The sequence below is a fragment of the Ascidia mentula genome, chromosome 3, assembly GCF_947561715.1.
Source record: "Ascidia mentula chromosome 3, kaAscMent1.1, whole genome shotgun sequence".
In the NCBI taxonomy this organism is placed as follows: domain Eukaryota; kingdom Metazoa; phylum Chordata; class Ascidiacea; order Phlebobranchia; family Ascidiidae; genus Ascidia; species Ascidia mentula.
Window position 1 is genome coordinate 7,910,452 of NC_138568.1, and position 216,490 is coordinate 8,126,941.

Here is a 216,490-nt window from a genome sequence, read left to right on the forward strand (position 1 = left end):
AGACAGTTTGATCGTTCTCACGCAAGTCAGAAGAAAATGTATCGACTATACGAGACATAGAAAATCCACGTGCACGAAACAGTAAATAATACATACAATGAGGGCCGCAGGCAGATGAGAGGGGGTGCTGTACAATGCGACGGTTCCATTTCCATTGAGTGGCATTTCGGTTTAGAAAATTTACAAGCTCCTCGTGGATCGGGGCACGCCCGAACGTGTCATAAAACTCGCCCCGTCCTTCCCCATCAAAAAACATCGCAAGCCAATGCATTCCGGGTCTATTACTGGGATCAGTATTCACAATATATGCTTTGGGATAGGGGTGGTTCAACGTAGTGAGTTCATCCCGCGCATAGACACCATAAAACACGGATCCAATGGCTTGGTCACGAGATAAAATAGATGCGATTTGAAGTTCGTCCATTTAAGCCGAGTAATCGAAAATTACGTTTTTGAATTTGTCAATCTCCAATACATTGTCATATTCCGCGTACACCAAGATATTTATAGTGTTCGCGAGAGCCGTGCCAAAGTGAACCTCCAAACGAATGTTACCGTGCTTAACCAAATCAAAGGTAGCCAGATCTGCCATATCAGGACTGAGGTCAAAGCAATAGAGTGTGAATCCCTGCCCATATTCGGAGAGTGATATTCCACTACCGGCGTTTTCAAAAAATGTTCCCATCCCAGTAAAAAGGCTAATGAAGCTCCTCGCATAATTTTTTGATGTGAAATTTGGTTAAAGCGCCTTTTCCGGCACGATTTTCCCGTCATGGTACAGAGCCAGGTAATTCACATCAAAGTGTTTAAAATTAAACGGAGTTTTTGCATAAGCTCCATTAAATGCGTCGTTGTCAACAAACCCCACCACTACTCTCTTTGGGATCTGGCCACGTATAAATGTGTCATGTGTCGTGGAAAGGTTTCCACGTGGGACCGAGTACACTTGCACAGATGTCCTCGTGATTGGATATTTGGCAGTAGCCTTCTCCAATGCTTTTATATGTCCCATCAAAACAGGGGCACTCGGACGTACTTTACGAACATACAACCGAACGTCTTTAAGGTTGACCTTGTAACCGGTATTCGCCTCGGCAATATTGGAAAAGGAACTTTGCTCCTGATCAAGCGGATCTTCACGTCAACGCCATTTAACACATAACGAAACTGATTCATCATGTCGATATGGAGCTTGCCTAACATTTCAATGTCACGACTACCACTTGCACAGTCGCGTCTGGTGATATATCCAGCATTTCCTGCATCCAAAGTCTCAAACTTTCCTGCCGTATCTTTATGCCACATCGCCGCAGTTAATTGGGATTCTTTTGCATCATTCCCGAAGCTTAAAAGGCTCTCGAGGTAAGCACGGTAGGGATACGTGTTACTAGCAGGTGTGACAACTTTGTTGTTTAAAGACAAGTCAACTTGATCCCAAAGAGCATGTAGCCAATAATTACAAGGACCAACGGCTACGTCTGCGTCTATATTTGTCCCATCTGCCTTGGTTATGCGCGCTGTGCACAGAAGCATAGTATTTGCTAGATCTATGTAATCTTCCCCTGTCCCAGAAACGGTAAATTCTATAGGGCCGGCATCACTCAATGTCGAAAGGGGCATAAATTCCACCCACTGGGAATGTTCGATGCTGACTTGTGTGGGTTTTAGCGCAAATAAATCAAGTTCACTTTTCAAGCATTTTCCAGACTGTTGGTTAATGAGGCTGCCCATGTTATGAAAATATATCCGCTTTCTTTCGTCTTGGGGAACGTTTTTTCTTCGTCTTTTTTCTGCGTTTAGTTGCAGGTTCTCCGGGTGGGTGTGTAAAGGACCGCTGCGCAGAACGTAATAATGATTTTCCCGCCTCTCGTGAACGTTTTATAGCTGCTGCCCGTGGTGATTGCCCAGCCAACATGTCACCGGCGAATTGGGCACCTGATTTAATCACTTCTTTTCCGATACGGCTTGCGCCCGATTTAAGTAGCGGTAGTACAGCCCTACCAAGACTCGCAAACACACTACCCAATCCGTGGCCACGTTGTGAAACTGCTCCACTGAAAAAAGGCATTCCATGACCAGCTTGGGCCACATAGTAATTCTCATAGTCTTTAATATCGTTTTGCACACAATATGGAGTGCCGCATTGACGCTGCATTTTCCGTCTAAATGTATAAGGGTGTTTTTCGAAAGTGAAGTGTAGCGATCACCCGACCGCTTTCAAAAGGAATCAAACCCCCGAATTCGTTTCTTAAACTTAGTTCTACACTCGTGATGGTACTTCCACGTAATGGTTGATACGATAGACGTGAGAACCTTTTAAACACTGTCTCCCCAGGCTCTCCTTGAGCTGGGATCGTATCGAGAAGGGGAACAAGTGAATCGCCCACTATACGCGGTTCAACGAGATCACAATAGACGAAAATGGTCGAAAATTCATTCTCGAGAGTGCACCTTCCTTCGGTTGTGTGGCTTCCTTCGTAAAGGTGTGGAAGTGGAGTTGTTTGAAAGCCCCAAAGTTGCCCAAGGTCATCAGAGAGCGCCATTTGACATTCCCTAGGGAGGTTTATAGTGGTCAAACGCGTCACCGGATCAAATACAAATAAATTATTAATCACACCCCCATCGGGGTTAAAATCATCGGTTTCTGATTCCTGAAGAAGTCGTTTAAATTCCTTGGTGCCTTCTGTTTTAACTAATTTTGTCATTGTACTTGCAAGTTCCTTTCCCGATTTATAAAGCCCGCTTGGAAGCGTCAACTTTTTAGTAGCTTCGGCCCCCACTCTCATTCCGAACCACACTTCTGACCCAATATTTTTCCATGAGTAGGGATATTGAATGTCACTTAACGCCACCTCCCATTTTCCCTGATCCAAGTGAATGCTTTTGGGAAGTTTAGTTTTGAATTGGGTCGTTGTATTTTTGGGGTAAAACTCTAAACTACTATTGATCGGAAGAGTCACGTAAAACATTCTTGTTTTTCAAACTCGGTGCTGGCAACAGATACCCAACCCCACTTGCCAGTAACGCTGTCCAAAGATTCGGGTTTGGGTGTCCCAACGTCAAATTCACAAGACTGGTGATGACTACAACAAAAATGAGAAACACTTGACAAAAAAACACAACTTCTTCACGAAGCAAACTTCGCCCACACCACACCCAATCTCCTCCTGAAGTCATTGACACGCTATACGCTGTAATGTACGACGTCCTCTGCGTTGAGCCACGAATTAAAACTATCGGGGTAGTCGACCCATTTTATAAGCCATTGCTCTACCCCGCGCCTTTTTCGCTTTTTCAATATCTTCTCAATGTTATAAAGGTCCTTTTCCACACTTTGGAGTTCCTCATCATAAAACGACCCTTCTATCGGTTCACGATTATAATCGACTAAAGAATAGGCATGGGGATTGGTTTGGCGCCGGGATTTTACAAAAAACACTTCTTCCGTCCAGTTTGGTAAGTAACCTTTTTTAAACTTTGTACGGGTAACTGCGATTCTAACTGGGGAACCCACTGCAAACTTCCAGGACATAGGTGGATGCGATATATCGCCGTATAAATTTTCCCAGACAGTATCCTGATTATCTTGTTTCACCGACGAGGGAGTAGTTCGAATGCTGCGGTGATAGCTGTTGTTGTAGCTTTCTACTACATCATCTAGCACGTCAATATATTTCGATGTCTGGGCATACGTGAAGTACCGCCATAAACGCTCCTTCAAGGTCCGATTAAATCGCTCAACAATGGAGGCTTTTGTTTCGTCATTGTACGTCGTAAAAAAATGAATACCGTGATTTTGTAACCAATTTTGAAAAAGTTTATTCACAAACTCTTTGCCACGATCTGTCTGTAATTTCTGCGGTTGGCGGTCCCCATCTTGCAAGATTTTTTCGAAAGCTCGCACAAGACTTGGCCCCGTTTTTTGTTTTATTGGGACAACCCACGCATACTTTGAAAACACATCAATAACGGTAAGTAAGTATTTGAACCCATTGTTGTAACGACTTAGTTTCACCAAATCAACCAAATCAGCCTGCCACTGAAAATCAATACCTCCGACTACAACACGAAGACGTTTAAAATTTCGACGTAGAGGTTTGTGGAGTGTGTAAGTGTCCTGCTTTCGCAGCCAATCTTTTACTTCAACTCTTTTTCGTTTTGAAGCACGGGCGAGGCGCTTCACGCCCCCGAGACTTCCTGGTTGCAAGGGAGAATAATATTCCTCAGAAAACTTTACAGATTTACCCATTGCTATGCAAATCGTCTATTCTGCACCGGTGGTGGTTTAGATCCAACTGGGCGCTGGCCTGGCGCGGGTCTTGTATTTGTATACCCAAGCAATGACTTTGGTGCATTTGCTTTTTCCAATGCCGACTGGAAATCAGTCCATCCGATAGGCGTCGTTGACGTCGATCCGCGGCGTCGCACAGCATTGTGAATCAGATCCTCCATGTTGCTTCCCTTAACAACTTCCCCTTTAACCGAAAGCTCTCCTGTCGAGTTGAAATCAATTTCTGGACTTTCCTTGATAATATCAATGACTCGCTTTGCTTTGTATTTAAACGTCTTCGGCATAGAATCAATTACACGACTTTCGACAACATTTTTCTTTGTTTCCTCAACTTCTCCAGCCACAGTTTTTCCTCGGGCTTCTTCGGTAACCGTAAACTTAAGTGGTTTATTCACAAGGGTGTCCTTATAAAATTGATACCGTTGAAGTGCCTGGTTGTAAAGTTTTACTTTGTCTTCCATCGTCCCAGGCTCGTTTATGATGTCCTTCATTTTCCGATCGAGTGTGGTTAATGCGTTTTCAACAGGCGTCGTTTGTGAAGGTGTGTTTCCCTGTAGACTTTTCAAAATACGAGGGTCCACCAAAGCGAATTTTTGAACACTTTCCATTTCACTTCCCACCAGACAAAAGACTAGTGACGGCGGGTATTATGCTGCCAATCAACGGAGCTAACAACGCTGATAAAAATCCTCCACGTTGTATAATCTGACGTTTTCGTTTTGCAGGAGTTGACTTTTTTCCAAGTTCACGGATGCCGTTTTTGTATCTGCAAAGTTTGGCTCGTTCCGTGGATGTCAATGTTACGTTCCCCTTCAAAACGTTGTATGCACATTCGCAAATGCACTGGATTAATTCACGATCAGCGACTTTTATAATCGACCGAGCAAGCTTGGGTTTGGCTTTAGCGAGTGTCGTAAGAACTGGAGCTTGGTCATGTAGTCGCCTTGACATGCTACAGAGATTTTGGTACGTACACAATCTGGGTTTCACCGCGAAAAATGTTGGTTCTTAAACGAAATTTTTCTGCTGTGCTCTGCTTGAAGTCAAAAAGCAAATAACCGTGTGGACGAGAGGTCGCGTCACTATATGATTCCTGAACGGCACGCGTCCGCCCTGGTTGGACTTGTTTGGCAAGATGAGTTATTTGAGATGCGTCTCTTGGATTTTTGAAAACAACGAGGTAATGCGCGTTCAAGCTGATAGTGCGTTGCTCCTTTCCTTTGTGAAATAAATTCTGAACAATGTATATCACACTTATATTTTTGTGGTGGCTCCCTTTTGTAAAAAGATTGGTCACGCTTTTGTCGCATTCACTCATTAAATCATCAATAATCAAAAGTGTTCTCTCTGACGAATCAAAATCAGTTGCCAATCCCCGAACAAATTCCACACCGTTAATCCCTTCGTACGCCCCTTGCCACTCGCCGTAACACCATGCAATGCGTTGGGGATTTGGTAAAGTTAACTTCTCGTTTATGAGACGTTTCACAAAGAACGTTTTACCACAACTAGTCGGACCAGCTACAAGGCAAGTGAAAGGGTGAATAAAATCCATGGTGTTTTCGCAAACAGATTTTTAACAAACTAAAAGTTTTTTATGTTCGTTGCGCTTTTAAACGCTTTTCTTTAGACTGTTCTCATAGGATACAACCTCAGCTGCTTTAAGCACATGTTGTTTATTCGATAGAACGAACACAAAACTTAGGTTAATATAGCCCAAAACACTTTAGGAAAGAAATTGCATCTGAATTAGTTATTTCATTTTGTGTTTCAGCCAGTCTCTTCTCTTCACGAAGGCATGCTTCTTCCCAATTCGGACCGCACATATCTTTTCCTTTACCACTAATTCCGGCAACGAATTGCCCACCTTTGATTTTGAGAAGAAACTCACATCCAGGAGAATGTTTGGCATGTTCTTCCCAAGCAACGTCATTTAGTTCCCAGTTAAAGAGGCAACATCCACAATACCAACATTTCACTTTATCGTGAATACCAATAAAGTAAAATCCAGCTTCGGCTAAATCCGCCGGTGTTGATCGGGTATGATAAGGCCAAAATCCATATTTGAACGAATCTATACGTTTTCTCTCTTCAGCCATATTAACATTTGTAGGGTCCAAACAAGGATAATTCCTCGTTCCCTCGACCAATCCACCCGGGGCGCATATGACCGAGGTTAAAGAGTATTGAGCATCACTTCTATCTCTTCGTCCAAAGAGAGAACGACCAGCAAGAAATGACATATTTCTATTCAACTCAGAAGTGAACAAACCGAAAGCCTGCACAGCCACAACTCTTTTATACCATCTAGTGACCAGTGCTCATTCAAAAAACTTCTCACTTGGGTTTACGTCCTTACTCGGCCAACTCATTCAACAAATGAACCACTCTAAGTTATTTTTCATACAATATGTGACCAAGCCCACATAAGTGAACAGTGCCCGATCCCACATAAGTGAAGAGTGCGCGATCTCAGACCAAGTGAAGAGTGCGCGATCTCAAATCAAGTAAAGAGTGCCCGATCTCAAATCAAGTGAAGAGTGCCCGATCTCAAACCAAGTGAAGAGTGCCCGATCCCTAATAAGTGAAGAGTGCCCATGCTACTGGGCTCATTATTACTACTCCCCTTTAATATCCTTGTCATCGTTTTAAAATTTAAACATATTGCTTTGTATACACAGTGTCGTATTTCAGATACAGTGATCGGTTTAAAGCTTTTGAATAGGCATGCAACGTAAGGAGTAGCTTGTACTTCATGCAAAAAGCCCGAACTGTGGCCCTTGACTCTTCGACAGAATATGAACAACCCTTCGCAACGCCCCCAATAAGCTCAGATTTGTGAGTGAAACACATAGGTTTGTGACAAGTGCGGAATAGGAATAAACAACGCGGAGCCGTCAAGGTGGTGCCGCTCTGGCGCATTTTGGGAATATTGGCAGATTGAAGAGAATGCGTGGCTGCTCTGGAAGCTAATTACCAGTCATCTGATCAAAAGCGCCCGCGCGTGATTTAGATGCATAATATTCGGACGCTCGGCGGCGGAATACAAACAAAACGCGAGGTAGAAAAGTCTATGCAGGCGTGTGATGGCGGGCATATATAATTGACGGGCGAGCAAATATGGACGATAGATGCGGGTGACGCACGGCCCGGGTGGGAAAAGGTGTTCAAAAGGGAACGATTCAAGCCCAGATAAAGAGACATTTTTAAAGGCATGTAGAAAGATACATAGTCTTTGTGTCTGTTGCGGAAGCAAAGATTAGAGAAGTTTGTGTCAATCCGAAATAAGGACAAGTTTCTCAGTGTTGAGGTTTATTGATAAATCTAGAATGTTATAAAACAAGTGTATTAAGTTGAAACAGTGAAGCGTGGAATCGAACAGTTTACCAAATCAACTCAATCTAAAGAATCTGTAATTGATTAGTGTAGTAATAATTAGTAGTCCAAACAAGTTGGCAAGTGCAGAGATAACGTGGCAATGGCAGTGCCTTTACTCGGTAAGGAAAGCTAGTCGGGAGTCCAACCAAGTGCTTTTCGAATGTACAAGTTGCGTTTTGGGTCAAATTTAACAATAAGCATTTGCGTTCAAATGTTTACAACTTCATCACGTTTGACGTTTACACACAGGCCGAAAAAGATCGAAAGTAACTTTTAAACACAGTATCTGTTTCTTGTAACATCGTAAGTTGCCATAACTTCGTATACCAGCTCTACGTGCATTGGGCTATGGTATTGCAAGCGCGTTTGTCTTTTGCCAATCACCAAGCTTTAATCCATCCAAAAGACCCATCAGCCTGTGCAGTTCGCTTTTTGGCAACGACCAACGAAATCACGACCAACCCGACTCCACAAGCCAAGGATTTCGATCTTCCAGGTAGCTCGTATCAATTACATTAACAAGATCCTTTTGTTACTTAGCTGCCATATACGTTTGTGCAAACGGATGAGAAAAAAAAGGATTTTATAGAAATCAAGTATTGTAAATTTATATTGTTGATTACAAGTTTTGAAAACAAAAACTCCCAATGTTATAAAATATTACGTTAATCATATCCGCTCAGTGAGTGAGCGACGCGTTTTCGCCCCAAAATACCACGTATAATAACATTATTTTGAAATTTCCACGCTTGAAATTTGCAGCATTTTGAAATTTGCACACTTTTTGTACATACCCCACTTGTAATTTCGAAATATTATTGTAATGTTGTATGTTTTTGCGGTGCTTAACCAGTTCTGCAGTTTTTCTTGGTAATTGTGCTACAAAATATAATAAATTAAACACTTTATTTTAATAATCTGTCCCTCTGGCACAACTAAATGCAACTTCTTGCACAATTAAAGTTACGTATAATTCAAGCTGCAATAGCAAAATAATAATTTAAACCCGTTTAAGATGAACAACATGTAGTGGTTTAATTTGCGATGCAAATCTGATATAGAGTGATTTAGTACTGGAATTGAGAATTAAGCTGAAAACTCATTACCACATTCGTAAATTCTTGACAACGAAATAACACTAACGGGTAAATGCCTGGGATAGTTGCACATTTGAGAAGCTGAAAGCACTTCATTTATTAACATTTTTGTAGCTGTGATTTTTGCATCTGTGCTGGGATGTGGACTATATCAATGAATTGCAAGTGGTCAAACAAAAGGAATTAAGAAATAGCGATACAGAAACTCAAATAACATTAAAAATAATTCCAATACAAATTTTATGAAGTGTCGATTATTGTTTTGCTGCAACCCTTTTTATATTAAGTGTTTTCAATAAATTTCCTTTTCAACCCATCATTTATTTCAATCGCGTTGCGGTTTGAACATCCGCCTCGTTTAAAAAACTTTAAATGTCCGCCACAAATGCTAAGCAACTCGGTGTACACAGGTTTGTTGGATTGGAACGAGCAGACCATGGATGCCGCGACAACACGAGGAGAAAATGGCGAACGAACCCGTCCCAGTCACACTCACCGCTCCCTGCCGTCAAAGCGAAAGAAAATCGAGCTCACTTTAGAATGGTGGGTAGTTGGAAAGCACTTTCAAGTTTTTTGCTAGCCTTATTGGAAACTTTTACTAAAAACATATTGCCTTTTATTAATAGTTCAATGGGTGTTCAACATTGCATGGGAAATCCGAGTAACTTGCGCATTTTGCGGAAAGTCAATCTATTCATTTTACTCTTCGTAGACCGTTTTATGGGAATAGTTTTTGAAGCAAAGACGCATAAATGCACCCGAGTAGGATGAACTTTTGCATAGTTTTTACATCGCAAGATCATCCTCTAACCAATAACCCTAACATAAAATCCAATCTTAAACCCTAAAAGATAAAAATATTGCTTCAGCAAAGCATAATTGAGCTGCAACAGTAGGTTTTTTGACCTAAAAGATCGCATCAGTGCAGCTGGTGAGTGCAGCACTTGAAATAGCTTTTAAGCTAGCGGACACAAACTTTTCCACTTTGTGGTACTTTTCAGTCATCGTCTATCTGTTGGGTAAAAAGGTACCAAACAACAGAGACGAACCACTGTGGAGCGTACTATGGGCAAGCAACGGTTTGGTATCCAATATAGCATTAAGGCGGTTGTAAGACGAATCATGACTATAATATGGCTCTTCTGATTCTATGTACCTCACCGTAAGATATACAACTTTGCATTGAAGGCTTGACGAAAACTACATGGTGTGCGAAGGTGTTTGTCTAGCGAGATGCATACTTTACAACCATTACCTCGACTTTTGTAACAAGAACAACATCGAGCCTGCTTGCGCCGCAACGTTCGGAAAGGTACCACCTAGTGTTCGCTTTTTTTATCTGAATTTTCTCATGTTGTCCAAACCGACAAAAAATACCAGTTAGAAAAACTTTTTGCAAGGACAAGATGACACTGTGTTTTACAGTGAGAGTATTTTTCAGTGGTATAGTAAATGTGCCGGACTTGATTCACGGAAATGTTTTTTTCAATCTCCGTTTCTAAACCAAAATCGAAAACAACTTTATGTTAAAAAAGTTAATGTAAAGGTTTTTCATTACCTGCAAGTGCACTGGTTCTACTGCGGCAACTTGCCCGATTCCTTCATTACTGAATCACTTCACCAGAGCAAATGCAAAGTTTCCATTTCCGAAAGGGAGAACAAAGGCATTTCAGTAGCACGCGCCTACGTTTAACCGTGTGACAGCCACGCCCTAGCGGCCACGTGGAATATGTCAAAAGGTGTCAGGATGACCTTTTAACTTCTTTGCAGACAATCCGACGCAAGTTTCCTGACATCACTACACGGCGTCTCGGCACACGTGGACACTCCAAGTAAGCTCAAAGTTCGCGAGCATTAGCATTCCGCCGGCCCGTGCCGTTGCCCACCAAGCACCCGAGCTACCGTGCGGTGTCCAAGTTGTCATGCACTAGAAATTAAAAACCCATTTCATAGAAACACCTTCGCGAGCCAATTACGCCCCTTCCACGCGCCATCTTAATTAAAACCCCTTTGTGTACAGATTCGCGTGGCGGAATTAGACGATATTTTGTCGCCTTTCGCAACGGACTTTATGTTTTATGAGCTCTCGTGTGTAATTGCGGGCTATACGATAAACTTCGAATTAGCGTTCCTCCAGTTGTCCCGCCCAACTGCGGTGTAAGTGCGTAGTCAATTGCAACAAACGTACTGAAAATGAATGAATTAATGTTCTGTGTTTGATTAAAGTCTGTAGATGTGTTCGGCAATTACTTATTGATCTCGCTTTGATCAGAAGCGCACGGCGCGCGATATTTACATGCTCGTAAATTAGCCACGTTGCATCAAAACAGCGATGATGCGGCACTATTCGGGCGCGCTTTCCAATTAATCTCAGCAAATAAAAAGGGTCGCAGAGTGCAAGGGATTTAGAGCTGGGGTTGTCTTCGGATGATGACTTGTCCGCCAGAAAGTCTGAACGCACACGCCTGCTTACTTTTAGTCATACGCTGTTTGGTTTGGCGGATGCCGTTACGGGAGTTCAGTCGAAACTGTTCACTTTTCCATGTTTAAAGTACCCTTTGGGTCAAAGACCTTCACGCTAAATATAGATGACTTCAAACCAGCCTTTCGTGTTTGCCGTGTTATATAAACGTGCTGACAGTCACGCGCTGGCTCACGTCAATGTTAATTTTCGGATAACGAAGGTAAATTGTCGCAATTAAAAACAAATAGCGACAACAAACAAATACGTTCAATACGATTTTGATCCATTACCCGTAAGGAAATTGTGTCTTACTGGCGTCTGTCCCGATGACCATTTAGGTTTTATTGGTAGAATTACGCTTCTTGTCTGGATTATTGTCCATTTCTGGTGTGGTTCAGAGCGCAAACCAAAATATTTGTCAAACTGCTTTGCGTTCAGGTATCACTATTACGGCATCGGAATTCGCGAAAGCAGCATTTATTACAATTCTGTGTTCGCCGGGAAAGGATTGACCAGGTATTTTTTGGGAGTGCACTTGAAATTACCGAAAACTACGGACAATTATAACTATTTTTAGGTTTTCGCCGAAGACCAGGAATGAAGAATCGGTCAGTTAACACTTTATGTATAAAGTTTATATAACTTCAGACCATCAACAAGAATCTGGGTTACGATTAACACTTATTGCTTTAACGCAGCTATAAATAACATTTGATGTAGTTGTTATCAGGCCTGGTTGTAGTCTGGCCTGGTTGTAGCTTTCAATGAAACAAAACAGTAAAAAATTTTCCAGAAAACTCGAAAAATAACAAAAAAAGTCTGAATATGCTCGCAATTCCATTTGTATCTGGCTGTGTGTTTCACGTCAGAACGTGCGGTAATTTGTAAAATAGTTTACATTGGGTTTATACCCCCTCCAATTTCTTTATCTTTGCCACTATAGTGTAAATATATTTACGAATCTGATTTTCAGGACGTCATGAAACGCGGTCCAGTGAATGGGGATGATTTGATAAACAGTTTCGGAGAGGGCTTTCCCGATACATCTCTTCTTAGCACCGAAAATGGGAATGGCTTATCAAGAGATGGGGTTCGCTATGTACTTGCTAACTATAATTATCCCGTTCCGCCTCGTGCTTATAACGTTCTCGACTCTGCCCCGAGTTAAACGTTGGTATTCTGCCAACCATGCAACAACGCAAGTCATGTGTTAAGTTAAAACCAATACATCTAAACATTTTAACGTTTAAAAATCTAAGTTGAATCATCAAGTTAATGTTAAAGGCGCAATACGGATTTAGATAAATAATAAAACATCTATCTATGGAACCAAACCGTATCAGAAAAAATAGACTATGGGAATTTAGGTACCGATTATAAAACGCAATTTGAAAAATGTTGGCACGCAACTGAGCAAGCGAAACCACATTCAACGGTTTATTATTATTTGTTTAGATACAGAGCATTGCTGGATTCTATAGATCGTTTTGCCAGAGCTTGCTTCGTTCAGCTGTCAGTCAACCACTGGAAGCGGTAAATCATTTCAAACCTATACATCTTCCCATAACCAGACTAACAAATGACAACCATGTGGCGCCACTGCTGTTTTTACATAAAGTTCTAAACTATTAGTTTTTTTCGATTAAAAGAGTATTTAAGTCTTTAAGTATGGTCGACTTTGTTTGGGTTATTAAATTAAATGTTAAGAAGTTTATTGTAATATATAGACCACTTGTCATTTTAGTTTAATTTTTTTTTCGAAATTATGAAAAAGGTTTAAATCGTATTTTAACAAATTGAAAATTTATTTTGACAAATTGTATACATAACACAAACCAAAAAAGTTGAACATATTTATGATGGCGTTAAACAATTTTAATGCACAATCTTTCAGGTACACGCATTAATATTGAGGTGTTGGAGCGACTTCCCGGCTCAGTACTTACAATGCTTATCTATGCCCATAGTTGCCGACATTATCTGCCTATACGACTCTTTCCTTTGCGATGTAAGTATTTTGTCAAGCATGACAACTATGCAATAGAATGTTAAAAAGGGTACCCGTCATGTGTTTCAGTTTACGTATATTTTAAAATATACTTTCACTCTCCCCAAAGAGTTACATTTGGTTACAAAAGTCATTCATACTAGATTTAGTGGCAGACGTCTGTTATACACTTTTATCATCATTACATTTGGTTACAAATGTCTTTTATACACCGTAACCAAACCTGCAAACTAACGCGGGATGGAAGCCAAGCATTAACGTTTGACTTCGTGTTTTCAGGCATTGATTGAATTATTGCTGCCGATCCCGTGCGAAGCCATGACAGAAATGTGAGTGGATTGAAATCAAACGTACATTCATACAGTTGTATCACGCCGAAAACCGCGTCGTTCATTAACTTCTGATAACCATAACGTGCAATAAAACACGACCAGAGACAACTTTGTGTCTAGCGCGAACCTTAGTCGAGTGCTTTAACTCATCGGTCCACCAGGTTTAATAAGTCGCGGAATTTTGCTTTGCCGCGCGAGGTATTGGACATCAAAGGCCCCGGTGGCCATTTATGGCACCAGGGAGACGCCGATGTTAGTAGTGCGAACAAACACAGTGGCGACTATTATTGTTGCCCCCGCAGACGCAAAACAACATGCGGCTTGTGGTTGTTTGCAGCTGATGTTGTACGGTTACGAATTGCCGTCAGGAAGTCGTTTTTTCCTTAATTTTAGAAAAATATTTTTCCTTGACATATAGGCGAAAAATGTGTGCCAGAAAAAAGTTTCAGTGAAACTAATCGAAGTACAGGCAACCGCAGACCGCAGCTTGTATTCAATCTACTGTATATGTCAAACACAATGCTTTGTGGCCAACTACTACAGTTCTATAGAACAGTTACAAAAACAATGCATAATAACCTTGGCTCTCACAATTGGATATCTTTGAATAGAAATGTAACGTGTTTTTGCAGGCAACTTTTAGACGTTCGCAACATCGGCAAGCAATGGGAAGAGTGGGTGAGAACGTCAAGTGTTGAAATTCCAGAGTCACTCGTGGGAAAGCGCGTAGACGTCGCCCAACGGTTTGCGCAGTCTATCGTACGGCAGACGACATTTGTTAATTTGTCCAAAGTAGGTACATGTTTATTTCCCCGTTCCTGGGCCCTTTGTAGAATGGCGCGCGACGCTATAAGAGTTACTGCTTCGAAAACAAACGCTTCACCACGTTGTCAGAACGTGGACATTTGTGCGCAATTAGTTCGAATTAATTGCGATAGCTGATAGCCTTTGTGGGTCAACTTCTAAGCTCGTGACATCTTAAGCTAACATTATGGGGGATCTTATACTGACAATACCGCCGAACTTTGATCAGAAAACCATTGGTTAGCGTTTAAAATTTAACAGAAGTACTGAAAGTGTTACGACGGTTTGTTTATTTTCCGTTTCGCGCAAGTGAAACTATTGCTGGGTTCTCGCACTATCCAATAAACGTTTTACATCGGTTTGCAAATTATAAATTAAATGTAAGTCGAATTAAAACAAATCGCATTTGATTTAAAGGCAAACCCAAAAATGCCAATTATTTTCATGATCCCGATGGACAGTTGACTTGCACACAATCGTTCAGGTACACGCATTAGGAATATACAATGAACGTTGATGCTCTAGAAACTTAACTGGGGGCTGTAGTAATGAAATAACTGATTATGTATTGTGATTGATTTGAGCTCGCAAACCATTCGTAATCTTTACATATAACTATAAATAATAAATAAATGACATAAAATTGTAATATCATTGCGTACGTTGTTAAGTGGCTAAACTCGACCCCTAAACCTAATTTATTTGTTTCGTCGACAAAACGTGTAAACACAATATGATAATATTTGTAGACCGTTCGATCGATCGTGGCCAATCCCCAACTGATAACGGAAATGATCCGCGACTTCTACAAAGTCGACTTGCGGAGTATCGTCGCCCAGTCGTTTTACCCGAACGTCGGAAGCGAAGATCAAGACTCCGACTTCAATTCCGAACGTAAAGAAACACTAACAAGTTTTGCCTAACCATGAAAATATTCGGAAACTTTCTGACAGAAGCTTTTGCATTGTTACAGATCTTTGTCAGCTAAAAGACCTCATCAACAAGCAGGCTGGCGTGGACATGTTTGTGGAGTGGCTTGACACTGTGGTGGACCAAAAAGTAAGTTTAACTACAACCCAATGCTACAAAACAAATTTTGTAGAAAAACTACAAAATTTAATTTTGTGAAATAGGTCATCAAACCGAGCAAACAAAATGGTCGTTCCATGAAAAAACGTGCTCATGATTTTCTGTTGAAGTGGTCGTTTTTTGAAGCAAGAATTATGCACAACCTCACTATAAACAATGCAAACAGCATAAGTAAGTTTTATCAACAAATAGTCTGATCAACAGAAGCTTCAATCACGTTTCTAAACAGATTCTTTTCACTACTTGCGCATGATGATGGACGAATACGTATGGTTTGCCATCGAGACACAATTCAACAACGAAAAAAGGCAGGAACTCCGAAACTTGGTTTCAAAAAACATAAGTAAGCATCCGCAAAAGATGTTCGCATTATTTGATGTATAGTGAGTCACAATTTTGCAAACTGCTATTTACCATTGTTCAAACAGAACAGACAAAATCCCAGCCCCAAGGTGGCGCTATGCAGCAGGGCTCCACGTCTAGACCAATGACATCGCCAAACACCGATTTTTCGTATCCGATTAATTTGGAAGGTCGAACCATTTGGGACGAGCCGTTTTCCTACGGTGGACAAGGATCAACACACGCTATACCTAACCTCTGCGAGACACCTCTAAGTATGTCAGAGTAGTCAAGTATATTACGAAAGAGGTTTGAGCGATGTTATCCATATTGAAAGTTTCACTAACGATTTTTAAATAGAGTACCCTGGCGCAGCGACCAGATAACCGTATTTCTAAGGCAAAAAATAATTCCATTACAGTGTTTCTTAAGCAGTGCTGGGGTATGGGGAAATTAATAGAAAACATTTTTTTACAGAACTTGGAGAGATGATTGATTCTCCCTATCCACAAACCAACCCGCAGTTCTACTTTGAAACCCCAGAACCTTTTGTACTCGCTGAACCACAGCAGGTTGGTTAAATTCACAAAGTAAAAGTTCAAACTGGAAAAAAATAAAATTTATTCGAATTGAAGTGTGCCTTTAACTTCTGTACACACTTTCGCACATATTTTTAATACCAACTTACATATAAGGGTTCATACGATTGCAACAAAGGTTATAAATCACCAGAGTTTCTTTTAACCAATCGAAAATATTAAGCTTGTTATAAAAACGCTTCAAACAAACGTATATAGGTCCGACATCCGGATTTTTGCCTCTAAAATAAAATAAAACTTTTTATATGCCATATAGGATCAACTTTCGTACCAACAACAATACATGGATCAATCCTACGTTTCACCAAACAGAAGGTACGTCCATAGATCATGCATAATTGCAAGTAGCACAACAATCGGTTAGGCGATAATGATTCACGATATATTTACAGCGCCTACGTTTACCACAATGGCTCAACGTTCACATATCTTAGTAACGCCACACAGAAAACCTCACCAACTGCCTATTCCTTCCCCAGCGTAAACAATGATGACTCGTATTCCTCGAACGCCATTGGTGAGTACATTACGTTGAAATGGTGCAATTTAGTAAATATTTGAATCCCAAATTAGCAGTGTGCACTGTTTGAGAGTTTGTAGACAATCGTTTCGAATTTTAACCGAGTTGCCAAAAATAGAATAGAAAAAAAGGGGGGGTGGAAACAACTTCATGCCCCCCTATAATATAATGCCCGTGTCCCCCTGCTCATCCACAAAAAATAAAATTTGAATATAACGCAAAAAAATGAAAAAAAATCTGATATGGGGACTCTGTGTGTGGAAAACGCCCCAGATTGCGTTATATTCAAATTCCATATGAGCGGTTGCGAAGCCCTGCTGTAGTTGGTAGTTGTTTTGTTGGCAACGTCTTTTTTAATCTTTTGCCCATAACTTTAATAACACTTGTATTGCAATGGTAAAAGAAATCCCGTTTGCATGGACGTTTCTGGGGGGTGGGGGTAATTTAATCCTTGTGCATATTGTATATTGAGGTTGCAAGTACATATATAACTTCAAAATTAAAATTCACTGATTTAAAAAGCTGTTGTTAAATGCTTTACCTTGCCTAATTAAAAAATCAATTTTATATTTTTGCATAAATTGAAACAATTGTATGAATAAATTTACATTCGAAAAATTGACCGCAAGAACTGTGGGGTCGTGTCAACAAAACCTTTTTATTTTGTAGGCTACTACAAAACTTCAAACTCAAACAAACGTTCCTACTTTGCATCTTCCTGTGAGGATGCATCCCGCCCAAAAAACAACGCCGCTGTGCCAAATAAGATGATTTGCAATTCGTCAACACAGTCCTACACGTCTACCAGCAGTTTTTCCCCAACATTAGATGCCAGCGTCAAAAAATTAAGCAACGCGTGCGCTGTCAACAAAGAAAACGGCAAAACCAGAGAAGATGTGCAGAATGACCAAATAGTCTTTGATGATTTGTCACAGAATCTTACACAGTTTCAAACAAGCAAAGTCACGGAACAACCAATGACTTCGACACCTTACTCGTACTGCAGGTACCGCAAGGAAAATGATTATTCTGCACATTTTGCCGCGTGGTTTTTTTCATTCCGTAAAAGGGTGTCAGTTTTAGATAAAGTATACAGAAAACAGATAGACCCTTGGGAAATCGTGAATTAAAATACATAAAAAAGCATGTACCTTTTCGAAATCTCCTAATCCTTTTTTGCAGTAGAACTGAATCAACTTCGTGTCATACGAGTCCTCAAACATTCAATCCAACAAATTCACTAGTTTCCTGCAGCAGTGGAGCTGATACGCTACTTACTCCAACTGGGTACGACCCTTCCCAATCACCAACTGGTGAGGACTATATAGCTAACAAGCGTAGTTGTAACATATTTTTTGTTATTGTTAACTTAAGCCTTATTCTGGAATAACAATAATGTTACGTGTTGGAGGACAATTAAGTTTTGTTTACGTCACAGAAAAAGCTTGAACTCATGTTTTGACACAAAATTTGTGGAGGTAAAACACTAGAAAATGTGCGTTTATATTGTTAATATCACACAACGCCAACGTGATGGATTCTTTAGATTGGTATCTTAAATGATGAAATGTTGATATTGAGTTGCTGATTTTTTGTTGTGTTGTAGCTGGAATTGTTTTAAATATGCATCTCTGAAAAATCAGCTGTTTTTCACAGGCTACCTTCCTTGGTCAAACAGCTCGAGTGTTCAACTGATTGGAAAATCACCGAAGTCAGTGATCGAAATAAATGAAAACTGCGGCAGCCAAAGTGTGTCAGAAAACCTTCCAGCCATAACATCTGTGTTGGGACCTTAGCCATTGACTACCATGTGCTTTGACCGCAATTTCCCCTCATTTTGTGCGTGTTTTAACTTATATCTGACCTAAGTGTTTTCAAGCATGAAGTGTGTGACTGAAATGTTGCTTTTAGTGTTTTTTATGCTTTTCGTGAAATAAAATACACCAACTCCTTTCGAAACAGATATATTTCAGTTATCAACAATTTTTCTGTAATGACAAATGCAACTGCTGTAGCTTTAATGTTAAACCCTGGATTTGGGGAATTAGCACACATTGAATGTTACAGCACAAAAAGTGTCACAGATCTGGTTACAAAGCAATTGTTTAGGTACTAGCAACGTTCGCTTGGTGCTGTTCAGTCAATGCATGCCCAGAACCAAAGCAAAAGCTAAAGTTCGCTTGGTTTCACGCTCGTTAGAATTTTTTAACGGACGAATAATTGTTTCCGGGGCAGAGTTCGTGGACGCGAGGAAAGCCGAAGCAGCTACGGCGGCGCGGTCGAATTCGCTGTCTCTTCTATTCAACAAATGAATCGACTTGCAATGCCGGCAGGAAAGACTTAAATCACGGCGCACTCACAACGGTCATGAAACAGCGAACTGGCCGAAAAGCGGTTTAGTCAAGTTTTCTTCGTCATGCAGGTTTCTCCGTGTATTAGCGCTGAATTTGCAACACGCAAAGATTACGTTAGTCACGCGTAAAGTGAATAACGATATCAACTGTACAAGAAACGCATGTTGTTTAGCGCTGTTGACAAATTATGTCCAATCACTAACTACGGTTCAAGATTTGTTTGATAAATCACTGCGGTTTATTTACAACATGCAAACTCGTCAGCAGCATTTCGGTAAAAAGGGTCCTCTCTGTGCTCATTTTTTGTCATCTTCGTCCACATTTAACACGCTCTTTTTGATTAGGTCCAAGAGCGCTTTTCAGAAAAGCGCCGCTTGCGCGTCTGTTGCAATTAAACGAGGAAAGTGCAGACAGGCAAAGTAATTTCGAACTGCAATCGCTTGTCTTACTGAGTAAAAAGTTTAAACAGGTTCTTGACTTCAACAAGTTTATTTGACTGGATGATTTACTTGCAAGTTAAACGACGAGAAAACTTTAGAAATGTCTCGTACATCTGTTCAACTTTATAAGGATGGTGGTGCCTTGGATTTGACTGTCCCTCAGCTACGAAAGAAAGAAGTGAGAAAAAATGGACGCAGTATGGAATGGAACAATGACCAACCTTTGGATCTTTCCCTGAAAACATGTCTGAGGCCAATGAAAACTGACCATGACAAGAAAATAGTCAATATACCAATAGATAAAGTACCTATTAAGCAAAAAGATCACTCTATCCAACAACTTGCTTTTCAAACTCGTGGCCCAAGTGATAGAAAAGAGCCGTCCAGCTTTTCCCAAGCGTTTATGGCGTTGGTGCAAAGCGAAATGCCGGTGCACAAGGCAAATCAGCCTTCGTGGGAATACGCTACGCGTCGCAATGCCTTCATCACAGCGGCAACGACGCTATATCCCAGCTTCCTGAGGTCGTGGTATCTGAATAGAAGACAAGGACCTTCGTTTACCGCTTGGAGCAGTCGGAGTAATCATTCCAACCGAAACTTAGCACCAACAAGACATTGGCTGAGTGCTGTGGATTGCAACAACAACAATGGTACTTAAATTACTTTATACCTTGTCATTCAGAAGTTCGTAGATTAGACTCGAGTTCACTGCAATAAACAGTTACGAGAAATGAACGTTGGGTTTCTATTTAAGAATAAATGCATCTTTTTTGATAAGATTTCCATGTATTACCGCATATTACCATGTAGTCCACAATTGGTTTATTGGGTTTTTTCGCAATAACTATGGTAGCTTACTGTTCCAATAACCTGTTAAAATCTAGCTCGTCATAGGAGCCCACCAATACCTACAGTATAAAGGGCAATCGTAGCAGTTTGGTGGCGTGTGCGCACGTGTTTTCAAAAAATTCATGACGTCACATTTCATATTGTGGACACAAGACTTATTTTCTGACAATGAAAATGAGGAATTTCTGTCAAGTACAAAAAACGTCCTGGTAAATAGTTTTTGCTATTTGTAGATTATATTGGAACAAAATCTGCCACCTCTAACGGCATGGCATCTCCAGGAATGCATTTTGAAACCAGCCAACCTAACTCCAACATTTGTTTCGCTGAGCAAACGCCAAGGTTAGAAACACAACAGATTACCATAGTTGATGTGTTGTTTTTTTTCAATATCCAAGCCATAAAACAAATATTCTTAATTTTGTTCCGATTTTAAAAAACTGTGATTTCAACATATTTTTTAGCGCATACACAACAAGCGAACAAGCCGAGCGTATTAACGCAGGTTATAAATCTTTGCCTTACCCTTTGCGAAAGGAAAACGGACGAATCGTGTACGAATGCAATGTGTGCCTAAAACGCTTTGGCCAGCTCTCCAATCTCAAGGTGAGTTAGTTGTGATGTTGTGACTGGCCTGTGGTTTTGATATTTAAATAATTTACAAATGCTCACAGTTCCTGTACTTACGCATGTCCAGGTTCATCTTCGTGTGCACACTGGAGAACGACCGTTCAAATGTCAAGTTTGCGGCAAAGGTTTCACTCAGCTCGCTCACCTACAGAAACACCACCTGGTGCACACAGGAGAAAAACCCCACGAGTGCCAAATTTGCCACAAGCGCTTTAGTTCCACCAGCAACTTGAAGACCCACCAAAAACTCCACAGGTAAAATTTGAATTATTAACTGCAACATACCGTGATAATACGTCTTCACATTTAAATGTTAATTTGATTGTAGCATATTTTACACGAATAAAACCTTGCGTTTCAGCAATGATAAAGTTGACACCAGCCCAAACCCATTCTTCGCTGCGTCGTTACAAGACAACAATCAATATGAAGAACTTCCAAAGCTTTCCCAAGGACGACCTTACATTGCCCAAAGTGTATCTGTGTGTAGTGACTACGTGGCCAACACCAGCTTCTCCCATAAATCTTCCAATAACGCCACTATTATATATAATCATCAGGGCACGACCAGCACTGAGTAGTGTACAAATAAAGATTACAGATGAAATTAAATTTGTTTGCTTTAATTGTTGTTGAATATAAGAATTGAAATGCGAATGTCAAGGCATATTTTGGTTAGCGCATGTGTAATGTTACGATATTTTTGTGGTGTCATCAAACAGATATAATTCTACTTTGCAGTGTAATTTTTTGTATGTTATTTTTCGTTTCAATGCAAAAACATGCATCATGCAAGGCATTAAAGATACTGGTTGGCTGTCTGTACCCAATGTGCCAGTCTTGTGTTGCGTGATTTTGAGTAAAACCTACTATTGACACCCTCCCAACAATTAGGCTGTGGGAGTTCTGCAACCTAAACCACGTTTACAGCTTGATAGTCGAGAATGTGGGAAAGTTAGATCAGTGAACTTGCGCCGATGTCTTCGCAGAATGCTTGGTGGCTTCAATTATGCGTGTCACGCATGATTAATCCTCATAACAATGTGTGAGAATTCTGAACAAATATTTTCCTGTAAACATCTGGCAAATTTCACAAAAAAATACCACTAAACCAAAGATTCCGCGTGATCGTGGTCAACTTGATGCTGTAGTGATCATGAAAGCACTCCCCTGCAAGAAAAAATTCTCAGAACCAGAAAGAAAAAGGCTACACGGTTGTCACGTACCCGGCGTATGTAACCTCGTTACCACATAAATGCGTTTGTTTCCGAACAAGGCGTCAGTGTTGTACAATGATCCAAGTGTATTCATGTCGGTGAGCATAAAGTTGAAGCATTTTAAGAAAAACTGTCGGTAACCGTAATTTAATTCAAGAAAAGTTTCAGCATTTGATACAGACTGTTTCTTTGGCTAGAGTAAGTTTAGATGTTTTGTTGAGTGAAACAATGTAGATACCAATGGCACATAAAAGACTTGAAGCTGCTATCTTAGCTGGACATGACATTGGAGTAGCTGGAGACTATGGTGAACTGCCAAACAGCTATGCACATATAAAGCATGACAGGCTCTCAAATACTGACTCAATCGCCAAAGCACACAAGTTGTCACTGCCCCTTGATAGATGGGGTATTTACTGTGTCAAATACAGTGATGATGGAAAACATCTTGCAGTGGGATTTGGAAATGGAGGAGTTATTGTAGTTGATTCAAAATCAGGAACAAAAGTTCATGATGTGACCAATGGACACAGGAAAGGCCTGGCTGTTATGGCTATTCAGTATTTAAAGATAAAAAAAGATTACATTGTGTCTGCTGGAGCTAGTGGCAAGGTAAACCTTTGGGATCCACACAATGAAAGTGAGAACAATTTTGAACCTTCCATGTCAATTTGTGAAGAAAACAATGAAATCAATGCATTGGATGTGTGCCGTGATGGTAATTGTTTTGCCACAGCTGGGAAAGATAGAAATATCAGACTGTATGATGCAAACACATTTCAACTTCATCGCACCATTGTGGCACCTGACTATATAAATATGGACGAGGTTAACATATACACAGGGCACACAAAACGCATATTTGCCTTAAAGTTTCACCCTGAAGAAAATCACCTATTTTTAACAGCTGGTTGGGATGACTGTGTGAAACTATGGGACAAAAGAATGCCAAGAAATGCCAAACATTCTATCCCAGGCCCTCATATATGTGGTGCTGCACTTGATTTGAGAGGAAATCAAATTCTCACAGGTTCCTGGTCTGCCAAAAACTCACTGCAGCTTTGGGATATGCGCAGCGGTTTTCTTGAGAAGACTTTGCCATTTCCACATGATGAAAAATCTGAAGGGGAGTTTTTGTACTGTGCCAAGTTTGTGAACTCCAGTACTGTTGTAGCTGGAGGCAGTGGCACAAACAGTGCTTGCATTGTTAATATGAACACTGATAGGTTCCATGGCTTGGTCCAAAGCAAAAAGCCAGTGTTGACATTGGACACTTGCAACAATGGAAAACAACTAGCAGTAGCTGGAATAGGTGGCAACCTCCAACTCACTACTGCAGTGTAAAGATGCAAGACTTCCCTAGAACTATGAAATGAAAATTTTTTGATTTTTACTGGAATATTTTACCTATATCTTCTAGTATTGCAATGTACATACATTAGTGTACAGCTGCTTCTGTGTTTGTTTAAAGTTGAAAATAGTTTTTTTTTTGTTAAAATGCAGTTGTTTTACCATCCGCCTCTCTGTGGTATTTATAGTCTAACTCCCAAATCTTTTCTTTTATGATCATCAAAAGATTTGACATCTTTGCTGCAAAATACAAAGTAAACAAGAACATTTTAGATGTTGGTCATTTAGAGGTCTGTACAATAGCTGAGAAAACAGTGTTTATCAGGCATTTCCCGAAATTGAGGCAACGCTAAAGAACAACGTCCGCAAGCAAAACAAACATCTGTCAAACGTCCTTCGCATTACAAAGGGCAATGTTGATAGTGTTTGATCGTCTATTGTGGCGGGGCACAGCCAAGGCGCTCGATAATTTCTGTTCACACAGACCTGTATTTGACTTATTTCGTTGAAAACGCAGGGAGCTTATCGCATCGCAAAAGAGTCTGGCCCGCTTCATAATGTAATTCCGCCACCTTTTGTGAATATATCGGCGTAATGCCAAACCCCAAATTTATTGAAATCGATACGTTTTTACCAGAAGGTTTTGTTCTTTTGTTGGGTACAATGGTAAGCCCGGTAACCCCATATTACGCATGATGGTGACCGCTTCCACTCTGAATGTGGTTTCTCCAAGCATAACGCTGCAAACAAACAATACAACCGATATCAAATAGGTTTGCCGTGCGTGCACTATAATACCGTGGCTGTATGCCTAAACTTGTCCATGTTCGGTCTGTCCAAACACCTAAATGAGCCACAAACTTAAGCAGTACAACTACAAAATGACTCGATTCCGTTCCAAGTCGATGACATAGGCTACTGGAATAAAAACAATCCTGGAAAAATTAACGTATAATGTTGACGTGAAGTACTTGGCGGTCAAAAAAATGTATTTACATTCTACATTATTAGGATTATAGGCTTCTCAGCCTAGTTGGATCAGCCGACTTTTTCCCGAGAAGTCGGAGCGAGATCTGAAAAATCAAGCTCCCGGTGAGGTTTGAACTCGCGGGCCCAACTAACGCTCCACCAACTGACGATAGCTGTGATTGCCAAATAACGACCTGCACAGTGAGGCGATCATGCCATTGCATGAAAAATTACTGCGTTGACATTCTAACTTATTTGGTATATCGAGATAAATGTGGTATGCCCTGGAATGGACTCCGGTGTTCCGCCAAAGTTTTTTTTCATGAAAAAGTTATGTAAAATATAAGACATTTTGTTCCAGCAAACAGAGCCATATTCCGCATTAAATGCTGTGTCGTATCTGTATTGAATTAAAGTATAACTGGCTTCTAAATTCCATGTAACTGTGTTGTTTCAATATAGATTCACTTGAAAAATAAATACATTTTACAATTTGGTGCGCCGCAAACCACGTGCCAAACCTACACGTTATTGTGACTCCAAGAATGCATCGCATTTCCCCCAAGATTGCACCAAACACGGAACTATCACTTATGTGAAATAAAAAGGAATAATGCATTTGCTAAACGCGTATTGCATTTCTTAATTCGTTCATCACATCTGGAGGTAAGGTAAACTCCACGTTAAACTAAACTTTGTAAGTACATCATATTCCATGATAAAGTTTTGATAAACTTTGTATTGCCGTGATATCGCAAATGTCTTTGCCGACACTAGTAAACAGTGACACTTACATTTCATTGATAGAGGGACAAAACCAAAACACAGACACAATGATAAAAGTATTGAGAGAATTTTTTTATGTCTGTGAAGTACATTTAGACATTACAAATGTGTTGATCTGAGAATATCTCACAAACACAAATCTTGACAAAAGATTCGCAAATAATAAGGGATAATATAAATCCATAATATTCATCTGAAATCTTCAGCATTGAACATTCCCTTCGCCCTCCTTAAAATAGAATCCTGAAACACAGAAACCAACAAGTTACTTCGTGTCAAAAAAGGAGAGGAGTATCTATCACTTTTTAAAGTCTAAACTGCAACATTGACAAAAAATCTGCATGTTTACATGTATTTCCATTTTCATAATATACAGCAATTGTACTTTGTGTTTTCATTCTGCAAGTTGTAGCATTCTAGCTCTGGCTTTTTTATTTAGACTACTTAAATCCAGATATTTTGAACCTAATTCTGCAATTTGTTATGCCAGAAAAAGCACAAATATTGCTGTACAGCAAGATGAAAAAATAATGCGCAAATGTGTATCAAACACTTTTGGGTTGTTAACAAGGAACATGTTACTGAATACCACAAACTATCGAATTCTGTTTAATCGAAAGTTTAAACACATATACCATGCAAAAATTGTATAAGCAGTAAGAAGCTTTACCTTTGATGGGTCATAGGGCGCATCTTTTGAAGGAATCTCCAGAATAGTCGGAATAGGATCTTGGTGAGCATCAATAATATGTCTGACAACATCCGCAATTGATTGGCTGATCAAAATAATTGCAATATCTGAACGCCCCAAGAAGCTCCTATAAACCAATGCAATACATGTAAGAGCACCACCTACTACATGTTCAGTGCAGTCTAGATTAAGTTATTGTGCAGAAAACATAGTGTTATTGGTGAAGTATTAAAAGCTGTATATACTTCAACTGTTCTTCAATATCAGCCGACGGTGTGTCCTTTTCAACAACCATAAAATTGGGTTGCCTTTTCTTGTTAAGTTCCCCGATTCCACCAAGAAGGAAACCAGTGCATGTGTCTTCATCGCCAATAACGGCTAACAATTTTCCACGCCCACTCATTGTTATGTCCCTTCAATTCAGCTACAAGTGGAAACAATCCCCTTTTCTACGAAATACGCAAAACAAAAGTTTATGTTACCCCAGTCTGATAGTTTGTCACGCATGACAGATTCAAGCCGATCACGGGACCTTGTCAGCTGACTTGTTTTCACTGCAGATCAAACAAACGTTTCATATTTACTTCACGCAGAAATATTTTCTTTTCCTGTGCCGAAAAACAGTTTTTCAATTTGTTGCTGCAACAAATTTTTTAATCTTATTTTGTATATAGGCTGTTTCCAAAAGTGATTATTAATAAAATTACTTAAATGACGCAAAATATCTTTACTTAACGCAAGATTATTTATTTTGGGGCAATTTCGTAATTTTTAAAATGCTAGTCTTTTCCAAATTAATTTAGCTTAACTGTTGCAACGTCATTGCGCAATAAATTGCTGAGTAACGAAATCCGGGTTGTTCGGAAACATTTCGCTGAATCATTCTTTCCAACACGGCAGGTAAGTGCGTTGGTGTTGTTCGTTGAAAGGTTTTATCTTTAGTAATCGGAAGGTATAAGTGTATTTCGCAGTTGTTCTGAGGTGCTAGTAGTAAATTTTGTTTTGTCTTTTAGGCAAGATGGGTCGCCGTCCAGCGCGTTGGTACGTACATGTTCTCTTTGTACATTGTGTAGCTAAACACTGTGATGAACACAAACTCAGTGCTTATCAGTAAAAATTATGTTGAAACAACTCTCTCTTTCTGAGTGTTAGCATTAGTGGCTTTGGTAGATCTTCTCTTGGTCCAAATTTGACATTCGGCATGTTTTTAGCTACCGTTACTGTAAAAACAAACCCTACCCAAAGTCACGTTTCTGTCGTGGTGTTCCCGACCCGAAGATTCGCATCTACGATCTTGGTCGTAAGAGGGCAGATGTACAAGACTTTCCACTATGTATTCACATGGTTTCTGACGAACTTGAACAGCTGAGTGCTGAAGCATTGGAAGCTGCAAGAATCTGTGCTAACAAGTGAGTTTGCTGGGTAACACAATCTGTGGACAATTTTTGTCAATAAGATCTTGTCAGCTACCATGTACCATTAAAAGGCTATATATGGGCCGGAACTAAATGACTTTAACAATAATGAAACTATAACACAGAAAAAAATAAATTTATAAATCTTTCTGAATGTTTAAGACTCGTTTTTCAGTTTTTTTTTCATAGCAAAACCTATTAGTTTTTTGAATTGTGTAACCTGTTCAAATAGCTTTGTAGCCCATTTAAATTGTCTCCATGACCCACAGTTTTGGTAACTATGATCAGCCAGTCTGCAGAATATGGCAGTTCTCGACGAGATCTCGGGCGTGCAAGACTAAATGTTTTCGCGTGCGCGCATGCACTACCGACGACCCCTAAGCCCGCGTGCAACGAAAACAATAAAATGTCTTTATTTTTATTGTTTTATGTATAGACATTCGCGCGCCTAAAAATTTTCGCGTGCAGTCAAAAAAACTTGGCATGCAAACAAAAAAAGTTTAAGAAAAACTTGTGCGTGCAGCTGCCATACTCTGCAGACTGGATGATCAGAGTGTCTGCACAGTGCTGGAGATCATATAACTGTAGGGCCATTCTAATCTGATCAATGAATATAAAAGCGTAATGTTAAGAAGAGAAATAGCATGCGGCAAGTATACACTAAAACATGTAGGTTATGTGTCCTTGTCTTTTGTCAGAAAATACCAATATAAGACATGTTTGTATTTTTCTAATATCAGCAAAAAAGGAGCACACCACATGTAAAGTTTAAAATAAATTGCATCGAAATTACCCAGGGCACAGGCACCATGCAAATATTTTGTTTGTCTAAAATCAATATGAACATAACCGGAACACAATAGACGTGCTAAAGTATGCTGTAATGTCAACAGATATTGATATCACAATGGTCTCTGCTATCTATGTAATGTTTGTTTTTCTTCGAACTACTTTTCCAATTACTAAAAGGATATGTATTTAGGTACATGGTTAAGTACTGTGGTAAAGATTCTTTCCATTTGAGAATCCGAGTGCACCCGTTCCATGTTGTCAGGATCAACAAGATGTTGTCATGTGCCGGTGCTGACAGGTATTTGAACAGTAATTTTTGACATTCAGATTCATTCCGACATGTTATTATTTGTGTGCTTGGCAGTTTAATGATTGCAGTCCTATTTTGTTGCATTTGACCTGTGGAAATATCTAGTTTTCATAAATTTGGACAGATATATTTGCTTTTTAGTTTCACTTTCTGATCAATTCATGCTTTTTAATATTCATGTTTGGGATAGGCTTCATTGGAAGCTGACTAATGACTAAAGAACAATTTCTCATTAAATCGTTTTTGTTGAAAAATTACTAACATTAACATTCAGGCAAAGTACTGTGCCTTGAGCAGAATCACTTCTTTTAAATACCCAAAACAACTTTATTCAAGATTGCAAACTGGTATGCGAGGAGCCTTCGGAAAGCCCCAAGGTCTTGTTGCCAGAGTCAAAATCGGTCAGCCCATCATGTCCATGAGATGCAAGGATGGAGCACGTCAACATTCTATTGAAGCCCTGAGACGTGCTAAGTTCAAGTTTCCAGGCAGACAGAAGGTATTGGTCTCATTATAAGTTTATGTATGTATTACTGTTATCCTAGGCCAGTGTTTCTCAAACTTTTTGCAATCACGTACCGCTCATTTGTTTTTTAATACAATGCGTACCACCGTATTACTATACCATAACTGTTATGACATACCACCAATGAATAACAATTTAGCCAATATCACCAGTTGCTTGGATTTCTTTATTGTGCATTTGTAACGCAGTAGTATCAACGTGAAATTGTTGCACAGTTGAATACACGATGTCAGAATTACTTCAACAGTGCAACAATTTCACGTTGATACTATTGCGTCAAAAATACACAATAAAGAAAAACGACATCATGTATTTGCAGCGGTTTTGGCTTCTGCAAATTGTATAGAGTAGACTAAATCGCGTACCACTTGAAAAGCTCTCGCGTACCACAGATTGAGAACCACTGTCCTAGGCAGTAGTTCACAAACTTTGGTACTTAATTCAGTCACAATGATGAATTCTTCATGTCTCTTCTCTGATACAACTTGAAGATAACCTCTTCACAATTCTGAGTGACTTTACTTTTTATTAACTTAATTATTGGAATTTTTTATTTTGCAATATGTTAGTGAGGTCTGACATTATGTGTTTATATCTTAGTGATAGGTAAACCCCTTCGGTGCGGCACATTTGCACATTTTTTATGGGTAAAGGCAGTCCATTTTCAAAAAGTCAATTAATTAAGTGTTCACATTCATTATGATGTGGAAAAAAAATTTTTATTATTTTTTAAACTTTTTCGTAGTTAAATGTAGTCATGGTTTGTTCCACTAAAAAATTTTAACTTCTTATAAAAATGTTATTAATTTTACTATTTGAAAAAAGGGAAAATATACAATCTTTACTGTACACATACCAAAGCACATCTCACCACACAAAGTTGTATTTTTACAAAATTGCAATCTTTAAACCCTATTCTCAATTAACAACATGACACACATTAGCTTCTGTGTAACATTTATCCAATGAACATCCTCAGATCTACGAGTCTCAGAAGTGGGGATTCACCAAGTGGAACCGTGAAGATTACGAGACGATGTTGGCCGATGGATTTCTCATCCCGGACGGTGTCACGTGTCAGTACAAACCGAACAAGGGACCACTCCAAGCCTGGAAAAACAGACAGTGATCTCAGTATATTGGCTCGCTAACTGCGCATCGTTTTATTTCAATAAACACAGCGCGGTTACAAGTTTTGTTCGCAAAGCTACAGTATTTTAGTTGTACTTGGAAAACTTTTATTGAGACAATTTGGCAAATACCTTAGTCTGGAATTGTGAAAGCATATCGCTAAATTGGGTCTAGTTTAGGGTTGAGACAGTTCAAGTAAAGATATAATGACCGTTTTAGTTGAATCCAGAATGCGTCCGTGTCGAAATTTAGATTGCAACTGCGTATATTTGTTTATAAGCCATTATGTTGGTGTCTTTCCATGTAGCAAAGAAAGCATGTGGAAACCAACTTTGTGTCGCCAGAACATGTCGGTGCTTTGTACAGAAATTGCTGAGAAACACAAAAAACTTTATCTGAAATATTTCCAAGTCGGCTGTGAACCAAAGTCTGTTAAAAATTATCAGCCCCTATTTTGCATGAGATAAGAAGACTGTCGAGGAAATGAGTCTTTGTTTGACATACATCGTAAACACCTTTGATCCATTCTATTCGTCCGCATAGCGTCATTATTTTGGATCACACCGAAGGAATTAAAATTATACTTCTTTTACAGCGCAGTCTTTTACAGAATATACAGTCGCAGCGAAGCTGGATCAAACCCAGTGCGTATTAAACACTTGACTCTGCTCTACAGGATATTCGCATGCCTTGACATGCGAGATACTGCTGTCTTTAAAAAGCTTTAACTGTATACAAGCAGCTCTGCCTGTAACTACAGCTGTTTACTCAATATCTTCAGTTAGTTTTCAACCGCCAGTGGTCGCCAAAGAACAATATTTATAATTAAATGTAAAAAATTACATCTGAACTAAATAAACTTTGTATTAAAACACCATCTGACTTCAAGCAATCGAACAGTAATTATACTGTTTCATTCAACGTGCAACATTGTAGACATTAGCATCGCAAATGGCAAGAAAATAATCCGTGGATAAATCCTTGCTTAAACACCATTCGCTTTTATTATTGTTTTAAATGTTCTACAACCCAGTTCTGTAAGTTTTTGCTGAACAAAAGTGTTCCACCACGTCCAGTAGAAAATCATCATATGCACAAAGTCAACTTGTCAGCTGAATAATTATGCAGGAATCGGCATATCCAGCAAGAGTGACGAGAACTCCCTTTACAAATATTTGTGCAAAACACTGGCGTTCCTGGCTTGTTGTCAGTGCGTTAAAATTAATGAGCACGGAAGGTGGATGCCACCATGTCCTGTAGTACGTGCCAATGTAAATGAAATAGTGCGATTCCCGTTCTGGACTTTTGAGCCGAAAAAGCATTTGTGGTTTCTGAATTATTTACAAAATTAAGGCTGCCAACTTCAAAAATCTGAAATTTTTTTTTGCTTTTAAAACTTTTCCTTATCAAGTCTACAAGTTCCTTATCAAGTCTACAAATTGTTTGACATTTATTTTTATTGCTCAACATTTGTTCGTATATATGTGTTAGTCTTCGCATGCAAAAGAGCTGGACTCGGAGGTTTTTCTCACAACGGTGCGCACGCCTTTTAATTTCTCATGGTTGTTGTTTGTTTGTCTGCCGTAGTTCTCATGGAGAAATAATGTCGTTTCACTTAATTTAATCACAACAAAAGTGCAATTTTGACGCCGAAGGTTGAGTGTAATCTCCACGTTCGGAAACCAACAAACCAAAGATCAACAAGGTATTGTATGGATCAGGCATAATTGTGTTGACATATCCACCAAAGCGTAACAAATACTTTGGCCTGTCGAGAAGCATTGTATGAGTCGCTTGGCCTGGATGAAAAACTAACCTTTGGATTTGAACGATCACGAAACAAACGTTATGTTAGATTTTGGCTCACATTTCAAGTAACACCCACTCACTAAATCAAAGAAATTGGCATCTCAGATAGCACTTTGAAAGTGATATGATTAGTGCCAAATAATCGATCAAAAATCGACATGCAAAATGGCGTCGTTCTTAATGTCAAGTGGCAGCCTAAGCCATTCCAGTGTTTGCCCTAACATTGTAAACAGGATTGTATGTACCGGAACTGCCTCATATGCACACTACTTTTTTTGTGATAGCGTATGGCAACGGATAAGGAATTGAAAACCTGTCGGAGAAAAACATAAACATCGTAGTCTTTTTCATAAATAATTAAGATCGCAATCACCACTGCAATTCACCCTTTTCGCGAACCGCCAACGGACTTTAATTGCGTGTATGGGAATGGTTAAAAGATTGGCGCGCAATTTTAAAAATTACAACTGATTCATCCTACGTGACCTCAACGACTGTATCGAAACTCGTTATGGAGCGTCGTAACGACAGTCGAAACTGCAGGTCTCCGTGTACCGCTCCGTGCCATGTTGTACAAAACCAAATACCGTGTTCGGATTTCAAAAGCTTGTAACGTACGAATTCTTACGCCCACGTACTTTTGGGGCGTTACGTTATCTGGTTTTTCTGCTTGGCTTCCGGAGAATTTCTGTGTGGTTATTTTCCTCCTTTCTCATGCTCTCTTAGCTTGGCGAACAAACAATGTGACGAGGAAGAAATGTGTTATGTGAGGCCACATGAGTAAGGCATGCATTTTTTCCCCTACTGTATGTTTTCCCCCTAACTATTGGCCTACTGTGTGACTGCTTTGAAACGCGGGAATTGAGTTCAGCGAATTGAAATTCCAAAAGTTTATCTGAGAATACCCTCAGTTTGACATCCGTATACTAAAACAAAATACTTATAGATCGCCGGATGCACAGAGAACGAGGTGAGAATTGTCCCGTTGTTTCTGGAAAGGTTTGGAAGTATGAAAAACCACATATAAACATCTATTCTCTCTACATTAAACTCTTCCAGTTTTGATGTTATTAGCTTGTTGACATGCTGTCGAATGTTCTTCCGCTGTTTGCGCTAAAGAGCAATTACTCCATACATCACAAAGTCCATAAAGCAGGTTGAAAGGTATTTTACTGATCAATAAAGGATATCGTTTAACTAAAAGCAATACCTAATGTATTTTCAAGAAAACACCAATAAAGTAAACGTGCTTCGTTTCGTTCTGGAACGAAATACAAAGACACCTATGACGTAAAATGCATTGTACGTAGCCACTCCTATCGAAAATCGTTTATTTTAAAAATTAAAAGTCGCAGTTTTAAGTTCAGGATATAAAAATGGCGAAGATGCAAAAAAGCCCAACCCAATGCAAATTATAAATATCAAAACCATACTGCTCACTATGATCAAATTTCTGCCGAGATACCTATAGACCTATCAAGGATTTTCATGGTGGGATGATCACACCGACAACGGAGCCGCATACGGAAAATGGCCAACCTCTGCATATAGCGCAGTAAACGTATAAACAGGAAAATCAATTGGCAGGCAGTATCGAAACGCCCAAAAAAAAACAACATTCCTGGCAACGAGGGCGAGGTTTCGATCACGCGGTTTTCAGTGCAAACAAAATACAACATGTTGTGCAGAAAACAGGAAATCCAACATAGCTAGTGGGTGTAACAGCAATCCACTCAAACTGGATGTGTCATTTTTGATTTGGCGGCAAAAGTTTAGTTTCTTGTAACTTAATGGCCAACATATAATTCATAAAAATAACATCATTACAAACATTGTTCGCCTGGTACCCGATTATAGAGAGAATTGCGTTAAAATCAAATCCACTTAAGATCACCACTCAAGGATTTACACATAATTTTGATTACAAAATGGCTGCTTGCCCATAATGTAGAAAACATAGCCAGGCCAGCTTTATATAACTGTGGGATTTTTGGCTATCAGCCACGCCATTTTATTGCACTGATGGTGGCATGAGTTGTTGCCGAAACGTCCTAATTAATAAAATATCTATGGTTTCCAAAAGTCTATGTAAATAATTATCTTTCTGTGCTTACTATAATATAGGGCAGTCTTTTTGCTCTCTAAAATTCGCTTGCTTTTTATAAAGACGAGATTTCGAACTTATCATTGGTTCATTAGTTATTCGTTTCCTATTCAGGCACATTGATAAATTAAAAAAATGGAGATTGCTGTATGCATTCAAAACAACATATATAGTCCACTCGGGTAAAGTGTGTCTTTTTCTACAGCTACATTTCAGACCACCAGTACATAGGTCGTTCCCATCGCTTGGTCTTTATTGGCTTTTGAACCTGTCAGAGACCAGGTGCTTAAGCGGTTTAACGTCTATGGCCCACAAGTCATTCAAAATGTAGAATGGTGAGGAATTTTTCGAACTGTACGTGACTGGTTTTTGTGTTTGTGTCACAGCACACAAGCAAAATGCTCCCCTCTCCCCTTCCGGTTCCTGCGGTTGTCCCCAAGTCGTTTGTGGCATCACAACAATGAAATTAATTTCTCAGTTCGAGCAGCGTCGGCCCTGGAAAATGCTGGGCGATCAGAAAAAAGAATGCGGGTCCTGCGTTTCAGCGAAACAAATCGTAAAAATCGCAATTGATATTTTACGGCTTTAATGGTAACCTGTGGGCCAGCCTAAACGCGCGAGGCCCAATTTGGTCAAATATGCCCTGGACTTGCGCTGAGTTCCAGCAAATACACGGAAATTTAAGGTCGCCGGGACTGCAACAAAGCGTGTTTGTGTAAATTTCCTTCACGCTCCGCTGCCCCCTTCCAGCAAACAAACCGGTCGTGGCAATTTGCAGTGATTTGCTGCTTCTGCTTCCCGTTATACGACTTTTAGTCAAAACATCAGCGCAGCAGCGCAACCTGTTTGAGTCGGGGATGCTGCGTGTAACTCACCTGTGGCCCGTTCAAATGTACACCCTGAGTGTTGTTTTGAAGTTAATTTTCTTCCATTGCTAAATTGGGATTGGTGACCTGTTCGGGACAAACTCTTTGTAGGCTGTTAACTGACCTTATTAATTTATCAGCAAATTTTGAGAAACCAAGGTCAGGTTGCCATGTTGGTAATCTGCTCAGATTGTTATTAAATGTTGTCCTCTCGATCGTACATGCAATCAGGCTCCAGTTTATCACGTTTGACCAATGACATTCGAGACGTAGGCCACTCACGAAGGTAAAATAGTTTTATTTTAACCGGTTCAAATCAGTTTACACCGGTTTAAAATGACAAAACCCAGCGTCTCGCCCATAGGGAACGGCCTGACGTAAATATCAACGTCCGCGCTTGAGTGACCGACAGAGCCCGGACGCGTTTACAACAAAGTATCTCTGGAAAACCGTAAAGAGGGTATACGGATAGTGACTGTGGACACAGTTTAAATTGGCGCGACCGGAGCTCGTCGTGTTGGAATAGGGCTTTGGTTTGTGAATGGCGCGGCAGGGCGATTTGCGGCGCTACGAAAACAAGCCAACAATTGCTTTCCGAACGGTCGTTTTCTGATGGATTATGACGTGAGACTTTCCTTGGGACATTCGGGCCCATTGGAAGTCACGTACAGACTCGCGCGACACTCTGTTTACATCTTAAACGCATTTAAGTGGAATCAGAAAAAGGAATATTTTCGCCTAGTTACGCGGGGGTGGAAACATTTACTGAGATCGTTCAGAATGTTATGTTGTTCCATTCCTTATCTGTGCCACGATAACATGTTTTTACGGCCAATGCGGCGCCGCTGCTGGTATGCAGATTTATCACACTGTTCAAGCAATGTTTAGGAATCCTTGACAGCAAGACTCAAGGGCAAAATGTACTGAGAACGTGAAACTCTGTCCGCTGCGTATACACTCCCTTCACACAACACTCAAGCATGCTTTAAACAAAGCAGCTTGGTTTTGTAATCGGGTCCGCGAAAGGAGAGTTACAATTTGTCAGGTTCGTTTTCAACTGCTTGGGCCTCATCTTGTTGTATTGTAACCACATCGCCGAGGATAAGCTCGGTTGGAGGGGGCCTTCAACGACGATTGAAAGAAGCACTTAAACAACGTTGGCCCGCTGCCGTGAGAGCCGGGACAAGCACGGGACAAGAAGACCCAGCTTCGGGCCCAAGCGGCCCTCAACGACATACCATTCTCTTGTTCAACTATTAGTCCGCGCCAGTTCGTTTGTAGTTTTGAATGATCCGAACCGTTTCAAGAAGGGCCCCTGACCCCAGCAAACTGTCGAATGCAATCGATTTAACCTCTATCAGCAAAAGCTCCACTTCGTCAGTCACACTATGTGTCAAGTTCAAAATCCCAATTTATATGTTTTTGAATACCTAATTTACTTGTTTTTCTGAGTGTACCTTTTTATTGTCACGACTCGTCACGGGGTCGTGGTTGCGTGACGTCAACGCAACGCCTGGGCGTTCAAGCGTGGTCGTAAATTAAGGCCACTCGTTCCGTCACGCGAGGACCCTAGTTTGGCAACAGTGACATAAACAAACCTTTCATAAGTTGTCGGCAACAAGTTTGAACAAATCTATGACTCACGGGAAACGATCTGTGAGACCACTTTCCGACTCTAAAAAGTTTATTTCCTTCTCAGTGGGTTACATAACCGTCGAAAAACGTTTACCACATGCAGAAAATCCGCCCACAGACTAACAGCGAAATTGCCGAAGCGAAGCCATGCAATTGTAGCTTTTAACATCCCGTGGGATAGCATCACTGTAAACTTCGTCTATTGTTCCTTGCAATTGATCAACTTGCGCTTCATGTGCCAACATGCCATGGTGGTGTTGAAATACGACGAGACAATCATTTCGGGATATTATTTTTATTTCGTTTGGTAACACTTTGCTGGTGTACATGGCATCAAAACACATTGCTTTTCCCCAGTCGGTGTATGTACATTCTTGGCGTATGAAGTATATGGATTGGTAATAGTAGGACTCGAAAGCGGGAAACTGGTGCACCATTCTATCATAAAGACATGGGAACCAGCGGTGTGCCCTTGGTCTGTACGCTATACCAGGCCTCGCAGCGGTACAAATTTGGCATTCCCCATGAGAATAAAATTGTAAGTCACAGGGCTTAAAGTCGCATTACCTCCTTGCACGCCTGACTTGGTTAGGTCAAGAGAGGCAATTGTGTAAGACGCCGCAATGGCCAAGTGTCCACCGCCGGTCATGCGACAACTGTGGTCTCCGTGAGCAAATTGCCAGGCACAACGCCGGTGGAGCGTGACGGTGCGAGTCGGCGGACAACGCGAGGGCAATTTCGGGGCCAAATCACAAGGCGCGTTGTTATTTCTTGTACATTCCGGCGGCCTGGAGCCATTGGAAAGCAATTGAGTGAGCTGTTCCGCGGAGGCCAGGGCGAGCTATTCACGGTCAAATTACCAACCTCTCAATTGATCGCGACTACTATGGCTTCGAGCCCACGCCGCAAAACCTCTCCATCGCAACACCATATCCCTCTCTTTGCCGAGGCATCTCGCCTCTTTTACTACGCACATCTCTGCGGCGTGTTGTTTACAAGTTTCGGCCCCCGGGTTCGCACACTTCAGATACGTCCTCGTAACAGGCCTTTGTTTCGCCGAGCAAAGCATGGCTTGGTTACCGCGGGTCGCGTTGTGAGGACTCTTTGACCAAACCGCGTTAAACGTCAGGGCAACGTCATTCCAAAACCCTCGTCGTTTGCTTTGTTTTAGTTTGAATCGATTAACCCACCTTTTCGAGCTTGTTAGCGCGATGCAATATCATACTTGTGGCACGACGTGAGCCCCCTTTAAAGCAACGTTGTTTTATACTTTTTGTGTAGTAGTATACAACGGTTTCCATTGAAATCGGCAATTTCCACGCGTTAAATTTTTGGTCACAACACGTTTTTGTTATATATAGCACATAATTGCACTGGCTGAAACAGCAGCTATATAAAATTTGGTCGATTTAATAAGAATGAAAAAATCAAATCAAATCAAATCATGTTTATTTTGCGAAAAAGGCAACTACGCATAACAACAATATACAAGGAAATGAAATGGCATGGGCACCGATAAAACCATGAAGGTTATCGAGTCATCAGGCGCCCATGTAAAGGTGATTTCCTCACGGAGAATCACCGTCTGTCGTAGGATCGCAGCCAGTCGCACTGGGAGGTAAATGGGTTGCGACAGGTTACATGTGACGAAAGGTGGCCACCCGGCCGTGCTGACCAAGCAAAACCCATCGAAACGCAAACGCCTACTCGGTTATCAGAACGTTTCCTTTGATCCACATCGACAGACCTTAACGAAAAAAACTTGAGAGTTGACTACACAAAAGAAAAACCAAAGCTAACATGGCAATCATGATAAGCCTTCATTTTTGAACACTGCTGTGCTCATCAACATTATTATACGTGTAATAGGGATGAAACCTCGCATTTTTACGACAAGGTGTCATCAACATCGCTAAGCATTTGTGAATTCTTATGATAGGCCCATTGTGTAACATTTGCATCAAGGACTTCAACGGGTATTAATGATGAACGACGCTTCAAATAAACGAAGCTTAACGTCTTATATGTTGGCGGTAATTGCAACCAGCGATAGATTGTGATGGATTGGAACTCCTCCACGCATCGGGTTCCAAATGGTTTTAATTTCACACATGAGTTTGCATGGAGAAATGCATTTGTCTTTCGGAACTGCGTATAACGTAACAAGTCGAGGGCGGTATTTCTAAATAGCTTCGTGACCCGATATTTTCCTGAAACCCAGCCAAGTTTCCACGCACCGCTACGTTCAGAACTGCTGATACTTGAGCTGCGAAGCGTCATTAAACTGCTTGTAAACTGCCCGCTCCACAATTGGCTTTCGGAGATCACTCGCCGTTCGTGGTTCTGGCGCTTCCCTTGGGCAGTGCTGGTCCAGCATCGGATTTCAGTATTTTTACTGAAGTGAACGATGAGTTTCGCGGCACTGGTAAAATTCAGGAAACGCTTGCTGCCCCATGCACAAAGTTTTTGCAGCTCAGCCTGGCTCCCGCTTAAAATAGAACGAATGTTTCACGTTGGGAGAAATATCCACAATAGTGGTGAATTCGCAAATATGTTTAATCCTTTCCTAACAGCTGGTTGGCGGTTTTTGGTAAGGCTATAAACCAGTTGGGCCCTAGGTAGACACAACTATCGGTTTAATAAGTTCTGGGTCCAACGAACAACCTGGTTCCCTACTAAAATGTCACTTTTTTTTAAAACTTTTTTTTTATTGCTTGTTGCTCGCTTTACTTGTTTTATTGCTCGATACCACGGATAGCGATAAAGGGAACGAACGTTGCAGTGCCTTCAAACACTTAAATAAGACTACTTTGTACGTACAGGAAGTTCTGTTGGACAAACAAATGATCCAAAAGCAAATTGTTCGTCACCGATTTACATCGTTCAAACTATGTCATATTTGTAAGTTTTTGGTCAAAAAATTGCGCGGCTCTTTCGTGCAACAACCAAATCTGTGGTGCGTCAGACATAACCCCGTAATCTAAAACATTGTTGATCAAAACATCAAATTATAGATCAGCACCGGTTCTTCGAATAAACCAATAGGTCGCTTCCTCAGCTCTTCCTTCATTTCAGGCCACTGGAACCACAGGAAGCCTCGTCAAAGCCGATCTTTCTTGCGCCCTGTCAAAATATCCGCCGCAAAATAAATGGCATCCCGGACGACACGTCCAATTTGCAGCGAGTTGCCGCTGCTTAAATACTGTTGATAAATTACCCGCGCCAGATGTCACATTGTAAAGTCATGCCGGTTTATATCAATATCGCGAATTAGTGTGTGGACAGCGGCACATTATAAAATACAAAGGTCGACCCGGCGAACTCTCACATCGTTGAAATGAAAAATCGATTGCATTTTGTTGCTGCTGTTTCTTCAAAAGCCTCTTGTCCCTCACTTTTAATTCAAGGTTTTAAGTGACGCTTTGTTCTAGACAATACATATGGTTGCCACGTATTCGTTTTTAAATTTATAAATAACTTTTCATAGAGATATTGTACCCATCTCTTTCTTCACGCCTCTCCAATATATTACCAATACCAATCAGTATTTCTGGTAAGGGTAGCAATGGCAGCTGTTTGGTTTATGATTGACCCGTGAATGTGGAACTTATAACAGCTAGCGGAGGCCAATTTTCCGAATCCATAATGTCAAACCATATACTCGAGTGTAAGTCGGCATGGACAATAAGCCGCCTGCTATAATGTTACAAGTTGTAAGCAGCACTTCAATTTAAGCCACACGCAAATGTTATCACCAAAGTGTCGCTTGTAAACCTGTACGGTAAAACCTACACCTATAATGCTTACTGGTGCACTGCGTTTGTAAGAGACTGACTAGTAAACGACCAGATACGGACACGGCTAATTAAAGAAATTGGTAAAACCTATGATGGAGTATTTCGATGAAAAACAAAACCGCAGAGAGAATATCGACGTGTCATTAAAAAACGCAAGTCGCACAAATGTCAGGGTTAAAAAACTTATAAGCCGCGGCCTATTTCACAAGCCCGTGAAAGCATAAAAACAAGTTGTTAATCCCATCACTATTGATCCCAGCGCCCTGCTAACAAAGTGTTTCAAGACACACATAGGAGTGTTGAATTGTAAACACGAACCGATTCAAGAAATTTGCCGCCAGTCACAAACCAACGCCAACAAGCTGTCAAGTGGCATTTTCTGAGGCATGTTCTTCGATAGGCAAGTAAACATTCGATCTCTCGATGTTTTCTACACTTCTTGTACCATTCAAGCTTGTTTGGCGTACGAACAAGGGTAGGATCGGCCAACAATTTGTTCGGCTCCGCTGCTGGGGTTGAACCGAAGGCATTTGGCCAAGATTGTTTCCTTCTCCGTTCTGTGACTACACGTTTTAAGGCTCGGGTATTTGCGACCGCCGTAGTTACGGGGCTAAAATTGGTACGATTAGCTACATACGCTCCTGTACTTGCTGTGCACACAAGTTGTCACTCTTTAATGAAACGTTGGCCTCTGTCGTCTCTGAGCATGTTGGTGTTGATGCCGCCAAACATATGAGGATTACAAGGGCCCTGACACTTTTGAACTTATAAAAATAGTCGTCACCACAAACTATAATCAAAAGAGCACGTTTTTACACAAGTGCCGCTGCAGAAGTATCTGAAACTAATGCGGATACACATGTAATAAAAATGTTTGTTCTGTTTTTGTTTAATGTTTTAAAGACTTGGTTTGTTTCGTAACACACGGACAGCATGAATTGGATTGAAGTCCTGCGCATGTCGCAATAGATTATTCCACCATATGCATCCTCTTTCAAGAAAACGCAGGGCGACTGTTGTGCAATTGCAGCGCTTATAATAATTAGTTTCACAGGAGACAAATGTTTGTTTGAAACACTATGTAGTTTTTTCAACAGGACTCTGGAACTCTCGACTTAAAGTAACTTTTACTGTAAATGACCGTATAATGCCACTTGCACCGTCACATATAGTTCCCTGTCCAGGATTCAAGCGTTCGATCCGTAAACGTTGTGCTATATGTCGCAAAACAACGATTTTCGAAGTGCAGAGTATAAATTGGACTTAACAAAGGATCTGTGACAGCGCGACAAGACTTTTTCTGCCCATTCTTCTCTTAATAAAGTATTTCCACAGGTTTTGTTGATTCGTCAACGCGCACAGTTTCATTGTTCGAGAACATCAATAAGAACATGGATCTGAGTGCATTAATACTGCATGACTTTCGTTAATCGAATTACCGGACAGATGAGGGGTATATTTTCATTTCAAAGACCTCTGAGAGCCATTGTCAGTTATTATTGGATCAGGGCGAGCATATAGCATTGCATTGTAGTATTTGAATACTTTATTGCTCTGTCATGTAGATGCAAGTATGATGGGAATCTTTGTTTAGTTCATTGAAAAGGCGTTTGTCTGAACGCTAACAAAATAACCCGCCTGGCTTGACGAATTTATGATGAAACGATTCACCCAATTAAACCGATGTCTTTTGACACAAATTTCTGTTGAATTTATTTGTGTGCCAATTTGAGGAATAATTAAATAAGGCGGGAGATACCAAAAGACTGGTTAACGGCAATTAATGGTAAAAGAATTATCAACATCAAAAACACTATTTTTTTGATGTTTCAACTTTATCAAGGGAAACTCGTTACCAGTCCCGAACAAAGATGCTGATTCAGGAAGTCGCCGCGCATATGCAAATACAATAAGCCGCATTAAGGCCGTATTAACGATGCAAGCGGCTACACTGAGTTTGTTGTGTTTATATGGAGCCAGAACAATTCACTGCGGCCGTATGTCCAACGCTCCTGTGCCCTGCATAATTCATTAGCTCATCGCTGGTGCGAAGTGCTTGAGGTCGACATGCCTGATTCCTGGTAGAACGGATTTGCGTTATTGCTGCCACCCGAGAAAAGATTCAGAGCCGGCAGTCGAGGTTATATCACCAATAACGGCCCCCTGTTCTGCGGATGCCTAAAAACGAAAAGGCGTTGCTGTGTTTGTATTTGAGAGACGTCTAGTAGGAATAAGCGGATTCGACATTTGGAGAACTCGGTTTCGTGTTTCGACAGTTGTCAACAATAGTTCTAGTCACATTTACACACTGCACGAATAATGATTACAGAAAACAGTCTCAAAACGTCACAGAAACGACCAACTTTGTTTTGTTTCACGATGTACAAAGATAAACAATCAATGTCGAAAAAGTCTAAAATGATTGGACTGCCTGTCCCTACAAGGTTAAAATGAACGAACTGGGCAACGCCCTTTCTGTGCATTTACAACGTTGCGGCATTGCTTTGCCACCCAATGAAGCAAGTCAAGCTGAGCATCCCCAAAAGCTTACGTCACCGCACCGAGTTTAATAGGACAAGCCACATGGCCGTGATGATCACGTCATGCCTAATTTCTATGCCCGTTCTGACACAGTCTATCCACAGTTCAATGGTCGATGCACCTGTATGAACCGCTGCGAAGGGTCGCCAGGCCCCTGCGCGCAACGGAAGTGTGTCCACATACAATGAGCTTCAAGCTACGCTCGATTGCGGTGTACAACGTGGGTGTAATGAGTTTAAGGCAAGGCACAAACTCCAACACGGAATAAAATATTAAACGCATCGTCCAGAGCCTTTTTGTGAAGTATTTGTTTGAGGTGTGACCCGCATTCTTCGTGATAATTCTATTTATTGATTTAACGGGGGTCGTCCGGGCGGTTAATTACCTCGAGCAAGGATAGTTTACCAGCTGCTCTGAGGTAAGGGTTATTTATTTTTTCCGACAGGGGGAAATTCTGCTTAGTCTTTTAACTTTCTGGTAACACAGAATCATTCCAAAAAATAATCAATATTAGAAACGCACAGATGAGTTTTCCTGTGATTGATATGTTAGCTGAGAGGGCGTCCATCCACAAACGTATACGACAGAACTATAAAACGTTTATTAAAGAGCGGGCGTGGCGTGCGCTCTGGAAAAGTTGAATTGTTGTCGTTTGGCACACAAAAGCTAAAATGGTCTCTGGGTTAGGAGAAACAGACTCTGTGTGCGTGGGATTATCTTAATATAGTTTATTGCTATCGAATCGCATGCCATTCGAGTACAACTCAGCCGTAGAAACAGGGTTCATTCTTTATTTTAGGTTCACTTTCAAACCGTTCAAGGCACACAAACCTAAAGGTCGTACATCGCAAAACCGGTACGTAAAACAAATTATTTAAGTAACTTCTTCTAATGTTCTGTTTAGTTTTTGCAATGCCCAAGTTTCCCGCTCAAGATGCTATTTTCCTGTTTTCGGGTCATTAGCGTTGTTTCCAATCGTCAAAGTTGCAATTTCAATCAGTGAGGCGACATTCTGACAACACCGTAGGTGGTGTGGGTCGACGTGCAACTACCTCTATAGCTTCAAAGCCGTCGTCGGCCGCTGCAAGCCAAACCCGCAATGGGAAGTACGGTTTACCTACTATTGTCATCAATCACCCCAGGCTCTCAATCATCGAAGGCCGGTGGGAAAGGAGGTATAACATCCTATTTTTCTGTACTGATCGTCACGCGCACAACAGGGCTAGTAGCAGCCCTTCGGGTGCGAACGTTATTGCGCCTGGAGAGAAGGGTAATTTATAATAGCGTCCACGGCCACCGGCTCTCAGCAGTTCGCACTACCACTTTAACAATGGATGCCGATGGAAAATTGATGGAGAGCTTGTGACAAATTCGTCTCGAATTGTGTTTATCCAAAATCGCGCTTTAAAAAACACCATTTAATTTGATGTTCACCCATTGCGCGTCAGCAACAAATATACCTCGATTCCACGCTGTTTCATGGACACATATGTATTAAAACTCTTCTGCGACTTTATGGTTATATTGAAGACAATTTCCCACTGTACTTTATTTTACAAAACGGCAATGTCTTTAAACACCTAAAACAGCATTTGATGAATAAAATTTGTATGACTTCGAGTCGGCTAAATTGAAGGTATAGGCAACAGTGTAAGGGAAGAATAAACGAGCGAATGAGCTGTGGCCCTTTTCGTTTATGCGGAATCACTAAATTCACGGTCTTTCCCGGAAGGTTGCAACAATTTCCCGCCTTTGTTCCCATACGTTTCCCTAGCTTTTCCTAAACATAAATTTACAAGTTTTCGGCATCATCTGAACACAAACCTAAGCTTCTTGTTACAGCAACAGCATAGCACGAGTCGGTTTTCCGCTTTAACAACGGGGTTTAACATTCCATTTCTCTTTAACGTACCGCCATTTTCGGCTCGGCGTTACGTCATATTTATTGAATTGAATGCAGGGAAAACCAAATTTGAAACGCGATTTGCTGCCATGTATGTTTGTCCATTTTGAATTTTGTTCCAAACAAAATTACGCAGTGATTTGAATCCTTCCCTTTTCGAATGTTTTAAATCTGCCTGCAAAGCTTATCGATTTGATATTTTCGACAGAAAACAACTAAAACGGTGTTTTACTTCAAAAACTAGCCAAATGCCACCTTAACATGGAGTTTTTAACATGATTTTGTGTTGGTTTTATCAATTTAATGACGTTTCCACACTTTACAGCGACGCACTCGACTTCACTCTTCTTCAATTAAGAGATTTTTGAGTGAAACTTTGATACTTTGAGTGTCACTCTTTTTGAGTGAAATACATCCCGCATTATTTTTCCCAATCGGGCCTTGCACTTCCTGTAGTACCTGTCCCTATCCTTGTTCGTGCAGCAAACCACAACAAACGATTCTTCGGTTTGTTTTTTATTGCTAGACTCCGTTAAAAACACTCGCGCAAAATAAAGAGCAACAGCTCAAAGGGAACGAGAGGAAATTTCGCACCTGTCGATGTCGCTGAGGTACACCTCCAATAAAGGATCTATCGCGAGAAAACAAAACCCCACATATGCTATTAGGGGAAGTGTGGGCCCCTTAGGCGCTTAATTCACACCTTGTATGGTCGACACGAAGGTAATAACACTAGAAAACCGGCCACGCATGAAAGACGCCAGTGCCGTCTTGTTTTCGCGCCACCGCTTTATGGTGTATCAAAAACTCTCGACTATTCAATAAACGCTACAGCCTATCGCTTTACTGTCCGCGGCAAGTACTTCTAAGTTCGTGTCGGATAAAATGCAATCACAAGCGCTTTGAAACGGTGCTGTACAAAGTCCGGGCGGTTAGGCACCTGCGTCAGTTGTCAGGATATATTTCTGTGTGTGCAACTGTGCTGATTTCGTCATGTTGACGCGTGCAAGGTTGTGTATGCGACGTATCGTTGAGTTCATAAATCACGTTCACCTGTGCCCCGTTGCAAACAACATTTTAAAAGTCGTTTGCGCAAAGGCCACTCAGGTAAATACTTTTATATTACTCGGCGACAAGGGCTCGGTTTTCCTTTAAAGGCACTTTTACTCACGAATTTACAAACTTTACAGTGCGTTAAGAGTTTTAGAGAAAAGCGGCTATATAAAACATCTCGAGTTGATCGCCATAAAAACGTGTACAGATTCGCGTTCTGCAAGCACGCGTTGAGCGCATTTGAAAATCGTGCACTGTCTCATGAAGCGCGAATTCAATGCAGTTTTCCGATTTGAAACAACCAGTCATTTCATATCATTAGCGCTCCAAACTATCAATAGATTTTCCCGAGTGGAAAAGGCGCGGGCGAGGTAAGGTTATGAAAACAAAAACGTTTTCTGATATTGTGTTCGTGGGCGCAACGTCTGGTGCGAAACGAGAGGCAAAGTTTTACAAAATCAACCGCCAACGGCAACTTGGCGGCGAGCAGAAACAAAACGCCGCTATAAAGACTAGGCGAAAAAAAAACAACAAACAAACAACTAAAACTAATTAACCGAACATTTCTCGTACAAAAAAAAAAAAAACGTAAAAAACACGTCAAAACTTTCCTCTACAATTCCCCGTCCGACTCGTTCTCAATCTCATCAACATCCAGGTCGACACACTCCAACGCGAAGCCCGGACTGACGCCGCCAGGGGCCGTCCCCAGGTCCCCACCGCCGTCCTCCATGTCAACGGCGTCGTCGGCTTCGCCCGGAACCTCGTCGGTGGGCGACGGAATGCGGCCCCGGACGTCCCGGATGTGTGACATGGCCGGTGTTCCCGGGCCGATGGTGAACATGAAGGGCGAGGTTGAGGGAGGTGTGTGTTGCTCCATCTGCGCACACATGTCACGTGATTAGGGCGACGTCACGTAACACGATTTCTCGTAGGTAAATGTCACAAGCCACATATTTGCGCCGTTGAACGGCAACGAAAATGAACCGCGCTTGTGTAAAACCGCTAAACGCGTACGACAGGAAAACAAATAGCTTTGCATATTGTCAAACTGTACTCTTTGCCCTGTGGCGGAAATGTGCCTAATACTTCAAGGCGAACACGTTGATCGATCAGGCAAAACTCCAGAACCAGCAGAACTGTTTTAATTAAATGCGATAATCGTATCGCCCTAACACGGAAACGTCATCAGCTCTTTTGTAGTAATCGTTAGTTTTGCCCGACGAGATGCAAAATTGGGTGGGTTTGTTGGTTTTACAGACATCACTCAACCATGCACACAATGCCAAATAACTCGCATCGAAAATGCATTGGCCTTTGTGCAAAACGATCGTTTGCGAGCTTACGATTGAATGGTTTTTAAAGAATTCAACAATAGCAGCCCTCCCAACATGCCGTATGGCGTCAACTTTATTGTCTGTTTTTAATGCTCTAATACACAGTTCAACGAATTGCTCAACTCAGAGTTGGTTAATTGACGTGGTTTATTCATAGTATCTTGTACCAAACTTGGCATTTCAAAATCTAAAATCGAACGGTAGGCCGACAAGGCGTAACCGCGTTGACTTTATATGTTCCACACGACTAGCATCCAACCTTTAGTGCAAACCAAGGAAGAGGGCGTTGCGTTATTGTCAAGTGTATTGGGAAGCACGGCGCACAATGGACGAAACTGCGCTTCGGTGACTGGCGTAAGGCAATGAGGCTTCGTTCTGCTGTAAACCGCCAAACTGACTTCTACTTATTAATGTTTATGGCTACGCTCCGTTAGTGACATTTTAGGTATTTGACGTTTGGCTTGTCACCAGGCTAGTGTAATTGACGAAACGTCAACGGCACACTGGAAAGCGTTGATATTCGCTGGACAGTCTGCAATTCACATCTCGGCCCTGGAGATTTGAATTGAAAACGGGCAGAAATATTCAGCAACCGCTTTGTCACAAGGCGATGAACTCATAGACGAACCTTTCCCAGTGAAATTTAAATACGTGGAATTTTAAATCCAATTCAACCAAGTCTACGTGGACCAGGAACCGAAAGTTATCGCAATGCTATTGGAATTCCCTATCCGCATTTTTTCCTCGGCGTGCATTGGCGTATGGTTAAGGTTTCGACTATGCGCTAAAACTTGAATAAATAAATATACGAGTCACGAATATAGTGAACCTCTGCAAGGACGGTTATAGGGTCAACGTAATTGGATGTATCTTGCAAAAAAATGAACACGCACGTGGCGCCGAAGGTAAACTTTACCAGGGTATAACGTACACCTCGCATAGCCGAATAATATCTAAGTCTACTAAAACGTTTTCGAACAATGATATGGTCAGTTCGAGTTAATGCAACCTTCGGGCCGCCGCAAGCGAAACTAGTAGAGAACTGAAAATATCTCAGGAATTCAGAAGCCTTACAACTCCTGGGGGGGGGGGGGGGTCACTGCACTGAAGCACATGGGCGCAAAACCAACGACAAAACGTTGCCAACACTGAGACTAAAAGATAAAGAGTATCAATCAATTCCCTTGTAATTTTGCCTCAAAGGCCGAGTGGTTGTGCTCACTGTTGACATAACATGGTAAAAGGTCTGCGCAAATGTTACTACACCATGCCAGAGTAAGGCATGACATGACGTGTCGACAGCTGCCCGTATCAGCAGTTATTAATCAGAGGCGAATTGAAAGGTTCATTAGACTAAAGTGCAACCTTTTGCGTCCAAACCCACACGTTTCAACTATGATGTCCGCAAAAAAAGGTTTCTTGAGGTTCTATAGATGGCTATTAGATTTAAATAGCAATGTTATCTAATGACGGTGCGCTTTCGACACATTTCTGCTACCGTTGTGGTAGAAGAGGGTATGGAAGTGATGGATCGGCCCTGTTTCAGTAAATCGTGTTTACACAGAATACGATTCTGGGTTCGTGCAACTGTTTACGCCTGGAATACGGGATTCCGAAAATGCGACGCACAGTCGTGCCAAATTGGAACTCCGCTTTCTCCACATATTTGAAACTTTGGTCGTTTCGCCGCCACAGAAACGCACACGCCAAAACACGGTAATGCATAATTATAGGAAAAGCACTGCAGAACTACAATCACAGTGTCACGCACCACAATCGTGCAAAACTTTAACCGACTCCTGTGACCGCATTTCAGTTCGGGCGGTTTAAGCTGAATAGGTCCCTATTGCCCTCGTTGATTGGAGCGAACTTGCGTTTGATTACTCACCGCTAGCTTAACAAAGTGCGGTGTTTAACGCAGTAACCACGCGTGCAAACTGATCAACATGTTTGAATTGTCGGTTGTAACTGAAAATATGAAGTTGTTTTTGTAGTATGGGGGAGGGGGGTTGTAGTATTAGGGGCTCTCGACGTGTGAGGTCAAAAAACATTTTGCAAACTAAGTTACAGAAAAGAGGGCTTTTGATTCAAGAAATGCAAGTTCCATTATCGAACTGTAAACATAATAAATCCTGCAGGGTTTAAAATTCCACGCAGGCACTGGAAAACACAAAAACGAAAATAAATTCAAATTCAAATTCCGACAAGCCCAGACACACTAAGAGATATTCTTCGAAAAAAAAACACGCTTATAAGCAATCGTTAAATAAAACACAAAAGCAGCGCCATTTCGAAGTAAGCCATTATGACTTCGCTCGCCACTCCGCCCATCAATAGACGCGCGGCCGTGATTCGCCAAAGCTGTGGAAATGGCAAATGTCAACAAATTCCAGGAAGGTCCTATTCCATCAACATCACAGCCCTCTGGACGTCAGTCACATTAGGGCAGTGTCAACTGCTTTAAACGCGGGAGTAGAGTTAGTGTGTTGGTTGGGTGCTTTAATCGCAACGTTTGCGTGGAAGTCGAAAGTAATTTTGATCGGTACTGACAGCGGCCGAGGCCAACGCACCGAAGAAGAGTGTAATTTCTCGAGGCTGTGTATCGATAGTAAACCTGTTTTAACTTTGATTCATTTGGACACGATTTTCTTTTGATAAAAGTCTTATTTGTTTATAATAATCAGAGCATTCTGAATATAATATGCATCGCAATACTGGTTTGTCCTCATTACTTTCGCTGATTATAATTCCATTCTTTCGGATCACGACAAAAACGGCTACCGGTAATCTAACTCTGGGTCCTATGCCTCTAGAAAAGGCAGAACGCGACAGAACGAGATGATGGACAACCACCATTAACCCCACGCACCACAGAGCAACTCTTTTTGTCGCCGCGAAACGAAATGGAGGCCCAAAATTCTAATACTGCATCGTACAAAGGGGAACCAAAAAATACGCCAGATTCCAAGCACAGCGGTATAGGCTTGGAAAGTCAACAGAGCAAGTGGTGTTGGTATTAACAAGTAACAACTTGTGGAGTACAGTGGTTTTACACAGCACGCTTCGGAAAAACACACAGTTGTTATTCCCACTGATTGATTGGTGTGAGGCAAAACTAATTACACAATTTCGATGCAAATGAACAGACCGCTTCATACATATAAATTGCGAAACATGTGAAAGATGCAAACCATACGTGGTTTCCAAACTTTAAAAATAGCTTAAGAGCAAAACACCTCGTTAAATTAAAGGAATGGATGTTAGGAAAATTTGCGTAAAACGCGTACTTTTTGCAAGCTAACTGATAACAAAAAAACGAGTCAAGCTTTAAGTATTGAACGCTTGGTGTGATGCCAAAGACGAACGCCCATAGGGGCCTGGCAATTATGGTGACACAACCAAATATTCTGACTATTTCAACCGCCAATCCCTGTGCGATGGGCGGGGAACAATAGAAAGGTAGCACACTTACCGAGCATTCGTCGTTGCTACGATTACTGCCTGAATCTCCTCCGACCGCAGAGGGGAAGACAGGGTTGACTGCGGGTATTTTGGCTGCAATCGCACTAAGGCTGCTGTTGTTGTTGTTCATGCTGTTGGTCGGTGAAGGCCAGTTTCCGCTCGAAAAAATCTGCAAGAGAGGCGAAAATTAATTCAAACGTCCTTGGTACGGGTTAATATTGTAATATAGTCGGTAGGGCAGAGATAAGAATGGAAAGGGAGCGACACAAGTTTCTTGATAAACCTTCACGAAACGTCATTGGTTCCGTCTTCCGAAGTTACGCACAAACCTAAAACACCAAAGCTTTTACAGACTTCGGCGTATTGTAAAATAGGCAATTGACGTGAAGCATTACGCAGATAAATATGTTGTAGAAACATAATGCCGAAAGCGACAAAGACCGAAATGCTGTTGGCAACGTTCTTCCGTCCCCCCGTAGGCTTTAATCTCCGATGACACGGGTCATTTCTCGGCAATGACGCAAATGTTTATAGTTCTACGTGGCATATGTTTGATGCCAGACCATGAAAACACCCAAAAGCAGTTATATGGCTCACATAAATCGAACAGAACATCAGATCGAATCAATTTCGCGTGTTCGTACCGAGGTTACGCAAACAAAACGGTCGACTTGTTGGAACCAGATGGGAAACTTAACGGCGCAGGGCCTCGGGGAATTAAAAATTGATATGTTGCTTTTCCTCGAGTTGTTGTCAGCCAGTTTAAACCGGAACAAATCGGTTCGTGATTGGGTTACGCACCTGATTCCCTGAGTTCGTTTTCTCCTTGTTGCATTTGTTCCTTTTGCTCATTGAGGTCTGCGGAAAACAATGTATAAAGGTTATTTGAAAGAAAAGCGCTCTAAACTGCTACAAATAGGCAATATCTTCAACCCCACAAGCGAGTGTATATTTACAAATAAAAATGTTTATAAAAAAGCCTGGATCTTCCACTGACAACTTGGGGTTGGTTTTGGGATAAACCCGCTAAAATTCTTGATTCATAGGACTGGCGTAGATTGCTACTTAATCAACCAACCAAGATGTTTTGGAATATATATATTTCGCCTATGCGGCATCCTCCGTGTTCTTATTCAAATAGAATCTATGTACTAATGCATGGTCTCCTGGGCTTGGGGAGATTAGAAACACAAGCACACAGTCAGACTGCATTGTAATGTCGAAAGAGTTGAGATTATAGTGAGAACGCATTTTTTTGGTTCACGTAGCTTGGAAATGGTTTACTTTCAAGTGACCTTGACGCCGTTTAATCCGGAAAAACGTCTGAGCGGGGCACACAGGATTACTACGTTTCCTTTAAATACAAACGTGGGTGTTGACCACACCATAATCGTAATATGGTCAGAGATCGTTGAAATTGGTTCGTCTTTAAAGCTTAAACTGGTTCGGACGTCAACGACAGGTTCAATACACGTTGCACGTAAGTTCGTCGGACGAGGTGCCACACGCGTAAGTATGGAACACGAGATACGTAAGGCAAAGCGCCGCATCGGTGGCTCTGAAACAGCCCACTACCATCAGTCAATGCATTTCTTGGCGGAAGTTTTATGAAGGATATCCCTACGGCACTGTCACGGCAAATTCATCGAGGCACACAACAGCACGTTCAACCTTGCAACTCACATTTCATCAGGTTGCTTTGGGATTTTGCTGTTATTATCGATGGTGTTTTGAGTTAATAAAATATGTAATTAAATTGAAAGAGCGTTTAGCTTCTAGATATGAGAATTCAATTCTGGAATAGTGGCCGAACGAATGAATGCAATTCAAACATTTACATTTCATCCGAGGTTGACAGTTCGGAAAAATATAGTCGGCCGCGCTTTTTAATGACTATCATGGGACTGTTACGACTACAACATTTCAGCGAATGTCACGACATTTGGTTTGTACGACGATTGTGGGCAACGTTTACGATAAAAAAAACCAGCCAAATGTGCCCAAGCGCGAATGTTAAACTATCAGCCTTCGGCTCTTCCACCTGCACACTTGTGTAATTTGCCGTAAATCGTTACAGAAATGATCCTTTTGCAGCCGGTCTGTTTCTGGTAAATGAGAGTTTGCTTTTCTGTGGCAGCAGACAAATATGTACACAACAACCCGTAAAACGTCTGGGAGTAATATATACTGCAACAAAATGCGTTCAACAATTGAGCAAATTTGAGTTTGCGCACCTAACGAAATTGCCAAGTACGCGGATTTCAAAACCTGTATTCTTTTCAAACACCAGAATGGACATTCTTGCATTGTGATTGTGAACTTATTACTGGCTGAGAATGGATAACCACACTTGGGTAACCCCAACGTGATTTTAAAAGGTTGGGGATGATATGTTCAGCAAATGTAACAACATCGCGTGACAAACAGTTGAGCTGGTTAAGTTCAGCGCTGCGGCAAACATACCAAGTACAAAGTAAACGCATGAATTTCACAAACATTTTTTTCAAAAACCGAACAAATTTTCTTAAAATTATTATTTTTTCGGTTTAAAATAGTTAACGTTTGGTCACGAAATGTCCAGAAAAAATCACACCTGCTTCATTTTGGCAAAATCGAGGGTAGGTCTCTGATAACACAGCTTGTTGTGAGATCTCCTGCGGGTGCGAGTCCGTCTCGCGTTTAGATCGGAAGGGTGTGACTGACACCTCAGTAGACCACCGTACCGCGAAGTTCCACGTTCAAACCTGCACACAGTGTGACGTCAACCACATATTAGAAGCATTCCTTGATATTCCAAAAGTTGCCGATTTTTTAGATGATAAAATATTCTGTCGTATTTACGGTGGAAACTGTTATTATAGTTCACAGTGTTTATATATTCTTGAAGGAGCATTTGCAATAATTTGGTAATACTGTATTAATTGCGTGAGGTTAAATGGTTTCGAAGGGGTCTCTAACTCCCTGTAGCTTTGTATGTAAAATACATCACCGTGTATTTAGGTTCTACTGTAGAATTCCTGGCGTAATTCCTTAGTGTATCAGAGGGCAAGTACTGACAGTCATTGACTTGTTGCCAATATACACTGCCCGCACTGAAGAAACGCAGGTAAGACGATATTTGTGTTTGTGGTGAAGTGTGCGCAGACAATATGGCAAGGCCGCGAAGGGGTTCCAAACAAAGGTGGAGTATGTTGGGAACGTCACACGCCACAAAACCAACTTAGGGAAAATTTTCATTTATTGACGCCGCGGAGGTATTTGCGCAAACGTTAAAAGAGGGGAGTGTTTATGTCATTGCTGAATACTGCCCTTCTGGCAAACTTTGTTTTATTTGCGTTTCTCAACGTTTCGGCCGAAGGCTGTTGCATAACAGCCGAAACGTTGAGAAACGTCAATAAAATAAAGTTTGTCAGAAGGGCAGTATTCAGCAATAAAATATGCCTGGCAGCATCGGTAACAGTTTATGTCATTATTGTGACAAAAAAGCACAATATTTTCGAGAGGAATATTGTATTTTAAAACGACGCTGCAAAGCTTTTTCGGAATAAAAACCCGGTAAACTTATTTAAATAAGTCCCATTTGTCGCTGTTTTCGATTCAAACAGTTGACCTTCTGCTGTCAGACAACAACAGCGTTTAAACTCTCAATGTGATACAGGCCGTAAGCGAAATGCTGCGCCAAACGAAAACATGGTGTGCTGTGCAATTTAGTGGGTTCAGGAAGACGTCGAGAGTCGACACTCGAGCATCTAACGTACCGCCGTGCTTGTTTACAACGATCGCTGATCTTGATTTAGATTGATTCAGTCAATCGCTTGTGCCTCGTTGCAGATGCACCCAAGTGCAGTCACAAATGTTTTTGAGGTGTTTCAGGCGTCCCCATGCGATTTGACTAATGTCCGTTACGATTTTAGAATATTTTTGGATTTCCTAACGGCTTCGATTAGCGACATGAAAAAGTTTATTTTAGGGTGCGGGTGTCATGCGTGGCCTTAATTATTCATTAAGTTTGCTGACCGACTCATTCGCCAAAACACGTGTTAAATGTATTCTTAGTTGAAAACTATCTTTAACGCTTTTAATTATTCACGCATCCGGTTTCCATAACTGTCACAAATTTTGAATCTTTAATGTCAAGCTATTTCGAAACGAAAACCGTAATTTGGGAGACAGCATTTACTATTTTACTAAAACAGCATAATCTATCCGAGACATAGTGCATTGTCTACATGCACATTAAAATGGCTTATCGGGTGTAGTTTAAAAGTATGTAGAGCAGCAACATACAAACAAACGCTCTTTCCTGACAAAACTTATATGAAATTTGGAAAAAGCTCATATTATATATAGAGTCCCAATCACATACCTTCGTTCGAGATCTGGCGTCGACGACGGCGTGTAATGAATACTTTCGCGATGTTCAAGATCATCCGAAAACGAGAGGCTACGCTTGGTAGCCGACAATCCCGAATGAGGCCAACTCCTTGAAACCGCATCATTCGAACGCGAAGACGAGGGCGAAGCAGTTCCACAGTAAGGTGAAGACAATGGACTAAAAACGCCGCTCGAGTGCTGTTGGAATGGGCGGCCGCCGAGATGATGTTGATGGGATGAGAGAAAAGTCCACGCGCCGCTCTCTTGTTTAATCACAGTGACGGAAGCAGGACGCGGAACAGGAGAAGCTGGTGGAGTAAGGAGTGATTCGTCGGTTATCGACGCGGCGCTGGAACAGTCAAGAGAGCGCGAACAATCGCCGGTGGAACTTGATGTCGAGTAAGCGGACTGTGCGCGCCTTAACCCGTGAGCTTTGCCCACAGGCACCCAAACTTTGGACTTGGGCTTCCAGGAAAGCTGCAGACCTGCTGTTTCTAGAGGGTCGATCGCGGACATAGTCTCGTCCGGCTCCGAAACTGACCTGCAATGCTTTTTAATAGGTGGGATATCGCTACATCCGACGAACTGTGTCGGCTGAAACGACCCTGCACCTTTACGCGGCGAATGCAACGTGCAACTCTTGCCCACGACGCTTGGGAAAGTGGCGTCGGATTTCGAAAAACTCTTTCCAGTGCCACTGTTGAATTGGAATGGGTTATCTGCGTCGATTTGGGTCCTGACTGCAATTTTGACGCCCCCCGCCCGCGATGAAGTGTGCAACGCTGACAGAGTGTTCCTGGGAGCTTTCTTGCCGGTTTCGTGAAGGTCAAATACGGTCACGTGCGTTGTATCGGCATGCTTGGACTTTTGTAGTGCATTGCTAGACCTGAGATCTCGTCGTGTAAGTGCGCTCGGCCGTTGCGGCGTTAATCTCGTACACGACACGCCCAACACTGCACCGGACGCACCGGCAAAAGCGACGTGGTCTGTCGGTTTTGCCTGGTTGTTGCTGTTGCCGCTGTTGATTGAGGTAGGGGCCGCGGACCCAGGTGTACACGCCCCGGTAGCGGCTTGCGTTGTCCCTCCCGCTGAAGGGGATATCGTGGCCCACTGGCCAGAAGGCTCTGCGGAAATCAGGTGAAATTCGTTGAAAAGGGAAGTGAAATGCGCCGACAAAAGTTTCTGAGTGTGGCCAGCTGGACAAAAAGTGTGCATGCTTCTTCTTTAGCCATGGTGTAAAATATATAAATATATAAAGTACTAACGCCGCATTCATAGCGCGCTATAGATCAAGGCTTTTAGTTGGTTGGTAACAAACAACGTATTTAAGCTTGATGTGGGCATCGAAAAAGCCGCAAGCAAAAAAAAACAATGCCGCAAATTTACAACATAATCGAAAGCACGCACGCCTAAAAGTGGACAGAATAGCGTTTTTTGGCGGAAACAGCGGCAATCGGGGGAAGTCGACCGCGCATTCATTGTTCGAAACCAATAAAAAAACACTCTTTGAAACAGTGGAAAAAAAGAACCACGATTTATAACTTGCTAAAGCTGCGTGGCTTCTAATAACAATCCCAACTTTGCGCAGATTCAAAAGCCCACCAACAACACACAATTGTAAAACCCAGTACGCCGTATGACAGATAAATGGCATCCGAAACGCGAGGGAGGTGCTCGAATCAGGGTCACACCGTCACAACTTGATATGAAACACAAGGAGAGCGCCCGTGCGAAAAAGGCCCTTATCAATGAAATTAAGGTGGCCCTGATTCTTTTCAGGCGAGCGTCGACGGGCCAAAAAGGCTACCACGCCGGGCCTGCGCCAACAGGGGCCCGATAGGCCCGGGAATGTAACGCGTATTGATTACACTGAGAATGGTGTAAGCCTGCAGACAATGGTCGACTTTCCAGCGGCGACAAGGCAAAATAAACACCGCCGCACAGTTATTACGCTTCCCCTGTGAGCGTGGAGGGCCTGTATAGTGTGGCGTTACACACAGAGCCTTAAAAAAGGTACAACCAAACGCTCAGACCGTTTCGAATGTCGATTGCACTTCAATTCGGTCAGGCACGCCTCGAGGAACAATTGTCGCGGCTCCTTGGCGTAATGTAGCACACGCAACACCAAGCAAGCGTAACTCAAATGCACGTAGACCAACCATTCTCCAAATCTGTTGGAACCGACATCTGTGCATTGAGGTTTTGCCAACGCGAACAGTCTAATAATGGGGAATAGTAGTGTTTTGGCCTATGGTTGCACGTTGGTCTATTTGTGATGTTAACAGTAACTGTCTTGACACCAAAACAAACATCTGACATTTGGTTGGACCACTTTACACAGTTTGTGCGCTGTAGAAATGTGAAACTTAAAGCAAATATTTGTGCCCAGAGGCCCACTGCATCAGTTAGTGGAACGCCTCTACAAGTTTAGATAACATACTCATGCACTTGATAAAACTGTTGTGCTTGTTCAGCAACATGATGACAATGATCACATAGCAACATGTTTGCCTCCGTGTACAAATGACTACACTCACATTTTTGACAACAAATCACTTCTCCTTTCAAAATGATGTAAGCAGCTGCTCATATGAGCAATGTGCCAACAACATTGTGACATGTCACACAAAAGCAGATGATAGTGATTTGAATCTCACCTTTTGGTGTGTAGGAAAATGAGGTAGATGGTTTGTTCGCTTGTCCGACTGGATTCTCAGTGTTGTGATGCTAAAACATACACATAAATCAACTGACCCAACTACTTAATTGCCTCAATGCCGAACGTTAAAATGTGACAAGTCCCAAATATATAATAAAAGAGTGTAAAATGCTTAATAGCATAAATTTACGTGTATGAAAACAGACCTGTTTTCAAACCATGACCACAAAACCACTAATATTGTTATGATACTAATGATTAACACAGCTAAAAATAAGGATTTTTGCAGTTCAGTCTTCAGCCAGCCCTTTTTAGTTACTTCTAAATCAGAACACACCCTTGGGCATTTCACTTACAACCTACACAGTGACATTTTCGTGTCTTAATATATCAAAACTTTATCCCAAGTTCATCCCCATACCAAAGACAGCACCTGCTGAAAAGGAGAAAAGCTTGTGTCGTCGATGCGGAGCTTCTCATTGATGTTAAATGAGAGTTGTGTAACTACGGCGGACATCTTGCTCTGTCCTTGGAGGCTGTAGGCAACGGCCACTTGCGCTGATGGCCACTCCAAAATGAACTACTGGTGTTTGTAACACAGTTTGCCGTCACTACCATGGCACCAACTCCTTGGCCGAGATCTTGTACCCACACACACAGTGCAAAAGCACTTGGGCGTGCTTCAGAATCAGCTAACAACAGACACCATGCTTCTAATAATCTGACAAGAATAGGAGACAGTAATGAAATTGAACGCTATAGTAGAAAATTTATGAACAATCGAGTAAACTGATATTGGGGTTGATTTACCACAAAAACATATCCTGCAACATTTAAACAGCAGAACAAAGTTTATTTAATCCAGATTTTAATAGCAATTAAAAAATATCACAATACAATTTCGAAAGTATTACATGTATCAAAAAACAATCAAAACACAACTGGGGCTGACAACAAATCACCAGCTACTGATGCTCAATTAACACATGCTAAAAAACTGCAGTGTGACACATCATATATGCCCTGAAGGCAAAGACATGCTTTGCATAAATACACCCCTATTTAAATTCTCAACATTCTCAATGAGAGCCCTTACACCAACAAGCACACACAGCACTTCCAGAAGAGTGAGGTGAAGATTCCACAAGAGCTAAACACCACTATTAACAAAAATTCAAACCCTATTGATTCTGTGATAATAAACCTTCAACATGAATGAATTCGTATCGAAAACATGCTGACATCAGCAAAGTGGCATTGAAGTGTACAGAATGCCAGTTTCAAGAGATACATCAAAGGTTATTTGACGGACATGACTAATTCAATTATGCCATCAAACACTGATATAGTAGTTTGTTGGTGGTTGATGCAAAAGCAAGTAGTTACTTCAGAGGCATTTTGGCAGTACAGACAATACTTGGCTGAACAAAAAAATTTTTGGGTTGAAAAAGTTCTGTTGTAGGAATAAGAATGCCTTTCATATCAAAATATGACTTCGCACACATTACAAATGTCACTTATGAAGAAGTGGTTAAGGTGTTTACCTCAGCGATACAGATTTGGGCCATGAAAAGTTTCAGCAGATCAAAGCTGTACATTCTACAACAAAAATTCAACACCACTGGAATTGACTTTTTAACAGATATATGCACAATGTAGCTTGGTGACATAACCATTGATGATTTAAACATTTGTTGGGTCTTGTCTCGTAACATGACGAAAAATCCAAACCAGTGCTTTAACACCCTGATAGCAGGTTATTCAACTTTATTGCAGTGACTGGTAGTCCTACAGCAATTAAGTTGGAAATTTGCCTGGAAATATATTTGACTTGGAACAGTCAACAAATTTTACGAAGTCCAAGGATCAAGTTTTCTTATGGCAACCTCTACAGCAAGGCTAAATAGTCCAGCACCAAGCCTAGCATGCAGTGGTCACAATTAGATGGTATTCTACCCCAGTTACTGACAGCATTTTGTGGAGTACCAATTGCACCCCATTCAGTAACGTCCAAAATTCATTCACAGCATCACAGCTTCATCACAGAACAAATAGAGTACCAAGGCATTCACACAAAACTACACCTCGCAAGTGTGTGTGTTAAACAGTCTTCTAACATGCATATACCTTCCAAACCAACTGCTCTACCCACACGCCAAAATTGAAGCAACGAAGCAAAACGCCTTGTTCCCTTAACGTAAGTTTACTATAAACAAGGCACATTAGAAATCAATTAGTTCAGTGCAGTACAATGACACGATTGCACGCGTCCGCAGGCAAGCAGAAGCATGAGTCAGTTCCACACCAAAAAAAACCAACAGGCCGGCCAAACCCGGCAACACACTGCGCCAGCGCTAAACATCCTTCTTCCCCAGAGCTCCGAGCGAAAAGACCTTTCTAGCGAGAGCGTTGCTGAAGCGCGGCGAAGAAGCACGTTACGCCAATGACCAAGTGTTAAAGGTCGCACAAAAAACAAAATTAACCAGCTTTCTAATTCCTACAGTCCTTCTGGGACAAGTTTTTCGCTCTTTTTACGGCCACCCGTGCCCTCACAATGATTGCGTGGCTTTAATTTGTCATGCAACCACAGACAAGAAGCGGAAACGCACTATTTTATCTCTGTTACGTTTCCTCCTTTCTTCCCATTGTATTTTCAACAAATCTAGTGCAGATATGTTTGTTATATCTGAAATGTAAACATTATAACTACGATACGCAAATATCCTTGACAATTGAACAACTGAAGCAACGAATAAAAAACACGTGGCATAAAAAAACTAAGTCTACTTTGTTACGTCATGATATACCATTCTCGAAATAAACAATAGCCTGCTGACTTTAAAGTGAAGTAACCTTTGGTCTGTCGTGGTTTGTTGTAGAAAGTGTGCATTAGAACAAATACGAATTTCCATTAATTAAAATGAGGCAACAGCCCCGCAAAAATAAAACTCTGTCCAGCATATTGGAAAAATTAACCTACAATGTGTCAATGTAGTAGAAAACTGAGTTGTTCTGCGAAACAGCGGCAAATTTACTCTTGCTTCTTGACACGATTAGTTAAAGGTAATGTTTATGTCAATCACTGTACAAGCTTTGCAACGATATACCTATACAACACCCTCTCTTGAATAATAGCTTGTGTTTGAAGTAACGCAGATTGTATTTGTTTGCGGTATATAGCAATAATCCATTTATTGTCTAAGAAATTATATTAAATTGCTGCAAGAACTATTCTGTCCGTAAAAACTGTGCTTATATCTAATATTTTTGCTCGCAAGAGCAATTGTTCAAAAATTTGTACTCAAGTAATGTGTTACAAATAATTTTAATTTTATATCAGGTACAAAAGAATGTTTCCTTTAATTTTTGAATTCAAATCTAGTGTGTTTAATATGGTTGAAGATGGTTCTGAGCAACTATACATTACTGCACAAAACCTGATATAATTAGGGCATAGCCAGGTTTTCGTGCCACAATCGTATTTCGAAAAATATTACAAAAGTCAACAAACAATCTTTGAGCAATTCGGGTTATTAATATTTATTTCAATCATTAGTCTGTATTTTTTTTGATATCCCAAATTAATTAACTGTGCTCTTTAGCCCCGTTACTATAAACAACATAAACGCGTCATGGAAATGCGCTCCTAGTGGTTACGCAAGAAAACAAATGATTGATAATGTTTCCGATGCAGCAAAAGCAACTTGGTTAAAAAATGTGCACTAAGTTTTGCAATTGTTTAATTTTAATACGTGTTTATATATTTTCAAAATAGCCAAAGAAAATTAATAATATTTATTGCTGCTAAACGTTTCTGAATTACAATATATTCAAAATGTTTTTATTCTTCTGTTGCGGATTAAAAATCTTAGTGAAGTAAACACGATCAGCTGTTGCGGTGAAAATCGCCGATCTGTGCATTGAATTTAAGCATGAACCCTTTTATATAAGTTTGGCTGTGTTTTATGAAACAATGGGTAAGTTTTATAATTCAGAAGTGCATTTTCATTAATATACTCAAACTTTTTGTGTTTAAAAGTGTTGGAGATACTTGAGGAATTATTTAAACCAGTTACATCCATTTTTATTGCAACTTTACTATTACCCTTCATTGTGCTGTTGTGATCTGTAACAACTTAACATACACAAAATTACTTTAATATTTAAAATATATATTGCAATAAATATGAAAAAATGTGTAGTTTGTCCTCCTTGCACGTTTTACGAAATTTTATCCAGAAAAAAATCTCTAACAGTACATATACCAGATTGGAAAACTGTGATCATTAATTGCAAGGACGATTTTTTACATGTTAATGCTAGTTTATTATACATGAGAAACTGTAGTTTATACTCAAGGTCAGGGATTTTCTGTTCTATGTCCTATTTACAACTATAATTCAATTCTCAATCTGAGACCAATGTATAGCCAGTATTATTATGTATCTCTAGACCAGTGAGTCTTAACATAATTTTTACTTGTTGTTGCCCATTTGATATTACCAACCACTTGTCGCACCCCTTCTGACACAAATGTAATCAAGTATTTATGTAACCAACCTCAAATATTCAGCCTCAGCATACCTGCTTGGAATATTTTTTGCACTCCCAATATTGCTCTTAACCAAATATTAAAACTGTTTATCTTTAAAATCCTTCCTGAAATGATTACTCTGTTTATAAACAACTAGTATACATTGCATCACCATTTTTTTACAAACCTTATATTGTTTTATCTTAGCTGACTGCCTCCAAGTCTCTGTAAATGTGGCCAGTACTGGAAGTATCCCAGATGTCCTCATATCTGCAGTCGGTGGCACTTTGGGAGCAGTGCTTGGTTTGGTTGTTGGTCTCCTGATCCTAAAATGCTTTTTCATTGACATTTTAAGGCGATACTTTAAGAAAAAACCTCATAATGTTGCGAAACGATTGGACCACATTGAAAACATTTCCTCAAGAGACCAGGTAAAGAACGTTTACCCGATCGATGATAAACAAAACAAAAAAATTTCAAAAAACTTTGGCAAAAAATGTGCAGATATTTATAGCAATCTATAAGTTTGTTGTGTTACATCTTTCTAATTGACTCTCTTTTGGTTTACATGCATGATATGGAGACTTTATCTTTTACACATACATATAGAGTAAATTTAAAAGATAAATATACTTCAGAACTTGTTCAATCAAGATTTGGTTTGTCCGAATTTGGTTAAATTCTGGATTGTCTAAAGACCTGTGTTTCAAATCTAAAGCTGTGTAGAGTGTAGTAAGTGGGATATCAGAAGAATCACTTTAATTAAAGATAGCTAACACAGCCTGAGAACCAAAAGGCATTGTAACATGAGTTTTCAACCTTAGCACTAATTATCCGAAAAGCATTGGATGAATTGACTAACTTCATACATGCAACTCTAATGGCAGTTAGTTGTAGAGTTAAACTGTATGTTATGAATAAATATGTAAATGAAATGTGGTTTGGGCTTGGGGTCTAAATACAAGGTAAAAGCATGAAAATCCACTCAAATCTGGATTATAAAATCTAAACTTCCTACGAATTAGGTGAATTTCGTTCTAAATATATTGAGTTATACTGTATAATGAACAAACATATGAACTGTTGTAAACGTCTGCATTTTTGAGACCGCATAAAATGCTGTAGCGAGTATGTAGACTTGGCAAAATTATGTTAAATGTTTGGTGTGTTATGTAAACTCTTTCTATTTCAGATGATTTTAAACAATCATTGTACACAGGTGCAGCCACAGAAATCGGACAGATCTAAACTATGGTACCAAGGCACAAACATTTCAACATCACATACTGTTGAAGAACCTGAAGAAGAAGCAGATATTCCTTTAGTTGAACCTACTTTGCTGTTGAGAAGTATGAAAAAATTTAAATTTTTTGGAAACAACTTGTTTATCAATTGAGCAGATGTAGTTCAAAAATTATGTGACAAAAAAGCTACTAAGAAGTCATCTTCTGTTTCTGCTTAGAACACCTGACAAGCGGACTAATTGATGTTGTGATGGCAAAGTCACTTGAGATAAAACTGCATGAGTTGAAGACGCAAGAAGATTGTTATTTACAGAGCATGCAAGCAATAGCTTGGGAACACAGACATACTTGTTTATTGCAGGTAGATGCATGTCTGGTTAAAATTTGTACAGTGAAGAGAAAACACAACAAGTTATCAAAATATGTGATAATTAATGTATTTTAGACTTTCAAGATGATTGTGACACAGTATTTTAAAAGGGAACAGCTTTCCTCTCATGAATTCACACAAATACTCACTGCTGCTGAAAAGGTATTATAGTTACGTTGTCTTGTAGGCTAGAACCAAGACACACACAGCAGTTTAATTACTGTTTTAAAGGAAAGTGTCCATGATACTCTATACTTACACAACCTATAGTCAAATAGCACCAGCACGAAATACTACTTTATGAAGGTTTTCTTCATAAAATTACTTTTTTCCAACTCACTTCTTTCTTTGCGTAACGTAGGTGGAGAGGAGACACATATTGTGCAAATATTTTGTTGTTTAATGCAGAGGTTTGCACGCTCATTGGGAAGATATTGTCATTGTATCTATGACGAACACAAGAGGTTAATCCAGGCAACAAATGGATTGGATCGCAACATGTTCAAAGAAACATCACAAGCAGCTTACCAAATGGTATGTTACCATTGCTAATAACATGTTATGTGCAACATGGCCCCTTGAGTTGTGTTGACAACACTTTTAGAGCATTCACCGCATTTGGTGCAGTATGATAATTGATTTAGCTGGATTGTGTGGAAAGGATATTTAGTTTGGTTCTGCTACTCTCACCATTATTTGGTATAAATATCTGCATAACTCTGAATAAGAAGGCTAATCTGCTGTACCTACTAAGCGAACATTTCAAACACACTGTGTTCATTATCAATGCTGTTATTAAATAACTAAAGACTGACTTTAGCAGTGGCTCTGATAATGGACACAATTTTGTTTGTAACATTTGCTCAGCATGTCCAGCATCTTAGCTTTGGCTTTTTAATTTGAATAATCAGCATTGCTGATTTGCATGTTGATGTTATTATGATATGCAATGTTAGGTGGAGGACCTTAGAACAATATGCAGCAAGTTTGAAGTGGACATTCTGGATGGACAAGACCAAGACACAATCCATTCTGGTCTTGTTAAAGTGGTGGAAATGATTGAAATGAGAATCCAGGCTCTCCATGACATAAAATTGGAGGTACAGGAATAATTTCAGCACATTACAATTTTAAATGGATTTCGGTCAAAGTTGTATTGATTTAGAAATGGCTTGAGTAATATGAACATTTGCATTTCTTATGAACTTAGTCAATTGCAGTTCTATTGTTGTAAAAATATTATTTACATTGAATATTTATTTTGGGGTAACAATAAAATTTTTAAATACATAATGCTATTTGAAAAATGGTGATATATATTAGCAATGAGTTACACAGAAAACGTTTTGTTGTAAAACTCAATTTCCTTGAAAATCATTCAAAATTGTTTAGGATATAAAATCATTGAGTCACCGGAAGTTGCTTGTTGTGCAAGCTTACCACGGAGGTAACATCTCACTCTTGGAAGCAATGAGGTAATGCAAATGCTGGTAAATTCGCAATCTCTGCAATTCCTAATTTGTCATGTTAGTGGTTTTAGTCTTTCGAGTAATCACTCCCAAAGAGTTTGTAGAGCTGTGAAAACTCACTTGTTGAAATAAAAGTTAACATTCTATCCGCTATGGTTTATGTTATGTAAGGGAGGTAGTAGCATTTAACAAAAAGTATCGGCACCATTTATAGCGCACCAAAATGCCACAGCTGTTCTTAGGAGCAACCATATTGTTTTTATGCGTGATATGTCGAGACAGAACTGTCATTAAATTGACAATTGCTGCTGGGTGCTGTACATACGCCACAGAATTCAACGTGATTACATATTGGGAGTGAACTTATTTAATGCGTAATGAAAACCGTTCGCAACTTCGCAGCGGTTTTCGCTAATTCCCTTGATCCGTCATGATGTCCATGATTAGTTTCCAAGCACTGGTGGATAATTTGTGATCAACTGCAACGTAATTTCCTTACTACTGTATGTAAACATGCGGGGTCGAATCCAGTATTTTCAGGTGGGAGTTGCGATGCGAAACTCATAGCGATTTCTAGGGAGGCGTTGGCCTATTGCCAGATCCGCCCCTCTAAACGTACTGAATTCATCCATGTTGACTGTTATTCAGGACAAGAAGAAGTTACATGGAGACGATATTACAGCGTCTTGCCAAAGCTGGTCACGTAAACCAAGAAGACAGCGGGCGAACATGGAATGAGTTTCGAGTTGCCATAGAAACGGCATTCGACGAAATTTCAGCCCGTAAGTCCAGTTACGCAATGCATTAATTACTCCGAATGTATTTCAACGTCGTTCCGAATGTATTTTACCCCTAAAACGTAAATATCCTTGTTTAAGGTGCGTACTACAACGGTAGAAAATGCTTATGACTTTTTTTTTCGCGTGCAACCCATTATGAACCTTTGCCGTACGTCATGATCGATAATTACATCCTAAAATGTACAGACAGGGCGAACCTGTCACGTCATGCTTTCAAAAACCACCAACGCATGCGCGTTAATCTTTCAAGCCGTTTTGCGCCTTTATAACGGTGCGCGCAATTTGAAAACGGGCGAATTCCTTTCGCGACTTATAGTGGTGCAGACAAATATTAGTCTTTCTTAACAATGGATCGCGGCTTCGCGGCCCACAATGGAATTTACGACAATCGTTGATGGTTTAAGGGGGCGTCTTTTAAACTGCCTGTAAATACAAGTATCGCAGCGTACGTTAAATGCCCGCCGTTAATAAAATAGTATACCTATACTCCCCTGTTTGCCATCGTTAAATAGATGGCGTGTAACCAGGTTAGCTCAAGCGGCATTTTCCCGTGCACTTACCCTGTTTCCAGGCCAACACTTGCAGTCTCTTCCCACGCAAAATATCGAACAGTCTTGGGTATATTGTATAAATATTTTATTGCACTACAAACGCGAAAGATTATTGAATTTCTTCAAATGTTTGACATTTTCACGTTCCTATACTGGGCCAGTATAAACCAGCAACCCTTGCCCATTTACAATGTGTGTTGTTGGGCACGTTCCCGTATAGTTTCCTACAGAAACCACGCAATTGAAATTAAGTTGGGTTTCCAAATCCTGACATTTGTTAAATTCGGATTTTCAAGGTGTTTAGTATAAAGTTCAATCGGATTGAGGGCTATACAGACCAATACAGGTTAAATAAACTGACAAGAATGTTACGACTGCGATACATTCTCGTGCGCTTAGGTTTGATGTTGTATTTTTTCCAAAATATACAAAGGGCCAAATGTCAGTTGGAGAAACTTATAATGCCCTTTTTAGGCGAAATATATTTTTCTAAAAAAACATCCACCATCTGAGCAGTCTACAGATCACTTTCCTAATTTTAACATATAATTATATTTTTCGATACGGGGTGCGACCAACAGCCTGCTAGGGCATTTGGTTTCAATTGATTCAGTTTTTTTATTGTGTAATCACGTATACAAAGGGTGTGTAAAGCCTGTCAATACGTCCATATGCATTCAGACTCGGAGGGGGCACTGATGAAACTACAACAGCAATCGGTCGAACAACGCAAATCAACTTTCCAGCAACTAGAAATGGGGCAAAGTAAGGCCGTACAACAGCTGCTCGATCGTGGTGGACAAAAATTCAAGATCAGGAATTTTTTGGAGGTGAGCGCGCAAGTGTCAAAGTCACTCGCGGTTTCTGGTTTTGTGCTTGAGTGTGTGCGCTACGATAAGGTTGCGCGTATTTTTAGCAAGTTCACAATCGATACCCATTACGTGTGTTTGACTTACCGTTAAACCCAATTAACGTATAACGGCGCTGTCGGAAAAGAAAGACGCTCAACAAACTGCAATTTCCTTTCTGCAATCAAACGATAATCCGGGACATCGCGAGGGGTGAACTTCGATAAAACGATAAATAATTAACCCAGATTCCACGCAAGTTCAAGAACTCCCAAACGTCACTAAACCTTCACAAAATTTTCGCTTGGGGTTACCATAACGATCGCGGTGCTATTGTGCAGGTCATCGATCGAGCGAACGCGTATCTAATTTCCTGTTATTCGATGCCCCTTATTTACCATTGCAACCTGTATTAAATATTGGTTGTCAAAATAAAGGGTGCGCGCCTTTGTAAAACACAATGCACAGTGCGTCCCTTGTGCTTTACAAAATCTCTCTCAGAAGGACGACCTGTTCTTGTTAGCGTTTTAATGCCCCCTGTGTGTTGAAACTTAGTCCGAAAGTTGCATGAAGTTCTCGTATACGCGTGCTGGACTTGAATTACAATGACATAAATTTAGTGCTCAAAGAATGCACCAAGTTTTCGTGTAAATATTGGGGCTTGTATTACAATGACTTACATAAGTTTCAACGCAGCAATACTTCACAACGCTGGCAGAATTTCACGAGAGGGAATCGACGGCTGCACACGAGATTACCAACAACGAAGCAGCGAAGGCGGCTCAGTTGCAAAAGGTACAAAACAGTCAAGCCAGCCGCCCCGGAGTAACCTGCTTAACCCCGAGCCCAGAAGGGACTCACAAAGGCCTTACGCATTTAGGCGTAGGGTTTTACGCTTAGGTGGAGCGCAACGGTGTCATTATCGCCCACACGCGGTCGGTGCCGTCAGCATGATTAACATTTTTGGGTTACGATAAGCTAACTCGCGAACCCGCTGACCCCGGTTAAAGGTTATGTGGCTTTTGGTCCAGTTCGAACGTTTTTTGTGCTCGAATGACATTTAATGCTACGCCTCTGGAGGTATTTTTTGTGTGTTTTGAATTGAAATTGAAATGTCAAACCCAGTGTTGCCTAACCTGTACTCTTAGTAAATTTACACGAACAAAAACCGCGAAACTGAATTGCGATTCATTGTTATGCGAATCCAAAAATATTCAAGTGGAAAAACTTGCATGTTTTTTTGATAGTGGTAAATATTCAAATATAATGACATTTTGTCATGTTGTAAACAATAGTGCAAATAATGTGTGTTGTAAAAACTTTTTTCATTGGTCCCGGTTAAGGAATCCTATTGTTGTGCAACATCGATTTATTTGCACTGTTGCCAAGTAACGTGTCCCGAAAATGACCATTCCCGCCCGATAACGGCCAATTTCCTGTCACCAAATCGTTTGGTGACGTCACTTATCGCTAGCGCACGTCAAATTCAATCCCAGTTTATCCGACAATAAACGGCCGGACTTTGGTTTCCTTTAGGCCGCCAAGCTCAACTTGTCGGCTCGATGTGACGAGGCGCAGGAAAGGCTTCTGTTGGCTCTGGTGGAGAACGGGGCGCTCGGGGTCGATACCGCGCGCCAACTAACCGAAGAGTTGCTGGCAAGAACGAAAGTAAGTTCACTTTCCTTTGCTCATTGTATGTTGCAAATACGGTAGTAAATTGGTGGTGTTTTCAGTGTGATGAGACCCAGTCTCTTGAAGTTGCGTACTGTACAAAGCATCAAATTTGGGTTAATATTGATTTGTACAGTGTATTCCTCTAAACCAACAAAATCACATCTGCACGCGGCTGTAATATGTATTTAAATTGCTATCAACCACCCGACACTTTCTAAAATCGCCTTGCTTGCATTGTTGTTTAAATCGACTTTAATTATGGTCCAACTGTCGCGTTTTCGTGCACGTGTGACAATAAATTACTGCGAAAAAGGCACAATTGTCATCTGTTTTTTTACACGTGATGTAAAAAAAACTCATATCCGGGCGTAAAATTTACCGCGGGGTGCTGACAGCAAGCCGACGAGGAAGTGTCGGCTGTCAACATCGCCCAATCCAAACTCGTTGAGCGAGAAGCCAAACTGACCGGGGAGATCACGTGGAACGGAGGGGGCGTGAACGGTCACGTGACGATGGACGGCATTACGTCAGAGCATCGGAAGATCGCGAAAAAGTTCTTGGAAGAAGTGAGCTATCTTGATGACAGGTGGGTTCATGTTTACATTGGAGGCTGGTGGAAAGTAGTTCAGTTTATGTTTACATACTGCATGTTCGACTTACAGTTACACTTTAAAGTTAAAACCTATAAACAGGGAAAATATACCCTTGACGAAAAACTGTGAATGCCTACCTTTAAATTCTTTAATTTTTGTGTACGTGACTACATGCGAAACGTAAAAAAAGTCGACACAAAAACTCAATTTTTCAACACAGCGATCGGACAGCTTCCCTCCACGAATATGACGTCGGTGTGTTTCTCTTGCGCAACCTAGCGACGACGGTTCGTGAGCATGCTTTTCGAACGTTTGATCGACAGTTAATGGATCACCAAGTTCGAGCGATATCGCATATTCGCGGCGACCAACAACTAAAAACCGACGCAGACATACAGGCTCTGGTAAAATCCGGTTTAAACTGGTTTGTTTTTGTGTTTGAGTTTGGTTTGACTGAATACAAAATTTTAACACACACTTCTATACCAACGGACCATCATCAAACATTTTGAGCGCATGCCTTCAAAACATGTATGTCCTGTTTTTTTTGCAGGCGCAGAAACTCGGCGACATGCGAGAAAAACATTTCACTAAATATGGCGAATTATACAAAGAAACAGGAACGCTGCTTTACGATACTTGGCTCAAACAGCAGGTAATATCTTGCTGTTGCATGCATATTGGATCCCTGATGGTAAATGAGGAGGTTATCTTAATCAACCTTGTTTGCAGGGTTAATGTGCGGGTTTAATAAAGATTGCTCTATAGATCATTACGCTATTAGTTGTCTGCTTACAGTAGTTTACACTGTTTCGGCCTTTTGGTCTCAATAGTTCAGCTGTTGACTGTTGCATTAAATTATAGCTTTGCTTCCATGGAATGATTGGTGCTACAGTTGATGATGGAAGTATATGCAATATAACAAACGCCTAACCAAGTAACTAAAAAAATTGATTTAAGCTAATTCCGCTTAAACACTAAAAAATAATGACCCACTATACTGTCAAAATACCCTTTCAGAATTCATTCGTGTGTGGAATAGCCGCCAAAAAGCTGGTGACAAACTTGATCGCTATGGACGAAGAGGAACGGCTTGCAGGTCGACTGATGACAGGCATCAAGGTAAGATTGTAGTTGGTTTCCAGAACGTTGACAGAGTGGGGCGCTAATGCATTCGCCAGCATGTCCCTTAAAACAGCTGCTCGCAGCGAAAAGATCCAATGCTTGTTGGTGATAATTTCGTTGCCGGCAAAACACCATTTGTTGACAATTTTGAAATTTTTTTAAGCAGTTCATTCTTGAACGATTTTATTTGCAAAACCGACAACAACTGGTTCCAACTGGTTTAGATTTTTGCAAAAACTACAGGACTTCTTATCATCGTGGCTATAAATGGTCTGCGACCGCTGATAATCTTAATTTGAATCCCCACACATACATTTTAGTCATTTGTTTCCAATGCAATTGCATTCACCACGCTATATGCTTCGTCACCGCAAAAAAAACATCTAACCATATAAACTGTCAAAAAAATGTTGTAAAGCCGGATTAGAGAAATCCTGAACTCTGCAACTTTTTTTCGTTAGCGAGAATTTGCCGCCACACTTCGCCGTAAGGAAAACTTCGACGAAGCCGAACTTCAACCTTTAGTGGAAGAACACCGCCACCAAGTGGGCGAAGTCGAACGCAATCTACGTCAGTCGCATGATCTTCAGTTGCAGGTAGATGTAATATAACTCACCAGTTCCTTTACTTACTCAATATCACAACACGTATTCACCACACAGATGTCTAAGGAGCGTTTAAGTTCTGCTCAGCAACATAAGTTAATGAAACTGCATGAAAAAGATGCACGGTTGTTGAACGCTAGACCACAAAGCGCTTCCAGTCTTTCCATACCTGAGGTTTTGGACAGGTGGTAGCAAATATTGATACATTTTTAATTGGTAACAATAATGTATTTTTTCAATTATCGATGGACAAAAGTTTTTGTTTAGTCGCGTAATTGAGGTTCTACGTATGATAGTGGCACGGAATTATTTCCTACTTCGGCCCGGACCCTGCAATAACGGCTCGCCACTAAAGCCAAAGTTGGCTAAATGGGCTTTTCTTTAATAAACAGCTAAAACGACGGTAAACATGCATATCTTATTAAAAGCCAATACAGCCATCGATACTCGTTTCATTTTGCCACACTCCCAACCCGTACAGCACGACCCCCATCTCAAAACTCGCTCGGTCGTACCCAAAGCACCGCTTTGCCCCGGCCAATTAACCAATCAACGTACACGGAAATCAATGGGGCGTAACGGGACGACGTGGCAAACATAGAAAAACGACAAAAGTGTGAATATAAAGTGCGAGAAAAGATGAAAACATAAACAAAAGTGCGATGGGAAGAGTGATTTAAATAAACAACACAGGTGAACAAAGAAAGCATAAAGAAAAGAATTAGTGTCGTGTGTCGTTTTCGTTTTCGCTACAATAGTCATCCATCTTGCAGGCGCATAGAACACTTATTTATGTATCTTATGGTGTAGAACAGTTTTTCCCAAAGTTTTTGTCCCTAAGGTTATTTAAAATGACAACGAAACTCGTAACTTTCGAAACCTCTAGTAAACCTAAAACTTAATTGTTGGCCTTCTCATGTGATTATCGCCCAAACACTTAAAGGCATATTCCGCAGTTGTAGATTTAAGCAGATTAGTAGCTCATAGAAACCTTAATATTTTATTGTGGAACTAACTTTGGATAACGTTGGTGTAGGTTATCCTAACTTTCAAATTTACCACGTCCGAATAAAGTAGCACACTGTGCATTTCGGTGCATTTTTGAAGTAGAAATCTGGCTTACCAACTGTTTCTGACACATTACTTATAGATTACTTGAACAAGCTCGCAATCAGCGTAGGATCGAAGGTCTAGAAAGCGAGGGCGAAATGGAAATGGCGAACCACGTTTACTCTCACCGCCTCGCCTTCTCTCGAACTCTCAACTCGGAATTGCAGGTAAATGACTCTCGTTCACCATCTAGCGGATTTTCACTGTTGTAAATAGTTATAGTGGACGTTCTTTATCACAACTGCAAACGGCCACTGTAAAGCAAGATATAACTTTTTATTATTTTACAGAAATTGGACAAAGTTTTCTTGTACAAAGTTGGTCAAGCAGCGAATTTGAGCAGAAAGCAATTTATGCAGTGTGTCCGCGACGGTTTGCTGTCTGGTGAGTTCTTTTGATTGTGTATGTTTTTCTTGATGTTCGGCTTTGTCAAAACATTTTTTTTTAATTTTTCACAGTCTAACAGTCTAAAAAACTAAAACATTAATGAGGTATTTGATTATTTCGTAATGCAAACATTTCTTCTTATTACAATTATCGGTATCGGTTTGAAACTTGTTTTTTAAATGTGTTTTAATGGATTTCAATATACCCAACAATGAGAATGTTTACATTGCAACATTAGCAAAAATTTGTTTTTCTTTTTTCTTGCTGTTTAATCGTTTTCAGCACTCCAGAGGTAGAATCGTCCAATCGCATTTACAACACGAAATTCGAAGAATAATAAGAAATGTCAAATTACCTCAAAAAACATCTTTCAAGAATTAAAAGATTCTTAGAAATGTCATTTTAAAACTATTCTCAGATCCGCCTGTGTCATTCCTAATATGCGTGGTATGATTTGTAAACAACCTATTACTTTTTCTTTGTCAACAGCGTCGGCATCTGATGAGGTAATTGCCGCGTGGACACAAGAATTCTCGAGACTCTGGCCTAAACGCGGTAACATTTTAGGAAGGTCAACATCAAGGGCGGAATCAGTCAGGTGGGCGCCTGACGCGGGCGTCGTGCAGAAGCGTGGACGCAAAGGTCGCAGTTTTCTCAAGCGCGTGGCCCACGCCCAAACCTAATAATCCATGGCATGAAAGCTGTAACCCTATATTTTCGTCAATTTCCTTGTTTACATTTAGTTGAGATTTTTCGGTGGTTAAACGCATAAAAACAACATCGTGATACAAATGTTGACACTTTGCACTTTTTTGTATTTAAACTCGTATCTAACACAGCCGTATTTTTTCGTATAGTGGATTTTTTGCAGAGTTTTGTTGCAATTGTTGTACATTACACAAGTTGATTTATGCTTAACAGTCGTGGTTGATTTTCATCCAAGATAAATTCTGTTATTGTCGTGCAGTTCGTTTTTTGGTGACTACCACTGCATTTATTTCACTGCGAAGATGACTAATTGACTCCCTGGGCATGTATATAGTGATGGGCGTTTTTAATATCGTGTTTACTGAATGTGTATACTGCGTTAAAACTTTTGCAGTCCCGAAATTTCATTAGATTTTATTACTGTCAAGGTTGCATAATGTTTCTTGTCCTAAACACAGGCATGTCTGTATATTTTACCAACCTACACGTTTATTTCATTTTGTCTCATTTTCTTTAGGCGCTTCCAAATTCTAACGTCGAAGTAAAATTTATTTTGTACAAACGTTGGTTTTTGTATCTTTCCTTGTATAATCACGCAGGTACACCGAACAGGGATGAACATAGCCAAAAAAATTTCTTGATTAACAAAAAAACAGTTCTGTGCCGCACTTTCGGTTGTTCGGCCAAAAAACAAACAGGTTTCGTTCTTATGGCGAGCGATCATTTACCCTAATATTAACCGCCTAAAAACGTGTTTATGAGTAAAGTGGTTTAAACCAGTGTTTCCCAAATGTTTTATCCACGGAACACTTAGGGTTATTTAGGTAGAAAACCCCCCTTCAAAAAACGTGAAGTTAACCAAATTTACCCCTTTTACTTGTTTTTTCGTTTCTTTTTATTTTTTACTTTGTTCAAATGTCTACTGCCCAAACATATTTAGCAGTGTTTACGAACAACTCGTAGAAAACCAAGACAAAATGTTATTTAGACAACAGGAATCAGCCTCTGCTCTGCTTGGTGGTACCGCTGGATCTGTCTGTCTATTTGAATAAGTACAGAGACTGACGATGGCATTTCTACGATATTAATATTTCTGTTGATTTTGATAATAAAGTTTTTCATGGCATCCACTTTGGAAATCGTTGGTTCAGAATATATACGACAACACTTTTCAAATTCCTAAAATCAACTGTTGCCGAACGCATCGCAACTCATCACGCAGGAGTAGCGTCAAGTGGCGGCCAAGTCCCTTCGTCCGGGCCGCGATTATAAAGCACTGAAAAGTGATATAATATCCCCCCCATTGCCCATACACGCTTTTATTGTCGCAATGATTTAATCTGGCGAAGCGATAGGACAATGGACCGTCGTCGATTCGAGTGGATGCGGCCAATGAGCATTCGGGGCCATCAAATGAATCTAGCAGGTGCCCATATACAACATAGCCAGTCGCCATGACATTGTACGTATATAGGACTGAGTGAGGATGCGGGTAGGAGCGGTTTTCTGTTTTCCTAGTTGCGGTTGTAAGGCAGGAGTGATTGGCGGCCGTTTAGCGCTATACGATTTCCCCTTTGTTTACTACTTAAGCGATCCAATTACGTTATAAATGTTTTGAATGCGGATACCGTGCGAAGGTCGCATCATGCTGGAATATTTGCCCTTTTTCGATTTTAGGACAATTCGATGGTTGTTGCAGCATTTTTCAAGCGTAATGTTACAAAATATTGACAAGACTAGGATATATCTGTTGTATTTTGCTTCTATGACGTACAAACTTTATTTCTTCAACAGAGACACAGGAAAATTTAAAACATATTTGGTGTTGCGCACTCGCTTGGTTATTTTTTCGTTACAGATCGAAGAATATAAATATTTGCAAAACAAACCCGATATTCCATTTTATCTCAGTGGTCAGTGATAAGGCACGTCGAATATACCTCGCCCGAAAAAGATCAACATAATTCTGCTTACCTCTGCCCAAGGGCTAATATTTCATCTCGAGATGTAAAAGCCGTCTGTGTTTGCCTACACGTCAACCACAAGAACGACAAGCGATCAATACTTAGAACCACGATTTTAATTTGTTCCGGCAATCAATTTTAAACGCGGACAGGGTATTGATTATGTGATTCTATTTGAGACACCTGGCCCATGTTATGTCGAATCTGTTCCCAGTGTTTTGGAGTCAACCGAGCAGCAAGATATCTTTGGTTTCAGGCGATATATCCGTAAGCATTGTAACCAGGCCCCAAGGCAATAGGAGATTTGAGAATTTCCGTCGTTGTGTACGTTTTCCCAGGGTATGTTTTGACGCTGCATGGCGTCAAATGGGCGTTTGTTTCCATTCGTGTCACTGGCATAATGGCCCAGCGACAAGGCAGTCGGTGTAAGGTTGATTGTGACGACATAGCACCGTTCTTTGAAGCATGGCCCAAACTCGTGTTCTGGTGTAGAGAACAAACGAATATGCTCGGAGAGTATGTAGCCAATTTCGGCTTTATTACATCAGGAAGTCGGGGGATGTTACGCCCATATTTAGCTTCATCGTCAGTGCATATTTTACTCAAGCCAGTCAACAGGGTTCGCATAGGTTTGCTGTTGTTTTTTGTGCCCAAGTTTGTAAGTATAAAACACCGGTCTTATGTAGAAAACAGGCATGTGTTCAGGGAATTATACAAGGTAGCAAGGATATAGACAAGAATGGGTGCCGCAGTATTTATTTATAAAAAGAATGTGGAGAAAGTTTTTGTGAAATGTCGTTTTCTGTTTTAATGCAGATTTTTTTAAACGCTTTAGTTCAAAAAGTGATGTGTTTTTATTAAATTTGATGTTTAAAACTTGACTCGGATTCGCAAAGCGGTCTTCAATCAGCTTCAAGTTGTTCCAACATTGCTAAACTGATCGCAACATGGCACTGACGAGGCCACAGTTTTCCAGCAGGTACTTGGAGCCACTGGCTTTGCGGGATGTTAAGGTACCTTTCGCAGAACCAGCAGCGCGGCAAAATGAGAACAAGGCTATCTACTACAAACAAAGGAAACCGCTACGATTGACTCCGCTGAAGGCACAAGCGGGCACAAAGCCGCAGTGCGTCAGTAAAATATTACACGAGGAGGAATACGACTTCATTTTTAATAACAGCCGACCGGATGACCCGGATTTTTTTCCGTCAAAACAACATCCTCATAAAGTGAGACATTCCCTGCCAAACACCAAGGCCGTATTTCCAGCGGCAGGTGTAACACACAGACAAAGCTGGTCGAAATTAGCTTCGAACAAAACACGAAGAAAGTACGTCAGTTTTTCTTTGCCGCCGCTTGAAAATGCAAATCAGGCTCAGAACCTGAAAGAAGAAATTGCTGAGATTATTTCTTCGGTTTTACGCGAAGACGTATCTTGTGAACGCAACACGCAAGGTGAAGAAGTGACAAGAGACGATGTACATAAGCTTCGCGCCGCTGTGGCTTTGGATAAAAGGAAACTGCACGCAAAACTTGGCAACTCAGACCAGTACGGTCGTCGAAAACTCAGACCCAGTAAATTAGAACCCGTTGGCGTTGTGAGTAACCCCACCTTAAGGAGGTCTAAAGTAACCGAAAAAGTGCTTTCTCGAAAAGCAGCGGCAAACAAATTCCCAAGTCCTGAAGTGAAAAACCCATCAAGGTCATCAAGCCAAGCAGTAACCACTGACTACATCAGTGCTCTCGAAAAGGCCCGACAAGCCCTGTTGGGCAAATTAAGCTCGGTAACTCTGACCCAGAAGCGACAGTTGCCTCGCAGACGAGTGTTGTATCTGCCGGCCTTGGCTGCCCCGTGCAGTGAGGACTTTGCCGCCACCATGCGGCGGTTTCAGCACGGTAGACGGTTCGTTTCTTCGCCTGTGGTATTGGATCACGTGATACGTAATAACGTGCCGCACAAGGAGACAGCCAAACTGTTAGACGCTGTGCTTCGACCTCCATCAATTACCCACATTACTTAAAGATACTTTAATAACGATGCGCTTCTGTAATGGTTGGAGGCTACTGGTGAAAAAGACCAAGAGACCGACGTTTCTTAAAAATGTTCAATGTGTTTTTTTCTTCTTTTTGATAAGATGTGAGCGTTTTTGTCGAAAGAAACCACTTTACTTTCTTTACTGTAAATAATTGTTGCAATATATTTAATAAAGCTTTCTGAAGAAACTCCCATTTCAGTGCATGGTAGTTTGGAAAACAAAGAATGGTTTCGTGGGAATTTTATGACCATCGACTTCCAATCTAACTTCCGTGATTCGTTGTTCAAACCAAACTGCCACTGATTTCCTGTTATCTAACAAAAGACACAAAAGAAGCAGATGGCGCATCACTTTAGCGTCCTAATAAAGTATATTTATCACCCTCAGAACGTAAAACTCTTGACACTCCAGTCACCATATACAAACACCAAGAGCAAAACCCAATTGCGACAAAGGCGTCATTGCACAAACAGTAGGCCCTCTCGCGCCAATTCAGTGGTACAGGATAGTTGACAATGTAACTGGTATGCAGGTTGCAAGAAACAACGTGGTGAATTTAACTCTTTCCGATAGGCTTGACGCACGTTATGGGTGGGGTCCACAATATCACAATATAAAATGCACAAAAAAGAGCAGTTTAATTTTGGCATTAGCAATGCAGCCACTATAGTATAGCGAGGTAAATTTTTTTCCATATATACACTGGGCGCTGAAACTGCCGAAAATGCACCGTCCAGTATCGATGTATAAAAAAGTAAATTCGATTTTTCAGAATGAATATTTCATATATACACCGGGCGCCCGAAACTTAAGAGAAAAATATACCCAGCAAACCCTTGGTCTATACATCAATAGTACAAATGCGGGCACTCGAGGGTTAACCGCTAAACAAGCAGCACGGCGCATTTTCGGCACTTTGGCAACGCCCAATTCGCAATACAAACACGACATTGGTACGGGAGCCAATTGTTTTTCGTTGGGTAATGTTGTCAAGAGCGTGTTCAAACGGTTGCATTATTTTGAATAGAATTTAATTCAAACGCACATCAATTATTATCACGTACTTGGCTAAGCGCAGCATTTATCCATTTAATTTGCAATTAGCAGGTAACTGACAACGTGTCATTTTTATGCAAATAGGTTGTTGCATACACCCTGAGAAAAATGGCCCCTGTTCCCAAGTCAGCTTAAAACCTATTTCAGGCATAAAAGCGCAAAAGCTTCTTTCCAATGGTGGCGAAGAGAATGGGTGACTCCATGAAATGCATAAAAGGCGGAAAACGCAGGGAGCGGTAAAACAATACAGCAGTCCAAAAATGAAACCATATGTATATGAATGGTGTGTCAGGAAGACAGCGGACGCGCTGGTATCAGTGCTAGCTATCGAAAACAGACGAGTACGTACAATTGCACAAACACAAGTAGTCGGTACGGTGTTTTGCGATAGAAAATACGGGACAAACAGAATACTGGGTATGTTAAAAACGTCCTATTAAAGGAGTCACTAAATGGGTTGGCTTTGCTAAATGAATGTAATGTCGCGGTGATAGTGATTACGTACCATGGTGGTGACAATAAAATTAGTTGTACCAATGACAATAATGTTAGGTTGTGACTTTAATATAATTCTACTTAATATTAATAGTGAAATCTCGGGAACCATTTATCAAAATAAGTTTTGGGTCAATTAGAGATCAAATAAAATACTTTTAAATGCAGTCGACCACAACAGCCAGTGGCCGGTTTTTAGATCGCAAACCAAGTTTCTACAGTGATGAGTGAGTTGTGCAGCGATGAAACGGCGAGGGTAGGATATTTACAATAGGTATGTATCTAAACAGTGCAGCGGGATGGACACCGTGAAGGCACTAACAATTGCACGAAAATAACATCCTGACTGCGAAGAAAACGTAAATGAGATGGTTTGGATGTTGATGAAGGACTTACCATACACGTTTACATATCTGGGTGATTTGGTTGGCAAAAGAGCAAAACGTGACATTAGTTTCAAGGTTGCAAGCTAGTAATTGGTATTAATAATGCATCTTATTTCATATTCCAAAGTGAAAAGATTTATAAAGTTTGGACAAACGATGTTTTACCTTATGAGCCACATCATCACGCTTGACTACTACTACATAAACAAACTGTGGTTTTGTTTTTTGTAGTTAATTTTGTGTAAAACATTACCCCAATCTCATAAGTACTATGAAAAACACCATAAAAAAAGAAACAACCCGATAATTGCTCTAATCTCCGACATCTGCATCTCGGTCACCCACAAGCCACAGAAATAGGAATCCTGCAGCAAGTAGGCCAGTTCCCAGAAGGTCACCCATTGCTGTTAAATAGGGAATAGCGCTGTTGTCAGGGTCATTACCTTTCCTCCAAAGGCGAATGACGAGCCATTGACAAACTTGCAAAAGAATTGAGACCTACACACATGCACACAAAGTCAGGAAACACACATTGAAAAATTTGATGAATTGAATTACATTGGACAGGCCAAAAACTAACCGTTTTTGAGTTTTGAATGACCTAATTAAAGCAACAAAGGGTGGCCCGTCATGCACTGCACATAACTACTGATATATATGGTATATTGATCAACTAATTTGTAAGATATACTGCAATCATCCCTGCTCTATATGTCATCTTTGTCACCAAATTAACTGATATACATGTTCCATTAATGATCAATTAATGGCATTTTCACTTACTTGCATGAGTGAGACGATCACATACACCACAACAAATTGTGGAGTGATGCTTGTGTGGCCAGCTTCTAGTGCTTTGATAGTCAAGAGGAAAATAAGCTGACCTGGTACAACTGTTGCCAACATGACCCTCGAACCAGCAGAATGATAATTGTCTGTCAAGTGGTGTAGTCAGTTATATGATTTATAATTATGGGCACATGACTCAGTTTTTCATGCAGATTGATTTGCAAATTATGAAAACCTAATCCATGGTAAACAAATGAAGCCAATGCCATTTGTTTTCAGTAATTTATGTCAAAAAACAATGGCACCACAATGCTATAATTCCAACTAACGATTCAACTACATGTTAAACAAGCTATGGTGTTCTAGGGATTCAACTAAAGTGATTAGTATGTTATGATTGGTTCATAAAAAATATTTTAATAAAGGATGGGGATAAATTGCACCATCTGTTGCATGTGCCATTAAGATCTTTAACAAATAAAAATTTTAACAGACCTGAAGAGCAAAATGTGTGGCAGGGTGAAATGCAGCCTGGTTTTTCTCTTGAAGGTAGGACACCTAGTGGTAGTCCGCTGGTGTGTAGATAAGTTGAAATTCTGCTAGCTTGCACAGCAACCAGGTTACCACCCACTCCATTTATTACTGGGGCAAAGACGGCGATTCCCTTGTTTTGAGAAACTGCAAAGTCGAGGATAAAACCGCCCGTGCTAGAAAAAACAATATATATAACCTAATAATTCCTGCATTATTCCTCTTAGATCTCTATGGCTATGTGTCATGAGTGCAAATTGGTCTTATGTTACCAAATTGGAACTAATTTCAAGCAAATGAAAGTTTGTATCATCAGAATCTCCTGATCTTTATGGCCAACATAGAATTAGTAACAGATTTTACAGCAGTGTAATTTCGATCAAATTTTAAATTATAGTAAACAAAGCATCAAATTAATATTATACTCCACCTGCTGATTGCCATGGCTGCAATTACCGGTTCCCATCCATGCCTGACTACATCCTTTGTGAATTCGTTCCGATGTGCTAACCATAACAAGAGGGGTGTAAGCACAAAGAAAAAGACTATAGTTGCAGGGCCAACCCAAGCTGTTGATTTGTTGTTCACTGTGAAGTATAACCCCTAAAACACAAATGACAAGTTGCAATAAAATTGGCGATTGTGATCATTTACATTCAAGCTGTCTGATATTTCTTGTGTCAAGCATTTATAAAATACCGATATGTTATATTTAATATTACCTATGTCATGCTAAATTGTTTAAAATTCATGTATATAATCAAATTACAACAATATATACATTTTTAGACGTCTCTATTTTACCACAAGATTTTAGATACGTTGTACACACAATGTATGGTATAGAAAATTATTTCCTTTGGTTTCTTTTACCTTTACAAAATATGACAATAGAGTCAAAGTAATGAGGTCCCCAAGTGATGCAGCAATAGGGGTTGCTACATTGTCTGGATTGATTCCCAATTTTCTCGATAGCAGAATTACCATTATCATCACAAGTCCTAAAATTAGAAAAGCAATGAAATTACTTTCTCGGCACCTATAAAGCAAACATTACTAAAGGACAAAAAGGGCTCAATAAAAATATTGTACTGCCATTGGTTGAATGTTATTTTTTGTACCTAGTAGACATGAGGCTATGGCTCCAGTTAAAAGACTACCAGCACACAAAATGATTGCATCATTTGTTTCCCATTTTCCATCTGGAATCCAACCCAGCACCATAGCAACCAAAGATGCCAAAAAGGCAATCACCATTGCCTGGGCTTCCACCAAAAGAACATTGCCAACGATGATTGAACAGCGCTTTTCCTTGTCATCTAGTAATCCCCGATTTGCCTAAGACAACAGTTTAGATTTTGTTTCAGGTTAAGGAAATTAAGATCTACTGCAATATGAAACAAAGTTTTATTACATAGGTTGATAATCTTGATGCAAGAGTCATCTCCAAATTTCCTTTTAATCCAAGTAAAGCAGGGACAAGAATAAAAATTTCTGGAACATTTTCGAAGACAGGCCAATGCTGTAAAAAAAATAAATACAACATGTTTGTGTGTGTGTCATAATTCTTTTAGTAGTCAATAATCAGTAAATATGAACATTAACTTCAATATACACAATTTTTCAGCCTTAATACCTGAACTTTGTCAAGTACAATGCCCGCAGCCACCATTCCCATTCCAGCCATTAGAAATGGGAATGTTATTTGAAGAGCAATTGAAAGCATGCCTTCCTTTTTTTGACCAGAATCCACATTTTCGTCAAAATTTAAATCAGACAAATGTTGTTGGCTATTTTTTGCTTTCATTACATTCTTTTTTGGTAACAACGTTTCAGTGTCATTGTCTGAAATGTCATCATTTTGTCCCGATCTATGACTGAACTGGGTTTCCACCAACTGGTAGTCCATGTCAAAAGACTGGTTGTAGTGTCCAGTTCTATTCCCCATTTTAGTCAATGACACAGCCTCATTAGATTCTGGCTGAATTGTCAGGTTAGTGGCTTGGTAAATTTGCTCTTCATCTATCATCTGGTACGATTCATCATGGCTGCTTTCCGAGTCAACTTGATGAACTTTGGGAACCATACTGGGGTGGTTCGTAGACGATTCTTCTTGGACTAGTTTTGCTACTCTTCTTCGTAAAAACTTCAGGGTTGTTTTTGCTTCTTCATGTAGTTGCCTACCTTCATTTAAATTCATATTAATATGCGGCCAGCTGCCAATAACTTTGACATATCCTCGATATTCAGTTCACATGGGTCACATAGCTCTTTCGTATATTGTCTAAACATGTGTGCTTTTCGAAAACAAAGAATAGTCATAACCGCTGTTTTTTATTTTTAGGATCTGTCTCATGTAAAAGCTATAAACTTATTTTTACATATGCATGTGGACTTGGCGATACTATAAACTTGCCGCAACGTGTCTGGCAAGCGAATCTCCACTCTCTAGTGACGCGTCCAAACAAAACCGCCAGAACCAGTCTCGAGTGCCACACGAAAAAATTAATCAGCTGATCATTATGACGTCACAAAAACAATTAATTATAATTTGCGTTTTTCAACAAACATTTGGATAATATGGGTGCATTTTTCAGTTTTCTGTTTATCTTTCTTGACAACCGAAAGATTAAAAATCGAATCGAATCTAAACACATTTCGCCTACTTTTAACTAACGAGATGTTTTAAACAAGATAAAAAGCCATTTTTTGCATTAAAATTTCAGGGACTTGTTTCACAACAAGCTACATAAATGATTTCTGGTGATTTTATATGTATATATTTTTCTGTTATTAGGCGTGCTAAAATTACTCATGCATGTTATTAAGATTGGGGGATGCTTCAAGGCAAAACTAAACTAAACTCTTGACGATTGGCAAAGACAAACATATTATTTGCATCGTTCATTTATGATTCTGGAATAGTTCTAAAACGATGGTTGATGCCTTCGTGCCACATGGCCACTGCACAAAAACGTTTTATGAATCTCAACCTCACCATGCCGGTGAAATTATGAAACTAGCAAAGGAATCAACAGTAAGTAAACATTTTTTGACTTCTTCAAGATCTGTTTTTCACTTATAGACTCGGTTTTTACTGTTTCAGTAATGCTAAACAAGCATTGATTGATTTATATTTAAATACTGTGCCAGTTTTACTTAAAATCACTATTAAGGAATTAAAATACTAACAAAACATGCTTGTAATTTGCACAGCAACCCTTTAGTGTTTATCACTTGGAGCAACCTCATCATGTTCGAATAAAGCATGGTCACTTGGGGGCTTCACCTGCAAGTAGAGCTAATGTTAATTCTTCAATGGACCTCTTGTTGCAAGTTTTACAGCCAGCCATCAACAGTGATCTTGTTGAAATGTTTCAGAAATACATTGAAGTAAGTGTAAAAATATGAAAAAATCTTAAAAATAATTTCAATGGCATCGATTTTTTTGCTCATTGTAACATTAGATTTTGTTTGCTTTACCAAATTAACATTATGAATGTAATCACTAGATAACATGGATGTACTTTTTACAGGTGTTTCGGGAAGCAGCAAAAAATGCAAAGTTAAACATGGACAGTGAACCATTCAAATCAGCTAGAGTTGTTGTTGATGTTGATAATATGGTATGATCATGTTCACTTGGTTTCCAAAGTATAATTTTCCATTGTCAACTCCTTTAAATTCTTTGATTGTCAAGGTATCCAGAGCTTGTCAACGTGCTCTTGACAGTGCGAAGTCTTTATTTGCCCCCAAGGAAAACAAAGAGAAAAAGCAGCCTCCTGGAATTGTGATACAAAAAACTGGGTCAAGCAAAGGTTATCTTCAAGCAGTATTTAATAGTGTTTATTAAGATTTAAATAAGTTTTCTCCTTACAAAAAACAATTCTTCAGCCAATATTGGCCTAATTAGTCTGTGAGTAGTAACTTTAAACATAATTGTCAATAAATAAATGTTACAATTTGACCTACATCACAGCTGCTGTAACAAACTGCTTACTTTTATGTTGTCAGGTTCAATTCTTGCATACCGACCACCTATACAGCATTTGCTTCCTGGACGTAAAAGGGCAGCCAGTCCTGATTTACCATGGGAAAGGGTATGTTTAGATTGTAGTTAGAAAATATACATGGACCTCAGCAAAGTAACATGTATTTCAAATGAAGTCTTTTCACACCCTTTTAGTTTTAAATTCCATATATTTGACAAATATCACAGTTTGATAGAAAAGTTGCTTTTTTACAGAGACTTAAAGCTGATAGTAGAGACTTGCTTTCAAGGCGATCTCTCAGTCCTGTCCCAAAGGTAACCTCAATCTAGATACATAGAAAAAATACCTATGATCTCAGACATGTGTTATTTCTAGAAGCGACCACGAACTCTGACACCAACTCTTGGGCAACGTAGTTACGGCAGCCCACACCGAAATCCCAAGGACGCCATTAGGAAAAAGATTGAAGAATCGGTACTTGCACCTATATCAATATCTGCCTGTAAAATTTATGTCTAAATGTTGTTTTTTTGTAGTGGGATCCTGCCCGTCTCACAACTGAAACTGAATTTGTGATGGGAACAAAAGCCAATAGGTGAGTGGGCTGTGTGTTGTATGTCTGTTTTTCATAGTATTGGAAGGGTCCCACTACAAGGAAAAAACAATTAGACATTATTTCGCAGGCTAAACTGGGTTAAGCACCAGTTCACTAGTTTGACATTTGGTTACTTTTCTCAGCTGAGCTTCCAGTTTTGAGCCACTAAACACTAACTTAAATTTGTTAAAAACATCTGTGCTGATCATGGTTATCTCTTACCAGAGCACTTGGGCTTGGCGCGACAAGGGGAAGAATTTACATGAAACATCCAGATCTGTTCAAAGTAGGTTTGAATTGACAAAATATATCTATGGTTATTTATGTTGACCTTCTGTTATTGCAAGTATACCAAGACCTTTGGTATTTTTCAGTATGCTGGAGACCACGAAGACAAGAAATGGATGGTAAAACACAACTGCATGGCTGCTACAGGTGGAAAAAATGTAAGACATGTAGCTTAAAACACAATTCAACTTCATAAATATTAGATTGTTTTTAACTTTCGGCCAATTGTTTCGTGGTAAAAAGTTGATAACCACAAACATAAACAGTATCAGTACTTTGTACTTGGTGTGTAGCTTGTTTTAAAATTTGTGCCAAAATCAACTATGGAGGAGTTGTAAATGACATTATTTGCTGCAGACGTTCATCATGATAGCAGAGGACGTGCTTCACCTCTTCCAAACCGAGTACAAGTATGTTTAAAATCCCCGCTTTCTCGACTGTTTCCTTTTATACCATTCTTTGCAAATCGTTGCAGAGACAGTCCGGGGACTTTGTCCGAGGAACTGCAGTTTTTCAAACTTCCCGATTTCGTTCTGCGTAAGATGCAAACATCCATGATCAACGAGAAGAGGCTCAGACTGGGTGGAAAATTTGCAAAAGCCGGAAGTACGTCCCGCAATCTGCCGAAAAATTTGTTTGATTTTTCTTCCAAATTTTTTTGCAAAAAATGTTTAATGAGCGGAGATAAGTTTGTATCAAGTGAACTGCAGAGAGTGCCGTTGTTTCGACGCAATATGGTTTCATTCGTTCTGATTGGCGACTGAGGATAATAATACCAACCAAATTTAAGGCGAATACCACATTCATGTGATTTTGCCCTATATGTTTCGAGGAAAATACGAGAGGAATTATTAGTTAACGATATTATCACTAAAATTACTTTGCCTACGACGAAAACGAGCAGCGGTTATTTGTTTTTGCCTCTAACTTTTCTATTAAAGTTTTCAAATTAAGATGTGATTTTTTAGGTCCCAGTTTGACCACGAAGAAGGACTCCCCGGGACCAGTAAGCGTCAAACCTATGTAAGTTAAATGCGATTACTTTTATACAAAGCGCGCATGCGAAAGACATTGAACTGCAGGAGGCTGCTGCATATGCTGTGATATACAAGCCTCGTTTATAATAACCAAATGCATTCAAACCGTTTTTTGAACCTAATTAATATAGGCATACAATATTTACGTTTACATATTCCTCATAAGATTAGAGACTGAAGTTCGTGACATAAAATCAAAGCATAGCGAAATGTGCAGATATCACTACGTGTAATTCATCCTACCCTTCTCCCATTGCAGAAAACCTGCCCTTGGTCTCAGCCACTTGGCGTCGCCAGAGATCGCCCACAGGTTACGTGAGCGAACACCCGACGTCCCGAAAACCGATGATTCGGAAAGCGAAAGCGATGCAGATGACGTAGGCAAGCAGACGGACGATAGCAGTTCCTACGCTGAGACCGACTAGTCCAGCAGCTACTCCACAGTTGAACTGTTGCCATAGAAGGGCTCGAAAATTTCATTATGTCTGGCAGCAACGGTGGCAAAATATTAAACATTTCAGCGTGTTCAAAAGCCGGCTTATTGGAAACGGGTTTCAACAACAACAAAAATAACAACTTGGTTTTCATCACCTGGTGGCGCTGTAAGGCGTGGGCTTTCTTTACCTTTACGACTGGTGGTCGAAACGTTAGCTGCAATATAATCTTCCTGGAACTTTTTACCAGAAGAGTAGTAAATAGGAAACGATTATGTTTACATACTTGTATTTATCGGACATTTTGCTTTTGGAACCTAATCCTCGCTTTTTCCCTTGGCACACCGAGTCACTGATGCTCTACCGACTGAGCTACGGGAGCAAATGTAGTCTGCACTGGTAGAACAGAGATGCAAGATATATAATTTTATAAATAATAACGTTTTAAAGTGGGGTCTGTTTTGTGTACTCTCTTGCCACTCCCTCCTTATTTCGGAATGTTCCAAAACCATTAACAGCCAAAGCACATACTTTTTATAACGTGTAGTTCACATCTCTGGCCTTGGCAGCAAATATTGTCACTTGGTAGACCTCCACGCTCTTTTGCGCATCAATGGAGTTTGTGCGGAGTGACAGAGTGAGTTCTACATGAACAAAAGTTCCAGCAATTCGAATAGAACCAAAAACCAAATATAACTACTGTTGTTGTGTTAGTATATTGTGATACTTTGGAGAAAGTAGCAAATGTAAAGAAAACTGTTTTTCGGAAACAGCGACTAAAAAATGGTGCAAACACCAATTTTCAATGTTACCGTGCCAGTGTTTGCTCTACCTTTTTCCATGTTGTCAAAATTGTTTCGAGAGCCCAACCACCAAACTTTCTGTCCAAATTATCAAAAGGTCACCTAATCAGCATACCACATGAAGAACGAGATAGTAGCACGAACCGCACGTCCCTCCTGCCATTGCTTGCTTTAGAACTGAGGAAAATTTCTAAAAGCTTGTTTACCAACCTGCTGGTTGTGCTTGGTCAGTGATGCGTATCACGTGCTGTACTACACAGATTGTTATTATCCGACAACAGTTGCTCTTTGTAGAAAACAATCCCTTGGGCCAAGTAAAACAACGTAACAATGAAAACTAAAATATTGTATGCATTCGAAAAGTCTACACAGCATTTAGTGCAATCCAATACCAACTAAACTGTAAAATATGACCAATTATTGTATTGATCAGCAAAAGTTGCTTGCCATCTACAATGACATCGAGAGGGCATTTTATTGTAATTCAAGAGTTCTCTCTCGCTTTTGTTCGGTGAACAGTTTTAAGTGTTTTTGCAAGAGAAAGTAGATCAACGTTTCATAGGAAAGTATTGTATTTTGGGACCAACTGGGGCTGAGCGGACGTTTGGAAAATCACACCGTGACGAGCTAGTTTGATGGAATGTGCTTTGACAACATCGCCATGACGTTGCAAATTACCACAGACTGAAACTGCTGTTATTCTTGTTACATTATGCGCACATGCACTTGCGAAAGCAAGCGCAGACGTCGCTTAACGTAATTTCTACCAAGTTACGTGTATCTCACTGATAAGGTCGGAAATATATCGTAGTAATATTTTTGCATTTTTAAGTTTGCTGTGTTTTGGTCCCTTTTTGTTCAAGTAGCATACTTTTGATATTTCATATTAAGATTATACCCCAGATCATATAACAGTCACCATAATATTAAAACCTTTTATAAAAAAAACAAAAGCAATTAAGATTTTTAAACCCAACAAAATTCAAAAACTGATTAACATAAAAAAGTTGAGAATGTAGTTTTATTGAAAAAGCAAGATACACTTCATTGAAGGTAATGGAGTGGGAAGCAAATCCTGCACAAAATAAACGAATCCGATAAACGAAAACACGTCTCATGTTTCTTATAGCTCTTTCAAAATCACTAATTTTAGCTGGGTGGTGTTTACCAAGCTTTTAGCATGGATAGTAAAGCGTATCTTGGGAAGCAGCTAGTGCACGCACTATTGCGCACAATTTCTGGAAAACACCCTACAAGGGCAAGAGCAATGAAGTAATGTGCTAAAATAAATGGAAAGCTTGCGGTTGCTTTTCGTGAGGGCAAACAATATCTTTTAACGCAATGATTCCCAACCTTTTTGCGGTTGCGTGCGACTTGTAGGAAAAACAATTTCGACGCGCACCACCTAGTTGAGTGTTAAAAAGTAACATAGGGGATGTAACAAACAGTTTGAGATCATTTACGATTTTTAAAATTCGAAATATATCCGAAAATTACGGAAAGGTGCTCGCGTTCTTCCTGGAATGCCGTTGCGTGCCACTAGTGGTACGCGTACTACAGGTTGGGAAACACTGTTCTAACGCATATAGGCGAATGACACACTTGTAATGCAAGCATAAGTACAGTACTTTACAAATGCGCTAAATGTGCATTGTTTGTTCGAAAAGTTCCCTTGTTTAATTGCGTAAGCGTGATCATGTTCATCTGTTACGTTTTTGGACTGAGGCCAATCTTTCAGATTCGCGATTTTGTCCTGGAATCTTCTTCCGTTCTCTGATTTGCTTCGACTCGCGAAGTTGCAGTTGGGTCAACTTGTTCGTGATGAATTCCACCACGTTGATCGTTTCTAAAACCGGCGCAAAAATCAAGCGATTTGTTTAGAAGAACTGACGAAAATGACATATCCAGCGCACACTTGCCTTTTAAAAGAAGGTAGTCTCACTGCTGATGTCGGCAACTTTTTCAAAACGTCGGCAACCTCAGCTCTCGTCTCTTTGTGTCGTATGACGAAAACGATAAACAAGAAAACTCCTGACAAAAACAACTTTTTATTTCATAATCAATTCCACTTTTTTGTCATTTCGAAACATAGCCATAGAGTTAATTAATGCAACGTCATCGCAAAAGTCGTAAACGCAAATATTTCTATCACGTAATCTAACGCAGCATATTTCAGTTAACACTGTTCATATTTTTGCTTCATGGATATTTTGACACAAATATTACATCAATTTGATTGGTTTGGATTGCTTCTATTTTACAAATCATAGAGGTAAACATTCGAAGTGCAACAAAAATCTTGTAGTGTTAAACTAGATGCAAAAAATGAATGTTAACAGTATTTTACCTTGTAGGGAGATGGCTGTGGCGAAAATGTATGCCACGAATGAGGTGTCGTTGTCGATTCCAGTCAGATTGAAGCCAAAAACCCAGGCGACGCCAAGAGCAACAAACAGACCAATAGAAAAACTTAAGTTTTTCGCAGAAGTTTTGTTCTAAATGCAAATAGTTGATATGATCAGTAAGTTTGCGAAGCATCTAGCACACTTTCCAAAAAGTTCATCTCACATTTCCCGCCACTTTGCTACAGAATGCGGTTTTGATGACAATCGCAATATAAGCCGTCACATTCAATGCCATGGCCAGTGCTGTCGGTATGACGACCCACAATTCAATGGCATCCGGTTTCAACCAACACCTGAAGACAGACAGAAACAGGTTTTGTGATTTTATCGACTGGGAAGGATTTGCAGAGGAAGATAACATGGGTAAAGTTGTGTAGTAAATAAAAATAAATAAAATTTTTTTTTTTTTAAATGGACGACGGTTACGCAAAAAACAAAACCATCGGTTAGCCCTGAGCAGAACAGGCAGATTTCTTCAGTCTTTATGACAATTTAACCCATATGTTTTTTAAACGATTAGAAAAATCTGCCATTAACTCATAACCTACTCGTTGTCCGAACGCTTGTAACGTTCCTTGTCAGAGAAATAGGATCCCGCAACGATAGACGTTGGACCAAACCAACCCACAATCATCCAGAGTACATACAACATTTTATTCTCCGAGTTGTTGCGTGTAAATATTGGCTAAACAGAGAATGAGAAAATAAAATTACATGGTAGAGTCGATCGCTAATAAATGATAGTCGAGGTTTGACTAGTAACAAATTGCAACACAAAGTTACGTTTTTGGAAAAATAGCGTTTTAAAAATTTTAGTTTTCGATGCTTAGCCACTGAAGTTCATTGGAAATTCACCTAACAAAACAGGGTTTCTATTGTGTAGCATGTTTGGCAGCAACAGCAAATACAAAAAGAATACATGTGCGTTATATGTCTTTTCAACTTAAACGTGGTAACCGAAGCGACTTGTAAAATGAAATCCTTTTTTTCCTTTTTGAGAAACTTTGTTACTCACAAAATAAACCGCCATAAAGAAGACTGCGCCTTCCACCAGCATCCAACCGAAACTAGCAAGCAGTGAGAAGTGTATGACAACTCCGATTACCGTGCAGATGTACTGGAAAATCTCCACAGCATTAAAATGACTCACGATAAGAAATACGTTGAGCAACAAGAGAGCGAACGCGTAATTGATCAGCAAAACTGCTCCTCGAAGTTTTTTTCCAGCACGTACTCGCCTAAAAATTACATAGCTTCCTTTTTTTTATCGAAATAAGCTTATAAATAAAATAGATTTGTTTTTGGCCTATCTGTACATATATATAGTGATATTTATACATACAGATATTCAACTTAAAAAGCATGGAAGTTTCGTTTGACTTGAAATACTAAATACAGCAGTAAACCATTTTATTCTGATAGTCCTTAAAATACGTAAGCGGGACCTAGATCAAAAATAAGTTTGAATGCACTCCATAAAATTCGTTTTTCAAAGCTAACGTGCAAAAGAAAAACTTATCACTCACGGCAAGAATGTAAAAACGACAATAGTGACAAGGAGTGCCGCAATTGAAATACCGCTGCCAACAATCGACACATAATCCACTTCAGTAAGATAATTTGTCTTCCGTTCCTTTAATATCTGTTTAGAACAGATTTGTTTAAAAAAGGAATCAAACGGAAGGCCTCACCCACTTACAAATAGCGTGGCGAAATTTGTAAGATGTGTCGTCATACATTCGATTGATGAGTTTGTTAAACTTGTTGTCTCTAAACCGTTTAGGGACCATTCAAGTTTGGTGGAGTCCCAATAAACGCAAGCAGCAACGTGAGTATCGTTTTCACACTGAAATACCACAGTATTTCTGGTTGCGATATTTATGAGATAGTAAGCATGTAAAAAATAACTTTCGATCTTTTGCATAAAAGATAGCTTAAGTATCTATTTTTATTATTAAAATGAATAAGAACGTATTAACGACTGTTTTAGTATTTCAAAAAGTGAGTATGGAGATTAATTCTTTTGACATTTTGTTTCTTGCTTCTTGTCGCAGTCAACTTACCGATTTGATGGCAAAACGCAGAGTTGCTTCCACAATACTACGGGGATCAGTTTGTCGCGTCACATTATCGAACACCGTTGCCGACAAAATAAAGTCCGAGACAATTTCACTGTTGCTCCCTTGAAACTTGTCGCTGTTGTATGCAGCGAAAGATATCCGCGGTGCTAGAGAGTGTGAAGATTTGGGACATTTCAATCGCTGGTAACAGTTGAAAATGTATACCTTTGTTTGGCGGTATTGCGTCACGCGTAACTGATATGTACGACGGGACGGAATTGTTCGGCTTTGCACGAGTTGTTGCCGTCGAATTTAGGTTTTCCAATGAGAAAGTAAAATAGAGGTTAACTGCATTGAAAACAAATTAATAAAACTCCTAGCTCGAATTAACCTCGATGAAAGCGAAACAAATTACCTGCGTTTGAGGTGGAAATGACAGCAACGGCAATGTCATCACCGTTAAACGTATATAGTCCTGCTGATAGGTTAACTTTGGCTCCCAAACTATCTACGACGTTAAAAATGCTAAAAGTAAAGTAATTCGTATGAAATAAGCCCGTTCATCATAGCGATTTGTTTATCATCACCTCTCTGTCTCAATTTCGTCAAGTTGAGTGGTTTCATTCAGTACCATATCAACCTCGTTGACAAGTTCGTCCGTTTCCTAAAACAGATTATAGGAAATAAATGGAAGGTTACATTTTTAATCGAATTTTACTGTCATGGAGAGAGTGCTGCTGTTATCGATGATGTCCTGGATGTTTTGGAGTGCGACCAACGTCATTGAGGCCCCTAAAATCAGTGATCACTGTCAAAACGCCTTTTACTGCTGCCTGCTTTGGACTATCTTATTGCCGAAAGTATTATTTCATATGTTGCAAAAAATTGAAACCACAGAAATATTCAAATTAGGACTGACAGCATATTTGTAAAAAACTGATATAGCAAGGCCCATATTGCTATTAACACTGTCATGTTAAAGACGTTTCGACAAAAACTTTTGTCATCATCAGTTTGACTGATATAGCAATATTTAACAAAATTTATGTTTAAATAATTTTACCACAAGCAACAAAAGTCTTACCGTTAATTGATTTGCACAGCCATACAAATGACTCATGATCGCTGGGCTTTATGGAAATGTATACAACCATGGCGTTTGTGAAGTAGGCAATCACGTCGCAGTCTTGTCTGCACACTCCTAAATCACTTCCTTCCACATGGGTTAAAATGTTATTGTTTAAAGTCCAATTAGAGTACGTTAAAGTGCTTTCTTGAACATGCAAGCCGGTAAAAAACTGGATATATCCAGTGTTGTTGTTTCCTATTGGTTGTGAGGACGATACTGCGTAAGTTTGTACAAGTTGGGAGACCTCGTTCAGAACGGTTTCATCAAGGGTGCCCAGGGCGCTATTGCACAAGCTGCATGGGGTTTCTTGCAAATGCGGACAATATAAAGCATCTTCTTCAACTTCTAAAAATACACGTTTTTAACTAAATGCGTGTAAAATTTAACTCCAAGTTACCATAGCCACATTCACAGATTGCCATAGGGGAACACCTGGGGTAACTTGAAACTATTGTAACAGAAGCAGTGTTTTCGCGACAGTCAAGATTGTTTATCCATTCAACACGTAGTGCGCAATATCCGTTGCACTCTGTCCTCCTGCAGATGCCATCAACCGCTAATGTATTGTTGCTCACGGTCCACGACGAACACTTTAACTCGTTAATACCGAACCAGTAATACTGAACTGAAGCTTCGCAATATCCGCGAAAATCGATGATCTTGTTAAGTGCCAGATCCAAGGTGGTGACGTTTGTTATGTTTGCAAGGTTGCAAAGTCCATCAAGTGAATGATAACTCCCGATAGCAGTCGAAAAAGACAAATCACTATTCGGAACATCTATGCAGCTTGAGTCTCGGCCTACGAACATTACGTCGTAGATGATACAAAACCGCTAATATTTTTCGGAGAAACATACTTGACAGCAGTTTTTTTAATCCAAAAAGCAACAGTGGTAATGTTATTTACACCGGAAAATCTCATATTTTAAACTTACCCGAGTGAAAACTTCCAATCGACCAACATGCGCAAATAACTAGCAAGCAGAAAAAACAACGAAGTCTGAAAACCATTCTGAAATTTCGGATCAAGTTGTCTGTCTTTTGTATCAGCTTGCAGTGCAAACTTGTTGCAAACAACACTTTTCAGCATTGCTATCTTAAATCCTTTTTCCTTTGCTGGTAATACAACAAAGAAAAAAAGGTTTGAAAACAGCAGTCAGCTGTAACCTTTTGTGATGTAACAGCGACGTTTAGCGGTGGTGGATAACCTACGTTAACAGTATTTAAATATTTCAATATTTCAATATTGCACTAAAGCGATAAATGCGATGCCCTGATATTTTAGTAGACAATATCAGGTAGAAACCAACTTTGTAAGCGAATGTCTTGAATTTCTACAACGGCAGAACCTGCAAAGTTGTTGTATGTGACCTATATTGTGTCATTTGTTCAAACTTCGAGCAAATTCCTTAATGACGTCATAATGGACATATTAACAATGTGTGGGATTGCAAATCTAAACGTTTTCTACGGAAGCGGTTCCCAAGCATCAGATATAGACCAAACATTCCTGTTTAATGTGAATCTGATTAGTGTGTTGCAGTGTTGCGTTCGCCTGCTGTTATTGAGCGTCTATAGCCTACAGTAATATTCTATTTTAAATTACCTTTCTTAATTGTTTTATATACTTTTTATTCCATTTAAAGCAATTCTGTCAGTCATAAGAAATATACAACCACTCCTAAACCAATGCAGAATTCCTTCTTTTCAACAAACTGCTATTTTGTGCATGGTCAGTAATGCGTATCCAGCGTGCCGCACAAAACGAATTATTGAACAAGAATGTTGGAAACACCCTATCGGAGGGGGACTAACAAAGAATGCTCCTGAAAATTGCACTATGCGGTCTCAGATTTCAATGCGGTGAGCACCGTCTTTGTGTTTTTGAAAACTCTACACGCAGCACTTTCCCGAACAAAAATTTTTACTGTGTGGTTTGTACGCCTTCAAACCTACAGTGCAGTAAGGGATCAAGATATCTCCCACTTTGACCAATATATAAAATGACGCTGCATAAACACGCGTCAACAATGAATACATTTCCTTTCCAATCTGTTGTAAATTTAATGTGCTGCTTCAAGGAATATTGCAAGTTTGACGTATGGAAGGCGAAACGTCAGTCAATTAAAATTCATGTAATTTTTTGCACTGCACGGATTGTTGAACAAAAATTTTGAAAGTCCAGCAAATCTACAGGTATGCTGTGCTCTGACAACAACTCTACGCCGTTGCAAATTACTGGTCAGTGAATACATGCTTTGGTAAAATATTTGTTGTCGGGTGGGCATTCTGATATAAGTATCCAAATGGCTGGTATGTCGCAAATAGTTACAACAAACTGGAATCTATAAACTTATTGAAGCAATTTCACCTTGACGGTGCGTAGCTGCGCATTTCAACTTTGTCCGAAATATAGACCAATAGTTTTGTTCGCGACATAGTTTAATTTCAAGAATAAACAATTTGATATCGTATATGTATGTATACTGTGCACTGTTCTTCAAAAAGTTTTCCTGGAGCGTGAATATTTGCTATACATTCTTTGTTAGGTACCATGACCGGACTCATTTTTGTTTGACTGCATTTAAGAAATCTTTTACATTTCGATACATTAGTTTTTTAGCACGATTTCGTCCACTGAATTCGGATCCTCTAAATTTGGTTGGATGGAAATTAGGGATATTTTTTCCATATTCTCCTAAAATCATTACTTTCAAACTTGTGTTTACCAGCTACAGTTTTAACGTGGCCTACAGTGCTGTGTGTCTTGGGGAGCAGTTCTCGGATCATCAACCAAGAATGTTGAAAAAACCCTCGATGGGGGTCAAGAACGGCAAAAGGAATGTTGTTCGAAAACGTCGTTGCAATATGCCAAGGCGAACCAGTGGTTACGTGACATCGTGAACGACGCGATAATATATCCACGTTTGCATCGGGTGGCATGTAAATGTAGAAGGTGTTGTGGCAGAAAGATCCGAGTCTGCAGAAGAAAGGGATTGTCGGCAGACACAACAATCACTTTTTCCCCACAATGCTGTTTGTTCGTGGTCAGTGATGCGTATCTCGTTCTGCAGTGCTCTACCCGTCGAACAAGAATGTTGGAAACAACCTTTCGGGACGAGCTAAGCAAACGAATGCTTAAAACATTGCTTTATTTGCATTAGAAAATTGATCAACACTTTTTTAGATGCAAAAGCAAAGCAACTTCTTCGTTTACTAACACGTGACACGAAAAAATCTTACAAAATTTATACAATGAGCAAGTTAACTGCAAATCCTGCACAAAGTTTTGTTAAAGAGTGTTTACAAAGCTGTAGTTTTTAAGCGGCATCAGGCATGCGTATCTAAGGAAGCAGTCTTGCGTATCTTGGGACTCAGTCAGTGGAAGAACATCGAGCAAGAATTTTGGAAACACCGATTAGGGACGACTAAAGAAATGGAATATGCTGTGATAACTTTGTTGTTATTTATCAAGTCGAATATTACATTTTTGGTACCACTTTGAAAGTTGCAAAAGTATGCGTGGTCAGTCGTGGTTGAAAAGTACTTGAAGTTGAAAGCACACGATACTTCATAGAGGCCAAGATATATATTTAAATTTTTCGTGTTCCGCTATGCACTACCTTGATGTTGTTTAATTGCGAATCATTGGATAATGTTTTACGGTCCCAGGACAACGGTAAAAATGCACATTTCGGATAAAAGTAGCATATATGGGACACACAACATATGGGTTAATTTTCGTGTTACTCGTTTGGAAAGATTATTTCTTCTGTTAATTGCGCAAGCGTGACAATGATCATCTGTTAGTTGTTTTGTGCGTGGATCAACTTTTCAAATCTGCGACGGTGTCTTCGAAAATTCTTTCTTTGACTTTGTTTCATGACTTGTCGGGATTCTCGAAGATGCCGTAGGGTCAACGTGAATTTGATGAATTCCACCCTTTTTCCCTTTTCTAGAAATGGCGCAAATAAACATTGATTTTTGTTGCGTCAAACTGATGAAAACGGGCTGATCACACGCAGTACAAACTATATCGACTATCAAGGCAAGATAGTCACCATCTGCAGCTTACCGATCATTATACCCCATTTGAGCCTATGTGATGAAAACGACATTACGCCATTGATGTACGCTTACCTACTAAACGAAGGCAAACTGTCCGATATCGAAATCTTTTTCATGGCGCCGACAATCTCAGCTCTCGTCTCTTTGTGTCGTATGACGAAAACGATAAACAAGAAAACACCTACGAAAAAGGTTATTGTTTTATATTCAAGTCCACCCATTCTGGTTTCCAATCCGTGGTTGGTGAATGTTCAAAGTGGCCGTATGATTGAATGGTAAGCTTATTTGCTTTGTCGCGTATGTCCCATTATATACTAGTAAAACTCAAGCAAGATGATCAGTCTTTTGCCAAACTATTTAAAAATTTTATATTTATTGTAATTTTGGCACAAAATAAAGCTGATTTGTTCGGATTGGATTGTTTCTATTGTTTACGTCATGCAAGTAAATGTTTTGTTTCAACAATCTATACGATTACTAATAAAAGAAAGCTTTATGATACCTTGAAGGGAGATGGCTATTGTGAAAATGTATGCCAGAAATGAAGTGTCGTCGTTGATTCCAGTCAGAATGAAGCCAAAAATCCAGGCGACGCCAAGAGCCACAAACAGACCGAGGGAAAAAATCAAGTTTTTTGCAGAAGTTTCTTTCTGAAGAAAATGTGGAAACAGTTGACTTTCGTTGACTCGTTCAAGCAGGAAAATGTGTTGCTTACTTTTCCCGCCACTTTGCGACAGAATACGGTTTTGATGACAATCGCAATATAAGCCGTCACATTCACTGCCATGGCCAGTGCTGTCGGAATGATGACCCACAATTTAATGGCATCCGGTTTCAACCAACACCTGAAGTGCAGTGAATTTTTTGCAATATCTAGGACAGAATCACGTTTTGTCACCATGTTACCGACTGCATTGGGCGTTCTTGTTAACAAGTCTGTTAAATTTTATCGTTACCAAAACACAAGTATTTACACAGACATTCAAAAATTGCAACAGGGCAATTACGATTTTAACATTTTTTTATTCAGTTTTCTGACGTTGGTGAAGAAATCAAAACTTACTCATTGTCCGAACGATTGTATCGTTCTTTATCAGACCCGTACGATCCACCAACGATAACTGCCGGACAAATCCAACCCACAATCATCCACAATGGAAACAAGATTTTGTTCTCCAAATTGTTGTGCGTGTATATAGGCTACGAATTTATTAGAAAATACAGATGTTACAGTGAATATTTACAACAACAAATCAATTTTGGAGCAAACTTTTTCTTAAATTCTGTTTTAGGCGAGACACCACTAACATTTGTTAGCTATTCTTAAGCTAGTGCTGTGTCGGAAAGAAGAACCTTTCCTATTGTGTTACCCATTTGGAAGCTTCAGCAAAGAATTGGAACACAAGTGCTTTGTGTCATCTTAATTTCAACGTACGTGATTGAAGCAATTATCAGCAAAATTTTGTTTCGCAGTTCGTCAGTTGAGCTTGTCTAAGCACTGTATCAAAAACCTTTTTGTGGGAAACTATACTCACAAAATAGACCGCCATAAAAAAGACTGCTCCTTCCACAAGCATCCAACCGAAAGTAGCAAGCAATGAGAAGTGTATGACAACTCCGATTGCCGCGCAGATATGCTGAAAAATCTCCACAACATTCAAATGACTCACAATCAGAAACAGGTTGAGCAACAAGAGAGCGAACGCGTAGTTGATCAGCAAAACTGCTCCTCGAAGCTTTCTGCCAGCGCGCACTCGCCTAAAGACCAAATATCTTTTAAGTCTTTTCTTCGGGATTTATATTCAGTTAGTCAATGAGTACTGGTAAAGTACTTTAATTTGAGCGTCTTAAGTTTTAACATAAAATGAAGTAACTCCTTGTCCTTCCAATCAGAAACGTAGAGCATTATTTTACATTGGCTTTAGAAACGCTAGCGGCAGACAAATTCGGTTGGACGTTGAAAATAACTAGCCGCACAAACGGTACAAGGTAAAAAACTTTATAATTTGCAGGGTTCGATCGAGTATATGCTATATGGTACAGTTAAAAGTAGTATGCATTTTATTCTTGTAGGATCTGAAGTATTTTTTGAAACAAAGTAAAGTATGGGTTAAAAATGTCCGTCAACCCACTATTATTATAGACTACAATTTTAAGATTGCGGGTTGGTTTAATTAACTATTTTATCAAACAACAACAAAACAAAATTTTTTTTCCCGGATAACATCTTACCAAGCTCATAGAAAATCCATTGATCAGTGGCTAATGTACAAAAATATCAATTACTTACGGCAGAAAAGTAAAAACGGCAATAGTGACAAGAAGTGCTGCAATTGAAATACTGCTGCCAACAATCGATACATAATCCGTTCCGGTTGTGTGGTTCGTTTCCAGTTCCTTTAAAATCTATTTAGAACAGATTTGTTGGTTTTTTTGAAAAAAGGGAGTCGAATAGAAAGTTACATCCACTTACAAATAGCGTGGCGAAGTTTGTAAGATGTGTCGTCATGCATTCGATTGATGAGTTTGTTAAACTTGTTGTCTCTAAACCGTTTAGGGACCATTCAAGTTTGGTGGAGTCCCAATAAACGCAAGCAGCAATGTGAGTTTCGTTTTCTCCCAAAAAATGATACAGTGTTTCATCTACCATACCTTACGATACTTAAGCTTACATAACATATAGTAATAAGGTATTTTTGCAATAATAAACCAACACCATCTGTCGTATATATTCGTTGTCACATGCAGCGAAAGTACCGATTTGATGGCAAAACGCAGAGTTGCTTCCACAATACTACGGGGATCAGTTTGTCGCGTCACATTATCGAACACCGTTGCCGACAAAATAAAGTCCGAGACAATTTCACTGTTGCTCCCTTGAAACTTGTCGCTGTTGTATGCAGCGAAAGATATCCGCGGTGCTGGAGAGTGTATAGATTTGAGACATTTGTGTATTAAAATGAACATGCCAAAGTACCCTTGTTTGGCGGTATTGCGCCACGCGAAACAGATATGAAAGATGGAACGGTAACGGTATCACCGGGATTCGTACCAGTGACCTCCGTCGAATTAAGGTTTTCCAGTGAGAAAGTAAAAAAAGGGTTATCTGCATAAAACAAATGTGCGAATGTGCGAATTGGTCCAGAGAAAAACGTAACTTACTTGTGTTTGTGGTGGAAATGACAGCAACGGCAATGTCATTACCGTTAAATGTGTACAGTCCTCCTGAAAGGTTGACTCTAGCCCCCAAACTGTCTATTGCGTTAAAAATGCTAAAAACAAAATTTATTTTTTAGGTTAAATCGTTTTCCACGATGTATTCATCTTTACATGTTTGTTTCGTTTTCGTTAAATTGATTGGTTTCATTCAGTATCACACCAACTTCGTTGACAAATTCGTCCGTTTCCTATAAACAAATAAAGGATGAAAAGAAATGAACTTTCCCAAATGCTCTAAAGTGAATTTTACTATGGTTGTGAGAGAGCTGCTTTGATCGATGGAGTCCTGGATGTTCTCAAGTGTGATCAACGTATCTGAGACCAAATGCAAAATGGGATATATCAAAACGTGTTTTATTGTCTTGCACGCGTGATGAAGATAACACGGCACTTAAACCAATGGTTCTCAACCTTTTAGTACTTTCGGACCAGTAAAGTAACAAAAAAACTTTTACGGTCCGGTTATTTTCTGAAATGTAAACAAAAATTTTTTCATTGGGGTCTTAACGAAAACTGCACCTCCAAAACTACACAGTTATATCGTGATGAAAAGTTTTTTGAGTTTAACACCTTGTGGTCATTGCTCAAGTTCAAATGCAAAAGTACCTTTAGTTGGCGGAATCGTTGTGCCAATCGATACTCCAGCGGATGATGGAATAACATTGCTAGTTGCCGTCGAGCCGATGCTTTTGTATGAGGAAGTAGGGTTGGGCGTTGAAGCATCTGCGTTGCAGACAAGTTAATAAACTCGTGAAAACAATACAATTTGAACGTCAAAAATAATTTCCCACTTAGACAGGCAGTCCTGCCTCCCACGCCCACTCTAACCAGAGGAAAATAAACCAACACTTTCTGTCGTATGGATTATATATTTGTTGTCGCCTGCAGTGAACGTACGAACTTTGAAAATACGCAAAAAAAAATTTTAAAATATGTTAATTCACGTATTATTATTAATATGCAAGGTACACAACAAGTTTTAAAAACGCCTTACCGGTGGTTGAGGTGCAAAGCCATGCAACCAAATTATCGTTATCTTTGGGCAATATGAAAATGTGTATAAACGTGACGTTTGCGAAGTAGGCAATCACGTCGCAGTCTTGTCTGCATACTCCAAAATCACTTCCTACCACAGGGGTTAAAGTGTTGTTGCTAAAAGTCCAATTTGAGTACATTAAAGTGCTTTCAGGAGCCGAAAAATGTGTGCAACCCGAGGTTTGGCAGGTAGGTAATGTGTTGTTAACTCCTGTATCTTTTAGAATAATTTGTATCCATTGGTAAACCTCGTTCAGAACGGTTTCATCAAGGGTACCCAGGGTGCCATTGCACAAACTGCACGGAGTTTCTTGCAAATGCGGACAATACAAAGCAGGTGCCTCAACAACGGCAAAGCCTAAAGATAAATGCGGGCTTTTAACCAATTGCACATAAAGTTTAACCCAAAGTTACCATAGCCACAGATTGCCAAAGGGGTACATTCATGGTAACTTGGAACTATTGTAACAGAAGCGGTGTTTTCGCGACAGTCAAGATTGTTTGTCCATTCAACACGTAGTGCGCAATATCCGTTGCACTTCGTCCTACTGCAGATGCCATCAACAGCTAATGTATTGTTGCTCACCGTCCACGACGAACAGTTCATCTCGTTAATGCCGAACCAGTAATATTGAATTGACGCGTTGCAACCCTTGTGTAAAACGATGTTGTGGAGCGCCAGACTTAAGGTGGTGTAATTTGTTATGTTTACAAGGTTACAAAGTCCATCAAGTGAATGATTACTGTCAGTAGCAGACGAAAAAGACACATCGCTATTTGGAACATCTATGCAGCTTGAGCTTCGGTCTATAAACACAAGGTTAGTGCATATGACATTGTTATTTTTTGCCGCATTTTTATCAAGTTACCAAATTGTCTCAAATGCGTAATCATCCTAGATATAAAAAAACTTACTCGGGTGGAAGCAACTTCCGATCGACCAATTTGCGAAAACAACCCATAGACAGAGAAAATAATGAAGCCTGGAAGCCATTCTAAACTTCAGATCAAAATTCAGCTATTGCGAACTCCCAGCATTGATCGTAAATGCAAACTTGTTGCTGAAACCCCTTGTTTTTAACGTGGTGATGTTAAACCTTTTTCCTTTGTATGCAACGCCCCGAGAAAAAAATTCGATTTTCCATTGTTTCAACGTCATATTTGGAGAAGGAATTTACCCACCTTTGTGACGTAATAGCGAGTTTTAGTGACTTTGGTTCATTTTACGCCTCACTGACTTTATTATTTTTTAAACCAGTGAATGCACAACTGTGTTTGTTACAAACATATTTTCAAGAAAAACCTCGCACATTGCTGCTGTCAACAGCTGCACTGATGAGACCTTACAGGTCGAAACAGTGGGTATACCCGGTTTGCAGCTCTCAGTAATTATTCTGGCTTTTTTCCATATCTAAAGAAAAACTACTCGGATGTTGCAGTGTTTTTTTGGATGTGGTGCCGTGCTTTTGTTCAATTAATGCCAGGTTTTCGATAAATCCACTAACTAGCTATTTTAAGGCCAATACAAACCAAGTCAAATCCGGAATAACGATATTTTATTACACCAAGGTCTTGAAAAAGACAGGAACGTTATTGTGCATTAATTAAACGGTCTGTTGCACGCAGCGTCGCGTAAGTTGCTGAAAAGAATCCTAAACCTATACGGTTACCTTTCATTTTGGTGCTCGCTCTCTGTAGGGCAACTACTTATGCTGTGCGGGTAATTCATTGGGGTCTTAGATTTTGAAAAACTGCATTTCCACTTAATTACTTTAGGTACATCAAAACTTTTCAGCGGTTACTAATTACCGACGTATAACAAGTAAAGAAACAACAACACCAGTCACCATCTTGACTGTGATGAACATATAAACGTTAATACATGCAAAATTTTACAAACAGTATTTCCTCTCTAAAAACTTTCATTGTGTGGCTATCTCTTATATCGCTGCACTTATGACACAGGTAAACACCAATTGCGATTATGGTATGAATCACCTACTTTGCTTGATACAGATTCTTTTAATTTGCGGCAAATGTTCATGACTTTATAACCTCGTGACAACAAAACATACAGGAACAGGAGACATATTTCCACGCATTGTAAGCCTGGTTGACGAAACTGTTACCGCAGTTAGCTTTAAAATTCTAATCTTCTTACTCAATTTACAACGATCACAAACACTATTTCATATGCACAACAACATGTTGTGATTTTCCAACAGGTGATGCGTATCAGGCTGTGGTGGTGTTCCTTGATGAGACTGTGGTCACGTAATATTGGGAACGTGTTGCTCCATCGTCCTGTGTAGCATGACTGCCAAACTTTGCTGAGGTTGATGACGCACTCGCCACTTTGTAAGTTCCGGTGTGGTTTACTCTGGGAACAATTTAACAGGATTTACTATTGATACACCTCTTTCTCAATGACAAAAAGTTTATAGTTAGACAACCTTTGATCTGTACCGTTCACACTTACTTGAAAGCAGTTGGCAGTTTTATTCCTGATGAGATGTTGCTAACTTCACGGGACACTTGCGATCTTGTCTCTTTGTTTCGAACGACGAACACGATAAACAGAAATATACCTTCGGCAATGATTAGTTTGGTTTATATTTATGTTCGCAAACTGTTTTGTAACATCTGTGAAGGGAGTTACCTTGTAGAGAATTGGCTACAGCGAATACGTAGGCCAAGACTGAGGTTGATCCTAGATTAGCGCCGCTAAGAATAAACCCAAAAATCCAGGTAATGCCAAGAGTTACGAACAAGCAGACGGAAAATGCCAAATTTTTGTTGGAAGTCTGTTTCTAATTGAACAACAAAACAATCAAAACTTCAAGGGTAATGAGGTTACACAATATTTCTATCTTCTTACCCGCCCCTCAACAGCTTGAAAAAACGTCCTTTTTATCACTACAGCAACGTAGACAGCCAGGTTTAGTATCATTGCAATCGATGTAGGTGCTATGACAAGCGAAGGCACGAACAACGATTTAATCCAGCATCTGCAAAACAAATGATATGATCGTTTATTGTTTAGTTTTAATGGGATATTATGGCAATCCTAATCACTAAATCCATCCTAAAGCATTAAAACTTGCCACTTTTAGATTTTATCATTCTCTGCAATAATGTATTTACGTTCGAAATGCCCAACTCATCTCTATGAAAACAGGTTTTTACCAGTGAACAATATTTAATTTTTAAACAAATGACTCTTCAGATATGGTTAAACACGCAGTGGACTTCACCGATTTTTACAAACTTAATGTTAGCCAAATACTATAAAGTCTGTTTAAGTAGCCTTTATGTGTACTTACAGGTTGTCTGATCGTCTGTAACGATCCACATTCGACCCCACTGATCCAGCCACAATTATTGCAGGGCAGAACCATCCAACCACCACCGACACAGGAAAAAGAATTTTATTTTCCAAATTGTTGTGAGTGAAAATCGGCTGCAAACACAACAGTAAGGTAAAGTGTTGGCTCTAAAAGCTCCAACACGACATCGAGTGACAAAATATATCAAAGCAGATTTTTTTATATTTTTGAAAATATGGTGGTTGTCACTTTTACAAGCAGGTTTGCTCTTTCTTTTGTTATCTTAGTGTGGTACTTGTAATCATGTATGTTTGGCGGGTTTTTCTAAGGCAGAAATCAACAAACTTATCCCAGACAGGGGGTCAACAAATCAAGTTTGTAACGAACACAGAACACTTATAAATGTATACACGCTGTTTCTTATATACTCACAAACATCACGGCAAGAAAGAAAACGAGGCCTTCCACAAGCATCCACCCGAACGTTGCGAGCAACGAGAAATGTGTAACCACTCCCAAACCAATGCAGAATTTCTTGGAATCTTTCACTGCCGTCAGTTGGCTCACGATAAGAAAAATGTTAAGTAAAGATAGAGCTACAGCGTAGTTGACCAATAGGACCGCACCACGTAGTTTCCCGCCTGTGCGCGTTGTCCTGGAATTATGGAAACATTTCGCGATATTGCAAAATGTACAATATGTTGATTTGAAACGTTTTGAAGTGTAGTTACTTTCCGCATTTAAGCTGGATTATAGCCGCAATGCCAGTAAACCTTATAATCAAACTACGGGAGCTGCGATCGCTATGTATAAAGGTCCTGCGCAGTAAGATGCCTTGTCATGAGATTGTATTATCCTTGGTTTTACGAGGGGGACGATATTTGTTCCCCCCAAACCGTTTCAGGGGCTCCCAAACCGTTTTCCACCGTTATTCACTTTAATGTCGGCATTTTTATTTCATGAACCGGCTTTCAAGTTGTGACAAATAAACAACAGCAAGTCTAAAACCTGTGTTCGATGCTGCGTACATAAGTCAACCTCGGGTCAAAATTTGTTCTATATTTACTGAATGGTCGGACCGGCACCGACATGCGGACCGGTGGTTGTGGACCCAGTGGTTGTGGCAATGTTGATGTGGAAACTTACGGTAGAAAAGTAAAAACGGAGATGGTGAGAAGAAGAGCTACGAGGGAAATACTGCAACCAATTATTGTCACATAATCTGTTCCGCTAAGAAAGCGTTGAGTTTCTTCTTGTCGCCTTAACTGTTAACATAAAAAAAATTTTGGTTAACGATTTTTGAAATGATTGTTACACGGTGTGATGAGAACAACATGTACACGCCACAATTCGTAATTTTGGGGGGAATTGATTGCCAGATAAACCTATATATTTGCTTACAAAGAGTGTAGCGAAATTGGTTAGATGTTTTGAGGTGCAGGTAATTGAAGAATTAGTTCTGTTTGTTGCTTTTACTCCCTCTTGCGACCACTCCAGTTTCGTTGAGCTCCAGAAAGCACATGCCGCAACATGGGTGGCATTTTCACTCTAAAACATACAAAACAAAGTTTTACGTGAACGTATAGTTACAAAATAAATACAGTATTGAAAACACTGTTGAAAACTTCAGTTATTCGCCCATACTGTGTTCCTCTGTAGTTCGCTTGGCACATAGTTATTGGTACCCAACGAAAGTAGTAGGCTAGCTCAAAGTAAAAAATAGTACTGATTGGTTTATCAGCTAGTTAAGCGCCGCGGTAACCAGCTGCTCTTATGTGACCTTACATACGAAGTGTACACTATAGTCGGCAACTTAAGTACAGCATTATACACCGCTCTGCATGTATATACCTTGCGCTGTGTCTAATTTACACTTACCCGATTGAGCGAAAATAACAGTATAGCAGATAAGTTACGGGAATTGTCTATTGTTCCGTTGGAAGCAAGAGTTGCCGAAAGGATGAAGTCTGAAATAATTTCAGTTGTTCCAATCAAGAAATTTTGACTGGTGTAGGCAGCAAATGATATTCTCGTTGCTACAAAACATAAAAAGTTGTTAATCCCGTCACTATCAATGATAATACTTGTAAATCTTTGCTTACCAGTTGTTTGTGTCAACTCATTGGAAGGTATGAAGATGTACGAAGTTGCTGTGGCTGAAAGATCAGATTGGGAAGAAGAAGAAAGGGATGCAGATGTCAACATGTTGTTTCTTCCGATAACAAAAGCCAAGTTGTCTATGTGAAAAAGGTTGGTGTGAATGCGACCTACCATCGCTTTTCTGTTTTTTCAGGTTTTGTCATAATGTACCTTTGGTTTTGGAAACGACAGTGACAGCAACGTCATCACCAGTATAGCTGTATGATCCACCCGAAATGTTGACTTTTGTTGCTAAGCTATCAACAACGCCAAAAAACCTATACAACATGCATAATATGAAAACTGTGCACAAACTGCTGTTGGGTTTGAGGGTTTTACTCTTCTGTCTCCATTGCGTTGATTTTTTCGGTATCCTTATTAAGTAGGTCGTCGATCTTACTCGCAATTTCGTTCGATTCCTAAAACGTATTACGTTTCAATCTTTAACGTGCAAACTACGCTTGTAATGAAATAAAATTTGTGTTACTGTGACAGAAATGCTGCGACTTCCGTTGATACTGTCTTTTATGGATTGCAATTTAGTTGGAAGCTCTGCAGTCGAAGTAGTTGGAAGTTTTGCAGTCGAAGTAGTGGGAAGTTTTGCAGTCAAATTAGTTGGAAGTTTTGCAGTCGAAGTAGTAGGAAGTTTTGCAGTCGAATTAGTTGGAAGTTTTGCAGTCGAAGTAGTAGGAAGTTTTGCAGTCGAATTAGTTGGGAGTTTTGCAGTCGAAGTAGTTGGGAGTTTTGCAGTCGAATTAGTTGGGAGTTTTGCAGTCGAAGTAGTTGGGAGTTTTGCAGTCGAAGTAGTTGGGAGTTTTGCAGTCGAAGTAGTAGGGAGTTTTGCAGTCGAATTAGTTGGGAGTTTTGCAGTCGAAGTAGTTGGGAGTTTTGCAGTCGAAGTAGTTGGAAGTTTTGCAGTCGAAGTAGTAGGAAGTTTTGCAGTCGAAGCAGTGGGAAGTTTTGCAGTCGAATTAGTTGGGAGTTTTGCATTCGAATTAGTTGGGAGCTTTGCAGTCGAAGTAGTTGGGATTTTTGCAGTCGAAGTAGTAGGAAGTTTTGCAGTCGAATTAGTTGGAAGTTTTGCAGTCGAAGTAGTTGGAAGTTTTGCAGTCGAAGTAGTTGGGAGTTTTGCAGTCGAAGTAGTAGGAAGTTTTGCAGTCAAATTAGTTGGAAGTTCTGCAGTCGAAGTAGTTGGAAGATTTGTAGTCGAATTAGTTGGGAGTTCTGCAGTCGAAGTAGTTGGAAGTCTTGCAGTCGAATTAGTTGGGAGTTCTGCAGTCGAAGTAGTTGGAAGTTTTGCAGTCAAATTAGTTGGAAGTTCTGCAATCGAAGTAGTTGGAAGTTTTGCAGTCAAATTAGTTGGAAGTTTTGCAGTCGAAGTAGTTGGAAGTTTTGCAGTCGAAGTAGTTGGGAGTTTTGCAGTCGAATTAGTTGGAAGTTTTGCAGTCGAAGTAGTTGGAAGTTTTGCAGTCGAAGTAGTTGGGAGTTTTGCAGTCGAAGTAGTAGGAAGTTTTGCAGTCCAATTAGTTGAAAGTTCTGCAGTCGAAGTAGTTGGAAGATTTGTAGTCGAATTAGTTGGGAGTTCTGCAGTCGAAGTAGTTGGAAGTCTTGCAGTCGAATTAGTTGGGAGTTCTGCAGTCGAAGTAGTTGGAAGTTTTGCAGTCAAATTAGTTGGAAGTTCTGCAATCGAAGTAGTTGGAAGTTTTGCAGTCAAATTAGTTGGAAGTTTTGCAGTCGAAGTAGTTGGAAGTTTTGCAGTCGAAGTAGTTGGGAGTTTTGCAGTCGAATTAGTTGGAAGTTTTGCAGTCGAAGTAGTTGGAAGTTTTGCAGTCGAAGTAGTTGGGAGTTTTGCAGTCGAAGTAGTAGGAAGTTTTGCAGTCAAATTAGTTGGAAGTTCTGCAGTCGAAGTAGTTGGAAGATTTGTAGTCGAATTAGTTGGGAGTTCTGCAGTCGAAGTAGTTGGAAGTCTTGCAGTCGAATTAGTTGGGAGTTTTGCAGTCGAAGTAGTTGGAAGTTTTGCAGTCGAAGTAGTTGGAAGTTTTGCAGTCGAATTAGTTGGGAGTTTTGCAGTCGAAGTAGTTGGAAGTTTTGCAGTCAAATTAGTTGGAAGTTTTGCAGTCGAATTAGTTGGAAGTTCTGCAGTCGAAGTAGTTGGAAGTTTTGCAGTCGAATTAGTTGGGAGTTTTGCAGTCGAATTAGTTGGAAGTTCTGCAGTCGAAGTAGTTGGAAGTTTTGCAGTCGAATTAGTTGGGAGTTTTGCAGTCGAAGTAGTTGGAAGTTTTGCAGTCAAATTAGTTGGAAGTTCTGCAGTCGAAGTAGTTGGAAGTTTTGCAGTCGAAGTAGTAGGAAGTTTTGCAGTCGAAGTAGTTGGAAGTTTTGCAGTCGAATTAGTTGGGAGTTTTGCAGTCGAAGTAGAATTAAGTTTTGCAGTCGAAGTAGTAGGAAGTTTTGCAGTCGAAGTAGTTGGGAGTTTTGCAGTCGAAGTAGTATGAAGTTTTGCAGTCGAATTAGTTGGGAGTTTTGCAGTCGAAGTAGTAGGAAGTTTTGCAGTCGAAGTAGTAGGAAGTTTTGCAGTCGAAGTACTAGGAAGTTTTACAGTCGAAGTAGTAGGAAGTTTTGCAGTCGAATTAGTTGGGAGTTTTGCAGTCGAAGTAGTAGGAAGTTTTGCAGTCGAATTAGTTGGAAGTTTTGCAGTCGAAGTAGTAGGAAGTTTTGCTGTCGAATTAGTTGGGAGTTTTGCAGTCGAAGTAGTTGGCAGTTTTGCAGTCGAAGTAGTTGGAAGTTTTGCAGTCGAAGTAGTAGGAAGTTTTGCAGTCGAATTAGTTGGAAGTTCTACATGTAAACAACAAAATATTACGGCGAACATGTAGAGAAGATGGACCAATTACTTCATGCCCCTATACCTTGGTTTTGGGCGCAAAGTACCGGTAATGCAGTTCCGTGAGGTCCAACAGACGTTAAAAATATTTTCGTCACGTTAATTTGATCACAACATGGGTCAATCGTCACCGCGCAGTCGCGCCTACAGTCAGACCCTTCCACCGGGTTCAACTGATTGTCGCTCCACGTCCAATTGGAATAAGTTAGGTTGGATTCCTTCACTAGGAAAAATGTGCATCTGTAAAAGGGCCACAGGCAACCGAGGGTTTGATTTTGCGCGAACCGCACGAGTTCGTTTTTCAAACTTTCGTCTAGAATGGCCAAACTCCCGTTGCAGACGCTACACTGCGTTTCACCCAAGTGTGGACAGTATAAGGCATATTTCTCGGTGTAAAAACCATCTAAAAATCAAAGGACAAATAAAAGAAATTGTTTTCACATTGAAAGTAAATCTCAGTTTTCACACTATTTTTCAAACTATCACTGAGTCACATACCCACATGTCACAGGCCTCATATAAAAAGGGTCTAGGGTGTCTTGAATGTCAAAAGGGGTTCATAAATATTATTGTTTGAGGGATTTCAAAAAAAGAGGTGCTCGCATGTACACATTCGTCCTCTAAGAATCCTGACTTACCATTGCTATTTTGGATTATTAAATCAGAGCAATGACGATAGTCTTGAACTACTTCAACCGAAGCGGTGAAGCTGCAATAATACCCAATGTAGTAATCATAATATTCAATTATTTGAACTTTCAAGGCGCAGTATTGTGAGCATTTGACTTGAACGCAACTTCCATTGACAGATAATTCGTTGTTACTCCATGTCCAAGAGGAACAATTTAAGCCACTGTTCCTAAACCAAAAATGCCGCGCTGTTGTAAGCCAATTCATATCATATTGTCCTAAGATATGACCCAAAACGCTTTCCAAATCTGGGATGTTGGATATGTTTGATACGTTTGGGATATTGTCCAAAGATTCTGCATAAGCAGCAATGCTCAAGCTTGTTTCCGGAATATGCCGACAGCCAAAACTGTAGCGAAAACCTACAAGCAATTTAAGTTGACTGCATTTAAAACAAAATATTCTGACACAAAAATCTACCTTACCTGGGTACAGAAAAGCACGGGCGGGAAATAGGACGAGTAGCGACAACAAAGCAAGCACCACACAATGTGCAATAACATTTTTTGCCTTCATTCCTAATTCAGTTCTACAGCTTGTCTTGAACAACTGCAAGTCGAGGCTCACCATAGACCGTGGTTTTCTTATCTGAAGGTCTGTTTTCTTGAAGGCACGTAAACTCCCGTGGAGAATACCCGTTCGCATTTTTTTACCGCAGGTTTGTCAAAGCGTTATTGAAATTGTCCTGTCTTTTTCAAGTTCAAAATGTATTTTTATGTTTAGCTGACAATGACAACATTCAGAATAAAAGGATTTTTTGATGCGATGGCTTAAACAACAATATAATAATATTCATGTGCAAGGATGTAACGAGTGCCTTATAACCTTATTCTTGGTTGACTGTCTTGCAAACTATACCCATGCAACTACAAAATGAAAATATTGCCATATCAGTTATACCTGCAATAAAGCGAAACTAAAATGGGCATTGAAGTCTTAACTTTGCTCAATGCGTTAAGAGGCTTCTGGATATGATTCTGCAGCAGGCACGCATGATAAACATAACAGGACTCCTGGCATAACAAGCCACAGCCCACAGGTATCTGACAGCACCGACCTTCATGACACTAACCATTTTTGGGGATTTTTTGTCTGTGGTAAAGTATTTAGAGCTTTAGCTTTGTGACCAATCGTTTATTTGGATTTGAAAACATATGGAGTTTTATTTATGATTTATATTTGCATGGTAACCGATTAGAAGGATGTAATAATGCACAACAGACAATAGATTTAAGCTTGATAATTTATACAAATCACAGGCATTGTAGAAGTTGATGTATAACATGTTGCATAAGTCATACCACAACCACGTGTCTTCGTGTTAGTTGAAATTAAGTCCGAGTGGGCGTCATTTTGAGAAAATTGTGACGTTAAACAAATGAAATTAACAGTTGATATTCAATAGACGAATACAAGTCATAATACAAAAAGACACGGCAAGTAAACAATGTGCTTAATGATGCGTTTCCAAGACTTGTGTGTTGTTTTACGAAGAGGATTATACTTACAGTTTAACAAATTATATCACAGCTGTAACAATTAATATGCCCGGTAAAATTACATGGTATAAAAGCGAAAAAATGTGAATATACAATCAGATGAGGGATATTTAATTTGTCATCTTCATGGAAAGGGTATCTCAGATATATCACTTGGGAGTGTGTGGAGAGGAAGGTGGCGTGTCGATTGTTGCGCTTACAATAACTGGAGTGCCACCGTAGCCTGCGAATTCCTTGTACTGGGCATTGATGCCTTGAGTTTCAACTTGCTGGTAAGTGGGTGGCACATCCGGGACCATTACAGGTTGTGGCATAGGCTGAAAAACGAAGATTTCTTCGGTTACAAAAGGTTGTTTGGCAATTTTAACTTCTGGTACATGTTGGCGTTAGGTACTACCGTAACCATATCTTTCATACGAAAGTAAGTTGTTCATTTATGTAGTTATGGAATTCGCTGTCACTTGTAAGAATTTGCTTTTCATTTTGGCGTTGTGGTACAAATAAACTTACATACGATCGGATTAGGGTATGGAAGCCACTGCGTTGGATTTTTTTTATTTACATCCCTCGTTCTGAGATAAATTAACTTGGTTTTAATGATTTGTCAAACAACGACAAAACGGTGAAAACAACAAACCCGAATAATAATCAATGTTAACTACCACAGTCGCAATAAAGCAAAGGTTGCATTTACAACTGATATTATGTGCTGTCCAGCCAGTAGTTCATTTGGTGTTTGCTCACTTTGTTAAATATAGGACTACCATGTGACTTGGGCGTTTAGGTGAACGACCGAGAAGAATGACGTATGCTGCGTGATTCAATGTTTGACAAGTTGCGCCGACCCGATATTGCCTTGCGCAAGTCAACACACACTTTCGTTTCCTATTTGCTAGCCGCACAGTGTAACCAAGCCTATATGTTACATCTTATGGTATCTGGTTTAAAGATTAACTACATCATGCGACATGAAAACTTTGCTATGTGCTTGGTGTGCTGAAATTTCAGGAAATGCAGATACTTAAGGCCCGAGTTAAAACTTTACCATTTTAAGTGTGTTGCGAATCAATAAATGCTATAACCCAATATTTGGTGTTGTGGGCTTAATGTTTTTTATTGCATCACTACCTGAGTTACTGGCATCACCACGTTGGTGCCAGTCACTTGTCCCATCGTCACATCTAAGCTGCTGGTCGACTTGTTTCGTCCATTCTTCTGGTCCATGCACCGCTTGCAACATCCGACCACAACAGCGCAACACAATAAAAACATCACGATTCCGAACCAAAAGTCTAAAGCACAAACGGCAAAATTACAAGATTTAGTCACAATTCTTTTAAGTAAGGTTTTGTCCGTAAATGTAAAAGCAAAAATTCTCAAAAAAGTTTTAGTTGTATTTGGGATTATAAAAGCGCGTAATGGTCATGTGCGATTCAGAGTTATACGTGCTGGTAATGTAGTAAAAAATCAAATATAGTCGCTGGAACAAATGTGTGCTTAAATATATCAAGGCACATCTTGGTGTTCAAGCGGCTTTGTGTATATGTATTTCACATACAGGAAAGTTTGCCAGAAACTTCACTAAACCCAGGACTGATATTTAGTTGGGGTGTAAGCTTCAAGATTTTTCTACATTTTTTGGGCGCTGGTTGTGAAAAGTATTAACAAAGCAAAAAGCTGTATTTTTGTATCTTGCACTATATAGACGCTAATGGTGTTAAGATGCTAAAAACTAAAAAATTTTAAAATCATTTCAGAAAAGTTTGAAAAGAAACACTTACACCATAAGGCCCAAACTTGCAGATAACTACAGCAGCTGTGGTAATAACCATTAAAGAAGTTGCAACAGTAGCCGATTGTGTTGTATGTATCTGTGTAAAACAACGTGTGAGTTAAAGAAATAAAATTTTAATTTTATGCCGGAGACTGCTTTATCAATCAAAACGGGTGGTTGTCCAGGCCATTGAAAAGCCTGTGAACAATTTTAAGTCGTCACTTTTCCAAGATAAATTGTGACGAGCCACTGTTGTTGATACAAAAACAAAATAATGTCACTTCCTCTGTTAACTTATTTGATCTGCTGTTTCTTTATCACCTGTGATGAGCCGTTAAATTTTACATTTTATGTTAAAGTCCTATACTGCGGTGATACATACTGTAACAATATAACGGGGTATTGTTCTCCGGATCCAGACAAATTTCGTATGCCTGTAACATAATGTAGAATGGCGTTACACAAAGTTTAAAATAGGTTTTTACATATTTTCAGGTTATTCAAAAAGCACTTGATGTCAAACATCTAAAACTTACTTGTGTCTGGACAAACAAAACGAGCAACAACATCATGGTCGCCAAACAACACTTCATCTTTGTATCAAGTATGCCGTACTAAACTTCAAATATATTTGTCGTAAAAATCAACCTGTATTTAAATTATAGCTGTGTTTTATTCCTCTTGCTCGCTCACATAAAGCTCATATATCATTTAAAAGGTGTCTGAATCTATCCGTCAGTAATATTTTTAAAATGTTTTGTAATAATATCATCAGGTTTGGCCGCAGTCTTGAAGTGGTAAACACGAAACAACGTAAAAAAACATCACAGACTTTTACCATCTGCTATCAGTTCGTTTTTGTATGCGCCTATACCGCTCAGACATTTTAACGGTCTTGAGTAATCATCTGCCCATAACCCATATCATATTTGAGCGACTGTCCGCGTGTTTGCCCACGGAGAGATATTAGCTTGAACACAACGTTCTCTCCACTAAAGTGAAACATTAATCGGGTGAATATCGATTAACGCATGTTTCCCCATACAGGTTTGTCTTTAAAAATTTTTAGTTTTTCAGAACGCTACTACACTAATTACAATTCAAGATGATTTGCTGTTTTTTTTGAAAAAAATCATTGCAATTTCCTCAAGAAATACTGTGCTAAAATGTCACATATAAAAGCCAATATTTTTCCCCACCTTATCGTTTTCATGTTACAAAGAAATGACGACCGAAATAACCTTTGAATATAACCTTTTTTTGCTGATGTTAATGCCATCAATCATAGCAATTTATATTTGTCCAAATGGTGGTAACCCACAACGCATGTACCAATGACCTTCCTGTTAAAACGCCAACAATTTATTATCTCTGCGACATAGCGGCATTTAGTGTCGACCTGTCATTTAAACGGTTGTGGTATGTGATTGGTTGCTTCATAGTGACGTAAAGTTTTTTTCCGATTCTTATTGGTTGTTCAACTTAGCGGCTTTGTATGAACAAAAAATGCTCGTCCTTTTATACATTTACATTCAAGTGCGTTTGTGGTACTCTTGTGTTCGTGGTTGTTTTGGGTTTAGTACTGTTTACTGTTCGTGTATAAATGTGACGCCATAGTTTGAATTTTGTTGTAGATATTAGTTTAAAAATACAGTTTTAGAGTAAGTTACTGTACTTTGTCATTGAGGGCGAATCTCATTTGGATGAAATACGTTTGCACTTCTAATACATATTGCATTCTATTTTTAAGCTAGAGCTCCATTTTTGCACAGATTCACAAGATAGGGTTTACAAGACATCATTGTGCAAAAATGTCACTCCACGATGACTATGTGAAGATTGAAAAAATTGGAGAAGGTAATGTAATGTTGTCCAGATGTAAAGTCAGGTTGCTATCTTTGTTTGTTATAACTTTATTGTCTGTTAGGTACATATGGTGTTGTGTATAAGGGCCGGAACAAGAAAACCAACCAGGTTGTTGCCCTGAAAAAGATTAGGCTTGAAAGTGAGGAAGAGGGTGTTCCCAGTACAGCCATAAGGGAAATTTCAATTCTGAAGGAGTTGCAACATCCCAACATTGTCTCGTATGTGTTTTGAATCTGACAGATTTTAAACACTTTTTTCATATGTGCTTTTGTCATCTTGTAGCTCACTATTGTAGGCCAATTGGTAAAACTGTTCATATTTGTGAAAGTTTACTGAGAATCCATGCAGAAACAATTAACTTGTGCTTTAACATATGGAAAACGTATTGATAATCCAGGAAATTAATGTTCGATGAAAAAACCTTCGCCCAAATTACAAACTTAACAATCTGGATTGTACATCTGTCAAATACACAAAAAATGTTAAAATGCAAGCATATTTTGATGAACTAATTTTAAAAGTTAATGAGCATTCTTCTGTTTATAATGGTTATATAAGTAGCTATATACAGATCTCCACTAATTCCAGTGGGTAGTGTGACAAAGTTCACAATTACACCAATATAGTTTACCATTTTGTTTCAGGCTTCAGGATGTTGTTCTACAGGAAAACAACCTCTTTCTTGTGTTTGAGTTCCTGCAAATGGACCTTAAAAAGTACATGGACACCATTCCTTCCGGAAAGTACATGGACAAGGAGCTTGTTCGAGTTAGTAAATTGGGCTTTAAGATCAAAATAATTTTTGAATAGGTTTAAACACTGACTGCTGTTATTACAGAGCTACACATATCAAATACTTCAAGGAATTACTTATTGTCATTCCCGGCGTGTGCTACACCGAGACATGAAACCCCAAAATTTGTTGATTGATAGAAATGGTATCATTAAACTCGCTGATTTTGGCTTAGCAAGAGCTTTTGGTATTCCCGTCAGAGTTTACACACATGAGGTAACACTATGTTTGTATTGGCATTCATAAAATTTATGTCATGAATGTTGGACTCATCCAGAATTACATTTTTAAATCCTGAATTTAAGTGGAAAAACTGATTTAACTTTTTCGGAAGTGAAATGTCATGAAAGAATTTATCCACTGACTTGTTGCACAAGAGCACTTTTAATAGATAACACATAAGCAAGGTTCACCAACTTTGTTTCCCAAGTGCTATGATGTTTGTCATAAACTAAAGATTTGCATGTGCAGGTTGTTACACTGTGGTACAGAGCTCCTGAGGTTCTGCTTGGTTCATCAAGATACTCCACACCAGTTGATGTGTGGAGTATTGGAACCATCTTCGCCGAAATGGCAACCAAACGCCCACTGTTCCATGGTGACTCTGAAATTGATCAGCTATTCAGAATATTCAGGTTAAGACAAGTGTTATATTATTCATTTTGATTAGTATATTAAATGTTAGTCTTTGTAATGCAGCTTTTCAAATTCCATATTATGCCATGCCCTTGTTGTGTGTTTTGTAATGAAATTAATCAAAGAAAGGTTTCGCCAGAAGAAAACAAGTGATTCGTTTTACCTACATTGTATATTGTCTTAATCATAGGTACGCAAAAATGTCTTAACCAAGAGTTAATTTTGAACCAAAATTTTAAGCTATAAGTTATGATATTTAGGTTTTAGAATAACCACGTACTTAATTGAATGTTTAATTACAGAGTGTTGGGGACTCCTACTGACGATGTGTGGCCCGGTGTATGTCAACTTAAAGATTACAAACAAACATTTCCCAAGTGGAAAAGTGGCAGCTTGATGGACTCTGTCAAAAACCTTAATGAGGAAGGCCTGGACTTGCTTGCTGTGAGTAATTGGTTTGTTTTTTAACGTCTTAATGTTTAGGCTTTGAGACACAAATGTACTTGTATCATTAAGTCGACCTGGAGCTCTATTTAAGGTTTGGCAGATGTCGTTTTTACCAGTTACTAACCAAAGGCACGTCTTTAGTACCTTTAACCTAATGTTACAAATTATGTGTTTGTTCGACAGAAATGCCTCATTTACAATCCGGCGAAACGCATATCGGCCAAAGTCGCCCTGTCCCATCCATACTTTGACGGTCTGGACAAAAAGGCTTTGCCTGGAACGCACGTTCCTCTGGTGCCACGGATTGCGGCCTAACACAAAACTTTCCTTGACGCCACAGCATGCAGCAATTTTGAAACTCGTTTCGTTTCAGTTGTGTCGCCCTGGTATCGTTACTGCCGCTATCTCATACACACAGTGACGTCATAAGGGGCGTAACCGGCTACGTTTCGTCGCCGTCTCGGAGACGGCAGTTTTCCTCATTGGCCAAAATTTTCTTTTTTCAACTGTTTGTTTTTCTCTTTATTCAACTGAAATTTGCGATTTCTGTCCGCCGTTTGTATGTACCCGTGTAGTAATAAATTTCTTTCAGGCAGATACAGAACACTGTCGTGCCGTTGCTGCCAGACGTTGCGTTCTGTTATGTTGAGAAATACAAATCGACTTTCCCACGCCTAAGACGTCACCGTGACGCTGATTATGTTACTTTGGCTAAACACGATTATCGTCATTTTGTTGGATTGTAGCGAAGTTGCCGAGCTGCTACAATTCTACAACCACAGTAAATGTTGAACAATTATACATGGAGATTCTGCGAACACGCTAGAGGGCGCCAAGGTATCATACACTAAATCGAGCCTTGGTCTTGTTGAGTCTGTAAATGTTGCGATGCAACGCGTAGTAAACCATTAGTGGTTATGTTGTGTGTTACGCGGTTACCACAGCAGTGTCGAGCATTCGGTTTCAAAACTGCTGCGATTAACAACAAATTCGGTGCGGTTGCCCCTCCAATTGTCCTTGTAACATTGAGATGTTCAGATTTCACTGCTGCGTTCTGTATCTACAATCAGAAGCTAACAACAAATTGCAGATTACCATCAGACTCCATACTATAAAAAAATACAGAATCGTGATACTCACATATCTTTCAGCAAACGAAATAGTTTGGAAAACCCCCAATATTGCTTTGCGTTCCATAGTTCCGCGTAATAACGTGTCAACAGAAAGCATCGACGAACATTCGCCTCAGTGTATAATGTAGATGAAGATTGGAGTATTTATTATTTGCATCTCATCGGCGTTGTCACGAAAAGGTTGTTTCAACGAAATACAGCGAAAAAAACAAGGCAACGGACGAAAACGAAATACGGACCTAAAAATACGCTGTATGGAAAATGAACACGGTCCACCATAACTCTTGCCTGTGCCCAAAATAGTTTTGACAAATATACAAGGGAAGAGGTCCCCTCTTTAGGCAAAGGTCGATATCGACTGAGCTCAGTTATCGACATGTCGGCGCCTTAAACCAACAAGCACAAATCCCTGGAATATCACAACGGACATTCCCATATGGATGAAAGCATCGGCGATCCTGCATAGATTTGTGGTCGTCGTGTATGTGAAGGCAGAGGCTGTGGTGGAAAACGCATGGCTCGGTGTGGCGATAGCACAAGCGGGAGGCCGTATATCCCCGTTTTCTTGGGGAGGCGCCGAGAGATGAGAAGCAAAACTTTATTAGGCCAGAAAGCGGCCGGCAGTTTTGCGACATAGAGCAGACATCTTTCCCGAGTCTGTTAGCAAACGTTTTGGTTGTCGACCGGCACACAAACTGCATAACAAAGACTTTACCAGGCGCTTAAATTGCCCTGTTTTTGAAAAAGAATTGCGATTTTATGTCTCGGGCCTTTGTTTCTGCTTGATTAAAACTTCACTATACAAAAACAAACATGCTACAACTTGCTTCCTTGGGAACTCTCCCAACAACCGTATTGAAGTGGACACGTTTTATGTAAGTTTCCTACCAACAATAGCGTTTGGAAAAGTATTCTTTTGCGGTTTTCTGGTCTGCATGTTACAGCGAGCCAGGGCCCCAACTGTCCGCCCAGCCACCTGCAAACATTTTTGGAACACGAGCCAAGTATAATGCTCGACAGCAAGATAAGATTTGTATCTTGGTTCTCCCTTTTAGGGCCTGGGCCAGGGCGTTTTCTCGTGTCCGCAGCAAGCGAGAGAATTCGCGAAAAAAGGTGGTCACAAACTTTCGCCAGAGAAAAATTGCCACTGGATCACAACGAATGCGACTTTCAATCCGCGCCTCGGATTTGGATTTGCTTGATTAGCCTGCCGTGCTGCTTACTCAAGCGTGATAATTTCTCAAGCGCCACAATAAATTTATGCAGGGAAAGTCCCTACTTATAAAGGAAGTTGAAACGCTGTAACTGTGTCGAAGATACGATATTGTAGCAGTAAGCAGTCAATGTAATGTGGAGAGTCCGACAAAGCAGAAGAAAAGTGCGTATACAGCCGATTACAACTACCGTTGAGTAAAGATGCTTTTTGACGTTCGCATGAACAGCCAGTTGCCTTTTCCCAGTTCTACATGTTTAGAATTACAGATAACTGGCAATATAGATTGCTAGAACAGGTGCAACCGCATCCGACAGTTGGGTATACGGTTTGGGTGACAACAACTACTTGGTGTGGTCATCTCCGTGTGACCCAGCCAGGCAACCTGGGTCACGTCGGTATTTCGCAGTGCTGAACTGGGAACTCATTCCTCGCGTTCCTCAGGTTTCACCTGCTGATGCACGCTCTTGTGCACGTCCAGTCGGGCGTTTCAATGACAGCCGACGAACCTTTGGTTCATATTTTGTGCAGCCGCCAGGAAAGACTTGACGAGAAAGACGTTTTATGAGTTGGTGCGAAGGCATTATTTTACACAAGTTTACACCGACTGGCAATTTATGAATTAAGTTTTTGTGATATGGTTGGATACATTTAAAGCAGTCAGAACGCATTTGTATTGGGAAACCGCATTGATGCAATGTCAGGCATAGGACAATTCGACGAATGTCAACAAAATATACCGTTTGTATAGGACTCGGTGACATTTTATTAACTTCAGCTGAGAGACGACTCGTTTTTTCAATTGATGTCAATGTCAATACCTACCTGACTGGAATTTGTATTTACCTAAGTGTGGGGCACAGGATATGCCTTGTCTGTCGCTCGAATCTCCGTCAGACACCCCAGCTTCTGTTTTGCCTGTCTGTGGGGTTGTAACATAGCTGTTCATTTAACTACTGCTCTAGTCATAAAAACAAAAGCACGGTTTGGTAAATCCCAATTGACAAATATTTTCTCAGAAGGCAGACAAATTTCGGCTTGACAGATCACCTGTATTATTCCATGCTTCATTGGTTGGAATTCCAAGTCTGATTGTGTCCTATATCTATTGCGGTGTTGATATTTTGACTGGTTGCGCTACGTCTGCTATGAATAGGGTTTTTCACCAAATCCCAGTAGTCTCGCTCGTGACGCAGACAATGCAAGACTATGATGTAATAGAGAGAATGAATCAAATGTTTTCATAACGAGTGTTTTCTACGGGTAGAGGATTTTCTTTTGTTGACAGCACAGCTCGACAATTGGTATATCGCCTGTTTTCGTTTAGATCTACATTACAATTTGATTCCATTACTGTATCGCTTTGACAAGCTCTTTTCAAATTGTTCGTTTTAACTTCAGGCACCTTTTTGAATTTTGTGTACTTTTGATAGCTAGTAGTTCGCGTTTTTTGACATGCCAGGATCCAACTGCAAAATGTGCTGTAATGATAAAAACTTTACTGCTATGAATTGTTAGTGCTTATGCCAAGGCTGTTTAACGGAGTCCTGTCAGCAAGCTAACGTTTTCCGTGGCCGTTCTCACCGTTCGCCGCTCCGGGCGCTGCTATCAAATTCTAGAACCTTGGCACAAAAGCGATTTCGCAAGAATTATTGCCCAAACACGACACGATTTGGCGCATTACGTATCTGTCAAATATTCGTGAGCCTTCAAAAAAGTTTTGCTTCGGTGTTTATTTTTGCTTGAATTCATTTCTCGTGTTACAAATTAAGTTATTTGCGCTGTGAAAGCTTGACTTTATTCACGAAGTAAAAGTTATGCTTTTACATACCCGCATTTTCGATCGCAACGTTTACCGCGCAGACCCCAATCTTATCTATTCAGGGCGGCTAGCATTGTCTTTTATTCCTCAACGCCAGGCCCGAAACGTCACACAATTGTGTAATGGGGGTCAAGAGGAGACACCAAGTCGTGACAATGGCAATATTATGACAAGAACCCGTAATCTATTAAATGCGACTAATTTCACTCCTGTTAAGTGGAAAATGCACTAAAACAGTCGTAGCCAATACACAGGTATTATGTTGTGAGGGTAGTTTTAAAAATGTCGCGGTCATATCTTTGCAGTTATCCGTCATAGGGGCCACACGAAGAAGGGTGTGTTTGCACAAGTATTTAGATCCGCTTCTAGTCTTGCGTTTGAGGGCCTGGCTTTCGGCGATGACAAATGGGTTGGTCAGGCGCGGGTTCCTAATCCGCGACGTCGAACGAACCAAAATTGTACGCCGCGGCTACGACTGGCGAACACTGTCTTGTGTACGTAATACTTGCTCGCGTAAACGCCTTGTATTGTGTTCGCGTGACGAAAAATGGGTTTTCGGGAATTGTGTACGTGTTAGCGTGGCAATTTAAGCAACCCACCAAGATGACCTTGTCCCTTATATATGGGTTAAGTATAATATCTGGGTAAATATTGGACAAAAGTTTGCGTTTATGATTAAGTGCTGAAATATGACGCTGTGAAAAACATTACTGTTGTCATAACTGAATGCTGGGATTATTCAAGCAGTGTACCTCGCATTGCTACACTGAACGTTGGCATAAGGCCATACGTTTTTATTTAGTTGACAGCAGTGCGTTCACCGAAAAAGGTGTGCCATAAAATTTTTGACAAACCATGCCTTATAAATATGCGCTAGTCAAATATTACACCAGACTCTATGTTTCCACAAAACCGTGGGCGGTGTATACGTAAAGGGAATGTCAAAATCACGGTTCACTTCTTCGTGTAATGAAACCACTTAAGCAGGCAAAGGTAAGTTTTTTGTGCAACTGGTCTTCAGTGTTCCCCAACTTACAAACATCCACACCATCGTCTTTACACAAAATCAATTTGCCATGCAGGCGAATTTAGAAACATGGTTACATTAACGCGCCCGAAATATGTTTAAACATTTTATCGGTTACAGATGTAAGTTTTTACCTTTTCCTTCATATCCACTGCACTGCCACAACATGATCGCGTCATCCGCAGCACCCATGACGTCACCAGTGATTATGTCATCATATTCTATTGGAGCAACCGTTTCGCCGACAGGCTCTTCCCACTCATCTTTGTCACCACCGCAGCCGGAGTCATCCAACGATCTTCGTCACAGTTCCAGCAACCACGCAGGATTGGCCAGTCCACCTGTTGCCATGGATATCGACGGCGACGGGTTGAAAAATAAACTTAAGGTAATCTACCATGTAACAATCACAAAAAATAACTACTTTTTACATCTTTTTTTCACTTCAGAAAACGTCCGAACAACAGAACAGCATAGATGTGACAAACCATAGCGAATTAGTTCCAGGCGGTTCATTGATGTTCCAAAGCGCTACCTACCCAGCTTCTTCACTACAGCAACAGTACCACGACGACCTGATGCGCGAAGAACTCGTTAGTGACGTCATTCGCCATCAGCAGAACGTCCAAGTTCATCATGGGGTAGCGTACGAATCTTTGCAGGCGGTTACCACCATTTCCGGGTTCGATCACCATGGCAACAACCAGCAGGGAATCGAACAAGAGCGGCGTCATGCCCTCTCGCAGCTTTCAACGGTGACGCAACCAAACGGTGACGTCATAATGCCCTATATGACTGACGGCGTCCACCAACTGCACAACTCTATTGCCAGCAGTGGTGACGGCCCTCAATTGAATGGACTAGGGATGTATTCGTCGGCAAACAGCGACGGAATACAACAAGCCATGGCTCCGATCTACGTTCAAATGCAGAATGGCACAATACAGGTAAATGGCATTGTTTGATTTTATGCCGATAGAAAGTATGACAAAACTCACACAATTGTACATATTGTTCAGGGAAAATTTACACTGCAGAGTCCCGTTTGTACTTTTTTGTGTCAAGTTTCATCCCAATATTTTTCGATAGGCGCTGCCCCTTCTGTCGAGCAACGGAATGTCAAACAATGCAGCGATGGCCGCGCAACTGGCCAACCTCACCAGTTTGACACAAGTATGCTTCCAGCTTTTTGATTTACTTGTTTCCATATAAGCTTTTTACGTGAAACAAACATATCGTTACTGTGTGCCAAAGGGACCACAGAAATATTAGTATTTATTTATGCAAAGCATTTTAATTAAAAACTTCTGCCTCACCGAAAATTGCCAATATCAATATTTGACCAAACAAAGACCAAACAACGTTCACAATGCAAAACAAAACATTTTCGCGGAATTATTTTCCAGCAAAATGGCGTCTTCCAGGCGGTGACTGGAGAGTCCGCGAGCCACGTATCGACCAACAATCTAAACCCGCTTGCTGGAACACAACTAAGTGGAGAAATTCCGTCTCCAAACGAGCCCAAAAAAGAACAGCTGATGAGAAGTCGGAGCGGCGGGCCCCATAGATCCAGTACGTATGGTGATTGTGTTACTTTATAATTTGGCCTCGTGCTGGAATTTGAGGCTGGAAATTGTTTGTTGCTGCTTTGTCAGTGAAGATTTTTGCCAAAGGCTTTTGCATTGAGAAAACAAACGGAACAAAATGCAGGCGTGTATGGCTGCGTCACAGACAACAGAAATCTTGAATTTGTGTTTTCCGAAGAGGGCCCAGATCCCTGGCCAAAAAAGAAATTTCTATGGGAAGCGATTTTTCGCTTCATTTCCCCATACAGGAAACATTTTACAGAAACGCTACAAGCGCGGCGTAAGGTTTAAATGAGTCTCCCCTGGTTGGGCTGCTCCTATTTCCAGTCAATGGTGATAACGCTACATTGGTCTTCCGTATCGGAGCCTTTATTCGGCACAATGCTCCACAGTTATGTCATAGGAGGCTGCCAGAGCGGATCGGGAATTCACCTTCCCACGGCTTTAGGTGTGTGATTTAAGCAGATGTTTGCACCAAAACGTTACATTTTTGATGCCTCTGAAATTTTGTCACTTGCCAAGCAAAAATGTGGTTCGTACAATAAGATATGAACTCTCGGATCGAAAATTCATAAAAGCGTTCCAGGCCGACTTTCTTTAAATATCGTAGTGTCAATTCATACCGTTTTTCGAAAAATATTTTTTCAAGTTAGGTGTTAAATGAGCTGCAGGCTGTCCCGCTGTTCCCACCTATTAGGTCTCAATAATGCTTGTATGTATGTTATAAATATTCTTTTTAAATTAAATCTAATGGCCAGTACCAAATTAACAACTAGTTTAAATTCCTAGACAATTCAACTCAGCAGCAATAGAATTCTTCCAAATAAACGGGGTTACAATTTATTTCTTTTTATGTAAAAATATAATCCTCTGTACATCCAAAACGTGAGCAAACACAGTGTATGGCAATGACGGCTACGCAGTACAAAACCTATCATCGATGCTATTTGTTAAAATAAACTTCCCAAAAAAGCCCATATATTTAAAGTGTTGAAAAGAAAACCCACTGACATCAATAGACAACGAAATATTCACTTGTTTACCGCGTCTCTGGCGAAAGATACCCATGGGGCCGGAGGCAACGAGGCACGACCCAGACAGTAAATTGACCCCACAAACACATCTTGGAGCCACTTGGGTGGAAAAGCGCTGCGCTCAGTTTCAGATTACGCGTCACGGAACGTTGCCAAGCACCAACAAACCCCCCATCCCTGCTTTGCGCCCCATTGCACACCCTAAGAGCCTGTGGGGCAAAAATATTTTGGGTTTCGCGGTGAATTTTTCGGGTCGACGAGCACCGATACCGTTGGGGAGGTAGCGGCATAGCGTGATAAATCGACGCCGCTTTTTGCATGGGCGTTTTAGAACAAAACAACTCGCTTATGCGCCCGAGGAATGGTTTCTAGACTCGTTGATTATAAAGTTTTCGTTTCCACAAGCCTTGCTATTTACTCATTCTCTTACACGTACTCTCTCAACCCAAAGTATTTTCTGCCTGCTTGGCAACGAAAACCTCCCTGGTTTACCAATTCGTCGTTTATGCCGATTGTCATGGTGAATTTCACTGTAAGAAAACATCCTTTGATTAAGTTTCATAAAAATCATTTTCTGGTAAAGCGTTGAAGCCAAACGGTTTACGGAATCATTTAATGAGTGTATAAGTTTGCGGTTTCCATACATTCTCAATTTTATCATTTCTTCAAAAGGTTATCAATTCCATAAACGATAAACTTGAACACTATGTAAAAGGGAGACCAATGTAATTTCGGCCAACGAATAACTTTTTAATCACTTCTAGGCTAAGATTCACGCTTGAGTGCAAACAATAATTTAAAAGATTGCACGCCTGACAATATCACCTGGAATGAGGTGCATATCTTTTTTCGGCGCCAAGACTTTGAATCGGTTGTTGGTGACGTACTTCACCACCTTTCAACAACCTGAGGTTCAAAACAGGTCCCATGGGTTGGCGTGACAGCCACGGTTCACGCTTGAGCTCACCCGTCGAGTGCCTGTACACAGAGGCGTCTCGGGTTACCCAGGTACCAAAATGCTGCACTCCAAGCGTACCGATGCCCTTGGTCGAACAATGCACGATTGTGATGCAACATTCCAGCTGCACCTTTGCCAAAAATGGCCCGCAAACGCAGCAGTTCTTAGTTGGTGATGGTACCTGTACCAAAAAAACATTTCTTTCAATGTTGGATTGCTTTCGGAAAGCAGCAGAATTCTGTGCAATTTCAGGCTTTGTTTCACATGACACTGGCTTTCACCTGTTCGCGTCAGCGCATATCCCATGGTCTTACCCATGACGCTTCAGGGTATGCTGATTTCCTGGGCATTGGGATACCCACGCTCGCATGCCTGCATGCCGATCTCAAGTCAAGCCGAGAAGCAATTTCCTGGCGTACGTGTGTTCAACCAAAACAATCATCAGAGTGGAAAATATTGCGTTGAGCAATTTGTTACGTGGGGGCTTCGGGGCCGTTGTTTACCGTTTTGGCCGGTTGTGCATTTATAGCGGTTTCTTCAACAACTAACTGCTGAATTTGGTTTGAAAAGCTGTTTTGGTATTTTTTTTTAACACAGTTAGGTGTGTGCACTTCTTTGTCATAAAAGTTCAATATTAAATTAGCGCAATCCAACAAAAGTGCTTTGCAGGTTGTAATGTTAATACAACCCTGTTTTAATTACCTCAAGTTAAATTTCCAAAGTCACACGATCTTTTACTGGGGCAAAAATAATATTTTGCAATTTTTACAATTCAAAACACAGTCGGTGATAACTTCTATGGGTGCTCACTGATGCCACCTGACGGAAGGTTTAATATAATTCTGTAAACGCGTGTGGGACAAAAGAGCTGCAAACAAATCGATGAAATTGATAGTTTCAGCATCAGAGTCTGTTGGAACAAAAGTACAAGCATTGCAGCAAGATTTTTACCAAAATTTTGTTTCTTTGTCTTATAAGGAAATAGTAAATGTTACATGTGTTAATATTGAAAGGGTGGAAAACGTGCCCGATTTATAGAGCCCAAAGTCAGGAAAATTTGTGCATGACTGGAAAATGTCTTTGATTGAAACAAGAGTTTTAGTGACCTTATTGATTAGGCTTACGCAAAACCAGTTGTTTGGTTCCCGTATCGTAGTAATATGTTGAGCATATGGAAACAGTGCGGCAGAGAAAACTTGGAGTCCGCATCGTAAACCCCTTTACGGTTGACTTGAAACTTTACGCTCAACCAAGCATGGTAAAAATACCTTTCAAAATTGAGTAATTCAAGTCCAGCTCACTATTCAGAGAACAAACTCCAGTGTGTGAGATTGAGTTTACCTAAACGTAATATAATTCACAAGAGATCCATAGGATTTATCGTTATGCCGTATACACATAAGCTATTTTTCATTAGCCTTACGGTACGATGAGCGAGGGCTCTTCTATTCAGTGAAGCGAGCAGGCGGTTTTCACGCTTTGTTGCCGTTTGATGTGAAAAGGTTTAAAATTGAGGCCCCTCTGGCACTGCATTTGTTCCTGGCAGTCGCGCTGCGCTCTTTGTGTTTGTTTCTTTCTTTGCTCTTGCGCTCCTTTTCTTTTCCGCATGAGCGGTTTCCGGGTATGGGTGCGTGGCTCGTCGCGCTCTTTTGATTTGTCCGCTTCGTTGCGCAGCGCGTGTGTGCATTCAGACGGCACCCGTCTGTCTACTAACCGTGATGGTGTTGTGTGTGCCGTGACGCGTAAAATCCTGCTTGTCGCGCGGCAGTGAGGGCCCCGACGCCTAGAAAAAGCGCATTCCGCTTGAGCGAACATAACGATTGTGTCAAGTGGAACGGTTCGCTGTTCCACGATAATAGAATGTGAGCTCAGCTACAGGGAAAAGCGCGCCGTTTGTTTCGGATATCTTTCCTCAAAAGGCAATTACACTGAATTATGTTTATGCACGTGTAGGAACAGAAAAAGGTCAAAAATTGGTTCCTGGAATGAATGTAGCCAAAACGCAGCCAAAAAGCTGCCAGTAAGCGATACAGCCATTTCTACGTTTTTGCAAAAAGAAATTTGTTCTGTTAATCTGTTCAGGTGTTTTATCATACTACTTCTACATAAATTGTAATTTGTCTCAGTTTCACCAGAATCACTTTTACGCTGCTTTCCTAGCAACCAGGCGAAAGAAGCAAGGCAAGTACGCGTGATCATTCGGATTCCGAGTAAATCCGAATGGCGTTCGCGCCGTAGTCTCAAAGCAGTCGAGAAGAAAGGTGTGCCGTTCACTGTAATGGCGGACAAAATGGCTTCCAGTTCTCACAATAAGCGTGTGGCTGTTCGGGGCTCAACCTTATTACGACCGGTAACTCGCTGTGCAAAGTGATCACAGTACTTTTGGCAGGAGGAGGTTGTTAGGAAGTTTGTCCATCGTTGACTGCGTTTTTACTGCGCTTGATTAGCTTCCAGTGGTTTGCGCTTGACTGCACAGTAATCGCCCAAGCAAAGTGAAACGCTTTGTTGCACGCGGTAATAATCAACTTGCTGTTTAGCGCGAGTATATGAACTTTTAGTGGTCGGTTTATATTGTTTCGGTAATTTATTCAGAAATAGCAGCCATTGTTAATAAATTTTGGTTTGGAATCAAGTTTGGTAAAAAATCACAAAAAAAGAACATTTACACAAGACGTCTTTGAGGAAATTGTGCTATGTTTAGCGTTTTTCTACCTTTATGGTTATTGGTTACTATGAGCTTGATACTCTATGGTAGATTTTGTTAAAAAAATTCATCACATTTCCGACTTATCCCATAGTTTAGTTATCTAAGTTAAGAAATGGTATTAAGCTTGCAGATTGGGTGTTGTCATAAAATGAAAATAAAGTTAGAATGGTGTTGAAATCTAAAAAGACAGTTGACACAAATAATAACAAAACTAATACCAGAAAAACTGCCAATTCAAGAAAAACCGAGACTGCTTCTGTCTCCAAACAAACACAACAGTTAACTGAAAAGACAATATCATCAGATATGACTGACAAACAGGGAAACACAAAGACTGCAAGCAAAAGTTCAGATGAGAAGCAACAAGTTATTATTGTTACCAACCAAGAGGAGCAATCTGAAAAAAGTGATGCCAAGGGCGTAAAAAGAAACCTAACAGATTGTGATGAAAATTTGGATGCAAAAGTGATCAAAGTTGATGAAGACTTTGAAGCCCAAAACATCAGCGGACACGAGGAGTTTATTGTTTGCGTGGAGGAAGGTCAGGAACTAGAGGGTGTGCAGGATGAAGAAAGAGAGATGCTTGCTTTGGCAGATGCAGCTGCAACTGGCAATCCATTCTCACAGGAAGTTGTTGTACAAGCTGAACCCTCGATGTCTATCTCACAACCAGTCAGCACCAATACCCTGCTTGAAAACCTCTCCAATCTTTCCAACCCCTCAGAGCAAGTACAAATTGTAGTAGAACAGGATCCAACATCTGACCAGCAAGTGAAACAGGAACTGGGAGATCAAGGTCAGGGAAATGATGATGGCCAGCAAACGAGCACTGCCACAGTAGCTGCACCACATGGTGTCAATCCATCTATGATGAGCAATCTTCTTCATACTGCAGCCGCCGTAGCTGCATCTCAAAATGCTGCGGCAGCTACAGTCCAAGTTGTTCCAGGACAAACAGCTGGAACCATTCAACTTGTACAGGAGCAAGATGTACAAAAAACTCAAGCAATGATGGCAGCTGGAATTGCTCCTCAAAGTGTGAATCAGTCATCAGAGGAGGCAAGCAAATCTCAGACACAGACCACTTTTACATACCTGGTGACAAGTCAGGGCACTTTGATTGCTGCACATTCAAGTGATGGCACTGAGCTAATTTCAAATAATAGTGCATCAGGGAAGCCTAAAAGGACTCCCAATAAAAGAAGACAGAGCAAGGGTTCTAAGGCAGTTAAGGAGGAATTGACCGAGAATGGTGATGATGGTAAGTTAGCAGGTCTCGGTTTATGGCATTGCAAATATCAACAGTTTACTGACTTCTGCAATCAAAATACCGGCACACACTTTGTGCTTTACCATTAATAAGTTTCTATTTTATTTTCAGGTCATGGAAGTGGGGTCAACCAACTTGGAGGGATGTATGTCAATGGCCGTCCTCTTCCTGAGCCAATCAGGCAAAGGATTGTAAACTTGTCTCACCAAGGAGTGAGGCCGTGTGATATTTCCAGACAACTTCGAGTTTCACATGGCTGCGTTAGCAAAATCTTGGCAAGGTGACAATGAATTTCATTGTAATAAGACATGTAAATAAGGAAGATGTTTTTATTACCTGTACCAATGCCAGAAGTGAGAACTGCATAATTATAATATATTATGTACTTTGTAGATATTATGAAACTGGAAGTATTCGGCCTGGTGTGATTGGTGGCAGCAAGCCCAAGGTGGCAACTCAAGATGTGGTTTTGAGGATAACAGAATACAAGCGTGACAACCCCACTATGTTTGCCTGGGAGATTCGTGATAGGCTGTTGGCTGATGGGATATGCAACCAGGAAAGTGTGCCCAGCGTTTCTTCAATCAATAGGTATTTTTTTTTATTTTACACATGGAAAGAGACATATAAGTTTAAAAGTAAAGTATTACCATGAAACACCTTTTATTGCAGAATTGTACGAAGTAAAACTTCTGAGTTTATGAAAGATAATCAGAGGTTGAATGAACAGGCAAACATTCCATCTCCCATTGTGCAAATGCATGTCAAAGGTATAAACAGGCAAAATGCATGTGGTCGATGTTAATTGTTATGTGGGCATTTATAAGCCACTAATAAGTTGTATATATATAGTTACCAGTGGCTTAAGGATTAGATTTCTTTTTAGGCATTCGTCATAAAGTCAGTCATGTAAATCTCATGAAGTTTTTTAACGCAAACAAGAGTATATAACTCATTATTTTGTTTGTATATTAGGTGAGAGGAAGAGGTCAATGACGGGACCTGTTGTATTGTCGTCCCAACAACAAGCGAATGGAAATGCAGTTCAAAGTGTTGATTTGTCATCAATGCAGATTATTTCAAGTGGACCAGAAAGTTCCTCACTATCACAATTTGTCACTGTCGATGGATCAAGTAAGATAATACATCAGGTGTAGTTATTTAAATTGGACCAGCCATGTGTTACGATTTAAAAGGCAGCTTCTGTGGTCCAAAAACTAAATTGCTCTTTATCCCCAATTGTTTATCCTGGATTTTGTTGCAATGCATCTCGCATATCACTTTTGCAGATGGACAAATCCTGAAAACAGAGAATGTTCCCAACACTGCAACCAGTACAGAGCAAAGTAGGATCTACAGCCTCAGCAACCTCCTAGGAATCACACCAAGCCAGGCGGCCATATTGGCCAGCAATCCAGCAGGTATATGCTGTGTACCAATTCACAGTCTGGATTTAATTAATAACATGTATCTTCTTCTTTAAGCATTCACCCAGGCTGCGACTGTTGTCGGAACTACTGCTGCACCAACTACATCTGTGGAGGCGCCCAAGTCCTCCAGCAGTGTGCCTTCTCTGCCTGCAGTGCTGGCGAGTTTGCCCCTTGGACAACAGTATGAGCTTCTCAAAACTGTCAGTGGTGAACTTGTAGCCATTCCACCACCTAATGATAAAACTCAAGAGGTAATCCAAGTTTGTCACATGTGTACGTTTTTCTTTAACCTAACCTTGGTTCCATATCTAACAGGCAGCCAACAGAGTCCAGTTGGCCAACAGTAAGTCAAGCACAACCACAAGTGATACAGTCGGTCAACAGTTAATCATAAATGCCCAAGGACAGATTGTTCCCCAAGCCGGAGTTGTCATGGCAGCAAATCAGGTGCATATCCACAAGCATTTTGCAAATGTGATATTTTCCTTGACAATATCAACCCCAGGGAAAGGGCATAAAGTGCAACGGCACAAAGCAATGTAAATGAGTAGTTCTTAATTCTGTAAGCTTCATACCTTGCGGTTGGAACTATAAACAATGTTTGGCATGGGGATGTTCATCTTGTGGCTTTTGTCTGCTCAAGTCAGCAATATCTACCTGTGGTCCAATGCAATACTCAATATGCAAGTTGCATGATGTATCAGCCATTGTATTCAAATGGGAACACCTCATGTTAGTCAATACAAAAAGACTGTAGCTGTAGGGGCCTAGGGATAGACAAATAATTTATGTCACCAAAACATTATCATGCTTCGTTTGTTATACTCTTGTCATACTCAGTAGTAAAGGCCCATGTTGTAAAACCATTCCTTTGTCAGGCCCAAGTCGTATCACCTACTCTTCAACAATCTGGCTTGCTAATGACATCTGGTGGTCAAGTCATTGCCTCACCAGCTGCTCAAAACTTGCTGCTTCAGGGTTCCATTCAATCTTCAGATCAACAACAGGTAATTGTTTTTGCAGTATTTTGAGAAATGGATTATTTAAAACAATTTTTAATCCTATTTTATTGTGTGGAAAAAAAACGTTTGGTGTCATTTATATTTTGTACTGTGAAGTAAATATAGTCAAAGTTAACATTCTTCTCTCCGATTAATAAAAGTTTGAGCAAACTCGTGCTTATAATGCGTAAAATTAACCAATATGTTCGAAACAGCATAAAAATTACGGTTTTTATATTGCTGTATATATTACCAGGGAATTTTTTGCTAAATTTTCAGAACACTTCTGCTGCTACATTGAGTTCCGAGTCAGTCATGACTACTTCTGCTGTCAGTACTACTGGAACAAAACTCTCCAAACCAGAAACCATCACAGCAGTAACCAGTAAGTCACCATTTCTGTCTTATTGTCCAAATGTTCAAGAACAACCTTTGTTTTTATCAAGCATAGCTATTATCAATGGCTCAGGGACAAAGAAAATTTCAAACAGGGCCTGTCAACTTTTCTTAAATCTTCAGAAACACTTGATAAAGATATGCATAATATGTAAGATGGGATTAAATATGTGAGAACTTTTCATGGTGTATTACATAGATAAAAATTCCAAATGAGACCAATTGCAGAAAGCAAAATAAAAAAATAAGGAATCCACATGATTTACGTCAAATCCATCAATACGTTTTATATTGACAAATAGTACAGTCTGTTACATGAAATCATTTCATTTTATGCGGTTGAAACAAACAAATATACAAGAAGTAAACGAATGATGGGCACCAAGTTACCACAGCTCTAGGATTTGTTTATCAGCATTTTAAAAGTGGTTTTGAAACCTGACACAGGCAGTACTTATCTAAAAACCAAACTGTAAAACACCATTTACCATTTGAATTTAGATCTTCCTATAAAAAGTATCACAGTTTCCTTGTCTTATTCATCATTACCATTTTTTCACATCAGATCAACAAGGGTTGGTAACATTGACCCAGCAGCAAATTCAACAGTTGGCCGCGCAGGGAATCATCATCCAAACCACTCCCAACCCTGCGCAATTTCAGTCAACTTTTACAGAACAACCTGCTGCAGAGGTATGAGTCTAAGCATTGTACAGTGCACTGTAGCAGTAGCATGTCCTGTAGCAGCAACTGACAATTAACCTGCATGAATGCTGATTACTTAGATATTTCCATACACTGGAGTTAATACAATGTCCTCTGTATGGATAACTAAATCGCAAACTGATTTCACAAAGTGGTGTGACTTTTTCTTAAAACAGAAAGTTGCTTAGCGAGACGCATTTAAAAAAAAAGTACATAATAAAATTGATACAATGGTTTGAAAATTGCAAGCCAATGCTGGATTTTTCTTTTCTTGCACCTAAAGTTTGTAAACTGCATGGAAAAAATGACTCACAAACTAATCACAGGCATCAGAGGAAACACCACAGCCTGAATCCCAAGAAACTGACAAACCTTCCGAATCAGAGACTGATCCCAAACCTGCTGAAGAGAATTCAGAGGAGGTATAGGGTTTGGGCTCACCGCATGATTGTTGGACACGAAAATGTCAAAGAGCATGTAGAATCTTAACACAACTGTTAAGCACACAAGCTTGACTGTTAACCCCTTGGCATGCCATCCAACAAACATTTGTAAATTGTGCTTTTTGCATGTAAATAAACATGTGTTTCTTGGAAAGTGTTGTGATCATGTTCACTCAAGTTTTTCATGTGTTCCATCGCATAGGATTGGCGAAAGCATTTTTACAGGCAGTTCTTATGCAGATTTGTGTTGTTTAGGCCAAACAAACTACTGAAGCACAACTTTCTGCTCAAAACGCAGACCAACAACAACAGCAGCTCATAAAGATGATTCAAAACGGTGAGTTGGTCCTAAAAATATCACAGTCTGGTTTTGCATTTGATATTAAAATTTTCATAAATGTTCAGATAAATTGACTTTTTCTTTATTTGCACATTTATTGCTCTTGAACTGTAAGTTTTAGGTGTGTTTAATTGGATTGCTGGCTCTAGTTAAATTTGAATGGATTAACAGTTGTAATAATGTTTTTAATAATAATTTACAACCAATCTTGTTTAAAGTGGCAGCCCAACAACAGCAGCAGCAACCAGGAACTGCGCAACTTCTGTCTGCAGCGGCTGCGCTCAGTTCAGTTCCAACGACAAGCTTTGCCACAACCACTGCAGGTAAATGCAAGGCATAACAATCTTCCCTGATTACATCCTTGATAGATTTTCACGAAAGAAAATGTGCTAGCAAATAAATTTGTTAATTGCAACAACCACACTTCCAATTTTTTTTAACCAAGTGTTTGCTTAGAACCAGTGAATCTTGCCCTTTTTTGTTGTCAGCACCCCTTTAAAATTCTTGGCCCACTTTCTGATATAGGTGTAATAAAGTATTAAATTGACCAACCTTTATGTGAAACTTCACATCCCTATATGGGTTTACAAACCACTGCCTGCAGTAACTTATCATTCTTATTTACAGAAACCAACACAAATGCAAACAACAGCAACCAGACCCAGCAGTTCCTTTCCACCCAACCCCAGGTTCTCACAGCTGCACAACTACAACAACTTACAAACAACCTACAACAACAACAACAAACTCAACAACCTGGAATTGTACAAGTGAGTCTCTATAAGTTAATGCCATTTATCACTTTGAATTACCCATGCATTGGTACAGATTTTGTCCGCTGCTGCACAGCTGCAGAACCAGCAGAACTCGAACAGTAACAACAATAATAGCAACAACCAGCTTCAACAACTCGCTGTTGCCCAAATGCTTTCCGCTGCTGGGAACAACAATGTGGGCACTGTGGGAAGGTAGGGAATCTTGCTTCATTGTGAATGTGTTTGCATAATATGTGTATATTGAGTGTATAAATAAGGCATAGTATCCATTTGTACTTGTGTATGAGGCAGACCACACAGTAGCAATATAATTTCATACATATATGTATTTTTTATCTATATTAATTTCACAAACAGACAAACTACCCAACTCCAGTTGAATGCTGGCACGTTGACTGAACTTCAGCCTGTAAGCTCCTTGCTCAGAGATTTGCGACCTCAAGCCCAGCAAACTGTTGCCTACTCTGTCGCTACCACTGGTAAGTATTTCAATGCTTACTTTCATCAAGAGTTTCAGCTTCAAACATCATATATATTCATATACTGTATGGATTTCTGCGATTTCCCAACAAACTTGGCCACCAGAAGGGGGTACTGGGGAGTAATAATTTGTCCTTCTGTCATATTTCTTGCCATACATTAATCCCAAGAAACCTGTATGGATCCACTAACTTCAAAATACACAAACAAAAGTTTAGTGCCAAAATCCTTGTAATTTCAAATAAATTTAGTTGGCACTGATGATGAACACAGCATAGTGTTTTAAACGTTTGTCATTTTCTTGCTTACCAGCACTTCTAGCTTAGACTTTTTCTTTCAGAAAAATTTAGTGTTTTTGCATATCCAAAGGATGTGTTAACCACAAAGCTTTTCTTTGTAATTTAATAGCATATTTTTTGACAAGGTGCTGGACTATTACCAGGTCAGTCTGCAACAGCGACAGCCCTGCCATCCCTGATGTTGCCTCCCGCAGCTGTTACAGGAGCAACCACCACTGCCAGCATTGCTCAAGAGTCGACCAACACAATGCAGCCATTCACCTCAATATATAATGAAGCTTGGAAGCTAGCCACGAATGGTCAAACAAACAGAGGTATTATATATTTTTAATTTGAAAATTTGTTTTCAGTGTTATTTTTGCAACAAGATAGTGACCTGAAACCTGCTTCAAAACTTGACATTAATTTTGCATTTGTTTTCTATCCCTTTCTTAGATTGCTTTTCACTGGTGTAAATCCCCTTGCAGCCTTGACAAACACCTGTAAATATTTGTCAATAAATTCATTCTGGCTTATCATTAACTTTATGCCTGGGAATCAAACTGATGAGTTTGGCATGCATGTGGGTGCTGCTATATTACAGCTGTTACTTAATTTATTGCGTAATTTTTTCTGTCCTATATCAATGCTGGAGAAACCTTAAAACATAAACCAAATGCATCTCTTTGATATTTTTCAGGAGCATCTTCTGCCAGCCAATCAGGTGGTGACACAACATCTCCATCAAATGTCATTGACATGGCAACCAAAAAAAGTTAGGTTGCCACAAAAGTAGTCTGAATAACTTTTGAGTGCCTTGTACATATATGTATGTAGCAGAGCAATCACAGGAAACGGATATACACAAGCTTGCTTGTGCCCCATAATAGATTACCCAATCTTTAGTGTCATAACGGATGACTTGTACATAGTAATTAAATGTTGTTACAAAGCAATTGTGCCATGGTATAATTACATCAAGCAAATGACAAAAACATGCATAAAATTATGGGATATTGGCACAGTTCGTAAAAGTTTTCATAAACTTAAATAAAATTTTATTTTGACATATTGTTGCCAAGTAATGTCCCATCATTCTTGTATTATGAATTGAAAGCATGCTGCAGACCTTTGTTTATTTTCCAAAATTTGAAAACACTGATCTGCATAGGATAAAAATCAACCAAAAAAAGTTTAATGTGAATATTGAAAGTGAACTCCATTGTTACAATGTCGAATTGTTTTTGTAACGAATGGGAGGTGTGTGTGTTTTTTGCACTGCTATTCTTCAGATTGCTTTTTTTGCCATGCTGTTGTGTTGCGCAGTTTTTTTTGGGTACACCCTTGTACATTTTCCTGCCATTTTGACTTGTGTGTTCATTTATTTACTTTTGTACCTTGAAAACTGTAAAATAAACTCGTTAACAAAACATGCTTGTTTTTAGTTTACTCCAAGTATACCCAAAAAGTACCTGTAACTTACAGCAAAATTGCGGCATCAATACCTGATGAAGTCTTGCCGCATGGCAGATGAAACGTTGAATAAATACAGCATGTATGATTTATGCCAGAAGAGCAGTACATTTTAAATTGCAATATGCCTGGCAGCAACAGAAATTTCAAAAGTCATGTCATGTTTTCTTTGTTGTGGTGAAGTAGGTAGTTTCTGTGGATCGTTAGATTTGCTGCAGTTTAATCATTGACACCTTTCATTTTTAAAATCATTGCTGATGGTGTAATGTCAACTTTTCTTGCTGCAAGAGTTGAGAGTATTTGAAAACTGGAAGTTGTGAACAAATGTGTAGTTGGATGGCATTCTATCAACACCTGTGTGTTTTTCTTTTATTTGTATCCAGTGTAACAGGTACGTGTTGCAACAACCACAAAAATTTATGTTGGCTTACATAACTAAACCAACTCCAGTGGATTAGATTAACTCTCTACTTGTTTCTTATAAATTTACATTTTTGAAGGAAAAAATTACCCAGATGTGCCTTTTCCTAGTGTATGAATCTATGCAAACCATTGGCACATAAAATACACTCTTTACATCTATTTTTTGCAGGAGTAAAACGCCCAACACAAGAACCTTTCTTTATAATTATCTTTTTCAGGAATAAAATTTGACCCAGATGAAGCTTTTAAAAAAGAAACAATCTGTGAAAACAAAGCAGTGGGAAACACAATGTTCACAGTGAAATTACAAGATGCCACTAATCCAACACTGAGTGTTCTAACACACCATTATGCTGATTATTTTACTATTTTAGAAACCAATAACTTGGAGTTTGATTTGCTGACAAACCTACCATTGGACAGAGAGGTATGTTCATACTGTGTATTAAACTATATGCACTAGAATAGAAGTAATAATATGCCAATTTGCAGACCTTGTCAAATATGGATGTTGTTTTTGAAGCATCTGAATCAAATACAGTCAGTTATGTGGGTTTAAAGACTTCATAGTTGTGACAATTCCATTTACACCAAAGGCGAAGTTCTACTTGTTTTGCAGAAAACCTACACAATATTTGTGGATGATCAAAATGATAACCACCCAATATTTGATGCACCAATTTATGTGGCAGATGTGTATGAGGTCAGTACTCAAAATGTATGTGTACACTGTTCTCAAGTCTTTTTGTTCCTTACAGTACCCATGGACACCTGAATATTTTCTTAATGTGTCTGCAACAGATGCAGATACTGGAAAAGCAGGTTCTATAAGCAGTATTGCAATGGTCAAGAAATTCATTATTGTGCATCTTATAGGATGTGATAAACCATTTTACTTTGTATTGCAGGATCAACTGAACAGCATGTTAAAAGTGACTTTTGTGGATCAAATAGGTTCTGTATCGACAAATACAAATAGCAAGCTTGACTTTGAACAAGTCCCCGTGCTTTATGAAACTGTTGTAGCAACAGTAAGAGGCATACTTAATGATTTGATTTATTCAGTTTAAGTTTAACTTTTATAACACAGGATAAAGGTGACAGCAGTTGCAGCATCACCAACATAGTACTATCGTCAACAGCATCTATCATAATAAATATTTTAGATGGACCTGATGAGCCTCCATATTTTACATCTGTTAGATACGAAAAGGAGATAATTGAAAATACTCATGTATGTTCTATTATTCTGCACGCTTAAAATCATCTGTCATTATTTTTTTCAGTTACAACTTGCCCCACAAAATGTGGCATGCTCTTTCAAATATTTTCTAGGGTGAAATTGGTCTTCAAGTAGAAGCTAAAGATGGTGACACTGAACTTCAGTGGGAGGTTGAGTATAGTATTGTTCCTAAAGCGGGTATTGATGAAATGTTTCAAATTGATAAAATGTCAGGACAAGTTTCCACAATTATCAAAGTTGATCATGAATCTTCTACAAGTCTTGCATATGGAGGAATATTTATGTTTCAAGTGATGGTATGACTAAAACATTTGTCCCATTTGCCTGATTTGACAAAGGTGTTTTTGTTTTGCATACAAAATAGGCAACTGAAGTTGAGCCACCGGATCATGGTTTTCCAAAGGATGTCATAAAGTTTCCACTTAATACTGTGATCAACATAGCTGTAACTGTCATAGATGTTGATGATAATGTACCCACATTTTATCTGTAATTATATAAAATATTGCATTCATGCGAGTGATCATTCAAATTAGATTATAGCAACATCCATGCTTGAAAATTACTACAATTTGAGAATTTTGGTAACAACCTCAGTGATAATTTGTATAAAAGTCGCGATGTTTAACCTGTGGACCACATGCAGGCCAATTTAAAAATAAGGGGCTCTACACTAATTTTACAAATGTCAATTTAAGTCTAATGTTTCAAAAAAAGAAGCAAAAGTTGCATGCAAGCTCATCAGTCAAAAATTTAGCAAGCATGCTTGTAATCCATCACTGATTACTGATGCCAAATGTATTTGTTATGTCATTGTACAATTTTGATGTGATAGTTTAAGAGGATAATGAAAAACCTTTGTGTTTCAAATAAAAAAAAAGTTAAATTTAACATTTTTTATGTCATGGACCTTCTCTGCAAATTAAAGTAAATTTTGTATTTCTGTTGGACATAACTGAATTGAACTACAAACTGTTGAATAATTTTTAGATTTTTTATAATTGATAAAATAATGAAATACCATTTTGTCTTCAAACTATTTTTTTTTAATCTTCTTCGTGATTTAACTTTGTTTTTTAGAAAAAAAAAATTTATAAAAAATATCTTTCATTGCAGTTTGGAAAGTTCAAGTGATATTACAATGAAAAGTCCCCGAAGAAATTTTACTGCAGAAATTAATGAGGATTCCTCTAATGGCATTTTTGTCCCCAATCTTAATATTTATGTAGAAGACAGTGATGGTGTACTTTTCTAGTGTAGGCATTGAATCATTTTGTTTCTCACATGCAATTTCATCATTCATAGGTAAATAATGCCCATTTTACACTGTCTTTGGCTTCTGGAATGGAAGCATTTATTGTTTATCCAACTACAGTTCATGGTTCTGCATCAGTAACATTAGCTGTAAAGGACAAAACATTTCTCAACTACATTGAAAGGAAATTTATACTTGTGGAGGTGAGCAGAAAACAAAATAGAAACAAGATTGTTTATTATTATATGCATTGATTCACAATTGATTCTTGGTTGATGTTTCTTGGGGCTATTGTATGCTACAATTGTAAGGAAAACACAAATAACTAGTTACTTAACAGATTAACGCTACACCACTAAATAGTTCCGAGAGTATCCAGGCAACTGTCAATGTTACTATTTTGGATGTCAATAATCATTCCCCAGTTTTTGAAAGAACCTATTTCAATGCTAGTGTACCTGAAAATTCTGAAATTGGGACATATATTCTTACAATTCAGGTAATGATTTATGCAACATTTACAAAATCATAATGGTGAAATATCAGTTCGTTTAATACTCATAAAATGTTAAAATTAAAAATATTTGTTTAAGGCAACAGATGATGACAGTGGAATCAACGCTGAGCTATCGTACTCACTAGATGAAACTTATTTGTGCGTACAATATTTTTAAAAAAATTTAAAAAATTCTAATCATTTTGTTTACCTTCAGCTTTGCTGTTAATGCAACAACAGGTCAAGTAACAGTAAATGGAAATTTTGACAGAGAAACAAATTCCCTTTATTATGTTGCTGGTACTGTAACTGATAACCCTGGAAGACAAGATGTTGCTACAATAGACATTACCATCACTGATGTAAATGATGAAACACCAGTGTAAGGACATACTCCAATAGCTTTGTTTGTTCTCTCCATTGGAAGAAACACCATGCAACCTTTATGTCATATGTTATAAATTACAAAAATGTCACTATTTGATCCAATTGGTTACATTATAAAAATATGTATTTCATTTTATTCATAGGTTTAAAAAAACATCATATGCTGCAAGTGTTTTTGAAAATTCAACAAAATTCATGACAAGAGTGTTTATTGATGTAAGTACCACATAAAACTAAAACAATTTAAATTTTCAAAGCCAATCTTTCGAAATCAGGTGATTGACAATGACCAGACAGACACAAATAACAGCCAAATCAGTTATTTCGTCACTGGAGGGGATTTGTTTGACAATTTTGAAATTATACAGCCTTCAGAAGCACATATGCCCGGTAAGACATTGTGCAACAACACACAGTTAAACATATGCACCAACTAAGCTAGTTGTGAATACTTAACTTGTAGTTGGACATTTTTCAGTGTAATTAGTTACTATTCACTTAAAATTTAGTACAAGAAAATGTATATTTCTGTTGCATAAGTAAATCTGAAATTCATGTCTTACAGGAGAGCTTGTGGTAAAAACACCAGTGGATCTTGAAATTCTGGATAAAAATACAATAGTATGTGGGCGTGGAACTGGAACTATTGTTTTGGAAGTAATGGTATCTGACCATGGAACACCTGTTCTGAGTAGTACAGTAAACGTTACAGTTTCTGTTGAGGTATGTATTATACTAGAAATGTTTGTATTTTAGTTTTACAGTCATAGCATAACTATATTTTTTCCATTCGCCGAAAGAGTGCTACACTTACTTTACAGATAAATATATATCAGCAGGTTATGATATTTTTACAGGACATAAATGATCATCAACCAAAGTTTACACAAGATGTGTATGAATCTGCAATTCCTGAAAAATCTGCTGCACAATATATAGTTACTACGGTTGGTTATTTATTTTGCCCATTCCACAACATATGTTTGAACATTTCAATTTTGGCTTCGAAAATAGTTTAAATTTGCCCTGCATCGGTTTTTATTAGGTACATGCAAATGACAGTGATGCTTGCGAACCAAACAACAAGGTGAATTACCAAATCGGCCAAGGTGGAAACACAACTTCTTCAAATGCTTTCTCTATTGATGCTGATGAGGGCATTATGAAGGTAAACAAATATTTTACACATGTTATTTTTTCGTTTGGAGTTAATTTTTCGTCTGGAGTGAAAAAATAATTTTTAGTTACAACATTAATCTGCCATACCATTATTTAGGTTATAGATTCACAGCTAGATCGGGATGTAATGGATAAATATTGGATAGAAGTCATAGCTGTAGACAGTGGGACAAATAGGCTTAGTGCAACTGCTATGGTAGTTATTTCTCTTTTGGATATTAATGACAAAGCTCCCATCATGAGAAGTGATTCCTTGACAACTGCCAATGTTGCAGAAGATGTTGCAAATGGAACAGGTTTACTTTTAAAAATTCCTAACTTCTGTGAACAAAAGAAAGTATTGGTTTTACAATTGCCAATATAGAAAGTTATAATAATATTTTTTTTGTCTTTGGTTTGTTGTTTTTGATGGCAAAAAAAAATAAAAATTAATTTTTAATATAAAAATCAATGTTGTTGATTGTGCAAATTTCTTTGTCACTCATGGACTAATAAAAAATGGATTGTCCATCTGTTAGAGAAAGAAGCACAAAACCGACCCTAAACTGACAGTAACTACTGTACCTGTACTTAGTTATTCGCCTGATTAAAGCAACTGACCCAGATGAAAATCCTTATTTGACATTTAGCATCAAAAATATTAAGTGTTTTGATTTGGATGGAAAAAATCAACCTGGAGCCTGTGGTAATCCATTCATCATTCAAACTAACTCAACAGCTCAGGTACATTAAGATCATGAATATTCTGCTTTACAGTGTAGATATGTACACTTTTCTGAAAGTAATTCTGTGGTTGATTAATATGTAATTTTAACTGGTACTCTTGCACTAACCAAAATATTTTTTTTTAGTTTGGTTTATTGAAAGTCAATGGAAAATTGGACAGAGAGTTTCAACCAAGGTTTGAAATTACTGTTGAAGTGCAAGATTTGAATTCTAACATTACATCACAAGTGCAGACAGACACTGGTAAGTTGCAAAAACAGGACAAAGTAACACTGAAAAAATGTATTTTGCTTAGGTATCATTGAAGTAGTTGTTGATGATATAAATGACAACCATCCTCAGTTTAATCCTCTTCCAATATTTAGTGTTAATGAGGAAGAGAAAGGGTCTTTTGTTGGACAAGTAAATAGTTTGTTTATGGTTTGTTATTGTTTTGCAGAGTTGTTTCAACGTTACTGTTTTTTGTTTATGTTAACCAGCTGGTAGTTTCTCAATATATCACCAAAACTTCACCTTAATATCTACCTTTTTATCAACTGAAATCAGGTGTCATGCATTGATCATGATGTTGGGAAAAATGCAGAAATTGTCTATTCTGTAGGAGAAAGTTCAGAATTTTGGATAAAAATTGACCCGACGTCTGGTAAAATTTTAAAGACTGCAAAACACATACATTGCACATTCCTCAAAAACAAGTGTTTGTCATATAATTGTTAAATTATTTTTGTCATCAAATTTTCATTAGGGATTATATTTTAAATATTTAAAAATATAAGAAATAGAAGATGACAAGTATAAAGTTGCTCTGTGTGTCACATTTTTACAGGCATAATTACAACAAACAATGTGTTTGATCGTGAAAGCCAAGGAAATTCCGTCAATGCCACAATTATTGCTTCAGATAGAGGAGAACCATCATTAAATACAACCCAACAAATTACCATTGAAATCATTGACATTAACGACAACAATCCACAATTTGTTACAGTAAGACAATGCTCGTGTATTGCTGCAAAACTGATAGTGATGGTTTTTATTTATGTTTAAGAATGCATCCACTGCAGAATTAGCGGTAGAAGAGGTAAGAAATATGAAAGTTGTGCCTGGTTTTGCTATGCTAATGAAGTCATTTCCTTTTTTACTAATTTGCTGTATGTTTATAGAATCGAAGTAATGGAACTTATCTGTTTCAAGTTAATGCAACTGACGATGACATTGGCGCTAATGCCAATTTAAGTTATATTCTGCGTGAGGGATATACTGAATTCTCTATTGAAGAAATTAGTGGAAAAATTTACACAAGAAAAAAATTTGATGCAGAAATATCCCAAAACTACCAAGTAAAGTTGTATAATAGTCTCTAACCAACTTAATATTTTTATGTTTTGCATAGTTAAAAGTTGAAGTCCTGGATAGCGGACCTTCACCACGCTCCAGTGAGATTATTTTGCCTGTCAGTATTCTTGATGTAGATGATGAAGATCCTTATTATCCAAAGGTAATCATGTTTTTTGTAATATTCTATTCCTAGGAAACCATTTGTTTCAGGATGAAAATAACAGTGAAGAAAACGTAGAAGAGGAACGAGATCCTGGCTATGTTTTTACTTTACCGCTGGCTTCTGATGATGATGTTTGGCCACAAAACCAAGTTAATTATTACTTCATTGTGGGTATGTTGCACAAAAATAAAGTATGCAATTGCTCAATAAAAACAGTATTATGTTAAAGGGGTGTTTTTTTTACTTAGGAAACCTTAAAACCTCATCTAACCAACTGGTGTTAAAAAATTATACACATTCTTTAACACAACAAACATTATATAAAATAAAAAACATTCAAAACAAACTGTACTGCATTTAAGGTGGCACTGGAAGCAGTTCTTTCACATTAATTCATCTAGTGCAGAAGTATCAACAACTCAAAGACTGGACCGTGAAACAAATGACACATATGACTTCGTGGTATATGTAAGTAGTTTTTTCCGAAAATTTTTTTTACAATTAATATTTTTGTTTCTATTGAGATTCATGCTTTGGCTTCTGTTGTGTTTAATTTTGTTGTATAAAGAGTGCCATAATTACTGAATCATTCACTTTATTTATGAAAGTGTTCAAATTTTTGTAAAGGTAACTTCAGAAAACTCAACCAGTTTAGCCAATGTTCAATGGGAAAATCTCAATGCATCATTTTTTCATGTCGTCATCACTGTGATGGATATTAATGATAACTCTCCAACATTTAATCAAAAATCTTTCGAGACTGGTGAAAAACTTCTAGGATTTTTATCAACTGTATATGCTTGGTTAATTGTACACCAAGAGAATAGTAATTAGTACTAATAATAGTGTAGATAATTGAACTTTTGCCTCTTTTTATTCCAATTGCTGAACTAATTTACAACTTTTAGATATTGCCTATGATACAGAACCAAGTACAGAAACTCTATTTGAGGTTGTGGCCAATGACCTTGATCTCAATTCTGAAATTTTTTACACAATCACTTCAACCATTTACATAGTAATGGGTCTTCGACAGAGAGCATGGTAATAGTGTGTTGTAACAATGCAAAACATGTGTATTGAGTTGCAGAGAATTTGTTTTAGGAAATTTTTGGAATCCTGCAGTTAAAAAACAAAGGCAATATTATTATAAGTTCAGCAATCCCAAGTGATGCCACTGGTGCAGGATACTATGAGCTGGGTCTTAAGGTCACCGATGGGTGGGTTTACACTTTGCCAGAAATGTACAAGCACAAAGACAAATAAAAAAAAACCTTTACATGCAGGGTGGAAGGACACACTGATAGTGCTACTGCAGTTGTTCGTATTGTGCTTGCCACTGAAACAGTCATGCTGTATTCTGGCTTTGCACCAACTGATTTTGCAGATATGCAGATAGATTTCATAAAGTAATTTTTCATTCACGCCATTTCACCCTACAGCACATAAATTTATACTAAACCATATTTGTTATATTTTAGCGATTTGTCAGCAATACTGAATGCACAGGTGATTGTGGACAAAGTTATTTCATACATTGGGATAGAAAATGGCAACTTTTATAAGTAATGAATGATTTTATTCATATGAATAGGCTTGTGTAGTGACGCAACTAGATAACTTAAACTTACCGTTAAATGTTCCAACCGAAAAAAATAATAACAGTTGTATTAAACCAACATATAAAAAAGTTATTTCACTTTATTTCTAATTAATGCTTTTATTTTTCATGCAATCAACCAATTGTTTATTATTTGCCAAAAGTTCTGCAATATACTTACATGCTGTTGAATATGAAACAAAAAAACTAATTCCAAAAAACAACATTGAGTTGTAAGTACACTGTTTAAATGCCTTGTACATTGCTATGCTAAAAAAATAAATTTCTATTTATTATGGATAAGGAAACTGAATGAGCCTGGAAATGACCCTTTTAGAACTACATATATCATACAAGTGGCTGGAAATGCAACAAATGAAACTGCAGAACAAGACTTTAAAATTGCCATTCTTGCTGTAACTGTAGTTCTTGCTGTAACCGTCATTGTCTGCATTTCAAGCTTTATTTTCATTCACAGAAGGTAAGAAAATTAAAATTGAATTTCAATTGGGGTAACTTCCTTCACATATTGAGAGACTTTCATTCGACTGTCACCTCTCGCATTTGTATACTTTAACAAGCATTTTGTTTTCAAGGTTAAAACGCAGGTTTCAAATGAATAAGGCCATAGAAGATAGTCATTCTGCTGTTATGAGTGCTGGACATTTCGAAAGTGATTCATATGAAATACCTTACAAGTAGGCTACAATACTCGAATTTGCCTAACTATTTAATTAACTTGAAATAAATAAAATGAAGTCAACATTCTTATATTAATTTTTTTTGATAGTGAAGACCCAGCATATGATCACCCTTACGAACATACATATATGACAATTGAAGATAATGCAGATCAAGCAGGTTATGCCAATACAATCAGCAGGGCAAATGTGGCAGATAACCAGGTAAACACTTTTTGTCAAAACAAACACCAGAGGAAAAGTAAAAAATCATTAGAAGAAAAAAGTTATTTCTTTTCCCCCATAGTAAAATTTTAAAAATGTCAACTTTTGTAATCGTTTTGTTTTAGGATTCTGAATATGATACACCTGATCTGGATTTGGACAGTGTAAATAAGGCGGGCCTTTTGGCGGCTTTTAATGCTGCTATCCAAGCTTTTGGGGAAGACATCCTAGCTTCTGTTTTCAATGATTTATATGACACTTCATTTTAAGCATATTTCTGTTCAGATATGAATTGGTCTCTTGTTTGTATTTTAGCTTTAATAGTTGCGTGTTAAATTTTGCCTCACAGCATTGTTTATTATCTTTTGTTTTTTTAAATGCTTAAGTCTTTCTTGGGCTATTAACTTTTTTAATTCGAAATATTTAATAAAAGACATGGCAACCAACAGGTTTCAACAAGTGAGTTTGATGACTAAAATGTAATTGTACAAAAAGCATTCATACAAAGAAACGTGCACTTGTACATATAAGAGTTAAATATAAATACATGTGGGCCTAGATTTAATTTCTAATAAATTTTTCAAGGACTCATATTAGTATTTCTATGAAAATAAGTTTCGGTGGTGGGAAATGCCCACCGTGTAGACTTTTGTCACAATGGAAATGCACGTCACACAGACTAGCGATGCATTGGGGTCAATTTTTTGGTCCAATGAGCACACAAGCGTGTGCTGTTGTCATGGCGAATTTTAGGGTATTTGGGGCAGTTTTAGTGAAGTTTTGGGCTATTTTAATTAGCTAGTTACTTTCTGGTGGGGGTGCTGCTGAAAATTAAGGTGAAAAAGGAGCACAAAATTCAGGCTGTATTTGTGGAAAAATGAATCGTTAAAGTGGCCGATCATTTGTGATTTTATGAAAGATCCATCCCAGATCAACAAATTTTGATCAAAGATAGTCTCTAGAAAGAGCCATTTGCATTTTTGTATAAGTTCCAACTCTTCTTTATGCAATGGCATAAAATTTGGTTGCAGAAAAATAGTGGCCATCTGTCTGCAGCTTACACACAATAGGAACCTCGTTTTCCAAATGTAAAGGGAAAGTTTGTTGTGCCTTAACCAGTTGTCAACATTTGTGAGTTGTTCGTTAACATGGGATTGTAAGTCATTAAGTGATGGGGAGGTCATTGAATAAACCATGTCGTCAACAAACCATTTAGTTGTAAAAAGTGGATACTTGCGGAAGGTCATTGACATACCATGAAAAAAAGTATAGAAGCTAATGGTAAACCCTGTGGACAACTGCAGGGAATTTTTTTGTTCAGGCAAAGCAAAAATTGTCGAAGAACATAAGTGCATGAGGCATTCCACGCAATAGCATTATAATTTCATGTGTCTGTTTATGTGTTTTTTTATCTATTTCAATTTCACAAACAGACAAACTACCCAACTCCAGTTGAATGCTGGCACGTTGACTGAAGCCTGTAAGCTCCTTGCTCAGAGATTTGGACCTCAAGCCCAACAAACTGTTGCCTACTCTGTCACCACCACCAGTAAGTGTTTCAATGCATATTTTCATTCAAGTTTTAGCGTCCTATACTTTGTTTTTAGGGCTAATATTATTTTGTATGGTTCGCTGCAATTTCCCAACAAACTTGGCCGCCAGATGGGGGCGCTGGGGAGTTATAAGTCGTCCCTCTGTCATATTTTTTGTTATGTATTAATCCAAATTAGGTTGAAACTTGTATGGGTCCATCAATTTCTAATGTACACAAGAAATGTTTAGACTTTTTTAAAGAAATATTTAGTGTTTTGACATTCTCAAAATAAGTGTTAACTACATATCTCTTCTTTGTAATTGAACAGTCTATTTTTATGACAAGGTGCTGCAACGGCCACAGCCCTGCCATTTGATGCAGCAACTACCACTGCCAGCATTGCTCAAGAGTCGGCCAACACAATACAGCCATTCAACTTGATATATAATGAAGCATGGAAGCTTGCTACAAATGGTCAAACAAACAGAGGTATTATATATTTTTAATTTGAAAAGTTGTTTTCAGTGTTATTTTTGCGACAACATAGTGACCTAAAACTGGCCTTGAAAATTGACTCTAATTTTGTGTTTGTTTTCTATTCCTATCCTAGATTGCCATTCACTGGTGTAAATCCCCTTGCAGCCTTGACAAACACCTGTAAATATTTGTCTTTACATTCATTCTGGCTAATTTTTAACTTAATACCTGTGAATCAAACTGACGAAGGTTAAGTTTGGCATGCATGTGGGTGCTGAAATATTACAGCTGTTACTTAATTAATTGCATATTTGTTTCTGTCCTATATCAATGCTAGATAACCTTAAATCATAAACCAAATGTATGTTATTGATATTGTACGGGCATCTTCTTTAGATTACCCAATGTTTAGTGTCATAATGGATGACTTTTCATAGTAATTCAAATTCAATGTTGTTAACAAAGCAATCGTGTCATGGTATAATTACATTAAGCAAATAACAAAAACATGCATAAAATTATGGGATATTGGCACAGTTCGTAAAAGTTTGTTTTTTCATGAGCATGAACAAAATTTTATTTTGACATATTGTTGCCAAGTAATGCCCCATCATTCTTGTATTATGGATTGAAAACATGCTGCAGACCTTTGTTTATTTTCCAAAATTTGAAAACACTGATCTACATAAGGATAAAAATCAATCAAAAAAAGTTGAATGTGAATATTGAAAGTGAACTTCATCGTTACAATGTTGAATTGTTTTTGTAACAAATGGGAGGTGTGTGTGTTTTTTGCACTACTATTCTTCAGATTGCTTTTTTGCCATGCTGTTGTGTTGCGCAGTTTTTTTTGGGTACACCCTTGTACATTTTCCTGCCACTTTGACTTATGTGTTCATTTATTTACCTTTGTATCTTGAAAACTGTAAAATAAACTTGTTAACAAAACGTGCTTGTTTTGAAGTACAGTTATACACACACCTACAAAAGTACTATAACCTTTGTGTTGTGGGAAAAAAAGTCTAAGGTTATGGTGGATAGAAAGTTATACAGCAGCTTAATCATTGACACATTTTCCCGTTTTCGCAATAATTGCTAGACAAACAATGAACCTGTTCACCCATTGATGTTTGCTCAGACTTTGCTAAAGCGTTTGCCTGAGTCAAAGTGATGCCAGGATTTTAGAAGATATTTATTTAAATTTGGTAATGGTAAATATTTTTACCATTCTCTAGGTATTTTGTGTTTCTTTGGTGTGACTCAGACTTTTCATGTTGCAAGAGTTCCCAGTATTTAAAGACACAAGGTTGTGACAAAATGTATGGTTTAATGGCATTCTTCCAACACTTGTGTGTATTTCTTGTATTTGTTTCCAGTATAACAGGTATGTTTTTTTGTTGTGTCTACTGCAAAACTAAAATATTAAATGTGTTTTGGTTGAGAAAAATAAACCATTGGCAGCTCAACGCCCAACACAAGTACATTTTTTTATAATTATCTTTTTCAGGAATAAAATTTGACCCAGATGCAGCTACTAAAAGAGAAACAGTCTGTGAAAACAAATCAAATGGAAGCCCAATGTTCACAGTGAAATTACAAGATGCCACTAATCCAACACTGAGTGTTATAACATCCCAATATGTAGCATATTTTACTACTGCAAAAACTAGTAACTTGGAGTTTAATGTGAATACAAACCAACCATTAGATAGAGAAGTATGTATATACTGTGCATTAAACTATATACAATAGAATGTTATGTCATGCCAACTTGCAGACCTTGTCAAATTTCGATGTGGTTTTTGAGGCATTTGATTTAGGAGATGTCAGTTATGTGAGTTTAAGGACTTTCATGCACTTTATAAATAAACATTTACACAATTCAGCAAAACCTTAATTTTCAGAAAACCTATACAATAAGTGTGGATGATCAAAATGATAACAACCCCGTATTTGATGCACCTATTTATGTGGCAGATGTGTATGAGGTAGAAAAAATGTATGTGTACACTATTCTTGTATCTTACGCCAGGATGTTCCTTACAGTACCCATGGACACCTGACTATTTTCTTAATGTGTCTGCAACAGATGCAGATACTGGAAAAGCAGGTTCTATAAGCAGTATTGCAATGGTCAAGAAATTCATTATTGTGCATCTTATAGGATGTGATAAACCATTTTACTTTGCATTGCAGGATCAACTGACCAGCATGTTAAAAGTGACTTATGCAGATCAAATAGGTTCTGTATCGACAAATACAAATAGCAAGCTTGACTTTGAACAAGTCCCCGTGCTTTATGAGACTGTTGTAGCAACAGTAAGAGGCATACTTAATAGTTTGATTTATTCAGTTTAAGTTTAACGTTTATAACACAGGATACCAGTGACAGCAGTTGCAGCACCACCAACAAAATACTATCGTCAACAGCATCTGTCATAATAAATATTTTAGATGGACCTGATGAGCCTCCTTTTTTTACATCTGCAAGATATGAAAAGGAGATACTTGAAAATACCCCTGTATGCTTTATTGTTCTTTATGTGTTTTGTTCCTTGTGTTGTTTTTGCTGCTTGCAAATTGAACCACTTAACAGGGTGAAATTGGTATTCAAGTAGAAGCTAAAGATGGTGACACTGAACTTCAGTGGGAGGTTGAGTATAACATTGTACCTAAAGAGGGTATTGAAGGCGTGTTTGAAGTTAACAAAACATCAGGACAAATATCCGCTATCGGAAAAATTGATCGTGAATCACCTGTAAGCCTTGCAAATGGGGGAATATTTATGTTTCAAGTGGTGGTATGCACTAAACTGTTTTTCCTTTTTGCTTCATTTAACGTATTTCTGTAACAATTATGTTATTTGTATTAGGCTACTGAAGTTGAGCCACCAGGTCACCCTTTCTCGAAAGATGTCATAAACTTTCCACTGAATGCCACAATTGATGTTACAATAACAGTTACAGATATTGAGGATAACAAGCCTACATTTTATCTGTAAATAAAAACTATTGGTTTACTCCATGATAATAATTCAACAATTCAAATACAAGCAACAATGTGCTGTAAATTACTGGATTGTAACCATTTTTGTATTAACTGCTGAAATATTATAATATCTATCTGAGTCACAATCAGTCAAACTTTTTAGAATGTGTAAATAATTGAACCACTGGCAGAGTGCTGTATTGTGAGCAGAATTTATCAAAAATTTATAGATTTTTTATTTTTCTCCTAGTAGCGATGAAAACGTATTTTCCATTAATTTACAGTTTGGAAAGTTCAAGTGATACTTCAACAAAAGTTCCCCAAACAAATTTTACTGCGGAAATTGAGGAAGAATCTTCTAAGAACATAGCTCTCCCCAATCTTAACATTTATGTAGAAGATAGTGATGATGTAATCAGTTTCTAGTTGTGGTCATATGATTATATCCTTACTTAATTGCTTTTGAATTTGAAGATAAAAAATGCCTATTTTGATTTGTCTCTGGCTTCTGGAGGAGATGTGTTTACGGTTTCTCCAACAGCAGTTTATGGTTCTGCATCAGTAACATTAGCTGTAAAGGACTCAAAATTTCTCAACTACAATGAGGAAAAAAATATTCTTGTGAAGGTGAGCATTTAAATAGAAACACTTTTAATTATTATTATTCATTATCAGTTGTATTGTTGGTTTACAATTTTAAAATCTACTAACCATTTGCTTCATGTTGAAGAAAACCCCATCTCCCATGCCATTGTTAAATGATTTTTAACAGATTATTGCTACACCACTAAATGGTACCGAAAGTATCCAGGCAACTGTCAATGTTACGATTTTGGATGTTAACAACCATTCTCCAGTTTTTGAACGCTCAAACTTTAATGTTAGTATTCCTGAAAATTCTGAAATTGGGACAGATATTCTGACAATACAGGTAATGGTTTACATAATATTATCTACATAGCTCATATGTTGGTATGTTTAAAGCTTTAATTAAATGTATGATGTATGTTTAAGGCAACAGATGATGACAGTGGAATCAACGCTGAACTATCTTACTCATTGGATGATACTAGTTTGTGTGTACAATAAACGCAGTATTATAACCATGTCTAAAAACAATAAACAACTCTTTTTACTTTAGTTTTGCTGTTAATGCAGTAACAGGTCAAGTAACAGTAAATGGGAGTTTGGACAGAGAAACAAGTTCCATTTATTATGTTGCTGCTACTGTAACTGATATCCCTGGAAGGCGAGATGTTGCAACAATAGCCATTACCATCACCGACCTAAATGATGAAACACCAATGTAAGAACGTTTTGCTAAAGCTATGTTTTTATCTCCATTGGAATCTAAAATATACTGTTTGTTTTGTTTATTATTGTCATCAAGTTGATCTAGTTAAACTGCTTATGTTATAATATTATTTATTTATTTAGATTTCAAAGAACATCATATGTTGCAACGGTTGCTGAAAATTCCTCAGATTTTTCTCCAGCAGTTTTCCTTGATGTAGGCATAAAATATAACTTTTCAGAAAATTATGCTTTAAATTAAAAAAAAAATTCAAAATGATTAGGCTATAGATAATGACCAGACAGGCACAAATAACAGCAAAATCAGTTATTCCATTATTGGAGGAGATTTGTTCGACAATTTTGAAATTATTCAACCATCTGAAGGAAATACACAAGGCAAGAAAACTTTGAGTTTACCTAATGCACTAAACCTAACATGTATTTATTGCCCCTTAATGCTTTATATTTTACTTTGTTTTCCGCAAAACTAAACATATTTTTTTCGGCCATTGAAAGAAAAATTCTGCCTATTTCAGGAGAGCTTGTGGTAAAAACACCAGTGGATCTTGAAAGCCTGGATAAAAGTACAGTGGTATGTAGTGGCCGTGGAACTGGAACTATTGTTTTGGAATTAATGGTATCTGACTATGGAACACCTGACCTGAATAGTACAGTAAACGTTACAGTTTCTGTGGAGGTGTGTATTTTAATAGTAATGTTTGGCCTTTGAATTATCCAGGTAAATCATGAATATATTTGGTATAGAATTAGTTTTTCGTCAGTTCACTTCAGGCAAAGATAAATGTATATCAGCAGGTTATGATATTTTTACAGGACATAAATGATCACCAACCAAAGTTTACACAAGATGTGTATGAATCTGAAATTCCAGAAAAATCTGCTGCACAATATATTGTGACTACGGTTGGTCATTTCTTTTTGCTCTTTTCACAACATGTGCTTGTACATTCCAATTTTGGCATCGAAAATAGTTTAAATTTGCCCTGCATCTTTTTTTGTTAGGTACATGCAAATGACAGTGATGCATGTGAACCAAACAACAAGGTGAATTACCAAATCGGCCAAGGTGGAAACACAACTTCTTCAACTGCTTTCTCTATTGATGCTGATGAGGGCATTATAAAGGTTAACAAATATTGTAGTTATGTTAATTTTTTGTCTGAAGTTATATAAGTTAACACATTTTTTTAATACAAAATTTCTGAGTTACAACATTAATCTGCCATACCTTCATTTAGGTTATAGATTCGCAGCTAGATCGGGATGTAATGGATAAATATTGGATAGAAGTCATAGCTGTAGACAGTGGGACAAATAGGCTTAGTGCAACTGCTATGGTTGTTGTTACCCTGTTAGATATTAATGACAAAGCCCCCACACTAATGTGTGATTCCTTAACACCTGCCAATGTTACAGAAGATGTTGCAAATGGAACAGGTTTACTTTTTAAGTTCTTAACTTTTGTAAATGAAACAAATCATGCTGTAATTGCCAGATTTACTTCATACATTTTTGAATTATGCATGGAAAATTACACATGTTTAATCAAAACCACTTTGTTAGTGCAAGAAACGTAAAATCTACCAAAAATGACGCCAACACTTTTTTACAGTTGTTCGTATAATTGAAGCAACTGACCCCGATGGAAATCCTGATTTGACATTTAGCATAAAAAATGTTAAATGTTTTGATTTGGATGGAAAAGACCAACCCGGATCATGTGGTAGTCCATTTATCATTGAAAACAACTCCACAGCTCAGGTAAATTTATTCAATGCATACATGCATACACCTTTTTTTGTTATTTGCAATTTTGCTCACTGGCACTTAAAAAATTTTATTGTCAAGGTTGGCTTATTAAAAGTTGTGGGAAAATTGGACAGAGAGTCTCTACCGCTGTTTGAAATTACTGTTGAAGTGCAAGATTTGAATTCTAACATTACATCACAAGTGCAGACAGACACTGGTAATTAACAAAAACTGGGTAAGTAAATATGCAAAGTTGCACTAAAAAATGTATCTTGCTTGTAGGTATCATTGAAGTAGTTGTTGATGATATAAATGACAACCATCCTCAGTTTAATCCTCTTCCAACATTTAGTGTTAATGAGGAAGAGAAAGGGTCTTTTGTTGGACAAGTAAGTTGTTTGTTTATTTATGATTTATTATTATTTAGCACAGCTGTATCAGTGTTGCTGGTGCTTTTTTTATTAACTATGTAGTAGATAATTTCCTACATGGTCAATTTAGTTCAGTAAAGAAAAATGGCAGTAAAAGAACAACCTGATATTTTTTTTTATCCACTGAAATCAGGTGTCATGCACTGATCGGGACATTGGGAAAAATGCTGAGATTGTGTATTCTGTAGGCGAAAGTTCGAAGTACTGGATAAAAGTTGACCCAACATCTGGTATTATGACATTTGTACTCGAAGGCCGAATAAGTCCAACATTACAGTTTATTAAGTTAAAATTGCCCAAATATTTTGGGGATGATATGTTTTAACATAGATATAGATAGAAAGTTTATTTAGACAAAAAAAATGAATTCCGTACTGATATGTATATTTCCAGGTATAATTACAACAAACAATTCATTTGATCGTGAAAGCCAAGGAAATTCCATCAATGCCACAATTATTGCTTCAGATAGAGGAGAACCATCATTAAATACAACCCAACAAATTACTATTGAAATCATTGATGTTAATGACCACACTCCACAATTTGTTACAGTAAGGCAGTGTTCTTGTATTTCTGTGAAACTGATTTTGATGGTTTTTGTTTTCATTTAAGAATGTATCCACTGCAGAATTAGCAGTAGCAGAGGTAAGACTGTGCAGTTTTAACTACTTTTGCAGTATTGTGTGTCTTACCATGTTTTTACCTTTTTTGTGCTTCCAGAATGTTATAAATGGAACTTATCTGTTTCAAGTCAATGCCACTGACGATGACATTGGAGCAAATGCTGAATTAAGTTATATTCTGCGTGAGGGATATACTGAATTCTCTATCGAGGAAAATAGTGGAAAAATTTACACAAGAAAAATATTTGATGCAGAAGTTTCTCTGAACTATCAAGTATAGTTACTTGAAAAGATAAAAAATTATACCAACTATCTTACCTTTTTACATAGTTAAAAGTTGAAGTCCTGGATAGAGGACCTTCACCACGCTCGAGTGAGATTATTTTGCCTGTCAATATTCTTGATGTAGATGATGAAGATCCTTATTATCCAAAGGTAATCATGTTTTTCTTAATATTCTCTTCCTAGGAAACCATTTGTTTCAGGATGAAAATAACAGTGAAGAAAACGTAGTAGAGGAACAAGATCCTGGCTATGTTTTTACTTTACCGCTGGCTTCTGATGATGATGTTTGGCCAGAAAACCGAGTTAATTATTACTTCATTGTGGGTATGTTACACACTAAACACATTCGAGCCGTTTTCAAAAACTTTATAAAATTTAAGGTGGTACTGGAAGTAATTTCTTTCACATAAATTCTTCAAGTGCAGCAGTATCAACAACACAAAAGTTGGACCGTGAAACAAATGATACATATGACCTGGTGGTATATGTAAGTTTATTTTCAAACAATATATTTATGAAAATCACATTCATACACTGGCTCCATCATATAAAGTTTTTTTGTGTACTTAGTGTTGAAGTTAATGATATCAGTAAGCTGGTGTGAATTTGTATAATTTTGTGGAGATGTTTAAACTGACACTTTTGTAAAGGTAACATCAGAAAACTCAACTAGCTTGGCCGACATTCAATGGGAAAACCTTGATGCATCATTTTTTCATGTCGTCATCAGTGTGATGGATGCTAATGATAACTCTCCAACATTTAGTCAGAAATTTTATGAAAGTGGTAAGAAAGTATCAGGATTCTATGTACCGAATGTTTTATACAAACTAAACAATAATTGGTCAATTAATTGTGGAATAAATGAACAATACCTTTCAGATATTGCATATGATACGGAACCAAGTTCAGAAACTCTTTTTGAAGTTGTAGCCAGTGACCCTGACCTTAATTCTGAATTTACTTATTCCATTACTTCAAGCAATTTTGTAAATGCCGATGGGGCTTCAACAGAGAGCATGGTAATACTGCTATGTTTTATTCCAAATATTTGTACTAATCTATGGGGCTTTTGTTTGTTTTAGGGAACATTTGGTGTCCAGCAGTCAAATAACAAGGGCAATATAATTTTAAGTTCACCAATCCCAAGTGATGCTTCTGGACATTATAAGCTTGACCTTGAGGTCACAGACGGGTGTGTTTACACATAGAAATACACATGTTACAAGTCAAGTGTAAAAAAACGACTGACATTTTTTTGCAGTGTGGAAGGACACATTGATAGTGCCACAGCAACTGTTCGCATTGTGCTTGCTACTGAAACAGTCATACTGTATTCCGGCTTTACCCCAACCACATTTGCAGAAATTCAGACAGATTTTATAAAGTAATGTTTATTGTTTTTAAATCCTAAAGCACACTTATTTTACAACAAATAATATTTGTTTCATTTTAGTGATTTATCAGCATTATTGAATGCACAGGTGATTGTGGACAAAGTCATTCCATACACTGGGACGGAAAATGGAAACTTTTATAAGTAATGAGTAATTTTATTCATAATGTCAGGCTAGTGTAAGGTTGAAGGTAGACAATACGAATTTACCTGTAAAGTGTTCAAACTGAAACATAAACGATACTTGCATGGTCCAAAAAAGTCAAACATTTAGTTAATTTCTTTGTAGGGTTCTCTATATGTATGTAGTGTTATTTTGTTGTTTATTCACAGCTCAGAAATCTATCTACATGCCATTGATTATGAAACAGGAGATCTGATTCCAAAGGAGGATATAGAATTGTAAGTGTACTATATAAAAGCCTCGAGCACTATAAAGCCCAAAACACAAATTTTGTACATTTTGTGCGGACAAGGAAACTGAACGAACCTGGAAGTGAAACATTTAGAAGCACATATAACATACAAGGAGCAGGAAATGCAGTTGTCACTTCCGCACCACCTGCAGAACAAGACTACAAAATTGCCATCCTTGCTGTCATTGTGGTCCTTGCTGTAACAGTTATTGTTTGCATAGCCAGCTTTATTTATATCCACCGGAGGTATGTTGTAATTGGGCATATATTTGTTTGCATTTGTTGGAAACTAAAGTCCAATAATAGAAAGCTTGCGATCATAATATATTAAATAATACAGAATAAACCTGTTGCCTTTTGTATACATGCATTTTCTTTTCAGGTTAAAACGCAGGTTGCGCATGCATAAAGCTATAGAAGAAAGTCATGCTGCAGTTTTAAGTGCTGGAAATTTTGAAAGTGATGATGATGAAAAACCATACAAGTACAGTACCTGCAATTACATGATTAAAATTTGTTTTAACAAAAATAAAACTGTGTTACATTGATTTTCTCTGTTAGTGAAAACCCTATATTTGATCATCCTGATGAAAATACATATATGACAATTGACAATGATGGTGACAATGCAGAAAATGCGGATGGGAGCAATGACAGTGCTGTTGTAGCAGATGTACAGGTAAATATATTTCTAAGTCACAGTTTTTAGAAAGGTGGCAACACTATGTGTTACCACAGAATGTAAGCACGTAAAAAACATTGCAATATGTACAGCTACAGCAAAACACACCCATCATTTGAAATGTTGACTTCTTATTTACACTTTTGCTTTTTTTAATGAGCTTACTGTCCTGAAGTCAGAACAGAATATTACGGTTCTAAAGCCATGGTTGCTGGTCTTTGACTTAATTTCAGTATGTCTTTTTATCAAGTTGTTTTTGTAGGATTCTTCATTTGAGGCACCTGATCTAGATTTGGGTGGCATAAACAACGCAAGTCTGTTGGCTGCTTTAAGTGCTGCTACTCAAGATTTTGGAGAAGATAACTTGGCCTCTGTTTTTGATAATTTAGATGACACTTCATTTTAAAAATAATTTTTGTCAGAATCTATTCTACATCGCTTGTTTGCATTTTCTCGTTATAGTGACTCGTTAAATTTTGCCCAGTGTGTGTGTTCATTATTTTAATGCTCAATTCAATTTAAATTAATTTATTATTAATTGCCTATTCTATAATAAAAAGTAAAGATTTTTTTCCATGGAGTTTGGTATTTTCATAAAAGTTTTGGTACAGAAACATAAACCACACACATGATTTCCTTTTTCAAAAGATTAAATTCAAGTATGCAAAATATATTTTTCTGTTTTTGACATGAAAAATACTAAATTGTTTAATTGGTTTAGTGTTAATATAAAATTATTAAAATGTGCAAACAGTTACTCAGTTGTCATAATAGGTTTTTAAAACAAGAAGTTTTGCTGTTTACATAAATGTTGTAATTTCTATTTTTATAACAATTAGCTGAAAAAAATGATAAATAATGTAGAATATAATATAAGCATTACATTTTCTCTTTTGTACTTAAACCGTTTCTAAACTTTGTAGAATTGTGTATTGAAAAAATTTGATTTAGTTTTCCAATTCCTTTGTTTATGTTGTGACAAATTGAACAGACCTATTTCAAAATTCAGTCTGATGATAAGTCAAAGTGCACAAAAAAGGAACCAACCATTGTACAAAAGTAAAGAAGACGTTAGACATAAGTTTGGGTAAGTACCTAACAAGTACCTCCTTAATCTGAGAAGTTTGGCCTAAAACTCAGGCATGTTAGCAAGAGCTTGATTGTATGTTAATTAACACAAGAAGAGTATCAAAACCAGTTACAGTTAAATGCAGTGGCTACCTGGTGTAAAAACAAGATATATTGGATTGAAGTACCTAGTATTATGTTCCAAAATTTTGTTTATTTTGAAACTTTTAACCACAGGCAGAACAAAGTTGAGTATAATTTTGAATAAACAAATATGTTTGTTTTAATGTAACTGATACAGATTGCAAAATTTAAATTCTGTAGTAAGTTAAATTATTTTTTGTTTTTATATTTATTCAAGGCAAATATTTGCCATGTGACGGTGGCTAGAGTGTACTTAAAAGTTACCAGGCAAAAGTTGGAAGGACAAGCAATGTTCAATTCTGGCATGAAATATTTTTTGTACAGGGTGACAGTTTCTTAAATAATCTTTCAGGCCTGTTTCCAATAAAGCAAGTGAAAGCAGTTTGGACTGATTGTGTTATGAACAGCTGACATGGAACGAAGATATGTGATACTTCTTGCAATTATACTGAAGTCTGTATTTGCGCAAGGTAATTTTATATAAAGCATTTGCATTTTAATAGTCATGGAACAAATAATCTTAGCTCGAAAAGGAATGTTTGCTGTTACATCTACACAAATTTTGTATTTTTGACAGGAATCACATGGACTGCATGGTTGGAAGATGCAAAGTTTTGTGAAAATGAAGAGGTTGGTTTTACTTTAGGAACTTTAGAGGCTACATCAAGTTCTGGTGGAAGTGTTATTTATGAAATTATAACAACTCAATTCCAAGAATTTGCACAATTGCAGTCAACTGGAAAGTTGGTTTACCAAGGTGGATTTGATCGAGAAGTATGGAACTAAAATTTATCATTTTGGTTTGTCAATTAATTAAACGTTTTTCTCCAAGGCACAATCTTCAATGACTGTGCAGTTCAGGGCTACCTCAGCAACAAACCCTGCAGATACAGAAGTGGTATTGAATGACATCCTAATTTTTTTGCAACAGTGTAGCAAACTTACTTGATTTTTTTTTTGTAATAATTGATGTACAATATATTTATGGTCAGGAAAACTAGTATTATAGCAGCAAAACATTTGTTTTGTGCATATTCTTTTTGAAATTTATTGGGATCTTGTTCGATTTAGAAAACAACAGTTATTACAATCAAAGATTCTAATGATAACAAACCCATTTTCACGGAGTCAACATATGTGGGAAGTACACTGGAGGTAAGATGTGCTGCTTAAATATGTTTGTTTGTATTTTGTGAAAGTATTTACTCCTCTTGAACATGAAATTTACTTTCTGATTTCTTGGTAATTTTTCATTTGCAGCATCCATGGGGAAGTAAAGATATCTTAAATGTCCATGCTGATGACCAGGACAATAGCTATGCAGCAACTTTTACTTACTCAATGGTTTGTCTATGCTAGTTTATGTGTTTTGTTTTAACCCAGGTTTTTCCATCTAGGATGGACAAAGTATTGCAACAGTGGGGTCCAATGGAGCAATAAGTGTTAATCCCAATGCCATAGATTATGAGATGGACCGGTACTTTACATTTGTTGTTTATGCAAATGTATGTGTTATTAACCAGTTACCCAACCCTTGGTTTTGTGATAATCTAATGGTTAGGTATTTTGGTAGAATACACAGAAAGGTTTTTGTGATGCTGGAGCAGTTGTTCAAGTATCAAGTGCATCTGTTGTTTTAAATGTTGTGGATGGACCGGATCAACCTCCATTTTTTGAAGGAGCCCCATATTTTGCTGAAGTTTTGGAAAGTTCACCAGTGGTATGTATAATAAATATGCTTATCTTTCAACACTTTTATGTTTTAGCATTTTTATTTGCCTGTATTTGTGTTATTCTATTAATTGTGTTCTTTAAATCAACGTTTGACATTATGGTTGCACTTTATTTCACAAAACATGTAATTGAAATAAATATGCAAATTTTAATAAACACATTACGATTGCTGGTTAAGAATTAAAAACTTTTGGTTGGATACATGTGTTTTCCAAATACAATATTATTAGGGTACATCAGTATTTAAAGTATCTGCTCGAGATTTGGATTATGGATTACAATGGAAGATGGAATACTTTTTAACTAATACAGATACCCAAAATATGTTTGACATTAACAAAAATACTGGAGAAATTACTTCGAAACAAGTTATTGACAGAGAGTCTGACACAGTTATTAATAATGGTGGAATTTATACAATGGACATTATGGTATGTTGCTTTTCTTCAAAATTTATAATCAAATCCTAACAGAGAAATTTTAACAGGCAAAAGAAGTAGTTCCTACTAACTACACTCCATCAAATGATGTAATTGCTTATCCATTCAATACAACTACCTCTGTCACAATAACAATCCTAGATGTAAATGACAATCTCCCAACATTTTATCAGTAAGTCTCCCATACCAGCAAACACAAATAGGACACTGATTTTTATTGTATTTAAACTCTTTGTATTGTACATTTTCATAGAAAAGTCTAAATCAATAAAAATGTGTTAATATTAATTTAAGATCTCATTTTAATATACAATTATGTACAGCTTTAATTTTTACAAAACCCCAAAATAATGTTTTGTTCTAAACCTAGACTTGCAGACCCGACAAATACAGGAAACAAAAAAAATCAGACCTATTTTAATGCAACTATTGATGAAGGCACAGCCAACTTTATAGCAGTGCCAAACCTTTACATATATGTCCAAGATAAAGATTCTGTAAGTACTGTTTAATGTGCCAGGCAAACAGACTCACGCTAACTATCGTAAATTGTCATTGAAGGTTCAAAATGCTCAATTTAACTTGTCTGTAGTAATGGGATTTGATGCCTTTGAAGTTTTTCCTACCATTGTAAGCAATGAAGCATTAGTCCAACTTCGAGTCAAAGATTCTAAACTACTTGACTATGAAACAAGTGCCGTGCACAACATAGAGGTAAAGTTAGCAAAAACAGTGTAAAAGTATTGAGATCACATCAACAATATTGCAAAAAAAAATTGTACAGATTGTTGCTGTAGAAAGTGGACAGACAGAACAACATGCATATGTGACAATTCACTTGAATGATGTTAATGACCAAACCCCAGAATTTTCTTCAGCAGTTTTACAAGCTTTTGTACCAGAAGGTTCTGTTGTTGGTTCTGAAGTCTTTGTTGCAAATGTAACTAATTATATTGTGTTGTTTGTTCATTTGTGCATGATAATTACATTTTTATTCATTAGGCTTCTGATTCGGACAGTAATGATTTTGGAAAAGTGTACTACACTCTGTCTGATAATGACATGTAAGTGCAGCAATAATGTGGATGGTATAGCTCAATGGCAATGTAATCTTGAAATTTTTACAGGTTTGAAATCAAAGATAATTCAACAGGAAATGTAACAGTGAAAGCAACACCAGACCGCGAAAGAAGAAATGTATATTATGTTACACTCACTGCAACTGATGGAGGTGGAAGATCATCAACGGCTTCTCTAGAAATAAACATTTTAGATGTGAATGACAACTCACCAATGTAAAGTGATTTTGTTTACTTTAAAGTAAACATGTTGCGTAAATTGTATATTTGGTCTCATTTAGTTTTCAACGTACATCATACTCAGCTCTTCTCCAGGAAAACGCTGAAGACTTTATATTGTCAGCATCTTTGTCAGTATGTAATTTATCCCATGCTGTTGAGGTGGCCCGCCCAAAACTCAACTTGTTATACATACTTTTGTACATAGGCAAGTGATGCAGATGCACCTAACACCCCCAACAGCAATGTAACATATCAAATCATTGATGGAGAATTCTCAGATCACTTTAGAATTGAACTTGGTTCCAATGGACAAGGTGGTATTTTATTAACAGGTTGGGTTAAGTAGGCAATCAGAGATTTTATTTGGTAGGAGTTATTATGGTAACAACACCAGTTGACTTGGAGGCATTTTCGAAAGATAGAATAAACTGCAACAGTGGTGGTGGTTTTATAAACTTAACTGTTATGGCTATTGACAATGGAAGTCCTCAAAACAATGCAACAACTATGGTTGAGATATCAGTTGAGGTAACTGTTTTGAAAAAGAAATGTTTGAATAAGATTTTTGCGGAGTATGCTTGTAGCATTAGACAATGCTGCTATTTTCAGGACGATAATGACTTTTCACCAGAATTTGAGAACAAAACTTACTATGCCTCTATCCCAGAAAAGTCACAATACAACACAGAAGTACTGCAGGTTAGTCCCCATTATTTATAAACAATTATTTGAATTTTTTATAACACTTGTGCTGATTCTTAACTTATAAAAGTTACTTATGGAAGTTTAGATATTTTATATCATACTGTTGTAGATTATGGCAACAGACAATGACACTTGCTCTCCAAACAACTTACTGGACTTTCAGATCAATCAAACTACATCAAATGCTTTTCTGATTGAGCAGCACGACAACTTAGCAATACTCAGGGTAAGCAACATTTTACTTTTTTGCCCCGAGCTTGTCTGTTGCTGTGTAAGATGTGGAATAATTGTGTTCACTGATGGAAAGATTTTATTGTCAATATAGCCAGTGTAGGAAACATAAACGCTGCGATTGCATAGTGTTAATAAATATAATCAAAAAGCTGATAACTTATCAAAGACCCCAAATCACTACATTAACTGTGATTAGAAGCACAAAAGAAAAAAAGTACGTCACAAAATTGCAAAGCAGTACAACATGTAGTGAATGTTTTTACAGGATAACGAGCATTTATGTGATATTTCAAAACAGTTTATATGTTGGAATAATAGGATTTTCAAAATAAGGATTAAACATAGAAAAGTATAGTGAAACATTGCATCAAATATTTGACATTTCCAAATGTATGTAATTGTAAAGAAGAAACAAGCATCACTAAATTGGATGAAAGACTTTTATATTGTTGCTTCCACTCTCTGTAAGGTAAATCGCAGCGCAGGTGTCTACCTTTAAGTCAAAAGGATTGCGCAAATCTTCGTTCACGTCTTCAATCACGTGGCATTGAAATAATCCTGAAGTTGCGTCAAAAGCTGAAACACGATTATTTCCCCAATCCGCAACTAGTAGTGATCCGCTAGGAGCTGAGCCTAGGGTGATTTGTCCCCCGGCTACATGGGCAACTCCACAGGGGCTGATGAATTCACCGTTTTGGTGACCTGTCGAATCAAAGCGTTTGTTAATAATAATATGTTACTAAACCCGCAATTCCAGGTAACTTTTTTTGTAGAAAGTATTTAGTTAAAAATTTTCAACTTTCTACAAAAAAAGTTACCTGAAATTGCGGGTTTAGTAAACATATTATTGTGTGTATGAGCGTAATGTGTGTATGATCCAGTCTGTAATACTAGCATAAAAATTGTTGTTTTTTTATGTACAGCCAAATGAAAGCCAGTTTAATTTGGTTGGTAGTGCCTGCAGTTGAAAACATGTCGTCTATTGAGCAATTGATGATTGGTTCAATCATTTGTTATGTGCGTTGGAATTTGGCCAGGCTTATTGCGTTATTTGAAAGCTTGAGCTAAATTCGTTTTGCCAATTATTAACTGTGTCGGACGAAACACGATGCACGCAACTGTAAAAGCTACAGAAAGTACCAACCCTGTGCTATTGATTCAGCCCCATTGTTCAAACAAACGCAAATGTTATTAAGTTTACTTTGACGCTGAGCGCTTTACTGGCGTTTGGGTCGCATTCTATCAGCTGACAAACGTCAATTTAGGGAAAAATCTTCAGTCGGGTATATGTTTTTATTACTCAAACGATTAAAACGCCATATTAAAACTATTGGTGTTTTGTTGTGTTCTTTAATTGGGAAAACTGTTAAAGCTTAAAGTGAGTCAAGCCACTTATATTGTGGAGGACCGCAAATTACCTCTTCTTCCTATTGTCATCGTTGGTTCGATTGCATTCCGAAAATCGTAGCCCATCACAGCGTGGCCCTCCGAGTCGCTAATGTAGATTTCTGTGTCGCTGCCATGCCTATACACAAAACCACAACATTGTTGTTCTGATTTTCCAAGTGCTCTTGAGTCGGTTTCGAGATTTTCAATGGCGATTTTAAATCCAGCAATTTTACATTTACTTCGTTAATAAGTCAAATGGAACAAGCCCGATTTATACCAGTGAAATATCAATAGTCTTTTTTTCTAAAACCAACAAAGCTTTACATGATCTTAACGTGTGATTTCGTACCGAACTTATTAAATAATGCGCTGCATATGTTTAGCTCTGCCAGATTACCACTGGTTAGTATTATTTCGAACATATACAATGAGCTTCCGGGTTCTTGTAGTGCGGTAAAACATACAATTAGTGCAAGTGTATCATCATTAATTAAGAGTTCTTACTTGAACGTGAGAAACTCTGGCCAGCCTACGTTTGTGTCCTTGTTGGCGGCGATAGTCTTTTCGGGCTTTCCTGTTGTAAAAGGCACCACGGTTAGGCGTTTACAGACGGTCGAATAAACAAAGGCGCGGCGCCATTTTTCCTTTATCTCAAGCGGCAAACCTGTGCGAATGTCAAACAGCAGAACTTTCCACTTGCGCAACTGTCGAATGTCTGACGTCACGAAGGTTTGGTTGCTCGGGTGCATTATGACGCAGCGGGGATTTCTCAAAGTTGAACGTCCAATCTTCCGCAAAGTGGCGCCCTTCACCGTGTCGACAACGCATATTTCGCCACGCGAGCTGCTCGCGCACAGCACGTGACGGGATGTGTAGGATGCCAAACCTCGGGGGTTGCCGGGGACGTTTATCGTAGACCTGCCGGGCAGCAAAATATGTTGCAAGTAATGAATATAATATTTAGGGTTTTGGAAACATTCTTAGATTTTGTCGACATTTTTTGGGGGAAAAACAAATTAAGGTAGACTTTTTTGACTGTGATGATTTCTACTCACTTATGTACTCCTTTGTAAGAGTAGATATCCATGCAATCGCCATGGCAGTCGCTGACATAGATATCTCCACTTTGGTCAATGGATTTGCCTGAAAAATAATTTGTTGTTTTCTTCAACTTTTCTGCAACGGCAGCGCTTTTGCTACAACTCTTTTCTTAGTATTTGCAGAGTAAATGTGGCAATAGAAACGTGTGATGTTGTAACCAACAAACATCAAAATTCTCCACTTAAATTTACGAAACAAATTTAGCTGCTCAGTACCTGGTGTCCGGTTAACAGATATGTACGGTGTTGATATGGCACATTGGCCATGCTGTATCTCAAGCACTTTCATGTACTCGGCGAATTCATTCCGTTCGACACTGGTCGGCGAGCGTTTTAACACGTCGTAGTCGGGGTACGTAAACTGCAATACTCCTGGAGGACTGCAATAAGTTGACCACGTTAGAGCGATGTTTTAAAATATCGGTGCATCGATTAGAGGATGATTGAAAGAACTGTATTTGTTTTGTAATGTTATTGGTTTGGACGTTGGCGTCAATTTGTTTTTTAGGGTTGTAGTAAATGATGGGCTTGCAAGGTTTTTTTAAGCTGATACAAATATTGTAAGTAATGCAGTTAACATTTTGTTGCATGTTTTTTGAGAAACTCTGTTGTCTTGCAACATGCATCATTGCACATAATACATTTGTACTAGCTTAGAAAAAAACTTGCAAGACAATCATTGACTACAACTCTAAAAAAATCCAATTCTAATTGCACATGTCCATAACTACCATTGCATTTACCCGGCCCTCCAATGTAGTACAAATAGCTCTTACTGTTTGGGAGTCGCCCCGCTGTGTCCAGGGATGAGCGAAACGTCGACATAATCGTCTTCCTCTTCCTCCTCTTCACTCTCGTCGATATCCGCATAGTCGGGATCGTTCGAAAAAGTGTTCGGCAAACTGCCTATTTCCGCTTTCTGGCACATGAAGCTTGGTGACAGCGAATTTTTAGGCGAACCTGATGAGATCAACCGCAGGCTGGGAGACACAAAGCGTCGCGGTGACGCGTTGATGGTTTGTCTGACAGGATTCTGGTTTTGGACCATTGTGCGATTGTTAAAGTTGCTTGACTCGCTACCATCCGCAGGATCATCGTATATTGCGTTGTCGTCTTGGGTGAAACTAGTACCGGATGTAGAACATGAGCTGATTTCTTCTTGTGGATCGTCGTATATCACATCATCGATGTTACAACTTTTGGCATTTTCTGTCGCAAGATCATTTGTTGGGACATCATAAATCTCAATATTTTTTGTGGGAGAGTCGGCAGAATCAGGAGCCGGTGTCTCGTGCGGGGGTTCGTCGTAAATTTCTTGAATATCTTCCAGTGCTTCCTCCGCCACAGCCGGAGGCTGGTCATAAATTTCGTCGTGCACTGTTATCTCTGCTAATTCGAGGACTTTTGGAGGCTCATCATACAATTCCATTCCGCTTGCTGTAGGATTTTTCAGTTTTGTGGGCTGCCCAGTTCCAAACTCTGAAGGGTTTTCTATGTTCAGGTTGTCACGAAGAAAAACGTCATCAGGCGTTTCATCATAAATCGCCTCGGAATCGTTAACGTTTTCCGCAAGGGATTGATGTCGTTTTAAGGTTCCTTGTGACTCGACACTGGTCACTGAGCCTCTAAAAAGGTCTTCATTGTCTGGAACGTCATAGATGACATCGCATTCTTTCGGAAGATTTTCGGAGGCGCTTCCTTTGCCCTCTTTTAACCGTGCACCAAATACTGCGCGTTTACCTAGCTCCAAGGTATTCCTTCTTTCTCCAGCAGCAGTTGTGTGCATCGGGCTTGGAATAGGTGTATCCACATGCACCTCTTGGGTCTTTTTCACCGCCGGCGAGTTGGGGATGTCATATATGACGATATCGGACGTGATCCGAGATCCCTTAATTTCTAAGTTACGAACGCGACTCAGGCCGTCGTTGTCGTTTGAGTCGGAAACAGATTGAGGATATCCCGGTGTCTTCCTCAAGGCTACACCCAACTCAGCGAGAAAGTTTGCAGAAGGCGCCGCCGTTACGCAAGTGTCCTTAGCATTTGGTATTATGTTGTCCGAGATCTCACCATGGTCTGTGGTAGAAAGGGGATTAAGTTCATCAGCTAAAGGTTTAGCGGGCGATTGCTGGTTGGAAGGACCGGCTGACAATGGTTCGTCAGAGAGAGAAAAGTCATCAGAGCTGAATGTCGTCCCAGGATCGGGTACCTCCAGAAACTGTCCACTGCCAAAATCAGACTTGTTGGTTTTGGATTTTTTGCTTTTTTTAAACTTCCGCTTTTTTTCTTTTTTGCTTCCCTCCGTTCGTTTTGACGTCGAAGATGTGGAATCGCCCTTTTTCTGCTTCTTTTCCGACGGGTTTATGCCAGATTTGGAGGATTTGGGTGAAAATCTCAGCTTGTTTAAAAGTCCAGCAAGACGTTTTGGAGTCCTCTCTTCAGAACCTTTCTTCTCCTCTGAGTTTACATCAGCAACCACTTTGACATCGAATTCGATGCCAGTTTCGCGATCACTCGTGCTCGTTGGAGTTTCTTGGTCATTTTTGTCTAAATCCAAATCCATGGAAGTTTTCTTGTCTTCAGATATATCGCTGGTCGCGATTAAAACGTCGTTTTTCTGCATGACGACGTACTCGTCTTCAGGGGTCGAAACAGTCGGTCTGTCAAAGATCTTTTTCATCAACTCGCGACTTTTGAACCATTGTTTGGTGCTCTTTATGCTTGAAACCTTTGCGTCGTTTGTTGTTTCTTGCATTGGAGCATAACCATACTGTTCCTCGGCGTCTGTGAAAGCTGTGCTGCTTCTAGAGACATTCTGATTCCCCGCTTGAGAATCACTGCAAACCTGGTCGTAGAAATCGTCACTTTCACGAACGGTAAGAATTGAAACTTTGTCAAATTCTGTATCCGAAGTGTTGGCGTTTGCGTTTTCTTCGACTGTCATTTCCTGTACGTTGCTGTAAAGACGCGGCCTCTCGTCTATCACATTTCCCACGTTCTGGGTTTCAGTCCCTGTGCCATGCTCGTCGCTCCCACTGTCGGAGAATTCACTGTCCATGTCGCACGTGTCGCACAGCTCAGCCTCTTTTTGGATCTCGGCGAAAACCTCATCGATAAACTGGTACTCCTGCATTCCGTCCGACTGCACCGCAGGCAAGGGTGAATTTAGTTCGAAAGCGTTGTCCCATGACAGTGCCCTGATCGTGCTTTCTTCGATTTCCTCGTACCTAAACAGAATAATAAATATAATAAGAGAGCGCCTATCTATATGATGTGCGCAAATAATCTGGCCTAAATCTCGAATAATCTGTCTAACGCCGTTGCCGCAACTCGTGAAATATTTCATTGTTCGCCAGCCTTTTGGGCAATAGAAGTAAGCGGCAGTATGCGTCTGTTATTACAAAACTCGCCTGCCAAGCAATGACATGCAGCACCACAGCCCTTAAATGCTTTACCACCTTTGTTTGACCGGTTGCTGCTGTTGCTTTAACGCGTCCTCAAAACACTCGTAGTTACGTCACCAACATATGTTCGCTATTCTATGATTCCCTGTACTATCAATATTTGTCCAACCTTCCAAACCCATAAATTTGGAATCACTTCATCGCGATATTAGCAAAATTCGCAGCAATGTGGACGTTGTTTACAGATTGATGCTACGCGACTGGCCATCTCTTGTTGCCAAGTTTTAAAGCTGAAAGTTTATACAACCAAGGGGGCCCACAAAAGCCTTACTTACGGCTTTGGTCCATCTGGGACAGAGAGTTTATTCACGCAGCAAGCCGGCCTTTGTAGGCAACCCCGCCTGTCCATTTACAAAAGATCCTTCTATACAACACGACTGTTTGTCAACATGCCGACATCAAACGACAGGATTCGAGTGGCGCTACTAAATTCCTAAAACCTCATATTGGACTCTCTCGACGGTGCCCGACCGCACCGTTAATCATTAAAACTCCAGGCAAAAAACTATATTAAACAAATTCCAAGTCCTCGAGGCCATACGGATAGACTCTGGACGCGAATACCTTTCCCCTTCTGCCCAGTGAAAGCTCTCAAAGTGTCTCCAGACTATTGATCATATTGTAGCTTTGTACACAAAAGCGAGGACCGCCGAGGTCCAAGGGCAAGACAAATTTCGTTGGGCGGGTAAATGCGTCAAAGGCGTTTTGGGATGTGTGTTTGCCGTATTGCCGGTCCAAGTTTGCTTTGAGAATTGAGCCAATACTTGCCATTGCTTGCTTAAGGGTTGTTTGTGTATCATGGCAACACAAACACTTCAGTCTGAATAATGTGATAAAAAACAATGCAGGTTGCGTAAAATCGTTTCATAGCCGTTTTAAACTGATTTGAGTATATTTTTTCTGTGCATGTACATTTTGGAAATGTTGCACTTTCAAACCCAAAACAACATCGACTGAAACAATCATTGGTTAGCCTACGCAGTATGTGCACGCTAAACATAGTTCGCATAAATTATAAAAAAACTTACAAATGGTTGTCGGATTCCACTGTTGTTGACTTTGCTCGGCGATCCTTCATTCCACCAAAGTCTGTGATTTTGTCCCAGTCATCCCTCATCAATGATTGTCGAAATCCTACTGTCTTTGAAATTCTAGTTGTACGAAAATAAACTTGTTACGCGAAATAAGCAATTTTTTGCTGGGCCGTCTTTTTTAACGTTGCACTGGATTTGTTGGGCGGTCTGGTCACAATAAAATTTTTTTTATAAACGGCAATTCGAACCAATGTATCATATTTGTGGTAAATTTGATGGCATATGTACTGGAATTTTTTTGACCTGATAGCGAAGTAGATATCAAAACACTTATAATACGCCAACTCGGCACTTGCCTGCTGCGGGGTTTGGAATTCGTCTTCTTTTCCTGTTGCAGAACCGGATTGAAGATATCTTCGGGATCTTTGTTGCCAGACAGTCGCATGGTCAGGGTCCTACTTGTCTTTCGCGTTTTCGATCTTTCCGGCGTCCCGCCGCTGTCGTTTCGACTCTTTCGCGCTCGCCGTGTGTTCAAATTCAAAACGGCACCGTCGTCAACATGCCAGCTTTTATCTTCGTTCGACGTGAAGTTGTCGCTGAAATTTGGAATCCGGGGTTTACTCGCTGAACCGGCAACTTTCATCGACATGGCACGTTTCACTTTTGACAGCTTGTTTTTGTAAGTGGACGACTTGCGCCTGCTGTGAAACTCGTTGCCGATGACGTCACTGGAGGGTCGAACTGGGGATGTCACGGGAGTAGGAGGTCTACTGGAAGTCCGATTCTTCCTTGTTCGCCGTATGGTCGATATTCGCCTTTTCACTTCTCGCAACGTTTTTTTCGGCGATTTCGGCTGAATGATATTTTCTTGCGAATGTTCTCCACAAACAACAAACGCTCCTTGGACTTGTAGTTCCAATGGGTTGTCGTCCTTCTTCTTCATCTCTTCGGCCTCTAGTTGATTGATAATATCCGCAATTTTTGCTTCTTCCTCTTGCTGCCGTTTTTCCTCTTGTCGCTTAAGCCTTTCTTCGTCTCTTTGTTTTCGCTTTTCCTCGATCTCCTCTTCCGAACAGGTTTGATTCTGCATTCTTCCTGCATCACTGAGCAAAACATCCAACAGATCTTCGTGAATTTTCTTCGAATCTCTCTTGCTGCCAAAAGTCATTGCAGAGGTACTCGCTTTTCTGGATTTAGGCGACTTCTTCTCCAGAGTTTCTTGCTTTATATTTTCGGTGGTATCGCATTTTTTTGAAACGACCTTGGCTTCCGGCGCTATTTCAGGTGCCACGTCTGTAAGAACCTTTCTCGGGGCTGCCTTTGGTGCGTTTTCCTGGCGGTTGATTTTTAGCCTTGGTGCAGGCTGTGGGCTGTATCGCACACTCTGTTGGCGTGTTTCGTTATCAGTTACCAACAACTTTACATTTCCCTTAGTTCCATTGGAGTCAAGTTCGTTCTGGGAAATATCTTCAAAGTTAGGTTCCCTTTCAGTAGTCGAATTTTCAATAGTCGTATTTTTATTTTCTTCTGGTACTATTTCTTCCAATTGGAGTAGGCTTCTGCCTCTGGTCTTGCGCAGAAAAGAGTCCATGGTTATTTCTTCGATGCTACCTCGGCTCTTTCTTGGACTTCGCATGCTGTTGACGTATTTGCGGATGTTCTGCAGCACACTTGAATTATTTCCACTTTGAGAATCGCTTGAAGATGTTTCCGGGACTTCGTCCATTGTGGAATTACGACTCTTGATTTCGGTGTTTTTACCTTCGTGGTGGATATCTTCCTTTCCGAGATTACCAAGAAAAAACGGTAAGTCCATCGGTTGCTTTTTACCTTTCGGCGATTTGTGCGGATTCATGAAGGGCAGTGTTTCGCTTTTGTTTTTTGCCACGGCAACATGTCGTGTGTCGTGTTGGTTTTTCTACAAGAAAGAGTAGTTTGAAAGTAAAAAGCACGTGTGAAAAACGCGGTATAAACAGGGGCGAAAAACAAACATAAAAAAAGTCTGGCTAGAGTTTATACGGGAGTGTTGCAGTCGTTAACTTATTTTCTGCACCTTGAGTACATGTACTAACCTTATCTGACAAAGCAGTGCGTTCTCCTTGCTGGAGTATGCCTTCAAACCTTTTCCGCATGTTTTCCATTTTATTATCGTTGGATTGTAATCCAACGTCATTCTGCATTTCTACTACAGCTTTATTATAAACCTTGCGTTCAGTCTATAAGGCACATACACAAATTAAACCTCCTTTGAAACAATTCCTCCACATTTACTTGTCCGCACATAAAATGTTGACGCAAACGAAACGTATTAGACAAAAAGCTTGTTGCCTACAACACGGCGGTCTTTTGATTCGCCGAGAATGGGGTTTACGTATCTCTTTCCGGGTTTAATGTTAGACGCGACATTTAGTGTTGTTGTTTTTATGCGTCTGCGCTCAAAATGGTTCTACGGTCTGAGCTACGTTTACCACGTAACGAGCAAAACATCTCTGACGCGAAAAGCGAGTTCGTTCGTCGCAGGAAATTGTGATCGCTTGACAAAACGCTGTTTTGTTTTGACAAAACATTTCAGGCAATGTAAAACCAACCAGCTATAGAAACTGCAGTACCTCCATGATTGCTTATCTTATACGTGTGCTGCCACAAGCAATGCGCTAATGGTCGGTTCATCGCCCAACGAAATTACCCGTAACGCTATACTGTAATTGCAAACTGCTTCCCTTGCTCTCGTTTGAAATAGTACTGTTGTTTGGGTATTTGCACTGGCCTTCAAAATTTGTTATTGGCTGCACACTAACAAGGCGTTTAAATGGACAACAAGGCCGCGCGTCCCACTAACCCAAAAGTCTCAGGTTGCCAAGGTGATTCATTTACTTTCCAAGGCACTACTGTACGTATTTCGCGTGTGTGTCGCTCTTTCCACAGTGTGTAGAACTGACGCGTGACGGGGTTTTAGTTTAGTTGGGGTTTGACCCTCACATCCCGTAATACCAACCACCACCTTTCTTTGCTCCCCGATAAGGCTGAAGGACACAGCATTCATTGCTTGACTCTTACCTGTTACTGATCGGAAACAGAGTTTACGTCAGCGCTGACGTGATGACAAAACGACGCTGATGACAGTAAATTTCTCTCTACCGAATCAATTACGTTGTAGATTGTTGGTATATGTTCATATTTGGCACAGGTGTGTCGGTATGTTCGGTAGATTATACAAATTGCGGTACGTTTTTTTGTTAAACTAATGCTCCTATACCTGTCTCTTGTAAAATGTGTATCAATCCCATCGAATAGACAATGGAATAAGTTCAAAAGCCGCGGAAAATGTCATTTGAAACCCAGGGTAAATTATCAGTATCTTTTCTCACAAAACACGCAATACAACTAGTTAAGTTCCTTTGGTAATGTTTATATTACAAATCATTGCCCTAACTCGTAGAAGAGTTGATGGACAAGTTTATCGTATAACTTGAAAGTGCTTTGCATAGTTTATTGTTGAAGCCAAACTGCATAACATGAAGTAAAATCACACTATTAGGTAAATATATTGCAGGTTAATTTGTGCTAAGACGTGCAACAATATGAAAAAGCATTTTTATGCATTGCTGGGCGCTCCCAATTCATATTCTTCTTCAGCCCGCAATACATCACTGTCTTGCCTGTTAAAGACTTTAATGTAGTTGCTGGAGGACTCGCTGGCAAATATGGTTCCTTTTTCATTTACCTGCAAAAGTTCACATTGAAAAAATAAGCATGGCAAATAACCAATATAAAGGGGTTTCTATTGCAAGCACACACCATTGCTTCAGTGAAACAACAGTGTACTGAACGCTTTGATTTTTACTTCAAAGTTAACTAAACATACGTTTCACATATCAAGGCATAACGTACTGCTAAATCATATGGGCTTTGGATGGGAGTAGGGGAACCAAATCGCTCAGTCAGTATATATTGCTGCAAATCTCCAGTGTCAGGATCAAATGCTGGTACTCTGTCGCTGTACCAGTCTGACAAAATGATTGACCCATTGGGGTACAAGACATTTTCTGGAAGAAAAGCTATGCCACATGGATTGGAAATGCATCCTTGTCTTGTTCCTAAAATACAGTTAATGTCATAAATGACTTACAGTGCATATGTCTTATGAGCTATGCAATACACAAAAGACATCACAACAGCGCTATTTTGTCGTAAATGCCTAACAGGAAGTATTTGTGCAACAAACACAATTTAAAAACAAATGCCTAATAGCCACCAAAAATTATACCAAATAGCTTTTAACAAGTACAAAATTACCTTGTTCCCCAAACTCAATGACAGGATTGTCAGGTCGTCGTAAATCAAAACCATACACCTGATGCTTCCATGAGTCAGACACATACAAATAATTTTTGTCATTTCTGCCATATGTGATAAACTCTGTCCAACCAAATTTCGAAAACATGGCAGAATTGGGACAAATAGTATGGGCCAGTTTTCCTGAATGTGAAATTTCACTTGTAAAATGGTAAAAACAATATTTAATTATATATTCTGAAAACTAACCACTTTTAATATCAAACACTTTTATGCTGCATTCTTGAAGGTTTTGGACATCTGTTACTGCAATTGCACCAACTTGTAAAGGGTTTATAGCAATTCCTCTGGGCATCTTGAGATTTTTACTTCGAACTGTTTGATATTGAACCATTTCTAAAATAAGATCAAGTTGTAAATTGTGTGAAAAAAAAACAATTATATGATGCAAACTGCCTTATTTATAAAATTTGATTTGTTTAGTAGCAAAAACTACATTATTTATAATTCTTGCTCATAAACTGTATGAGAATCTGTCCCTTGGTTAGACATTGTCTTTTATTCTGCAACAGCATATTACTGCAATTGGCCTTTTGAAGCAACAAATCTCAAATTTATGTTAGTAAATGTATTTGGAAAAAATGGGTGTCGCTTATCTTACGATAATCATTTTCTTATTCAAATAGAATTATTTATTATTCCTTACTTGTTAGATCAAGCATTGCAATGCTGTGATCATTTGGATATGCACAGGCGATTGTGTTGCTATCATAAATTTCTATACCAAGGGGTGATGAGAGACAAGTGGTTGTTTGTCTAAAACTCATTATGTTAAACACATTTTAAAATATTGCCATGTAGTCCTTTTTACATGTAGGTTCCATCAGCAGTGTAGATTCTTATACATTTGGCCACTCTATCCGATGTAAATATTTTTCCACCATCAGCTTGATTTTGCACAGTTATGTAGGGAACTGAAGTTTTGTCTCGTTTCTCTCGAATTTCAATTCGCTTTTCATATCCCCCATATGCCCAAGTGTACACATCATCATCTTCATAGTATGCTGTATGCTTTCTTGCACTTATAAACTCACCTGTGGACGGCTTTTCAAATTTGTGTGCCTGTACAAAGTAGACATATTAAACAAGGTTAGTACAGTAACTAAATGAAAAGCCTCAACATCGAATGCTTAACTGCTTTGATATGCTCCTTATTCCATGTCATGAATGACTGAAAAATTTGTCTTGGAGACTTTGGTGTCTGCAGTAACACATGACTATTGTTAGTGTTTTAATATTTTTTGTGTTTCAAATTTTTGCTTCGATATCTGTACCTTAGCTGGACTGCCTTGGTCATCATGTTGTTCTTCTTTTTCTGGTTTTACGTCTGTGATAGAGTTTTGTTTGTACTTTGTGGAGAAACAAGCAAGAAAAAGTATTTACATACTTAAAATCTTTTTTGGAGAAAAAGTTTGTTTCATTCGTAAAAGTGCACTTGGTTTTTTAACCAGTGGAGTATGTTGTTGTGATCGAGCTGTTTCTTCCCTAAAACTCTATAAGAAAGAACATAACAGTAATATGGTGACAACTAGATCCTATGTAAATTTGTCTTCATTATGAATGCTTGGAAATGTAGAATTTGCAGTAGTACATTTTCTAGGGCAGTGATAGCCACCATTTCTTCTCCTTGCATTTCCTTTCCAGATTTTCTCTCTTGTTGCAAGGCATCCATGGCAATTATCTATATAACAAGTTTGTAGTTTATGAGCATGCTGTTAACTGTTCCTTTTTATTAATCACAATTACCTGGCCTTCCTCATCATCAATTTCACCCTCTTCAGTAGTGACATGAATGGTAACAACAGATTTTTTTCCACTGTCGTCATATCTTAATATCTTGTAGTGTCGTTTCTTAGATTGTGAACGTTCTGATTGGTAGAAAAATATAGTTTTTCAACAAATAAATACTGCTGTCATTCTGCAATGAAAATTATTATTACCCTTATCTTCTGGCAATTTCTCCTCATCAATGGTTGCATATGTCTGAAATTCATCATCAGTTTTTTCATTGCCATTGTTTGATATATTTTCAGTTGTAGTTGCCACATCCAGTTTTTCAATATCTTGGGATAAACAAGTCTTCTTCTGTGATGAATTGTAGATGAGGTACAGTCACACATTTATGTTTTTTTAACAATAAAACAGTTTCAAACCTCGCTTTCATTTTCATGTCCTGTACAAAAAAATGTGTACAATAAACACGAACAGTTTTAACTTAAATGTTTTTTGGAAACTTACCATCACTTAATTCTTCATCAGAATTTTCTTTTTCTACCTGAACAATAACACAAAAAAACACAGTAGTGGAAATACATCAGAGACTGTGGGATATTTACTAACCAGGTTCTGCTTTATAATTTTGCTAACTTTGGTTGGTTGTGTTATATCCTTTTGAAGAACTGCATACACCGATCTTTCAGCTTCAGCTATGTTTGGTCAAATACTTTTTGGTCACAGCTCGTGAATTAATTTATTTGCAAGAGTATGAATACCTGTTTGGCTTTTGGAACTATCTTGTCTTGCACATAGTGATTCAAATGGTTTTATTTTTGTCAAGTGGTTTGTGACAATCTCTGTCATATGTCCTTCAAATGTGTCATTCTGGACATCTGGATTCTTTTTGCTACTTTCCTAAAAAATAGTCTGTGTCGGAGGAGATATTTTTTGTGAGGCCTAGTAAATCATAAAACTTCTGCTACAAAACAACAGCTTGTGCATAGAATGCTAAAATATAAGTGATTGTAATAACACTCTTTACATTTTGTCACCTGACTATCTACTTGCGTTGGTTGTAATGAACCACCTGTGCGATACATATTGTAGTTTGTTGCAACTTCTGTGAAAATAAAAATCATTACAAAACTTGCAAAAAAACACATGGACAAACTGATATGTTTATATTAACTTAAAGGCTACCTTTTTCAAATTTTTTGCTATTTTGCTGTCTTGATTTGGTTATTATATTACCTCAAAATTTGGCCACACACTGCTACATAAGGCAGAACAACTGAATTTGGGGTTTTTAAACAGCAACACAATTTACAGGAAGTTGTCATATTACAACATTTTACATTTCCTTTACACAATACAATATGCAGACAACCTCATGCTGAAGCAGAAAATGTTAAAAAAAAACAAACATGGAAGTGTTTTTACATTTGTTTAACTTTATTACCTGTACATCTTTAATGCAACCCAATAAAGTGTAGAGAGTTCAACAAAATATATTTTTGCTGATACATTTGCATTTTTGGTGAATAGCAAGGATTATCTGTAACATTTTTGTTCAGGTAAAAGACACCAACCTTGACCTTGAAGTAACACCAGAATATGCAGTAGAGGTTCTGGTTATAGATCGAGGAATAAATAGGAAGACTGGAACAGCAACTGTGCATGTGACACTGACTGATGTGAATGACAAGCCACCGGTGTTTAATGAAAGCTCATTGTCAACATTTTCTGTGTCAGAAGACACTCCAGTTGGAACCAGTAAGACCCATTGCTTTAGCTGCTAATACCATTTTACTCATTACGTGCCTGAAAACATTTTAAACCCATTAGATACGCATTCAGTTGCGAAATATCATGCAGAGTGCAAATGATACCAGTTTTTGTCAAATTATAACAGTTTGAACTATTTACATTATATATTTAGATTTGATACAACAAGTCCAAGCAACTGACACTGACACTAATTCGGATCTGGTTTATACCATATATGATGTATCATGTACATTTGGAAGCACCCAAACATCTGTTGATGAAAACTGCACAGATAGATTTTCTTTAAATGAGACTGTGAGTTTGTGTGTGCAAAGCAGTTACCACCTGCGAAGATATACTTTTATAAATACTTTTCTATTGCAGAATGGAATTTTAAAAGTAAACAACTCTCTTGATCGAGAACATATTGACACTTTTATTTTGCAACTGCAGGTTGCTGATAATAATGCAACAGATGTTGACACCCAAACTGTTAACGGTAGGATTTCAGACCTTAGTTTTATGAACATGTAATTTTGTGATTATTTTTTATTTTTGTCACAAAGGTGATTTGGTAATCACTATTGATGATGTCAATGACAATGACCCAAAGTTTGAAAGCAGTAATCTAAGAGTAAATGAAGCAACATCTAATGCATATGTTGGCCAGGTACAAGTTCCAATCTTTCTTGTCCTAAAATTAAAGTATCTGAAACATTCATATAAACAATTCACACAAATATATCTTAATCAAAGTTATAGCTTTGATGGTGGTGTGATAAGGACTATGATTTATATTTTCAGGTTCATGCAACTGATTTAGATTTTGGGGAGAATGCAAATATTACTTATGCAGTGGCAAAGGGGTCAGAGGCCTATGTTGAAATAGGAAGTTTAACAGGCAAAAATACATTATTTTACTATTTCAATTTTATTTTACAAGTAGTTACACATAAACATTAAGTTAAGTGCACACATCACTTGACATATTAATTTACTTGTTTCAACAATAATTTCTTATTTTCAGGCCAGATTTATACAGTTTCCACTGACATAGACAGGGAAAAAATCTTTGAAACAACCGGAAAAAATGTGTTTAATGTTACAATAATTGCACAAGACAATGGTTTAACAGATCAAAGAAGCACAACAAAAACATTTGACATTGAGATTGTGGACATTAATGACAACACACCTGTGTTTGATGAAGTATGGTTTTAAATGAAAAAGCGGCATGATTTAGTTTGTGTTCAGTTTCTCACTATTTAACAAAATTGCTACGTGTTTGGGAAAAAGTAACACCATAATAGCATGTAACATACCATCCAATTAACTTTTACTTCTCTTACTAATTTTTATTTATTTACAGAGTGTACAAAATGCAACTATTTCAATTAATGAGGTAACTACTTGTTAAAAATGGTCTTATATGCAACTATTTAACAAAAATTGCTGCACAGAACGAACCAATCAACACATTTGTGTACCAAATTTCTGCCAGTGATATAGATGTTGGGGACAATGCGAAGTTAAAGTACTCACTGGTTGACAGTGATGGCAGAAATAACTTTAACATTGATATTGACTATGGAAATCTTACATCTCGCACAGAGTTTGACAGGGAGTATCTGGATACCCATAGTGTAAGCAACTCACTGTCCTAACTGCTAAAATGAAATACCAACAAGGCAATTGTTTGTGTTAGATCACAGTCAGAGTTGAAGATAGTGCAACTTCATCACGTTCAGCAGAAACAATACTCACTATAATTATAGGTGATGTTGACGACAATGAACCAGATTTTACATCTCTAGTAAGAGTCTTTTTTATGTTGTTGCTATTCTACTTTGTAACATTGGCCTTTAATTGACTTATTATTTTAAAATGCCATTTCCTTTTAATTACTTGACACTTTTGAAAGTTATTTATAACCTAAAAAAAACAGACTACAAGAGAAGTTTTGGCATTTGTAAATGAAGGAGTTACACCACAAGATTTCTTTACTGCACCAACAGCACATGACCAGGACCTTCCAGAAAACTCTCTTAACTCTTACTACATTGTTGGTATGTAAAGGTTGTTTCACTTCTGACAGATGCACTAGTTAGGCTGATGTTAATTGTTTGTCTTCTACTTTCCAGGTTTTAATTAACTGTGATGTATTACAAAAATTAATATATTAGTTTCTCAAGTTTACTGATGAAATGCAATCGAAGTAGTAATATGTACTACTTGATAAGCCTAAATAGAAAAATAATCCATACCTCCTTTTAGTGGCCATTAAAATGTCGAGTAGTTTACAGATGTGCATGAATTGTATTTAATTTGCAAAACATTATGAGAACATTGTTATAATCAGCAAAACAAACAAACAAATTACATTCATTTATTTATTGGTATTTAAAAAAAGGTTGTTGCACTTTTAGGTGGGAGTGGCAATGCCACTTTCATTGTTGACAAAAGCTCTGGTACCCTTTCAGCAGCTGTTGACCTTGATCGTGAGACTTGGGCTGAATATGATCTTGTGTTATGGGTATGTTAAAGATGCTCTGGTTCTATTGTCATTATATTTTTATGTCTAACAAGATAACCACAATCAGGTTTCCAGTGACTCGAATGCTGCTCCATCTAAGACACTAACTTGGAACGAAGCCCAAACCAATGCCAGCATGCTACATGTCCTAATTACTGTAACTGATGTAAATGACAATCCACCAGCATTTTCATCAGCCAATTATGAGGCTGGTAAGGCTTGAACTTAGTTCATTGAACTTGATTGAAATATGATTCATGGTTGTTAAGTGACCACTGTTTCATAGATATGCCTTTTGGAACGCAACCAGCTGAAACTGCTGTAGTCTTTCAATTATCAGCTACTGATGCAGATATAGGTGTCAATGCAGAATTGGTGTATTCATTAACGAACATTGTATGGGTAACTGAATCCAATGAAACAGTTTTTCAGGTATAAATATGTGCAAATTCTTCCCCTTTTACAGCTTAACAAAACTCTATGAGGCCATTTTCCTTATTTAAGAATTATTTGATCATAAATAAGATATCACTAAGAATAGAACATATAATTTACAATGATGTATTGAATTGAAAAGGTTACAAATTCTCAAATATTATATACTTTAAACAGGACAGGTTTGCTGTTCAGCCATCAACTGGGAACATATACCTGGCAACTGCCACTGATGCTGACCCTAATGGATATTATAGAGTAGATGCAAGTGTATCAGATGGGTAAGTGCAATGACTTATACCATACATTTTTAACAAAGGTTTTATGACAGCAGTGAAATTAATTCAAAAGAAATAACTAATGCAATACTTGTTACTTGCCTTGCAAATGCATATGAAATAATTTATGAATGTACAACTAGACAAAATAAATGTGCAACCATGAAATAAAGCAACTGTGAAATAGAATACTACATAAAAAATAGACTAATAATGAGGTAACCAAAGACATTTTTATTTAGGTTGTTTTCTGATTCAACCACAGTAACAATCAGAATTGTCAACATTGATCCACTGGTTTTATACTCAACCCTCACAAAGTCAGAGTTTGAAAGTCAAGAAGAAGAATTCCTACGGTTTAAATAAAAAATTGTTGTCTTGAGTAACTGTTGGGGTTCAAATATTTTAACACCTGGTTTGCTCAGCAGCATGCAATAGTGACCTAAGCCAATAAATAAATACTGCTGAGGTTATTAAAATACCAGAATACAACCACTGTATTAAGTGTACTACTAGCTTGTATATGTATAATCATATATGATTCACTAAACATAAGTTAAAAACAATTATTATATTGTATGCAGGCAACTAAAAGCTATGCTGAATGCAGAAGTATTTGTTGATAACATTCTTCCTCATGAAAAGACCAATGAAGAGGATGGGGCTCAGTGAGTAAAGTTTCATAAATAAAAATATTGTTTCACCAATCTTTTTTTATAGGATTGATGTGTACATACATGCCCGGCAAAGCAACTCCACTGAACTCATTCCAAACAATGAAATTATAACGTAAACATTTTGAATCTTTTTGTGTTTTAAAGTAGGAGTTTTTTTATATCATAATTGTGTTTACAAACATTTTTTAATTCACAGATAACATTAAGCCATTACATTAATTTTTTAGTGCGATCAATGAAGATGCAGCATTCCGAGCAGAATTTGGAATTAGTGGTTTCAAAACTGTGGTTGAAAAAACCACAGATATTTCAAGTTTAAAAGCAGGATTGGTAATTGCATGTGCAATTTTCATCTTGGTGGTGGCTATTTTTGGCATAGCAACCTATTGCATCACAAGAAAGTAAGCTATTTAAATTGTGGGTTGTTTCCTTTAACTAACAAGATGAAAATATTTCTTCATATATTTGCACGTATAGATTAACAAATCCGATAAGAACATGTATGCCATAGTGATCAGGGCCAATATATATAGACCAAAGATTGATATTTAATTTGCCATTCAATTATATGAAACTATATGCGAGTTCTACTGTCTTATTACTGCATATTGCGTTGTAAACATTAATGTTTGTAAGTTATAATGTTAGTATAATGACTATGGTCATTAATAGTGTAATATTTGCCTTGGGAATGCTGGGCTTGAAATAAAACATAAGCCTATACATACTCTTGTTAATAAACGAATCAACCAGTTAATTAAAATTATTAAAATTCCAAGAACCTGTTGGCACCAACCGGCTGAACCTACCACTGCCCTACATTCTTTGCTTTTTCACCTTTTTACAGGTATAATCGAAGGATTAAAGTTTCTAAGACAACTGAAAGAGCTGCAGCTGAAATAATAGACATGCAAACAAGAGGACAGACCAATGTACTGCCAGGTGCTAACCAGTTTGCTGAAAGGTAAATTGAAAAAAATAATGTTTTGTCCTTTTCAATGACCTAATGACAAAAATGTTTGACAGTGGCAATCCACTGTATGATGATCAACATGAAATACAAATACCATCATGGCCCATCAATTCTGAGAGCAATGACGATGACTCGATTGATGACAATGCTGTTGATAACCAAGACAGTGCCATTGAGAGTGAGGTAGGGGTCGAATTTATAAAAGAATTTCAACAGTTTTGTTTCATACTGTACTAATCATAGTGCTTAAATTCTGAGAACCAAAATTCTGAGAGCTACAATGCTAGATAACACTGATATATGTTGTTTGCAATCAGCCTTTGTTTTTCTGTGCATACTAACCACTATACTGAAATATTTAAAACTAAAGGACAAGCCACGGGAGGAGGAACAGGATGACAATTTGCATGATGAAAATTTTGAAATTGATTTTAACCCCCAAAAGGACAACGAAAGGCTAACGGCAGCACTGAACGCAGCCCATCGTGGTGAAGACAACCTGCAATTTTTGTTTGATGAGTTGGAAGACAAAGAGCAAAACTTTGTGTAAATCTAACAGTTTTGTCTATTTATGCCAGAGAAGTTGTTGTACCAAACCATCATACATCTGCTCCCAACTTGTGGACCACTAAAATACTTTATTGTTATTTTTTCGCAGCTTCATTTATTTGTTCTCGTTACTATTTACAGTTCACTGTTTCTTTATGTAATTGTGCCATGATTTACCTCGCAAGCAATGCTCGTTAATAATTTTATGCTCCTTCCGTGATGCTCGTTACATATGTTAGCAATTAGTGTTTTCATTGTTGTCGTACTGCTGATTCATATTGTTCTCTTTTTTACCTGATAATTTTGTGCTTAATTAATTTTAAAGCAATGGCGGAATAAAACAGAAACTACTGCGCTTTTAGATTTCAGAAAAAAACTATCCTGGGAAATCGGAGTGAGTTTTATTCAGACCAGTCATAAATATATAAAAAGTTGCCTTCCTACTTCCTCATTTTAATCGGGCAAGGTTGATTTTTATCGTCTGCAAGAAGATGACAGTTGACGAGATTGATAATGCCATGTAAGGTTGAGGGAAGGAAGCGCCGTTCAATACGATTTTTTATGTTAATTTTATTGTTTTAAGTCAAATAGCTCGCTGGATGTGGGGAGTTGTTAATGATTTGTGAGGAAAGCAGCGCCTATCTTGTTATTGATGATGATTATTAATCGCCTATTTGATGTACAATAATTCTTATTCAAAGACGACCGAAATTAAGGTCAAATTAAACAAACATTAAATTTCTTAAAAGCCAAAATAGCGAAATTTGGTCCCAAAAATGCCAATTATCAACCCTACCGCACTGATTAAGTTTTCTGGTTTGACTTCTGCGGCTGCGGATTAGTGGTTACACGCCGTCCTGTGATAGAAAATACTTGAAAGAATCTGCAAACAACAAACGATACTTTCGACAAGTGTATTAGTAATTCTAGTTGTAAGTGGACCAAAAGTTATGACCGACTATGAAGAAGAACAGCAGAACGAAATAGAAGCATTGGAATCGATTTATCCTGACTCATTTGAAGGCTAGTGTGTTGATGTGATAAATATCTGTATAGTTCGTGTTATGTTTTGCAAAATCACTATGATTTTTTGTGTACTATAGGCTACATAAACCTAAACAAGCAAAGCTAAGTTAATTCTTGCATTAGAAAAAAATGTAAAACTTGTGTTTGCTTTAAAACAGTTTTTTAGCAACTGACCTAATAAATAAACTTCTGGTTCTGGATATTTTGTGGTCATGAAAAATTTTAAATTGGCAAATTGCCTTGTTTCTCTACACAGTCATATCCACAAGTCCTCATTGCTTTACTGTTGGTGTGGTGTCTGAGGAGTCAGACCCTTATGGACCTCAAGTTGAACCACTTAGTGTAACTCTGAAGTTCACATACAGTTCAAATTATCCTGATAGTGAACCTCTCTTTGAGGTTCTTGATGCTGATGGGTTGCCAGATGACAGTGACTGTGATGAAATAAGTGAACTTATCAGCACTCAAGTAAGCTAATAGTAATAATCTTAACTTTAATTCGTTCAGTGTTGGCTGTTAAGGTCTTTGACTCCTGCACTTTAGATTGAAGAAAACCTGGGTATGGTGATGGTGTTTACCATTGTGTCAGCGGTCCAAGACTATTTGAATGACAAGAAAGATTCCATGATCCTTAAAATTAAGGATGATGAGGAAAGAAAAGAAAGGGAAGAAAAAGAAGCTGAAGAAGTGAGTTTAAATAACTTTTGTTAATGCAAGTAAATAAACTGTGAAAAATATAAATTAAAACTTTTCACATTATTCAAGTTTATTTTATTATTATATCAATAGGCCACAAGGCAACTGTTTTTCTGAAAAAAATGTTGTTTATAGAGAAAATGTCATGGCACCCCAGTGACCGTTGAAAATTTTCTTGCTTGGAAAATAAAATTTGCCTACGAAATGTTGGAGTTAGAACAGAAAAAAGCACAAAGCGAGAAAAAAAACAAAAAAATGACAGGTTTGTATATCATTTTCATGCATTTTTTATCATCAATTTATGTTAAACTCTTCTAATATTTATAAACATTTTAGCTTTTCAACAGTTGCAATGTACTTTTTTTATGAATCAACATTAAATATGATATGACTTGATATGATAGAAATATTTTTCTTTTTTCAGGCCGGGAGATTTTCATGCAAAAAAATATAAAGGACGATGACGGAGAGTTGTTAGAAGGTGAAAACGTTGTCGAAGTTGACGAATCCCTATTCGAGGATTTAGATGATTTGGACCTCGACGAATGCAATGAGCAAATGACCTCTTGACCCACAGCCTGCCATTTTTTCCTTTCGCAATTGCTCTTATTTATTTTTCTCCCTTCAGTACACCATGCTGTGGTTCAGTGCTGGCGAAATGTGTAAGGAATGGGTTAGTCAGAGGGTGTGCTGACAGACAAGTTTGGCTTTCCAAAGTAAATTCAACTCGTTTGTGGATTTCAGAAATGATGTGTTGATGCTTCTGAAACATTTTTAATAAAACGCACTTGGGTGTCAGAAGTGCCTATGCATTGTTTTAGCAGATAAACTACCTCCAAATATTTTTGAATATTGCAACAATTTGCAAGAATATGTTTATGCGGCCTCATATACAATCGACCAGGATAACTACTGAAACGTCGACCGAATAAACAAGTTTTGCCAGAAGAAAAATCCAAATATTGAATGACGTCATTGTTTTCATGATAAGCAAAAACAATTCCTGCAAGTAGGAGTTTTGTGTTCGCCAAGGCCCCAATGTCAGCATTAAAGTCCAGTTGAAGGTGTAATAACAGATACCGACGGTTTTGTTTGTTAAAAAATATGACGAAATCTTTTTGGGGTTTTAGTCAAAATCATGTCCAATCGGGATGTTTAATGCCCCTTCGCGCGGATAGCACAATAATTGACCTGAATGTGTAGACAAGAGGAGGGCTAGATTTATGTAATGACACCGTCCATGTATCTTTGATCATTCAACCGAAAAATAAACACTCACGCATCACTGATTGCACTATTATGTACTTTGAACCTGTGAGATAGATTGTAGAGTAGGCATGACCCGGTAAAACGCATTTCAATAGAAATACTAATATATCTGTTGCGACATAATTCCACTGTAAGCAAATTACATGTAGAACTTTGGTAAATGTTCGTTTTTTGGATCAACCGGTCGAATACGAATATTTAATGACGTTATGAATTTCAAAATTGGTTGCAAAAAGTAAACACATGTCGTTGGTATCTACGTGGTTTGGTGCGTATCACTTAGTTTGTAATGTGGGAATCAGTCGGCCGCCCTCTTTGTAGACATATTGATACGACTATATGCGTCAACAAAATATGATGCACGTGACACGGATTTAGGTAAAAATCCTAAGCCGGTCTGGTACGCGGACCGTGCTGTATTTAGCTTAAAATACCTTACCATCTACCACATTAGATTTGTGCCTGTTGTTGTAGAAGTATTGGCAAATAAAGCTCGAACGGAACAAGTTATTAGTTTAAAACAACATGTTTCCCTCACTATGGAAGGGCATCCAAAACCGTTTTGTCGCATGGCCCACAAACGGTTTGGATAATTTGACAAGGAATTTATTGTTTTTGTTTTCACCATTCGTTTTGCGAAAGCAGACAAATCGATCGTTTAGGCTACTTGCCCAAATAATGATAAATTCAACAATAAATTAAATGGTATGGAATTAGGCAAACACGTTTACGGCAATTTGAAAATTATTCCGAGGGCCACTCGATGCCTTTTTCACAGGTTTGACACCCCTATCCTACATTATTGTGATACGAGACGCGCGACAAAACAATCGCTCATTGACTGAGGAGCTGGAATCAACCTTGCAACAATGGTTTTAATTACGTGAGTTGAGGGGATAATTGTCCTTCCTTCAAACGGACTTAGAAGCCCTTGTAGTTTCCCAAACATTTCGTGGTAATTTTTGTTCTTTGCATGATATTATTTCAAGTAATTTTCTCGGGTAAGAGCCGCTGTATTTTTGTTTGTGCATGTGTTGATGTAGCTATTATTAAGGGTTACTAGCGATGCTGTTTTCAAGGAAAATTAGGGGTTTTGTTTCGAAATAGAAACACACGCATCATATTTTAGACTGTTTTTCTGTAGACTTACAAATTATTTTACTGTGTACAACTTATTTTCCAACTACACGCTGTATTATTGCGTTGCGTGGGTCAATTAGAGCTTAGAAAATTAACAGTTGAATGTTATTTGTGTAAACATTAATTAATCAGTTGTTACCGTCATTAGTACGCCGAAATCCCAACGATTATTTTCTCCATACCCTTTCTTGATCTCGATTCAAATGCCGACGAATTTTTCATGGATCGCTGCACACCATTACGTCATAAAAACGTTCGATGGACCTAGTCGGTTCGAATTCGAACATAAGCTGCAGCCGGGCCGATTGAAGCAGGAGTAAGTGCTGTACGTTGTTTCTGAGAAAGTGCAAAATATCAGCGTGTTCGATTTTAATTAGGAAATCGCAGTGCCAGACAGTAGTTAAAACTTAACATGTGAACTTATCAGTACTGTACTAATAGCCTTTTTAATTTGGTTAGATTTGACTTCGTGTTGCGTAATTATTGAATTGTGAAAACTCTATGGCTAATCTTAAAAAAAGTATTTGGGTTTTGTACTTGGTTTTCCTGTTCGTGCGCAGGGCATCTCACGTTTGCCAAATATTGCCATGGTAGAATGCCAGTATTTACAAAACGGCATTCATGGAAACGACGTCTCCCGCAATTTGGGTTTCACCTTCTTTCGTATACTGTTACCTGCGCTATGCACCTGGTAGAAAATTCAGTTGATATCTAATTGCTGCTCTTTGGGAAATGAATATAACGTGGATTTCCTTTTAACGGACATTTGGCTACCATTTAGTGAATCTTATTCGGATGCTTTCGGCCACCCTGAATGATAACATTATTTTCGATTTCATTTTATTTCATTGCCAGAAGAGCTCTGATCAAATACATATAATTCACCATGAATAGAAGCCACAATGGTAAGGAAACAAATACCATTAAAAAACTCACGCTAAGAAACCCCTCAAACGTTTACACTGTTGGCATTGATGCGCGAAAATTGAGTTAAACCCGGCGGTTGATTTCTAAGTCAAACGGAAACCATGTGGTTAGTTCATGGCTAATAAGCACAAATTGCTTTATACCCGAAGTCCGTGGCCCATTCAAGAGCAAGCGTGTGTTCAATCTTTGAGGGTTTTGTAGACAGGGTACATGACAACGTGTTTTGCACCGCTGGCTTTTGTGATACATGGGCAACCCAACAACATGTACACTGCTGTTATTCACAGCCGGACTCTGGTGAGTCATGTAATACAGTAACTACATCCTGCGGCAGTGATTGTTTTGTTTGAAAGGGCGACACGTAAGCATTTTGTTGAGATACTGTGCAGCAAGCAGGTACAAGACCAGATAAAGACACCTAACATGTTTCCTGTTTCAAATTGACGTCGAAAGAATTACTGCTGTATTCTAAAAATATAACTCAGGCTTTCAGTGCAAGTAAGCTCAAGTAAAGGCGTTTGTGTTTGTACAAAACAGTAAGTAAGTAAAAAATCAAGCAAATAACGAGCTCGTGCACAGAAAAGCCTTTTCGTAAAATGCATTGTGCCAATTTTTTTCCATGTTTTCTATAAAAGACCAACTACAATCACATTTCTCAAAATATGTCAAGCGGCACCACCAGTCTATACAAGTCCAGTGAGGTGGACAGCATAGCATTATGATGTTTGATGCCACTCAGCATTTGGCATCAATCAAATCCAGCTGTTCGGGTGCCTTTTTTCTGTCTTGCACATCTGCCTTCTTTTGTTTTTAGATCACACGTTCGTTACACCACGTTGTATACTAATGAGGGTCGATTATTGCGTAACATTTGGTGTTGTATTTATATCTATTTACGCCATGTGGTGTAACGGTTAATCTTAAAAGTGCACTGTTACGCTTATAAACACGTTCGACATTAAACTAATGAGTGTATTTTGTCAGGATATGACTTTTAATGTGATGGTGTAATTGGTAAAAATCTATGGCCGACAATGGTGGTGAAACCGGGTAGTTTATGTCGTACAGTATTATTGTACTGCACTGTCGCACTGGACAGCAATACCTCGGCCAATATAGAAGATCGACTCGTAGTATTCCAATCAAGTAACAGTCAAAGGAGAAGTCGCCAAACGCAAGGGACAACATGAAAGTTATATGTTCCGGGTTTCCCAAGACCGGCACGAAGACTATCGGATACGCACTGGGCACGCTGGGCTACAATGTGTATGACTTTATGGAGAACTTCTGGTATTTAGAAAAACAGTGGAAGGAGGTTTTCGAACATGGCGGAAGCGTGGAGCACTTTCGGAAAATGTTCGAGGACGTGGATGCGGTTTGTGACCTCCCAGGATGCTTCTTCTGGGAAGAGATTCACGAGGCTTTTCCTGAGGCGAAGGTATATGCGAGTTAGAAATACGTGCGAACAGGATGTAAATGTTTCGTCGCCATTGTTGTGACAATAGCTTTGATGTCTCTTTTTAATTTCCTGAGTCGACAGACGGGTGTTGTTAATGAGCCGTGTTCAGATTGTTAAATCGTGCGCAGTTTTGATTTCGATTTCGAAATCCTAAGGTGACAAACGTAAAACTGGTCTCAAAAAAGCTGCGCTTTAAACAACATTGTGAGTTGAAAATCGTAACCTGCGTTGTTTGAACCGATTGGGATTACGACAGAGTAAACATGCCAATCCGTATTGAAATTACACAATTATAATAGGTTTAAGATATATAAGTCAATAGACTTTGAACTCACAAACTAACGCCCGGTAAATGTGACCCAGTTTAGCATTACAATGCAGCATTTTTACTAGGAACACGGAAGAAACGTCCTGTTGACTTAATGTGTTTTTTTCTTTGTGCAAATAGTCCTATGTACGTGAGCATGAAAACGTTTTTTTTGGTGAGCTATGTAGGCGATACTATAAGCGTGATGGCCCCATATCGTCGTTGGCTAACCACTCACGTCAGCACATTCAATCAGATGTTTGTTTGCTACCATTTAAACATCAAACGTAAAACAGATTATTCTTTCGCTTCGTGAGCTTGACGAGGAGGACGACTGGTCCAAGAGCATGGAAAATCAGGTATTGAAGTTCAACAACTTCCTGTTTCGCCTCATCATGGCCGTCACGCCCACGGGCAACCGACTGCTTCAGTTCACTCGCAATTGCGGTGAGTGGGGGGCGAGGGTATTATTAAAACTGTTACTGCTTGTGATGATGTGCAAAAGGCAAAACAACTTAAATTAAGTTTTGGTTGGTTTTGCAACTGCTAAATCTAATGGGTTTCACTGATAAAAGCAAGTAAATTTGGGAAAATATTTTAACGATAAAACTCAGGAATCTGTTCATTACGAGTAAAAAAACAATCAAGACGAGCGAAAACAAACCAATAGGAATAATATTGTAAAAAAATGTCGCCGAATGACTGTGTGCTTTGTTACAATGGTCGGAATTTGTCTGTATGCAAAGTAAGTTGTATCAATAAAAAGCTTGACATTTACCGCATTCGCAGTTGATCTGTGGCGACGTGTGCATAGTGCAGTTCATATAGTTATCTATTTTTAGCAATCATCGGTGGTGCAAGACGCAGTGCACCCGGCATTTGTGCCCGGAATACGATTTCTATGAAAAATCTGACAAAGCTGAAAACTTGCTTGTGTGAGAATTTCGAAATTTCGCATTAAAATCATTACCAAGTAGAATGGCTTACAACAGCCTCGCACGGCGGGACCCCAGGACCCCTCCTCCCCCCACCCGCCTGCGGGGTAGGGCCGGGGATGAAGCCTTAAGCTGATGTCTAATTTTTTTTCCTGACAAAATCTGACCGGCGGTCCTGTTCTACCAAATTTGAATACCCGAACCGGGCCGGGTCGAAAAACCACTTGAATCATAAATGATCATATCGCAGTTTTCATAGTTATTTAACCTGCCTTATTTAAAATACAAGTATGTTTTTCTAATGGACATACATGGAAAAATATATAATTCGATTTTGCGAATTACTAAAACATTTTCGCAAAATAACGACGCAGCGAGGGTCATGTGTCAAATGAAACCAAACCTTGGACAACAGATAAACGATATTGGGTTCGAGTACTGGAGGTCAATTCAAGCGTTAAATCCGCATCGGTATATTTAAAAAGTCGCCCCATATCAAGAAAAAAAAAACTGATCGGGATTTGTGGCCATGATCTCCCGCAATTCAAATTCCGGTGTCGCATAAAAAAATAAAATAAAGTCCTCTTTTGTGACTGTCCCGTAAAAGAAGGTGGTTTCGAAAAACAAGGACACGAAATATTACGATTTATTTCAAACACGAAATATTACGATTTATACGCAATTGCATAAATTCATTCTTGATGCATTTTAAACAGACACGACGCACATCATTTAGTGTATTATTGTCTAGGTAAATTTGTTGTAACGCCATTTTACTTCAGGCGCGGATCTGAAATTCGATATCATTTGAAAGTATGTTTGGCAATGCTATTTACGAGAAGATTTGTCTATAAACCAATACAATGGTTGGGAACTTCATGCTACACACGTTTGTTTTCAACAATCGTTTTCAGTGTGAAAACAATCGAAACGTTTGTAGCATGACGTTCTCAACCATTGTGTTGGCTATTTTGTTTGTATTATAGATATATTAAATCGTCAGTTATGTTCCCAAGGTTTATCTGCATGAAAGTCACCCGAGGCTCCTAGGAATATTACTACTTCACGACAGTCCCCTGTAATGTAATTGATATGAATCGTCCGCCCACTCTCTCGCCCTTGACGCATGAGCACTCGGCTGCCAAGCATCTGTCCTGTATACGGAAAATAATACAAACTCCGCATGTTTTGCAGGTCGCGTTGTTTTCGGTCTACCACCAATGTCTCGATGGGAATACGTCCGCTACAATCCCACGCTGTTACGCAAGGCTTACAGGAGACACTACAACCACGTGCTTCAGGTGGGTGGCTGTACGCTTCACCGGGCTAGCAAAGATCTTACGTGCGTGGCTAAAGGTTATTAAGCTCCACATTTTGCGTGGGATTGGCGTCTTACAGCGCGGAATTTTACTCTTCACCTCGGCGAACTACGTTTTTCTGATAAATTGTTTCCGGTCTACTTCACACACTAATGTCTTTTCACTTCAACTTAACGAATATTTTCGCCTACTTTTTGCTCTTAATGTTTAGTCGACCTATATGGCCACCAGCGCGCAACGATAACCAATTCCGACAAATCAATTTTAAACATAAAGAGGAAGCGCGTATTTTTCTGTAATCTTGTATACTTTGGCACAGAAGTCTAACTTTCAGTTATTTAGAAAGATTTTCGGCAACCTTTAAAGATGTTTTGTGGTTACAATTTTGAGTCTTGCACTTTTATCGACTTTAAATTGGTTGTAGTCAAGCTGGCTTTCGTGGCGTGTCAACACCACTTTTACTCTGCAACGAGCCAAACTTGCTCGGTATAGTTGTTGAGGTATGTGATGATCCGGATTTACGAAGGGCGAGCATCAGTTAACCGTGATCTAAACATCTACACGCAATTTACCTCGAATTTTCATCCCTAATCTATAGAGATAACAAAGCTCACCCCATATTGGAAAGCACGTATATTACAACCTCAAAATAACTGACTTGTTTTGTAGTTTAGTGTATACTTAAACCAAATAAAGACTCTTTTGTGTGGCATTAAGGGAAATAAATCAGTCTGCAAAATGAATGAGAAAATAAATTATAAAGCCAAAAGACCAATTATGAGAAGTTTTCAAATCCATCAGGTGAAATTCAGACACATTTGTAAATAAATTCAAACATATCTACTCTGTTTTAGTATTTGCCCTCGAGTTTATACAAATGTTTTCGATGTATTTCTGCGACCCGTATAATGTAAATTTCGTTAGATGTAGTGTAAAATGCCATATAGCTATAGGCGATGTGTTGACAATCTCAAAATTGAACACGCTGCATTTGCCTCAAAAGACTGGAGAAATGATTTTAAAAAATCAGGGGGAAGTGTAAACTTGTTTGCTGCAAAGCAAGCGACTAACAGGACAACCAACTCATGCGCGTCCAAGCACGACGAAGGGTATTGCGTTGCAGTGAACTTCCGTTTGCTACGTTTCCATTTCGCCGAAAAAAACCTTTTGGTCGAACCCTAAAATGGCGTTCATGTGCTCCCGGAAGAATGCACAAAACGACGTTCAGGTCACGGCTTTTTTCGCATCTTGTTTCGCATCACGTAGACCAATTGCCGCTTTTAGATATGCGTGGGCATCCGATCCAAGGCCAGTGTTACCGCTACTGTTAAATTTAGATTTCAAAGCTCGTATTCGTTCTCTTGCGACTTGCGGGTATCATACAAAATTACGTTCTCTATTTCTGTTCATTATATCCCGCACTCGCTTTCAGGTGACTTTCTTCAATGTGTTCCAACCAACGAATATTATTAACGACTAACCTTGCAGGTTGCGACTTTTTACCGAGCTAAAGCAATTTGGTCATATTTGATAGCGGATCTGTTCTAGTTTATGGTCGTAGTTTTAAATTTTTACCTCAGCAACGTTCATATGCATTGCAGGCGGCGCCCCGCGACAAGCTCCTTATATACAAGGCCTCCCAGGGCTGGGAACCGCTGTGTAAGTTTCTCGGAAAGCCGATCCCGGACGCCCCTTTCCCGCATAAAAACGTTCGTGGCAACATTATCGAGGTGGCGCTACAGAGTCACCCACTAGTGCAAAAAATGAAGACAGAACTTGTGATTGTGACGTCACTAGCTGTTGCCGTCGGTGGCTCGGTGGCGACGTACTTTGCATATCGATGGTGGTGTGGAAGATAGGGTTGCGGTAAACCTGTGAACAACAACAACAGCAACAACAACAACAGCGCCTTGTCGCGTTATTAAGACGGTTATGGGTCAAAACCTTTTTACGAAATTTGCACAGATATAACGTACATAGGCACCCACAGGTTTTCAACTTTGTAAACCAGACATGGTCAAACTACAGGCTGTTGAGTTTTTTGATCTGGGCCAGAAGACAGTGTAATTTAGTGTCACTGTTACAGTTTACATTATGTTTAGTGCACGTTTTTTGCTTTTCGTCTCGAGATTTTAAACATTGGTTATGAAAATCACTCTTTGTCCACATTGCATTCACATAACCCATTAACATTTTTGTGGAAATTCTGGCCCTTGGATCGAAAATTTTGCCCCCTCCTGTTCTAAACAGAGTACCAGGAGACGAGAATGAACTTATCTATAGTTTCCTGTTGCTGTGGAGACACCGCGAGCAGGATCTTTTATCTATTTCTTGCTGTGTCTTCAGGCCTCGAGTCATTCGAGTTTGTTTCGCTACACCATTTAATGAACGTAATTTTTTTGTATTTTTCGCAATATTCTGCAACAGCGCATGCATATACTCGTTTTCTAAATGCGTGTGTTTTATTGTCAGTTTGCTTATTTAGTTTTTACGGCATTTGTTTACTGTGTGTACATGATTTGATAATATTTTAACATGTGTTTTGGAAAAATGTGGTCTGAAACCAATGTCGTTTGTAATTTGTCTTTATAATGTGGGTGAGGTTTGATAAAGAAGAATACGCACACGTTTTCGACATCGAAGTAGATTAAGGTTTAAAACGAAAAATAATTTAATAGAATCCAGTTCCCAACCAAGTGTATAACGGGACAGAATAATGGAGGCCTACGAATATCATAGCTGAGGGATTTTCACCGGAATGGCCATACGCCCCTCTTATTTATCATGTGCTTCAAAAAGACATACCTGTCCTCGCAGAGGGCTGATACAATTTACTAAGTTTACGTGGCAACCCTTGCTGCAGGGTGGTTAAAAACAAGCAAAATTCGACTTTTCAATCGAAATATTTATTTTCAGCGTTGCCGCATATACAGGTTGGCGTTCGTCACTGGAATGTTCGCGAATTGAAACTTTTCACTTGGAGCAATTACAAAAAAAACGTAAATTATGTGATTTGACAGGGATTTAAAAATTATTCCATGGCAAAAATTAAATATGGGTCATCTACTTCTTCTTGAATACTCTTGTGCATTCGGTTCCATCGAAGTTCATTACCTAAAAATATTCATATTATAAAATAAAGTACCGCATGTTATTCATTTGGGGTGTAAATTCATTCTTCGTGTCTACGTGATAATTTCGTGCTCCGTTCTTGTGTTTTTTATGTTTTTGTTGAATTAAATTAGTGTTGCAAGGCTAAAAAGACATACATTGCACGGTGGGATTATTCAAAATTGCAATGTAAATACATTTCTCTTTGCGCTCATCTACAGCTTTCCTTTTATAAAAACCATCTTTTGTAAAAAAGCAAACCGACCTGGTGAAGTTTTCCCCCTACGATGTGTCTTGTCATTTTAAGGTTCTTTCCCTTTTCTCCTTTAAAGTTGCCCACCATCATGTCTCCCTCGATATTCCACGAACCCTGTGATCGACACGCAGTTTATTACCCCCTGTTCACTGAATCACGTCAGCAGTGCAGGTACATGTACAACAGTGTTTAATCAAACGTAGTCTGACTCAATATTTGTCTAGGCTGACACAAGGGAAACAGTTACCGAGATTTTGCCGCCCGACGGGCCCTCGTCGTCGAAGTGAGATCCGATTGGAAGTTCGCGTTCCTTGGTTTTTGGTCCTGTCACCGTCTTCACCTTCATCTTCTTGTCGCCCATCGGTGTGATGGTGAGGGTCGTGGTCATTTTCGTTACCATTCCACGCTTGATCGCGTTCACACCTGTGACGTAGTGCGTTATAGTCGTATTTTGATTGGACGATATGGTCACGTGTGAAATGTTTTTGATTCACACATACGGCAGGGTTGCCATTGATGACACAGTAGATACAAGCTTACTTTGTCATGTGCTTACTTTGAAGTCTAGGTTTAGATGAAAAAACTAAGCACGTAAATCGAAACCAAGCACATTTACACTTTCTCTTGAAAAAAGCACAGCATGGCAACCCTGCTTATATTGAGGTCTAAAATTTTTATTTAACTCGTAGAATAATTCAGCATGTGTTTTTTTAACCTGTAGAATTATATTCACTATACCCTCACGTGGACGCCCAATAATCGATATGTATGTTCTATGACAAGGATCACGTTTCTAGTTACCGGCTGATCAGAACCGGCGTGTTGACCCGGGCCTAGTTTTATCGTTGGGTGTAACGACCACATCAGATAGTGGTCGATCATTACATCATAAAGGTATTGGGCCTACAGGGCGTTGAACCCGTTTTACCGCCCAAGAAGTTGTTTGCTGTTCCAACCGTTGCAGATAGCGTGATTTAAAATTGTACCCGGTTTGGAAATTCGAATTCGGGCGCTTCGGTGATAAGTCAAAGATACCTTTTTATGGATTTTCGGCTGTTTAGTCAATACTCTGACAACGGTTCCTATGTTTTACTGACGTTTATTTGAGTTACCGTTGACAAATATTTATTCTCCGGTGCCAGAGACCAGGAAAAACCTTTTAGACAAAAATTCGCACAAACACCACAATGAATGCTGGGGACTGATGTGTGCATCTCTGATGTTCTCTTTAACATTGTTAACCGTGCTTACCCATGGCTGAAAGAAATTTGTCGTAATTTTCGGCCGATTCTGATTCCCAAGTTCCTTGAAGGGATGCAAGCGCCATTATGTTTGTGTTGTGTGATTCAAAATTCGAAGACAAAGTGAATGAGTAACTTTAAACCTGTAATATTGCAAAGATTGGTTCAAAGCTTCAGGTAGAAATGTTTCCGCAAAATGTTGAAAAACAATCTCAAAATTTGCAGCAAACCCAACCATTGGCAACTGGCCTGTGGTATTATCAAAACAGCGTCATATAACCCTTAACGTTGCAACGGAGAGTATACTGCAAACTTTTTACCTCTTAGTCTGATTAACGGATAGGAAATGACTGCAGCGCCAGTCGATGTGCAAATCATGCACACAACAATAAGGCAGTGTGTAAATATTTTTCGGCCGCATTAGATGCCAAACGTGCTTGGTTTCATTGATGACAATGAATGTAAATACGTTTCGGTTGTTACATTGTTATCAACAATTGTCATTGTGGGTAGACCAACAAATCCACCAGTCAGACACAAAAGCCTTCTTGTAATATATTAATTCGCTATACAGAAACTTTGGTATTCAACCGCAATCTGACATTTTGTCCATCAAAATCGTTTATATCGATCGATACATTGCGTATTTCTTGTCGTTACGCCTGCTCTGCACTAACATAATTTACGCCTTTCACCAATGTATATGTTAAAAAGGTGATGTCTGACCGAATTCGACTTTTTTACAGCAGTATTCGTGCAAGCGATACTCCCCTTAAATTGCTAGACGCCTCATACACGCTCGATTTGTATAGCCGCTCCCAAACGTGAAGGAAAAAAGGTAAAGTCAATACGTATATACGAAGGAGACACACCTCCGCACACGAGGTGAACGAACGGAAAATTTTCCAACCCTTCGGTTGCACGCACAGGACCAAAGATATTTGGAAACCGCATGTTCACTGAAAATTGCGTTTGATGCGGCGCACATTTGACGACGTTTACCCGCGCCCGTTCCATGTTTTAATGGTCTTATTGTTCCGCTCAAATATCGCAATCATTTGGCGAAGTACCGAGCGGATTTATTCTGTTACGAGTGTCGGAACGGGCGATATTCGCAATAAACGGAGGTCGTTATTAGCTTACGACAGGTTCGTTAATGTCATGACATTGGCATCTGTAAATCACTTCAACACTGCACAAAGTTCGTTGACATTTATACGACCAAAGTCATTTTATCAAAACTCGAGATTTCAAAATTCGTTCATCAAAATCTCCTAAAACTATTAAATTTAACACACTGCGATTAAACTACGTAATGACCGACCACCAAGTACTTTGATGGTATTAGTCGTCAGCGGCCGACATAGGTCGATAACCCAGGGGTCATATCGTTTTTTATTTGTGTGACATTTTTTTGTGTAGATATGACGGGAGAAACTACATCTGAAAAAACACGCAACTCTGTAAAATCAAAATACTGTGTGAAACATTGTAGAAAAGTCATATTCTTTTTTTTTTCGACTCTTTCTTATGCTTGGTTCCAGACTGATGACATCGCTGTCATAGCAAATATATCAGATTACTTGGCGTGCTGTTATAGTTCGATTAATGACGAAACAGTATTATTTCTATTGCACGCGGAAATCAAGTTTATTTTATAATTTTGGAGAGACGTATTGGAAGATAGCAGATTATCTCAAAACCTCAATAAGGAGAAATCGATACAGGAAAGATACGTTTTTGGCACATGAACTGCATAGCATTAAGAACAGCGGGCAAGCAACGAGAAAACAAACATGAATTTGTGGAAGGTGTTACACACGGTCCTTCTGCAATATTTCAGATGTCACTGAACACAATCCCACATCTTTCTGCTGACGTCAGCATTTTGACCGGTGGCAAATTGCCGCCAAAATTCCAACACGCGTTTGGGACTTCCCCTTGCGTGGCAAAACAGTTTGGCGGTCAATGGAATACGAGTGATTTTCAGTCCGACTTTGATGCGCAGAATTCCGGTCACAAAAACATCGTCCAGATAAATCTAAATCATACAAAACGGTTTAGAGTATTAGGCGTACAAATACAAAATCCACTACGATCATGACCATGGTCGAACCCAGTTGTTTTTCAACAGTGGGAGCTCCTTCAAAAAAAGCTAAACCTAAAGCTCCGCACAAAAATAAAGGTACTGCACAAAAAAACGCAACCTTAAACAGCAGCAACAAACCACAAGAACGCAGCAAAGTTATACAAAGCAATCAAAAATATGAAAAATTGCATTTGAATGGCATTTTTGGGATATTTTGTAAAAGCGTTGATAATTTCACAATATAATGACAGCCAGAAGAATGGTGACAGAAAGGCACCTGGCTCTAAAAAAAAGAATCGAACAAATCTATCGGGAAAAAACACGCGTGTGTGCGTGCAAATACATTGTTGTTGCCGGCTTTCAAGATACAAGCCTTTTATTCGATGTGTATCATAATTTTGGGCCTATAACGTTATCTTTGAATAAAATGCCAACCTGAACTGATCTCCATTGCTTTGTAACACCTAATATTGTACTAACCCCATTCTCATTGTTTGAGTTTCTAACTTGTCAGCTGCATAGAACCCAAGTTTAAAACGTAACAAAACAGTGTTGTGTTTCGTGTTTTGTCTTTTTAGTATTATCACGCCCATTACCGCATGGAAGCACCCTTTTTTTACTAAATTTAATTCCAATCTTGCAGAAATAGGGTTGTCCCAAATGCAAAATTTATCTTTAGTATATAAATATATCAAAGGCTTTCCAGCAAATTTTCATTAACTTTCTGTACCTGGGAAGTGGTTTCTGCAGCCAAATACAAATCTCGGATCACGTCTCTTGATGCGATCCAGCAACCGCCGAAGCAAAACTCTGGCCACTTTCGGTACGGATATAACTCTTTAGATACACCGTACTTTCCTTCCCGCATAACCGAGCCGTGCTTCACTGGCTGACACAGCAACAGCCGCCGGCTAGGAAGAACTGAAACATTTGGGAATTAATTTGTCGAAGTTGTGTCAAATACGCAAAATAAAAAAAATATTTTGATGTAGCTGTAAACAGCGCCACTGTTTCGACCTAATTGCAGCCTTGGTGATTGCACTGACGAAACCTAATAAGTTAGAACTGTGGTCCAGTTTGCAGCTCACTTAAGACATCTTATTGATTTCATTGCTTGTATAATGCAGATATTTTGGTTTGCTTGTCAGGCATGAATTCAAGTTAAAAAAATACGTAGAAGTAAAAAATACAATACACATAGAACGTGAAAATAGGCAATTACATTTGCATGTTGCACGCTGTGTATGATAAGGACAAAACGTCTGCAAAGTTTTCATCAAATTACAACAATATAAACGAACTTACCTTGGTTTATGACGTCGTGCAGAATCTTCCTTATTGCAACATACATGTCATCGTCACACTTGATCACGTATGTCGCTGCGGGGCAGTGTTGAGCCGCCCATTTTAATCCCATTATTGCTTTCACGGTAATGTTTCTGAACAGGATTAAAGTGTATTAGTCGGGTTATAAATACACTTGCCAATTCAATGGAAAATACAACATTTTGAGTTGTGATTTAGGAAACAACCTTTTTTTCTGTACCTGTAAGTCTCATGAAAGTCTTCCTGTAATATATCTCCGTACAGGCGACTTTCCTTTGAAACTTCGCTTTGCGTTGTCTCGTTTTGTGGGTTTCCGAGAAGGAAAACTATCTGCAAAAATATTTCTTTTGATGCGGAAATCCGATTTTGGAAATTGTCAAATTAACCTTTACTAGAAGCTTTCATAGTGGTTCAAAATGCATTTAAAACTTCAACAACATGAACCTCTGATCGAAGGTATGGTTATTTAATTGATCATTATACTAGTACTTGTGTGTACTGTTTATCAAAAAAAGAAATGTGGTTTTTAATTTACGTACTGCCGCATCTTGTAAAAGTTGCGTAAATCAAAGAAAACTGAACATTACCCAATCAATACAAACGCTAGTTTTCAATGGGGAGAAAATGTCGGTCGATTACCAAAAAGGCTTTGAAATTAACTTGCATAGGAGACCTTGTTATCTGTTTTTACCTTTGACAGCAGTTTTGCCGAAGCCGCCCACGTCTGTCTAATCACGTTACGATGCTTGAAGTGTGACGCACTGCTGTGAACCATCACCAGGAGCAATGGGCGCGCGTTTCCAGAATCATTAACATGTTGCTTTGATGCGAATTTCCTGTTATAAGATCGTGCAATTATAGTAAACTGTAGCTTTCCCATCGATAGTTCAGGTGGAAGATATATTCACATATATTTTTAACTTAAACATTTCATACCGTGTGTGGACTTTTGAAACTGATTCTATTTTAAAACCGACCTAATAGAAAGTGAAGCAATTCAAAGTGTAACAATAAGTAGATATTTGCCACACAGGGATTGGAACCCAGGTTACCCACGAATCGCCTGATCCGATGCTGCCATCAAGTGGCTACCAATTGATACATGGCTACCTCGAAGTGCTTTAGTGAAACCAAGCAGATCAATATATGTGCAAAAAAAAGCCATGATAATATTGGTAAGCTGCAGACAGGGTGTGTACACGCACTGTTTCGTACAGATCGACGTTGACCGGACAGGTACCACAAAGTGGAATCTAGTGTGCCTGCTAGTGTAAAAGCTAGCACAGTGCCACTGCAACAGCTGCACTGATGAGACCTCACAGGTCGAAACAGTGCGTGTACACAACCTGTCTGCAGCCAAGCAGATCAATGTATACGTTGTGAGAGGCACTTTTATTAGAAACAATAGCGGACTAAAATTATATGTAAACGCGTGGAGAGAATCACAAACATTTAAATTTGACACGAAAGGTAACCGTTTTGGTGACAAACTTACCTATTTTTTACATGGTCTTCGCAGGAATCCATGAGGTCAGGTTGAAGAATGTATCGAAAATTATGCTTAAGTGCTGGCAAATCGTCAAGATACTTTGCCGGGAGTAGACGCATTTCGTCGTCGATTTCGGTCTGTTTGCAACAATTTCTTGTTGGCACATTTTAGAACATTTAACTCGTACAGGTATGTGTAATGATTTTACGTAATTTGAATACGCAAAAAGCGTTTATCAAGAAAGTGTTTCGACTCTTTAGGAAAGAAAATGGTTCTTACCCTTTGAAAACGAGGTTCGTCGATAGCACTTTTAACCTCTGCATTGGCGCTGGGTTCACCCAATCTACTATTAAAGAAATTGTAAAGAGTTTTTTAACACAAATTTATTTCAAAAATCCACGTACCTTAGCGTCGATAAAGCAAATAATGACCACACCGCCAAGAATGCGAAAAAAGTAATGCGTACATTTCTCCAGGTTGGAAGGGAGGCGACAGTAAACATTTGTTGCCGCCAGCCAAAATGTACGGTTTGAAGTTAGTTAATGAAGCCTATTCACAAAACTCACATTTTGACCTAATTTTCGTTACTTTTCGACGTTTGCAGCTGGTTATAAACAAGTTTATGATAATTTGAGTCTAAAACAAAAGATTATGCAAACAGAAACACGTAGTAACAGCTGAAAACGTCATGATATTAACTTGTATCTTTTGTTTCAAGTGCTATGATTTTAAAACCTTTTTTGAAACAAAAACATATTTGCTGTCTTTCTGATTCAACTAAACCTAGCTGTTCTTTAATGCGACTGTACCTAGTAAACAAAACAAAGCTGTGTACACACTTTCGAAACTTGACTGGGCGCCGCAATAGGTCTTGTGTGACGCCCAGGGCTACTGAGGTGAACTTGTAGCACCTTTTAATTGTTGTCGGTTTACTTTTCGTAAATTTTGAAACGTTACTGAGAGCGGTTTGTTTTTCCTCGATCTTCGTTGCAGCTTGGCATTATTATTACCCTGCAGGGTATTTTTATGGCATTATTACGACCCCACCCTATCTAACTTTATTTAGCTATACATTTAAGAGAACTTTCACAATATCCTTAAATTTCAAACAAATTGATTTTTGCTTTATGTAGCTTTTTTAGCTTTTGAAACTATACAACACTTTATATAAATAGTATACTTGTGTACATAAAATCAAAAGTAATTTTTTTCAGTCACGCTTGTGTGGTAAAGAAACATTACGTCACAATACATCACAAAAACATTGAAGCGGAACCATTCTCTTCTCGATCAACAAAATGTGAAAACGGTGTAAATACCAATAGATTGAACACTTTGTTGTGTTGTTTGTTGTTTTGTACATTAATTATGAAAGTTGTTTGGTGTGTGATACCTTTTTAAAGTTTCGTTTTGGAATGAAATAGGAATTCTTAAGGAGCGTGATTACATGAAATACAAAAATAATCTCTTCTAAAAGCGTTAATCACATGAGCAATACAGTTTGTGAATTGTAGTCCAAGATAGGTTGTACACATAGCTAAGATGTGTCCGACTATGTTCTGCAGTCTTATTTAAAACTGCAAAACTTGCGCGGCAGTTAACTGATAAACGACAGCAACCATTTAAATGTGCATTCTGACAAAGATGCATCAGCGATTTATTTTGTGCGGATTAATAGTAAAACAAAGTGTAATATTAAATAAATTCTTGTAGTTGAAAATGATGAAGCACCTCACCAAACAATTAACATGTTTTTTCTATTCTTTTTAAGATTAGTTTTTACTTTGTAATAGAGTGTTACTGAAATAATCATACGAAAATGCCCTTAATATATAGTTGTATATCTCGAGGAGATGTCATTCTCGTGGATAAGCAGCTATTACCCGGAGATCACCAGAACAGTGCAAGGGGAATTTTATCTGATCTATCTACTGTCGGAAACAGAAAAACTACACTACCTCTAGATGAGTATGTATCATGTGTCCACCAAAAGATTATATTTTTAACAAAAGTATGAGTAACTAAAATGTAGGTATTTTGTGGCCTGAAAAAGAATAAAATATGTGGTGTTTCAACCTATTTTTTTTTACTTCTGGCAGTTGGGGTAGTTCAGCAGCTAATTGGATAATTTATTGCTGGTGATGCCCAACCATACAAAATTATATGCATTATTTAAGGTTGAGTTTTGTGACTTTCGTTTGTACACTTTTCGACTTTAAAAAGTATGAAATAGAAACCAAATAGCCGTAAAGTTTATATGACAATCCTAAAATTTGCTTTCCCCTTTGGTTACACTTCATAGTTACAAGCAATTTGAATGTTTATACTTTTAGGCTATGGTGAACGGCCAAGATATTATTTCTTGTTGCAATTTTTCAGGTTTCTCTTTCATACATTGACAGATGATGGACTTGTGTATCTTTGTGTTTCTGACAAGCAAATGGGGAGGAGGGTGCCTTATGCTTACTTAGAACAGGTTGTTAGAAATACATGTACAACAAAGTAAAGGATACAAACTCTGGATAACAATCTTTGTCGATGTTTGATATGTTTTGTCCTTTACTTGTTTCCGTTCACTATGCTAACAACATGATGTCCGTGTCTCCTAGTTTACTTATTGTTAAGGATTTATGTTCTGTACACTAACAGTGTGGGTGAGGTACATACGCATACTGTATGTAAATATATTCTAGACAGGCACATCACTGTCTAAAATGAAATCTTCATGTCGATAAACTAAAAAGAACTATTGTTGTTTAAGAACTACTTCCTGTATTCTATTGTCAGTCATACTATTAAATGTCAGCATTGGTTTGCTATTTTGTATCTAAATATAGCTCAACATGCTTAACTATAATATGAAGTAACGGTTGTTATTTAAAGTACTTTCATGTTGTTTATTATTGTTTTACATTTGGGCCCTTCTTCCTTAATGGCATTTAAACCCCTTCCTACAAACCTTGTGCACACACATGCACTGTGAAGTGAAGTAAGCTTTGCAACTATTACATTGTTGTTCCTTATATTGGTGGTTGTTTCAGGTTCAAAACAGGTTTTCACAGACCATCTCACTTGTGCAACGAGCCTCTGGTGCATCAGCATTTGAATTCAACCGTGATTTCAGAACTGTGTTAGCAGGCCTTATGGTAACCAACAAATCATTGTTTCAAGTTTATAAATTTCATTTTTGTACGTATGATGTAATAATGGCACATATGAATATGGCAGTTTCTTCAATTGTGACAAATGTTCAGTGATTTGTTTTGTACTTCAATATTTCATCATGCAAACAAAAATAGATGCATACAAAACACGCTCAGTGATTAGTTGCTGAATTTTTTTGTACTTCAATATTTTGGCACTGAGTCAAGTAATGTACATATAGTTTTGCAGGTGTACAATTTAATGTCTAATAATGTGTATATTTTTCTATTTTTATCTAATAATGTGTTATATGTCAACGATTTTAAGCATAATCTTTCTGTTTTAAATTTCCAGGATGACTTTAACAGTGGGAAGGCTGACAAGCTTACCTCCATGCAGAATCAGGTATAACAGATCCCCATACATGAAATTTAAAAGATGTTTTTGTAACCAGAAAAAAATATTCTAATCTGTTGAAATTTAAAATTGTTTTATAGGTAGGAGAAGTGACCAACATTATGAAGGACAACGTGGAAAAAGTCATCAAACGGGGAGAAGGAATTGGTGACCTTCTGGACAAAACTGATGACCTTGAACAAAATGTGCGTATACTATTAGTCCTTCACAACATTCTTGTAAGAAAGTATATCAAGAGTTTTTGGTTCACTTTGTGTCCAGCATGTACAAAAATTACAAATCTTATTTCCTGGAATAAGACAATTTGCAAAGCGTATGCTCCAATGTTAGGTTGCAAAGAACTAATCTGAATAATTTTCATTGTGATTTTTATTTGGCATTTGTGATGCAGGCACAGTCCTTTCAAGTAACTGCAAAGCGAATTCACCGCAAGATGTTCTGGCAGAATAAGAAAATGTGCATTATCATTGTGATTGTTGTCATAGTTCTCATAGCCATCATTGTGCTTGTATCATTGTCAGCAACAGGAACCATTTAAAATATTCTGTTTCTTCTATTTAATTGCAACTTTTGCCCTTCTTTGTGCTGTGGCCAAGTCGATGTCAAGTTATTTCAGTTAAGTTGCAATCCATTTTCTGTCCAAGCTTTTCAGCAGTTAAAATTATGTTTCAACTTGTAAATTTTTCTTGCCTAAAAACAAACTTGATTTATGACAAGGCACAGTGCACTTGGTTTACAGCCAAACCTTTTCTGACTTCATTGTTGACAAGAGGCCTAAACTCACCTTATCTTGTGCATTATCATTGATTTCTTATATAACTGACCATTCCTTTATAGTTCCATGTGAACCCATGTAAATTAATCCTCTTTGATTCTTGTACATCTTCCCAATTATGCAAACTTGTTTTTTGTCAATTTGTGCAGTTGCCTTGCTTTGTGATTATGATCCTAAAATACTGATGCCGTCAAGTAATGAAGTTATATTGGCATATCCTATACATTTTAATGTTGAAGTTGTGGTGTACCCAGGGCTACCATACCGTGCTTTTTCTAAAAAACGTATTTACTGTGGATTCTTACTTTTATATCCAAACATGATTTTGTTGACATCAAGTATAGATTGTTATTTAAATGGCGCATTATGATGGACGTTATTTCTCGGTTTTGAGCGCTTTGCATGGCTACAAATTACTGTTATATGCCTCTAAATGAGTTTATCATCCTGACATACGTAATAATAGCCTTCAAAATCGAGCAAATAACCACGAATTTAATCAATTCCATCAACAAGAAGCGGTGTTTAGTTTAAGCTGATGGTAAACCCTGGTTATGCTGTCTGAGCTGTTATTATGCTGTTGTTTTTCCGTGAGACTTCCGGTGCAATATGTATATACTTTGTATGTGTAAATTACATATTCTTCTCAACACCAATACAATATAATTAAAAGCAAAACATAGCATCTATTATCAGTGCCGATACCGAGTCGTCACAACGAAAAACACCAAACGAGTCGTACAAAATTTAATACAGGTTTTACTATTCGTTTCTAACTATAGAAGTGCAGTTACAGTGAGAAACAATTGCTACACGAAGCCGGAGTGGACGAAGTCGTAAAATTTTAAACTCAAATATTTGCTAGGAAAAATGACTTTCGGAATCCCTCAGTTCTAGTCAGGTTTTGCGAGCATCCGAGCAGAAGTGGAATCGGAGTGATTTTTTTATACTCCCGATACCTCTGTCGGGTGATTCCCACATCCATTAAACACTAAAATATTCTGTGTTTCATCATAGAATACTAAAATAGTATTCTATGGTTTCATCCACTGATCTGTATTGTTCTGTTGATGTACACACTATACATGTACACACGAGCGCCCTCTATAATAATAAAAAGTCACGTTTGTTTCAAAAACTTTTTTTCCGGAGTCTTCTGTTATTTTGTGAAGGAGTTGTGCTTTTCGTGTAAGTTATCACCCGGCTAATATGGCAAAAAAGATAGACAATGAAGTGCACGTCACGTTGGAGGACCAGAAAAAGATAAACTTGTTTGCTCGCAAAAGCGGACTCTTAAACGAACTGCGTGCGGAAGTCGAAAAGGCACAGAAGCGTTTGAGGAACGTGGAGGATGCCAGTGACGATTTGGAGCTGTTGGATGACGATGAAGTAATAGGATACAAGATAGGAGAGGTTTTTATTGACCATTCCCTTGACCAAACGCAAGATTTGCTTACAAAGGACAAAGAGGCTTTGAACGATCGCATTGCAAACCTTGAAGGGGACATGGCTAAGATAAAAACTTTGCTGAAAGAGCTTAAAGTTCAACTCTATGCGAAGTTTGGTGATAATATTAACTTGGAGGAATAGAGCGACTTGCAAAAGATACTCCCACACAGTGGACTGTTCATTGGTATACATGTTTTATTGTAAACCATGCTATACAATGTGAAAACAATATTGAAAGTTTATTAGTGCATGTCTTTGATGTTATTTTTTGCTCTACATTAAATTATACCCAGTAAAACAGTATCAAACAGAAAATCTATTGGAATGAAATCTGTGATCATGTCAAATAGAACTTAATGAAAACTTTTCATGAAAAGCAAAATTCCCCAAACATTGAAGTGTTGTGATTGTTTTTTTGCTTTGCAGCATTTTTTGCATCCGATGTTACATTTACAGTTACAGAACATGACTGATTTGTATTGTCTGAATTTAATGAAAAAAACTTTCTTCTTGTAGGATGCTTAAGTGCTTGTTAAACTAGTTTACTGAAAGATGAAAGTCATCATTGCAAGCCATCAAAAAACTGGCACTAAAACATTGCACGAGGCTCTTGAAATCTTGGGCTACAATGTATATGATTTCGTAGAAAACTTTTTTCTTCTTGGTGATAAATGGCAGAAGATTTTTGATGGAAAAGGCACAACTGATGATTTCAAGGAAATGTTTGAAAATGTGGATGCAGTCTGCGATCAACCTTGTTTATTGTATTGGGAAGAAATTCACAAAGCTTTTCCTGAAGCAAAAGTACGAATTTTGCCAACAAATACACTATCATACTGTGTAATATGGTAATAAATTAATAAATAAAATTAAGTTATTAGTTTGGGCATCATAATTTTTAAACTTGTGCATTTGATCACTGTGAACCCTGAGCTTAGAAGGCTTCCATACAATTGTTAATTGATTGGTTTGTCATACTCATTCCCATTGCCCAGTTATTAGTTGTTGCAACTGTTGTTATGGTGCCACTATGACTTATAATTGATACAGATGATGAACCTCCAACAAATGACTTACAAACTGACTTATAAAATCTGCTTGTTACATTATGAAAAATTTACTATTTACCTGTATAAACACATTTCCTGTTTGTTTTTAGATTATTATTATGCCAAGAGATGAAGATTCCTGGTATAAGAGTTTGTTAGGTCAAGTGGCTGCTAATGAATCCAACTACATGCTTCGTGTAATTATGCTTCTTTCACCTACTTCATGGAGAGTAATGCGTCTCGGAGTTAAAGCTGGTAACAAAAAACTGTGAAGTTTATCCTTTAAATAGTGAATGAAATGTATTTAAAATGTCAACAAGCTAAGCTTTCATTTGGAATGAGTGGAAATCCGTTTAGTATGAAGTTCAATGAAATGTATGCTAAGTTGTGTTACAGAAGACACAATGCTCATGTCTACCAGGTAAGCCTTGGCACTTAAAAATTCCATCATGAATTTTAAGGTAAACTTGTTTTTGCACAGAATTCACCCAAGGATAAACTATTGGTCTTTAACATGAAAGATGGCTGGGAACCTCTGTGCCAGTTTCTCGACAAAGAAATGCCATCTGTGCCTTTTCCACACAAAAACAAAGGCGGTAACATATTTGATGAGCTGTTAGCCTCTCATGGTGTATTTCAGAAATTAAAAAAAGAGGCAATGTTTGTTTCATTTGGAATTATTCTTTCCCTTGTCTGCATTGGTATAATCATAATGTCGGTTTTGATGTCTACATAAAAAAATTAACTTTCAATCCATTACTTCATAAAAGCATTTATCCAAGAAATGTAAGCAATTTTTTTTCTTGTATAATCTTTTTGTCCAGTTGCACTGGCTTCTCTTTAATTTTTTCACAATTGTTTCGACCTGGCATAAATCATGTAGTTTCTTTTGAAAAAATGTATATATAAGCATAATTTTACCCTGAAATGTTTCCTATCCCACTTCCTAATAGAAGTCTGATCACATTTTGATTTCGCATTTTTTGATTTTTTAAAGCCAAACGATTTTCTCTTTTTCTTGTGCAATGTGCGCCAATGCAGTTCAGAAATCTACCCATCACCTGAACAACACTGCCCCCCCATATGCTGCACTGAAGCTGTGAACAATCAAATACAGTAACATGTTTATAATGCATGTAGTTTTATATGATTCACCTCCTCCCTCCTTCATTCCTTTGTTTTAATTTATTTATATATGCACTGTGCGCTTGTATTTCTATGCGAATAAAATCTGTGGTGTATCTTGCCCTTTTGTACAGATGCATACGGTTATAGGCGTTCTTCTTTGAGATTCCGTTAATTTTGTTTGGTTTTAAATGATTATGCTGCACTAAAAGTGACGGCTTATTCCTCACACAACGCACACAAAATATATTGACCTAGTTTTCAATAAGTTCGCATGAGTCCGTTTTGCGATACCTGATCACGTCATAGTGACAAATTATGACGTCACACAATACCCCCCTGGAAATATCAAAAACTAGGCGCCTGTGCATACGGTCCTTAATTCCACGATTGATCTGTATTTTGAAGGTCGACGTTTCGAAAATACGAGCGTCATTTCTTTCAATATTTTTTCTTTTCGGTATTTAGTAGCTGGTTGTTAATAATATCAGTCGACTTTTAGCTGCTTTCGCCGGAGTTTTTGATAGCTCAAACAACATCAAATGCAAGCCTTTTTCGTTTTAGACAGCATCATTTGATTGATATTCACATATCGCGACTAAAAAATTAGAAAAGGTCATCATGATGGAGTATCTATGCAGCACGAAGGACGCATATTGGTATTTATATTAAATTAAGTTTCGCCGGCGGGAAATGACCACCTTGTATTAGGTTCTCTTTCACAATAGAATGAATACGCATGTATCGTTGCTAGGGCAAATTTAACCCAGTTTCGGGCAGTTATAATGGGGTTTGGGCGTTTTAAGTCAGGTAACGACTTGGTGCCAGCTACTACAGAAAACTGAGTCAAAAAGGCAACTCAAACTTCAGGCTGTATTAACAGAAAAATGAATCGTTTAAGGGCCCAGTCATTTGTGGTTTTATGAAAGATCCATCCTGTATCTACGCATTCTGATCAAAATTGGTTGACGGACAGGCGCATTTTTGACCTTTGGAGGCATTTGATTCACCCCGGTTAAACACAATTGGGGGAAAAAGAGCAACAAAAAATGCAATTGGAGTTTCCAGAAAAATGAAACGCTTAAGTATCCTATCTATTGTGGTCACAAGATATTCTAGGCGGCTCCACAAATCCTTGCAGTGTACTGTCCCATCCAGGTTTTTAAATATTTGGTTCCTAGTCACAAGACGGGTATTGAGAAATAAGCGGAACAGTCGGCGGGACATTATTGCAGAGGGCCTTGAAAACAGGATTTATTTTGTGTAATTGCCATATAGATCCTAAATAGAGGTAATTTGTTTTTCTTTCAGTGAGAACCACAATAGAGGTAAGTCTTCCTTATTTTTGGTTCCACACCGATGGCAATAATGGTTTACAGCAGTAGATATCGATATAACACCCCAGAAACGCAATGTCAGGGGTAAAAATACAGCAGAACTCAAATATTCCGAGCAACTTTTTGCAAAAAAATAAATAAAACCACGGTATACTATATTATGAGTGTACTGTCATGATACTCTGCTAAATCAAAGAATACTAAAACCTGGAATGGAAACTCCGCTGAAAGTGCGTCGTCACGCATGAGTAACACTTCAAGCGAAATGAAAAATGCATTGAGTCAAATGAAGTTTTGGCGTGTTAAGGGGGCACGAAAACCTAGTACATTTTGACCTAAATGATGTTTTAGTTGGAGACATACAGTTGTTTTATGTAAGTTAGCTTTCTCTACCACACCACATTTAAAGTTTGTGGGGCACAAACAACATGAGTACCAATTAATCTCGCCACTAAAGGCTGCAGCGTACCAGTAGGATTCCCAGTCGCTGCTTTGCTGAAGCTAAAGTCTGTTTGCGTGTTCTTGCTGATATAGACTACTGAATTAAAAGCTCCGTGAACAGACTTCTTTATTAATGGAAACACACGATTGCAATTACCAGGTGGCTTAAGTTTAACTTGTTTCAAGCGCGTTTAACACGTGACTGAATTGCAGCGAATTTAACTATTAAAAGAACATGCGAACGTTTACAGCGCGATGGCAAGAATAACGACAGGGCCGAGAGAATACGAGCGACTGAGCGATCGAACAATTACTACGAGGGCGTTTTATAACAAACATTCAGGAAAAACGTGGTTGTCCAGCAGGGTATCAGCAGCTTGGTTTGAACTCTGCAGGAAGGCTTAGCTCCGCCTGCATCCTTTCCGTCTAGTGTTCCAGTATTGAATTTCAGGAAACATGCGGCGTGGTCAGAACTAGGCCAGGGAAAACATGCGTGTTGCCACACATGCCCCTTCCTTGTCAAGATTGATAGTTTCTATCCGAAATCCAGTGTCGACTTGTCGTTTAATTGTTGTTCGGTGAATCGAGTTGAATTGGCTTGCTGATTTGCTGGTCATCGTCTGTGTTTCCGTCGTGGACGCAAGCTGTCACGGTGGATTCTTTTTCTGTGTAAAAAAAAATGAAAAACTGGCAGTAAATTGCTCAAAAGGAATGCATGCATATTTACAAGAAAATCCGATCAATTAATTAGGGACGTCCGGGTAACTGAGGATAAAAGCGTTGGCCTATTCGCTCAGAGTTTCTACTACGGGTGGATAATTCATAGTCCGTAATATTATTTGCATTGTCCGACTCCTCAGGCGGTTGGCTAGGTGTGGTCTTATAAGTGCGGACTTTATCTCCAATGGCATTCCAAACTATAGGAACATAATACTTAGATGCCCAGAATGTCAAAACACCACCCCATATCATGGCCAAAAAGAAGAATATGGTAAAAATACCACATAGGAAGGGGTTTGTAATCTCACTGATGGCTGAGATAAAAACATTCGTTACCACGTTCTGTGCAGTCTTGGCAACGTAACCCATGTCGGCGTCTACGTTAGACTTAAGATTAGAATTAATAAAATGATACAACTTGTCGTGCGTCAGTCGTGCTTGACTTAATGCCATAAGCATAGAGGTCATGTCGTCAAGACCAGTAGAAGGTCTAGGGTATTCCGACATTATAGACTGGAAATCGACACTATAGGGGGTATAATGAATTGGAGTTATTCGTGGTTGCAACTCACGAACCTTTGTATTCACATGAGCTAAAGTATAATTCTCATATGTATAATACTTCCCCTTTACTTTAAATGTCATGACTCGTCCAGGGATGTAATTCTCAAGAAACTTTACGTTCTTGTAGACAAACCCGTCGCGATACAACTGGCCTTTAACACTTTTACCAGCTGCATTACGAAATTCTATGACGGGACGAGTTGCGAAAAGGTTGCCGACACGTAAATCGTGCAATATAATACCACTAATATCCTGGCAACTCAGTTCAGTTATAAGATCACCTATTGTTATGGCAGCTTTGGGTTCGCCGAGGAGTCCACTGAGAGATTCTCCTGGATATTGCCTGGCCAATAGGGAGTAGATTGTGGTTAACACAGAGTTCATCTGACATTCCATGTAATGAAGCTCTGCAGTCAGGTGTACGAACTTCTCATTCACAACGTCACCGACTTCTGTAACAAATCTAGCATCAGGGTTTCCTGTGATTCTACGAATATTATTATTCATAACAGTGGGCGACATTTCTAAAGTCGAGCAATTGTGATAGGCAAGGATTAACCCACCAGGATCACAAAACGTATTAGTTCCATAGCAATTAGAAGTACCCGGGGGACATTGTGCCTCATGATGAATACTTATTCCCAATTCTTTTATTTCTAAACGATAAGGTTTGTCTTGACCTTTGTTATAATGAAGGGACATTTTATGTACACCTAAAGGAGTGGTATTTGGACAATCAATGTCAGAGGGAGGATCCCAAATAAAGGTTCTAGTGCCAACAGTACAGAAACCTTTCTTCACATCACAATTGGACAAAAGTCCAATAGCACTTTTCATTTGTTTTTGCAAATGATCATAAAGAATATCCGACTTAGTCAGTAAAGCATTAACAACACTACCGTGTGCCGAGGTAGGCCATTTATACTCTACTGTTAGTTTATTTTCCGTAGTCCAGGACGTTTCCGTGATCGGTTGTAATGTCCCG

General features: G+C 38.7%; 29 protein-coding genes and 1 long non-coding RNA gene across 33 annotated transcripts in view; 17 read left to right on the forward strand and 13 right to left on the reverse strand.

The window, feature by feature from the left end:
- Positions 1 to 739: 739 nt before the first annotated feature.
- On the reverse strand, positions 740 to 1,731 carry LOC145895491 (uncharacterized protein F54H12.2-like). Its single transcript, XM_082984298.1, has 2 exons — positions 1,197 to 1,731; positions 740 to 1,134 (listed from the first exon to the last, which is right to left on the reverse strand). Exons 1-2 carry the CDS (start codon positions 1,729 to 1,731, stop codon positions 740 to 742), a joined length of 930 nt encoding a protein of 309 aa, XP_082840424.1.
- Positions 1,732 to 22,472: 20,741 nt separating this feature from the next.
- LOC145894909 (uncharacterized) lies at positions 22,473 to 24,002 on the forward strand. The gene has a single exon (XM_082983579.1). It carries the CDS (start codon positions 22,655 to 22,657, stop codon positions 23,756 to 23,758), a length of 1,104 nt encoding a protein of 367 aa, XP_082839705.1. The 5' UTR covers positions 22,473 to 22,654; the 3' UTR covers positions 23,759 to 24,002.
- Positions 24,003 to 25,458: 1,456 nt separating this feature from the next.
- On the reverse strand, positions 25,459 to 26,703 carry LOC145894733 (V-type proton ATPase subunit F-like). The gene is made up of 3 exons (XM_082983381.1): positions 26,456 to 26,703; positions 26,190 to 26,337; positions 25,459 to 25,762 (listed from the first exon to the last, which is right to left on the reverse strand). Exons 1-3 carry the CDS (start codon positions 26,611 to 26,613, stop codon positions 25,709 to 25,711), a joined length of 360 nt encoding a protein of 119 aa, XP_082839507.1. The 5' UTR covers positions 26,614 to 26,703; the 3' UTR covers positions 25,459 to 25,708.
- A 410-nt stretch (positions 26,704 to 27,113) lies between these two features.
- Positions 27,114 to 30,445, forward strand: LOC145894104 (large ribosomal subunit protein uL16-like). Its single transcript, XM_082982564.1, has 5 exons — positions 27,114 to 27,251; positions 27,422 to 27,619; positions 28,608 to 28,715; positions 29,064 to 29,226; positions 30,233 to 30,445. The coding sequence occupies exons 1-5, from the start codon at positions 27,229 to 27,231 to the stop codon at positions 30,380 to 30,382; spliced, it is 642 nt and encodes a 213-aa protein (XP_082838690.1). The 5' UTR covers positions 27,114 to 27,228; the 3' UTR covers positions 30,383 to 30,445.
- A 16,051-nt stretch (positions 30,446 to 46,496) lies between these two features.
- LOC145894070 (uncharacterized) lies at positions 46,497 to 58,641 on the reverse strand. Its single transcript, XM_082982511.1, has 7 exons — positions 58,358 to 58,641; positions 57,923 to 57,992; positions 55,258 to 56,389; positions 53,485 to 53,635; positions 51,693 to 51,749; positions 50,902 to 51,060; positions 46,497 to 46,972 (listed from the first exon to the last, which is right to left on the reverse strand). The coding sequence occupies exons 1-7, from the start codon at positions 58,439 to 58,441 to the stop codon at positions 46,706 to 46,708; spliced, it is 1,920 nt and encodes a 639-aa protein (XP_082838637.1). The 5' UTR covers positions 58,442 to 58,641; the 3' UTR covers positions 46,497 to 46,705.
- Positions 58,642 to 61,824: 3,183 nt separating this feature from the next.
- LOC145894197 (uncharacterized) lies at positions 61,825 to 74,498 on the forward strand. The gene is made up of 21 exons (XM_082982692.1): positions 61,825 to 61,901; positions 62,666 to 62,889; positions 63,678 to 63,807; positions 63,921 to 64,063; positions 64,148 to 64,234; positions 64,481 to 64,606; positions 65,029 to 65,172; positions 65,465 to 65,547; positions 66,190 to 66,323; positions 67,574 to 67,722; positions 68,437 to 68,535; positions 69,277 to 69,408; positions 69,810 to 70,000; positions 70,228 to 70,411; positions 70,561 to 70,662; positions 71,028 to 71,129; positions 71,594 to 71,728; positions 71,795 to 71,922; positions 72,888 to 73,014; positions 73,138 to 73,231; positions 73,724 to 74,498. The coding sequence occupies exons 1-21, from the start codon at positions 61,898 to 61,900 to the stop codon at positions 73,915 to 73,917; spliced, it is 2,712 nt and encodes a 903-aa protein (XP_082838818.1). The 5' UTR covers positions 61,825 to 61,897; the 3' UTR covers positions 73,918 to 74,498.
- Positions 74,499 to 78,277: 3,779 nt separating this feature from the next.
- Positions 78,278 to 83,493, reverse strand: LOC145896110 (solute carrier family 41 member 1-like). Its single transcript, XM_082984958.1, has 8 exons — positions 82,836 to 83,493; positions 82,614 to 82,721; positions 82,321 to 82,537; positions 82,073 to 82,200; positions 81,630 to 81,802; positions 81,164 to 81,375; positions 80,663 to 80,814; positions 78,278 to 80,377 (listed from the first exon to the last, which is right to left on the reverse strand). Exons 1-8 carry the CDS (start codon positions 83,397 to 83,399, stop codon positions 80,192 to 80,194), a joined length of 1,740 nt encoding a protein of 579 aa, XP_082841084.1. The 5' UTR covers positions 83,400 to 83,493; the 3' UTR covers positions 78,278 to 80,191.
- A 550-nt stretch (positions 83,494 to 84,043) lies between these two features.
- On the forward strand, positions 84,044 to 88,241 carry LOC145894469 (deoxynucleotidyltransferase terminal-interacting protein 1-like). The gene is made up of 14 exons (XM_082983065.1): positions 84,044 to 84,236; positions 84,416 to 84,592; positions 84,736 to 84,825; positions 84,900 to 85,017; positions 85,214 to 85,299; positions 85,446 to 85,505; positions 85,567 to 85,665; positions 85,728 to 85,786; positions 86,012 to 86,072; positions 86,161 to 86,232; positions 86,432 to 86,484; positions 86,550 to 86,680; positions 87,043 to 87,097; positions 87,371 to 88,241. Exons 1-14 carry the CDS (start codon positions 84,135 to 84,137, stop codon positions 87,534 to 87,536), a joined length of 1,329 nt encoding a protein of 442 aa, XP_082839191.1. The 5' UTR covers positions 84,044 to 84,134; the 3' UTR covers positions 87,537 to 88,241.
- A 1,110-nt stretch (positions 88,242 to 89,351) lies between these two features.
- LOC145894198 (adhesion G-protein coupled receptor G2-like) lies at positions 89,352 to 95,020 on the reverse strand. Its single transcript, XM_082982693.1, has 16 exons — positions 94,878 to 95,020; positions 94,340 to 94,741; positions 93,898 to 94,287; positions 93,532 to 93,605; positions 93,401 to 93,477; positions 93,229 to 93,338; positions 93,039 to 93,161; positions 92,817 to 92,980; positions 92,453 to 92,599; positions 92,280 to 92,395; positions 91,769 to 91,991; positions 91,302 to 91,438; positions 90,917 to 91,046; positions 90,696 to 90,843; positions 90,268 to 90,379; positions 89,352 to 90,194 (listed from the first exon to the last, which is right to left on the reverse strand). The coding sequence occupies exons 1-16, from the start codon at positions 94,951 to 94,953 to the stop codon at positions 90,083 to 90,085; spliced, it is 2,541 nt and encodes an 846-aa protein (XP_082838819.1). The 5' UTR covers positions 94,954 to 95,020; the 3' UTR covers positions 89,352 to 90,082.
- Positions 95,021 to 97,121: 2,101 nt separating this feature from the next.
- Positions 97,122 to 99,429, reverse strand: LOC145894200 (adhesion G-protein coupled receptor G7-like). The gene is made up of 5 exons (XM_082982695.1): positions 99,074 to 99,429; positions 98,726 to 98,855; positions 98,513 to 98,660; positions 98,083 to 98,191; positions 97,122 to 97,897 (listed from the first exon to the last, which is right to left on the reverse strand). Exons 1-5 carry the CDS (start codon positions 99,157 to 99,159, stop codon positions 97,777 to 97,779), a joined length of 594 nt encoding a protein of 197 aa, XP_082838821.1. The 5' UTR covers positions 99,160 to 99,429; the 3' UTR covers positions 97,122 to 97,776.
- Positions 99,430 to 100,590: 1,161 nt separating this feature from the next.
- Positions 100,591 to 103,303, reverse strand: LOC145894199 (uncharacterized). Its single transcript, XM_082982694.1, has 9 exons — positions 103,180 to 103,303; positions 102,679 to 103,071; positions 102,224 to 102,622; positions 101,836 to 101,952; positions 101,480 to 101,544; positions 101,341 to 101,417; positions 101,173 to 101,282; positions 100,988 to 101,116; positions 100,591 to 100,931 (listed from the first exon to the last, which is right to left on the reverse strand). The coding sequence occupies exons 1-9, from the start codon at positions 103,256 to 103,258 to the stop codon at positions 100,654 to 100,656; spliced, it is 1,647 nt and encodes a 548-aa protein (XP_082838820.1). The 5' UTR covers positions 103,259 to 103,303; the 3' UTR covers positions 100,591 to 100,653.
- A 9,406-nt stretch (positions 103,304 to 112,709) lies between these two features.
- Positions 112,710 to 115,197, reverse strand: LOC145895396 (uncharacterized). The gene is made up of 5 exons (XM_082984201.1): positions 115,107 to 115,197; positions 114,953 to 115,004; positions 114,578 to 114,667; positions 113,925 to 114,088; positions 112,710 to 113,113 (listed from the first exon to the last, which is right to left on the reverse strand). The coding sequence occupies exons 1-5, from the start codon at positions 115,161 to 115,163 to the stop codon at positions 112,946 to 112,948; spliced, it is 531 nt and encodes a 176-aa protein (XP_082840327.1). The 5' UTR covers positions 115,164 to 115,197; the 3' UTR covers positions 112,710 to 112,945.
- A 1,119-nt stretch (positions 115,198 to 116,316) lies between these two features.
- On the forward strand, positions 116,317 to 118,900 carry LOC145895395 (cyclin-dependent kinase 1-like). Its single transcript, XM_082984200.1, has 7 exons — positions 116,317 to 116,427; positions 116,498 to 116,654; positions 117,081 to 117,204; positions 117,275 to 117,445; positions 117,701 to 117,864; positions 118,168 to 118,309; positions 118,496 to 118,900. Exons 1-7 carry the CDS (start codon positions 116,382 to 116,384, stop codon positions 118,625 to 118,627), a joined length of 936 nt encoding a protein of 311 aa, XP_082840326.1. The 5' UTR covers positions 116,317 to 116,381; the 3' UTR covers positions 118,628 to 118,900.
- Positions 118,901 to 123,606: 4,706 nt separating this feature from the next.
- Positions 123,607 to 138,341, forward strand: LOC145896163 (uncharacterized). Of its 3 annotated transcripts, XM_082985038.1 has the most exons (22): positions 123,607 to 123,895; positions 123,957 to 124,454; positions 124,597 to 124,680; positions 124,914 to 125,079; positions 131,174 to 131,342; positions 131,456 to 131,653; positions 131,735 to 131,832; positions 132,038 to 132,196; positions 132,352 to 132,483; positions 132,547 to 132,743; positions 132,808 to 132,939; positions 133,371 to 133,499; positions 133,773 to 133,878; positions 134,455 to 134,582; positions 134,921 to 135,016; positions 135,293 to 135,374; positions 135,596 to 135,700; positions 136,005 to 136,147; positions 136,206 to 136,345; positions 136,511 to 136,632; positions 137,058 to 137,246; positions 137,612 to 138,341. In XM_082985038.1, the coding sequence occupies exons 1-22, from the start codon at positions 123,674 to 123,676 to the stop codon at positions 137,689 to 137,691; spliced, it is 3,375 nt and encodes a 1,124-aa protein (XP_082841164.1). In that variant the 5' UTR covers positions 123,607 to 123,673; the 3' UTR covers positions 137,692 to 138,341. The 3 variants fall into 3 exon arrangements, with proteins under 3 accessions (XP_082841164.1, XP_082841163.1, XP_082841165.1); XM_082985037.1 differs by lacking the exons at positions 123,607 to 123,895; positions 123,957 to 124,454; positions 124,597 to 124,680; positions 124,914 to 125,079 and adding an exon at positions 129,888 to 131,053; XM_082985039.1 differs by lacking the exons at positions 123,607 to 123,895; positions 123,957 to 124,454; positions 124,597 to 124,680; positions 124,914 to 125,079; positions 134,921 to 135,016 and adding an exon at positions 129,888 to 131,053.
- Positions 138,342 to 138,720: 379 nt separating this feature from the next.
- Positions 138,721 to 146,637, forward strand: LOC145895493 (cadherin-23-like). Its single transcript, XM_082984299.1, has 32 exons — positions 138,721 to 138,775; positions 139,026 to 139,234; positions 139,300 to 139,360; positions 139,404 to 139,510; positions 139,566 to 139,652; positions 139,716 to 139,838; positions 139,898 to 140,041; positions 140,143 to 140,346; positions 140,415 to 140,539; positions 141,167 to 141,293; positions 141,356 to 141,508; positions 141,646 to 141,804; positions 141,899 to 141,960; positions 142,019 to 142,183; positions 142,332 to 142,404; positions 142,464 to 142,578; positions 142,754 to 142,911; positions 143,046 to 143,135; positions 143,234 to 143,356; positions 143,465 to 143,663; positions 143,942 to 144,090; positions 144,219 to 144,336; positions 144,389 to 144,495; positions 144,640 to 144,736; positions 144,920 to 145,080; positions 145,142 to 145,174; positions 145,257 to 145,433; positions 145,487 to 145,591; positions 145,642 to 145,765; positions 145,957 to 146,062; positions 146,222 to 146,357; positions 146,503 to 146,637. Exons 1-31 carry the CDS (start codon positions 138,721 to 138,723, stop codon positions 146,223 to 146,225), a joined length of 3,720 nt encoding a protein of 1,239 aa, XP_082840425.1. The 3' UTR covers positions 146,226 to 146,357; positions 146,503 to 146,637.
- Positions 146,638 to 148,763: 2,126 nt separating this feature from the next.
- Positions 148,764 to 151,058, forward strand: LOC145894958 (uncharacterized). The gene is made up of 3 exons (XM_082983682.1): positions 148,764 to 149,648; positions 149,979 to 150,122; positions 150,244 to 151,058. Exons 1-3 carry the CDS (start codon positions 149,486 to 149,488, stop codon positions 150,261 to 150,263), a joined length of 327 nt encoding a protein of 108 aa, XP_082839808.1. The 5' UTR covers positions 148,764 to 149,485; the 3' UTR covers positions 150,264 to 151,058.
- Positions 151,059 to 151,410: 352 nt separating this feature from the next.
- LOC145895494 (cadherin-related family member 1-like) lies at positions 151,411 to 153,524 on the forward strand. Its single transcript, XM_082984300.1, has 10 exons — positions 151,411 to 151,494; positions 151,618 to 151,826; positions 151,888 to 151,944; positions 152,015 to 152,098; positions 152,157 to 152,243; positions 152,307 to 152,429; positions 152,489 to 152,632; positions 152,707 to 152,910; positions 152,983 to 153,107; positions 153,383 to 153,524. Exons 1-10 carry the CDS (start codon positions 151,428 to 151,430, stop codon positions 153,522 to 153,524), a joined length of 1,242 nt encoding a protein of 413 aa, XP_082840426.1. The 5' UTR covers positions 151,411 to 151,427.
- Positions 153,525 to 154,245: 721 nt separating this feature from the next.
- Positions 154,246 to 154,787, forward strand: LOC145896004 (uncharacterized). The gene is made up of 3 exons (XR_014401634.1): positions 154,246 to 154,404; positions 154,536 to 154,608; positions 154,676 to 154,787. It is a non-coding gene; the product is annotated as an uncharacterized LOC145896004 (long non-coding RNA).
- Positions 154,788 to 154,959: 172 nt separating this feature from the next.
- LOC145895495 (protocadherin-1-like) lies at positions 154,960 to 160,406 on the forward strand. Its single transcript, XM_082984301.1, has 24 exons — positions 154,960 to 155,091; positions 155,229 to 155,318; positions 155,418 to 155,540; positions 155,654 to 155,852; positions 156,028 to 156,176; positions 156,264 to 156,381; positions 156,447 to 156,553; positions 156,729 to 156,825; positions 156,989 to 157,149; positions 157,211 to 157,243; positions 157,319 to 157,495; positions 157,552 to 157,656; positions 157,707 to 157,830; positions 157,887 to 157,993; positions 158,157 to 158,292; positions 158,389 to 158,528; positions 158,592 to 158,701; positions 158,771 to 158,893; positions 158,963 to 159,046; positions 159,236 to 159,304; positions 159,379 to 159,564; positions 159,701 to 159,802; positions 159,880 to 159,997; positions 160,263 to 160,406. The coding sequence occupies exons 1-24, from the start codon at positions 155,029 to 155,031 to the stop codon at positions 160,404 to 160,406; spliced, it is 2,865 nt and encodes a 954-aa protein (XP_082840427.1). The 5' UTR covers positions 154,960 to 155,028.
- A 2,276-nt stretch (positions 160,407 to 162,682) lies between these two features.
- LOC145894422 (cadherin-23-like) lies at positions 162,683 to 186,104 on the forward strand. The gene is made up of 35 exons (XM_082983010.1): positions 162,683 to 162,717; positions 162,786 to 162,932; positions 163,177 to 163,377; positions 163,434 to 163,558; positions 163,757 to 163,883; positions 163,948 to 164,100; positions 164,171 to 164,326; positions 164,389 to 164,450; positions 164,514 to 164,681; positions 164,747 to 164,819; positions 164,893 to 165,001; positions 165,058 to 165,215; positions 165,297 to 165,386; positions 165,502 to 165,618; positions 180,257 to 180,455; positions 180,622 to 180,764; positions 180,834 to 180,948; positions 181,016 to 181,119; positions 181,254 to 181,350; positions 181,477 to 181,658; positions 181,819 to 181,851; positions 181,910 to 182,092; positions 182,155 to 182,262; positions 182,395 to 182,515; positions 182,876 to 182,982; positions 183,050 to 183,194; positions 183,269 to 183,414; positions 183,595 to 183,698; positions 183,938 to 184,051; positions 184,280 to 184,363; positions 184,416 to 184,484; positions 184,600 to 184,773; positions 185,220 to 185,336; positions 185,399 to 185,528; positions 185,716 to 186,104. Exons 3-35 carry the CDS (start codon positions 163,234 to 163,236, stop codon positions 185,893 to 185,895), a joined length of 4,137 nt encoding a protein of 1,378 aa, XP_082839136.1. The 5' UTR covers positions 162,683 to 162,717; positions 162,786 to 162,932; positions 163,177 to 163,233; the 3' UTR covers positions 185,896 to 186,104.
- LOC145894555 (uncharacterized) lies at positions 165,881 to 174,790 on the reverse strand. Its single transcript, XM_082983177.1, has 10 exons — positions 174,683 to 174,790; positions 172,967 to 174,528; positions 172,605 to 172,727; positions 168,892 to 171,339; positions 168,332 to 168,495; positions 168,071 to 168,158; positions 167,680 to 167,933; positions 167,520 to 167,589; positions 167,045 to 167,151; positions 165,881 to 166,328 (listed from the first exon to the last, which is right to left on the reverse strand). The coding sequence occupies exons 1-10, from the start codon at positions 174,788 to 174,790 to the stop codon at positions 166,048 to 166,050; spliced, it is 5,205 nt and encodes a 1,734-aa protein (XP_082839303.1). The 3' UTR covers positions 165,881 to 166,047.
- LOC145894560 (uncharacterized) lies at positions 176,206 to 179,782 on the reverse strand. The gene is made up of 16 exons (XM_082983183.1): positions 179,735 to 179,782; positions 179,459 to 179,597; positions 179,307 to 179,392; positions 179,205 to 179,241; positions 178,907 to 179,029; positions 178,713 to 178,834; positions 178,558 to 178,647; positions 178,354 to 178,459; positions 178,241 to 178,293; positions 178,105 to 178,167; positions 177,778 to 178,028; positions 177,613 to 177,722; positions 177,156 to 177,302; positions 176,907 to 177,089; positions 176,502 to 176,707; positions 176,206 to 176,334 (listed from the first exon to the last, which is right to left on the reverse strand). Exons 1-16 carry the CDS (start codon positions 179,780 to 179,782, stop codon positions 176,206 to 176,208), a joined length of 1,893 nt encoding a protein of 630 aa, XP_082839309.1.
- Positions 186,105 to 186,750: 646 nt separating the features above from the next.
- Positions 186,751 to 188,431, forward strand: LOC145894827 (RWD domain-containing protein 1-like). The gene is made up of 5 exons (XM_082983478.1): positions 186,751 to 186,917; positions 187,177 to 187,388; positions 187,464 to 187,607; positions 187,752 to 187,878; positions 188,041 to 188,431. Exons 1-5 carry the CDS (start codon positions 186,845 to 186,847, stop codon positions 188,184 to 188,186), a joined length of 702 nt encoding a protein of 233 aa, XP_082839604.1. The 5' UTR covers positions 186,751 to 186,844; the 3' UTR covers positions 188,187 to 188,431.
- Positions 188,432 to 191,940: 3,509 nt separating this feature from the next.
- Positions 191,941 to 197,470, forward strand: LOC145893986 (uncharacterized). The gene is made up of 4 exons (XM_082982412.1): positions 191,941 to 192,390; positions 193,015 to 193,165; positions 194,848 to 194,954; positions 196,574 to 197,470. Exons 1-4 carry the CDS (start codon positions 192,139 to 192,141, stop codon positions 196,829 to 196,831), a joined length of 768 nt encoding a protein of 255 aa, XP_082838538.1. The 5' UTR covers positions 191,941 to 192,138; the 3' UTR covers positions 196,832 to 197,470.
- A 420-nt stretch (positions 197,471 to 197,890) lies between these two features.
- Positions 197,891 to 199,725, reverse strand: LOC145893987 (fatty acid-binding protein, intestinal-like). The gene is made up of 4 exons (XM_082982414.1): positions 199,591 to 199,725; positions 198,587 to 198,762; positions 198,349 to 198,453; positions 197,891 to 198,086 (listed from the first exon to the last, which is right to left on the reverse strand). Exons 1-4 carry the CDS (start codon positions 199,664 to 199,666, stop codon positions 198,036 to 198,038), a joined length of 408 nt encoding a protein of 135 aa, XP_082838540.1. The 5' UTR covers positions 199,667 to 199,725; the 3' UTR covers positions 197,891 to 198,035.
- Positions 199,726 to 201,219: 1,494 nt separating this feature from the next.
- On the reverse strand, positions 201,220 to 205,084 carry LOC145895038 (beta-1,3-galactosyltransferase 5-like). Of its 2 annotated transcripts, none has more exons than XM_082983784.1 (8): positions 204,889 to 205,084; positions 204,764 to 204,827; positions 204,491 to 204,621; positions 203,687 to 203,831; positions 203,216 to 203,325; positions 202,975 to 203,108; positions 202,400 to 202,590; positions 201,220 to 201,621 (listed from the first exon to the last, which is right to left on the reverse strand). In XM_082983784.1, exons 1-8 carry the CDS (start codon positions 204,984 to 204,986, stop codon positions 201,427 to 201,429), a joined length of 1,068 nt encoding a protein of 355 aa, XP_082839910.1. In that variant the 5' UTR covers positions 204,987 to 205,084; the 3' UTR covers positions 201,220 to 201,426. The 2 variants fall into 2 exon arrangements, with proteins under 2 accessions (XP_082839910.1, XP_082839909.1); XM_082983783.1 differs by having other exon boundaries at positions 204,764 to 204,830.
- Positions 205,085 to 206,257: 1,173 nt separating this feature from the next.
- Positions 206,258 to 209,485, forward strand: LOC145894448 (uncharacterized). Its single transcript, XM_082983041.1, has 6 exons — positions 206,258 to 206,452; positions 206,864 to 206,960; positions 207,526 to 207,630; positions 207,983 to 208,033; positions 208,126 to 208,230; positions 208,437 to 209,485. Exons 1-6 carry the CDS (start codon positions 206,304 to 206,306, stop codon positions 208,581 to 208,583), a joined length of 654 nt encoding a protein of 217 aa, XP_082839167.1. The 5' UTR covers positions 206,258 to 206,303; the 3' UTR covers positions 208,584 to 209,485.
- Positions 209,486 to 209,963: 478 nt separating this feature from the next.
- Positions 209,964 to 210,785, forward strand: LOC145894075 (prefoldin subunit 4-like). Its single transcript, XM_082982517.1, has one exon. It carries the CDS (start codon positions 210,030 to 210,032, stop codon positions 210,408 to 210,410), a length of 381 nt encoding a protein of 126 aa, XP_082838643.1. The 5' UTR covers positions 209,964 to 210,029; the 3' UTR covers positions 210,411 to 210,785.
- A 4-nt stretch (positions 210,786 to 210,789) lies between these two features.
- LOC145894074 (uncharacterized) lies at positions 210,790 to 212,548 on the forward strand. The gene is made up of 4 exons (XM_082982516.1): positions 210,790 to 211,073; positions 211,429 to 211,573; positions 211,639 to 211,739; positions 211,800 to 212,548. The coding sequence occupies exons 1-4, from the start codon at positions 210,822 to 210,824 to the stop codon at positions 212,052 to 212,054; spliced, it is 753 nt and encodes a 250-aa protein (XP_082838642.1). The 5' UTR covers positions 210,790 to 210,821; the 3' UTR covers positions 212,055 to 212,548.
- Positions 212,549 to 214,785: 2,237 nt separating this feature from the next.
- The window catches only part of LOC145895496 (uncharacterized), a 2,061-nt gene continuing 356 nt past the window's right edge, over positions 214,786 to 216,490 (reverse strand). Inside the window, exons 1-2 of the mRNA XM_082984303.1 lie at positions 215,031 to 216,490; positions 214,786 to 214,886 (exon numbers count right to left, since the gene is read on the reverse strand). The exon at positions 215,031 to 216,490 is cut by the window's right edge and continues 356 nt beyond it. Coding sequence (XP_082840429.1) covers positions 214,786 to 214,886; positions 215,031 to 216,490 — 1,561 coding nt within the window. The remainder of the gene's footprint in view (positions 214,887 to 215,030) is intronic.

Coding starts and splice junctions, on each gene's coding strand:
- LOC145895491 (XM_082984298.1), bottom strand. CDS start 1,731: ATGGGCAGCCTCATTAACCAACAGTCTGGAAAATGCTTGAAAAGTGAA. Junction 1,135..1,196: donor TCGTGACATTGAAATGTTAG/GCAAGCTCCATA, acceptor GTTGACGTGAAG/ATCCGCTTGATCAGGAGCAA.
- LOC145894909 (XM_082983579.1), top strand. CDS start 22,655: ATGGCACATAAAAGACTTGAAGCTGCTATCTTAGCTGGACATGACATT.
- LOC145894733 (XM_082983381.1), bottom strand. CDS start 26,613: ATGAGTGGGCGTGGAAAATTGTTAGCCGTTATTGGCGATGAAGACACA. Junction 26,338..26,455: donor GATATTGAAGAACAGTTGAA/GTATATACAGCT, acceptor ATTGGTTTATAG/GAGCTTCTTGGGGCGTTCAG. Junction 25,763..26,189: donor CGCCCTATGACCCATCAAAG/GTAAAGCTTCTT, acceptor TCTGTGTTTCAG/GATTCTATTTTAAGGAGGGC.
- LOC145894104 (XM_082982564.1), top strand. CDS start 27,229: ATGGGTCGCCGTCCAGCGCGTTG. Junction 27,252..27,421: donor GGTCGCCGTCCAGCGCGTTG/GTACGTACATGT, acceptor GCATGTTTTTAG/CTACCGTTACTGTAAAAACA. Junction 29,227..30,232: donor AGTTTCCAGGCAGACAGAAG/GTATTGGTCTCA, acceptor GAACATCCTCAG/ATCTACGAGTCTCAGAAGTG.
- LOC145894070 (XM_082982511.1), bottom strand. CDS start 58,441: ATGTCCGCCGTAGTTACACAACTCTCATTTAACATCAATGAGAAGCTC. Junction 56,390..57,922: donor ATTTTCCTACACACCAAAAG/GTGAGATTCAAA, acceptor TGATTTCCGCAG/AGCCTTCTGGCCAGTGGGCC. Junction 53,636..55,257: donor ACGCCAGATCTCGAACGAAG/GTATGTGATTGG, acceptor CACTGTGTGCAG/GTTTGAACGTGGAACTTCGC.
- LOC145894197 (XM_082982692.1), top strand. Junction 65,548..66,189: donor TCACTCTTGGAAGCAATGAG/GTAATGCAAATG, acceptor ACTGTTATTCAG/GACAAGAAGAAGTTACATGG. Junction 67,723..68,436: donor AGATCAGGAATTTTTTGGAG/GTGAGCGCGCAA, acceptor GTTTCAACGCAG/CAATACTTCACAACGCTGGC.
- LOC145896110 (XM_082984958.1), bottom strand. CDS start 83,399: ATGAATTTAAATGAAGGTAGGCAACTACATGAAGAAGCAAAAACAACC. Junction 82,538..82,613: donor CATCAAGATTATCAACCTAT/GTAATAAAACTT, acceptor CTGTTGTCTTAG/GCAAATCGGGGATTACTAGA. Junction 82,201..82,320: donor CATAGCCTCATGTCTACTAG/GTACAAAAAATA, acceptor TTCTAATTTTAG/GACTTGTGATGATAATGGTA.
- LOC145894469 (XM_082983065.1), top strand. CDS start 84,135: ATGGTTGATGCCTTCGTGCCACATGGCCACTGCACAAAAACGTTTTAT. Junction 84,593..84,735: donor TGTTTCAGAAATACATTGAA/GTAAGTGTAAAA, acceptor TACTTTTTACAG/GTGTTTCGGGAAGCAGCAAA. Junction 85,300..85,445: donor CTGATTTACCATGGGAAAGG/GTATGTTTAGAT, acceptor GCTTTTTTACAG/AGACTTAAAGCTGATAGTAG.
- LOC145894198 (XM_082982693.1), bottom strand. CDS start 94,953: ATGGTTTTCAGACTTCGTTGTTTTTTCTGCTTGCTAGTTATTTGCGCA. Junction 93,339..93,400: donor GACGAAATTGAGACAGAGAG/GTGATGATAAAC, acceptor CTTTACTTTTAG/CATTTTTAACGTCGTAGATA. Junction 93,162..93,228: donor CATTTCCACCTCAAACGCAG/GTAATTTGTTTC, acceptor TTTTCAATGCAG/TTAACCTCTATTTTACTTTC.
- LOC145894200 (XM_082982695.1), bottom strand. CDS start 99,159: ATGATTGTGGGTTGGATTTGTCCGGCAGTTATCGTTGGTGGATCGTAC. Junction 98,661..98,725: donor GTCGCAAAGTGGCGGGAAAA/GTAAGCAACACA, acceptor CATTTTCTTCAG/AAAGAAACTTCTGCAAAAAA. Junction 98,192..98,512: donor AATAGCCATCTCCCTTCAAG/GTATCATAAAGC, acceptor CCTTTTTCGTAG/GTGTTTTCTTGTTTATCGTT.
- LOC145894199 (XM_082982694.1), bottom strand. CDS start 103,258: ATGGCTTCCAGGCTTCATTATTTTCTCTGTCTATGGGTTGTTTTCGCA. Junction 103,072..103,179: donor CGGAAGTTGCTTCCACCCGA/GTAAGTTTTTTT, acceptor TTGTGTTTATAG/ACCGAAGCTCAAGCTGCATA. Junction 100,932..100,987: donor CGCAATACCGCCAAACAAGG/GTACTTTGGCAT, acceptor TACACTCTCCAG/CACCGCGGATATCTTTCGCT.
- LOC145895396 (XM_082984201.1), bottom strand. CDS start 115,163: ATGAAGTGTTGTTTGGCGACCATGATGTTGTTGCTCGTTTTGTTTGTC. Junction 114,668..114,952: donor TACCCCGTTATATTGTTACA/GTATGTATCACC, acceptor TGTTTTACACAG/ATACATACAACACAATCGGC. Junction 113,114..113,924: donor TGGTGATGCCAGTAACTCAG/GTAGTGATGCAA, acceptor TTCGTTTTTCAG/CCTATGCCACAACCTGTAAT.
- LOC145895395 (XM_082984200.1), top strand. CDS start 116,382: ATGTCACTCCACGATGACTATGTGAAGATTGAAAAAATTGGAGAAG. Junction 116,428..116,497: donor GATTGAAAAAATTGGAGAAG/GTAATGTAATGT, acceptor ATTGTCTGTTAG/GTACATATGGTGTTGTGTAT. Junction 116,655..117,080: donor CAACATCCCAACATTGTCTC/GTATGTGTTTTG, acceptor ATTTTGTTTCAG/GCTTCAGGATGTTGTTCTAC.
- LOC145896163 (XM_082985037.1), top strand. CDS start 129,958: ATGGTGTTGAAATCTAAAAAGACAGTTGACACAAATAATAACAAAACT. Junction 133,500..133,772: donor AATCTTCAGATCAACAACAG/GTAATTGTTTTT, acceptor CTAAATTTTCAG/AACACTTCTGCTGCTACATT. Junction 135,375..135,595: donor CATAAAGATGATTCAAAACG/GTGAGTTGGTCC, acceptor TCTTGTTTAAAG/TGGCAGCCCAACAACAGCAG.
- LOC145895493 (XM_082984299.1), top strand. CDS start 138,721: ATGGCATTCTATCAACACCTGTGTGTTTTTCTTTTATTTGTATCCAGT. Junction 140,042..140,142: donor AGATAATTGAAAATACTCAT/GTATGTTCTATT, acceptor AATATTTTCTAG/GGTGAAATTGGTCTTCAAGT. Junction 141,509..141,645: donor GGAAATTTATACTTGTGGAG/GTGAGCAGAAAA, acceptor GTTACTTAACAG/ATTAACGCTACACCACTAAA.
- LOC145894958 (XM_082983682.1), top strand. CDS start 149,486: ATGTGTCTGTTTATGTGTTTTTTTATCTATTTCAATTTCACAAACAGA. Junction 149,649..149,978: donor CTACTCTGTCACCACCACCA/GTAAGTGTTTCA, acceptor TTTTATGACAAG/GTGCTGCAACGGCCACAGCC. Junction 150,123..150,243: donor AAATGGTCAAACAAACAGAG/GTATTATATATT, acceptor TTCCTATCCTAG/ATTGCCATTCACTGGTGTAA.
- LOC145895494 (XM_082984300.1), top strand. CDS start 151,428: ATGTATGGTTTAATGGCATTCTTCCAACACTTGTGTGTATTTCTTGTA. Junction 152,244..152,306: donor CTATAAGCAGTATTGCAATG/GTCAAGAAATTC, acceptor TTTGCATTGCAG/GATCAACTGACCAGCATGTT. Junction 153,108..153,382: donor AACAAGCCTACATTTTATCT/GTAAATAAAAAC, acceptor ATTAATTTACAG/TTTGGAAAGTTCAAGTGATA.
- LOC145895495 (XM_082984301.1), top strand. CDS start 155,029: ATGGTATCTGACTATGGAACACCTGACCTGAATAGTACAGTAAACGTT. Junction 157,496..157,551: donor AAGTTTCTCTGAACTATCAA/GTATAGTTACTT, acceptor CTTTTTACATAG/TTAAAAGTTGAAGTCCTGGA. Junction 158,293..158,388: donor TCAGAAATTTTATGAAAGTG/GTAAGAAAGTAT, acceptor AATACCTTTCAG/ATATTGCATATGATACGGAA.
- LOC145894422 (XM_082983010.1), top strand. CDS start 163,234: ATGGAATACTTTTTAACTAATACAGATACCCAAAATATGTTTGACATT. Junction 164,101..164,170: donor GTGCCGTGCACAACATAGAG/GTAAAGTTAGCA, acceptor AAAATTGTACAG/ATTGTTGCTGTAGAAAGTGG. Junction 183,699..183,937: donor GATGCAAGTGTATCAGATGG/GTAAGTGCAATG, acceptor ATTTTTATTTAG/GTTGTTTTCTGATTCAACCA.
- LOC145894555 (XM_082983177.1), bottom strand. CDS start 174,790: ATGCAGAATGACGTTGGATTACAATCCAACGATAATAAAATGGAAAAC. Junction 168,159..168,331: donor ATCTGTTAACCGGACACCAG/GTACTGAGCAGC, acceptor ATTATTTTTCAG/GCAAATCCATTGACCAAAGT. Junction 167,152..167,519: donor CCAGAGTTTCTCACGTTCAA/GTAAGAACTCTT, acceptor TTTTGTGTATAG/GCATGGCAGCGACACAGAAA.
- LOC145894560 (XM_082983183.1), bottom strand. CDS start 179,782: ATGTATCGCACAGGTGGTTCATTACAACCAACGCAAGTAGATAGTCAG. Junction 178,835..178,906: donor GAAATTGCCAGAAGATAAGG/GTAATAATAATT, acceptor TCTACCAATCAG/AACGTTCACAATCTAAGAAA. Junction 177,303..177,612: donor TGCAATGCTTGATCTAACAA/GTAAGGAATAAT, acceptor ATCTTATTTTAG/AAATGGTTCAATATCAAACA.
- LOC145894827 (XM_082983478.1), top strand. CDS start 186,845: ATGACCGACTATGAAGAAGAACAGCAGAACGAAATAGAAGCATTGGAA. Junction 187,389..187,463: donor GTGAACTTATCAGCACTCAA/GTAAGCTAATAG, acceptor CCTGCACTTTAG/ATTGAAGAAAACCTGGGTAT. Junction 187,608..187,751: donor AAGAAAAAGAAGCTGAAGAA/GTGAGTTTAAAT, acceptor TGTTGTTTATAG/AGAAAATGTCATGGCACCCC.
- LOC145893986 (XM_082982412.1), top strand. CDS start 192,139: ATGAAAGTTATATGTTCCGGGTTTCCCAAGACCGGCACGAAGACTATC. Junction 192,391..193,014: donor AGGCTTTTCCTGAGGCGAAG/GTATATGCGAGT, acceptor AACGTAAAACAG/ATTATTCTTTCGCTTCGTGA. Junction 194,955..196,573: donor ACTACAACCACGTGCTTCAG/GTGGGTGGCTGT, acceptor TATGCATTGCAG/GCGGCGCCCCGCGACAAGCT.
- LOC145893987 (XM_082982414.1), bottom strand. CDS start 199,666: ATGGCGCTTGCATCCCTTCAAGGAACTTGGGAATCAGAATCGGCCGAA. Junction 198,763..199,590: donor CAAATTTCTTTCAGCCATGG/GTAAGCACGGTT, acceptor ACTACGTCACAG/GTGTGAACGCGATCAAGCGT. Junction 198,454..198,586: donor CGTCGGGCGGCAAAATCTCG/GTAACTGTTTCC, acceptor TGTCGATCACAG/GGTTCGTGGAATATCGAGGG.
- LOC145895038 (XM_082983783.1), bottom strand. CDS start 204,986: ATGTTTACTGTCGCCTCCCTTCCAACCTGGAGAAATGTACGCATTACT. Junction 203,832..204,490: donor GAAGACCATGTAAAAAATAG/GTAAGTTTGTCA, acceptor ATCTTATAACAG/GAAATTCGCATCAAAGCAAC. Junction 203,109..203,215: donor GACTTTCATGAGACTTACAG/GTACAGAAAAAA, acceptor AATCCTGTTCAG/AAACATTACCGTGAAAGCAA.
- LOC145894448 (XM_082983041.1), top strand. CDS start 206,304: ATGCCCTTAATATATAGTTGTATATCTCGAGGAGATGTCATTCTCGTG. Junction 206,453..206,863: donor ACTACACTACCTCTAGATGA/GTATGTATCATG, acceptor GCAATTTTTCAG/GTTTCTCTTTCATACATTGA. Junction 208,034..208,125: donor TTACCTCCATGCAGAATCAG/GTATAACAGATC, acceptor ATTGTTTTATAG/GTAGGAGAAGTGACCAACAT.
- LOC145894075 (XM_082982517.1), top strand. CDS start 210,030: ATGGCAAAAAAGATAGACAATGAAGTGCACGTCACGTTGGAGGACCAG.
- LOC145894074 (XM_082982516.1), top strand. CDS start 210,822: ATGAAAGTCATCATTGCAAGCCATCAAAAAACTGGCACTAAAACATTG. Junction 211,074..211,428: donor AAGCTTTTCCTGAAGCAAAA/GTACGAATTTTG, acceptor GTTTGTTTTTAG/ATTATTATTATGCCAAGAGA. Junction 211,740..211,799: donor ACAATGCTCATGTCTACCAG/GTAAGCCTTGGC, acceptor GTTTTTGCACAG/AATTCACCCAAGGATAAACT.